Source organism: Astyanax mexicanus, chromosome 25 (genome assembly GCF_023375975.1).
Source record: "Astyanax mexicanus isolate ESR-SI-001 chromosome 25, AstMex3_surface, whole genome shotgun sequence".
Taxonomy (NCBI): domain Eukaryota; kingdom Metazoa; phylum Chordata; class Actinopteri; order Characiformes; family Acestrorhamphidae; genus Astyanax; species Astyanax mexicanus.
In genome coordinates, this window is record NC_064432.1 from 23,335,698 (window position 1) to 23,591,794 (window position 256,097).

Here is a 256,097-nt window from a genome sequence, read left to right on the forward strand (position 1 = left end):
CATGTGCAGCACCAAAGCAGTGTGAGAAGGAGAAAGATATTAGGAGAATTTAACAGAGCTTGTTGGTGAGTTTATTCAGTATATAGTTTCTGGTTTGTACAAGATCGCCCTTTCTCAGTAACAGCCCTGGCTGCAGCTCAACCCTTCTTGTTTATAGGGGCCAAAATATTTTTTTTATGTTATACTTTATACTGTATGCTTTATTTTTCATGATAAACTTTTGGCTAATGTGTGAACAAGTTAAAACGTGTACATATATTTACATATATATTTCAACTTATGGCTGTTTTTTGTGTTTTATCTTAAACTTAAGCAAGTCCAGTAAGAAGTTTACTGCACTCGTCATTATATAAAGCATAACAGTGATGAAAATAAAACATCTGTATCCTTAACATGAATTAAATTGAATGGATACCCTAGTCTAGGTAAAGATATCTAAATCACGCCCATAGAGCTCATTTATAGGTCCAGTAAACATATAGACAAACCAATCAGGATGTACATTTTGCAGACAGAGCTCACTAATAGCTCTAAGCACAAGAAGGGACCAATCAGGATGCTCTCTGTGTCAATAGCCCTGTCTCTGACCTAAAATTTGTATGTACTTATTAAGTTTTATGACTTTCTAGCAACACTCTACATCTTCATACTTTTGTTTAGAGCACTTTCACTGAAGACTTTACAAAAGGAAGTGGTGAGAACCCCAGAGAAAGGTGTGAAAAATTCAGAGAAGGTGTGAAACGAAGCAGACACACAACATTTACAATTTTATGAATGAGGTTTAAGACCTCATTCATTAAATTCAGCATTATCCTGCTGAAAAATGCCAGTTCAAAAGCCCTACCTTTAGAAACAACACATGTGGCTGCAGGATGTTCTGCACATATCGCTAAGCTATGGATGTCTAAGGGTGACTGCCTGTTATATGCCCTGTCTCCTCAGATCATCACACAAGCAACGGATGCAAGCAACTAGGAAAAAATGAGTTTGAATGTATTGTAGAGGCATGTCCAGCAGTCTCTCACCAAGAGGTTCTCTACCCCACACTGAAGATTTTTTTTTATGCGTTCTTAGACCCAGTATCTAATCAGACTACAGCTGAAATCATTAACATATCTGCCTGAGATGTAACTGCATGCTAAATTTGACTATAATCTGATGTATATACAAACAAACTAAGCTTCAGTAATTAATTAAAACATGACTCTTCCTCATTTAGACTCTCAGTGCAGAATCAAGATTCAGATCAGGTCTTATTATATCTTCAGAGCAGCTTGAAGCACAGCCGGTGGGTCTCTTAATCTGGGTCACAGTATCGATCTGTACAGTGGTTTACTTTCATCTGTAGAAGAACATTTTCAGCTGTGGTTTATGAGCTGCATCTTCTCATGTGAGCTAAATGAGTACACTTCACTGAAGAACCTCACTGAGCAATTATACTCCTTTCCTCATCATACTTTCTGATACTTTTATATATAGGATATATATACAGATTTAATAAGTTGTATCAGTTTTTCAGTTATGTCATATTCAGCATTATTATTTGTGCCAGTCATGTTGAGTTTGTACTAAAGACAAAAGTGAATGAACAGAAAAAGTACTTATCTATGTTGAATAATAACAGTTCAGTAAAAAGTTGTAAAACAAGCCAATTTCTAAACCCCAAAACTGTGATCTAACAGTCCTGACTCATTCTTTTTTGCCTCATTTTACTGCCAAAAGCCTTTTGCTTCTTTGGGAAGAGGCAGGAATGATTACAGTGTTGCAGACAAATAACAACTTTAAATACACAGTAAAATATAAAATATTATAAGTATTACATTATGTTTTTTTGTGATTAACAGCACTGGAATTAAACAACAATCACTGGACAAACACATTTTTCCATTTAGCTGATCCCAGTTTCTCAGTCCTTCCTGTGCCCTCCTGCAGCTTTGTTTTCTGTTATCATCATTTAGCAAACGGTTTTAACAGTTTATTGTAATATAAACAATGGCTTATCTGTCTGCAGATCTGATGAACTGATAAACTACCTATTTTCTAACAGAGAGCGGTTAAATGATAAAAGACCTCTGGCCTAGGAACTCTTCCTGTTTTCACTTTTATTCTGCCTGAACAACTTTCTCATACACTGAAATCAAATATAAAATTTTAATGACAACATTTAATCACTGTTTTTTAGCTGATTAAGCATAAAGTCTTAACACATTTCTGAGCAACTAAATATTTTCAAAGCATCCAAGGGCGCTTTACACTTTACACATGTTCTGAACAACCACACAACCAAGAGTGATGAAGGGCTATTCAACAAAGATTTTAGCATGTTTTACTAGACCCAAAGTCAATTTTATACCAGAGTTCTCCTTTAAATAAAATGAATCATGCTACTCCATCCAGATAGGGATTTGAACCCAAAACCCCAGAGCTCAGATGCAAATGTGTCGGCCACTAAGCCACCATGCCTCCACATTTAAATGTGATGCATGTAATGATTAAATTACTCAGTTTCTTGGTTTATCTTGAGCTTTTGTTTTACACCACTGATTTATACAACTAAATGTTCCCAAACCAGAAGAAATAAACACAGCACAGCAGGAAAGATACACAGCAAGCAGTAAGTCATTAACGATCCCTGCTGATGTTCACTGTGAGCAGGAACAGAATGTGACGATGGTGTAATTGGATAAGATGTGGAGATGCAGATTTCTGCTCGACTGCATCCAATTTCACACCAAGTGTGTGTACACGGTGCATTGTTCCATGACGTTTATTGTTACACAAGAGGATGATGGGAACTGTAGTGCAGAGATCTGCGAAATAGGCCAATATTAATAAAATACAAAAAATAAAAAATAAATAAAAACTATTTTCACGGGTCAGGCTGGATTTTGGAGCAGGCTAGATTGTGGCCCTCTGGCCTTGTGTTTGACACATGAGGCATAATACTTTCAGTGTAAAATCAGTTTTACATGAAAGAGTTAACCTAACCTTACCTCTTCAGGTTCGCATGCCAATCTATACTGAGAAACTGCATGATGGAGAAAACACTGACCAGCAGTGCCTGAGAGCACACTATGGTTAAGCTATGCAGAAGCTTGTGGTCAGCGTTTGCTTCCATCCAACCGTAGCTAGACGAGAACCACCAGCCGACTGAAACTGTGTTAAATGCCACACTCAGTGTTTCCAGAGCAACCTGAACTCTAACACATTCACAATGCTCATGTTTAACTCAGTATGTCAGGTTGTTTATTCAGTCTCGAGCTCATCCACTGTGAGATTAATATTTGTGATTTAATTGGAAAATAATATTTTTTTTACCATTCTGCTTTAATGTTTGCTATTTAATTTTTAAAGTATGTATTAATAGTGAGTCAATATTCAGCAGCCAATAAGGCAAATAGTTTATTTTAGCTTTAGAGAAATGGCAACTTTAAAAATACTAACATCGCCAAAAGTCTCTTCACTGTTATTTTTAATTATACCCCATTTTCTCAGAACTTGGAGGACACCTTGTACCCTCCCTGTTTTAACTTTCAGACACTTCTCCTTCTTTCTGACATGAGAAGCTGTTGGCAAACCAGAGCCTGAGAAGTATTGTGGGTGGAGCTATTGAGTTCACAAAGAGAGAGCCATGCTGCATCCCCCTCATGCTTAAAGCGGTTGTAGTTGTTTAAAGAGACATGCCACATTTTTTCTTTTTTATCTGGTATGACATGTAAAGTAATGTACTGTCACTGTTGTACCACCTGGGAATGCAAACAGGTAAGATAAGTGCACATTTTCATTTTTACACAGTGGAGGAATTGGCAAGTTGGGGAACATAAGTAATCTTATAGTCTTTAAAGGTAAGTCTATTCACTCAGCTGCCACCTGCAACCAGGTGTTCGGCACCTCATTAGTAACTTTTCGGCCAAAACACACCAATTCATCAACTAACAGATGACCAACATCCCAGTAGGAGTAATAAGAGGAGAGAGTGTCATTTTCACAGCAAGAGAGATAATGGTCAAATTGTGCTCGCTCTGACTCTGGCTGCTGACAGCGAGCAGCATGACCCAGGATTGAAATCACCAAATCCTTAAATTCATGGATAATAGTGACAGCTCCTTGGTCTGCTGGATCACTCCTTTGTTCGATTTTGCGTAACTTATTATCCACCAAAAAAAGAGGTTCTGAAACCCGAAACGCCATGAAATGTGTGCATTTCTGATTGTTCAGGAGTGTGGATTAATGGCGACACCAATTCTGTGACGCGTCTTCAGTTCCACTTAAATCTTGAATCAAACCACTTGAAAAACACGAGTTCTATTGGTGAGTAAAGTGCTATCACTTGTCTTTACTGTTATTTTAAAAATAGAGAAAATAGTATAAAATCACAAATGAATACTGAGGAAACTGAAAACAAACTGAATGTAGGGAATTTTCTTTAGCTAATCAGGAGTTTGGTTATTGCAGGAAGTGGATCAAGATAAGAATATCCAAGACAGATTTGCTCTGTGGGGAAAATGAAGCCATGAATGTCTCACAAACAACCCATACAGTACTGCAAAACAACAGAGGCCTTTATTTAGACTGTCTGACTCAGTCTCCCAGTATGAGTCTGTGGTCATTAGATGAGATCTGGATGCCAGATGTGTTAAAACTGCTCTGAAATGAGGAATAGAGATTAAAGACCCTCTGAAGATTTTATCGGAACTTCAGTCCACATAGAGGAAAAGTTCCTTACCTATATAGATAATAATAAATGTGTATATATATATGATATAAAGTAGACATACAGTAGAAGGGTGGAGATATTCCAAAAGACATGGGACGCCTACATTTCAAAACAAAAGACCATAATATCTGATACTTAAACTATCTTGGTATCCTCGTTGTCGATGCCTCTTTAAATGTTCTGACAATCTGTAAATGCCTTACCACAGGTTTTAAACACTGTGTTCACTCACTGTTCACTCTATTACACACCCCTACCTATAGCCATGGATTTACAGTCAGAATCAGAAGCTCTGAATCTGTTGCTGCACAGTTGGTCAGTGTTGGTCATCCTTTAGTCCTTCATCAGTGTTAACAGGACGCTGGTTGAAGGCTATTCTCAGTCCTCCTTGTGTTTAAAAACTCCAGCAGCACTGCTGCATCTGACACAATTGTACCAGCACAACACACACTAACAGCCCGTACACCACCACCATGCCAGTGCAATCACTGCATATAATGCACCACCCAAGTAGCAGCTGCTCGAAGAGCATTAAAAGGAGGATAATATATGCATAGAAAGAAATACAGAATCCAGCAATTATAGAATTATAGAGTGCTTCTATACGGTCAGTGGAGCACATTATAATGTTACTATATGCTTGATCAGTGTGTTTATGTCCAAACACAAAACAAAATGGTATTTCAGACAAAGTTTATATATATATATATATATATATATATGAGAGAGAGAGAGAGAGAGACAGATTTCTTTTTCTTTTTTTCTTCCCTCTTTGGTCTCCTTTTGGTTTATTACCAGTTACTCATCATATGACTGTGACCACGGCTCATGTGGTGGGAGCAGATGTTCAGTTTTTTTTTTTTTTTCCCATGAAAGACTGAGTGTGAATCTTAAACACAAAGAAACTTATTTAAACTATTTATTTATTTCAATATTAACAGATGTTAAACAAAGTCAACGCTTTCATAAAAAAAAAACATATGTTACAGACTGGGTGTGGCTTATTGTATAGTTTTGGGGGGGAGGGGGTGTCATATATTCTCTGTTTGTATAAAAGCTTCCAACAGCTGCCAAATCATCGAAACAGAGAAGTTAGGTAGAGGAAACAAGATAAAGGACTAGGTAATAAATAGGTTAATGTGGTTGGATGATTCATTTGGGTTTTGCCGGTGAGATAAACAATGCCTGACCTGGAAATAAAACAAAGAACAGCAGATAAACAGGTTAAAAAAGAGAATTCAATGCTACATTTACAATCTACAGTTGTACAGAGAATATTTCATATTTCAATAGTTATTGATGATTTTAAGGAATCATTTTGATGAATATTTTTTGTATTTTTCCAGCTGGCTCACCTGTTTACTTCATATAACACTGTTCAGTCCTCTCTGCCTACCCTGCGGAAAAACAACAGATGCTGAATAAGTGATAATTGATGCAGGAACAAACACAATGCTTGTTTTTCCATAATGTTTCTCAGATCAGCAGCTCTGTTAGTTCACTGCTGTATTTGATATATGCTATATTATGATTGATTGATGATGGTAAATGGAGGAAGGGTGCATTAAAGCCCCCACAGATAAAAAACAGCAGAACAAAAATAAAAACTTAAATATCTTATAAAGTTAGATATTGTAAATGGTTTTGTTCAGTAGCAGTGTGTCTCTAGATACATGACAGCCCTATCATGAGAAATTGTTATTTGCATTTTATTTTCATACATTTAAATTGTGGCTAACTGCAAATTTTTCTGATCATCCAGAAGCACTTTATGTTTTCAGGCTCTCCTCGGGAATAACTCGTCTGGTATTTAGTCCTGAACCCTGGTCCTGACTGCAGGACGATACAGGACTGCAGGACAGAACCGGTTGATATAGATGGTGTTTAAGTTTAGTGGTGAACTCTAGTCAGTTCAGCAGAAGCCAGTAGCCCTCTTTCACACACTAAACGGAAGTGGTGGTGGGTTTCAGTTGAACAGGTGGTCTCAGTGCTGTCAGACCCACAACTTTTACTGACTTCAATAAAAGTTATTTAGGGTACACTTAGATTCATTGTCTTTCCTATTGATGCCTTGTGAATCATTTTTGAGTAGATTTGGCCACATGTTTAGGGTCATTGTCTTGCTGAAAAACCCAGTGAAGACCCGTCTTCAGCTTTCAGGCAGAGGCCACCAGATTCTGATTCAAAATGTCCTGATATTTCAGGAGGTTGATGCACATCTGCCTTACTTGAATGGTGTTTTCTCTCCCATGTTGTCTTTCCCATGTTTACGGACATCTAAGAGAAATAGGCCTCTGTGTAACACCATATTTATACCCCAGGGAAACAGGAAGTGATGAATTACTTAAGGCTACTTGATACTTTGTTCATAAACTACAGTAGAAATAACATAAATGGTTCAAATACATTTATTTCCAAGGATTTTTTTCTTCATTCACCTGAGTTGAAGGTTGCTTTTTTTTTTACATTGCCATATGCTTCAATGTAAGTCATTAACATTATTGTGCTTTTGTTATTTCATTATATAAATCAAAACTGTCAAAATAATTTAATTTAAAAAAATCCAGATTCTTACTTTAATGAATGCGAGTTTAAAACATTGTTTTTGATTGGTTATAGATAACTGTCAGTCATTGTTGACGGACTTGTATTCATCTGTTGATTGGCTCTGTGTCTGCAGGGGGAGGGGCTACAAATTGAGAGAGAGAGAGAGAGAGCTAGAGAGAGAGAGAGAGAGACACGTGGCTGCTTTTTGTTGGAATATTCCATGTAAACACGTTATATATTAATGATTTTAACGTCAGCAGCATTAGATTTCGACCAGAGATCTGCTCTACTGATCTAACAGCCTAACAGTCAGCGAGATACCAGGTGAAACCGTCCTCAGATCTTATCTGGAAATGTAGTACTTGAAAAAGTCAGGAAAAAGGGAGAAAAAAACAAGAAAAAAGACTGAGGTGTCTCAACTCCCAAAACTCCCGGTTAATACACAGGATGCAGCTCTAGAGCACGTGCACATTAAATCATACTGGTCTATAGTCTAGTGTTTGAGTCATTTAGTTACTTTAAGTCATGTAATATCTGAAATGTAACATACAGTTGCTACTCTGAAGCATTTTTCTTAATAGTTGTTTCTTTTAATTAAAAAAAAGTTTTTTCGTGTTAACCCCTAAGTTAAAGTTTAGTTCCCTTATTCATAAATAAGTGACGCCCCGAAATTCAGTACATGTAAAGAATGCGCATGCCCAGTCTTGTCCAGCCCAGAGCGAGAGAATAATCTGTAATTTTATCCTCAGTGTGAAGCTGAGAGGACTCACTGCAGTGTTCAGACTGTTGATACATAGATTACTGTTAAAAATGGCACATTAAGATGTTCATATTCAGGATTACTGGAGCTGTTTTCAGCCTGATTCACTGTAAGTCTGCTTTTCCTGGAATTATGATAATGATCACACACGCGTTCAGTCCGAATTCTGACTGAATTTAATGTAAATATCGTGTGTTAATGTGTGTTTACCTACAGTAGAGAAGGACTGTAGGGTTTTAATGATGTTTTCTTATTGTGAAGAAGCACTGAATCTTTCTACTGAAGGTTTTTTGGGGTAGTTTTTAAACATTTAAGAGCATTAAACTGAGTTTAGTGGGTTCTAGAACATAATAAAGGAGCTAATGGAAGAACAGCAGGATCAGTAAATGAGTGTTATTAGAATTTGTATAGTAGTTTCAGGATCTGAGACAGAAGCTGGATCTCACCTTTAAGCAGGTTTTCTGGATTTAGTTTTGAACAGGGGCTTCAGAGAGGGATTTACACAACCTGCAACAGATAATAGCATACACTGCATTAATTTATACAATTTAATTCAATTAATATCTAACATAAAATAACATAATATCACTTACACTGTTTCAGGTGTGCTGTTCACAGCTGGAGAAGAGGTGGTTAAACTGCAGGAGCTGGAGGGAAACACTGTAACCCTCCATACTGGATTAACTGGAGTTCAGAGTGATGCTCAGATACTGTGGTTCTATAGATCTGAGAAATCAGAAATAAAGATAGTGAACAGTCTGTTCTTTAAAGGAGAAATTCATACAGAATATAACAGGACCAGATTCAGAGACAGACTGCAGCTGATCAGAAGCAGTGGATCTTTAACCATCAGAAACATCAGCAGAGAAGATTCTGGAGTTTATACATTAAAAATCATTACTGGAACAAAATCAGACTGGAGATTCAGTGTTAAAGTTTATGTTGAGTAAATCTAGTTTTCTTTTATAGATTCTACAGATTGAGGAGGAACATAAATATTCTGAATTGGTTTCAGACTCTAGACCAACAGAATTTATTGGTGGTTGCTCTGGTGTTCCAGATGCTTGCAATGGAGTTGCTTGGTAGTTGCCTGTTGGTCTCCTATGGGGTTGCTGTGGTATTTTAAGTGGTTTATTAGGTGTTCAGTGTGGTTGGGTGGGTGCTACCTAGTGTATTTGTATTAATAATTGTTGCATGACAGCAAAGCACAATATTTATTATAAAAAGGTAAGTGATCAAACATTACTTTTTAATGTTTTTTTTTAAGTTGTGCAGTTTTAGACCTGCACTGATCTGATATGGGCAGTAATGTTTTTTATTATTATAATTATTATTAAAACAAATAGATGGCCTGTGTTAAGACAGAATGTATACATACTGTTTTTATACATTTCTTAACCAAACATCTTGCACACCAACAACAGCTTTACTATAAGCTCCTCAGAGACAGACATGAGTCAGCAGTGTGTAATGAAATAGAGACTTCATATGTGTTGTTTATAAACCAAAGAATTTATCAGACAAGTTAAAACCTGTCTGAACTGAATAATCAGCAGCTGCAGTGTAAGAACTTTTCACACTACCAGTATTCGAGGGACGCTGTTTATGGTTTAAAGTATTTTGGTGTATTGATGCTACACTGGGTAATGCTTGTAATGCAGCTCTAAATATATTCACATTTGTTTTTTCTACATTACGAATTTCATTCACACAGCTCCAGTCCCAAAGCCAGTCATAAGAACTCGAGCTGAAAGACGTTCAGCTCTTCCCAGAGGCTCATGTTCTCCTGTGTGTTCTGTGGAGAACGGGGAGGATGTGAGTTTATCCTGGTATGAAGATAAAGAGAGAATCTCCAGTATCAGTAGAGCAGATTCCAGTGATTCCAGTCTTCATCTTCTTCTGAATAGAACCTTCCCAACAAACTACACTTACACCTGTGTATCTGATAATCCCATCAGTAATCAGTCCACCCAACTAAACATCGCAGAACTCTGTCCTTTTAAAGAAGGTAGGTAATTATAATAATCATTGCTTTTTGATTTATTATTCACTCTGTTGATACTGATGTTGATGCACTGCTGTTTATATTAGTCTTAGTAATTTAACTTCAGTATTTCCTACTTTGCTGCAGCATAGATGTTTACGGTGGTGTTTTTGTTTATGTTCTTATTATTAAGATAAATGTCCAGATGGTTGTGTGAGGATACCGACTGCTGCTCTGATCTCTGTTGGGCTTTTGGGAGCTGCTCTAATATTAATATCATTCATATGGTTTTGGAAAAGGAGCAAAAAGCAACCAGGCAAGAAATACATCTGTTTATGCAGCATCTATTGCACTTCATTATTTTGTCTTACAGATATTTGAACTACACACACATTATACAATTCACTGTTCTGTCTGTAGTTTCAGAAGAAGAAGTGAATTATTCTGAACTGAACACTGGACCACGGAAACCAGAACAAACATCAGAAAATTCAAAAGAGGTAATTCTATAAACACATTTATATTAAACTGCTAATCCCTGATTGAACTCTATTACTTTGAAAAGTCATTGTGAATAAACACGGTACTTAAAATACTGGATTGGCTTTAAGTTTTAGACACATAATTGTGTGTATTCTCTAGTTACCAGTATGATGCACTGGGGATTTCCTGAATACCAGTTCTGCTGGTCCTTCATTCTTACTAGTGACTAAATAAAGAGATTTAAGGATTTAGCACAAACAGTTCTGTTGTGAAGTCTATTCTGTGTACAAGTGTGGGGGAGGGTAGCCTTTTTAAATACAAACAGGAATTTAGTTTAAGCGAATCAAACGATCTCAAAGGCGTGACGATGCAGGTCAGAGCGTTAAACTAGTCTCACTGGTTTAACGGATTTGTTGAGACACGTGAGAAACTTCAATAACGATGTATTTTCTCATCACATCTGCTCTCCTACACGGCATAATCTCTTATATTCTTATGTGGTCATTGTGTTATTTCTAAAGAATGCCTGTGCTTCTGTGTTTAATGACCTGATTTATCATGATTAGGATGAAGGTCAATAGTGCCAGCTGTAAGTATGAAGATGATTTAACACTGATGACTCAGATTAGTGACCCTTTGGGCTTTTTAGGGACTTTTTTCCCAAATACAGCCACTCAAAAGCAACTTGATTCCAGAGTCGTTACAGGACCTTTTTTCTGTGCCAGATTACTCATACACATATTGAATTCCCTTTTGGAGCTAATATTAATGTTCTGAACTGACTCTTGGCATCACATTAACGCCTCAAGGCTTAAAATAAAACTGAAAGGACTGTGTGAATTAAGCGTGCTCTCCTGCAGACCTTGAATTTAACTGTAGTCTGATGCTGTGTTTTACAGGTAAACAGTACCAGAGTTCAAGACCAGGATTCATCAGTGGTGTACTCAGATATCATGATATAAGTCAGCATTTATTATATTTTTTTATGATTATTTATTTTCAGAAATGTATTTTTAGCTGCCTTTTTGTCAAGCGAACTGCAACATACAACAAGCTATTTTATTATTTTTTACTTTTACTATAAACAGTGTTTCAGTGCTCTGATTATTAACGTTATTACAGTTCAGTAAGATTTATTTTAAATAGATTTTACTCTGTTGAGCTCCTGCCTGAACTTGACCGAGCATTTTAATTAGTGTTATTATTCAACACCATGAACTCCAGATGGATTTAATATCCACTCCTGGTGTTACTATAGAGTCCAGTCAGCTTAACAATTAATTCAAATATTAATACAATTTTTACAACAATAATTGTTGTAACATGAAGAACCATAAAATAACCAGTTTTGGTTCCATAAGGGACCCTGATTGTAATATAGATGTCTGAAAGTGATACGAAGGTTCTCTAAAGTTCACATTCACACCTCTTTATTACAGTCAGGGTTCTTTAAGGAACCAGAACTGGTATTTTCATGGTTTCACTTAAAGATTAATCTGTACCATAATTGTTTTAAATGTACTAAACTCATGGAACAAGTCTAGTTTTGAAATGCCCTAAAACATCCCTAGATATGTAAACCTCTTAGAGGATTTTGTAATTTCTTGGTTATTTAATAAATGTGACCGTCCTACCTTTACCTTACTTGTTCAGTCTCAAATTTCTGTTCAGAGTATTTAGTGCTCTGTGCTTTGTTAGTGAAGGTCAACAAGGTCAAAGCTATTTCTGATTGGTGCTCTTTATTACTGTAAAAATAGTTTAGTGTAAAAAACATGTTATTCTAGGATTAGAAACGCTCTTTTAAAACTGTTTATTATTATGGGCGTTGCCTGCTTATAGTAAATGCATTTCTTCAACAACAGCGCCCCCTGGTGTTAAATTAGGCATGATAAAATTACATAACTTTTTTTAGTAGACAGCATTAGTAATAAGACCAGTAGTAGATCAGTTCAGTTTTTCAGTAAACATGCATTTATATATTTGTAAAAAAAAAATAGACTAGAAAAATAAAGTAGAAGGTCACCATTTAATGTTCCCCTAATTGTAACATCACAACTGATAAAAAAAACACCATAAACATGTATATAGTCTGTATATGCTGACTTCTAAAAAAGTTGACAGTTTAACATGTTTTAGATTATCAAACAGATTTTAAAGTAACAGATAAGAAAACAAAGACATTGATTATCTATCAGTCTGGAAGTCATTGCAGAGTCATTATAGTCTATATACAAGTCAAATATATATATATATATATGAGAGAGAGAGAGAGAGAGAGAGAGAGAGAGAGAGAGAGAGAGAGAGAGAGAGAGAGAGAGAAATTACTTTGGAATGACTTCCAGACTGATAGATAATCAATGTCTTTGTTTTCTCAAACTTTTTTCATTTGATAAATAAAATTAGCTTTTAAAAAGTGCTTTTTTCTGATAATCAGAAAAATATAATGATAAAAAAGGCAAAATCTAAAAACTCCTTTTGGAAATACTTTTTTTGTATATTTTTGCTGTAAATGCTGACTTTTATGTTCTTTGTTGTTTGTGATAATGTGGAATTTATTGCAATTGAAATAAAAAATATTCTTAATTATCTCCCTTTTTATCTTACTGTCAAATAAATAGACATGAAAACAGTTTAATACATTAATATTTAGATAAATAAACAGATACCTTTTTGGTAAACTCATGGGGAAACATATGCCACTGTGCATTAGTCTTAAAAACAGCCAGCCATCTAAAATACCCATACTCTGAGTCTCTGAGTCACTAAAATAGGTCTAAATTAGCTACAGGTAACATAGTCTTTTTTTCCTGTTTTATTTTCCAACCTGATCTCTAGAAATGTTAAATAATATCTGATCAACAATTTCATCATTATCATATTATCATTTATCCTTGTTCCAGCATCCAAACACTGCAAACACACAAAATAACTAACTAAAATCTGATAATAATAATAATAATAATAATAATAATAATAATAATAATAAATAATTAGGTGCTCATTTTTTAAAATAGAGAAAATGGCTTTACCTGCTGAACTTCCTGGAACTCCACTCCGCTCCGCAACACGAGCACCTCTCACAACTCCACCACCTTATCTGACCTCCATCATACAGAGCCCATCAGAAAACATCCATCATACAGAGTCTATAGTAATTGTTTTAAAGAAATAAATGAATTGTTTGCATTTCCAACAATAGCTATTCATTATTGTGAATAGTGAACTCAGGTCAGTAGTGGAGCTCTGCTCTCCAGCCAGCGTCGCTCTGTCTGTCTCGAAACTGCGGAAGCAGCTTCCGAAAAGCTACGCAGTCTCGTCTCCTCCTCCTCCTCCTTCATGACGTAGAATAACTCGTCCCATTCTCCGTATAATAAAGCGATGTCCTGTACTGTTCTCCAATCAGCAGATTCAGAACAAAACCTCTGATTTAAACTGATTTCAGATACTCTAAACACAGTTTGATACAGTGATTATAAATCAAAACCATATAATTCTGTAGAAATACTGATATTAGAGACATTAAAAATCTGTATTCAGTTCATAAAATGTGAAAATTGAACTGAAAATTTGCCCTACCACCCTTTAAAGAGCTCCAAAAATCTCCAATAAAAGATCCACACCAGTCACCAGTCCCTTCCAATGATGTCCAGGCTATTTTTTGATAAATTAGGTGTAAGTCTTTAGTATTGCGAAACCTGCAGACTTTTCAAACGAGTGAAATACTCTGCTACACTCACTGCTGAACTACCACTGGATGAAGAAGTTAATGGCTCCGATTCAGAGTTATCTGAACCTGCAGTCTTCTTTAAAAAAAAACGTTCCATGCGAGCTTGAGCGCTTCACACTACTCTCGCAGTGCATCGCGTGGGGGAAAAACTTTACAGTGTGTCCCAATTTAGGGGCCGCATCCTTCGGAGGCTGTATTCGAAGACAGATTGCGTCACAGCTGCGCAGTAATACACCGCCTATCTCTGTGGGTCGCATCCTCCAGAGTATGCTGCCTGTGAATTGGGACACACACCGACACGCGCTGACTCTGGAAAGGAAATATGCACGTGATGCGCAATATTTTGACGGCACCCCCGATGAAGCCAGACAGCACCCCAGGGTGCCGCGGCACCCTGGTTGAGAAACACTGGTCTAGACCAGGGAACGTATATTTGCAGACTGGGGTCCGGGTCCGGACCCAGACGTTGTCCAATACGGACCCATACCGGACCCAACTACTGAGAAGCACCGGAACTGTTCTTGTCTTTACGGTATACGCGCAGTGAACTTCCAATCACGTGTGGTGTAAAATCTTTAAATGCGCTCCTCTGCCAATTAAATTTGTGGCAGACCGCTGCCCTGGCTAGTGGATTGGGACGCGGCCGCAAAAAAAAACGCTTTAATAAAGAGATAGGGCGCCGAGAACTGGCGAAACTGGCGAAACGCCGAGCGCGAGAGAGAGAGACAGGGGAGAAAGCGAGACGCGTGTGATTGGGGAAGAGCGGAGGGGGAATGGGTAAGGGAGCGGTGTGTGTGTGTGTGTGTGGAGGAGATGAGGTGGAGAGAGAGAGAGAGTAACGCACAGTGACTTAAATAAGTAACTTTAATTTGATTACTGGATTGGAAATAGTAACGCGTTAGATTACTCGTTACTGAAAAAAAGGGTCAGATTAGAGTAACGCGTTACTAAGTAACGCGTTACTGACATCACTGATGGTGACAGAGAGTAACATTGTGAGTGAAATTTAAATATACAAATAAAAATGTACTTCCTTTACTCTCACACTCAACATAGTGATAGATAAATGATTAAGCTCATAAATTACACTGACCTGAAATAACCTTCTCAGTTAGAACTGAAATAGAGAGTGTTTTCAATAATCAGTAGTAAATAATTTGTAGTTTAACATTGAATATTAGTCTCTATATGTCCATACACCTCTATTAAATCCCACTCCATCACTGTAAATGTGAGGAATGAGCAATGATTTATTACTAAAGTATAAAATATAAAATTCAGCTTCACCTACGACTCTGCTGAGTTTCTCCATCAGTCCCATCAGAAGAAAGAAGCTTCAATCTCACAAGCTTTAGTTTTGCAAGTTAAATGATGTTTCCTCTGTTGTTTTAGTTTTGTTTTTTTTCTGGAATGGTAGTAAATGGAATTAAAAGCATTTCAGGGAGCTGCCTACCAAGACCTGTTTCACTGTTTTAACTCTGAGTATTTACGTACAGTACACCGGACAAACCTGAACTTCAACATGTACAAACAATGCTGAAAATATTCCACCTATGTTTGCATTAGAAACTCAAACACAGGATAGTAATCATCATACCTTAAAGTTGACCTTCAGAAGGTCCTCCTAGTTTCTACTCCCTCTGTCCATTAGATCATTACATCAGCTCCACTGAGAATACAGGACACTTTGTAGTTCTATAATTACAGACTGTAGTTCTGTATCTGTTTCTATGTATATTCTGTTATACTGTGTATAAATGTGCACAAAATAACTTTAAAATACCTTTTATTAGTAAGCATAATATCTTGTACATTGACCTAATTGCAAAAGTGAGATATGTAAAAAAAATGGAAATGACTTAAAACAAGAAAAAAAAGCATTTGTTACCTGTCCACATGTTCCAGATGTTTCAGATGGAGTAATGTGTAACGGGAACAGGGCTGAGTGAAAACCAGGGACACAACTAAAATGTGTATATTTACCTAAATATTATGTATTTATTATGAACAAAATATATATGTTTTTAAAGCATAGTAGGGATTTATAGTCACACAATAATCCAAAAAAGTACATCTCTGAAGGATGTTTATAATTATATTATTGTGTGAGCTGTGAGTTTCGTCTTGGTACAGAGCAGTGGTTCTCAAGCCTCGTCCTGCCCTGCACATTTTACTGTTTACTCTGCTTCTAATAAAACACTTATGATGCACTCAATATTTATGTCCCAAAATCTAAGCTGCAGCTGTCTTGTTTGCAACATTATAGAAGTTGCTAATGCGTTGATATGGTATAGCTGTTGGTTGCCAGATGTCGCCAAGGTGGTAACTAAGATATTTCTATGTGGTTGCTAATGTGTTGTTAGTATATAGCTCTTGGTCTCTGATATGTTGCTATGGTATCCCTAGTCATTGCTTTGGTGTTGCAATGCACAGCCATCATAAATAAATAAACATCTGCTGAAAAAGAATGAATTTGTCTTGATCTGACGACGATGATCGGGTTAAATCATTTTGAGAAAAGCATCAATCTCAAATCCAACATGGCGCTACACCTGGCATGTAGTTGTATTAAAAAGTAGCAACAGGTGGCGCCATTGCCATTTGTTTCTATTTCTGCAGAGACATGTGTTGTGAGGAGGCTGTAATGGTAGAGGGCGCTCTTACTGGTATAAACTCTGATCTGATCACAGGAAGGAGTCAGGTTTCTGTGGTCTCATTTGTATCTACAGGGCATCAGTGTGTTCACCACAGTGTTGGTTTGCATGTTAAAACATGTTCTTTAGAAGACTGTCTGGCAGGGCAAGGCTCTTTATATGGTGTTTTGTAGAGCAGTTACCCAATAGTCAAAAAGTCTGCTGTAAATGTTAACTGCTTGACTAGATACACATGATACACATGGTGATATAATACACACAGCATGACCTGAGGATATAGATATTAATATCTGTGTTTCATAACAAGCCTTTGTTGATTAACCCATTACAGCAACAGAACATGTGAGGAGAGGTTTTTTTTTGTTGTTGAAAAGCTATAGATGCTCAGGGCTTTTAGAAACTTAGTGAACCCTTACAGTGTATTGTTACACTATATTGTTAACAGTATTTGTTGGCCTGCATTATGTTTGGAGCTAATCTAAAGCTACATGTTGGAGCTGTGTACAGTTGGTTCCTCAGCATCCATTGACCCCGCTCTGTTATTTTACACAGAGCACAGAGTCTCAGTCGTCCACTGTGTTATAATGTCACTGAGGAAATCCTATCACAGCACCACGCTGGACTTCACTGAGCTCCTGAGAGCGAGCCATACTTTTTCTAATGTTTATAGAAGCAGTCTGCATGACTAGGTGCTTGATTTTATACACATGTGGCCATGGAAGTGATTGGAATTATATTTATATATAATTAGTTGCGTCCAAACGTCAAATGTCTGTTGCATTTCTCAGCTGTAAACGAAGCATCACTAACTTTAGAACAGCCTTTTATAATGTAGAGGCCAGAGGTTCATATTGCTGGATCTTTTTCTCTGTATGAGATAAACAGCTGTTAACAGTAGAGAGATGAGAGTTTTCACACTTGTCCTTTCATCTTTCTCTCTTCATGTGTTCATCTGTTGAGTCTCTTCTCTGTTCCAAAAAAAAATACATATTGTAATTTCTGATCTGAAAGGAAGAAAATAACCCCTGACTTCCTTGTTCTGTGTTTTTGTTTCCCCGTTGGTGAAGTTTTCTTTTTTTGGAAAGTTACTGTGCTTTTTCTCTGGTTTTCCGGGTCACTTTGGGGAAGCCAGCTTTCTGCTGCCCTCCTTTGTTCTTTTCCCGCCTTAGTGGGTTTCCTGCCAGATGGTGGTTTTGTTTGTCCACCCATGTTCAGGAACTACCTCTTTTAGGCCTGTCTCTTCCACAACATGGCTGAGCTGCTCCTCTCTCCCAGAACGTTTTCATTGGCTAAAACACAAACTACCCCTCTTTCTTATTGGCTACACCAAGCTTTAAATTCTGGTTTCTGGTTTGTTGTTTTCCCGGAAAGGGATCTTCCTCTACAAACCAGGAACATGTGCAGCACCAAAGCAGTGTGAGAAGGAGAAAGATATTAGGAGAATTTAACAGAGCTTGTTGGTGAGTTTATTCAGTATATAGTTTCTGGTTTGTACAAGATCGCCCTTTCTCAGTAACAGCCCTGGCTGCAGCTCAACCCTTCTTGTTTATAGGGGCCAAAATATATTTTTTTTATGTTATACTTTATACTGTATGCTTTATTTTTCATGATAAACTTTTGGCTAATGTGTGAACAAGTTAATACATGTACATATATTTATATATATATTTCAACTTATGGCTGGTTTTTGTGTTTTATCTTAAACTTAAGCAAGTCCAGTAAGAAGTTTACTGCACTCGTCATTATATAAAGCATAACAGTGATGAAAATAAAACATCTGTATCCTTAACATGAATTAAATTGAATGGATACCCTAGTCTAGGTAAAGATATCTAAATCATGCCCATAGAGCTCATTTATAGGTCCAGTAAACATATAGTCAGACCAATCAGGATGTACATTTTGCAGACAGAGCTCACTAATAGCTCTAAGCACAAGAAGGGACCAATCAGGATGCTCTCTGTGTCAATAGCCCTGTCTCTGACCTAAAATTTGTATGTACTTATTAAGTTTTATGACTTTCTAGCAACACTCTACATCTTCATACTTTTGTTTAGAGCACTTTCACTGAAGACTTTACAAAAGGAAGTGGTGAGAACCCCAGAGAAAGGTGTGAAAAATTCAGAGAAGGTGTGAAACGAAGCAGACACACAACATTTACAATTTTATGAATGAGGTTTAAGACCTCATTCATAAAATTCAGCATTATCCTGCTGAAAAATGCCAGTTCAAAAGCCCTACCTTTAGAAACAACACATGTGGCTGCAGGATGTTCTGCACATATCGCTAAGCTATGGATGTCTAAGGGTGACTGCCTGTTATATGCCCTGTCTCCTCAGATCATCACACAAGCAACGGATGCAAGCAACTAGGAAAAAATGAGTTTGAATGTATTGTAGAGGCATGTCCAGCAGTCTCTCACCAAGAGGTTCTCTACCCCACACTGAAGATTTTTTTATGCGTTGTTAGACCCAGTATCTAATCAGACTACACCTGAAATCATTAACATATCTGCCTGAGCTGTAACTGCATGCTAAATTTGACTATAATCTGATGTATATACAAACAAACTAAGCTTCAGTAATTAATTAAAACATTCCACATTTAGACCCTCAGTGCAGAATCAAGATTCAGATCAGATCTTATTATATCTTCAGAGCAGCTTGAAGCACAGCCGGTGGGTCTCTTAATCTGGGTCACAGTATCGATCTGTACAGTGGTTTACTTTCATCTGTAGAAGAACATTTTCAGCTGTGGTTTATGAGCTGCATCTTCTCATGTGAGCTAAATGAGTACACTTCACTGAAGAACCTCACTGAGCAATTATACTCCTTTCCTCATCATACTTTCTGATACTTTTATATATAGGATATATATACAGATTTAATAAGTTGTATCAGTTTTTCAGTTATGTCATATTCAGCATTATTATTTGTGCCAGTCATGTTGAGTTTGTACTAAAGACAAAAGTGAATGAACAGAAACAGTACTTATCTATGTTGAATAATAACAGTTCAGTAAAAAGTTGTAAAACAAGCCAATTTCTAAACCCCAAAACTGTGATCTAACAGTCCTGACTCATTCTTTTTTGCCTCATTTTACTGCCAAAAGCCTTTTGCTACTTTGGGAAGAGGCAGGAATGATTACAGTATTGCAGACAAATAACAACTTCAAATACACAGTAAAATATAAAATATTAGAAGTATTACATTATGTTTTTTTTGTTATTAACAGCACTGGAATTAAACAACAATCACTGGACAAACACATTTTTCCATTTAGCTGATCCCAGTTTCTCAGTCCTTCCTGTGCCCTCCTGCAGCTTTGTTTTCTGTTATCATCATTTAGCAAACGGTTTTAACAGTTTATTGCAATATAAACAATGGCTTATCTGTCTGCAGATCTGATGAACTGATAAACTACCTATTTCTATAGAAGATAATATTTCATGAACTAACAGAGAGTGGTTAAATGATAAAAGACCTCTGGCCTAGGAACTCTTCCTGTTTTCACTTTTATTCTGCCTGAACAACTTTCTCATACACTGAAATCAAATATTAAGTTTTAATTACAACATTTAATCACTGTTTTTTAGCTGATTAAGCATAAAGTCTTAACACATTTCTGAGCAACTAAATATTTTCAAAGCATCCAAGGGCGCTTTACACTTTACACATGTTCTAAACAACCACACAACCAAGAGTGATGAAGGGCTATTCAACAAAGATTTTAGCATGTTTTACTAGACCCAAAGTCAATTTTATACCAGAGTTCTCCTTTAAATAAAATGAATCATGCTACTCCATCCAGATAGGGATTTGAACCCAAAACCCCAGAGCTGAGATGCAAATGTGTCGGCCACTAAGCCACCATGCCTCCACATTTAAATGTGATGCATGTAATGATTAAATTACTCAGTTTCTTGGTTTATCTTGAGCTTTTGTTTTACACCACTAACTTATACAACTAAATGTTCACAAACCAGAAGAAATAAACACAGCACAGCAGGAAAGATACACAGCAAGCAGTAAGTCATTAACGATCCCTGCTGATGTTCACTGTGAGCAGGAACAGAATGTGACGATGGTGTAATTGGATAAGATGTGGAGAGGCAGATTTCTGCTCGACTGCAGCCAATTTCACACCAAGTGTGTGTACACGGTGCATTGTTCCATGACGTTTATTGTTACACAAGAGGATGATGGGAACTGTAGTGCAGAGATCTGCGAAATAGGCCAATATTAATAAAATACAAAAAATAAAAAATAAATCAAAACTATTTTCACGGGTCAGGCTGGATTTTGGAGCAGGCTAGATTGTGGCCCTCTGGCCTTGTGTTTGACACATGAGGCATAATACTTTCAGTGTAAAAACAGCTTTAAATGAAAGAGTTAACCTAACCTAACCTCTTCAGGTTCGCATGCCAATCTATACTGAGAAACTGCATGATGGAGAAAACACTGACCAGCAGTGCCTGAGAGCACACTATGGTTAAGCTATGCAGAAGCTTGTGGTCAGCGTTTGCTTCCATCCAACCGTAGCTAGACGAGAACCACCAGCCGACTGAAACTGTGTTAAATGCCACACTCAGTGTTTCCAGAGCAACCTGAACTCTAACACATTCACAATGCTCATGTTTAACAGATTTGCTCTGTGGGGGAAATGAAGCCATGAATGTCTCTCAAACAACCCATACAGTACTGCAAAACAACAGAGTCCTTTATTTAGACTGTCTGACTCAGTCTCTCAGTATGAGTCTGTGGTCACTAGATGAGATCGGGATGCCAGATGTGTTAAAACTGCTCTGAAATGAGGAATAGAGATTAAAGACCCTCTGAAGATTTTATTGGAACTTCAGTCCACATAGAGGAAAAGTTCCTTACCTATATAGATAATAATAAATGTGTATATATCTGATATAAAGTAGACATACAGTAGAAGGGTGGGGATATTCCAAAAGACATGGGACGCCTACATTTCAAAACAAAAGACCATAATATCTGATACTTAAACTATCTTGGTATCCTCGTTGTCGATGCCTCTTTAAATGTTCTGACAATCTGTAAATGCCTTACCACAGGTTTTAAACACTGTGTTCACTCACTGTTTATTCTATTACACACCCCTACCTATAGCCATGGATTTACAGTCAGAATCAGAAGCTCTGAATCTGTTGCTGCACAGTTGGTCAGTGTTGGTCATCCTTTAGTCCTTCATCAGTGTTAACAGGACGCTGGTTGAAGGCTATTCTCAGTCCTCCTTGTGTTTAAAAACTCCAGCAGCACTGCTGCATCTGACACAATTGTACCAGCACAACACACACTAACAGCCCGTACACCACCACCATGCCAGTGCAATCACTGCATATAATGCACCACCCAAGTAGCAGCTGCTCGAAGAGCATTAAAAGGAGGATAATATATGCATAGAAAGAAATACAGAATCCAGCAATTATAGAATTATAGAGTGCTTCTATACGGTCAGTGGAGCACATTATAATGTTACTATATGCTTGATCAGTGTGTTTATGTCCAAACACAAAACAAAATGGTATTTCAGACAAAGTTTATATATATATATATATATATATATATATATATATATATATATATATATATATATATATATATATATATATGAGAGAGAGACAGATTTCTTTTTCTTTTTTTCTTCCCTCTTTGGTCTCCTTTTGGTTTATTACCAGTTACTCATCATATGACTGTGACCACGGCTCATGTGGTGGGAGCAGATGTTCAGTTTTTTTTTTTTTCCCATGAAAGACTGAGTGTGAATCTTAAACACAAAGAAACTTATTTAAACTATTTATTTATTTCAATATTAACAGATGTTAAACAAAGTCAACGCTTTCATAAAAAAAAAACATATGTTACAGACTGGGTGTGGCTTATTGTATAGTTTTGGGGGGGAGGGGGTGTCATATATTCTCTGTTTGTATAAAAGCTTCCAACAGCTGGCAAATCATCGAAACAGAGAAGTTAGGTACAGGAAACAAGATAAAGGACTAGGTAATAAATAGGTTAATGTGGTTGGATGATTCATTTGGGTTTTGCCGGTGAGATAAACAATGCCTGACCTGGAAATAAAACAAAGAACAGCAGATAAACAGGTTAAAAAAGAGAATTCAATGCTACATTTACAATCTACAGTTGTACAGAGAATATTTAATATTTCAATAGTTATTGATGATTTTAAGGAATCATTTTGATGAATATTTTTTGTATTTTTCCAGCTGGCTCACCTGTTTACTTCATATAACACTGTTCAGTCCACTCTGCCTACCCTGCGGAAAAACAACAGATGCTGAATAAGTGATAATTGATGCAGGAACAAACACAATGCTTGTTTTTCCATAATGTTTCTCAGATCAGCAGCTCTGTTAGATCACTGCTGTATTTGATATATGCTATATTATGATTGATTGATTATGGTAAATGGAGGATGGATGCATTAAAGCCCCCACAGATAAAAAACAGCAGAACAAAAATAAAAACTTAAATATCTTATAAAGTTAGATATTGTAAATGGTTTTGTTCAGTAGCAGTGTGTCTCTAGATACATGACAGCCCTATCATGAGAAATTGCTATTTGCATTTTATTTTCATACATTTAAATTGTGGCTAACTGCAAATTATTCTGATCATCCAGAAGCACTTTATGTTTTCAGGCTCTCGTCTGGAATAACTCGTCTGGTATTTAGTCCTGAACCCTGATCCTGACTGCAGGACGATACAGGACTGCAGGACAGAACCGGTTGATATAGATGGTGTTTAAGTTTAGTGGTGAACTCTAGTCAGTTCAGCAGAAGCCAGTAGCCCTCTTTCACACACTAAACGGAAGTGGTGGTGGGTTTCAGTTTAACAGGTGGTCTCAGTGCTCTCAGACCCACAACTTTTACTGACTTCAATAAAAGTTATTTAGGGTACACTTAGATTCATTGTCTTTCCTATTGATGCCTTGTGAATCATTTTTGAGTAGATTTGGCCACATGTTTAGGGTCATTGTCTTGCTGAAAAACCCAGTGAAGACCCGTCTTCAGCTTTCAGGCAGAGGCCACCAGATTCTGATTCAAAATGTCCTGATATTTCAGGAGGTTGACGCACATCTGCCTTACTTGAATGGTGTTTTCTCTCCCATGTTGTCTTTCTCATGTTTACGGACATCTAAGAGAAATAGGCCGCTGTGTAACACCATATTTATACCCCAGGGAAACAGGAAGTGATGAATTACTTAAGGCTACTTGATACTTTGTTCATAAACTACAGTAGAAATAACATAAATGGTTCAAATACATTTATTTCATTTCTTCATTCACCTGAGTTGAAGGTTGCTTTTTTTTTACATTGCCATATGCTTCAATGTAAGTCATTAACATTATTGTGCTTTTGTTATTTCATTATATAAATCAAAACTGTCAAAATAATTTAATTTAAAAAAATCCAGATTCTTACTTTAATGAATGCGAGTTTAAAACATTGTTTTTGATTGGTTATAGATAACTGTCAGTCATTGTTGACGGACTTGTATTCATCTGTTGATTGGCTCTGTGTCTGCAGGGGGAGGAGCTACAAATTGAGAGAGAGAGAGAGAGAGAGAGAGAGACACGTGGCTGCTTTATGTTGGAATATTCCATGTAAACACGTTATATATTAATGATTTTAACGTCAGCAGCATTAGATTTCGACCAGAGATCTGCTCTACTGATCTAACAGCCTAACAGTCAGCGAGATAGCAGGTGAAATCGTCCTCAGATCTTATCTGGAAATGTAGTACTTGAAAAAGTCAGGAAAAATGGAGAAAAAAACAAGAAAAAAGACTGAGGTGTCTCAACTCCCAAAACTCCCGGTTAATACACAGGATGCAGCTCTAGAGCACGTGCACATTAAATCATACTGGTCTATAGTCTAGTGTTTGAGTCATTTAGTTACTTTAAGTCATGTAATATCTGAAATGTAACATACAGTTGCTACTCTGAAGCATTTTTCTTAATAGTTGTTTCTTTTAATTAAAAAAATGTAGATTTTTTTTCGTGTTAACCCCTAAGTTAAAGTTTAGTTCCCTTATTCATAAACATCTAGTGACGCCCCGGAGTTTAGTATGTGTAAAGAATGCGCATGCCCAGTCTTGTCCAGCCCAGAGCGAGAGAATAATCTGTAATTTTATCCTCAGTGTGAAGCTGAGAGGACTGACTGCAGTGTTCAGACTGTTGATACATAGATTACTGTTAAAAATGGCACATTAAGATGTTCATATTCAGGATTACTGGAGCTGTTTTCAGCCTGATTCACTGTAAGTCTGCTTTTCCTGGAATTATGATAATGATCACACAGCGCGTTCAGTCCAAATTCTGACTGAATTTAATGTAAATATCGTCACGGTGTGTGTTAATGTGTGTTTACTTACAGTAGAGAAGGACTGTAGGGTTTTAATGATGTTTTCTTATTGTGAAGAAGCACTGAATCTTTCTACTGAAGGTTTTTTGGATAATATCTAAACATTTAAGAGCATTAAACTGAGTTTAGTGGGTTCTAGAACATAATAAAGGAGCTAATGGAAGAACAGCAGGATCAGTAAATGAGTGTTATTAGAATTTGTATAGTAGTTTCAGGATCTGAGACAGAAGCTGGATCTCACCTTTTAGCAGGTTTTCTGGATTTAGTTTTGAACAGAAGGTCCAGAGAGGGATTTACACAACCTGCAACAGATCATAACATACACTGCATTAATTTATACAATTTAATTCAATTAATATCTAACATAAAATAATATAATATCACTTACACTGTTTCAGGTGTGCTGTTCACAGCTGGAGAAGAGGTGGTTAAACTGCAGGAGCTGGAGGGAAACACTGTAACCCTCCATACTGGATTAACTGGAGTTCAGAGTGAAGCTCAGATACTGTGGTTCTATAGATCTGAGAAATCAGATATAAGGATAGTGAACAGTCTGATCATTAGAGGAGAGGATATTACAGATTATTATACAGACAGATTCAGAGACAGACTGCAGCTGATCAGAAGCAGTGGATCTTTAACCATCAGAAACATCAGCAGAGAAGATTCTGGAGTTTATAAATTACAGATCATTACTGGACCCTCAGTCTCAGTCTGGAGATTCAGTGTTAAAGTTTATGGTGAGTACATCTAGTTTTCTTTTATATATTTTACAGATTAAATTGGTTTCAGACTCTAGACCAACAGAATTTATTGGTGGTTGCTCTGGTTCAAGAAGGGTTGCTAAGGGGTTGCTTGGTGGTTGCCTGTTGCCTCCTATGGGGTTGCCATAGTATTTTAATTGGTTTATTAGGTGTTCAGTGTGGTTGGGTGGGTGCTACCTAGTGTATTTTTATTAATAATTGTTGCACAACAGCAAAGCACAATATTGATTATGATAAAGTAAGTGATCGGACATTCGTTTTTAATGTTTATTTTAAAGTTGTGCAGTTTTAGACCTGCACTGATCTGATATGGGCAGTAATGTTTTTTTATTATAATTATTATAACAACAAATAGATGGCCTGTCTAAAGTCAGAATGTATACATACTGTTTTTATACAATTCTTAAATAAACATCTTGCTCAGCAACAACAGCTTCACTATAAGCTCCTCAGAGACAGACACGAGTCAGCAGTGTGTAATGAAATAGAGACTTCATACATGTTGTTTATAAACCAAAGAATTTATCAGACAAGTTAAAACCTGTCTGAACTGAATAATCAGCAGCTGCAGTGTAAGAACTTTTCACACTACCAGTATTCGAGGGACGCTGTTTATGGTTTAAAGTATTTTGGTGTATTGATGCTACATTGGGTAATGCTTGTAATTCAGCTCTAAATATATTCACATTTGTTTTTTCTACATTACGAATTTCAATCACACAGCTCCAGCCCCAAAGCCGGTCATAAGAACTCGAGCTGAAAGCCGTTCAGCTCTTCCCAGAGGCTCATGTTCTCCTGTGTGTTTTGTGGAGAACGGGGAGGATGTGAGTTTATCCTGGTATGAAGATAAAGAGAGAATCTCCAGTATCAGTAGAGCAGATTCCAGTGATTCCAGTCTTCATCTTCTTCTGAACAGAACCTTCCCAACAAACTACACTTACACCTGTGTATCTGATAATCCCCTCAGTAATCAGTCCACCCAACTAAACATCGCAGAACTCTGTCCTTTTAAAGAAGGTAGGTAATTATAATAATCATTGCTTTTTGATTTATTATTCACTCTGGTGATACTGATGTTGATGCACTGCTGTTTATATTAGTCTTAGTAATTTAACTTCAGTATTTCCTACTTTGCTGCAGCATAGATGTTTACAGGTGGTGTTTTTGTTTATGTTCTTATTATTAAGATAAATGTCCAGATGGTTGTGTGAGGATACCGACTGCTGCTCTGATCTCTGTTGGGCTTTTGGGAGCTGCTCTAATATTAATATCATTCATATGGTTTTGGAAAAGGAGCAAAAAGCAACCAGGCAAGAAATACATCTGTTTATGCAGCATCTATTGCACTTCATTATTTTGTCTTACAGATATTTGAACTACACACACATTATACAATTCACTGTTCTGTCTGTAGTTTCAGAAGAAGAAGTGAATTATTCTGAACTGAACACTGGACCACGGAAACCAGAACAAACATCAGAAAATTCAAAAGAGGTAATTCTATAAACACATTTATATTAAACTACTAATCCCTGATTGAACTCTATCACTTTGAAAAGTCATTGTGAATAAACACGGTACTTAAAATACTGGACTGGCTTTAAGTTTTAGACACATAATTGAGTGTATTCTCTAGTTTCCAGTACAAAACACTGGGGATTTCCTGAATACCAGTTCTGCTGGTCCTTCATTCTTACTAGTGACTAAATAAAGGGATTTAATGATGTAGCACAAACAGTTCTGTAGTGAAGTCTACTCTGTGTACAAGTGTGGGGGAGGGTAATCTTTTTAAATACAAACAGGAATTTAGTTTAAGCGAATCAAACCATCTCAAAGGTGTGATGATGCAGGTCTGAGCGTTAAACTAGTCTCACTGGTTTAACGAATTTGTTGAGACACGTGAGAAACTTCAATAACGATGTATTTTCTCATCACATCTGCTCTTCTACACGGCATAATCTCTTATATTCTTATGAGGTCATTGTGTTATTTCTAAAGAATGCCTCTGCTTCTGTGTTTAATGACCTGATTTATCATGATTAGGATGAAGGTCAATAGTGCCCGCTGTAAGTATGAAGATGATTTAACACTGATGACTCAGATTAGTGACCCTGGGCTTTTTAGGGACTTTTAGGCAGCTTTTTACAGCCACTCAAAGGCAGCTTGATTCCAGAGTCGTTACAGGACCTTTTTTCTGTGCCAGATTACACATAAACATATTGAATTCCCTTTTGGATCTATTATTAATGTTCTGAACTGACTCTACGGATCACATTAACGCCTCAAGGCTCAAAATAAAACTGGAAGGACTGTGTGAATTAAGCGTGCTCTCCTGTAGACCTTGAGTTTAACTGTAGTCTGATGCTGTGTTTTACAGGTAAACGGTACCAGAGTTCAAGACCAGGATTCATCAGTGGTGTACTCAGATATCATGATATAAGTCTGCATTTATCCTTTTTTTATGATTATTTATTTTCAGAAATGTATTTTTAGCTGCCTTTTTGTCATACAACAAGCTATTTTTATTATTTTATTATTTTACTATAAACAGTGTTTCAGTGCTCTGATTATTATCATTATAACAGTTCAGTAGGATGTATTTTAAATAGATTTTACTCTGTTGAGCTTCTGCCTGAACTTGACCGAGCATTTTAATTAGTGTTATTATTCAACACCATGAACTCCAGATGGATTTAATATCCACTCCTGGTGTTACTATAGAATCCAGTCAGCTTAACAATTATTTATATATTAATTCAATTTTTACAACAATAATTGTTGTTACATGAAGAACCATAAAAGAACCAGTTTTGGTTCCATAAGGGACCCTGATTGTAATATAGATGTCTGAAAGTGATACGAAGGTTCTCTAAAGTTTGATCACATTCACACCTCTTTATTACAGTCAGGGTTCTTTAAGGAACCAGAACTGGTATTTTTATGGTATCACTTAAAGATTAATCTGTACCATAATAGTTTTAAATGTACTAAACTCATGGAACAAGTCTAGTTTTAAAATGCCCTAAAACATCCCTAGATATGTAAACCTCTTAGAGGATTGTGTAATTTCTTGGTTATTTAATAAATGTGACCGTCCTACCTTTACTTACACATCCTACCTTTTCTGGGTCAAGTATTGAGGGAGGTGTCAGGTGAGGTAATGCCTAAAAAAAACAATAACAAACATCAACATAATGATGTGATTATTATGAGGGGATGGCATCACTTGTTTGTCTAGAGAAGGAATGACTATGTCTAAAGCTTTGAGTAGGATTGTAAATGTTAGAACCTTATCGTGTTGTCACACACCAGTGTCAGACATCAGAAACCCTTCATTATTCATGTAAGAGAAACTAGAGCTTTAGAGAACCACCAACACACAAGCTTGTTCAGTCTCAAATTTCTGTTCAGAGTATTTAGTGCTCTGTGCTTTGTTAGTGAAGGTCAACAAGGACAAAGCTATTTCTGATTGGTGCTCTTTATTACTGTAAAATAGTTCAGTGTAAAAACATGTTATTCTAGGATTAGAAAAGCTGTTTTAAAACTGTTTATTATTATGGGCGTTGCCTGCTTATAGTAAATGCATTTCTTCAACAACAGCGCCCCCTGGTGTTAAATTAGGCATGATAAAATTACTTAACTTTTTTTAGTAGACAGCATTAGTAATAAGACCAGTAGTAGATCAGTTCAGTTTTTCAGTAAACATGCATTTATATATTTGTAAAAAAAAAAATAGACTAGAAAAATAAAGTAGAAGGTCACCATTTAATATTCCCCTAATTGTAACATCACAACTGATAAAAAAACACCATAAACATGTATATAGTCTGTATATGCTGACTTCTAAAAAAGTTGACCGTTTAACATGTTTTAGATTATCAAACAGATTTTAAAGTAACAGATAAGAAAACAAAGACATTGATTATCTATCAGTCTGGAAGTCATTGCATAGTCATTATAGTCTATATACAAGTCAAATATATATATATATATATATATATATATATATATATATATAGAGAGAGAGAGACAGAGAGAGAGAGAGAGAGAGAGAGAGAGAGAGAGAGACAGAGAGACAGAGAGAGAGAGAGAGAGAAATTACTTTGGAATGACTTCCAGACTGATAGATAATCAATGTCTTTGTTTTCTCAAACTTTTTTCATTTGATAAATAAAATTAGCTTTTAAAAAGTGTTTTTTTCTGATAATCAGAAAAATATAATGATAAAAAAGGCAAAATCTAAAAATTCCTTTTGGAAATACTTTTTTTGTATATTTTTGCTGTAAATGCTGACTTTTATGTTCTTTGTTGTTTGTGATAATGTGGAATTTATTGCAATTGAAATAAAAAATATTCTTAATTATCTCCCTTTTTATCTTACTGTCAAATAAATAGACATGAAAACAGTTTAATACATTAATATTTAGATAAATAAACAGATACCTTTTTGGTAAACTCATGGGGGAAACATATGCCACTGTGCATTAGTCTTAAAAACAGCCAGCCATCTAAAATACCCATACTCTGAGTCTCTGAGTCACTAAAACAGGTCTAAATTAGCTACAGGTAACATAGTCTTTTTTTCCTGTTTTATTTTCCAACCTGATCTCTAGAAATGTAAAATAATATCTGATCAACAATTTTATCATTATCATATTATCATTTATCCTTGTTCCAGCATCCAAACACTGTAAACACACAAAATAACTAACTAAAATCTGATAATAATAATAATAATAATAATAATAATAATAATAATAATAATACCCAGTCTCTTTAAATAATTAGGTGCTCATTTTTTTAAATAGAGAAAATGGCTTTACCTGCTGAACTTCCTGGAACTCCACTCCGCTCCGCAACACGGCCACCTCTCACAACTCCACCACCTTATCTGACCTCCATCATACAGAGTCCATCAGAAAACATCCATCATACAGAGTCTATAGTAATTGTTTTAAAGAAATAAATGAATTGTTTGCATTTCCAACAATAGCTATTCATTATTGTGAATAGTGAACTCAGGTCAGTAGTGGAGCTCTGCTCTCCAGCCAGCGTCGCTCTGTCTGTCTCGAAACTGCGGAAGCAGCTTCCGAAAAGCTACGCAGTCTCGTCTCCTCCTCCTCCTTCATGACGTAGAATAACTCGTCCCATTCTCCGTATAATAAAGCGATGTCCTGTACTGTTCTCCAATCAGCAGATTCAGAACAAAACCTCTGACTTAAACTGATCTCAAATACTCTAAACACAGTTTGATACAGTGATTATAAATCAAAACCATATAATTCTGTAGAAATACTGATATTAGAGACATTAAGAATCTGTATTCAGTTCATAAATGTGAAAATTGAACAGAAAATTTGCCCTACCACCCTTTAAAGAGCTCCAAAAATCTCCAATAAAAGATCCACACCAGTCACCAGTCCCTTCCAATGATGTCCAGGCTGTTTTTTTTGATAAATTAATGAAGTGAAGACATTTAAAAAAAAAAAAAAAGTAACTTTGAGCTCAAATCAATACGTTCTTATCTCAGCAGTACATTCTCTTCATAATGGCCACAGTAATCTCAACATACAGCTTTTGTTTCCTCCTCCATGGTGACAGAGAGTAACATTGTGAGTGAAATTTAAATATACAAATAAAAATGTATTTCCTTTACTCTCACACTCAACATAGTGATATATGAATGATTAAGCTCATAATTCACACTGACCTGAAATAACCTTCTCAGTTAGAACTGAAATAGAGCGTTTTTCCAATAATCAGTAGTAAATATTCTGTAATTTCACATTGAATATTAGTCTCTATATGTCCATACACCTCTATTAAATCCCACTCCATCACTGTAAATGTGAGGAATGAGCAATGATTTATTACTAAAGTATAAAATATAAAATTCAGCTTCACCTACGACTCTGCTGAGTTTCTCCATCAGTCCCATCAGAAGAAAGAAGCTTCAATCTCACAAGCTTTAGTTTTGCAAGTTAAATGATGTTTCCTCTGTTGTTTTAGTTTTGTTTTTTTTCTGGAATGGTAGTAAATGGAATTAAAAGCATTTCAGGGAGCTGCCTACCAAGACCTGTTTCACTGTTTTAACTCTGAGTATTTACGTACAATACACCAAACAAACCTGAACTTCAACATGTACAAACAATGCTGAAAATATTCCACCTATGTTTGCATTAGAAACTCAAACACAGGATAGTAATCATCATACCTTAAAGTTGACCTTCAGAAGGTCCTCCTAGTTTCTACTCCCTCTGTCCATTAGATCATTACATCAGCTCCACTGAGAATACAGGACACTTTGTAGTTCTACAATTACAGACTGTAGTTCCATATTTGTTTCTCTTTGTTTCACATTATTAGCCTTCTTTCACCTTGATCTTCAGTGATCAGGACCCCACAGGATAGAAAACCACAGATAGAGCAGATTTATATATTATATCTGAAAGTACAAAAAGTACAATTCTGTTGGCAGTCCTTTACTAAAGAGACTAGCCAAACTGTGTGAAAGATACATAGTTGAAAAGTGGCAAAAGTGGCATCTAAAGTGGCAAAAAAGAGTAAAAGTCCCTAATTGGCTGGCTTGGAGCCTCTATAATTGAAAAGGCACTGCTAAAGTGGCAAAAAACCCATCCCATATTAGCTACATATGGGGACCTTAAAATTGAAAAGCATTGTTCACAGCACAGCACTGAACATCTGGATCCAGATGCTGATGAATCATGAGCTGTGTTTCTTGCAATGTAAACCCACATTGTTTATATAAAGGTCCAAACTACAGTCCTTTGAATTATTTATGATTATAATTAGTGCTCAGACAAGATTATATTAGGAGAGTACACATAAATTGTTATTTAAGAACCTAAAATCTCTGTTTAATATGTCAGATTTTCTAGATCTTTTTATATCATTTTTTTTTTATATCATTTCATGTTTTTAATGGTCTGGTAACGTCACAAATTGCTTTTACCCTTTCCATAATGTTAGAATTCGTCTAGGCAGGAAGGCAATGTGAAAAACCATTATAATGTCACACATTTTCAAAATGTTCCTGTAAAAAAAAAATCTGTATCATTACAGGCAAATTGTCCTGGAACTGGTTAAAATCAACAGCCTTTCATATGATCGTAAGTCTTGAGACTTGGCTCTAGCAAATACTGACATGAACAATGTTAACAACCAATAGGAGAGCTACAGAAGCCACAAGGCGAGAATATTTTACGTGACTGTTACAAACGATATAAAAAAAAGAACACATTTTGCAGTAAATATGCCTTATATAGTCCTTACTTTAATATTTACTGTATTTTAAACACAGGTAGCCCTTTAAAATCATCATATTTGAGTTATTTAAGTTGTTTTATTTTTGTGCAATGTTTAAGTGTTTAAACGTAGTAGTGGCCTGCTGGGCATTTAATCTAGATCGCAGAGTGTTTAAACACAACCATATTTATTGCAAAAAAGGGCACAAGGTCATTTCCTCATGTGAAGGCCAGTCAATGGTGTCCTTCTTTGCCACTCTAGAGGACACTTAAATCCACCAAACTTCAGAAATCCAAAGCCAGTAATTTAGATCTCTTTCCGGGAAACCAAAACAATGGTTACTTCATCCACGATCAGCTTATCTTTCATTATCAACTATTTCAAGCATGTTGCAACCTGCATTCCATTCTTTTGTTTTAGTGTGTGAACCACAGCTGTCTCTAGAGATTATAAATCTTATTCTATTACAAATATTATTTTTTTAATAACTAAAATATAACTAAAATAACTTAATGTAATTGTCTACTAGCAGCAAGTTTGTATTAGGTACAGATTCTAAATGAACTACTATCATACACTATCCAACAGATCAGGGAAGAACACAAGCAATGGTACTCGCAGTAACAGCTCATAAATAAACTACTCAATATACTCAATAATGGGTGACTGAATTTTAGGACAAGCTGAGATTGAACAGCAAAAAAAACAATTTCTTTATTTAATGTTTAATCATTTAAAATGTTTTTAATTTCACAGAAATATGTTTTAACAAATCCAAGTCCACTGCAATAAGGTCAAGTACTGTTCGACCCTGCTGCTATTTTTTCCTGACTTTTTCCTGTAAACTCAGAAACTCTTCATATTTATACATAGAAATAATAATAATCCATTCATTTGTAAGGTTGTTTCTTGAACACAAAATACTACATTAACCAGCCAAAGTGCTGCTTAACAACAAAGTACCACAGAAAATTAGAATTTTATAGATCAATTGGGAAGCATGAAGCTCTGTAAAATGTCCTGGTGGACACTGCACTAACTTTAGACTAGATATAACACAGTGGACCAACACCAGCAGATGTTGAGACATGTCTCTCCAAACCATCACTGATTGGTGGAAACTTCACACTAGACCTCGAGCAGTTTGGACTGTGTGTCTCTCCACTCTTCCTCCAGACTCTGCTCCCTTGATTTTCAAATGAAGTGTAAACTTTACTGATGATCAGTGATGGTTTGGAGAGACATGTCATCTGCTGGTGTTGATCCACTGTTTTATTATCAAGTGCAAATCATGCTTCCCTCTGCTGATGGGCTTTATGGAGATGCAGATTTCATTTTCCAGCAGGACATGGCACCTTCCTAAACTGCCAAAAGTCTTATATACAACTGGTCTTATATAATAATGAAACCCTGACTTTTGATAAGATTTAAGCCATAATCATCAAAAGATGATCATCATTTAAAAGAAATAAATGCTTCAAATAGATCATTATGTGTGTAATACATCTATATAATACCTTTTATGATATAGCAGGAGGGTGCTGCCGTGCTCAGATCTCCCTCTGACTGCTAAGGAAAAAAGAGGGGGAGAGTCGAATGAGACTTGAGCGTAATGTAGTGGACTTTGTTTTTTAAAAAGGCTTGAAACTAAAGTATTTCACACACATATTTGTGTGAAAATAAATACCTTTAAAATAAATAAAAAATAAATAGATAAATATTTTTTTTCTGCTTTTAAATGTCAAAAATGAGCTTCTACTGCTATTACTATTGCGTGTATCCTTGTCTGATCTATTTATAAATCTGTAGTGACAGCCTTGGTTTATACGCTGGAATGAAAGAAACAAACACACCTAGAAGAATCACATCTCTGCAATTGCAGGGTTAATCTCACTTTCACTTTACTAAAAATGAAACCAGTGGCCTCTGCAGCAGGGCAGGACAAGACAATGAGTCATTGGAGGAACAATAGTTACCTGTGTCATTCAAAAGATATAAAAACCTCATTCAGATCACTGTCAGATGGAATGGTGACTCTCGTCTAACAGGTGAGTAAATTTCCTTTCAGTAAAGTCTCTTTATCGGTCACTAATTTTTTTCAGTGATCAATTCTAATGGATCTGGCATCTTTTTTTCCACACAGATAAATACCTTTTATTGCAGTTCATCTTCAGTGACGTTCTGATAAGCCTGGACTCCATCAAACTTCAAGGTAATCTATTTTACTTTATTTTACTGTATTTTATACTACAAACACAAACATGCAGAGTTTAACAGTATATCTAAATCAGGGATGGGCAACTTCCATGATGGAGAGGGCCACATTTTTTTCAGCATGACCATTGGAGGGCCACATGACCACGCACTTCAAATAATTGAATATGAAAAACGCTACAAATGATTTTCAATAAGAACAAATTTTATATGAATTTATATCTGTATGTTTACAGCACCAACATTTATCAACAACTATTTTCTGCATATTAATGCATTTTAATACGGCAAAAGACAAACCGTTTGCTTAAAAAAAGTGCAAAAAGGAAGTCCTTCATATCAAAGAACAAAAAGTTTGCTTAAAAAACTGATTGCAAATACAGTAGTTCCTCTGTGTAAAATAAGTTCATTATAACACGTCCTTCATAAGCAACAAGGACAAAACATTTGCTTATAAAAGTGCAAAAGGCATTTGAACTCATTTATAACAAAGAACAAAAAAGATTTAAAAACTGATTGCAAATAGCTCATTCAATAATAGCAGAAAACTAGACCACAGAGGCCCAACATTTATTGAAGCTAATGAGAGAGCTGTGGTTTGGCCTGCTGGCTCACAATGGACTGGATGTCAATGTCAATTTTCGTGTTTTTTTGGCAGTTTTTTGACCCTCTAGCGGTCAAAAGTAGAATTACGTTTTTTTTGTTTTTTGTTTTTTTTTATTATGAAATTATGAAATGATTCGCCAGTTGCCCATCCCTGCTTTGACACATTCACTAATAAAGCCCATACTTTGTGTCAGGAACAGATAAAAAAAAAAAAAAAAAAAAAAAGGGACTCCTGTCTGGCAGGATTAAGGAGAATTATAGGTAAAGGAGAATTACAGGTAAGTGCTTTGCCTTGTGTTGAGATTCTGTGATTTAATTGTGCTTTGATATTCTTAGTAACAGTTGCTAAGCTACGATCAGACAATTGTCAGCAGGTTTTAACAAAAGGAGGGGGTGAGGTCAGAAACGGTGTGCCCTCTAGCGGTCAAAAGTAGAACTACGTTGTTTTTTTTTTTGTTTTTTTTTTAATTATGAAATTATGAAATTATTTTTGATCTATTCGCGGGCCGAACTGAGTGATGACGAGGGCCGTGTGCGGCCCCCGGGCCGCCAGTTGCCCATCCCTGACCTAAATGGACTCTAAATATATTTAGCATCTCTTACTAACCATTTTTTCATAGATCTCATTGATTTAATGTTACATTACATTTATTTAGTTATTAATTATTTTGAAAGTTTACACATGTCAAGATGTCAGATTCGTAAGTTTTATTTGGTATATATTTTGTGTGATTTATTTCATGCAACTAAAGGACTGTATACAAAATGTGCAATTATTCTAAATCAGTAATACCCAAAACTGCAACAGAATAAAATACCTTTAATATCTTCATTATTATTATTTTTTTATCTCTTGTGTTAATTATATACATACTTTGTTGAATTGGGATTACTACTAATTGTTTTAACAGATTTAACTCAATCTTAGCTGGATAATCTAACTGACAATATGTGGTAGAGATAGTTTCACTGAGTTATTTTGGGAAATGTTGGTGTTTTATTAGACTAAATAAAGAAAATAAAGTGGCATGAAAATGTTTGGGAACCCCTGATTTTTTTTTATTTTCCTTTATAAATCAATCATTGGTTGTTCGGTTCAGCAATTTCAGTTAAATATATCGTAAAGCAGATAATATTTTTTTTGTTCAAGGTTTTTTATTGTATTTTTATATTGCATCAGAAAAGAAAATACATCATATACCCCATCCCCCAACCCTCACAATACCAGACATAATATACATTACATACATTATTATGTTACATTTACAAGCCAGACATGCTTATAAAAATACACATACATACATAAGTATATATTCATATACTGTATAGATACCTACAAATATACACATACATACATAAGCATATGAGTAAATTCAGTTAAGTTATAATACTTATACAAATAAATTATAGGATTATTAATAAGAACATAAATTATAGAAGGTCGTAGATTAAATTACAATAGAAAATATTAAATTGACACAGTGTCAGCTTCCAAATCCTCAACAAAGGAAAAAGTTTGCCAAAGAGTAAAAAACTTTGTATTGCAAAATATATTTTAGAAGTGAAATGAAGTTTATAGAACAGAAAGTTCACAGAAAGTGTGCAATAATTCTTTAAACTAAAATTAGGCAGGTGCATAAATTAATATATTACTATAATAATAATATTACTTAATATCAATATTAAGTAGATCCTTTTTTGCAGAAATAACAGCCTCTAAATGCTTCCTATAGCTTCCAATGAGAGTCTGCCTTGATTGAACTGGAGGAGATGTTTTGTAAAGAAAAATGGTCCAAAATACCTTCAGTCAGGTTTGATGGTTTCTGAGCATAAACAGTCCGCTTTAGATCACACCACAGATTTTCAATAACATTCAGGTCTGGGGACTGAGTTGACTATAACTGTTCTCACCATCCTTCACCTCTGCTTAGGTTTTTCTTGTTCTCACAGTGTTCTATGTTCCTCACAGAGGAAACTGACAGCTGCAATCTTTGTTTTCAGATCATTTGAGTGTTTTGTTTTGAAGCTTCCATGTTGCCCTTTATCAGAGAAGATCAACACCTACTTTATTAAATATTTAACTGAAATTGCTGATATGAGCAACCAATGATTTATAATAGAAAATCATGAAACATTATCAGGGGTGCCCAAATTTTTTTATACCAATGTACATGATAATACACACGTTTAAAACCTCAAAAGCAAAGTTTAAAGAACTAAGCCTGAATTTCAGACTCTTCACTGCTTTACAGTAGGGCTCCTTTTAATAATTCAATCAACATGCACTTACTACATTCAGCTCTTTCAACACTTTATTTAATTATTAGATTTTCATGACTATAACTATACACTCATAGCTATATTAAAGACATAGGATAAGGAACAAGCAATATGTCAGTCGCTCATCACACCGTCTCTGACCTCACCCCCTCCTTTTGTTAAAACCTGCTGACAATTGTCTGATCGTAGCTTAGCAACTGTTACTAAGAATATCAAAGCACAATTAAATCACAGAATCTCAACACAAGGCAAAGCACTTACCTGTAAATCTCCTTTACCTGTAATTCTCCTTAATCCTGCCAGACAGGAGTCCCTTTTTTTTTTTTTATCTGTTACTGACACAAAGTATGGGCTTTATTAGTGAATGTGTCAAAGCAATGGCTTAATTATATGAGAATTTGAGTATGTATTACTAAATAATGCTTTCATTAATATTTTATTCAGCTAGTAACAAACATGTTATCCCAACTTCCCCCTCCAAAATTTTATTTTCAAAACATTTATTCACAAATTCTGTTGTAATAATGTAATTTATTTGCTGTTTCTCTGACCTTTTTTGAAACATGCATTGATTGTTAAATGGTTAGGATATTTTGCCTTTATTAATTAAACATTTTGAGTAAATAAAAATATAAAGTAGGGAAGTGATGGACCCTGTCTTTACCTATCATTAAGAAATTTCTAACTGTTTGCCAGCAAGGACGGTGCTGCTCCTCAGTTAAGGTCAAGTTCAAATACAGTCCTTCCCATGTCTTTTGGTTGACCCTCTTGGTTCCCAATTGTGTCTGATAGTGATCACTGTGATCATAGTTTTTTTGTTGCATTTAAATTGCTTCGAATTAGTGAAAATTAGTATATAATAGTTTAGTTTTAAGTGGGCCATTGACTGAAGTTAAGTTCTTTTAAAAAAGCAATGTTAAGGATGTTGAAATGCTAAAATGTGTTAACAATTTCAATAATATAATCGTTCTTAATTTTTTTTATCATTAAAGGAACTTCCCAATTCACCCCAGACACCATGGAAGTTTACACTGTTCCTTCCAAACAAGGAACTCCAATACCATTACAGACCTCCATCAGAGACGGTCTGTCAATGCTTGAGGTTGTATGGGCTAATAAGTTTGAGGATGAAAGCATCAGTCAGGAAACTGCCATTGAGAAGGAAGCAGAGTTTTACAAAGGTGCTCCACCTCAGTGGCTGAACTTCTACTGGGCTGAACGAGAGAAAACCCCCTTTGTCAAGCGGGACATGTATGAAAGGATACGAAAAGAGATAAATGAAAACAAACGCACAAGCTGGAGCATAGCTAGTGTTAACTTACTCCATCAGCCAGGAAGCGGAGGGTCCACCCTGGCCATGCAGATACTATGGGACCTGAGGAAAGGGCTCAGGTGCGCTAGGGTAACACATTCTGCAACTGACTCGAAGGCTGTTGCACAGCAAGTGGTGCAGTTATTTAATGCAGGTGGTCCACAGAACCAAAACACTGTCCTTCTTCTTCTGGACAACAGTCATGATTCAGTGTCTGAAAAGAACCTTAAAGACAGTCTCATTAAGGAGCTGAAAGCAAGTTGCATCACCCCCGACGTTCCTGTGGCCATCATTTTAAACTGTGTCCGCCAGCTGAAGGTAACAAAGATCAGAGTTCTGGAAACAAGTCTTTCAAAAAGGGAGGAAGAAGCATTCAAAGAAAAGCACAATGAAATCGTTCAGAGACACGGAGACAGACGCACTCGATTTCATGCCCTTAACATCATGTCAAGTAATTACAGTACATCGTACGTTACAGAGGCTTGTGAAATTCTCCAAACAATTAAGAAGAACAAGAGGCCCCGCAAAGAACAGCTCTTGGCATTTTTGGCACTGGTTAATGCATATGCTCCTGGCTCCTACATCGCCCATGATCTCTGCTGCCAGTTTTTTGACAATGAAAGCAATGATCTTGACGAGTTTTCTTTAGAGAAACAAATGCAACCCTTCACAGACATTTTGGTCATATTCTCTACTCAGGAAGGAGAGAACAGGAGCGAGGACAAACATGTACGAATGGCACACCCCATGATTGCGGGCGAATGTCTAGAACTGCTGACTTCAGCTGGCGTTACCCGCAGTGACACCACATTGAAGCTCCTGACAGACCTTTGCAGAGACCCAATGCCAATGTATCTGGTGAAAATAATTAAAAGAATGCTGACAAAGCGAGAAACAATAGAGGTCAAGGACAATTCTGAGAGACAGGAATATGAAGAGTCTGAAGGACAAGACAAGGACAAGTCTGAAAAGAAGGCAAAGTTTTCCAGACTGATTGAAGATATAAAAGAGAAAGAAAGAGAAGTAATGTGTGTTTCAGTGTTGAAAAAGGCCTCCAGGAAATTCGATCGGGATCCATTTCTTCCTCAAGCTCTGGCCCGTTTCTACTACATTGAGATGACAGATTATGAAAAAGCTGAGGAGTGGGCTACAATTGCGATTAAGAGGGATGAAGATAACTCATACATTAGAGACACACTTGGACAAGTGCATAAAAACCACCTTAAAAAGTGTGTTCAGGAAAAAACATGCACGCATACAACAATCCTGCAAATTGGAAATCATGCAATTAAGGCTTTTAAAGAAGAGGCAAAAGCCGCCATAAAAGAGCAGGCACCAGAGATGAAAGAGGATGGTGTGACTAATGTATCTGCCCTTTTCAACAGCAGCGGCTATTTTAGCTACATGCAGGTTGCAACCACCATTTTTAACTATATTGAAAATCATGACAGGACATTGTCCAAGGTTCTTACGAAAGAAATATCCCCTCCCATTTCCTTCAACTCTTGTGAGACTTTCCTTACCGACCTCAGAGATGAAGTTGAGCAGAAGTTTGAGTTTTTTGAAACGTATCTCACTTATTCAAAGCCAAGCATCGACAAAGATGAACCAGGATACTTCCGGCCCGATGTTGAGGAGTGTTACAGCAAGTACGTGACACAAGAGCATGGGCAGGAAAACACAGAGCTACAGGCGCTCAAAGAACAAAAGGTTAGCACGTTCGCTGGACTGCTGCATGCTCTCAACAGACCTTCCAATGAATCTGACCTGGAGTGGGCTACCAGAGTTTTGAAGAGTTCAAGTGATGATGATTCTGTCCTGAAGTACGTCCTTGCAAACATCCTTTTAGCGCAAAGGAACAGCTCTTCTAAGGAGCTCAAGCCACTGGAAAAACTCCAGTCCCTTCTAAAGGAACAATGGAGCAAAGAAAAATACAACAGAAGCCCAGAGTTCTACCTCTTGGTACTGTTGCTGTTTTGGCCGAATGGGGAGCAAGTCGAGGACGACTCCCCAGACATAGCAGAATGTATTGAATTTATGCATCAATCATTCGGGAGGACATACCAAAGTTTCTTTCGCTCTCGCTACCTTGTGCCTCTGTTTTTCCTAAAAGCAGGAGAGGGGCTACAGAAGGTTCTCCACACATCACAATTGGATAAATCCTTGCTTAATCAAATTAACAAACGAGGCGACAGTGCCAACATCTCAAATCTTCTCCGTGTGCAAGGAGAGGTGCAGCATTTTCAGGTGTTTGCTGTGGAAGGATCCCGCAAGATCAAGGTTTCTCCTCAAAATCCAGCCAGTGTCTGTCGTGAAGGACAGATCTCTTTCTACCTTGGCTTTAATATCAGAGGACCTGTGGCTTACAATATCAGATATCTCTAGTAGGTATAAGGAGGGATTGTTGTCTGCTAGGGGGAACACAATGAATGAAAAAAACATTTATACATTTATATAGACACCCAAGAACACTTCACATTCTACACAGTCCTTTTATGCTCAGTGAGAAGCAGTAGATCGTTATGCATAGACCAGAAATGGCCATCCACCTGGAGGACTGCATCAGGCACAAAGCATTGACCTGGGACAGAGTGCCAGAGTGTACAGACTTGTACACACACACACACACACACACAGTACATACACCAGGGCAATTTTGATTCACCAGTCTAATGGAACCAGTTTATCCAAATAATCTAGACGTTTATGGAGTGAAGGAGGAAACTGGACCCAGAGGAAACTCTACGCAAACACTGGGAGCCAACATGCTAAACCCCAAACCACTCTGGACTGGAATCCCCAGATGTAACCTCGCTACAGACCACAACAAGTCCCAAACAGTACTTCAACCCTTGATGTTCTTCTCAGCAGCTCCAAGTTTCAAGACAACAAGAGATTGTGTTTAAAACAATGTAGCTAAAGCTTCAATATACAGATAAGTTTCCTTTCGTTTTAGATATTTTTTTGTTATAAATAATTATATGTATTATTTACTCTGTGTACAACTGCTATACTGAAATACTGTTTATCCCATAATCTCAACATCTGCTGCGTTTTGGGGTTTTTGAGGGGAACCTCAAGATCCTGATCAGGATTAGAACCAACAACCTCCTGATCTTGAAGGCATGGCATTTACCTACCCCAGTTATTTTACCCTCTTCATCAGGTTTAACTCTCCAGCCGTTGCCCAACATTCATCACAACTGAGATCTTGATTAGGGATTGAACCTATTTCTTTCTCTGTATATCGCTGTATATCCAAATATGTTTTAGATATTATCTTCCTGTCAATGTAAATCTGATACTTTTTCTATACATCGTATCAGAATATAATGATGAATACATGAATAAATCCTGGAATCACTGATCTCTGAAGGGCTTTGCTTTTATTCACATTCATCTGTAGAGACCAGCCAGTAAAACATGGAGAACACGGTATAAAACAGTATAAAACAGTGTAAAAGGTTGCTGTAATACTCAGTTTGGCCACAAGAGCACAAAACTTCCAAGGACCCATGGAACCACCATTAACTCAAACACTCGCACCTAAAGTGCACAAAACTTTAGGTAAATGGTGGTCCCATGGGGCCTTGGAAGTTTTGCGTTCTTGTGGCCAAACTGAGTATTACAGCAAATCTGTCCACAGGAGGGCATCACTATTATTACACTTTAAACAGAGCTGCTGTAATACTCAGTTTATCCACAGGAGGGCATCACTATTTCTGTTTAAAGTGCAAGTAATAGTGATGCCCTCCTGTGGATAAACTGAATATTACAGCAGCTCTGTTTAAAGTGTAATAAAGTGTTTAATGTGCTGTAATGTGGATTATACTGTATTATAAAGTATGACTGAAAGAGAATGTTGTGGGTAAATCTCTCAGAGTAACTACAGCTATGCTACAATGCTGCTAGCTTGGCAATCTAGATTAGCAACTTTTTTTAGAACGTATATTTCCCCCAACAGAAATGGGTAACATAACAAATTGGTGAGGCTTTTTTTCTAGAAATTATATTCCTTACTATAAATTAATTTACTCAGATTTTACAAATACATTCAAAGAACAAAACATGAATTGTATCTTTGACTCAAATAAAGATATATTTTCTGGAAAGAAAAAAATCCAATAAAGTATAATTAAAATAAAATCCACCAGGCAAGTTGCTATAGTGTTTGTCCAATCATGTCCTCTCAAATGGGACAGGCTCCGCCCTATGATTACTGTGCACATGCTACCATCAGTGTGAGTCTTACTGCTGGAGTATAAAAGGCAGAGAATCGGTGGCCTTGTATGCATTTGGGTCGCCGTTTGGGAGAACCCAAATGTAGCCATTGCTCTCACGCTGCACCAAGCTCTTGAGTTTGGGGGTCAGTATGTGGGAGTAATGGTGGTGGTCCTTCTTGGGGATCTGGATGATCGTCGATTCATCCAGGTTCACTGGGAAGAATCATCTAGAAAGCTTTTCTGCTCATGTACAAAGAAAAGGAACTGTTAAAATGTATCGCTGAAAAAATAATGTCTTGCATATATTTATTGTACCTTTCTTAAACCTTTCTAAGAGGATTAGAATTTTACACACCTGGATCGACTTGGTGATTCCCTTATCAATGAACCTCTAGCTCCCCAGACTCCTGTCTGGGACAGTTGGAGGTCCATCAAGGGCCACTATCAGCCTTACAAACTGACCCCAACATGCACTATGTTGGGTCAGCCTGTGACCAGGCTAAATTTGGGCTCTTCCATTTGGAGAGCCCAAATTTATAAAGGGCTGCAGCTTCATTGGCTCTTATGTTCAGCACCGAGCTTCACACTGATGGTAACCTCTCCAAAGTGGTCACAGAGGCGGAGTCTGAAATATCAGAGACAATATGATTGGACAAACACTTTAGAAATTAGCATAGTGGATCAAGCAAACATAAACATATATTACTGAATTATTTAACAATTATACATTCAGCTTTATACAGAAAGAAAAACTTTGAATTTTTTAGATGTAATTTTCAGAGACTCTGGAATGGAGAGTTCTGAATTCTACTTACGTGCTTTTCTCTTTACTCCTCCAATCTCAAGTCTTAAGTACAACACTGTGTTAAACAGACCGGCACTCCAGAACTGATCTTCACACTGATGGTAGCTCCTCCCACTTGAAGTTAAAAGAGATTAAACTCACACCAACAAGTAACCTTTCAATCACTTCATTTTACTGATTTCTGTTTTTGTTTAAAGAAAAATGAAGCCTAAAACTAAACGACATCAACTCCATAAAAAAGACGTCTCTCTGAGCTTTTAGATGGTTTTAACTCTATCCTTCACATCTATGGTACTAACTGCTCACTCCAAGCTCTGCCCACAAACAGGTACCTAAAGAAAGAGTGTACATACAGCTCTTTTACACTTTATTTCAGACTACTTATATCTGATTAGCTAATTGCTTAGTGAATATGTAAATGAGAGAAATGTGGGCATGTCAGATAAAGTAGTTGAGTGAATAGTTTCAGGTTTGATGCTGGACCTCCTGCTCTCCCTCTTGTTTCCTCCACATGAGTATCAGCCAGCTAGCAATGCTAAAAGATCTGAAACTGGAAATCACTCATCTTAGTCTAGCGTTTAGACAGTCTAAATAAAACTGATCACTGCACTACTGCTCACTACTGATGTGATTAAGGAGGCTTTCTGAAGGTTTGAAACACTCTGGTGAAAAGGTCTTATGTTTTCACAGTGTTGGGTTTGGGGGTTGTGGGTTTGCCTTCCAAAAATATAGGGGGTAGGTAAATTTACTATGATAAATTGCTCTCTAGGTGTGAGAGTGTGAGTTAATGGTTTTAAGTGGTGCCCAGCCCAGCAGAAACCAGTAGCCAGTGGAGCTCAGTATGGTGACATGGGCCTGTTTTTGTTGGTTGAAGACCAGCTGAAGTGATTTTATAACACAGACCACAAGACCTGTTAGTAAGACATTCAACTAGTAGAGGTGTGAGATGAGCACTACTCGTACCAGGAGTTTGGTGGCCTGTTGTGTTAAAAATGGTCAAATGTTTTGAATGTTATACAGCGCAAAGCCACATGGTGTGTAAAGGACAGTTGCTCATCATCCATAGCACCCAGGTTCCTAGCAACACTGGTCAGGGAGAGCGAGAGCGAGAGAGAGAGAGTCAATGGTTATGGTGTTATAAGTTGTGTTGGATAGATGGTTTTGCTGTTATAACCAGAAGTTCAGTTTTGCAAAGGTTTAAAGCTTGGTGTCATCAGCAAAGCAATGGTAGGAAAAGCCATGTAAGAGGTGGTTTATATGGAAAAGAGAAGGGATCCCAGTGGATGACCAATGGGCTGGAACAAATGTTCAAGACATGACACCTTGAACGAGCACCCCTTGAGTTATGATTTGAACTATGACAGCGCATTGGCTGAGATACTCATGTTTGAGAGTATTGATGGGAGGAAGTCATGGTTGACTGTGTTGATAATACCGTAAATGTGAAGAATAGCGCTAAAACCATCCAAAGTCTCGTGGGACAATCTGTACGTATCTTTTACAAGCAGCTCATTTTTGTTAGTGACTGAAACAACTTAAATGAAGAAAAACTATAAAATGACTTTTTGAAAGGTTAGTTATCCTTATAATGGCTCAAACCTTCCTGACCAATCAGGAGACATTGCCATCTGTGTGTAAATCATTGTTTGAGTGTGGACCGATTGGAAGCTGGGGTAGGTGGTGACTTTCTACAGAGACTGAAACACTTTATACCAGCAAAGTTTTATTATGCCATAATGTTAATCTGTCTGTAGATGATTTGTGTTTAGTGAACAGCTTACAATTTCCTAAAAGTAGTTTAACATTTTTGAAGGTATTGATAAGTAACTAAAAAAACATAAAAATCCACCAGGAAAATTCTTATAGTGTTTGTCCAATCATGTCCTCTCAATTGGGACAGGCTCCGCCCCACGATTACTGTGCAGATGCTACCATCAGTGTGAGTCTTACTGTTGGAGTATAAAAGGCAGAGAATCTGTGCTATTGCATGCAATTGGGTCTCTCTTTGGGGGAACTCTACCATACCCATTGCTCTCACACTGCCCCAGCTTCTTGGAAGTTGGGGGGAGTGGTATGGGTGAGTAGTGATGGTGGTCCAACTGGGGGCTTCTGGATGGTGAGAGATCCATGCAGGTGCATCAGAAGGACAACCTGGAATGGGTTTCCAGTAATCTAGAAAGAAGATGTGAAAGAGAAGAAGGTGTATGGACATGAAAAAAACAAGTCTTATCATATTAGTCTTTTAAGAGCTCATTGTATAAAGTGCATTTTCTGAATCAAAATCCTTTCTAAGAGGTTTGGAATTGTAGAAGGCTGTATTGACTTCGTGATTTTCTCATCAATGAACCTCCAACTCCCATGACTCCCATCTGGGACATTTGGAGGACCATCAAGGGCCACAATCAGCCTTACACACTGACCCCAACAGCATGCGATCAGACTAAATTTGGGCTCTTCCATTTGGAGAGCCCAAATTTATAAAGGGCTGCAGCTTCATTGGCTCTTATGTTCAGCACCGAGCTTCACACTGATGGTAACCTCTCCAAAGTGGTCACAGAGGCGGAGTCTGAAACAGCAGAGACAATATGATTGGACAAACACTTTAGAAATTAGCATAGTGGATCAAGCAAACATAAACATATATTACTTAATTATTTAACAATTATACATTCAGCTTTACACAGAAAGAGAAGTTTAAAATTTTTAAGATGTAATTTTCAGAGACTCTGGAATGGAGAGCGCTGAATTCTACTTACGTGCTTTTCTCTTTACTCCTCCAATCTCAAGTCTTAAGTACAACACTGTGTTAAACAGACCGGCACTCCAGAACTGATCTTCACACTGATGGTAGCTCCTCCCACTTGATCATGAAGTTAAAAGAGATTAAACTCACACCAACAAGTAACCTTTCAATCACTTCATTTTACTGATTTCTGTCTTTGTAAGAAACAGTTTTTGTTTAAAGAAAAATGAAGCCTAAAACTAAACGACATCAACTCCATAAAAAAGACGTCTCTCTGAGCTTTTAGATGGTTTTAACTCTAGCCTTCACTAGAGGCTTTTAGGGGTTTTGGGGTTTTTGAGGGGAACCTCAAGATCCTGATCAGGATTAGAACCAACAACCTCCTGATCTTGAAGGCATGGCATTTACCTACCCCAGTTATTTTACTGCCTTCATCAGGTTTACCTCTCCAGCCGTTGCCCAACATTCATCACAACTGAGATCTTTATCAGGGATTGAACCAATTTCTTTCTCTTAGAAAAATCGCTGTATATCCAGATATGTTTTAGATATTATCTTCCTGTCAATGTAAATCTGACACTTTTTCTATACATCGTATCAGAATATAATGATGAATACATGAATAAATCCTGGAATCACTGATCTCTGAAGGGCTTTGCTTTTATTCACATTCATCTGTAGAAACCAGCCAGTAAAACATGGAGAACACGGTATAAAACAGTATAAAAGGTTGCTGTAATACTCAGTTTGGCCACAAGAGCACAACACTTCCAAGGACCCATGGAACCACCATTAACTCAAACACTCGCACCTAAAGTGCACAAAACTATAGGTAAATGGTTTTTATAGGGGTCCCATGGGGCCTTGGAAGTTTTGCGTTCTTGTGGCCAAACTGAGTATCACAGCAAATCTGTCCACAGGAGGGCATCACTATTATTACACTTTAAACAGAGCTGCTGTAATACTCAGTTTATCCACAGGAGGGCATCACTATTATTTGCACTTTAAACAGAAATAGTGATGCCCTCCTGTGGATAAACTGAGTATTACAGCAGCTCTGTTTAAAGTGTAATAATAGTGATGCCCTCCTGTGGATAAACTCAGTATTACAGCAGCTCTGTTTTGAGTATTAGCATGATATTAGAGCTGTAGATCCAGGCTATGTGCTGTAATGTGGATTATACTGTATTATAAAGTATGACTGAAAGATAATATTGTGGGTAAATATCTCAGAGTAACTACAGCTATGCTACAATGCTGCTATCTTGGCAATCTAGATTAGCAACTTTAGAAAATTTCTAACTGGCATTTTTAGATTCTATCCAGTTTGATTATCCAGCCATCAATGCTAAAATCTGAAAATTGTGAAGTTAAACTGACATGTGACTGTTTTGAGGACCACAGTTGATCAGCCGTTGAAGAAGAAAAGTCATTTCATTAATGAAGATCATGATGAACATAGAATGGATATAGCAGTCCACACAGACTGTTCAGTGTGTAACCAAAAGATAAAGTCTATCCATATACATTTTCTTCTGCTTCTGTCCTCTGGGATGAGTTGAGTGTGCAGTGGAGAACAGAGCTGCTGCAATGCTGAGTCTGACCACCGGGGGCAGCAGCTCTATTTACCCCCTAAACAGAATACAGAAACAGGAAGTCAAGTGGGAGCAGGAAGTGGTGCGAGGGCAGGTAAGGTGGTACCTGTTGGGGGTAAATGGTGGTGTTTTTGTTTGTAAACAGTTTGTATTTATGATTTAGAATCAGATTAGAGAAAATTTGTACAGCGCTAGATTAACTCTTACTGTTGGGGCTCTGATTAAAGCGGGTGCTGGTTTTTGTGATCTGTTGCTGATCAGATTTATCAGTCTGATCAATACTCTGATAGTGGATTGATTGAAGGCTTTTTGGAGAATATTATGTTCTGTATTATTACTCTGTAAATTACTAATGAATTATTAAATGCTGCTGTTTGTTCAGGGTCTGGAAGGAAAATGTTTACTATATTGTTTACCACAACTGCTTTGATCAGTGTTACCATTTACCAGTGTTTAATTCCCCCTGTTAGCCTTGTCCCAGGTTAGCATGTTAGCATTGTTGTGTATTAGCATTATCTCAAGTTAGCCCTGTTAGCATTGACCCAAGTTAGCATTGTAGGCATTGTTTAAAGTTAACATTCTTAGTATTATCCCAGGATAACACTGATAGCAGTACTATTTGGGAATTGCAAATGAAATTTCTCTGTTGGAACTTGAACATTTTGACATCTGTGTTCAAATGGAACGCAGCATAGTGTTTACCTTCTCAACATTTACAGTTTTTTACCATTTCTTTAATCAGTTTCTTTAATCTGCACATCATCTAGTCACTTGTGCACATCACTGTAGCCATTTCCCATTTATTTTATACAACCAGCTAATTATTTTATACAGCTGTCTGCTGTTTCTCAAATGATCAATTGCTTCTGTCATGCAGATCACACAATATTATACTTTACTCTGCTGAACTGAGCTGCACACCAGAACAGCCAGCCATTAGTTCACTGCTTAAGTCCTTTCATTCAAATGATTTAAACTAGTTTTCAGAGTCTGTAATGCAGATTTTATACATTTCTATTAGACTTTTTCTGCTACACATCTCCTGAATTGATGATTAATTAATCATGACTTTCCTAATGATGGGAAGTTTGTGATCATGTGATCCAGATGAAATAAAGACAGCGTGTTGTCAATCATACACTGGAAGAGGCTGGTCAAAGGGATCAGCTGATTGTTAAAATGTTTCATAGAGAGAACAGGTGTGTAGAGGCATCTGATGTGTATGCATAAAATAATAATACATGTAATTCATAAAAGTCATGTTTTATATTCTGGAGTTTAACATAATGAAACTGGATTGAAGCAAATATACCACAAAGTACTGACAGTTTTTTCTGTCTGTTAATAAATTACTGTACAAACAGTAAAATCATGAAGGTGAATTCTGTCTAATTGTTTTTTGCTTTCAAGCTCTCATAAAAAGTAATGTGTAATTATGTACTACTGAAACTGATTTATGATTCACAGGAAAAAGTGCAGCATTTTTAAATCATTTTTAAGCTTAAGAAATTGAGAAAATCCTCACAGAGTAAACTGATACAGGACAACATGACTAATTGTTTTACTGTCTTGTTCATAATCAATGACATAAGAATCCGTCGTTCTGATGACTCTGAACAGTTGATTAACATAAATAAGCACCTTTTGGGCATAAACAAATAATTTTGAGTGAGGTATGAGCATTAGCTGCTCATCCATTATGTGGTGCTGTTTGCACAAATTGTATTGAGAAATGTTCACACTGTAGTGCAGCTATCAGTCTGATTTAATAAATGCATAAACATGACTGAGATAATCTGTAATATAATAAACATTTATATAATATAAAAAAATATATTTTTAGCAAGTATATTTCCCCCAACAAAAATGGGTAACATAACAAATTGGTGAGAAAATAGGCTTTTTCTAGAAATGATATTCCCTACTATAAATTAATTTACTCAGATTTCATAAACAATTTCAAATAACAAAACGTGAATTGTGTCTTTGACTTAAATAAAGATATATTTTCTTAAGAAAAGAAAAATAGGCAAGTTGCTATAGTGTTTGTCCAATCATGTCCTCTCAAGTGGGACACGCCCCGCCCCATGATTACTGTGCACATGCTACCATCAGTGTGAGTCTTAGTGCTGGAGTATAAAAGGCAGAGAATCGGTGGTTTTGTATGCATTTGGGTCTCCCTTTGGGAGAACCCAAATGTACCCATTGCTCTCACGCGGCACCAAGCTTTTGAGTTTGGGGGTCAGTATGTGGGAGTAATGGTGGTGGTCCTTCTTGGGGATCTGGATGATAGGGGATTCATCCAGATTCACTGGGAAGAATTATCTAGGAGGCTTTTCCACACATGTACAAAGAAAAGAATTTATTTAAAATGTATAAGAGAAAAAAAACACCGTGATAATTGCATATTGTCCTTTTTGTACTATTGTACTTTTTCTAAACCTTTCTAAGAGGTTTAGAATGTTACATGCCTGGATCAACTTGGTGAGTCCCTCCTCAATGAACCTCCAGCTCCCCAGATTCTCGTCTGGGACAGTAGGAGGTCCATCAAGGGCCACCATCAGCCTCACAAACTGAACCCAACACGCACAATGCAGAGTCAGCTTGTCTCCAAGCTAAATTTGGGCTCTTCCATTTGGAGAGCCCAAATTTATTAAGGGCTGCAGCTTCATTGGCTCTTATGTTCAGCACCGAGCTTCACACTGATGGTAACCTCTGCAAAGTGGTCACAGAGGCGGAGTCTGAAATTGCAGAGACAATATGATTGGACAAACACTACAGAAATTAGCATAGTGGACTAAACGTACATAAACATCTATCACTGAATCATTTAACAAACATACATTCAGCTTTATAAGAAGAGAAACATTTAAACATTTTAAGATCCAATTTTCAGAGACTTTGGAATGGAGAGTTCTGAATTCTACTTACGTGCTTTTCTCTTTACTCCTCCAATCTTAAGTCTTAAGTACAACACTGTGTTAAACAGACCGGCACTCCAGAACTGATCTTCACACTGATGGTAGCTCCTCCCACTTCATCATGAAGTTAAAAGAGATTAAACTCACACCAACAAGTAACCTTTCAATCACTTCATTTTACTGATTTATGTTTTTTAAGAAACAGTTTTTGTTTAAAGAAAAATGCAGCCTAAAACTAAACGACATCAACTCCATAAAAAAGAAGTCTCTCTGAGCTTTTAGATGGTTTTAACTCTAGCCTTCACATCTATGGTACTAACTGCTCACTCCAAGCTCTGCCCACAAACAGGTACCTAAAGAAAGACTGTACATACAGCTCTTTTACACTTTATTTCACACTACCTATATCTGATTAGCTAATTGCTTGATGAATATGTAAATGAGAGGAATGTGGCCGTGTCTAGCGTTTAGACAGTCTAAATAAAACTGATCACTGCACTACTGCTCACTACTGATGTGATTGAGGAGGCTTTCTGAAGGTTTGAAACATTCTGGTGAAAAAGTATTGTGTTTTGACAGTGTTGGGTTTGGGGGTTGTGGGTTTGCCTTCCAAAAATATAGGGGGTAGGTGAATTTACTGTGATAAGTTGCTCTCTAGGTGTGAGAGTGTGAGTTAATGATTTTAAGTGGTGCCCAGCCCAGCAGAAACCAGTAGCCAGTGGAGCTCATTGAGCAGTATGGTGACATGGGCCTGTTTTGGTTGGTTGAAGACCAGCTGAAGTGATTTTATAACAGACCACAAGACCTGTTAGTAAGACATTCAACTAGTAGAAGTGTGAGATGAGCACTACTTGTACCAGGAGTTTGGTGCCCTGTTGTGTAAGAAATGGTCAAATGTTTTGTATTTTATACAGCGCAAAGCCACATGGTGTGTAAAGGACAGTTGCTCATCATCCATAGCACCCAGGTTCCTAGCAACAATGGTCAGGGAGAGTGAGAGCGAGAGAGAGAGAGTCGATGGTAATGGTGTTATAAGTTGTGTTGGATAGATGGTTTTGCTGTTATAACCAGAAGTTCAGTTTTGCAAAGGTTTAAAGCTTGGTGTCATCAGCAAAGCAATGGTAGGAAAAGCCATGTAAGAGGTGGTTTATATGGAAAAGAGAAGGGATCCCAGTGGATGACCAATAGGCTGAGGACAACTGTTCTAGACATGACACCTTGAACGAGCACCCCTTGAGGTATGATTTGAACTATGACAGCGCATTGTCTGAGATACTCATGTTTGAGAGTATTGATGGGAGGAAGTCATGGTTGACTGTGTTGATAATACTGTAAATGTGAAGTACAGTGCTAAAACCATCCAAAGTCTCGTGGGACAATCTGTACGTATCTTTTACAAGCAGCTCATTTTTGTTAGTGACTGAAACCTCCTAAATGAAGAAACACTTTAAAATGACTTTTTGAAAGGTTAGTTTTCCTTATAATGGCTCAAACCTTCCTGACCAATCAGGAGACATTGCCATCTGTGTGTAAATCATTGTTTGAGTGTGGACCGATTGGAAGCTGGGGTAGGTGGTGACTTTCTACAGAGACTGAAACACTTTATACCAGCAAAGTTTTATTATGCCATACTGTTAATCTGTCTGTAGATGATTTGTGTTTAGTGAACAGCTTACAATTTCCTAAAAGTAGTTTAACATATTTGAAGGTATTGATAAGTAACTAAAAAAACATAAAAATCCACCAGGAAAATTCTTATAGTGTTTGTCCAATCATGTCCTCTCAATTGGGACAGGCTCCGCCCCACGATTACTGTGCAGATGCTACCATCAGTGTGAGTCTTACTGCTGGAGTATAAAAGGCAGAGAATTGATGCATTTGCATGCAATTGGGTCTCTCTTTGGGAAAACTCAATTGTACCCATTGCTCTCACACTTCCCCAGCTTCTTGGAAGTTGTGGGGAATCGTTTGAGTGAGTAGTGATGGCGGTCCAACTGGGGTTTCTGGATGGTGAGAGACCCATGCAGGTGCATCAGAAGGACCATCTTGAATGGGTTTCCAGTAATCTAGAAAGAAAATGTGAACATGGAAAAAACAAGTCTTATCTTATTCTTTCAAGATTTCATTTTTAAGAGCATATTCTGAATCAAAATTCTTTCTAAGAGGTTTGGAATTGTAGAAGGCTGTATTAACTTGGTGACTTCCTCATCAATGAACCTCCAGCTCACATGAGGGACATTTGGAGGTCCCTCAAGGGCCACCATCAGCCTTACACACTGACCCCAACATGCACTATGTCGGGTCTGCTTGTGACCAGGCTAAATTTGGGCACTTCCATTTGGAAAGCCCACATTTATTTAGGGCTGCAGCTTCATTGGCTCTTATGTTCAGCACCGAGCTTCACACTGATGGTAACCTCTCCAAAGTGGTCACAGAGGCGGAGTCTGAAATAGCAGAGACAATATGATTGGACAAACACTTTAGAAATTAGCATAGTGGATCAAGCAAACATAAACATATATTACTTAATTATTTAACAATTATACATTCAGCTTTATACAGAAAGAAAAGTTTAAGATTTTTAAGATGTAATTTTCAGAGACTCTGGAATAGAGAGTTCTGAATTCTACTTACGTGCTTTTCTCTTTACTCCTCCAATCTCAAATCTTAAGTACAATTCTGTGTTAAACAGACCGGCACTCCAGAACTGATCTTCACACTGATGGTAGCTCCTCCCACTTGATCATGAAGTTAAAAGAGATTAAACTCACACCAACAAGTAACCTTTCAATCACTTCATTTTACTGATTTCTGTTTTTTTAAGAAAATGAAGCCTAAAACTAAACGACATCAACTCCATAAAAAAGACGTCTCTCTGAGCTTTTAGATGGTTTTAACTCTATTCTTCACATCTATGGTACTAACTGCTCACTCCAAGCTCTGCCCACAAACATGTACCTAAAGAAAGAGTGTACATACAGCTCTTTTACACTTTATTTCACACTACCGATATCTGATTAGCTAATTGCTTAGTGAATATGTAAATGAGAGAAATGTGGGCGTGTCAGATAAAGAAATTGAGTTAATAGTACAGTTTCAGGTTTGATGCTGGACCTACTGCTCTCCCTCTGTTTCCTCCACATGAGTATCAGCCAGCTAGCAATGCTAAAAGATCTGAAACTGGAAATCACTCATCTTAGTCTAGCGTTTAGACAGTCTAAATAAAACTGATCACTGCACTACTGCTCACTACTGATGTGATTAAGTAGGCTTTCTGAAAGTCTCAAGCAAATTGCCCTATATATTCCAAATATATTCCAAAATTATTTTGAAAAAGAATCTTCCATCTGTACAATACAGTTTTGGAGGTACAGTATTTTTGTGTGACAGTCTCTATAAAATGATTTTATTCTAAAGGTGGGAAGGTACATCAGAAGATCGGTAGAAATCCTGAAATCTTTGATCTCTGAAGGGCTTTGCTTTTATTTCAATTCTTAAAGCAGTATAAAAGGTTGCTGTAGTACTCAGTTTGGCCACAAGTGCACAACACTTCCAAAGCCCCATGGGACCACCATTAAGTCAAACACTCACACCTCCAAGTCCCCATTGAATCACCATCAATTCCATGGGGCCTTTGGAATTGTGTGCTCTTGTGGCCAAACTGAGTTTTACAACAACTCTGTTTAAAGTGTAAAAAATAGTAATGCCCTCCTGTGGATAAAATCAGTATTACAGCAGCTCTGTTTTGAGTATTAGCATGATATTAGAGATGTTAAACCTTCACAGAAGGTTCAACATCCATCATTATCAGATCAGACAGGCGGGCAGTCAGTAACTCGTAGTAAAACAGAGAGCTGGATTTAGTTTAGACTGGATTTATGGAGAACAGAAAATATTAAATATTATTAAAGTGTGATTATCTATATAATGACTCCAGCAGTATAAATAAATAAAACAGCTTAACTGAATATAGCCAGACTGCAGTAACTAACAGTGCAGGCTGTGATGTTAGCTTAGCTCGCTAGCTCGCAACAAAGCCTCATAGCCAGGCTTGAAGCAAACGTTCTGCTTTTGCTTTACTATGTGAAAAGTGAACGGTCTCTGGATACAACAGACTTCAAACAGGAACAGGTGATCTGAGAGATAATAGAGATTTACATGGGTTGTCCTACTGAAGAGGCTGCTGATGAGTTACCAGAAATGTAAAGACTACTGAATAAATGAACCCAGACTGAGCAGAAACCGCAAAAAAGACTAGCTGAGATTCTTGTAGCTTTCCATTAGGTTTACAGACTGCAAGCATGATTTTTTTGTACAGCAGTGTGAATTTTGTTGTAGCATGTTCGGGTGTCCTATAGCTTAAAAATGCCAGAACTTAGATATGTATGATTATATTCTAGTTACTAGTAGTATCTAGATTAATAGTATTGTTTATAATGCTGGTGTTTATATTGGGTTTGAAAGCGTTAGCGAAATGTTAAATAATTATGATACCTTGTTAATAAGTGTGGATTAGAATTGATTGACCCTGATCATGCCCTAGATTTCTCAGTCATAGCAGAGTAGGTGGAGTCAGTTATTGAGTTGCAGGTGGAGCTTCAGGTGTGTGGAGGGGAAATAGTCCACCATTGTGAAGAAAACTAGCGTGTTTATGTATAACGGAGAATAACGAGGGTCTGGGTATGAGTTTGGATTGCATTATTCCACACGGAATACCAAACTGACCCCTTGCTTAGTCTCCGGACCAAGTGTAGCCTGCCAAAAAAATAAAGGCAAAGCCACACCACAGGGAACCCCCCCCGAGAGGGTGCTGACCTTTTGCACGTGGTTTGTGCTATGCAGGTAGACCTACACTGGTCCCCCCGACTAGTCCCTGTTTGAGTGCTCTGTTCCATGCCGGCCCCTGGGATGGAGTGCTCTCTGAGAGACACGGCCTCGGCACGGCCTAGAGAACAAGGCGTTCTCTGAGGGCTTTGTCCTTAACTCTGCCTTAGGGTGTGGGCACTTTCTGGTTTGACCCAGAACATAAGAAAGTTTATATAAGAACTTAATAACTCTAAACTTCAATTTAATTTTAACTATATTTTTTTTTGCACAACTTTCTTCAGTACTTATACGGAAGCGATAGGATTCTACTCCGTGGCAGATTCAAAACTTATATAATAAGTTATTTCGTCAATTCACCACGATGGATAATGCTATTGATATCGAGTGTCTTTTATAGCCTCCGTGGCTTCGGCAGCGTCTGATTGGTCGACAGGTTCAATTGATATGCAGATGAGCGAGCAAAAAATTAGTTTTACGAATTTCGACATAGACCTCCATTTTAACGAAATCGCCCTCTCAATACAAAGGAATAGTCTCTCGCCCTCTCTCTCTCGGTTTTATATAGGAGGGGGCGGAGTCTAACCGAAATTCAGGAGCTCCCCATAGAAAATGAATTGGAGAGGATTCTGAGTGAAAGACTCAAAAACCGCCACTTCGGCCGACCGGCCGCCGACTCGGCTGAGGAAACCAACAAGCAGAAAGTGCAACAACTTACACACAGAATGTAAAGATCGAGAGATCGAGACAGTTTTTAAAAACTTTTTTCTTTACTTTGTTACTTTTAGGCCACACTTTAAAAGCAAAGTTTCAGAAAGTGCATAAGCATGATGTTCCACATGATTAGATCTTGAACTGCTCCACCAGGTCCATCAGATCTTCTGAAAGTTGTTAAACACTTGAAGAAACTTTTAACAATAAAATAAAGTAAAGATACGCAGTAACTTTAAGAACAAGTCACATTGTTTAATTTTCTCTTAATTTGACATAAAGGTTCTTTACCAGAGTAAAAAGTTCTTCACACCCACATCCCAATTTAAAATAAAACTGAAAGTGGTTCTTCTTTGGCGTCGCTCAGAAAACCTTTTGTAGCACCTTCGTTTTTGAGAACGCTGGCGTTTCAGGACCTTAAAAAGTGTGAAAGATAAAAAAATAGATATTAGACTCTGAATACATCACAGCCCAAACAAAACTCTAATAGAAGATTAATATTGTTGCAAGAGTTTCAGTGTACTGTGAAATATCTAAGAGTCGTTACAACCAGAATTTGCAGCGAGGTCTGTGTGTTTGTTACACTGTATAAATTAAGTCAAAAACTGACAGAGATTCTTGAGTATAAAACTCAGAATCTATGATACATAAACTTTACAGCTTACTAAAAAACTAGATAACTAGATAGTACAAGTAATTAGTAATCAGAGTGATCGGCTGAATCCTATTTCATAATTGATAATAATGCTAAATCAAAAGAAATAATAAACTATGGAGCAAGGCCAGCAAAACTGCAATTGACTTTTCATGCAATTTCACCTTCACAGAAATTTACAGTGCAGGAATAAAATTATGTAAATTTTGCATTATTTGAGTTACAGCACTCCCTTTTTGATGTTCCAATAAAATAAAAAAAATCACAATACATTACCCATGATAATGATGATATAACAAGTATTACAGAGTTACAGTATCATGATATCACTAGAAAATGATTTTATACTTCACGTCATCTTTTACTGTAGAGGATAAAATACCAATAAATCCATAATTTACTTATTTAGGAGAGTCAATTTCACAGAATTTAACAACCAATATTCTTCACCACAAGTTCACCCTATTCATTTGATTATAGCTCCACCATGTGGAGTAATGAAGCAATAACTTCAGATCAGATCAGGGGGAGAGTCTTAGGGAGTTTACAGCTCCTATAATTTAATAAAAATATTCATACTTGATGTCACGTGTCAAAGCGATATAATTTAACTGAAATGATGGGTTGAGTCAGTATATTGATATCACAATAAATCACAAGTCAGCATGTTAAGACTTTGTTAAGGGTATTTTAGCTTATAGAATTTGTCTTGGTTTGGTCTCTTTTTAAACAGGAATATAATAATTAAAATAATTAAAATAAGTACCTGACTTCACTGCTCTTCTCTTTGTCTGGAATTGCTCTGTTGGCATCTTGTGTCTTCGGAGTCTCATGTTTTTGTCGACAGAAATCCTGCAGAAACACAGCAGTGGACGCTTCCTGAAGAGCACTAGTGGAGGGGTGCAACAAACATTACTGAAAAGTTTCAGGGAAATCTTCACCACCAAAAACGTTTCATATAAAACTAGAAACATGCATTTATCCAAAGGAAACAGGTGTCCAGGTAAAGCAGTTCTCTCAGGTTGATATGGTGCTGCTAGGTGATTGCCAACTGATGCTATGGTGCTGATATGATGCTAAGGTTTTAAGGTGGTTGCTATGGTGTTGCAAGGTGGTTTCTTTGGTGTTACTTTGAGCTTTCTAAGGTGTTGGATGTCCGGTCAAAAAGCTATATACAAGTCTGGATAGAAAATTACTTTGATAAAATTCATCTATACTGTCAATAATAATAACAATAAAAATGTGTGGATGCGCCCAAACATTTGACTAATCTGTAAAATAAAAAGTCAAACAAAAAGATATAACTTAACCCTTTCTGCAGCATTGTTTACTTACCTTTTCACATTTTTTGTCTGAATTATCATTCATTTAAAGTCGGCGTAAGTGGGATTGATCTGATTACCAGGCAGATTAAAATGCTTGTAAAAGAGTTGCTGAAATATCAGATTTTCTGCAGTGATCAGATTCACTATGTGCATTTAAACTCAGTCAAAAAACAGCTTTGAAGATAATGAATTGCTCACAACTTTATTATTATTTTTTCTGCAAGTAAACAATACAGAGTATTTAATATTCTTGAAGTAAACAAAATTATTATATATAAAAAAAGATCCAGTGTAAATATTTAACATTCACCCCCACCCTGAGACAATAACCAGTCTGGACACTTTAATATGTCTGGATGCACCAAAATTAGCCGCTGTTTATGTCCAGAAAGGTGCCCACAATCCTGTGCATGTACAGATAATAGAACAGTTACATTCATAGCTTTGGTAAGAAACAGAGCCATTCCTCAGCAGAACTGTTAACAAGGAATGAGCTTTTGAACATCTGCATACTTAAGTTATGTTCAGACTTCAAGTAAATCTGATTATTTCTCAAATTAGATCTGTTAAGATGACTGTCTTAACTGTTATACAAAAAGGGGTTTGACTGGACATCACAAATATATCTGCATTGGTTGCTGTTGTATCTGCATGGGTTGCTGTGGTCTCTGCGTGGGTTGCTGTGGTCTCTGCGTGGGTTGCTGTGGTCTCTGCGTGGGTTGCTGTGGTATCTGTGTGGGTTGCTGTGGTATCTGTGTGGGTTGCTGTGGTCTCTGCGTGGGTTGCTGTGGTATCTGCATGGGTTGCTGTGGTATCTGTATGGGTTGCTGTTTTTTCTGCGTGGGTTGCTGTTTTTTCTGCGTGGGTTGCTGCGTTATCTGTGTGGGTTGCTGTGGTATGTGTACAGGTATATGCGTTAACTGCATGGGTAGCTGTGGTATCTGTGTGTGCGTGTGTGTTTGTTTGTTAGATAAGTGATCCAGACTCAGAAGCATCTCTTTAAATCTGATTCATTTTTTGAAAAATGCAATTACAAATTGTGTTACTAAATTGCAAAAATCACATTTTAGGTGATTTCTGGTTGTCCAGACTATGAAATTTGGATTAAGGCTTGCAGTCTGAACACAGCCTTAAAGACATACACAAAGACATTGTATCTTCAAAAAGGCAACTTTCAAGAAAAATGAAAAAAAAAATAAAAAGGTCTCATCATTCAATAGAAACATTCAGAAAAAAAATCACAAATTTTAAATTTAGTTACAATATAAAGAACAACTGCCAGATTTCACTTTATGTGGAGAAAAAAATGGCAATATTTTTTTTTTGTTACACCATAAATATTATATAATACCTTTAGCCCACACACAATATACTTTTTTTATTTACACTCACATTAACATGCAACTCTTATAGGAGAACTCTGATGTGAAATGGACGTGGGGTTTAGTGAAACATGATGAGTAAGAACTTTTGTTGAACAGCCTCCATCACTGTTTCCCAAATACAGACCTTTAGCCGATTCTCTCAACAGGCTCACAGTGCTAGAGGCACAGCGCTGCTCATGCAAAGAAATCACTATTTTTACTAAACTCAAATTTGCCTGGTTTTAAATGTCAGGGTTCTCAGAATTCTACCAATAAAGTGTGGAAATACTTTGAGTTTGTTATTGGTGTAAAAACAGCCATTTCTTTGCATAAGCAACGCTACGCCCCGATCACCAGCACTGTAAGCCTGTTGAGAGCATTGGCTAAAAGCGCTGTATTTGAGAATGTTAAGGGTGAATAGAGGTGGGCTATTAGACAACAGTTCGTACTCATGATCATGTTTCACTACAACAAAGTCCACTTCACACCGGAGTTCTCCTTTACAGAGCAACACTGACCACAGCAGATTCAAGCTCTTCAGGAGAACACAGCAGCTTCCCTATTGGCCAGACTGGGAAGTCCATGCCTAGTCCACGATCCTCAGTCGTGACTCAGTTGTATGTTTAACTATTACCAAGAATTTTGATAAACAATCACGATAATAATAAAAAAACTACTATTACTACTACTAATAATAATATAGTTAATATTGCGCTGAAGCAGAGAAGTGCAGAAAAGTGCTTACAAGTGCAGTGCAGGCTTAGCGATGACAGGTTATGCAGCTTCCTCCTCTTCCTCATCCTCCTCCTCGGGCGTGTAATCTTCATCCGTGGACTCGCTGTTGTCCTGCTCTTCCTCCTCTTCGCTTCTCATCTCCTCCTCATCCTCCCCATCTTCCTCATCTTCCTCACTGCCTTCATCCTCAGTTTCTTCTGTCTCCTCTTCATCCTCCACTCCCTCATCTCCCTCGTTACCGGCACCTGTGGAAGAGATCAGGACACGCAGTGTTAATGATGAGAAACACCAGTCTCATAGATCACAGCCAAATTAACCTACAGTTAGAGGAGAAATCAGTCTAACTAAAATGGGCACAGTAAGTTTACATTTACAAATGCTCTGTAAAGCACAAAATGTCAGAAATCACAGAAAAAATATATGATGTATTGCCTTGAAATGAGAAATTTCACTTGCTTTACGTAAGTAAGTTGCAGTGTTGGTGGAAAGGGAGGTAACCACAAAGTACAGCACAATAAAAATATTTTTAAAAAAAAATCTCAAACACACACTCTACAAATCAGATCTACAAACTCACACAGCGCGTCGATGAGCGAGATGATCTGTTGCCGTATGTCGGTAACAAACTCCTCCATTTTGTCTTCCATACTCGAGCCCAGAGTGTCCATATCCATCGGTGCACTGTGCGGCAAACACAGGGGCTTTTTCAGAAGCCTGTGGAACCTGAGGAACATCCATAAAGACTCAATAAATCATACAGAACCCCCCATCATACAGATCCCCCAATCACACAGAGCCCCCAATCACACGGAGACACCAATCACACAGAGACACCAATCACACAGAGACACCAATCACACAGAGCTACCACCTTATCTTAACACTTTTATATGTGAATAAATGAGTAATGGCTCTTACCTTTTGGCACTTACATTATACTCCTGTAAAAAGAGAAGACTTTAGATCAGTGAACAGAAGAAATGTAGAATAATTTTTACAAACATGAGGTAACCGCATGGCCTCCATCCACATGGCTGGGCACGTGCTTGTAAACGTGGGCACGTGTGCACAGTTTTGCAGCGCAGTTATTTCCAGTAACAGCTGAATTCACGCTTTTAATTCTAGAAAAATGCTTTTAAAAAGCCATTTAAATGCCCGATTAAAGGGCCGATTACTGTTGTTTTGCTATTTTCCTCGGATTTTGAGAGCTTGGCGCTGACTCAGCTCTTGATTGGTCTGGACGCGAGACAGTGTGAGGGTGGGGGCAGGGCTGGTGAATTCATGAGCCCTGCATTGTTTAATATCGTGATATATGTCATATCGTGTGGCCCTACTGTACATCAACAAGTACAGTTACATTACAGATAAGAAAAAATATATCTGGCTGAATAAAACAACCGAATTGAACAGGCACTCTTTTTCTCGAATGCTTTGGTTGGACGATGTAATCAGCTGACCTTAATAAACTGGAAAGGGTCGTGCTCTCGGAGCAGCTGCTCGATGCCTGCGTGGACGTCTCCCAGCCGGCTGCGGTCCTCAGTGATCCGGGTCAGGTTCTGCTCGATGCTGAAGTTGTGCTCGGCCTCGTGGTCGCGGACGCTCTGGCACATCGATGTGAGGAAAGCTTCAAGGCGAGTCCTCAGAGTCTCTCTGAGAGCGGTCACCCGCTGCTCAGATTCATCCAAAAAGCTCTAAAAGCAGAAAAGATGAGGAGAAACACAATCAGCATGAGACAAAACACACACGAGTGAGTGTCCATGACTAACAGATCCAGTTATAAGATCTAAAATACACACTAAATCAGTATCTAAATCAGTATCTAAATTGCTTATGAAGTGTTCTCTCAAGTAGTTTGGGAACACTCACACCGGTGAAAGTTGTGAGGTGTTATCTTGTGAATGAGCCTGATTAAACATTGGCTAGTTTGCGTACAGCAAGACCACATCAATTTATGGGAGTCAGACTGAGGTCTGATGTCAGTTGGTGTAGATGGATGGTACGTTCCATTTCTGAAGTTATATTGAGTTTGTTTAACATTCCTTAATCCACAGTGTCACGTGTGTACCTGGAATACATCATAGAAGGCTAATGTGGAAATGATGGTGACTGGGAATATATGGAATTCAAACTACAAAATAATGTGTGTGTGTGTACCCTGTTTTGGCGTTGCACTTCATCCTGGTCCTGCATGTTTCTCTCGACTCGTTGGATCTTCCTGTCTGCTTTCTGGAGCTTCTTCTCCAGAGAATCCTGCAGAGAAGCACCCCACTTAAAACCCACTTTAAACATAGCACAAAAAGTACGAGAATTTGTTTTTTGGTAGATTATTTCTTTGTTGTAAAACTATTGCTTGTAATGTCAGTAAGTCAAACGAGTCAATTGCAACGGAATAGGCTGTTTGGGATTGGCAGAGAGGATTTAGCCATCCACATTCTCATCCCTGCTGCTCAGCTCACAAACGCATGTTTCTTACAACTGTGGATCCATTTAAAAGAGAAAAAAATACCAAATCTACCAAACACAAATTTTTGTTTGGTAGATTTGGTATTTTTTTCTCTTTTAAATGGATCCACAGTTGTAAGAAACATGCGTTTGTGAGCTGAACACCTGATCCTCCTGCTGTACTGTCCTATTCTACAGCTTATAGATGATTACATATCACTGATACCAAAATACAGAAATCAATCGTATGTAATGGAGAATTGTTTGCATAGAAGCTTTAAACAAGAAAAACGCCATAACTCGCCTATTGTCCCACATTTTTCTGCCACTATTCTCTTCTGCTCTTACAATAGATCCACCCGCGAGCAAAAGCCCAAACACAGCCCTGCTGTTCCCCTGTATTCCAGAGCTCTTCAGTCCACATGACTGTGAAGGAAGAGTTCATTTTGCTGTTTTGTATTGTGTAGCTAAAACTATACTATTCTAGGGTTTTAGTCACCTGATTGTTTTGTTGTGCCCAGCACATTTGGGACTGGTTTTACCACTGTGTGTTAATGTCAATTAGCCATCTTACTAGAAACGAAAAGCACTGGAACCTCAACAAAGTCAATGAAACCTGTGATCATATACTGTATACATTATTGAGTGCTTTAGATCTTTAATGATAATTCTGACTAATCAAAAAGCATCAGATTTACACAGCATTAACCAAATCATAGCCAGATTAGGTTAGTTTAGCTTAGCCTAGCCAGGGTGTTGTGTCGAGTTTAACGTAGAAATATGTGGTGATTAGCAGGGATTAGTTTTACATGGGGAGGTACGGGTAAAATAATTATTACCAAAGTTTCTTAGTAATTTCAGTTCTGTTCGAATGAATCATGACAGATGTTTTTTACTATATTATTATTTTTTTTTTACTTAATAATTGCTAGAAGCAGGTTATATGATGTCTTTAAATTCTTTTGCCAGTAGTTACAGGATGCTGTTGGCTGAAATGCGTAAATCGAGTAGCTACTCCCATCTCAGTCATTTATACTCCGGTGAGAATTAATCAAAACTATTTTGTCCTGTGGAAAAAATACATTATTCCACCTCCTGAGGTAAAACTAACCCCATCTGAACAGTGCTTTAGTGTGCATTTGTGAATGATACAGCCTACCCTCATGTCCCTCATGGCATTCTTTAATGTTTTGATGGAATGTCCGCTGTGGCCTCCCTCGATGGTGCAGGCATTGCAAAGAAAGGATCCCTCATCCAGGCAGTAGTACCGGAACATCTCATCGTGCTCCACACACTTCCTCTTCTTCATGTCATGAAGTGGCTCCACCAGGGGGTGCTCCCGGAAGGCAGGGAGCTCCAGGTGGGGTTGCAGGTGCTCGGGACACATAGACACCTCGCACTTCAGGCACGTCTTGACCGCTGTACTGCCTTTGCTTGTGTTAGCAGCCTCTGGGGGGCAGTAATCGCAGCGCACCCCCTCTGCCCTGTGGGTGGGGCTTTGCCTCCTACAGTCGGGACGCTGTTCGGCACGGTTGCGTTTCCGTAAGCTATCTGCTATATTGGCGAGCTTGAAGTTCTTCTGCCACGGTACCGAGCACCGGTGGCTCTGCCGGCACTCGGGACAGCGCAGGCGTCCTCGCTCAGAGCGGCTCTTCAGCCTCCGCAGGCACGGCAGGCAGAAGTTGTGTCCGCAGGGAAGGAGCCGGGGGTCGCGGTAAAGGTCCAGGCACACCGGACATGTCAGCTCCTCCTCCAACACGCTGGTGTCCTCCACAGCTGTCGCCATGATACGAGGGTGGCAGTGAGGAATGGCAGGTTTCAAAGGCGAGTGGTTCAAAGCACAAGTTTCCTCTTAGACTCTGTAATTAGAAGAAGAGAGATCAGATTAAATCAGATCAGATTAGAAAAGATTAGATTAGATCTCTTAAATACACACAAAAAAGATTCAGTCAGAACCACAACTTTCTTCTCTGAAGGCCAATTTTTACTTGTGTTGAGTCAATGCATTGTCTACGGCTTGGCCTGTGCGTTTATACTTCTGCTTTTTACATTACATTTAATTACATTTGTAACGTGCAGTAGTGCAATAGTGTAACGTGCAGTTACACTAAGGTATACTAAGGTATAGGGTTATTACTGCAGCAGGTCTGAATCCACGCTTCGATGTTCGTACAGCTGTTTGCTCTGGTAAAGACTATTGCTCAGTCAAAAAATACTTTTTGTCACTTTTCTGATATTATGTGAACCAGACAGTTTTTTCTTAATACTGAAACAAAATGTCATGATGAGCAGACTAATAAAAATGTGTCCATCCCAAAATGACTTGGTATAAAATCTTTATACATTGCCTTCCATTCCTACTGTAAATTTAACTATATTATATATTTTACCATTGGTTTACATGGATTCTACTCTCTCTTATAATAAATGAGACATTATTCTGTAAAACCTCCCTTTACAGATATCTATATTTACTTTATTACTAGTAAAAATAGAAATAGAACTCCAGATATTTACACTGTAATTCTCACTAATATAACTATATTCACACTGTATTTCTGACTAGCCCATGTCCACATGCGTAAATCAATTCTGAACAGTACTAATACTTAATTTAATTTTGGCTAGTTGTAATGTGCATTTAGGGTATGTGCTGCATCAGATCTCTATAATATCATTTTTAGGGCTCTCAATCAACCAGTCACCAGGCTCTGTGTATTAAAAAGAAATTAGAATAAAAAAAATAAATAAAAAGAATTACAGCAGGACTTCAGGGCCACAACTGGGAGAAATATTAATGTGACTGAAGAATTTAAATGTCAAAGTTTTTAGATTATTAGGATCTTTTAACGTGTTAACATTGACAGCACTAATAAATATTATTGCTAATACTATATTATTTATTTCTAAAATTAGCACCTTTAATAGTCAAAATAATAAGGGACATATCTATTACTACTTCTTTTACTAGTAAAAAGTCTAATTACAGATATCTGTAATGATCTAAATGTTTTACTGGTTAGAAGCAAAGTAAATTATCTGTAATTGTAGTTTCTGTTTGTAATTAAGTAATTACAGTTTTTTATAATACTTTTTAACTGGAGTTTTTACTAGAAACAACGCAGCTCATTCATGTTATTTTCTTATTGTGGACAGATGACTGTAGTAATGTAAGGCTAAAATCCTGATGTAACGTACATAACAACAATTTCATAACTTATATTTTAAGATTTTGTTCTATAAATCAGGTCGAAACTACTTATATGGAACGTACAAAATTAATTTAAGCATTCCAATTGTTGAAATGTTTGGAACAGAGCTGTGGAAGCTAAAATACACTTTTTTAAAGGCACCAGTTTAGTTTTATCTCCAGCACTAACCTTAAAGAACTCCTACACTCTTTAAGATTTAATGAACACACATTCACACACTGTTCTGTAGAGATGCTCTTTAGTGTGTGTCACTGTAGGAAGTTAATGAGTTAAAGGAGCTTTTAGAAACATGACATTTCTCTATTATCAATTATTTATTTTAAGTTGGTGGTGACATATGACTATTTACAATTACATTCAAAATATATAGCTAATATTTTCTTACTGCTCAATACTGCTTTACAGATAACATTAACAAAACGAAAGTGAGAGGGAGAGTCAGGTGACCACACTTCCTCTGTTGTAATAAACAGAAAGGCCCTGAACAAACAACTATGAACAGCAGAAAGGCCATGACACTACTAGACTACACACACACACACAATGATTTTCTTATTTATTCACCTGATTAGCCAAGCCAGTATAATATAAGATAATTCTAGTGTGTACTGAATAAATCCTGTTTAAAACCCCTCATTAGCAGCATTTATGCTGATTCATGCTAATATCATGCACATTAAATTAGATTAAAAAAAGCTCATTTTTAACTCAAATCAGGACCTGGGAATCAGTGCATTCCTGTTTACATTAATTATAATCTTATGTTTTTTTTAATATTTGTACAAAAAAAAATGATTTTGCTTATCAATTAGTGGTGTCAATCGATTAAAAGATTTAATCAGATTAGTCACAAAAGAATTTGGTGATTCATTACGATTAATCCCAGCCTTTCTCATTTTTAAGACTCATTCTAGTAAAGTACGCTTTTAGTAATGGATATTTAAATTAAAATAAATAATCAATGTTAGACTGATGAAATTAACTTAAATCCAGAATGGTGCTGCCAATCATTTAATTTATTGTAATTAAATAACTTTCTTATGATTAAATTACATGTGTTAAGGGAGGAAATAAACGCTGGTGTAGCTCCATATTCCACATTTAACTTGGAAAGGAAATGCACCAGCAGCCTTGTGAGTTTGTGTATGATGTGTTTATGTCCCTACATACTGCTAAAAAAAAACGCAAATATGTCACCAGGCTCTGAGTGAAAGAGAATGTGAATTAATGAATTACGGGAGAAGGTTGCAGCTAAACTTTGATGTGATTAATCTAAAAAAAAAAAACATCAATATTAATTTCCAGATGAATCGCACTCATGTAAATACACTGATATTGACACCACTATGTATATATACACAGGTTGGGTAACATTACTATTACTATTATTAATACTATTAATAATTAATACTATTTACTATTTTACACTTTATTTACAGTAAAGTTATTGTAAAGAGCCTGTCCTGGTCAGCAGCATGTTTGGTTTAGTGTTGACAGGGTTAACACTACTGAGAAATCCTACAAATTAACAACTCACTCATATAATTAAACAGGAAATAAAGTGACACACTGATATTATTCACTCCTCATTAACTAATAAGCAACACAAGCCGGTTAAACACCAAAAACTGTCCAAAACACCCACTAATTAAAGAGTTAAAGCCCGCAGTTGGTTAATGAGTTAGTTAGGGTAGTTAACAGCAGTAAGGTACAGGTGATCAGTTAATAACAGCGCTGCTCTCAGGCTGCTGGTTAATCTCTAGCTTTACTGTTTCTCTGAACATGAACGGGTCTAATCCTCTGTTTAATCCTCTCTCAGGCGGCCGCTCTCACCTCAGGGCCGGTCTGAAGCTCCTCTCAGGTGGGCTGCTGTTCCTCCAGCTCCGTCGCAGTTTCTCTCCTGAACAGAAATAAATCATTATTTATATTATTTATACTGCTGGAGCTCGAGGCGAGGGCTGCGTGGTTACGTAGCGCCAGTGACGCAGCCGTAACGCGTTTAGCTCCACCCGTATTCAGACCGACACCACGCCCTTCTGCGCGCTGATTGGCTGGAGTCTGTCCCCTACCCTCACTATGATTGGTGGATTCTTTTAGAGTGCACTGTAGTACCCAATCCTAGAGCGAGGGAGCGGGGTTTATCGGAAAACGGGCGGGAAATTATTATTATTATTATTATTATTATTATTTAAAAAATAGGATTATCAGAATATTAGGTAATAACTTTTTATTTTGATAGCAAATATTTAGATGTGTTTTTTTGTGAGTATATATATACATATACTGTTGTATGTAGATTATAGAATAAAACAGCAATGTTCATTTTACTCAAACATATTCCCATATTTAGCAAAATCAGAGAAACTTATTAAGAACCTGAAGAAGAAAAAAAAGAAAATAAAAATGTACACTGTTCTCATTTCCCATTATATATCTACTATAGACAGATTATATTTGTCCAGTATTATTTATTTTACTTTAATCCTGGATATATGGAGATATTTGGAGTGCATTATTAGTATCAAGACATACAGGATTAATGACTTCTGCAACAAATTTGATAAAATTCTTTTATTTTTTAATATGTCAGTATTGTTATTCACTCAACTAACAACAAATTGTGTAATTTAAGTAAATAAAATAAATATATTTTATATTCATCTCAATGTACAATTTTGTCAATGCAAACAGTTCTAATAAAAACCATGTGACCCGCATTAGTGATGTCACTTCCTCTGGCGGAAAAAACGTGAGATGTCAAACTTCTAATCTCATTAATATGTATAACATGTTGCAGTATATTAATTCTAAGTTTGAGGTTTGAACCTGAGACCTTTTGTCCTTTTACATAATTATAGACTCATATCACATTTTGTTTGTGAAAATTTGTTTGTTACTGATGTACAACAATGTATATTTTTACTTATGTATATTATACATTTATTAACAAGTGAAAGAGTGTCTCAAAATTCATTATATATTTAAAATTATATTAAATATTTTAAACAACACATACATATGGCTATCCTAGGATATCCTGCTTCACCATCAGCAGCCGGAGTCTGAGAGAACACAGTTGTCAGTTGGCGAGCTGGGGATCTGGCACTTTCCTCTGAGCACACTGTTGACTGCCTAGTAATGCTGCATTGGTAGCAGTTAAAAAGGAGGTGGAGATCTGACTTCACATGTATTGGAGGAGGCATGGACTTGTCCTCGTCCTCCTAGTGTCTGGAGTATGCAAGTGGGTTAACTAATTCAGCTAAATTGGGGAGAACATTGGGTAGTAAAAATATAAATAAAAAGTAGGTTATCCATATTGCAGTATATATATATATATATTTATAATATATATTAAGTAGACCCACCACCAGAAATTGTGTATAGAGACATTTGCATTAAAACAAGCCATTAGCCAAACAATGAATAGATATATATTGTAATTTAAAGTAAATAATAGTGCTGCCCTCCTGTGGATAAACTCAGTATTACAGCATTTCTTATTTATATAGTAAATAACAGTGCTGCCCTCCTGTGGATAAACTCAGTATTACAGCATCTCTGATTTATATAGTAAATAACAGTGCTGCCCTCCTGTGGATAAACTCAGTATTACAGCATCTCTGATTTATATAGTAAATATTAGTGCTGCCCTCCTGTGGATAAACTCAGTATTACAGCATCTCTGATTTATATAGTAAATAACAGTGCTGCCCTCCTGTGGATAAACTCAGTATTACAGCATTTCTTATTTATGTAGTAAATAACAGTGCTGCCCTCCTGTGGATAAACTCAGTATTACAGCATCTCTGATTTATATAGTAAATAACAGTGCTGCCCTCCTGTGGATAAACTCAGTATTACAGCATCTCTGATTTATATAGTAAATAACAGTGCTGCCCTCCTGTGGATAAACTCAGTATTACAGCATTTCTTATTTATGTAGTAAATAACAATGCTGCCCTCCTGTGGATAAACTCAGTATTACAGCATCTCTGATTTATATAGTAAATAACAGTGCTGCCCTCCTGTGGATAAACTCAGTATTACAGTGTTTCTTATTTATATAGTAAATATTAGTGCTGCCCTCCTGTGGATAAACTCAGTATTACAGCATCTCTGATTTATATAGTAAATAACAGTGCTGCCCTCCTGTGGATAAACTCAGTATTACAGTGTTTCTTATTTATATAGTAAATAATAGTGCTGCCCTCCTGTGGGTAAACTCAGTATTACAGCATTTCTTATTTATATAGTAAATAATAGTGCTGCCCTCCTGTGGATAAACTCAGTATTACAGCATCTCTGATTTATATAGTAAATAACAGTGCTGCCCTCCTGTGGATAAACTCAGTATTACAGCATTTCTTATTTATATAGTAAATATTAGTGCTGCCCTCCTGTGGATAAACTCAGTATTACAGCATCTCTGATTTATATAGTAAATAACAGTGCTGCCCTCCTGTGGATAAACTCAGTATTACAGCATTTCTTATTTATATAGTAAATATTAGTGCTGCCCTCCTGTGGATAAACTCAGTATTACAGCAGTTCTGATTTATATAGTAAATATTAGTGCTGCCCTCCTGTGGATAAACTCAGTATTACAGCATTTCTTATTTATATAGTAAATAACAGTGCTGCCCTCCTGTGGATAAACTCAGTATTACAGCATTTCTTATTTATATAGTAAATAACAGTGCTGCCCTCCTGTGGATAAACTCAGTATTACAGCATCTCTGATTTATATAGTAAATAACAGTGCTGCCCTCCTGTGGATAAACTCAGTATTACAGCATCTCTGATTTATATAGTAAATAACAGTGCTGCCCTCCTGTGGACAATCTCAGTATTACAGCATTTTGTATTTGTATATTAAATAACAGTGCTGCCCTCCTGTGGATAAACTCAGTATTACAGCAGCTCTGATTTACACAGAAAAATAACAGTCTGATTTATATAGTAGATAACAGTGCTGCCCTCCTGTGGACACACTCAGTAGTTACAGCAGTTATTTAGAGGGTAATTTATAAATATTCCATCATCAACTAAAAATTCTGAATGTATATATAATAAATGACCCCTTTATTCTCCAGACAATGTACATTAAATTTAAAACAAAATGAACATAAACAACAAAAATGTCTAGAAGTTTAAAAATGCAAAACTATACAAATAAACAAAAAACAATTATTGGTTAAAATAAACTTTTATTCCTGATATCTGAAGGAATCATACATCACATACAGATGGTGGATAAATGTGAAAATGGAAGCTTGTACAAATAGTGTACATATACTGTAATGGAAAAATAATTTATCATAATTTCTGCTTTAAAGTAACCACATAATAATACTGTAATGCATACACAAATGTTAAATGTCTATTTATTGCTGATTAGGAGGAAATATGTGCTGCAACATATGTGTACTATTATACCACAGTTAGTTATGATGGCACATTGTTGAGCTTCATGTAAAAGTTCTTAACAGCTTTGTCAGTTATGAGATTAATAGCGCATATAACATTACCTAATGTTTTGGCCATTGTTCTTAACAGTGATGATTGGGAAATGATGAACTGTTTCTCAATTATTTTGACTGATGGGTGGGATCTTCTGGTGCTGTTTTGGGAATTGTCTGACTGCAAAGCTGCAGAGCCACAGTTTCACTCAAGGCCTTTCAGACACAGGTTTAGGTCGGCAGTTTCAATCCAGCAGCTTCAGGGCAGCAGTTGTGTGCGATTAAAAGTATTTTGTACATGTACATTTAAAATGCCCCCAGTTTAGCTGAGCCAATTGTCCACCCACTCACTAGTAACATATCATTTAAAAGGGCAAGCTCATGTCTTCTATGATACATATAAATCAGACCCTGCCTCTTTTTCAAACTGCTGCCAAAACAACATCACTAAGCAGCAGTAGTGATGAACGCTGAAGCTACATGAAGTTTGGAGGTGTGTAGTGATGATGAACTCTGGATTATATTTATATATTTTAACTTGTTTTATTTGTTTAAATTGTTTATTACCCCCCTCACTGTAAAACAGATCAGGTCTGAAAGGGTTAAACCTGATGAGTTTGGCCAGATCTTTTTTAAGTGTGCCGAAGTTACAGATCATAATCAGACCAGGAATCACATTATAGTGTGTAAACAGGAGTGAAGTGCTTTACTTTGGTTTTGCTTTGCTTTTCAGGCATTAACTCTTTCACAATATAAGGCTCATGACTTTGCAGACTCTCAAAGAACTTCCTCTTTATCTCCCGCCCCCCAGACAGGAAGTCATACAGCGCCCTCATCTGCTCCTGTGGGGTTTTACATGCTGTGATGATGGAGTACTTCTCCTCTCCTATGAAGGGCTTCAGGTCATCTGCTATAGGGGTCACTAACCAGACCCTCTGGATGAGTTTAGCCCTGTGTTCGTCCACAAACTGAACAGCTGAGAGAGATCACAACAGTGGAGATAAATAAAGGTATAATATACATAATATAACTTATATTTTTTTAAGATACAACATCTAGATAAGCTTACCACAATCTTTGGATGTATGTTTTTCTCTTTCTGCAGTAAAATCTAATAAACACAAACACATTCAGCAAGTTATGTTAATATTGTACGGGTCTCACCCATCATGCTTAAGTGGTTTAAAAAAAGGGGTTTTCTACAATAAAAGAGTCTGAGGAAATTTAAGCATTTCAACATTTATGCATTTTCCATTATTACTCGAATTGCTTTTGGTACACATTAATGACACTATCTTACACCATGTGCTCATTGCTATCTTAAATCCTGCCAACAGTCTTTTTTTACGTCTTCTGCCTGCATTGTTTAAATAGGAACAGTGCTTACGAATATAGCTACATAGATGGGTGTGGTGATCTCGAAATGAGGTGTGTTCAGATATCCTATATTTCTGGAGTATTGCTATCTTGGCAGTGGAAAACATGTGTGCACCACTGTTTCAAGTTGCACAGTGGACAGCTCGCCTACAGATTGCTAAAATAGGGCCTTTGTACTCTTTGTTGTTATTACATAATATATAATCATAACAGCATGACTTTTTACAAATACACAATTTACAGAACACATTAACAGAATTATTTTTATTTAATGATAATTTAGCTTCACGTTACTGAGGAGAGTTTTAATGTTAGTATTTTTTATTCGTGTAATCAGGTTATGCCTATGTTGTAACTTGCTAGCTTAATGGCCTTGGCCTTGTTTTTTAGTACTAGAGCTAGATTACATCCTAAGCTGCTGTCATTAGGGGTGTCACTATGTCAGCTTATCACAAGGAAACCTAATATCATAAACTAGACACATTTAAGAGTGTTGGTGATACTTACCAAAAGAATTGGACTTCTTTCTATATTCCTCTATAACAAAAGGAAATAGCAAAATTAAAGACAATAACAAACATACTGCAGAGCTTCATACAATACCAGTAAACGTTTAGAACACACCCCTTCTTATTCAATGTTTTTTTCGTTTATTGAGTAAAAGTTAAGGATAAATTTATTTTCAGACATGCCTCTATTAACCTGTTCATGCAGCTTGCTATCAGCTGCCGGAGCCCAGAGAGAGCACAGGTGGGTACAGTAGATGGCGTTTACCACCAATTGCCAGATTTACCACCAATCAAGCATTCATGACACCAGCATGGATGCATGAATGCCTACATTAGAAAGTTTTAACTGGACAAAAACACAGAACCTGTTTTGAGTTGAATTTACCTGTCCGGATTTCTACATCCCAGACGGATTCCTCTTTCTCATTAACCAAATGCAGTCCAAAGTCATCCTCTGCGTTTCTGACGTACACCTCACAGTACTTAATGGGGGAATACCTCAGCTTCAACCTCTGAAGAAAAGAAACAAATGTTTAATTTAAGTTAGTATAACGTTTTAAAGGCTTTAGAAGATAACATGAGCCATTTAAAAAAAAAACATAAAAAAATCCCCCAGTTTAGCAGAGCCAATTAACCCACCCATTCTTGACATTGGAATCCATCAGCAAGCAGGGGAGCACCAGACCCCTAGCTCTGATACACCAGCTAACAGACACCTGTGCTGACCAGCAACACAATAGGAGTGATGAGGAGAGAGAGAAGCACCTCCCCTCCCAGAGAAAGCAATGCCGATTGTGCTCTCTCAGACTCCGGCTGCTGATGCCTTTAGGGTATGACCACCTTAGGCCATGTTTCCAGCATCTTGGTCTGTTGAGCCACTTTAAGCTCACATTAGCCATTTTAACATTATTTTAGACTTACCTCAGGTTTAATTGGGGAAGACATTAACTGATTTTTCCTTCTGGTTTCAATTTTGTACCGAGTCTTCATGAGCAGTGATCGTTCTGGACACGGTTTATCAATTTTTATAGCATCTTTCTCCTTTTTCTCCACTTTCTGCAAAATAGCAAAACAAATTGATGAAGGATCAATCAAAACACAAACTATAGATGTTTTCAGATCTTAAGCAGACAGTAAATAAATAAATAAGTAATCTGCAACTGTTCTTAAGAAATCTATTTTGGCTAATTCTTACTTTAACTCTATTATATTTCATTACCTGAACTCATTACAAGTAATGAAATAACACAGAATCTAAAAAAGTAAAAGTTGTTCCTTTGGTTTTAAGTGTACATAATAATGTGCTGTTAACACTAATGCGTTAATTAAGCCTGGTGACATATTATATGATTTTGTCCAATTTTAAAAAATCATAACTGCCCCACAAAATCAGAATCAGAAATTAATTTATATCCATCTAAATCAATTTTAAATTTTAGCAACAAAAACCTGATGGTATAATCCAGCCTACTTTTGTCACAAAAAGCAAAAATGCAAAAGAAAAAAACCCTGAAATTCTTTTTAAACACATTTATTTCCTGGAATTTAGAATTATATGTTTAGAAAATTCACTGACCTACAATGTAAATATTTCTGTGACCACCCTTACTAATAAATTGACCTATTGCTAAAAGCAATGTGCAAATGCACACACACAGCTTGCCTAGCCCCTGTAGAAGCCAATAGTATAGGACTTTCTGGAACTATGCCTAATACCAGGTGTGAGCTAGTTAAAGGGGTACAAAGCCTTTCGGACGGGATGAGTTGGGAATCCATCATTACCTGGATTATATTCGGGTCAGAGGTCACCAGGTACACATGAAGGGTCAGGTGAGCCGTCAAGGTTTGGTAGATCAGAACCTCACAGTGAACTTTCACAGGGAATCCACTTCTGATCAGTAAGCCTTTAGGTGAGAAGGTGGGGTGGAGGAGTTTAGCATGGAAGCGGGTCAGCTCACACTTCTCTAAGAACATTCCCCCGTCCTGCACGTCTAGAACTCGAACCTCGTCTTTCAGGGAGTCAGAACTCGATCCTGTGAACGTAAAGAGTTTTAGTACAGATCAACCAGCAGAGAATTAGAGAAGATGATCCTCCATATCTACGACCCTCACCTAAACAGGCCACATGTGGTAGATGAACTTCAGTAAGAACACCAGAGATGACGGTGATGTCCATTAAAGGCCCACAAGGTTCAAACTGCATCCTTCTGAGATCTTCTCTATACAGCTCCCAGTCAGAGAAATGATACTTCAGACTAACGTCACCGTCACAGACCCAGCGGAGACCAGATGCTGAACACTCGTATCTCCCAGCAGCTGAGCTGACCCTGGACATCAAGAAGACAGTACAAATATAATGTTTACAGAAAGTGTAAAATCAGTCAGAAAACTTTTAGGATTTAACATTGCCTAATGTACTGAGCAGGGTTCTTTCACGATTTTAAAAGTCAAATTTAATGCTTTTTAAGATATTTTTTAGACCACAATAAATATAATTTAAGACCCAAAAAATTGAGTCATATTTTCTTTGGTAGAAAATAAATTGTTGTATTGGAAATCAAAACTTTACTATGCTGAGACCACAGTAGGTAAGCTGACACTCAATGACACCTAGGAGACTGTTATACTGAAAGATAACCATAAAACAATATAATAATATAATGTAAGTACCTGTAGATTGGATTTTCATTTACTAGGGTAAATTCAGGTCCAGTGATCTTCCATCCTGTTGAGACCTTAAAGCAGATCATTCAGTAATCCAACCCATACGTCAACCAATCAACCAACGAACAAATCAATAAACAAATCAATTAATCAATTAGCTATCCAAAATTTCCATTAACAATCAAACAATAATCCAACAATTAAATAAATCAATACATTAGACAAACAATTAACCAACCAATGATCCAACCAAGCAACAAATAAAAACAAATCAACTGACAATCAAACAGTGAACTAACAAACCTGTTTAAATAATCAATCAATCAGCAAAACAACTCACCAATCAATCGACCAACCAAATCAAAGCTCAAGCAATTATTCCATCAGTTAACCAATTAAACCAATTATTTACCAATCAATTAATACATGAATTGATGATATATAACAACCAATCAACTAACTAATTAATCATCTATCAATCACCAAATCAATACATAAATCAATCGATCAATGCATTTTCAGTATTTAGAAGTGTCTCAGTCAATATCTGAGTATCACTCCAGTAGGCCTGTCACAATAACTATTTTTTGGCCAATATATTGTTTTAAAAAATAATTGCGATATACAACAATATTTTGTGACATTAAGAGACAGTCTGTATGTTTTGGGGAATTAGAGAGCCATCTGGTGAGAATGTGTCATTTGCAAAGAGCATGTGAAAGAGTACTTTTAAAACATGCAATTGTGGTGTGGTCCTTTCCAGATTGGATGAATCTGGTGATTTGAGTGAGATTTTAGTGTCTGTTTTTAGAATGAATGCATATTCTCTGCCACACTCACAAAAACTACTGTTTTAAATTAGGGACTGTTGCTTTAAGAATATTTAGACACTGGTATCAGAACTCGACTCTTCATGCTAAAAAAAAAAACAAGGGGCATTGTTGAGGTCAGCAAAAATGATCAAGGTTTGAATAAGTCAACAATGTAATTATCGTGACAGGCCTACTCGTTTAATATTTCCTTCCAACACATTTGCGGTAAATCATCATGTTATAATTAGAGCTGATTGAATAATTTGTAAAATATACAGATTGTGTTTTAGAGCTTACCTTTACATCCGAGCAGAATTTACACAGACTTCTTGACCCTAAATATTTCAGTTTCATTAATAAACGAGTCTGAACAGAAATTAATGAAGGTACTGTTCCAGAATATCTCACCAGAGTCTGCAGGCCTCTCCTGAAGTCGTGCTCTGGATATCTGGCTGGATGTTTTTGGTTTTACTGAAACACAAAACAGAAATACAAAGAAATACAACAGTGTTAGATCAGCGTCATACGAGGAACCAACGTTTGATACAGTTCACATGCTGGTAAGTAACACAGAACAGTGGTTCTCAGCCTAATACTGGATGCCTGATTCCCACTGTACTGAACTACTGTATTTAATCTATTAAAGCAACAGCAGCAATGTGGAACATAGACTATATGGACAGGAGTATTGGGACACCTCTCAGCGTTATATAATATAATTATTATTATTATTATTATTATTATTATTATTATTTTTTTTTTTTTTAAATCATTGGTATTAAAAAGGATTTATCCTGCTTTTGTAGAATTAACTGTCTCTACTGTCCAGAGAAGTCTTTCTCCTAGGTTTTGGTAATACGCATTGCTGTCAAGATTTGATTGCATTCACTGACAAGAGCAGGTCAGGAAGTTGGATCCTCAACATCAACTCTTCTGCTCCAGAGAGCCCTTTTCTTTTGGCAGTAAGTGCATTCATTGAAAGGGGTGTCCACAAACATTTGGACACAAATACAGTTAAAAACAAAAAGTTAAAAAGATTTACTTACTTTTCTGTAAACTTTGAACAGGCAATGCCATTGATCTCACTGCAAGAGAAAAATTAACAATATAAGGAGGTAGGAGTTAGAGGTGCTTATAGTCAGCGCTGAAAGTAAAATAAAATAAAATAAAAAGCCTCTTACTTTAGAAGAAAACACTGGTAACTTGATAAAATATACCTCAATATCTATCTTGTATTTGTAGATATCTTAAATGATCATTCGAAATAATCAACAAACAAATAATCAATAAACATGTACGTAGAACAAACCAAATTCTAGCCAGTTTAGCTTAGTTTAGTTCAGCTTACCTTAGCCAGGGTGTTCTATCGAGTTCTACTTATCAATATGTACTTTTTAGAGTTCAGTGGAGGCAAAGCTGGAATTTGCTAGGTTGTGTTGGTGCTAAATAGCTAGCTAGCCAGTCCCTGATTTGGTCCTCAAAATTACTGTGGCTCTACATAAGGGTGTCATGTGAAACCCTAGAATATGTAGTCATTCATTTAGCATGTACCAAGCAAAATTACATAAATCACATTATTTATTATACTAAATTCACAGTCACACGATATAAGACATAAGATCACCTATTGGCCGAGCAGAGTCCACTTCTGATTCTTGAAGGAACATGTTCTTGAAGGAACTGACCAAGGACAAACCAACGTCCATTCCTTGCTGCAGTCCCCAGAGAGCCTTCTCTTCTTTACTGTCTTTACTGGAAGGGATATACCAACATGAGTACTGCACTTTACTTTCAAAAAATATATTAAACTAAATCAGTCACTAATTCTAGTTACAGGAGATCAAACTCAGTTTACCCAGTCTGATCCTCGAGATCTTCGTTTTCAGTCAAAAGACCTTCTGGAAGCTCTGCTCCATGTTCATCTTTATCAAGAATTAAATAAATTTGAGCATCCACATATCCTCTACAGTCTTAAACAACGATACACATACATACATGAATAAATACATGCCTATATATCCTTACTTATGGGCAAAAGTATTGAGACATCTTTCGGCATTCATTTTTAATATTATTTAGGAGCATCAGATCAGCATTAGTGAGGTTGGGTCAGAAAGTTGAATGTTCCCAAATAATTGCATCCAAAAGTATTGGACAGATCACCATTCACCACTATTCTATTCTATTCTATTCTATTCTATTCTATTCTATTCGTGTATGTAAACATTTCTGTCAGGAACGGGTGCAACTTAGCTAAAATAGCTAAATTCATATATCAGGGTTCATACACTTTTTAACCAATAAATTTCCATGACTTTTTCACGACTTTTCCATGCCTTCAAGGCGAATTTTCATGACCATACAAATTTTAAAACATCAGTGCAGACATAAACAATAAAACCAAAAATCAACCAAAACTTTGATTGATATAAGTAACGCCAGGTAAAGTACAACATTCACGGCTCGAAACACACAAAGGCATGTACTAATACCCATAATTGATCATGGGTGTGTTTTAGGTGTAACGTGAAATAAATCAATCGCATGTTTCTTGGCATTCTCTTTAAGAGCCAGTGTTTTTAACAGCGCAGTGTTTCTGCACTTCTCAGAAAAGGAAAATGAACTGCTTGTTCATGCTGTGAAGGTACGCAAGCAGGTCCTTTACGGAAACAGATATATTATTTATTTTATATACTCTGTTTATTGCCGATGTAAAAGTTGGGTTTGCAATGCTGAGCATCCTTGTATGTGTAAATAGCGGGGGTGTACATGCGATGAGTGCACGGTGCACCTGCGATGCCAAGATAGGAATGAACTTCTGATGGTTGACTGTTGTCAGGGTTTAAATCAGTCAGTGGTGCATCTGTGTTTTCCGATGGTAAGATAGCAATACGCCAGAAATTTACCTGAACACACCTCATTTCCAGACTAGAATTCCCATCAGTGTAAATATATTTGTAAGCTTCATCGCTTTTAAGACACAGAAAATGAAAATGGAAAATAGATTGTTGTCTGGGTGTAAGATAGCAATGAGCATCTGCCTATAGTGGCATTTTCCCACATAGGGATTAAGCCTAGTCTTAGACTAGACTACATCTTCATTCAAAATGCTGTGAAGTCCAAGGCTCGGCTTGAACACAGTCTGAGAAACAACCCCACAGTGTATGACCGACTGAGATTGTTTACTCTGCAGTTTTATCACATGATTAGTGGTTGCTGATTTAGAGAAGGAACAAACATCTTCTGCAGAGTTCATAAGAGTATCATATGTTTACACTCACCGCTTTCAATACACTTCGCCATTTCTCTCTCTCAGTCTCTCTCACGTGTCCAGAATTCAGTGTATTTAGAAGTGATTCAATCTGAGAAAGGAAAAGAAAGAAGATTCGATACAATACTGATGTACTGCAGACGTCCCACTTCTCCAGCGACCTCTGTGATTTTCACAACAGCTCCCGCAAATCACTTACAATTACTTAGAAAGCATTCAAACTATTTTTGGGATCAATCTGGCAACCTGATTGGTCTTGTGGTAGTGAAGAGTGATGGGTAGTGAAAACCTGGATTCTCTACAAGAAGAAGAGCCCAATTACCTCTAGGTCAGTTCCAATAACAAAGTGTTTTTATTCATTTATTGAAATTTCCAAAAATAGAAAAAGAAAAGAAAAGAATATCTGACCATAAACTAACTAAATATCTGACCATAGCAAATACTTGCCCTTTTAACCATCAGTCCCTAACACAAAATTAACCCTGTCTCAAATCAGAACAGGAAATCCCCAGCACCACAGATGACTCTCCCTTTTATACCTGTAGCCCTGCTCCCTTTTCTAATTGGGCCAAACCATTACTACAAGTAGGGGTACCTTAAAGTAATACACACACATATACATTAGTTCTAACTCTCTTCTTTCCCACAGGTGTTCCAGTAATGAGTATAAGCACAGGAGTTAACATGGCCACCATTCTCCCAGGACCTCCCCCCCCCCCCCATATAAGTACATTTAGTATATTTATAGAGACGTCACTAGGTGGTAAGTATTAATACATATTTGTTCTTGCTCTTATTCCCCCCAACGACAACAACTAGGTATGTACATTTAGTATTTTTTATACACTACAATGCAGTACTGGTGACATAGTGGGCCTCTGCTATCATTACAATATTTTACTTTTTGGTCACCGCCAAAAATGGCCCAGCAGTACCAGTACTGCTATTAATGTTGAAAAAAATGGAAACATATAAAGTAAATGATAAGTCATTAGCACTACCTTTCACCATCACGTTTGAGCCTCCTCACCTGGGTACAGTCTGAACAATTCCTTCTATTCTATTGGTTCCTTTTTCTGGTCAGGTGGGACAGATTCACAGTTCCAACCGAATAAGTCTGGACAGCGTCCCTGACGTGGATGAAAGACTTTAACCCATTGAAGCTGCTGATGTTTCCTCTGTAGTTTCTGGGTTCCACTTTCTGTTCTGTCTGGGCTATCAGTGTGTCTAAACACTTAAACTCATGAACTTTTGAGATAACCACAAGGAGTTTCCAGTCAGAATCTGCTGCTGACGAGGTTAAAACAGCTAAACTCGTGTTCCAGGTTCTTTCAACCACAAACACAGAATATCTTTTCAGTATCTTATCAAATTAATAAAGAAATTGAAATGCAATTGACTAAAAAAATTGACAAAATAAACTCAATTAACACCACATCAGTATAAAGACAAGTAACTATTTATAACACTATAAAATTACTATGAATTATTATGAAAAAAACATTATGAATACCATGATGTACCGTAGGGGGCGCTGCACTGTGTGTTGTGACATGTTTTTCCTGTGACCACAGCTACTAACCCTATATTAATCACTTCGAACATCTGGTTACTCTTAACACCTTAGTAAACAGTTCTGACTCCATTTACATTTTCATTTCATTATTCAGAAATGCCTTTAAAAAGAAAGCAGTAAATAAAAAAGAACCAGCGTTGAGATCTGTGACAAAGAAATAATATATTTAATTTCTTGTACTTGTGTACATACAAAATTAAAGTTTGTAAAAAAATAAATAGTAAAAAAAATCTTTGGGTAACAGTAACTTAAAACATGAATGAAACAAAGGAAGGAAAAATAATATTCATATTTTGTATCAGTTGAAACCTCAAAAACAGTTCAAACATCTCCATTTCATTTTTTACAGGTTAAAAAGACAGAGTACCTAAATTGTGTACATAAAATACTGGCAGAATGCATTCTATTACCACCTGAAAATAGCAAAACCGTACAGTGAGTATTAGAACACAAACCGGATACCCCTCTCAAGAGTCCATAACTCAGCCCAGTACAGTGAGTATCAGAATACTAACCAGATACCCCTCCCAAGAGTTTACATTCTACAGTTCTGCACGGGAATTCTCAGACTCTCTTAGCTGGTGTTTGGGTTTCTACAGGGCTTCAAGTGAATTTGATTCAATAAAATGAACAATTTATCTTAATAGTGAATGCAGACTAAGAGCTGCACAATGATGTACTTTCAAGTTTACCATAAAAGGTTAATGTGCCATCCAGTCCCACCTGTGAACGTTATCAACATTCGAACAGATCATACTGAACCACAATCGCCAACAGCACTGGCCGCCAAACCTCTGGTTCATGATCAGGTCATCTCTGTCAAACACTGCTGTAATACTGAGTATCAATGAATCACGTAATACACAATAAATATATCACAAACACAGAACAAACAACAGTAACTAAATCAAATCTATTTGTATAGTGCATTTCAACAGATGTTGCTCTTGCATTCTCTCCGCATTTGCCATAATTATGTGTGTTTTATGCAAAATATCAAAAATACAAACTGATATTCTACAGCACATTTCAGTCGATACCGAAGTTAAATCAGCTGTGATGAGGTAAATCAAGCTCTAACCTTCTCCAGTTAGATCTGCAACTAGGTGAGGCTCATTCTTTAGCAGACTCTGGTAAAATATCTTCTCCAAACTCCCAACATCAGACAGGAAACGGTAGAGCTTCCTCATCTGCTCCTGTGGGGTTTTACATGCTGTGATGATGGAGTACTTCTCATCTCCTATGTAGGCCTTCAGGTCATCTGCTATAGGGGTCACTAATGAGACCCTCTGGATGAGTTCAGCCCTGTGTTCGTCCACAAACCAAACAGCTGGAAATAAAAGAGAGGAGTTAGGATTTATATGAATTAAATGTGTTTGGGAACCAATTTCTATCTTTCTTTCTGTCATTTGTACTACAACAATTTTTTTTACAAATCTGCGTGTATTTAGGATGAGCTTACCATAATCCATGGATGGAGCTTTTTGTTTGTCTGTGAAAATAAACACAAACACACACCAGTCTATACACTGTGCAGCATGTTCTTTTTTATACAACCCTAAAAATATACATGGAATTTCTACTTTATGTTAACAAGCTTGTCGGTGTGTCTTTGCTTTTGTAATAATGAAAAAAATACACCTTGTGCGGCTCGTAAAATAAATCAATCAGCGTGTAACTTGCTGTTCTCTTTAAGAACCAGGTGAGTTCTGACTTTGGTGGATTGCTATTTTATCAGCGCAGCAATTCTGAGCTTCTCAGCAGAGGAAACTGACCTGCTTGTTATGCTGTAAAGCAACAGGTAATTTATGGGAACAGTAATGGAAAAAGACAATGAATATAATGAATATAAACTTAATTCAGTTTTTTATCACTTACCACTGGAAGAATACCTGTCAGGCGTCCTGTATTCCTCTAAAATACAAAAAAACAGACAATAATTTACATTTACAGGTCATATCTGACTCTCTTATTCAGAGCTCCTTCAGAATTCAGAAGTGAAAGGAAGCCTGCATCCAAACAGGCACTTAAATCTAGTCTTAACTAAGGGTCTTGATCTCGTTACATTATATACATTTGATTAGTTTGGTTACTTTTGGTTTAATATTGCAGTTTAGAAACTAAACACACTAAAAAATGTCCTTTCATCATCACCATTTGTGGAGTTTCCCTATATCTGAAACTGCTTGGTTTATATTTATACATTAAGATTGATCTACATTTACAGTAGATACACACCAGAACACCAAAAAGAGTTAGAGTAAAGCACAACACAGCTTCCTTTTTAGGTCTGACAATCCAATCAATCACCTAAAACAGGCATTAATTAACCAAATAATAAAAATAAATTTGCATTCGGACTGGATGGCTCTCTCTCTCACACACCAAAAACCCCCATATAAACCCCCCAAAAAACTCAGAGCCTGTCTGTTGTTAAATTTACCCGCTCTGATTTCTGCAGCCCATACTTCCTCCTTCTTATTATTCATCAAGTGAAGCTCAAAGTCATCTTCTGCTTTCTTTACATATATCTCACAGTACTTAATAGGAGAATGCCTCAGCTTCAAACTCTAAAGAAAAAAAATCACAAGTACAATGAAAATTTATTTTATTGGGCAAAAATGTAGCTGTTTTGGAGAATAATGAAAAATTACCTCAGGATTGATCTTGGAATAAAAATCTTCGTTTCCCTTCTTTGTCTGAAGTGTGTACCAACTCCATGCTTGCAGGGATTTTCTTGGCGCTGGTTTTGAGATTTTTACAGCATCTTTCTCCTGCCTGTCCACTTCCTGCAGTGAGAACAACAACAAAGGACATTAACAGAATTCAATTAACTGGATTTTATTGGTTTAATATTCAAAATATATGTATATATATTTGAAAGGACATGGATGTGGCCAAGACCTAAAACCCAAAGAGTTTTAGGTTAGAAAAGTCTACATTAAATATTAATACATTGAATACTAGTGGACGTTTGCTTTAATATATAGCCATTAGTCCAAGTAAGTCCAAGTCAAGTCTTACGTCAACATAACACACAAATATAAAACACACAATGTTTATGTTTTGTAAGCCATCAGACTGGATTTGAAATGAAACAAATGAGATGGAATTGAAGTGTAACTTTTTAGGTTTAAGTCAAAGGGCATAACAAAAATAAGCAAAGAAACTTTTAGGAATTGCAACCATTTTCCTACAAAGCCTCCTCATTTCAGGGGCTCAAAAGTAATTGGATGAATTAACTTTACCATAAATAGAAATTTACTTTTTTATCCTTTGCAGGCAATGACTGTTTGAAGTCTGGAATTCATGAACATCTCCAAACACTGAGTTTCAATGTTTCCATTCAATGCTGTCCAGCTTTTGTTCAGTAGTTATTGTGAAAAAACACAGTATTAAATGATAAATACAGTCAAGATATAGATTAAATGGTCTTGACAAGCACATCCAAAAATGCTTAGTCAGCAGCTAAAAGACGTGCAATTTCAGTTTTTTTATCTTTTAAGGTTATTACTTATAAATGTAAATGGACTTTACCTGAAGTGTTTTGGGATCACAGGTAACCAGATACACATGAAGGGTCAGGTGAGCCGTCAAGGTTTGGTAGATCAGAACCTCACAGTGAACTTTCACAGGGAATCCACTTCTGATCAGTAAGCCTTTAGGTGAGAAGGTGGGGTGGAGGAGTTTAGCATGGAAGCGGGTCAGCTCACACTTCTCTAAGAACATTCCCCCGTCCTGCACGTCTAGAACTCGAACCTCGTCTTTCAGGGAGTCAGAACTCGATCCTGTGAACGTAAAGAGTTTTAGTACAGATCAACCAGCAGAGAATTAGAGAAGATGATCCTCCATATCTACGACCCTCACCTAAACAGGCCACATGTGGTAGATGAACTTCAGTAAGAACACCAGAGATGACGGTGATGTCCATTAAAGGCCCACAAGGTTCAAACTGCATCCTTCTGAGATCTTCTCTATACAGCTCCCAGTCAGAGAAATGATACTTCAGACTAACGTCACCGTCACAGACCCAGCGGAGACCAGATGCTGAACACTCGTATCTCCCAGCAGCTGAGCTGACCCTGAGAGACCAGGAAATACAATATTATATTTACAGAAATTAAGCAATTAAGCATTAATCAAGCACTATTTTATATATTATAAATAAACCCAACCTTCTACAACTAGCAGATCCAGATTTAGCAATGTGGTGTCCTTAGGCTGTGAATATCTTACTGACATCAAATTGACACTAAATATTACATATTACAATGCTTATCTTAATGTACATTATTTTATTAAAAAAGCAAAACAGATCAGGAGGTCTACCTGTACTGCAGATTTTCCCCAACTTCAGGATCAACGATGTTCCAGTCTGTTGTGTCCTGGTTAATTAACAGTTACATAATAAATAAAAAGTCAGTCTCTGTTAATAACTGACAGATTCTCATGTGCTTAAGGATTATATTCTGTAGTAACTCATAATGTGATCAGAATGTGTGAGCAGATACATTACAGAAACTTGCTAGTGCACACCACCATTACCCCAGTCCCATTTCCACACGCCAGTTTGCCAGATATAGAACAAAATAGCACACAAACAGGGTGCTGCAGCCATGGAAACAAGCAAACTTGCTATTTTTTGCCTTAAAGTAGGGTATTAAGGTTCGCTAACCATATAGTAATAGGAAAGCCATTCATTTAGGTAATTTCAACATTTAAGTGCAGCACTGGTCCGTGTGCAACTGGGTTATCAAGGCAGCAAGTATTTAGAAAAGGTAGCTAGCTAGCTGAAGGAACCTGGACTATGCTAGTTAATCTTGTCATGCTAAAATGCTAAAGAGCAAACTGGCCTCAGCTGTTTTCTACCTCAGCAGAAACAGAGGGGACAGTATCAGAAAGTTTCAATCTATACCGTGTAGTAACTCCAACTCCAGAATGTGTATTTTCAGAGCAGTTTTTTATTTTTTGGGATAATGGGCTTTGGATAATGATACAATAAATATACTCCAAATATTGCTTGCCACTGTGTCCTCATATCTAAAGGGAGACTGTGATGATGAGATAAGACATTTCTTCTACTATTTTCTTTGAATTGTAAGCATGTTAAAAATTCTACATAATCTAGACAATATTACATTTTGCAATAGGTACCAAATACAGATTGTGATTTAGAGCTTACCTGCAAAGTGGAGCAGAGCTCACAAAAGCTTCCTGACGCTAAAATGCAGAAATGACATTATTAAAAGGTTGAATATTTCCTGTACAGACTTATTATACTCTTGCACAGAATAAAGCCTAATAAGTATTGAATAAATAGTTTACAATTGTCTAATTAAGGCTTTATTAAGCAAATAATAAGACATGAATAAGCGCCTAATTTGTGTTCCTTAAAGTAAAGTGTTACCACTCATAGTTTGTGCTTTAATATAAGATTCTGTGATCACAGCCGAGTTCCTAAGACCAGAACAGTAAGAGACAATATCTCGCATTGTATGTATTATTGGAATTATACCACAGTTTTGTTTTGTTTTGCTTAGACTTCAGGATAAAGAAGAAAAAAATATTAATTGACCATTTATATATCATAATATGTGCAATACTGACATTCCTAGAAGGTCACTACCTGTATCATATTTAATGGATAATTTATTCTCAGCTAAACCTCAGAAAAAGAAAACACAGTTTTAAATAGTGTAATAATCAGAATTTATTAACCCAAAAGAGCCCATAGTGACGGGTGTGTCACACCCCCTTTAAAAGCTGTATAAAATTCCCTACAGAACTCTGACCTTCATTTTAACTCATAAAGCCCCTAAGTAACACATAATCTGCTGAACATCCTGAGAGCATCACTACAGGACAGTGTGTGAATGTGTCTTCATTTCTTGGCTCTACAGCCAAGAAAGCCCAGCAGCGTCTCTACTTCCTCCGGAAGCTGAGAAAGGCCCGTCTCCCTCCACCCATCCTCACACTCTTCTATAGAGGGACCATTGAGAGCATCCTGAGCAGCTGCATCACTGCCTGGTTTGGGACCTGCACCGTCTCTGACCGCAAGACCCTCCAGCGTATTGTGAGGACAGCTGAGAGGATCATCGGCGTCTCTCTCCCCTCCATCACGGACATTTACACCACCCGCAGCATCCGCAAAGCAACCAGCATTGTGAATGACCCCACCCATCCCTCACACAAACTGTTCTCCCTCCTGCCTTCAGGAAGAAGGTACCGCAGCATCCGGTCCAGCACGACCAGACTCTGCAACAGCTTCTACCCCCAAGCCATCAGACTCCTCAACTGCAGAGACTGAACTGATGGTTTTCTGTACATGCACACACACTCTTACCCCACTTACCCCAGAAAATGGAAAGCACTAAAAACCCTACTACCTCACTGGACTCTATTGCACACTGTGTAATAGAGGTAATTACTACCTCACTGGTCTTTTTTGCACACTTTTTGCACACTGCATAATTTGCACACTGTCTTGTTATTTATTATTCTTTGTCTGTATTGTGTTGTATTGTCTGTCTGCACTTTTGTACTGCTGCACTATTGTTCTGTCTACACTGTGTTTATGTGCACCATGGTCCCTGGAGGAACGTTGTTTCGTTTCACTGTGTACTCTGTATATAGCTGAAATGACAATAAAAACCACTTTGACTTTGACTTGACTTTGACTCATTAGTCTGACTTTATTTACAGACTGTAAGAGTGCTTAAGGGTAAGTGCTGGAAATAAAACTTTACCAACTCTTAAATTTTAAAAGTGTATTTTAGCTTCTACAGCTCTGTTCCAACCATTCAACCAATCAAAAACTTAAAGTACTCATTCTGACACCAATTTAGAAACAAGATTTACAGGTTACAAATTGTTGTAATTTGTGTTACATCAGAATTTTAACCTTTATATATTTACAGTCATGTTCCCACAATAAGAAAAATACAAATTAGCTGCTTAGAGAATTTATCAGATGTAATTTTTAATTTGGGTTGCAATATTCAGAGGTGCTTTGGGCTCTTATGGGTTAATCCCTGTGGGTTTGGGTTTTACCGTACGCAGAATTAAAATGGATTTGATTAGAAATGATAATTAAATGTGTTAATTCATTTTTCATTAGTTGCTGAAAACACTATTTAGACACTATCAAGACTTTGCTTTATAACTTCAGAGATTTATAGCTCGACTCATTAAGCATAAACTTCAATACTCAGCAGAAAAGCTGAGGTTTAACATATTTCACTTCTTACGTACTTCTCTGAGAACTGTGAACAGCCGGAGCTTCTGTACTCGCCGACACTGAAAACCGACAGAAAAAGAGTAAAAATAAATGTGAGTATTTTAGATCTACTGCCAGTTTTCTACTTTCTACCACCTTAAACTAGAAAATACACACTGTTAATATGCCATTTACTGTACGTACGTGACATTCCTCCCAGTGCAAAATTCAGCAGCGTCCCTGCAACTTCACAGGAGAAGAAAAAAATATTACTTTTCTGTGGAAGTTAATGTAAAAACCTTTTATTGCAATTCATTTTGGGCAGTTTCTATTGGTCCATTTAGTGGAGGCATTGGTAAATCAGTGTTTAGAACAAAGGGCTGTGGATTGGCAAAATACAATATCATACGTATTATGTTACAGGGGATATCACTATCATATTTATTAAATATAAAAATCTGGGGTACGTTTCCTAAAAGCGTAGTTGCTAAGTATGTTAGCAATATACAGAGTCTGAACGATGCGGTTGGAACCATCATTAAAACCATCATTAAGCAACTCAGGTGTTACATTTTTTTAAATGTAAACAATATATAACAGGAATATATGCAGAATGCAGGTATCAGCTATATACATTTTCAAAGTCATTATTTTATTTTAGTAATGGATATATTTCATAAAATATAATGTAAATGCAAATGATGCATTTTCAAATATATTTGATATATATCATATAATCAATTATTCATCCCTAAAAGCTTGTGTTGCCCTCATTAAAAAAGAGCATAATTTTAACAATTTTAACCACCATGCGACCCTAGTCACCCGTATCAGGACTGATACTGATTATAGTCTTTACTTTTACATTTTTTTTATGTCATAAATTTGACATTTTATAATGTTTCGTAGATAGCGCCCTAAATGCTTCGGAATTGCTTATAATATTTTGTTTAATAGAAGCAATGCCGAATGTTATAATTATTTCATTAATTAATATATATGTTATATAATAATAGTTCTAATTCTGCTTAGATTACTGTGGCTGCTGGTCTTGATGATAATACAAACAGCCTATTTAATGTGTGTAATGAAATGCTGTTGTATTGATGATTAATAATGTTAAAATGTTTGCAATTGTGTAAGTAGTAATATCTGGTTTTGTACAAATACTAAGGTCTGTTAGTGAGGAAGGATTGATACAGCAGGGATCCAGAGTTTTGGTCACGTACACCACGTATGACACACATCACGCATCGGAGCCTAGGGGGTGGGGGTGTATAAAATGCATGAGGGGGGTAGCTAAGGTAAGCCAGATTCTCTGTGTGACTACACTCTAAACTTCGTTACTCACTTCGATCCTGACTCAGCATTCAGCACAATTCTTCCACTCCAAACTACCATTTTTTCCACAACATGTGTTAATACCATAATTTTGGTCAAAACCTGTATATATTTTGGTATAATATTGTAAAATATGTTGGTTTTTGCACATTTTCTACTGGAAAACTCTGACTGAACGTGCCTGAAAACCCCCGAATTCAGACTAATGTGGTACCAACGAAGTACGGCGGTTTTGGGAAACAGACGTACTTCAGATGTTAGTCAGTTTAACAATGTATTGTACCATGTTAGTTCAAAGCAAGGCTTCAACATTTTATGGGAAACGCACCCCTGAACTACTATCTAGTGGTTTAAACACAACACTACATAAATAACTGTCTGCTGCCAAGCTGTACATGTGTTTCTGAAAATCAGTACAGTACTGCAACACTAAATATCATGAAGCGATATGATAGCAAACATTGCTTACACCCCTGCTAGAGTTATTGATGACAGGGTTGTGGATTGAATATTAAGACTCTGATAAGCTGCCGCTGTTGGGAAACTTGACCAAAACCCCCAAACCTCACTGTGTCACTGTGTGTGTTTCCTAATATCTTCTATTTATCATAAAATTCGAACTGAAAAACTACAAAAATGCCCCCCAAAAAAACAACTTACATTTAGCAAACTGTTTCTGAGCGGTTTGTATCTCGTCATCCATTATATTTATTTCCTCCTCATGAACATCAGTAAACTCGGTAAGTGCCTGGAGTATGGAGTCTGAAGCTGAGGACTCAGGATGTATTGGGACTAGTGCTGTCAAGAGAAATAAAAAAAATGGTTCTAATTAAATACAGTTCAAAAAGAGGAGCAGAAAGTGATAAACGTAAAAAAAAATAATAATAACACGTTATTTCTTGTGTGGTTGATTAACAGGGTTAATACACATTTTAACCAATATGTTTCCATGATTTTTTTCATGACTTTTCCATGCCTTCTAAATAATTTTGTTAATTGTCCATCTTTTTTTAAATATATATATATATATATATATATATATATATATATATATATATATATATATATATATATATTTTTTTATTATTATTATGTTTAAATCATGTTTTATTCAGGCTTTATTCTTACTTTATTTTTACTTCCAAATCATTGTTGTTCTTTCACATGTTTTTATTTTATTTGACTGATTAATCAAAATTAACACGTCAATTTACATGCCAGCCCTAGCTGGGGCTGAAATGAAAAAAATAGAGGCCAAACGTAGTTTGTTTAAAAATTAAAGATCAGAATTCAGACTTATTCAGAGTTAAAAACCATAAAACTATTGAGAACTGGAATTTAATTACCCTCAACATTGAGATTCCTACTGATTTCACCTAAAGACCACTTAAGGACAGCCCAATCATTAATAATCTTACATGATTATATTTTTAATTACATAAGTTGGGTTATTTACCTGATTGTATCTTGGTGTCCCACACTGATATCCCCGCTTCAGTAAATAAAAACAGCCTAAAATCTTCTTTTGCATCCTTAACAAACACCTTGAAACCGTTTTGGGTCTTGTTGGCGTATGTCAGTTTCAGCTTCTGCAGAGAAAGAGGGAATGATAAGCATTGAAAACAAAATATATAATATAATACAATAATAAAATACAAATTTTCTTTAGTGTTGAAGTTAAAGGTAGTCTGACTAACAGTGAGGCTGTAACAGTGTAGTTCCTAACTTGGTCTTTTCCCTTCCCTCTTCAAAACTACAGTTTCCAGAATGCATCTTACAATATCAAGTGTTTGGACTGAAACGTTCGGCCAATCGCATCTCTCTCTCGTGCTCATCATCCCCGGAATATTTAAATGATTAAATCTGTCATTTTGATTCTAAAAATAATAATAATGATACTAATTTACTTTTACAAATTTATAATGTTCTCAACTGTGAGAATAAATACATAAAAAAATATTGTGGGGCTTGGTGAGGTCACTTGCTAAAATACATTTTATTCACTTATAGCTCAATAATTAAAATAGATTTTTTGACAGAGAATACAGCTCAGTGTTACAGAACAGGTAAAAAAATATATAGTGTTTAATTTTTCAATGATTTGGTGCATTAACACATTAATATATATGTATATTCAGATTTTTGTGGTTGATAGGAAGTAATCGATAAATGGTCAGAGTGAAATGCATATTGTTGCCACGTTCCCAAGCAAGACACGGCACTAATTTATAGCATTAAAGACAAAAATGCTAAGCTGGCAATAAAGCTAAAGCTGCAACTTTAAATCATTTAAAGAACAAAACATCTGGTTTTATAGAAGAAATTATACTGATTTTTTTTTATCAACAAATCTAAATTTAACAATGACTTTAGTAAAATGGTCAAGGTCAAGGATGTCGGTGACTGAATGGGTCGTAGAATGAAGGTGAGTATCTACATCTTAAAAGTTGTTCTTAGTGAAATGTTACATTACCTGAGGTGTGATGTGGGAGGGGCAGGATGTCCTGAGTGTGTAGTGACTCCCCATCTGCAGAGGGAATCCTGGTCCTTTCCACAAGATCTTTACACTGTCCTTCTCTCTTTTCTCTACAGACTTCAGAGAAAACATATCTCATTAATACAGAAAAAGCTGAACATCACTCATTTTTGCTGATCTATAGGTGAGCAATAAATTGCACACCGTGCATTTTTATCAGTTTGTCACTTGCCATGGTGCAGCGCTTCTTTTATTTTGTATTTTGCTTATTGTTGATATGAAAGTTAGGTTTGTGCACTGCTGCACGTGCATGTGTGTGTAATAAGTAGGGGTGTAAACACAGTGAGCTTATGGTGGGTCTGTGTAGCCAAGATTGCAATGAACTTCTGTCTGTTGTCAGGGTTCAAATCAGTCAGTGGAGCACCTGTGTTTTCCTTTAGTAAAATAGCAATACACCAAACATTTACCTAAACAACCTATTTCCAGATTACAGATATATTCCCAAGCACAGTTGCTTTTTAATACATCTTACACCCTGCCAAATAGAAAGTTGGCAGGGTGTAAGATAACAATGAGCTTCACATCGCACCTTTCGCAGGATGTAAGAGAGAGCACATATTGTAGCACAGAGCACTGGCAGAACGATCCTCACCTCTTTTATACTCCAATCCCAGGGAACCAGGTAGACATGAAGAGTCAGGTGAGCAGCAGAAGTGCGGTAGATCACCACGTCACAGTGAACATTCACAGGATATTTACTACTGACCACAACACCTTGGGGTATGAAGTTGTTGTGGGGCAGAACTGCATGGAAGGTTGACAACTGACATTTCTCTAAAGAGAGTCCAAGATCTTCCAAATGAAGAAGTTTAACCTCATTCTGGATATACCTATCTGTAGAGAGAATTTCAGATATAAGAGAACTTTTTTACGTCTTGTCTGGAATTTCCCTTCTCAAAACTAAAAGAAAAGTTGGGACAGTATAGGGAGAAAACAAATGAATGCTTCTTACATTTCCTTTGACTTTTATTTAGTATCGTCAGTGATAATCTGAAGAGTTTAACGCATTATTTTCTTGTTTCATTGTGTCAAATTTGCTCAATTTTTTAATTAATATACATACATGCCTTCCTGCAATTCTGAAAAATTAAGACAGGGCTCCTGCATCTGTGTCTACCAGCAATCTCCCATCTCTGGACTCCAATACCCAGAATGCCCCACACACTGACATCCATCATCTACTTCGTTACATGACTTCACATGACACCTCCCAGACCACAATCACCGGAATAATGACTTTACCTGTTACACTCACTATATATACCCCTTTACCACACCACATACGTCTTGCTGAGTATATTTGATCTGGTTTCGTCCGTCGCCTACAAAGTGTCTCTCTTGCCCGTGCTTCTGTGTATTCTGTCTATGTCCCTTTTTGCCTTGCCCTCTTATACTGCATTACCCTGCATTACCCATTGACCCTCCCTGATGTTAACCATGTTTTTGGATCGTCCCTTTTAGTGGTAAAGATGGGCAGATGATTTTCAATGATCAACAACAAGCTCTAGAATACTATACTATTCCTATATTCACTAATACTAATACCACTTACAACTGTACTGTACATAACACAAGCCTTATTTTCCTAAATTTCCTTCGGGATAAATAAAGTATCTATCTATCCATCTATCTATCTGTTCACCATGTCCAGAAGCTCCGCCCACTTCTCTTCAATACAGAGTTACTAAATTCACTAATACCACTTACAACTTTACTACTGTACACAACATTGACTTCTCTGGACTCTGAAGCCGCTCATTTGATTTATCGGTACTGTCCCAACCTTTTTTTTATTTCTAACAGGGGTTTTTAACGAAAAATTAAATGTTGAATGTATTTTAAATACATTTAAATTATATTTAACTGGTAGGCTTTACCTAAACAGATAAAATGTGGTAGGTGGACAGAAGGGAGTTCTGCTGAGATGATTTTGATGTCCATTAATGAACCACAAGGAGTAAAATGCTCCTTTTCCAGAAATTCACTAAACTGATCCCAGTCTTTTAAGCAGTATTCCAATTCAGCATCACAGGTGTTCTCCCAGCGAAGACCAGTAAATCCACACTGATAACTCCCTGGTGTAGTCTTGATCCTGAAAAAATATTTACAAATTAAATAGTAGAATTCTTTAAACAACAGAATTACACATAAACAAAATATAATATAAAATATGTCCATATTTATTTCCTTGATTTTCTTCATGGTTTCACAGTTGGAACAAATACATTTTTAGCCTTTACTAAATGAAAATGTTGTGTATTCTATTGATTTTCGACTGATTTTTGACTGACTCTATACCAGTTTGTTATTTTTTCTCTAACAGCAGCACAGCAGTAAAACAGAGAATCAGGGGTAACATACAGTGGTAATAACTGTGACTGTTTAATAAATGTGTTTGTTGAATTATTAATTCTCAATTATTTGAAAAAGATACAGACAAACAAACAAATTGTAAGTACCTGTACTTGACTGTTCCATCTATTAGAGTAGCTCTAGTTGGTTCAATGGGCTTCCAGTAATCCCAGTTCTGAAGAGCCTAACAAATCAGAATAAAAAAACAAACAAACATCTGGATCATTTAAAAATCAGGACAAATAAAATAACACAATATTATTAATTCTATTCTCTGTAATTATTAAAAGATCAATACAATTATAAGTAATTATAGTTATTTTACATACAACATCATCCAAAACACTGGGTTTAATGTTTTCTAAAAATGAAACAACAATTATTTATGTTAATAAATGTTTATTTACAGCGGTGCTTAAAAGTTTGTGAACCCTATTTTCTACATTTCTTCATAAAATGACCTAAAAGCTTACTTAAAAACAGATAAAGAGAACCCAGTTAAACAAATGAGACAAATATATTTTACTTTGTCATGCTTCAATGTCATGCTATACTTTGAAATGCTTCAATATGACATATTTGTGAGTAAAAAGTATGTGAACAGGAATCTATTAAAGTCTGCTCTTCACACCACATGTTTGTGGAAGTGTATTACGACACGAACAAAGGAGATTTCTGAAGACCCCAGAAAAAGAGTTGTTGATGCTCATAAGGCTTGTAAATTTTACAAAAAAAAACCCATCTCTAAACAGTTTGGATTCTACCAATTGTTCCCCTTTCCCAGGATTGGTCAACCAACAAAGATCACTCCAAGAATAAGGCTTGTAATAGGCGGAGAGGTCACAAAGGACCCCAGGGTAACTTCTAAGCAACTGAAGGCCTCTCGCACATTGGCTAATGTTAATGTACACAAGTCCACCATCAGGAGAACACTGAGTAAAAACAGTGTGGTTGCATGGTTACAAAGGGAAAAGATACTTCTTTCCAAAAAGAATATTGCTGCATGTCCGCAGTTTGCTAAAGATAATGTGAACAAGCCAGAGGGCTATTGGAAGAATTTTTTAAAGCACGGATGAGACCAAAATAAAACTTTTGCTTTAAATTAAAGTGTTAGGTTTGGAGAAAGGAAAACATTCTATTACAGCATGAGAGTCTTATCCCATCTGTAAAACATGGTGGTGGAAGTATCATGGTTTGGGCCATTGATGGAACAATTAATTCTAAATTATTTCAAAGCATTCTGTCAGAAAATCTGTCTGTGAACTGAATCTCAAGAAAAGGTGGGTCATGCAGCAAGACAATGACCCTAAGCACACAGGTCATTCTACCAGGTCCTGACTTTAATCCAATTGAAATGTTGTGGACGGACCTGAAGTGAAAAATTAAAGTGAGGAAACCCACTAAAATACCAGAGTTGAAGCTGTTCTGTATGAATGAATGAAATTCCTAAAATTCCTGCGAACAGTTAGTTGCAGTTTTAGGTGGTTGAAAGGTTAAACCAGGTCTTAGAAGTAAAGGTTCACATACTTTTGCCACTCGCAAATATGTAATATTGGATCATTTTCCTTAATACATCTGATATATTTGTCTTATTTGTTTAGCTGATTTTTTTCTTTACTTCCTTTTAGGATGTGATATGATGAAAAACTGATGATGATTTAGGTCATATTTATGCAGAAATATAGAAAATAGAAAAAGGGTTCACAAACTTTCCAGCACAACTCTATATTATGTATTATTTAATAACGTTTAACACTTTGGTACCACTTTTGCACCAAATAATATTTTTTCATATAGCAAATGTGTGTACTCAGCATAACTGGTACTTTAAATCTGTAACACTAATTGCAGATTTGTATATCATTTATTTGATACAATTATAAAAGTTTTCCACTGACAAAAAAACTGTACTGACAATATTTACATACTTCAAATGTATAAATAATTCCATTTTACATACAATTTGATTAAAATTGGCTGGTTTAAAAGTTTCAAAATCTTGGTAAATATTAACAATGTTCTGCAATTAGTGGCCAGCTTTTTTTTTGCATTAAACACAACCAGTACAAATATGCAGGGTGGATTTGAGGTAAACGATGCAGGACTTACCTTAGAATGTAAGCAATTTAAACAAAAATCCCCTGGTGGATATAAAGAAAGGAATTGATTAAAAGCTAAATACAGATTTAGCTCTGAATTATGAAATATTATTTTCCACTTTAACTCACACCAGTTCTTAGGTTCCAAAAGAGGTCTTGAGGGGGAGAACAGACCAGAAGCTGCTGAACCTGCAATAAACACAAATCACCGCACTGAACAGTAACACAGTACCATCATTTACACAACTTTATACTAAAACTATTTAGATTCAGATTCAGATTCAGTTCATCAGCACACATTCAGACTACAGAAATGAAAGAGACTGGAATAATCAGGTTTATAGTTAGAAGAGTTCTGCTCCAATGTTCTATTCTACAAACTGAAACACAATACAATAAAATAACAATTTACTGTACATATACACTATATTGATAAAAGTATCTGCTGGCCTGCTCAACCATAGACATCATATACATAGACGCTGCAAAGCCTGCCTCCAGGCGTCAGCGTGGCCGCCATATTGGCGAAGGCAACCCTGCGCACGCAGTGCATTAATTTACACTGAGTGATTTATACACTTATAATACACAACTCTATAAACTGTAAATCACAACTCTACCAATTTATACTCGATTTACACACGGTTTAGTTTGTTATAAACAGCAGAGATGTAGTAATGATTCAGGACGCTGTCCCACATTACAAAAACGTGCTTTTGTGCTGAAATACTTTATATTATGTTCTTTAACAAAGACAGACATAAGTGTATAAATTAATGAATTTTATATTTATGTAGACATACACAAATATACTTAAATACACACATATATAACATAAACCTACTTAGTGCATTTATTTGCAGAAAACGAGAAATGGCTAAAATAACAAAAAAGATGCAGAGCTTTCAGACCTCAAATAATGCAAATGATTATAGATTACATTCAAGAGAAAGAAACTCGTCTTTCTCTCTCTCTCTTTCTCTGTATAAAAATAAATTATTAGAGATGTGATTATTATTGGTGTATTTTACACCTTCCTCAGTGTAAATTAATGCACTGGGGGAGCAGGGCTGCCTCCTCCAATATGGCTGCCACGCTAACACGCCAGCGCCAATAGACGGCATCAGTCGATGCGGCGTCTATGTATATTGTATTGTTTTGTATTGTATTATATGCGTTTTGTGATGTGAGGCTTGGATGGAGAAATCCTCTCTCTACACCCACCAGGGGTGGGCAATCAATTTTCCCAAGGGGCCACATGAGAAACGGTTTTAAAGGGGCCAGACTAATATACTTAGCTCAGTTCTGCCCAATACATATATACTGAAGGCCTATTATAAATGCATAAGCATTTTTATATTAAAAACAGTATATGAAACATTACAATAATACAGTAAAACGTGGTGGATTATATAATCAGAATTAAACATGTGATGGTTCAGTTTAGAAAACTGTAAACATTTTGCAATGTTTTGACTATAGCACCACAACCTGACATAAAATAGCACGTTTTTTAAAGACCAGCATCACTTTAACTAAATAAAGAACAGTAAATTAAACATTACAGCGATGCAATGAAAATGTTGAGCACATAATTATATAAATACTTAATGAACATTTATATATATATTTTAAAATGTGCAGCATTTACAAGGTTAAAAACTAGCAGCACTATCAGCTACACAACTTTACACAAAAAAAATCAAGATTTTCAAAAGACCAGAATCACTAACTTTGTACAAAAAATGCTTTTGTATGTTTGATCTACCTCTTGGAGAAGTGCATTAATGTCAAGTTGAATATCTGATGTGGAAATGCGGAGGACAGCACACAACTGAACATAGATTTTTCCTACTTTTGGTATTCCATTACTCCAAAATGATACATCATTAGTATTTTATCACAAAAATGTGTTTGTGAAAGTCTTATATTGTAAGTTACTTGCCTGCACTTCTTAAAGAATAATAAGGGCTTTCTAAATATATTATTGAAAACAACATACTAAGGTTTATGATTAAGGTATATTTTAGATTAACTGCCCTCTGAAAATAACTCCACAACCAGCTATTAATGTCTAAATAACTGACAATACAAGTGTTTACACTTTACAGTGAACACGTCCTTTTTACAGGAAATGAACGAAAACACTGCATTTGTTTGCATTTTCCATACTTTCTCATTTATCTGACTTAGGGTTGAAACACATGGCATTATTTTCATTTGTAAACTTCTGTCTAGTGGGAAAAGACCAGTATCTCTAATTTACAGTATATGTAATACAGATACATTAATGTAATACACTGCATTATTTTCATTGGTAAACTCATACAGTTGTAAAATGTTTACATGCTCACCTGTTTTAGACGCCATTCTCTCCATCTCACATCCACAGTTCCACAGAGTTGAGGCAGGTAAGTAATATTAAACACACGTTAAGTATCCTTACATCTCATAAAGCTTTTTATCAGATGATACTGGAAATTAAATGATACATTCCTTTCTCCTATTTCCTAAAAAACACCATCCGACACTGTCTTCATGTTCTAAATGAGGGTAAAAAGCAGAAGATTACAGTTTAGAGAAGTTCTTCTACTCTGTGTTGAAACTTCCTGTGTGTCCCACCCCTCTGCCTGCTCAACGTGCAGACTCCCAAAGAGTGTAAGGGACCGTCTATAAAGTGCACATTATGTTTAAAAGTGTTAAATAATCTCAGTGATAAGGGGCCTGCTGGTGTTAGTTGTAGTGTTGTAATCTACTGAAAAACTGAGATACTGACTGTGTCTGGAACTGAAAATATACAAACATCCAATTACATGTTTTCCCACCATAACTCTTCTACATTAAAGAAATACAGTTAGTAAAAGGTGTTAAAAATATATGTTTTTATTAAAAATAATGCTTGATGTGATCACAGAGTTTAAAACACTTGTAATGAAACAAAGCAAATACAAATAACAGGATACATGACGAATATCAATCAGTTGAAACCACTGAGCATTCTGTCCTGAGTTAAATGAGGTAAATATTTAGATAAACATTTAGCTCTAATCTGCTGCAGTCAGATCTTCAACTAGGTGAGGTTCATGCCTCAGCAGACTCTTGTAAAATCTCTTCTCTAATCTCTCCACTCCAGACAGAACTCATCTGCTCCTGTGGGGTTTTACATGCTGTGATGATGGAGTACTTCTCCTCTCCTATGAAGGGCTTCAGGTCATCTGCTATAGGGGTCACTAACCGGACCCTCTGGATGAGTTCAGTCCTGTGTTCATCCACAAACTGAACAGCTGGAAATAAAAGAAACGAATTAAGACGTATATGTATCAAAATGCATATTACACAAATTTTCCAGGACATCAGGTACATAATCCACTTGTTAGAGGAAATGAGAACATCCAAAAAACTCTAATAACGGTGCAAGACCTGGTGGACCATCAAGTGACAACTCAACGTAACACTGTGGGATCTAATCGAGAAGCTCTGACTGAGAAAAGCAAACAAATCAAACTGCTGAAACTGCTGCAGTTCTCAGAACAGACTGACCACCCCAGAGTCCAGATCTCAACATCACTGAATATTTAAAAAAACACTGAAAGTGAGTCTCCTGAAAAGATTGGAAGCTGTATTCTCTGTCATCATCTGTTGTTTATCAGGTTTCCATAAACAATTTTCCTGAAGATACAAAATAATAATTTTTGGACTTTGGAACTGGAAATTAAGTCTGTTTAGGATGAGCTTACCGTAATCTATGAATGGAGCTTTTTTTCTGTCTGTAAAAAGAAAAACACACGGACCAGACTGTACACTGTGCAGCATGTATGTTCTTTCTTATATATACATACAATTCCTACCCAACAGAGCTGCACAGTGAGGCCCTTCTTAAGGGGTGACAATAGGTGCATGTAAATCATTACATAATATTTATTCTGGAAATATATTTTATTGTCATTGTAAACTATAAGCATATATTTTATAAATTAACTAAAATGAAAAAAAAAGCAACTAATTTAAATCATTTGTCTGCGTTTTTCAGTTGCTACAGGATGCAGATCTGGGGCCACCTGGTGAGTTTGGGCTGTTTTGGCTGCTCTGGCGTACTGTAGACATACAAATGAGTGATCTAGGTTGAACAGCTGAAAATAAAGAATTGATTGTTGTGGTCTGTTGTACAGTAAATGATCTCGCTTGCAAGAACTGCGACCTGCTTTCCGACCTTTAGTTCTAACAGTTTTACAAGGACTACTGGTTCATTCTTTACAAACTAACATACAGACATAACATAACATACTCTGAAGCTGGAAAGAGACCGAATATGTCTGTGAAAGCGGAAAGAGGAAAGAGAAACTAAGCCGCCTGAAACATTTATTACACTCTGCAACTGTAGGGGGAGCCCACGAGCACAAAATCTTAACCCTACCTAGTGGAGCTTTTTATGAAATTTATGAAAATTTACAGTTTAGGACAAAACTCAGAATATATGCCATGTTTTTCCTGATTTAAGGAACATGATTTTGAGGGCACTAAACTCCCACTATGCATCATAATTTATACAACACAATTGCATCATTAGTCTCTATACTAAGAAACTGACAGCAGAATGATGTCGGCAAAAACAACCAAAACATATTTCAAATCCGACAAAATGCAAAGCAAACAAAAACAAAAGAGCCATAAAGAAAGAGAGAAAAAAAGAGAGAGAGATACTGTGAAATCAACATAGTTTCTGAAGGCAGTTTATTAACACTTACCACTGGAAGTTAAACTTGAAGAAATCCTGTATTCCTCTGAATGACAAAAAACAGACAATAATTTACATCTGACGAGCACATGCTGAGATAAACTGGGGTTTTACAGCAAAAACACACTAAAGCAAGCAGGTCAGGATTAAAAACCACTGGTGTAGAGAGCTGTTTACCCACCTCACCATTCCAACAATAATAAACTGAATCTGTTTATTGTAAACTGGATTGATTTACCTGCTCGAATTCCCACATCCCATACAGATTCCTCTCTCTCACTAATCAAATGCAGATCAAAGTCATCCTCTGCATTTCTGATGTACACCTCACAGTACTTAATGGGGGAATATCTCAGCTTCAACCCCTGAAGACAAGAAACAAATGTACATTTAATTTAATGAATAAAACACATAAGAAGTAATTCTGTTAATCTGAAACTCACCTTAGGTTTAATAATGGAAGAAAAGTGTTTTTCTTCCTTTCTGGTTTTAATTTTGTATCGACTCTTCATGGGCAGCGACCTCTCTGGACCTGGTTTTGGTATTTTTACTGCATCTTTCTCATTATTTTCCACTTTCTGCAGTGAGATATGTGAAAACAGATCTGTTTGATTAAATATTATAAATATTTATGATGTGTAAAGTGTTTTGTGAATATGGATTTTACCTGGATTATGTTCTGATCACTGGTAATCAGATACACATGAAGGGTCAGGTGAGCCGTCAAGGTTTGGTAGATCAGAACCTCACAGTGAACTTTCACAGGGAATCCACTTCTGATCAGTAAGCCTTTAGGTGAGAAGGTGGGGTGGAGGAGTTTAGCATGGAAGCGGGTCAGCTCACACTTCTCTAAGAACATTCCCCCGTCCTGCACGTCTAGAACTCGAACCTCGTCTTTCAGGGAGTCAGAACTCGATCCTGTGAACGTAAAGAGTTTTAGTACAGATCAACCAGCAGAGAATTAGAGAAGATGATCCTCCATATCTACGACCCTCACCTAAACAGGCCACATGTGGTAGATGAACTTCAGTAAGAACACCAGAGATGACGGTGATGTTCATTAAAGGCCCACAAGGTTCAAACTGCATCCTTCTGAGATCTTTTCTATACAGCTCCCAGTCAGAGAAATGATACTTCAGACTAACGTCACCGTCACAGACCCAGCGGAGACCAGATGCTGAACACTCGTATCTCCCAGCAGCTGAGCTGACCCTGAGAGACCAGGAAATACAATATTATATTTACTGAAATTAAGCAATTATTAATAATAATTTATTAATAATCATTTATGAATAATTAATAATGAATCCACTACTGAAAATGGAGCAGGGCTTAGAAACCAGTCGGAAGCGAGCGAGCTCATAGCTGTACTTTAAACCAAAAAAAATGTATTACGTGACAGGATATAAGAGGAAATAAACACTAACTTTATGAATTAAAGCTGGCCGAGTTAAGAGATGAGCTCAGTTATCATGCTTGGGTGCATTTTCATACTGGCCTTTTTTAGGACCGGGTGTGCTTTCCCCAGGGTTTCGATACGTTTGGTAGAGCGTAAACGTTAATTTTAAGCCCAGGAATGATCAGTCCAGAGTACCGATCTCCAGTCGGTTGTCTGGTGTTTGCAGGTGTGAACTGTATGGGGTGTAGAAGCTATCTGATTTTGGGTCCGTGTGGGGCGTTGTGGGTGTGTTTAGGTAAATTTGTAACCTGATTCTTCCCCTTATTGAGTTTTACTCTGACTGGTTTCTAAGCCCCGCCCCAATTTCAGCAGTGTGTTCTGATGTAACAGTGAATACATTTCATTTTGGCACAAATTCAGCGTTTGGTTTTAAAAATGTAAATTTTTGTGTAATGTTTTTGTATAATGAATTGAAATGCAGTGAAATGTAATGCAGTAGTGGTTTAGCATTTTATTTTAGCACTTATTCTGCATGTTACTGAGGAAAAGCAATGCATTTTGTGGATCACATTTACCTTTTCCAATGGTAGTGTTTACTTTTCAATTTGGCACTAATTTGTCTCAATAAATGATCAGGGTACAAACAAATAAACCCAATGTGCTGCAACTAGCAGATCCAGATTATGGAAAATTGTGGCTTTACGCTATGAATATTATGAGATTTCTCTTATTTAAAGACAGTATATATATATTTTTATACATTGATTATTGTCATTGACAATTGAGATTTTCATTTTAATTTTTTTAATAAAAATATAAATTCTAAATATCACAATGCTTCTCTATTTTGTACAGTGCTTCACTAATTTAATAAAAATACCAAAACAGGAGCAAAAGGTCTACCTGTAGTGCAGATTCTCATCATCTTCAGGATCAATCATCTTCCATTCTGTTGTGTCCTGGATCATTTACAGTTAGATAATAAATAAAAAGGAGCTGCCAAGATGCATGTTTTGAGTAAATAAATAAAATGAGATTTTCAGAGTTTAACAATTACTAATGTAATCAAATGAAATAAAACTCAATCATTTTCATCCTTACATATATTATGTTTAAGGGTAGAGTAAAATTAATCACTGCATTTCTAATGGCAGACTGTGTTGATGAGGTTAGAGCTTACCTGCAAACTGGAGCAGATCTCACAAAAGCTTCCTGACCCTAAAATTCAGAAATTACATTATTAAAGAGTTAAATATTTCCTGTACAGACTTAATTTACTCATAGTTTGCAATAATACATTCATAGTTTGTGCTTTAATATGAGATACTGGCACTGCAGTTCTGTGATCACTGTGATCATCCTAAGAACAGAACACCAGTGACAATATCTCACAAGTCCTTTAGGATTTAGAAACTTCTATACTCTGAAGCTGAAGTTTAACCCATTTCAGTTTTCACGCACTTCTCTGTGAACTGTAAACAGACGGAGCTCCTGAACTCGCAGTCACTGAAAACAGAAAAAGAGTAAAAACTGTGATTTGATAACCAAGTCTAACTAAAAAACTAAAAAACAACTTTAAAAATGTAAACTTACATTTGGCAAACTGTTTTTGAGCAGTTTGTAACTCATCGTCCATTATCATATTTATTTCATCCACAGGAGCTTTAAGAGAATCGGTAATTGCCAAGCCTCTAGGTGGGACTATTGTTGTCAAACAATAAAAAATCAACTGTGAAAAGGTACGTTACCCTAAAGTTACCCTAACCTACAGCAAGAAAAAGTATGTGAACCCTTTGGGATTACTTGGATTTCTGCATATATTGATATTTATCTAAGTCACAACAATAGACAAACAGTCTGCTTAAACCATAGACTGTATATAGCTGGACAGAGCATCGTCTCTTAAAAGTGAAGCCACCACAGGTCGGGCGCCCCCTGCTGTTCGGCTGCAGAAAGCTGTGTAACTCCACCCATTCCCATAGGTTTCAATGGCAAAACAGACAACATTCAATCACGTTTTTTTCTAATATACTGTAATTCTACCTCCATTATTTAAATGCAGCAGCTAGTGTAACCTCTGCTTATATTGTCAAATTTTTATATCCCCACAGAATTCGGTTTTTAAAACGTTATTCAGCTCAATTCAAAAAAGGTGTGGTTATGGTAAAAGGGCTGGTTATGGGCGGGACCAATAACAGACCGTCAGCTCCGCTCCGCCCCGCTCTGCAGTCTGTGACCGCGAGGCAGCCCTCAGGGGCGGGGTTATTTAAATGAGTAGGCTGCTCTCCACAGTCTTTCTCCCTCCTCTGGTCTCTACTGCGCAGAATCAGGTGGCAGGATCGCCAACATGGCGGAAGATTTTGGCTTCATTTTCATTGAACGAATGGGAACGGAGACACGGCGTCCATCTTTTTTACAGTCTCTGGCTTAAACTAATACCACACAAAAAACATTATGGTTTAAACAGACTGTTTGTCTATTGTTGTGACTTAGATGAAGATCAGAACACATTTAATGACCAATTGATGCAGAAATCCAAGAAATCTCATAGAGTTCACATACTTTTTCTTGCAACTGTATCACCAGCCTTCTAAAGACACTTACCCAAAGGCTGCCTAGGAACTGTAAAAAGAGGAAATATTGTTATTGCATTTTACTGTCATTCAATGTTTCAAGTACCTGTAACAGGGAAAGAAAGCATGCTTTGAAATAAACAGTTTGTAAATAGGTAGAAAAGAGTAGAAAACTCAAGAAGTATTTTATTGGCCAAAATAGCATGTAGCACTCGCAATAGAAAACCCAAACCTGAGCACACTGATACTCTTCTTCTTCTCCTTTTGAATGGCGGTTGACAATGGCTTTGTTGTATTGCCACCACCGCTGGACTGGAGTGTGGAACAGTAGCTGCCTCTTCTAAGAAATTAAACGCATCTAATTGGATCCGTCTCTTTCAGAAAAGTAAACCAAAAATATTAAATCTTTCTATTACTTCTTTGTAAAAAAAAATTTAGACTAAATGCTGTGTCATTGGCCTCTACTTGTTCAATCAGAGTCTGTCTCTCCTCCTGGAATTTCCTACAGTGAATCAGGACATGCTCTACAGTTTCTGGGCTTTCCATACAGTATTCACAGGTACCATCAGCATGCCTGTTCATTCTAACGAGGGTGCTGTTCAGCCTACTGTGCCGCATCCTCAGCCTGGCCAATACCACTTCCTCTCGTCTTGCACCCCCAGCTGAGCACAGTGGTGAGAGTTGGCCTCCTTTAAATTAGAGAAGATCACTCCTAATTATGCTGTGGTGTCTCTATTTCTCCCTCTGGTGGCCTGGAGTTGCCTAGCAGGTTGTCCGGCCACAGCCTGGATCACCTACCAATCAGCAATAATTACTTACAGACCTGTTAGTTTTCTAGTCCTTTTCTGCATCAATTACCTGTATTAATTGCACCTGTCCAAACAAACTCCAAACCCTTCAACATGGTCAAGACCAAAGAGCTATTGAAGGACACCAAAGACCTGCACAAAGCTGGGATGGGCTACATGACAATAAGCAAGCAGTTTGGTGAGAAACTGTTGTTGCAATTATTAGTAAATAGAAAAAACACAAGAAGACGAGTCAATCTTCCTCTTTCTGCAGTTCCACACAAAATCTCGCCTTGTGGGGTAAGAATGATTTTGAGAAAGGTCAGGAATCAACCTAGAAATACACAGGAGGACATGATCAATGACCTGAAGAGAACTGGGACACAGTCTCAAAGATTACCGTCAGTAATACCCCACGCCATCATGGATTAAAATTCGGCAGTACAAAAGACCCCCCTGCTCAGGCCAGCACACGTCTAAGGCCCATCAGAAGTTCACTAATGACCATCTAGATGACTCATGTATTTTAGACATGTTTGAAGGAAGAAAAAGAAAGAGTAGAACCCTAAAAACACGTTCCCAAAAGTGAAGGAAGGGGTGGACACATCAGACTGTGGGGGTGCTTTTCTGAAAAGGGAACAGCAACACTCGTAACACTGGAACAAGCTCGAAAAAAAAATACCAAAAGAGCACAAGAGAACATATGAGAAAGGCATAGACTGGGAAGAATGATTTACAGGTGGATTATTTACCTGGTCGTATGATTGTGCCCCACTCTGATATGTGTACCTTATTCAATAAATCCAAAAAAAAGTCTTCCTTTGCATCCTCAATGAACACCTCAAAACAGTTCAGGGTTTTGTTGATGTACGTGAATTTTAGCTTCTGCAGAGAAAGAGGAAATGATAAGCATTGAAAACATAATATAATACGATAAAACATCAATAATATGGAGACAAAACAGAATTTTACTTCGGTTATAGATAGCCTGACTAATAGTGAGGCTAAGGTAAATAAAAGTGCTTTATTATTTAAAGCAGATTAACAATTTACAGTTAAGGTAGTCAGGCAAAATTTGTAGTTATACACGGTTAAAACTATGCAAAACCCATATACATCATTACATAAATAATATATACAGTACTGTGCAAAAGTTTTAGGCACCTAAGCAAATTACACTAATATATTAATCTCAGCAATATGAGTGGTTTCACCTGAAAGAGCATACAATAATATACAATAAACATAAATACAGTAAAACTTAACAAGAATTTCTAATTTTTAGATAAGTATGTTATATCCTGTGAGCCAAACTGAAGAACAAAGTGTAGTTCCAGATTTCTCCTGGATGCTCCTCAGCCAGCATGTGTACGGTATATTATGTTCAGTTCCGTCAGCAGCTCACCTGATTTACCACATTTACCAAAATTTACCAAACCAGGTGTTGATTAATATGATGAGAACTAGAAATAACTCTTTTAAACTCAGATGAGGAGAGATTAGGAGATTCTACATTTGTGTTGAAGACATCATAAGGATGAAGAAATACATGGAATTATGCATTAGATAAAAATGTGTTTGTGCTCCATAATCACTCATTCTAAACCCAGCTGAATTGGCTTGTGATGAGTTTGGGATGAGTTACAGGAACAGAAAAGGAAACATTATGCGTAAGAAATGGACTCCTAAAGAACAATGTTCTCATAAAGTGTATTGTTGCTTATGTACAAAAGTGAATCGCATGGTGAGTTCAGCAGTGGTCCAGGCCAAAACAACAAACATAAACCCTCACTGACTGATTTTAAGAAACTGAAACAACAAAACACAAAACAAAGACACAAACTAAATGACAGTCAGTCCCTACAATTATATACAATATATATACACAGCAATCTAACACAGAGGGGACAGGCAAAATCAAAAGTCAGAGAGAATGTTGGATGTCAGTAAGACTGAACGTGTGTATCTGCATCTTACAAAGTGTTCTTATTGAAATGTTACATGTACCTCAGGTATGATGTGGGAGGGGCAGGACGTCCTGAGTGTGTAGCGATCCCCCAGGTGCAGAGGGTAGCACGCCTTGAGCCTCAAGATCTCTACACTGTCCTTCTCTCTTTTCTCTACAGACTTCAGAGAAAACACATCTGATTAATACAGATACAGCTAAACATCACTCATATTGTAGCACTATAGTGTAGCACTGATGGAACCATCCTCACCTCTTTCATATATGGATGACAGGGAACCAGGTAGACATGAAGGGTCAGGTGAGCAGCAGAAGTGCAGTAGATCACCACGTCACAGTGGGCTTTCACATTAAATCTGCTACTGACCACAACACCTTGGGCTGGGAACGTTTTGCAGATTGGAATTACATGGAAGGATAATAACAAACATTCCTCTAAAGAGACGCCAGATTCTTCTGAATGAAGAAGTTTGACATCTTTCCGGTAATTCCAAACTGTAGAGAGAATTTCAGATATAAGAAAACCTCTTAACATGGTATTTCTATCCTCACATAACCAAAAGTTGAGACAGTATGGAGAAAGGAACAATACAGTGTTCTTTACATTTGACTTAGTTCTGCCTACGTTAACACGCTGACATGTTATTTTATTCACAAATAAATCACTGTACCACATTTGGCAACTTTATTTATTTATAACATTTATTAATGTAAACATGAATTTAGGGTGTAAAAAGAATTGATTTATGTTAAAATATGAATAAAATCTGTACAACTAACTTTCACTACTCCTCTACACTACAGTTACTATATTCACTAATACCACTTACAAATTTACTACTGTACACAACACAAGCCTTATGTTCACCATGACCAGAAGCTCCGCCCAATTTTTTTCCACAACTGGACTCGGTGGAATCTCATTCGCTTTATCCAAACTGCCCCAACATTTTTGATATCTCACTGGGGTTTTAATAATTGATTAATTCAATGCAATAAATATGCGTATTTTATATGAATGTGCATTATTTAACTATTTAACTAGTAGACTTTACCTGAACAGAGGACATGTGGTAGATGGACAGAAGTGAGGTCTCCCGAGATGACTCTGATTTTTATTAATGGACCACAAGGAGTAAAATGCTTCTTTTCCAGAAATTGACTAAACTGATCCCAGTCTTCTAAACAGTATTCCAATTCAGCTCCACAGCAGCTCTCCCATCGAAGACCAGTAACTCCACACTGGTACCACCCTTGTGTAGTCCTGACCCTGAAAAATCATTTACAAATAGAACAGATAAGAAAAATCATTAAAAAAAATTGCTTTATATTAGCTGGGAATATTTATTTGTTAGTTTGACATTGTTGACAGATACATACTTAGCCTTTTTTAAATATTTTTTTGTGCAATTTGCTGTAATGAGATTTTTAGTTATTAATGATTTGCTTAGTAAAATTCTGGTAAAGTTCCTACCTGTTGCAGATTATTAATTATATTAATTTATGGCGTCTCTAAGGCTAGAGATATACTTGCTGTTGTCTTGCCTTGCGCTCGCGTAGATTACCGGTCTGTGTTGTGAACGCAACTGTTCACATACATGTCTATATTCTACATGTGTTACTGGAGGCTTCCAGTGAGGGTGGCAGATTAATTATGCCGCTCCTGTTCATTTTCCCTCACTTTTTTCTCTCATTTTCAGCACTTATGTTTACTGTTTATTAGTTATTAGAGCTGTGAATTTTGCTCTTGCCCATGTTTTACTTTTTTGATGTTTTTTGTTGAGCCGTGTATGAGCTTTAGACCTTTTTTATCTCTCAGTAGACCACATACCTAAATATATACATATATACACAGATATAGATAGATAGATAGATAGATAGATAGATAGATAGATAGATAGATAGACAGATAGATAGTAAGACAGTACCTGTACTTTTCTCTTCCATCTGCCAGAGTCAAATCTGGTTCAATGCGCTTCCAGTAATTACAGTCCTACAGAGCATAATGATTAATAACAAATCAGAATAAACACGGTTTTTAATAATATTAAAAGATTTTGACGGCATTTAAATATATAAAATGATTTCTGCATCTTAAAAAAAAAACTATTATATAAACAGATATTTATTGTTTATTAGTTATAATTTATTAAAGTTTAGAGAGAGTTTTAAGTTTGGTGAATAGCTTAAAATATTTAAATCCACACTGCATGTAATACTTAAATATACAGCAAATGCGTGTACTGTGCAAGAAGATGAATACGAGACAAAAGATCCACATTTCAGATTTTATTCCAGGTATTTATATCTGGATCTGATACACAGTTCAGAAGATAGCACCTTCTGAACCCACCTTTATTTTTAGTAAGCAAAAATATATTATAGTGAAAAAGATCTAATATTTAGAATTTAATCCATGTTCTGCAATAACTGTATCAATACGGTGAATCAATACCCATTGACATCACTAAACTTTTGCATTCTGAGTTTACATTGCATCAATGAAGATTTATGAGCCCATCCCAGAAGAAGCCATGCATGCTCAAACCATGACACTCCCTACACCGTGTTTAACAGGTGAGCTGGTACCATCACATTGGTAAAGGTTAATCATTGTCTTATCAGTCCATAGGCTTGTACATCTTGGCAAATCCTAGACTGGCCTTATACATCTTGATAATTAGTGGTTTTCATCTTCTGTTGAAGCCTCTAAATTATTGTGATACCTTCACTCCTGGAGGTTGTTGCTGATGTCTCTAAAAGTTGTTTTAGGGTCTTTTTTTTACAGCACTCACAATGTTTCTGTCATCAACTGCTCTTGTGTTGCTTGGTCTTTCTGTTCGACATCTGTTACTTAGTACACCAGTGACGACTTTCTTCTTAAGGACATTCCAAACGGTTGTACTGGCTATGGCCAATATTTTCCATCTTCTCTGTTTCACAGCTGCTTTTTTTCACCCATAGACAGCTCTCTGGTTTTCAGTCTGGTTACTCCTCTAACTATAAATGCACAGTTTGCACAGGCAACAGACAAATCTAAAACTGAACGAGACATTCAGTGCTATATATTGTTTAAATAATCAATTTAAAACAAATCTTATAGTCACATGTTCCAATTCTTTTGCTCACAAGAAAAATGGGTGGGTTCAGACAAAAGGTGATGAAGCCAGAATGCTACTAGCCCTGTATATATACCTAAATTACATATATACTGTACTTCATATATAGTATATAAAATATACTTTAGAATTGTATAAATAATGTATTTGTTAATACAGAACATTAGAATAGAGTTGGCTAGTTCAATGTTTCATGACCTTAAATATTAATATTAATGTTCTGAAATGAGTGTCCAGCATTTTTGCTTCAAACACAACCATAAAGCATCATGCAGGCTGGATTTGAGGTAAACAAAAATGCAGAACTTACCTTAGAATCTAACAAATTCCTACATAATGAACCTGTTGGATACAAAGGAACTGATTAAAAGCTAAATACAGGTCCAGCTCTGAAATATGAAATATTATTTTCCACTTTAACTCACACCAGTTCACAGGTTCCAAAAGAGATTTTGAGGAGGGGTAAAGATCAGAAGTTGCTGAACCTGCAATACATCTACAAATCACTGCACTGAACAGTAAGGCAAGGGAAGGCCGGACGTCTCTAGTTTTAAGTGTTGCTATTATGTTCTATTCTACATTTTGGGTGAAAGGAATATTCCATGACATAAATAAGAAGATACTGTACCTGTTTTTTTCTTTTTTTTTCTTGGAATAGGCCAGATCTGACCTCTGCTTCCACTGGAATAGACAAACACAAGGGTTAAAACGCCTTAAGACTTCTAAAGATCTTTATTCATAGCTGAATCATAATCTTTCTGGTAATACAGGACAGAACCCCAATAACCATTTTATTACCCAAATTCATCTCCTATTTGGACTCCTTGTATGTTCCGAACTATAAAAAAGAAAAAAATCAGTATCCTCTATTTATTTCCACGTAATAAACAGATACAGGTGCAGTATGTCTACACACTCTTCTCTTTAAAGAGATCTTAACATCTTATTTCATCAAAACTGCAAACCGAAAAGAGCTATTTATTGTACAACATTTGCCAGTTCACAAAAAGAACCAATAAATGATACCAACAAATTAAGTATATTAACAAAAAAAATACTCTTTAGTCCCTCGAACATTTCCACATCAGACCGGACCCATCTAAAATGGACAAGAAAAAAGCACAATTAAAGTCCTTGAAGACTCTTTTAGAATACACTGGATTATAATCTGCCTAATTAAACAGAGCAGAAATTTAAAGGCATTTATAAACAGTTATTGGAGTTTTATTACCTCTTATCAGCACAATGAGAGGGAGTTCCTGCTGTTTTCTCCACATTTACCCACAGGCCTTTGTCCTCAATATCCATCTTTTCTTCTCAGGTTGTGAAGAAAGAAAGAAAGAAAGAAAGAAAGAAAGAAAGATCACAGTCGTCCATGTGACCCAAGTACAATATGTGTAATACGGATATTTTATAAGCCGTAAATCAGTAAAAGTTGGCTCAATATAAAATGAAAACAATGAATGCAAGATATGTCATGTTTTATCTGCTCAATGTTTTCATATATTATTGTACATTAATTCTTTCAGCCCAGTTAAACACTGTAAAAAGGTTGGGAGAGTAAAGTAGTACTTTAGTAGTACAGTAAAGTGTTTCTCCCTGTTCTTAGAATGGTTAACTCATACACACACTTTAGAAATGAAGCGTGAATATAACTTAGATAGTAGTCAGTGTACAGCCTGTTTAACAGTACAGATTTACTGTCCTCTGAAAATAACTTAACACATAGTCATTACTGTCTAAATAACTGGCAACACAAGTGATTACACCTCACAGTGAACACATCCTTTTTTACAGGAAATGGATGAACCACTGCATTTGTTTGCATTTTCCATACTGTTTTTTGACCTAGGGTTGAAACACGCGGCATTATTTTCATTGGTAAACTTCTGTCAGGAGAAAAATAATCAGTATCCTTAATTTACAGTGCATGTAATACAGACACAATAATTTAGTACACTGCTTTATTTTCATTGGTAAACTTCTGTCTACAGGAAAATGGTCAGTATCCATAATTTATAGTATATATAATACATATATATATATATACATGATTTTAATATAATTAGACATCTCTCTCTCTCATCCACAGTTCAGAGTTGAGGCAGGTAAAGTCACATTGAACAGATGTTACTATCTGAACATCTCATAAAAAGCTACTTATCAGGATGACAGGATACACTGTTATACTAATATTTTATTTTTAATAATAAAAGAGCCCTGCTGAAGAAATTTAGGCTGATACTGGAGATTAATTTATACATACCTTTCTCTTATTTCCTAAAAAACACCATCCAACACTGTCGTCATGTTCTAAATGAGGGTAAAAACAGAAGAATTAAGTTTTAAAAAGTTTCAGCTCTGTGTTGAAACTTCCTGAACTCTGTAAAGTGTCCCACCCCTCTGCCTGCTCAACTCTCCACTCTAGACAGGAAGCTACAGAACTTCCTCATCTGCTCCTGTGGGTTTTTACATACTGTAATGATGGAGTACTTCTCCTCTCCTATAGAAATTACATGCTGTAATAAAATACAATCCTTAAATGTTGTCTATAAAGTGCAGATTCTGTTTAAAAGTGTAAAACATTCTCAGTGAAAAGGGGCCTGCTGGTGTTAGTTGTAGTGTTGTAATCTACTGAAGAACTGAGATACTGACTGTGTCTGAAACTGAAAGTATTTTATAGAAACATCCAATTACATTTTCTCCAGCATAACTCTTCTACATTAAAGAAATACAATTCATAAAAAGTGTTAAAAATATATGTTTTTATTAAAAATAATGCTTGATGTGGTCACAGAGTTTAAAACACTTGTAATGAAACAAAGCAAATAAAAATAACAGGATACATGACCAATATCAATATCAGTTGAAACCACTGGGCATTCTGTCCTGAGTTAAATGAGGTAAATATTTAGATAAACATTTAGCTCTAATCTGCTGCAGTCAGATCTTCAACTAGGTGAGGTTCATGCCTCAGCAGACTCTTGTAAAATCTCTTCTCTAATCTCTCCACTCCAGACAGGAAGTCATACAGCGCCCTCATCTGCTCCTGTGGGGTTTTACATGCTGTGATGATGGAGTACTTCTCCTCTCCTATGAAGGGCTTCAGGTCATCTGCTATAGGGGTCACTAACCGGACCCTCTGGATGAGTTCAGTCCTGTGTTCATCCACAAACTGAACAGCTGGAAATAAAAGAGAGGAGTTAAAATGTATATGAACAAATTTCCCAAGACATCAGATACATAATCCACTTGTTAGAGGAGAAAGACAAGTGAAAAACGGCGTAACACTGTGGGATCTAATTGAGAAGCTCTGACTGAGAAAAGCAAACAATCAAACTGCTGAAGCTGCTGCAGTTCTCAGAACAGACTGACCACCCCAGAGTCCAGATCCCAACATCATTGTGATATTTAAAAAAACACTGAAAGTGAGTCTAATGAAACGAATGATATCTCTGTCATTTTCTAGCATGCTGTTTATCACGTTTATACTTTTCCTGAAGATACAAAAAAATAATTTCTAGACTTTGGAACTGGAAATTAAGACTGATTATTAATTATTGATGCATGTTTTACATATCTATGTACATTTAGGATAAGCTTACCATAATCCCTAGATGGAGCTTTTTTTCTGTCTGTAAAAATAAAAACACACAGACCAGTCTGTACACTGTGCAGCATGTATGTTCTTTCTTATATATAAATTAAATTACTATACAATGATTTTCACTGCGATGTTGTGATCATTGTGTGAACATTGTGAATGTACTGTATGTATGTATCCAAAATGTCCCATATTTATCTTTTACTGCACTACACAATAGGTTAAGGAATTCGAACATAATTTTCATGGCACGTAACTCCCACAATGCTCCATAACGTACAGTAAACATCCCCCTATGCAATCAGAAATGTAAGCTGCAACACTGCAAGCTGCTGGAAGCTGTGAGTTTTACATATTCCCCCCTAGGGTTTATTAATGTGAGGCTTATGCTTCAAACAACTGGATTACTGCATGAACAGCAGCTTAATTCAGAACTCAGTTTGTGTGTACAGCTTTAAGCACGGCTCAGCCACTCAAATGTGTGTGAATACGACCAGTGCTGATGCAGGTTAATGATGAACCGTCCAAATTCACTTGAGTTTTCATTGATATTTAGTACACTTTGGTATAGTCCATTGTCTTCCCCTTTATAGCACAATAATACTAATGACTGTAAAATCAACATACTTTGAGAAGGCGGTTAATTAACACTTACCACTAGAGGTGAAGCTGGAAGATCTCATGTATTCCTCTAAAATACAAAAACAGACAATAATGTACCTGATTCAATTAATGAATTAACTGATGAGCCCATGATGAGACAAACTAGGGACCCTTTTTTAGTGATTTATAGGCCAAACAGAGACATCAACTGCACACCAAGCAGCTTGATTAAGTGTGTGTCAGTGTATTGTTGATATCGTCATTGATAACATCGGAAAAAACACAAAAAAGGCATGTACTAATTCTCTTAAAGTGTAAAGTGAAATAAATCAATCAGCATGTCACTTGTTATTCCTTTATAAGCCAGGTGCACTCTGTCCGACTGACTGGCGGATTTATATTTTAATGGCGCAGCATTTCTGTGTTTCTCAGCAGAGGAAACCGACCTGCTCGTTCACACTGTGAAGGTATACGAGCAGGTTATTTACGGGAACAGCAATGTTATTTTATACTGTGTTCTGTTTATTGTTGATGTAAAAGTTAGGTTGTGTGTAACAAGCGGGAGTCTATGTGCACTAATTGTGTGTGGCACGCCTTCATTGCCAGATAGCAATGAACATCTGATGGCTGACAGAAATGTACCTGAACACATTTCACTTTTAGACCACCATGCCCATCAGTGTACATATATTCACAAGCACCATTGCTATTTAAATGAGGCAGGAGGAAGGTGTAAATATAGACTGTTAACAGGGTGCAGCTTGCTTGTTTTACAGCAAAAACACACTAAAGCAAGCAGGTCAGGGTTGAGAACCACTGGTGTAGAGAGCTGTTTACCCTCCTCACCATTCCAACAATAATAAACTGAACCTGTTTATTGTAAACTGGATTGATTTACCTGCTCGAATTCCCACATCCCATACAGATTCCTCTCCACATGGCATACCTGGGTAGCTGAGATAGGAATGGACTCATTACAGTCAGTGGAGCACCTGTGTTTTCTGCTGCCAAAATAGTAACACATCAGAAATTTACCTGAATACACCTAATTTCCAGACCACCATGCGGCGTAGATATATTCCTAAACTCTGATGCTATTTTTTAAAATAGATGGCTGGCTGGGTGCAGGGTGTACAATAGGGCCCTCTGTGTTTCAAAGTGCCCAAATTCAACAAATGATTAATCACGAAATGTTTAGGTCTTACCGTGTTCTGTTTTTGGTTTGTCTGCTTGGATATGTAAAGGGTTCAGTGATCAATAAATATCTTCAATTCTTCAAAAAGCAGACAAACTTCATTCCAACTAATCTTCTTTAATATATTTACATTCTACTAATTTTTTTTTTATGGATATATATGCAGCTGAAACAGGGAACAGCCTAGTGCATCCCAAATGTATCAACATTAACATTTTAAGAGAACATTGTAGCCATTATGGCTTTTAGGGGGGTAGTGCACAGTTTTTGTGCTTAATTAATTATTTTTCCCCTTAAATTACTTTTAATTTCATACTTTAAGTTTTGAAACCAGAACTTTTACCTAAACAGTTAAAAGCTTGAGTTGATACTTCAACTTCTACAGAAGCATTTTAAACTAGTGGTGTTCACGTTAAAGCGTTAACGCACGCTGTTAATTTGGAATCAGTAACATATTACTATTTTTTTAAAGCAAGTTAATTAAGGCACCAAATTTGAATCCTACTTCCGCTGTAATCTGCCCCGCCCCCGCCACTGCCCCCCACCCAACGCACTGATCTATTTTCTGGCTGAACGACTAAATGTAGTTCGGGCGGGAATGCAGTAATAGATGTATATCAATAAATAAACCGTCGATCAAACAAAAAAAAAATAAATCAAATAAACGTTAAAGTAAATGTAAGAAAATGTGTTTTTAAATTAGCATTTCCATTCTGCCCAACATTTTCTGATTTTGGGTTGTACTACAGAAAATTACTCTCATTAACTCTGATTTACTTAGTAGTATACTCTTAATTATTAATGGGTGTGAAATAATCAAATCAGAGTGTCTCTGTACATTTCTTTTAAAGGCCAGATGCATACTGACTTTGGCGGATTGCTATTTTAATGGTACAGCTACCTGGATGTGTCCAACGCTTCTCTGCAGAGAAAATTGACCTGCTCATTCGGGTTGTGAAAGTGCACGAGCGGTTAATTTACATAATATAACAAGGACCTATATTTTGGCTTAATATAGAAAAATGTAATTTTATTTTATTCTGTATTTTGGAAAATAACTTTTAAATGTTTTCACCAGTGACATCAGTGAACAGGCAGAGGTTGAAATGTGTCTGAGGTTGCGTGAATACTGTAGACGTATTAAAAGTGGGTACTGCTTTACCGAATAAACAGGCCAGACTGATTCCAAATCACTACGTACGCAAGATGGCAGCTTCCATTTCGGCTATATTTTTGGCATCAAAATGGGGTGAATGGGGACGTCCTGTCCTTATATACAGTCTATGGTCTGTAGTAGTACACACACTGGACTGATATATGTTGTTTGTTTTGGATTTTGTGAGTGAATGTGCTATGATCACAAAGGAATAAATCAAATATATTGGAAAATTACACAATAATTTAAGAATCTCTTCCAAAGTCCGTCTAAAATGGACAAACAAACACAAACATTAAAGTTCTTGTTAACTCTTTATAAAATAATAAATTATAATTTATCTGTTTAAATAGGCTAGAAATGTAATGGCATTTATAAACAGTAATTGGAGATTCATCACCTTGAGTCGGCACCTTCAGAGTGAGTTCCTGTTGCATTCTCCGTATCTAACAGATTTTCATCCTTACTCTTCTCTTCCTTTTTTACTTCTCGGGTTGTTAAGAAAGAAAGAACCATTAATATGGACAATTTAACCCAAATACAGCATGTGTAATACAGATTTTTTTTTATTGCAAATCTGAAGTTAAGACAGAATGCAAAAAGAATGACAGTGTTTGGTGCAGGATGTACGTGCAAATACGCTAACCTTACTCAATATGTAATATCTTGGGTTTATTCTGTCTGTGATTAAGTAAACATCTAAAGAAAATGAAAGAACACCGTACTTTTTTAAAACACTGTCTGAAACTTTTCTGATTTGGTGTGGTAATAAGAAGCATCATTGCATTGATAAACATCTTAATTGTCAAGAGTAAACTGGTCAATATACTCTATTAACATTTCTGTATGTATTAAAGTATGTGTACAGAACATGACTTTGGTTAACTCATAGTTAGTGGAGTAAATCACATAGTTATACTTGTCAAATGATGACTAAATATGTGTGAGCCTACCTTTTTCAAATGACATCTTCTCTCTGACCCCATCCACAGTTCAGAGTTGAGGATACCGGGTGAGGACTCAACTGTAAGACAGGTAAAGTAACGTTAAACGGCACTGGTGGTTCACACAGATGCTGGGATATTATATTTAAAACTTCAGTCCAGCCTTGCCCAGCTGTGGCTCCACCCTGGTGAAGAATGTTAGGTGGATACTGAAATTAAATCATACTGACCTTTCTCACATTTCCCAAAAACAACCATCCCATATTATGTACAACATACTCAAAAACGAATTAGTATAAATAATAATTATGCATTTGGGACGCAGCCTTAGAATGTAGCCTTTGTTGCTTTCTCTTTCTTGCTTTCTCTCAAATTTTCCCTTCCAGTACAAGGCGTACACACGCTAGACTAGGCACGTCTGTACACGATCAGTAACTGTTGTACTGTTAGACACATTATAAAAATATGTCCTGGAAAATTACAGTAACTAACTGCAAGATTCGCCAACATTTTACTGTTACTTTACAGTGCATCTACAGTACGTTTTTTTTTTATTTTTTTTTTTTTACAGTATTTTATTGCATATTGAATTCCAGGATATTCCTGTTTTTTCCCAGTGCCTGTACTGTATGAAATCCTGCAATTAACTAGATTTGAGAATGGCCGGAAAATCGGTGTGCTAAAATGCTAGCTGTAACAAATAACATACAGAAACCTACTCAATAAAGAAAAAAAATGAACTTAGTTTACCTGTGTAGAGTTAATATCATGTTGCCGAATATATATATTCAATGAAATTGAACAGCTGGACCACACTAAAAGAAATAAGGTAAGATCTACACATTTTAGTACATCACACAAAAGGACATATTTCCTATTAGCTGCTGGCCTCATTTACATTCATTACAGTCACCCCACCCCTAACTCGCCATCAGTGTGTATTCTTGCAGACCACTTCTACCTTCCCTTAAAACAACCTCTTTATGAGCTAGTGATACAGTGCTGCATGAGCTGTAAAAGATAAGACTGTTTGTTTTTTTTTCATTAGCAGTATGGTAAAGCTGGATATAAGCATGTTTTGAGGAGTTCTGCTTTTTTACACAGAGAGACAGTTTGGTAATGCAGCAAAATAACTTGAAGCTGCTGACATTCTCCAGGCACCAGTTTTTGTCGTAGTGGGGGAACAGACCCACAATCCTTTGTGTCTTCAGCAAATTTGATGATGACATTGGAGCTGTGTCTGGCTGTGCAGTCGTGGGTGTACAGGGTGTGCGTTCCAGTGTTGAGGGTCAGTGAGGAGCATGTAATGCTGCCCATCCTTACCACCTGCCATCGGCCCGTCAGGAAGTTCAGGATCTAGCTGCACAGTGTGCTGTTCAGAACGAGATCCCGGAGCTGGACGTTGAGCTTTGAAGGAATGATGGTCACATATGTGTCCTTCTTGTCCAGGTAGGAAAGGGCAGTGTGCAGCGTCTGGGATTTGGCCTCATCAGTGGATCTGTTCTGTCAGTATGCCGAATGTAGTGGGTCCAGGGTGGCAGGCAGTGAGGAACAGATGATATCTTTAAACAGCCTCTCAAAGCACTTGTCATTTAGACAGGTAGTGCTGGCTGTCATTGGAACTGACACAATGGTGGTCAGTTTAAAGTTTGCTGGTGGTGTTATAAATGTCTGCATAAACTCCTGCTAATTGTAAGTACTCTACCAGGACCAGCTGACTTGGGTTTACCCGCTGGAAGGCTCTGTGCACATCAGCTTTGAAGACAGAGGGTGAGTTGGCATCAGCGGTGGGTGGGGCACTCTCTAGGGGCGCAGCGTAATTTGAACTGTGTAGAAGCAGGTTTAGCCTGTCTTATAGCACAGCACTGGTGGATAGAGGACAATGTGGTGCTAATGGAGAAAGCCCATAAAGGAAATAATTGAGGTTGGTGGATTGCAATGTCAGGCAACTGTGAAGCTTCAAAAGTGGCAATAGTATGCAAAGAAACTGTGCTACTCTCTGAGGCAGGGCGGAACTGTCATTTTTAAAACCGACACTGCAAAACGAGGCCTCGATGCTGACACACACACACTCCAGCAATGAGAAAGATGGACCCTAATCTTCAACCTTCTATAACACAAACTGGATCTGCTTACTTTTAATACAATTTATTTAAATAGAGAAACTACAGAAGTACACAGTGTCCTATGGCTGTAATGATATCTTGTTGCTCATGCCCAGACTACAAATCAGAAGTTTAATCTTTTTATCTTTAATCTTCAACTGGGAAATTTTGGAAACTTACTGAAGCAACAGATCACTGAGAAGATAACATAAACCACACTGAGCACAAACCACCAAACGAATGCACGACATTAACCTCTCCAGAGACCAATTTCAGTTTATTACATATTAAAGCATGCGAAAAAGATCAAAACACAGCATATAAAACAGTCCAGAACTCTCAGACTGCGTCTAAATCAATTTCTATTTATATACACATTAATATAAATAGTAATTAGGTGATCAGCACCAATAAGGTGCCTGCAACACCCTGCAACTTTGCAAATTCTCCCACTTAGTAATTTATTTGTGTTACTGCTAAAAAATAAGTATTTGAACACCTGACAATCAGCAAAATCCTGGCACTCAAAGACCAGTTAGTCTGCCTCTAAAAAGTGCACCTCCACTCCACTTATTATCCTAAATTAGAAGCACCTGTTTGAGGTCGTTAGCTGCATAAAGACACCTGTCCTCCCCACACAATCAGTAAGACTCCAACTACTAACATTGCTAAGACCAAAGAGCTGTCCAAAGACACCAGAGACAAAATTGTAGACTTCCACAAGGATGGAAAAAAGGGCTACGGGGCAACTGCCAAGCAGCTTGGTAAAAATATCAACTGTTGGAACAATTGTTAGAAATGGAAGAAGATTAACATGACTGTCAATCTCCCTCAGACTGGAGCTCTACTGGCACATTAATGATCTTAAGAAAGGAATCAGCCCAGAACTACACGGGAGGAGCTGGTCAATGACCTGAAGAGAGTTGGCACCACTGTTTTCAAGCTTATTGTGGGTAAAATACACTAAAACTTCATAGTTTAAAGTCATGCATGGCACGGAAAGTTTCTCTGTTTAAATCAGCACACATCCAGCCCATCTTAAATTTGCCCATGACCATTTGGATGATCCAGAGGAATCATGGGAGAAGTTCTGTTGTCAGATGAGACAAAATAGAACTTTTTGGTCTAATTTCACTCCCCGTGTTTGGAGGACAAAGAATAATGATCCCCAGCGACAGCAGTGTATAAAGGAGAGGATGACCGGGGCCATGTATTGCAAGATTTTGGGGGAACAACTTCCTTCCCTCAGTTAGAGCACTGAAGATGGGTCATGGCTAGGTCTACAAACATGAGAATGACCCAAAGAACACAGCCAGGATAACCAAGGAGTGGCTCTGTAAGAAGCATATCAAGGTTCTGGAGTGGCCTAGCCAGTCTCCACACCTAACCCCTATAGAAAATACTAAATCCTATTAAAAAATCATTGTGATTTTCGAATTTTGTGGGAAAGTCATGCAAATCTTGCAAAGGGATCATTTTAAAATCATTTACTGACAGACTGCAAGAAACCACTGAGAGAAAAACAGCTACCAAACACTGATAAGAGCAAACCACACTCAGACACAACACACACACACATCTTGGTCTACACTTTACAGCATGTAAACAAAGTTACAGCCTTCTTGTTTTATAAAACCCACATCATTTAACCAACAGACCCTAGAGGCAATATAACAATATTGTATTGTAATGGACTAAATTTTCGTTTTATATTTTTTGGCATATATATTTTCTAGTGACGTATTAGAGGTATTTATTTAGCAAAGTATCAAAGTATACATGGCAGGTAAAAAACTGTCTCACCCCTGCTTCTACCACCGCTGCCATGTGCTTGTTTTCTTTGTCATTCCTTGTGGAAAGTTTCTAAATTTAGCTTATTGTTTCACACATTAAATCCTACGTCTAAGTTGAGGTACCTTATACATATATTATGAGGTACCTGAGTTCCACAGGTAAGGCTGAGGTACCTTATACATTTTCATCACATAGCTGTCTGTGTGTATAGATACACTAGGTTAGCAGGCAGGTGCCCCATTTGTACTGTATGTTTTTTAGTTTAAGTATTTTTTAAGTAGGTTTTGCTTTCTTTGTTCTTTTGTTTAGATTAAATATAGTTTAGATTAAGGTTTTGTTTATTTCTTTTCTTTGGCACAGTCACAGTTGGCTCCTTTTATACCTCAAAACATCTATGCAATATGTGTTTGGTTTGAATGTTCATTTTAAAAAACAAACAAAAAAAATATAATGTTTAAAAATACATTTTATTAAAATCATTAAATTCACAAAAATTATGCTTTTATCACAGCTTCATATTCTATAGTACACATTATTGGGTTTTCACAAAAACAAGAGAAAAACAATGCGATATACATGCAACTGAAATGTACAAACACTTATTAACAGAGTGAGTCTCAATTTTTGTTTATAAATTTTTAACAAAAAATACAAATATTTTTATTTCCCTTTGGGTATAAATATTAATCCAACTGTAACCATAAAAGGAACACTAATGGTGAATATCTGAGCTGTTAAAAGCAAAAAGTTTTATTTTTAATGTAAGAAATACAGAATTTCAGTTTACCACATTTACTGTTTTCCTTTGATTAAAAAATACGTATTTAAATTAATCAAAATTCTTGCAAATTCTAAACATGTCATTTTCCATCAAAAAACAAGAAGTATTTAGGAAATGGCAAAGAATAATTCAATATTTTTATAAGCCTTAGCAAACAGAACTGTCTTGAGTTTTTTTTAGCAGTTTCTAGAAGCATACTAAATAAAGATGGCACACCAAATTTTCATTATTAACAACATAATTGTTTTTTGCTGCATTTTACCAAACACCACTTCTGTTTTCCTATTAATTGTAGCTCTAATTCTGAGATTTGTTCGACCAAAGAACCACTGAGATCAATATTGTTAATTATTGTTAATGACTCACATTAACTGGTAATTTATAGTTGGGCCTTAAATACCACGACTCATGTTTTGATTTATGAATCCGGATGAATGTGTCTTTAATGAAAGACAAGACTGTAGTACTGTGTAATTGAGTATCTACATATTCAGCATGCAGATTACACTGTCTGTTCAGTCTGAGCAGCTGCTGGGTCACTACTGGGGTCTGTGTGAGTCTGGGAGTGTTTCTCTCTGCAGATCAGAACACACAGCGGGGCGTCTGTGATCACTCTCAAACTCAACAGACACAAATTCATTCTCCACAAACTCAGAATGTCATTAATGTACAGAACAATACTAATCGCATACAGAGCCACTGTGAGCGTGGCAAAAGCCAACACTGTGTAATCCTGATTCTCGGTTTTGTTGGAGCTGTGGTGTTTAATGGGGGGCTTCCTGCAGGTGATTATCCAAGAGGTGATCGTCACAGATAACACTAGTACCAGTGACATCAGACTAAAATATGAATGTGATAGTAGTGTAAATATTTCACACAGAAAAAACACAAATAACACAATGAGATAAACTATGATGGAGCAGTGAGGAAAGAAAACATGAGCAGAGCAGGACGGATGTTTTAGATCAAGAATTCTCTCCAACACGACCATCTGCTGGAGGAGAACACCACACATTCTTGATTCCCACCATAAATATGTCATTATGTGGCACATTACCCCAATTTGATTACAAATGTTGTTCTGAAGTAGCGCAGGTATGATGAACAGATTCAGCAGAAGCTCCAGTATGTCGTTGTAGAGGAGAGGAGAGACAAAGACTGAAATTCTGCCCTCGTTTTTTTGATGGCGGTGTAGAGTACGAAAAGCCCAAACCAGAGCTGGCAGTCCCACACACTCACTATAAACAAGGAAGATGAACTGTCTGACCTTGTATGACCACACAGGGGCACTGTAATCAAAACTGCGTATATCATTCAACAGGGTATGTGTCATGGTGAGATCTCTCGGCTGTGCTTCGTTTGAGACGTCCTAGGGAGGAAATAATGAATGAGGTTCTGTTTCTGTTGTAGGAATAACTGTTTCAGTATGAAAAGAGAGGATTATCTACTTACTGAAGATAAACAAAACCTGTAGAGATGTGAACTGTAACCCACACCAGCAGCCGAATACACTATAAAAAAAAAACAATAATAAAATATAATAGCCTAAACATAGTCCAACATTACAGCACAAAATTACATATTATATTATTATTATTATTATTATTATTATACATTATAAAATATTATACATCATATAATAAATATAATAAATTGCAACTTAATAAAGTATTTCATTATTATCTTGTTAATCTAAATTTGATTTGATTATTCTAGTAATAATAAACATTTGTCACAGTCTCTTACCTTTATGATCTAAACTATCTCTCCACTGATTTGCAGCAGTTTATCATTAAGCACTGATCATTTTATATTAAATAAATGAGCGATTAATCACTGTGCAGTGTTCACTCAGCTGAAGACTGTGGGAGAAAATGTACCTTTCTATCTGATTGTTTTTATTTCTACAGAACACAGTATGCCGTTGTACAAGTATAGGACCAATAAGAAGCATTCAACCAATCTATATGTAGCTAAGCTCCACCCCCATACCCCATTCAGTTAACGTTAAAAGATGATTTGATGTCATGGAAAAGTGGACACCGCCCAACACTGCATTAGGCTTTATAATCTACTCACTTTGCCTTTTACATACATACTAAACACAGAGATATATATATATATATAGAGAGAGAGAGATACAGATATACAGAGAGAGAGAGAGAGAGAGAGGGAGAGAGAGAGGGAGAGTGAAACACAGCTAGAGAGAGGGCGGTTCTTATATTCGTCACTCTGCAGACAGGTTTAAGGTAAGAGTAGAATATCTAAACTTTACACTGCTCAGTGTATTAGACTTTGTTTCAAGATAAACGGGTTTCAGAAAGATTTGTAAATGTTCTGCAGATATTACAGAATTTCTGTTACTTACTAATGGAGTTCACTAATTAAGAGAGAGACCTGTGTAGAAAAAGGGTCAAGCACATTCTTCTATATTTTAATTAAACTGCAGGGTGAAATATGTAAATAAATAAATTACTGCATTAATTAATTGCATCGATTAATTGAAAAATAGATCACCAGGATCGACCATGATTTTTGACACAGTAAAACCTACTTATGCCAACTTATTAATGCACCATATTCAGTTTTTAACATCAAACCCAGATAAAAAAACTTGCTATACGTTGTTCTCTAGGTGGTGTTCCTTCAGTGCTGCAGCACTTTCTACACCTGGTTTTGGTAAGCACTTTGTATAGTTTTTCTATCTATCTATCTATCTATCTATCTATCTATCTATCTATCTATCTATCTATCTATCTATCTATCTATCTATCTAGAAACAAAACTCTCACACAGTTCTCAATCTATTTTATGTTTTAGGGATAGAGGTGTTTTACACTGATTCAAACCTTGGGAGAACATGATTACCGGGCCTTCTGCATTTGATTATTATGATAGTTGAAGCCAGGCTCTGCAGTGCTGATTGTAGCTATTCTTACACACTCTTTGCCTTCACTGTACAAGCAGTAGCTGTGTTCATCATTTTACTTCCAATATACCCATTTTTACACAGATATATGGAGATATATCTATTCTCTGCTTTTCTGGTGAGTCTGAGAGTGATCTTGGACCCTCTGCTGTGTGTGCTTGTCTGTAAAGAGAAGCTCAGAACTCAAACTGAGCAAACTCACTCAGAGCTCAACACTGAGCATCAGTCAGTCTGAGCTGAGCAGCTAGTGTTATTAGAATGGCAGTAAAAGAGATGTGTGGTATCTACCCAGCGCACAACGTTATCTTAACGTTTTCTCAGCTTATGCTCTGGGTCGAGTCGTTAGTGAAATATCTATAATGCTGTTTAAAGATATATATTTGATCAGTTTTATGTACACGTATGAACTGTTTCCTACTAATATTTCTAGAATGTTTAGACAACACCAGACAAGATGAGACAAGATCATTATGCCTTAAACAAAGTTTAAACTGAGATTATGTGAATAAATCTGTTTATCTGCTTTATTTAATCAGTTAGTGAAGTTAGTGGGAAAGTGTGAAAGTGAGCTGCATGAATCTGTTTATCTGTTTTACTGAATGCAGCAGTGTAGCTCTCATCCACAGTACTGAGATAAGATCTGTACCTGCAGTGAGCTGAAATCTCACAGTAAATCCTGCTCTCTGTGCAGAGTGTAGCTCTGATTAATACACTCTAAACTTTACAGCACTGAGTTCAGTACAACACAGCACTATTCATTAAAGAACATCTACACAAACATCATTTCACAAAGCAGATAAAAATTATTACACACACTGTTTATTACTTTGATTTTAAATATTTTTATTTCTATTATCACATTTATTATTATATTATTACATGTATTATTACCTTTATAGTTATTATTATAAAATGCATTAATTATTTATATATTTTTAATTTAATTTAATTTAAATTGTTTCTCACTATACTTTGGTTACACTTTTACACAAATTTCTGAAAATAAAGATAAGTATGTAATTAATTAAATACATTAATAATGCTTGACTTAATTATAAGAGTCATGGCACATTTTTTGTTAATGAGGCAAAAATGTCCTAACTGAGCAAACAGGTTTCATATAAATAGATCTCTTATGGAAACAGATTCAATCCAAAATGTATTTTCAGAGACCATTTCACATACTGAATAAAAAAAACACTTTAACAATAAAAAAATAAATTAAAAATAAAAAGAAGTTTAAAATGTTATGTTATATTCTGTTGTAAAGTTATGATGTTATATATTATTATTTATGATACACGTGTTTATGCTGTTAATCATGTTATGGTGTGTACTATATGTTAATATGTTATATATTATGTATCACGTTATCATGTTATACATTATTATTTATGATATGAATTATATGCTGTTAAATATGTAATTGTATGTACTGTTGTAAATTTATCACAATGTATATTACATATTATAGATCATATTATATTAGTATGCTCCATATTTAGTTTTGCTGTTATATGTTAAGATGTTACAAGTTTTATGGTTACGTAATAACTTTGGATTATTTGTCATATGTTTTTTTTATATGATATATATTTTATGTTTGCACATAAATGGTTGTACTTCATGTTATTTAATGTTATGTGTTGTTATTTGTTGGTATAACAGGTAATATATCTGATGGGTAATAATATATGTCATGTTGTTATAAAGTTTGTTTTACATTCCAATAATTCCGATGTTGGTCGTTATGCTATGTTATATTGTTGTTTTGTAAAATCTGCAGATTGAAAAAATAAAAAATAAAATACAAATATAAAATATAAATAAACATGAATATAAAGTATTTTGGGCACATATTTTATATTCTGAATGGTTAAATTCTCCTGATACATGTAGCCATTTCAACAGTTTTAAAAATTGTCTTCAGTAGATTCTGTTTTCCATGTTTTTTATATTAAATTACAATAATGAGTTAGTAATGGTGTCCATCTCTAAGCATGTTTACATATGATACTGATGGTTCATGATGTGAATGAGTTTCAGGTACTTACAGAAACTTAAAGGACTGTGGCTGCAAACACACACCTGGAACACCTGAAAAGAATAAAAGCAGTTTTAGAAGAACACACATATATACATGCAATAATTAGCAGAGTGCATACATTACATAACACATATCCTCTCTAAATAAGCTAATAAACCCTTAATAAATCAGTAAAGGAAATCCAACAAACACTCTGCTGACTGGTGACAGTAACTAGCAGGATTATATTATTATTATTATTATTATTATTATTATTATGTCATGGCTGGACAGGGCTGGGACATGAGCAGATACACAAATGAGGCTTTAATTAAAAAGGCAATGCAAAATACCACAGTGAGATAAGAGGTCCAGTTAGCATGATGTCCAAGTTAGCAATTTCAGTGCATTTATAGTCGCCATGATTAATTTGAAGGATATTATTAAAGAAATAAATCTAAACATATAACATAATATATACACATTATACAGGTTACCTCGCACTGATTTAGATAAACAGCTAAAAAGTGTGTTAAACTCAGTCCAAGTATTGGTTTAACTTAGCTTTGTTTCTTAAAATATATATATTTTTTTACCTCAGACGACTGTACTCTCACTTCTGAAGCTGAGCCCTGTTCACTTTTATCAACTTTAATTCGGTTTAAAATCACAAATATGTTCAACCTCTCAGTGACGAGAAAAACCTGAATATGAGGCTGAAATTGTAGTAAATTATTAATAATAATGAATATAAAAGAGGAGAAGCTAATGCTAACGCTGAGGAAAATCACCGACTTAATTTAAATACTCCAACGGTCGAGTTCAGTTTAAAATAAAAGTAAAGCGCAGTGGGCGGAGTCACAAGGATACAGACCCGCCCCTGCCGTGTTGTGATTGGTCAGAGGGTGTGTCAGTCCAGAGCCGTTTAGAAAGAGAGAGAGTCTCTCCTTTTTTTATACACAAATTTTCAATCAATCAGGCTTTTTTTTGACACACAAAATAATTGAATTCCTATTAAATAATGTCATAATTATTACAAAATACTATACATTAATGTCAGTTTACCAAATCCTTCCCAGAACTTGAAATGGATATTATTTCTATGAAGAAATGTATGTAGAATGTAAATAATGCCCGAGGCAAAAAAATATATATATATATATATCACATTTATGTGATTCATCACAATGAGGACAATGAACCTTAAACTTAACTCTTCCCTAAAACAAACTGGATCAGCTTACTTTTAATATAATTAATTTAAATAGAGAAACTACAGAAGTACATAGTGTACTGTGGCTGTAATGATATCATCTCTGTGCTCATGCTCAGATTACTAATCAGATTATTAATATTCTTATCTTTAATCTTCAAATGTTATATTTTGGAAACTTTCTGAAGCAACAGATCACTGAGAGGATAACATTAACCACACTGAGCACAAACCACCAAACGAATGCACTACATTAACCTCTCCAGAGACAGCTCTAGTTTCAGTTTATTACATATTAAATCATGCAGATAAACACTATCAAAACACAGCATTAAAACCTTACCAATCTTATTTTCTATTTGTATACACACGCACACATACACACACACACACACACATAGGAACATTAGTGTCAACAACATCTCTTGTTTTTGATGTTATTACTGTGTTGATCACTTTTTAATTACTGATGAATATATATTTTGAACTGTGATCAGCACCAAAAAGGTACATTGTTAATAATGTGCTAAAATGCATTTGTCTGTTGTCACTGCCTGCTGAGACATATAATTTGCAATGTGTTTATTTTTTTAATAATCAGTATTTTAGTAATCTAAATAAATCAATATTTCACAGAAAGACAGCGTGGGAAAGTCGAGCAAATCTTGCAAAGGGATCATTTTAAACATTTACTGACAGACTGTAAGAAACTGCTGAGAGAAAAACAGCTACCAAACACTGATAAGAGCAAACCACATCAGACACAACACACACACACACACACACACACACACACATACCTCGGCCTACACTTCACGGCATTTAAGAGAGAGAAATACACATGTAAAAAAAGTTACAAATAGAAAAAGCTACTTGTTTTATAAAATACAATTACAAACAGACAACAGATCCTAAAGGCAGGAAATATAACATTTTTGTTGAATTTTAATACACTTTCTTATTGTCTCAACAATATTCTTTTTAAGCACATCAATAACATCATACGTGTTTAAAGAACATATTTCATTACAAAGAGTGTAATTAGTCCTGTTTAACTGGAGGACAGAACAGTCCATGAAAACCATTGTACTCAGTATGGTAGAGTGCAGTTTACCACATTAATAAACTACAGCTTCACCTACTTTACCTTTATTAAAAATCAATTATTTATTCAAAGTTCATTAAAAGCGCATCAAAATTCCCGCCGCTAAACATTTTATTTACCATCACAAAACAAGAAATATTAAGAAATATTAATGAAATAACAAATGCTTTAGCAAATAGACATGTCTTGAGCTTTTTTAAGCAGTTTAAAGAAGAGGACTAAATAAAGATGGCACACACATGTGCGTTTATGGATCTGTCTGAATGTGACTTTAAAGAATTTATTGAATGATCTATTAAAAAACAAGACAGTAATACTGTGTAATTGAGTATCTGCATATTCAGCATGCAGATTACACTGTCTGTTCAGTCTGAGCAGCTGCTGGGTCACTACTGGGGTCTGTGTGAGTCTGGGAGTGTTTCTCTCTGCAGATCAGAACACACAGCGGGGCGTCTGTGATCACTCTCAAACTCAACAGACACAAATTCATCCTCCACAAACTCCAAATACGCTTAACGTACAGAACAACACTAATCGTACACAGAGCCACTGTGAGCGTGGCAAAAGCCAACACTGTGTAATCCTGATTCTCGGTTCTGTTGGAGCTGTGGTGTTTAATGGGGGTCTTTCTGCAGGTGATTATCCAAGAGGTGATCGCAAAGGCTAACACTGGTAGCAGTGACATCAGAAAGAAAAGTGTACGTGGTACAAAAAATTCACACAGGAAAAAAACAATGAACACAATGAGATAAACTATGATGGAGCAGTGAGGAAAGAAAACATGAGCAGAGCAGGACGGATGTCTTAGATCAAGAATTCTCTCCAACACGACCATCTGCTGGAGGAGAACACCACACATTCTTGATGCCCACCATAAACATGTCAATATGTCGCACATTACCCAACTTTTATCACAAATGTTGTTCTGAAGTATCACAGGTATGATGAACAGATTCAGCAGAAGCTCCAGTATGTCGTTGTAGAGGAGAAGAGAGACAAAGACTGAAATTCTGCCCTCGTTTTTTTGATGATGATGTAGAGTACGAAAAGCCCAAACCAGAGCTGGCAGTCCCCCACACTCACTATAAACAAGGAAGATGGACAGTCTGACCGTGCCTGACCAATCAACACGTCTATGTGGCCCATAGTAATGGAATACATCAAAAAGGAAAGGAGGCATGGTGAGATCTCTCTGCTGTGCTTCGTTTAAGACGTTCTAGAGAGGAAGTGATAAGTTAGGTTCTATTTCTGTTGTAGGAATAACTGTTTCAGTATGAAAAGAGAGAATTATCTACTTACTGAAGATAAACCAAACCTGTAGAAATGTGAACTGTAACCCACACCAGCAGCCGAATACACTATAAAAAAATAAAAGGATAATAAAATATTATAGCCTAAACATAGTCCAATTTTACAGCGTACATTAAATATTACATTACTCTTATTATAAATAAGAAAATGAAAGAAAAACAAATAGTGTGCTAACAGAAAGTATTTTGATAATTATCTTATTACTCTAAATGTGTCAGTCTCTTACCTTTATGGTCTAAACTCTTTCTCCATTGATTTGCAGCACTGATTTGTGCAAGAAAACTGAATGTCCTCTCTGATCATAACACAGGACACAAACATAAAACGAATAAGAAGCATACAACCAATCCACAAGTGTCTAAGCCCCGCCCCCCGTAACGCCACAAACTCCTAACATTTAGAGATGATTTGATGGTATGGAAAAAGTAGATACCGCCCAACACTGCATTAGTCTTTATAATAACTACTTACTCTGCCTTTCACATACTAAACAGAGAGAGAGAGAGAGAGAGAGAGAGTCCTACTCGTCACTCTGCAGGCGCATTTAAGGTAAGAGTATAAAATAACTTTACAGTATATAATATAACTTCACAGTGCTCAGTGTATTAGATTTTAAAGTTAAACAGGTTTCAGAAAGTTCTGTGAATGTTTTGCAGATATTTTAGGAATTCTGATAACTGGAGTTCACTAACTAAGAGAGACCTGTGTAAAAAAAAAAAAGTTTAAGCACATTCTTCTACATTTTCATAAAATTGCAAGGGAAGATCAGCAAATAGAGACAGAATTACCTTATAAATTAAATAACTGCTGATGAAATATTTGTGTTAAAGAACGACCCTGTTCTTGGATCGAATCAGATTTAATTCAGTGAAATATATATTAATTTATGTTCGGTCATTTCACATAATCAGCCAGATAAAAACAGCACCAAGTATGCCAAGTACATACATCTTAAATTTTAATATTTTTTTACTGACCCATTAAAAACCTACTTATGCCAACATCAATTTTTTAACATCAAATCCATATAAAAAATATACTCGTAATTCTCCCTATGCAGGTATCCTTGTTCTCCAGGTGGTGTTCCTTCAGTGCTGCAGCAGTTTAAGTCTACACCTGGGTTTGGTAAGGACTCATATTTTACTTCACTTCCTTTAATTGAATTGAACTTAACTGAATTTAATAACTAAGAGAAGGTGAAGCAGAATCAAATCAAAATCAAATCAAATTTATTTGTATAGCGCTTTTTACAACTGGTGTTGGCACAAAGCAGCTTTACAGAAATAAGCAGAACACAATGAACTGTTAAAATGAATTACTTACTCAACGCAGAACTCGAACACAAACAAAACTCTCACACACTTCTCTCTGTATTTTATGTTTTAGGCATACACGTGTTTCACACGGATTCAGACCTTTGAAGATTATGTTTAATGCTCATCCACCCCTTTATGACCGTTATGAAAACCGTATTTATTTTAATACAGACTACGTCATAACAGTCGCCTTCCTCATCGCTGGCCTGTGTGTCGGCCTGCCAGCTCTGGTCTGGGCTCTCTGGGTAATATATAAACACCACAAGAACAGAGGCTACATTTCAGTCTTCATCATCCTCCTCCTCATCAATGACCTGTTAGAGCTGCTCCTGACTGCGATAGATGTGTTAGGGTTCTTAAATTATATGCATATTAATTATTATTTTTGCTTGCTTTTGGTTACATTTAGAATTAATGGTGTGTATTTGCACCAGCTGGTGGCACTAGAGAGCATTCTCTCTTATAAACACAAAAAGCTCTCAGATTTATTTTTCTCTGCACCACGCTCCATCATCCTGTGCTTCATTCTGTTTCTGATTATTGTTACATGTCAGCTCATGTACGAATGGTTTTTAAATCTAGTCCTGTGTATTTTGCCGCTCTGTATTTTAGCAGTCACATGCACGCTGACCTGTAAAGCCACTCCTCCTAACCGTGACCCTGCTCCTCCCACCGGGCTGAAGCCAGGCTCTGCAGTGCTGATTGTAGCTACTCTTACACTCTTTGCCTTCACTGTACAAGCAGTAGCTGTGTTCATCATTTTACAACAAATAGACACATATTTTCACAGCTATATGGAGATATATCTATTCTCTGCTTTTCTGGTGAGTCTGAGAGTGATCTCGGACCCTCTCCTGTTTGTGCTTGTGTGTAAAGAGAAGCTCAGAGCTCAAACTCACCAAACTCAGAGCTCAGAGCTCAACACTGAGCATCAGTCAGTCTGAGCTGAGCAGCTAGTGTTATTAGAATGGCAGTAAAAGAGATGTGTGGTATCTACCCAGCGCACAACGTTATCTTAACGTTTTCTCAGCTTATCCTCTGGGTCGAGTCGTTAGTGAAATATCTATAATGCTGTTTAAAGAAATATATTTGATCAGTTTTATGTACACGTATGAACTGTTTCCTACTAATATTTCTAGAATGTTTAGACAACAATAGACAAGATGAGACAAGATCATTATGCCTTAAACAAAGTTTAAACTGAGATTATGTGAATAAATCTGTTTATCTGCTTTATTTAAAGAATAAATCTGTTTATCTGCTTTATTTAATCAGTTAGTGAAGTTAGTGGGAATGTGTGAAAGTGAGCTGCATGAATCTGTTTATCTGTTTTACTGAATGCAGCAGTGTAGCTCTCATCCACAGTACTGAGATAAGATCTGTACCTGCAGTGAGCTGAAATCTCACAGTAAATCCTGCTCTCTGTGCAGAGTGTAGCTCTGAGTTCAGTACAATACAGCACTATTCATTAAAGAACATCTACACAAACATCATGTCACATAAATAAGATACCATAAATTATTGTTTATCACTCTTTCACTGTTTTATTACTGCCTTACTGATTTTGTATTATAATTATATTATGATGTGTTTTTACTTTTATAATTATTATAAAATGCAGTATTTTTTTCTATATTCAATTTAATTTGTTTCTCACTATACTTGATTACACTTTATAGATTTCCAGTGTTTGAATTAATCATAAAGAGTTGTGGCACATTTTATGTTAATGAGGCAAAACTGTCAAAACTCATTTAAATACAAACTGTTCTTTTATGGAAACATATTTGGTCAAAAAATTATTTTCAGAGACTATTTCACATACTGAATACAAAAAACACTTTAACAATATAAAATAAAGAAAAAAATCAACCACTTCAAAAGATCCTGTTGTGAGAACCTACATTGGAAGGAAGTTTAAAATAAAAAGTAACTTGAAATTAAAAATGCTGTTGTATTGTCTTATGAAGAAACGTTACGGTGGTATACTTTGTAATGTATGATAACTTGTATGTACTGTTATAAATTATGTGATAAGGTATATAATAGATATCATTTTATGATGTTATACATTATTATTTATGATATACATTATATCATGTCAAATATGTATTTGTATGTACTGTTATAAATTGTTAGACATGGTGTATTATATATTATGTATCATGTTATAATGTTATGCTCCGTATATAGTTTTGTTGTTATATGTTAAGATGTTAAGTTGTAATATGTTTGGATTATTTGTTATATGCTATAAGTTTTGTGTTTGTTTATATTTTGTACAATTATGCTTTATGTTCTACTTTATGTTGTTACATCTTACAGCATTATGTATTGTTATATGTAGGTGTAACAGGTAATATATCTGTTGGGTAATGATGTATGTTATGTTGTTATAAAGCACAAATTGTCTTTAGTAGATTCTATTTTAAATAGTATTTATATTACATTTCAATAATGAGTCAGTAATGTGTCCATATCTTAGCATGATTACATATGATTCATGGTGTGAGTGAGTTTCAGGTACTTACAGAAACTTCATGTAAAATCTCTGAGTAAAGGACTGTGGCTCCAAACACACACCTGGAACACCTGAAAAGAATAAAAGCAATTTTATAAGAACACACATATATCTGCTTGTCAAGGTGTGCATGTAAGACAAAAATTAGCAAAGTGCATACATCACATAAAAAATATACAATAATATAAAAATATAAAATATAAAGATTATTATTATTATTATTTTTATTTTGTAAATTGTATATACACAAATGAATGAACTGAGAGTTTTTATGATTTTTAATTAGCTTCATATACAACTAAACAATGAAGCTAGACACACATCTCTTCTTTTGAAAGATATTATTAAAAAATGCAAGTTAAATTATTATTATTACATTAATATATTCCAGCTATGTGTATGAATGCATTCACACATACACACACACATATACATATACAGGCCACTTAAAAATGATGAGTTTCTTTGATTTTACCTCATTGAAAACCTCTGGAACTGTGATTAAAAACCAGGGTTATTCCAACAAATATTGATTTCTGAACTTTAAAATGTAAAACTATGGATATTAACTTTGTTTTTGCATTATCTGAGATCTGAAAGCTCTGCATCTTTTTTGTTTTTTCACCCGTTTCTCGTTTTCTTCAAATTAATGCTAAAAATGGCGACATATTTATTCGGAATTTGGGAAAATCAGAACAATCGAAGCATCAGAAATCTTACACTGACTCAAATAAACAGCTAAAAAGTGTGTTGAACTTTAGTCCAAGTATTGGTTAAGCTTTGTTTCTGAAAATATCTCGTTTTTTTTACCTCAGAACATGGTAACGTTCACCGCTGAAGCTGTGCCCATTTCACTTTTTTCAACTTTAATTCGGTTTAAAGTCTTCAAATGTGGAGATGAAATCGTTTATAATAGTCACACATATATGTTCGACCTCTCAGTGACGAGAATAAACTGAATATGTGGCTGAAATTGTAGTAAATAATTAATATTAATTAATATAAAGAAGCTGAGAAAAATCACGTCTTAATTTAAATACTCTAACCGTCGAGTTCAGTTTAAAATGAAAGGAACGCGCAGTGGGTGGATACAGACCCGCCCGTTCCGTGTTGTGATTGGTCGGAGGGTCTGTCAGTCCAAAGCCCCAGGCTCCGTACTTCCTCATTAGTGTTGCACTACATAGGGACACACTATTTAGTGCACTAAGTAGCGGTGAAACAGGAGTGAATTCGGACACGCCCTAATCATTAACATGCGCCGCTCTCATCACTTTAAACACGAACACCTGAATAACTAAACTGTGTTTAAAACACCCTGAACTGAGCTCTGAAATATTTTAAATATGTCTACAGTAAAATTATAACACATTTAATGAGTATTACAACTATATCACTATTATACACCAGGTATATTAGAAATTTACTTAATATTAGAAATTTGTTAATATGATATTAATTTGAATAAGCAGTGTTTGTGTTAGTTATTATGTAACTCTTAGAGTATTTACTTCTTTCATTGATTGCAAGTTTATTTTTATGTACTGTAATTGTAGTTTTGCAATACACATATAATACACAAAAGCAAGGCATTTTACTTAAGATCATGGAATAAACCCTGTAATATTGTATATTTTTAAAATGAAAAATAAATTTTGACAAAAAATATAACTTGTTGCCAGTTGAAACATAATCACCCATGCAGTAATTATCCAATGGGAGGCTCTTACCTATTTGCTTAACTAAATCCAGGTGATGACCTTTGTTGGTGCTGTCCATTGTTCTTCTACAGGTTTGATTAGGTGTCCGGGTAAATACCTGCTCCTCTATTATATAGAAATATGCATTCCCTTTTCTTAAATTGCACCAATTCTATTTAATGTTTAACCACACCCCCTCTAGGATGTACACTGCCACTGATTCCACATAAACATGTGATCTGTTTTATCATATATGTAAAGTATAGAGAGTAAAAACATGGGGATTCAAAGCAGATAAATTTAAAAAAAAATGTATGTATATGTAATGGTTGATTTTGGTTATATAACTTGCTAGTGGCTCAACATCATGGCTTGAAGTTTTATCGGAAGGCCTATATAAATGCTGGTAATTAAAGAGCCACTAAATCCTAAACCTTATATATATTTTTTACTTAATAGAAAACATTTCAACTACTAATGAAAAAAAAAAAGAACTTGAAAAGTTCCACCAGTGTTACCAGTTTTCAGACACTTAAAGATGAGAAACTTAACAATAAAGATGATTCAAAATGTTCATTTTAAGTCATCAAACAGAAAAACCACTTTTGGATCCATAAGGAATCACACATTAGCCCTGTAAAAATGAAGAATAAAATCCCAGAACCTGACTGTGATTCCGAACATTTACCAGACACTTCTATACTTTTAAAAATATATAATATTTTTCTCTTGCATTTGTTACAAACTGGAGATCTTCTGCCCATCTTTATTTCATTAAAGTCACAGCCTTTCCAGGATGCTACTAATTAGGATACCATATCATAATTGCAGTCAACCTGTGAGAAATCACATTAAACTGGCAAAACATCACATGATCTTTACCTGCAGCACGAGCGAGATGACCTTCCACACCTGTTGTGTTGAGAAAAGAGTAAGACTAGCACGTCTGTAGGTTAGCAAATATATTTTAATATATAATATAATCATATTTATACTCATTTCAGCACAATGACATAATGGCATCATTTCAGTTTAAGTCTAATTTGCTCCATCAGAAATTGAATTTACACATTTCCATTCTTTAAATGTTGTCACTGCAATAATGCTGTCATTGCAAAAATCCAATTTTCCCATGAAAAATAAAAGAATTAAACCAAAAAAATAAAAGAAATGTAACAGCCTACAGCCCACGGACAGTTAAGGGGTGGTTGGTCGATGGGGGGAAAGAGGAGGAGACTGAAGGAGAGCAAGAGGGAGAAAGAAAGTTGTTCCTGTGTCTCAGTTTGTTTTACGTCAAAATGGTCATCATAAGCAGCGTTTCGAGACTTTACGAGTCTGACTTTCGGCCATTTTTCTGACTGCTGGCAGCTTCTGACACTCTAATGACTGTTCATAAGGCTACACAACACCTTTACACACCACCACTATGCCAATCTCTTCTTTATACTAATCTACAGATTGTAGTTTGTGGATTTTCCCACTGTGGATTTTAACACATCTACACTTGTTAAAATATGGCTTCATAAACGCTGACATAAGTTAATAGTAGTAAAATCAGTGGCTATAAAAGCCTTATGTAGCCTTGTTTAGCCTTACGACCACTGCCCTGACTATCCTGCACTGGCCTTCATTTAAAGGTTGAGTCACCTGCCTGCAGAAGATCATATTACGTGTTTTACATGAGCAACCATTAAATAAAATCTATTTCTTTACCGGAGACAAAACCACTCAACAAAACCCAATCTTTGACAGTACCACCCTTTGAAATAAAGGTGCTAAAAGGGATAATTTTGAAGCGATGCCACATTACACAGAAACCAGCAGGTCATCAAATCTGGGTCTTTATTCCAGAATCTGGAAGGGAATAGATGTACTACTACTGTTTGGCCATGCCTACTAGAACCCAGGTCTTCAAATCATTGGCATGAACAGCCAATGACATAAAGTCCTAAAATTAAAAAATGAATTTAAGGTCCGAGTATGAAGAGATCTACTGTAGAAGGACCCAAAAGAATGGTTCAGAATGGAAACTCTTTCAAAATACTTGGTTAAAACTTTCCTTGGGTTCTCAAAGTGTGGTTACTGGGCTCCCAAAAGATCTAGAGGTCAATATATAAACTTTGCCAAGAATAAAGAGAATCCCTATATCCCTATAATGGCGAGTACATGAGCGAGTTTAATTTTAAGAAGTAGGCTTTTGGTAATCATTGCTCTGCTTAGTTCCCAACAAACATCTTCTCTAGAAAAGATCTTGAGCTCCCATCAAATCTATCATTGTACAAACTAGCTCAATGTGTTAATCGTTGGGGTTTGAGAACTTTTAAGGGTTGAGAAGCCATATTCTATAGTTTTCTAGATCAAGACTTCGGCCTTTAGTTCTAAGTCTGTGGAACTTGGGTTACTTCATTACTGGATTCATGGAGAACCAGTTTTCCCAACAAAAACAATGATCTGATGTATACTAAATGGACGAAAGCATTGGAACACCTGCTCAGTCTTTGTTTTGACTGAATCTAGATTGTGAAGCATTGCTGTGAGCCTTTGATTGATTACATTTATTGAGCACATCACATCCAAATGGATTGGATGGAGCACCATCATTCTAATACCTTGGCCCAAAATCAACTAATTCAAAATGCAAAAATGATTAACCTGCAGGACTACAATTGGTTGCTCGATGGTATTGTGCCCAATAGCAACTAAGCCTTTGAAGCACCTTTATTTGATGGAGTGTACGCCAACGTCCTTCAACCAGTTCATGCCCATCGCACACCTATCTATTCTAGCCTACACCTGCATATGAGGGAATATCTAGACTGTAGCAAAGTCACCCTCTGTACAAAACTATAGAAAACTTCTACACTTCTAGCTTCTTCAAGCCCAAACTGACACACACACACACCCTTCTTCGCCTTGTTTTAATACATACTCTACTGTATTCTGAGCACAACGGGTTGTAAATAGCTCTAATATCTTATATCTTATAATATACTAATATTATTTCAAGTCTTTCTGCCAAGCCTCAAAACAGATGAATCAGGTTGGCACTAGGTCAAGGCATGAGAGTATAGTTTAGTGCTTAATGTAAACTTCATATGTCTGAAAATATGTAATAATTCACATTTCTAGAACAGTTGCAGTTAAAGAGCCTTTATATAACAATAAATACATATAACAGTAAGGTATATACAGTAGCTGCTTCCAAAGCCTAGGCTGCAGTCGAGGGTGCTTATGCTCTGTAAAGACTTTGCCTGTCCAGCTCGAACACATCAGTCAACAGCACTAGGTGAGCATGACCAATTGTGCTCTCTCTGACTCTGGATGCTGATGGCGCTAGTAGTGTAACCTCACATTCAAACTTGCCATACTTCAACTGTGTCAGTCTCCTGGCCTACTGAGCCTCTGTGTCTGCAGAGGACTGTTGGTAACCCAGCATAAGGAAGGATACATCAGTTGCGTCCTCGAAATCTAATTTACACAATGGCGCTATACAAAGTGTTATTCACTTTGCGGGAGCCTTCTATGGCATAGCGTCTAAAAAAATGCAGTCTAGGCTTCTTTTCTTCCGCTATTAAAGGAAATAATTTGCACCCATCCAATGTACTCCCATCCAATGCTATGCTATGCTGTCTAGAACGCCTAATTTATCAACACGTTTGCCACTGAATCGTTTGACTATCAAAAAAAAACTCCTACGTAAACCTTTCCAAACGTCAACACTCACACATTCAAAACCACATAAACAGAATTTCCATAACCAACCAAAGCACAACCTCGTGTACATTCAACCTAATTCTTTACCTACTTCTCATTTTTGAGATTACAAACTATTTCTCACAAACTCGCTTTTCTGCTCATCTACGTCATAATTAAAAAAAAAAAAGGGTTAGATAAGACAATAAGTGTCCTTTTAAATAGTGGATTCTGTATGATATTGATTGCCAGTTTTGCCATCTCTAACCGCAGGTATAAACTCAGACTGGTTCTCAATCTTCATCTAACCCAAGGCCTCATTTGAATGTTTACCCTGTTAGCAATGGCACTGCCCACCTAAGCAAAATACGCCATGAACGTACGCAAAGTTTCATTAAGCAAACTCAGCCTGTACTGAAAAGAATAATAAAAAAAAAAAAGAAAAAATTGAAAATGTTAAAGGTTTTCTCGCCGTGGCCAAATGTCTCACTACACAATAATATTAATAATAAGAAGAGGAACAATAATAACGGCATGTCAAGCAAAAACACGTTCAGATGCAAGGTACTACTGTGCAACACTAACGAGCATCGTTAGAAAGAGAACGACCAACTACAAATGATTTACATCAATTCAGAACAAAAGCCAGCTTCATACAGGCTTAACAGAATAATCAGAATGATAAAAATGTATTAAAAAAAAAACAGATTAATCAAAATCTATTTTAATGCTGCGTTCCATTTCCATCGGAAGTCGAATGTTAATGGCAATCATCAGAATATTTGACATCTGGTTTACAATCATTTACCAGTGTTTTATTGTGAGTCTAAGCAAAATATGTCTCATATTCTAAATTATATTCTAGATTAGCATTGTCCCAAATTAGCACTGTTAGCGATACCAGTTCAGAACATGTGCACAGAAGTAGAAGTTGGACAGTACTGTGTGTAGCACCGATTTAATGAAACACTAGTAGATAGAAGTGCTAATTAACTATAATTAATGTTAATGTGCAAGGCGGCCATATTGGATTCTAAACTCTGGGTTGGTGAGGCTCCCCCAAAAAAATCCAATTCGTGTTCCAGTTGAAATTTCCTTCATTAAACTTAAAAGCAAAAGGAAAAACTTGAAAGAGTTCAAATGGAATGCAGCATTAGCTTTTGATTCATTTGAGTTGGAGAAATTGTCATTTGAGCCTTTTGAAAAGGGAGGGAGGAGTGAAAGAAAGGACGCATTAAGAAAGAAAGGACACAACAAATACAGAAACACACACAACTTCATTTTAGTAGGCATAGGCCGTGTCCTGGTGTGGTGGCTCTGGTAGAAAAAAAACTTCTAAAACAAAAAACATTGAAAAATTGAAATAAGAAAAATCACAAATAGCAAAACAGCAGTGAAAGAATGACCATGACAGTTAGAATTAGATAAAGAGGAGTTTTTAAAATACAAAATATTATTGACAGCTAGCAAAAGGGTCCTGAGCCCAGACCCCGAACTCCCCAAAGAATTCCACTTTTTTAATCTGCTGAAATAATACCAAAATAATACCAAAATCAGGCTCAACACGTGTTTTGTTTTTTTACAGTCGTTAATAGTCACATTTTTTTCCCCCAATATTTTTCTTTTTCCAGTTAGTAAATATATTTCATTACACAAAAACAAAAAAAAATACATTTGCATTAAATAAATAAATCAATAATAAAACACACTGCTATAAATTCACAATATATATTTACAACTTACGTATAGGAGAAAATATCAGTCAGAATCAGGAAACAAAAAAAATAATAAAAAGAAGAAAACTACTACTGAGAAAGTGTTGTTTAAAAGTTTGAACGTGGTTAGTTTGTTGCATTTTAAGACCTTCTTTAGACCTTCTTTGTTGCATTTTAAGACTATCTTTAGTAGTAAAGCTAAGCTAAAGCTAAAATCAACCGTTAAGTTATGGCCAATAACGACGGACTCGTCTTTAGTGCTATAGCGGTAGCGTTTTTGCAGCATTGTTAAAGTTGATATGTTCTTAATACAGTATTATGACATCCAATTTGACAAAATGTGACGTTTTAATGTGTGCACGGTTTTGCACAATATTTAAGACAGTGGTTTGTTACCGTATCATCGTACACTGTAAATGTCAAAGTCTCACGTTGTTTTTTTTATTATTTTTATTATTATAGGTCAGTTATTTGGCTAAACATGTATGTATTTCTAATGGTTACAGTGTTGACTTACAATGACTGAGAGCGATGCTGAGAACGCACAGTGCTGTTGCTGGATAATTTCTGCATAGGGGAATTTATAAATATATATAAACACGTGCCCATAGACCAGGAAGTGGACAGTTACGCTTTAATGTAGACAGAGCACAGCGAGCACAGAATGGGAAATTTTAGTTCTGGGTCTAATCTCTCTGGGTTTGGACTCATGTGAATCTCTCATCTCACGTCCATCAGACCAACAGTGCCATTACCGGTGGTTACTGGTACTCAAGAGTTGAGCTTCAACCAATCAAATTCCACAGACAAGAGTGCCTGAAAAAACACTGCTCCATAGGATTTTCCTCGTCCACACAGAGCCGGAAATGCCTGCTTGAGCATGCTAACCCTGTATGTCTTTTAAAATTATTTGCATACATGTGGGCGTGGCCTAAGAACCACCTAAAGAACCTTTCAGTGGTTGGTTGTTCAGCTCTTTAGACTCTTGTATGTAAGCCTACACCTCAATAAGAATCTAGTTTTTAGCTCGTAACTACTTTGAACATTTATCAATTTTATAAGCCTTAAAATAGAGCCCTTTAGGATCCCATATAATATAATGCTAAACTTTTGATGAAGCAGACGTCTTCAAATCTTGACCTTCAGTCCAATTTCTGGTGAAGGATTTTGTCCTCAGTGGTTGTTCTGGCAATTATGGCCATTACCAACACTGAGAACAAAATCTGGGAATGGAAACTGGTATGTTGGATCGTTAAAGGCATGGAAGCAGATGGCAAATCCGTTAACCAGTGCCATAACTACCAGAGAGTAGAAAATCAAGGACTGGAGGGTGAATCCAAGACCAGAATTTGAAAGTATTTATCCAAAACAAGTGTTGAATGTTGGAGCTGGCCAATGGAAGCAGTGGGAGAAGCTGTTTTTGAGAACCGCCCGCAGACTGAATGACTGACAAGATCACAGATGAGGCGGCGGGGACATGTCAAGCCCTTTTCGGTCGGTCTGGGGTCAGCTTTTATGAAGACTGCGTTTAGCATGCGCCATTGCGAGCAGGTTTTACATCACGGCAACATCACAGATTTCCAACAATTCAACAATTCAGAACAACGGCTGCTTTTACCAGATGAGTGCAGGACGCCAATGAAACCTTAACATCAGTGCACAATCCAACAATCTGAAGGGAAATAAAAAAAACTATTTTAAATGTGCTTTGTTTGCAGAGATGCAGTCTTCTCAAACTAACTCAACACGCAGTTCGTCAACAAGCGGAGATTAAACTGGGAAAACTACCAAAGTCACATGATCACGAACATCGAAATTCACAAGTCGATACTCTTGCACAGCGGAAAACAGCAATAAAGCAACACAAACAAACAACCTCCATTTCCTTCCTCAGCCTAAAGGAACTGGCTGATTTACTGAAGTTCTGCCCCAATGTATGCATACGATTCTCTAAGAATATTTAGCATCATGGTAAAAGTTTACAACATCTGAGGAGAACCAGGATGAGGTCCAATCCATGTCCAGCCCTGTAGTTCATAACGGCGTCTTTGTACCTGCATACTGTACTACCCACTTTCATATCTATGAAACAAGATTTTGATTAAAAAGGTTTAAAGCTGATGTCAGTAAGTTTTGAGATTTGGGGGATTTAGGTCCCTCTCTGGTGAGAATGGGTAACTGCACCGAGCATGCGGAAGAATCATTTTAAACTGGGCGGGTGTGATGCGGTCTTGTTTCAGAGCGGATGAATCTGAGAGAGAGAGAGAGAGAGAGAGAGAGAGAGCTCAGTCAGAATCTTCAATCCTTCGTTTTTTTTGTTCTGAGCTATGAGTTTCCTCTTCTGAAGTCTCCATTGCTCCACCAGCCGCTCGCATTCAGTAAAACTGAGCCGGATCCTCTTTTAGAGGCTGTACATGTGACATAAGTATGTAAAGACGCGTGACGTAGCCATAAGAACTCCTGCGACAAGCGACTCGACACCCCAGTTTTTAAAATGAATATATTAGACTTAGCAGGGATGGTTGTTTCAGCGCACTGGTACCATTAAACACAGTATTTTATCCCTTTTCCACTCAGAAATGCTTCTGCTTTCAGTTTAGAAACTAAATAATACGGACTGCCTCTTTAATTGAAAATAAAAACAAACAATAAAGTTAAATCTAAATCCGAAATCCAAACTATATGGAGAAAAGTATTGTTAGACCTGCTAATTTATTGTTGCATCTAAAATTAAGGATAATCAAACGAGTTTATCTTGCCTTGTCTTGCTTTTTTTGAACTGTCCTGACTGTCCAGGGAAGAAGGTCTTTTACTAGATTGTGGAGAACTGGAGCCTCAATCTTTCCCAAATCCTCAAGTTAAACCACCCAAAACTATTGGATGGATGTTCTTATTCCAGAGCTCACAGTTCCACTGCTTTAGTACTTTAGTACTCTCATAATATATTAGGCTAATCTGTTTAATCTGGAAACCATATTTGAAGAAAACAGATAAAAAGTTATTAATGGAAATGTCTGCACCGCTTCACTATCACCAGGGCTGGACACAAAGTGGCCTCCGCCATCACTCAAAGCTTCTGAAGTTGTTTCAGATTGAGATATCTCACCACAAGTTCACTAAATCATCCATTTGTCCCAATACTAACAAAGGCCTGGAGGAGTCTGGAGGCTGAACAAATGATCTGCATAGGATACCACACCAACTCCCCGCCCAACAACACCATGTTAGTCCACATTAACACAGCTAACAAATGCAAAACAATACAAAACAAACAAACAATCAAAAAAGATCACAAGAAAGAGATCGCAATCCCTCCAATGTTCTGACTGTTGGCAAGAGGAAAAGTGGCAAAAGAGAGGGAAAAAAAGGACAGAATAGGTTGTTTTTTTATTTTATTTTTTAGTGATCCTCATTAGCCGACGCTGTACGTTAGAACCGTAGTAAATAACACTGTATATAAGAGTGGACTGTATGTCGCCATTTACTTTTAAAACAATGTTTTAAGCCAAAAAATATATAAATGTAACTAAATGAAGAAAAATAAGCTGCCATGTTTATTTGGCCATAGTTCTAAGTGGCAAGCCCCTCCCCTGTCTCTATAAAGGGAGTGAGCCTAGCAACTGAACAAGACTGTCATCAGAAACGATAAGTAAGACAACTTTATCAACTCAATGCACGTCCAACTCAATGCATGTAGAGATGGGACTGATCCAATATATCTATATTTGTTCTTGGTCCAATATTGAACTTGATTATTTTAAAATCCACAAACTTTAAAAACATTTCTGATAAAATAATCACTTAATTGTTTTGTAATCTGGATTTTTTTTTACAGTGAAGTTGTGTATCGTAATTGAATTGGAACTGAGAAAAAAAAACAGTTTATATTAGTTCATACACTAATGCTGACCAGCACCACATTGTTTAATTATTACACACCCCTTAAACTATCCTATTGGAATGGGCTAAGATGGTCAGAGCTTGCAGAATTGCTTGCAGGATGTGTTATTTTAACATAAATTCCCTTTCTGCTCCATTCACTTATATGGGATTGGAAGCGTTAAGCACCAAGTTAAAAGCTGTACTGTATGCAGCCTCTCGTCACACAGTCCACTCTTATATACAGAGTCGTAAGGTTAGCACAGGTTTTAGATCAGCACTTTGGACAGCTCCTGCTTAGAACTTTCTAGAACAAGAAGGTCGTTAGGTGGTTGCTCGGGTTTGAGAAATCACAGTTTATGCAAACGACAGTGTGAAGAACCACAGGTACCCTGCAAAGTGCTGAAACTGAGAGAAGATAAATAAAAATCACAATAAATGGGACGTCACAGACAGATCACGTTTCCACGTCTTAGAAGACGCCTATCCTATTGTACCCACACGACAGTGAAACACGTAAAATAAAAAGAAACAAAAGCTCAGCATCACACGAATGCATACTGCTATTTAGCTTAGCAAAAGCAACAGTCTGTCGAGGCTGGGGGAGGGGGCACAGTGATCTAGCAAATATTAATATTAATCAACAGTCTTTCTGCAGTTGGGCGATGATGTATAATGGCTTGGAGGATGTGGACGCACTGAATGGGAATGATTCGTAAAGTAGTTAAAATATAGAGTTTTCCATACTTTTCCAATCCTGTTTTCTTTAATGTTAATATTTTATACCATATACCGTATCATTTGTGTGCATCTTTCTTACCTCATATTTATATAATTCATTCATTTATATAAATATAAATAACGTGTAGAGCGCTTTCCTACAATTACACTACTGTTCTAACTGTAGCACCACCTTCACTACACTTGGTCACGTTTATTGGGTTATTTGTAGCATTTTTATAATATTCATAAGTATTCAACTCTATTCATTGTAATAAAACAATCAGCTTTAAGCTTTACTGTGACATCAGACTAAATACAATCCCCTTTATTTTCATAATCAAGCCAATAAATAAGTCGAGCTCTTTTCACACTGAACACAGTATGCACTGCAGTGTGCTAATGTCTGCTTATGCAATAGTTCACACCTCTTTCAGAACCAGCGGCGCTTGCCAATTGGCCGCAAAAGTGGGTGGGCGGAGTCCTGGGTAGCAGCTTGTCAACAAATGCATGTGTACAGCTGTCCATGAGGGGGGGTGCGTTTAAAGTGTGATTTGTATGAACTGCAGTGGAGTGAAAGTGAATTACAGTTTTTAAACTGTAGGGGGAGCCCAGATGCAAAATCCCAAACACATATTATAGTTATAGTGTTGTGGTCCGGAATCGTAGTTGTTTTAAGCTAGCTTTTTAACTAGCTTAGCTTGTTCATAGCTAGTTAATTACAGACCCAGAAGGCCAACTTAGCATGCTTTCATACTAAACTTTACTTGTTGAGTCAAAATCGTTTTTTTTTTAGATTGGTATTGGACAGCTTGTGTTTAGAAACTGTCCAATAAAGGCCATACCCACCAATGAACTGCTCATCTATTGGAGCAAAAATAAAAAAAAACATATTTAATAAAACTGCAGTACATTTTTCTCCGTTCGGTGTGAAAACAGAAAACAGCCTCACATGGAATGATATCTACCTTTTTGGTCGCTATTCTAGAGAACGTTTTCTCTACTTTTTTTCACGTTTCCTTTAGAGGTATTAAAAGTATTAAAATCTAACACCCCCCATGTTGCTAGCATCAATACGAATAAATGTAAATACAATTTCTGATAATCTTTTGTCAGATCAAACACTGTGATCAGTATCAGTATCAGTATAATACAACTTCAAACACTATTCTATATGGCCCCGTTTGACATGTAATATATATATATGAGATAATCAAGATCAAGATCTTCATCATTATAATCTATATAGTATACTTCATTACAATGCTTAGGATATTTCTGTTTTAGCCACACAAAAAGCATAAAAATAATTTAAAATGTGTTTTCCTTTCATATATATAATTCATGTACACAAATAATGTAGCTCTATGGAAGGCAAATATTGGCGTATTAATCTATGATCTATTAAACGAGTCTAAACAGATTGATTGGACATTGATTTTTGTGAGTTTTAAAGGGAATGTACAGCCATGTCAGTTCAACTACTACATAGATCAGGTTTATCGCCCTTTCAGACGTCTCCATTACACAGGCTGCTCGAAATAAAAACTTTCTCTCTCTCTCACACACACTTCTAAACCAGCAAAGCTCACATACTCACAAACATGTGCACTCGCAACCCACTGTAGGAGACACAACCTCAGCAGTGACCCACAAAGCGTACAATAATAACAACAACCGGTTCACTGGTCTGGTCCTTTCCATCGTTCTGTCCAGCACTGTCCCTCCCGTTCTCCTCAATCTTCTTCCTGATTCTTCAGATCTTCCTAAACTTCTTCCTCGAGTCTCCGGGGGGTGAAGCGTTGGCGACGGCCGTTAGTGGTGGCTAGTGGTGAGTGGACACAGGGCGATGTGGGGTGTGGTGGTGAAGGAGGAGAGGTGGGGCGGTGTTTGGTGGGGCTGAAGATGATTTGACGAGGTGGAGCGCCAGGACGAAGAGTAAAGGTCACAAACCACGACCCTCAGGCCTTCTTAGGGGGAGGAGCCAGCTTGATGATCTCATCTTCCGACGGCTGGCGAATGATGTCTGGAAAGGAGGAGAAAGTGAGTAAGTTAGTTAGTAAGTAAGTTAATAACAGGCTTGGCACCAGACAATTGGGGGTCTGAAGCACAAACACAATAATGCAGTGTTTTTCCTAAGTTTGACGTCCAATTACTTTAAAATGCTACAGTAATATCACTTCATACTTATATCATTAATAGTATAGAAAGGCTTCTTCAAGGACTGCATGGAGCAATTTGATAACAGATTGATTTTCTGCTTTTATTTAACTCCAAAATCAGTTTTTTTGCAAAACCAAACAGACATATTTACTAGGTTTGACTTCCCATTTCTACAAATTTCTATAGTAAAATCACTTAATACATGATAATGAAATAGTTATGAATTTATTCGTGTGATGTCAACTGTTTGATTTTTATGTTTTATAGAACTTCAAACTAAGGCTGCACAATATTGGAAAATTCACCAGCCTCGCCCCCACCTGTGCGCTATCTCGCGTCCGGACCAATCAAGAGCTGAGTCCAAACCATGCATTTAAAAAAAAGGGAAAACAGCAAAACAACAGTAATCGGCCCTTTAATCAGACATTTAAATAGCTTTTTAAAAGGTAATTAAAAGTAAATTAAAAGCGTGAATTCAGCTGAAACTGGAAATATCTGCGCTGCAAAACTGTGCTGGACTGAGGTGCACAGGTTTCCACACGTGCCCAACCATGTGTGTGAAGGCCATTCGGTTATCTTGTGTTTACTCCTGCCCCCCCCCTTTTGTATACTTTATATATATTAACATGCTTTGCCTATTTTTATTTTAAATATGTCATTATTATGATTACTATAAATATAAAACATTTAAGAGCCTGATTTTTTTGTCATATTAGTATAAAATCCTGCACATATACTACCTCAGTCCACATGCTTCTTTCACTTTAGATGCTGATTCTGTAAATATCTTAGCTTGTCCAGAAATGCATGTGTACATCTCTCCATGTGTTTACTGCAGTTGTGTAAAAGTGAACTACTCTCCCAAAATGTAGCAAAATGAGCAAAAAATACCAACATCAAGAACACACAAACATTTCACAAATGTTTCGCTGCTTTAATTAACTTCTAAGTAACTTCCTTAGCTGGTGTTATGAATTCACCATCCAAGTTTAATTAATCACATTCACTGATGTTGAGGTCTGGAAACTGGGGGTGTTCAAAGTGTTGAAGTGGCTTTCATTTATAATATATTATAATGTATTATAATATTAGTGTCAATTCTGACTGATTAGTTTAAGTCACATAAAGTGAACAATGAAGTTTCTACATTTTTTAACTTATTGAAAAATACATGGACATGCCATGCCAAAAGTCACGGGCTAAGAACTTTTATGCATAAACTGACAGTTTAGGCAAGGAGAGCACTAATAAAGAGGAATATATTTTAAATGTCAAATACACTATTTATTTCCCCCTCTGCTGGTTAAACGCTGAATTACAATTGGACAACATGTCCCCAGACGTCTGCAGAGACCTCTTGTTTAATTTTTTACTACTATATAATATTTGCACTGCCATCCTCTCTGAATAATTGCACCAGCAGTTCACACAATTATTCAGCCCTGGTGTTTGTTTATGTTATGCTTGACCTTTTCTCACCCAATCAGAATGCAGGACACGGAGAGCTGTGACACGTATAAGTGGACAGATAGAATATGAACTTTAAAGCCCCACTCCTGAAATGTCAGACGTCAAAACAGAACAGCGATAGAAGAAAACATCCATATTGGACGTTTAGCTGTGGCAGTTTTGGAGCGTCTGGATCATTTGTTATGTTTGGAAAGTGCAGAGTTTTAATAAGAAAACAGAAGGGCACCCTTGTATTTCTTGGCAGAGGGAATGCGCGTGAGTTTGGTGTCGATCTCGTCGTCTTCTGAGATCTTCAGCACTGTTGTGCGATACTCGATGACCCGGGTCAAAAGGTCGGGTCGTCGCGAGATCTCGAAGATGTGCTCAATGTAGGAGAGATTATCTGCAAATATAAAACATTAAAAAACATAATGAATAAAGTAGTTTCTTTGATTTTACCAAATTAAAAACCTCTTAAATATAATCAAGAGGAAGATAGATGACCACAAGCCATCAAACCAAACTGAACTGCATACATTTTTGCACCAGGAGTTAAGCAGCATAAAGTTATCCAAAAGCAGTGTGTAAGACTGGTGGAGGAGAACATGCCAAGGCATTTAAAACACAACTGTGATTAAAAAACACGGTAAAACCTTAGTCTTTTGGTTGTTTCTAAATGAATATGAACTTGTTTTCTTAGCATCTTTTTTCCCTTATTTTGAGCATTTCTTATTTTCTGCTAATAAACGCTCTTAAAGACAATATTTCAATTTGTAATTTGGGAGAAATTCCGTCAGTTGTTCACAGAATAAAACAATAGTAAAATCAGAGAAACTGATCTTTTTTTTATTTTACAAACACTTAATATACAATACAAAATACATGTACAGGGATATTTATAAAGAATTCCATTGTTATATATACTAATATATATATCAAATTAAATTTGATGTATACATATGTATTTACATTTGTGTAGTATGCATATTTTTAATGAATTACATAGTATACAATACAATGTTAATTCTGAACTATATTTAATTTGGTTTAATTTTATGAAAATGCATACTATGTCTTATTCTATTGAAGACTAAAGATAATATTTTTAAATAGATTTTAGATAATATAAGAGAGGCGTTATATAGGGCGGTTCTCTCTCGTGGGGATAATTCACTCACCCTGGGCTAGTTTGTCGTTCTTTTCCAGGTAATTGAACCACTCTTTGGAGGAGGTGATGGAATTGCTCTGGTCTTCTGGGATGTCCTCCTTGCAGGCCGACTTCAGCTGCTCCAGATCCTCATTAGTGATGTTCTCGGACAGGTCACTCAGCAGAGAGCTGTACTCCGACATGATCTGAGAGAAAGGGGATGAATGAGAATATTAATATTCATGAGCCTGATCCTCAAATGCGTGAGTCCTGAAGACCTATTACTGTCATTAAGGATCATTAGAGTTAATTAAGTACATTAGGCTTCGTTTTAATTCATATCTCAAACTGCTCAGGAGGGATTGGAGCACAGTGTCGCCTCCTGCTGGAGCTCAGAGTAGACACAGTTTTAAATAAATCGTAGAAAATGTGGGTGAGATGCTGCAGATATTGTGATTATCTGTGATAATCTGAATTACTGTAAAACAGATTAGACCGTGCACATAATGGTTTATTCCAGTGTTCTTTAAGATGCGATTAGATGAGATGTGATTAACAAAAGTAAAGCACACATAATATACATCACAAAAAACAGCGTTTTTCTGTGTTTCAAGTGTAATAAAATTAGTTTTGGTTTCACACTGTGGTTCCTGAGCTTTGTAGAATGTCAGTTCTACTAATATTCTTTCTTAGACTTAGACAACCTTTATTGTCCTTTATAATAAACAAGTGAAAGCAGAACGAAGTTTTGTTGCATTTTGGCTCGCCCGAAAAAAAAAAGAAAATTATTGATATATAGTATCACAGAAATAGATTTAAAATTATATCAAAATTTAAATTTTACAGAATATGATAGGTGGCATTGTAGGATTTAAACAAGTAAAATAAAAAAAAGTATCTAAATATTTAAAAATGTAGAAATGTAGCAGCATAAATATTAAATATGGATATATGACATAGATACATAAATGCACTGTACATCTGCATAAATACATACATATCTCTAAGGTAGCAGCATAAATACATATAAATGAAGTGACTTGTAGTGTTAGAAATTGTTCCATGTACATACTGTAAGGGTAGGTAACTAGTGAACAGATGACACATGTCCAAAGTATTAGGAGTTCAACAGTCTAATGGCTTGGGGAAAAAATCTCTTACAGAACCTGGTGGTTTCTTTTACCAGAAGCCAGCAGGGAAAACAGAGACAGTAGACAATACGTGTTGATTAGTACTAGACCTGTATAAATACGGCATGTGCAAAAAGAAAAGTGAATAATTTGCTACATAAAGTGTGTGATTGAATTAAACAGTATATATTACTGTATACAGTGCGACGTACAGTGAAAAATGGAAAGAATATGATTTAAAATATGGAAAATATATTATAAATGTTCATTATGTAATGTAACATTACATATTATCATAACCTCAATCATTGGTTTCCCAACTCTACTTATTTAAGATAAGTTTTCCATATTTGGAGTTGAATTAAGTTGAATTGGAGTTGAATTTTCATATTTGGAGTTGAATTAACATTTGGAGTTGAATTAACATTTGGAGTTGAATTAAAACACATATTTGTTTTTCATATGTGGAGTTGAATTAACACTGAATTACATTTCTATTATCTAAATATTTGTAAGAATTTAAAGTGCATGATTCTTTAAAAGAAAAAAATGTATAAATGCATTACTATGCAATTATTATGCAATATTTTAATTATTGTATCAGTGGCATATACTGGTCTTAATATGTAAGTAATATTGTTTATTGCAATTATTTGAGAACAAGACTAGTTAATTATAGTGCAGAATTCTATGGGTGTATGCATGTGTGCTGGTGGGGTGCATTCACCCTCAACCACAAGAGAGAGACACACACACACACACACACACACACACACACACACACACACACACTAAAAAGAGTCTTTTATCAGTGCGGATGATCTGAGCGGGCGTCTGCTGGTCACAGGGCAGATATAAACCAGTGGAACAGGACTGAGCCCAGACTGACCTAAATACCCGCACTGCAGTTACACACTGCCGACAGCAGAGGACCAGGCTGGAGTTCACTCGGCTTAGTGTGGAGAAATGAGGCGGCGTAGATTCAGAGATAGAGCAGCACACTGAGGAACCTGGACTAGAGCAGCATACATCCCTAACAACACCATCTTCTTCACACACTCATATTGACATGGTTTTATTATCAAGTCTAAAGTCATTGCAGTTTTGTTTTCCCACAAAATTCTACAGCACTTCATGCTTCCCTCTGCTACAGACAACTTTTATTAATAGATGCGGATTTTATTTTCCAGCAGGATTTGGCACACTGCCCACACTGCCAAAAGTACCAATTGGTCTTATATAATATTCAATTTTCTAAGATACTGATTTTTGGGTCTTCATTAGCAGTAAGCCATAATCATTAACAAGAAAAGAAATAAACACTTAAAATAGATCACTCTGTGTGTAACTTTTCAGTGATATTCAATTTTCTTTGGATGGATTTACTCTTGTCTATATACTCCACTGTTATGTGGTGATGCTACATGCTGACAGCACTGATGGCTAGAATGAACAGCTTTTATTAAATGCAATAAGATGAACTCGAACGGAGCTGCCAAGATGATTCAACGTGTTTACTGCAATGGGAACAAATTACGGCCTGTTTTTCACCAAACCAACACAGGGAAGAATGGTGCACAGTGGAGGAACCATCTCGCAAGTACATCTGCTATTACTGGCTTCTTAATAAGTCATGACATAATACAAATAATAAAAGAGATCAACTTGTACTAAGTACACTTTTGTCTAAAAACAATCATATCACATGTAATGAATATTTGAGTGGTCTATGATCTTCTTTAATAAACATCTGATATGTGTGACTGTCTCCTATAAATTCTTTCAAATTTGTAGGTGAATAAAGCTACACTAAACTTTAATAAACTGGTGTAGTGTTGTAAGGGATAAACAGTATTTACAGCATCTGTTACTGACTGATGTTCATTACAGGGAGCTGCTATATATATATATATATATATATATATATATATATATATATATATATATATATATATACACAAGTTCACTGCATTCAAGCTGAGCACAAAGAGCAGAACACTATGGACTACTGTAGCCTGACAAGGGTGGCTTTTATACTCTTTATATCGACTGAAATTAAGAAATTCGTATTATAATACAAGTTTTTCCCCATACTGTCTATATGCCCTATGGCCACTGCGTTCTTTTAAAGATCGAAGTGGCTCAGACTATTTTTACAGCTTCAACACGTCAACACTAACAGCAAAAACTGATTGTTCACTTGCTGTCTAATATACAGCTCTGAAAAAAACTAAAGAGACCACTTCAGTTTCTGAAACAGTTTCTCTGATTTTCATATTTATAGGTATATGTTTTATGTTTGAGTAAAACAAACATTGTTGTTTTATTCTATAAACTACGCACAGCATTTGTTGGCATTATGTTTTCCTCCACCAGTCTTACACACTGCTTTTGGATAACTTTATGCTGCTTTACTCCTGGTGCAAAAATTCACGCCTTTCAGTTTGGTTTGATGGCTTGTGATCATCCATCTTCCTCTTGATTATATTCCAGAGGTTTTCAATTTGGTAAAATCAAGTAAAAACATAATTGTGGTCTATTTTTTTTCCCCAGAGATTTGGGCTCTATACAGGATGTGGAGTTAAGGGTACAAAAGTAAACACATGGTAAATATCTGGCCCATTGCTGAGCTCTGTGTGAAGAGAAAATGCGCTTCAATCAGATCAATTCAGTTTATTACACAGCCCTCGCTGCTCTCTGGCTGACCTCTACTCGCTTCTGTTCATCTGGTCGGTCTTCAATTAACGGCTGAAAAGCAGGGCACATTTCCGGGCTGTGGTAAAACGATGCTCTCTGATGGGTCAAGCTTGAGTGCTACGCTAAATAAAAGGTGTTCGCCGGCCCCCGAACGGCAGAGTGCTCCTGTAATTGGGGGTCCGTGCTCTCCAGGTACTGCCACCTCAGATTATAAAGCCTCCCACTCGCTTCCATAAATGTCACAGTTAATCTTTTCAATCGTGCCGAGGCAGACTCCACTGAGCGTGCTGAGAGAGCGGCGTTACACACCGGTGGAAACGAGGGTGAGTGCGTTTGTGTTTAGAGAGCGTTTAGACAGACAGAACAAGCAAATGAGGGTAAAACAAAGTCAGCCATGAGCAAGATTGCCAATTATGTTGTTGTGAATGGAGCGTTTTGTGTCCTCCTTCCCTCGTTTCCCATTGAAATCACACGTCAGAAGCTCCAGGTGCTCCTGATGAAAGGCTGGGATAATGACAGACAGATTTTAAAGCCCACCTACTTCAGCACAGCTACTCCCTGCCACCCTCCCCACGTGCGCTTCCAATTTAAGTTATTGTTCTGACTCTGAAAAGTGACCTTCAGGTCTATGAAAGATGCTATAAATAAACCCTGATTTTTTTTTACCATGTACTATTTATATACAGCTCTGAAAAAAACTGAACTGCCATCAATCCAAACTGAACTGCTTGAATTTTTGTGGCATAAAGTTATCCAAAAGCAGTGTGTAAGACTGGTAAAGGAGAACATGCCAAGAAAGCGAATGAAAACTGTGATTAAAATCCACCAAATATTGATTTTTGAACTCCTAAAACTTCTCTGCATCTTTTTTGTTATTTCAGACTTTTTTTATTTTCTGCAAATAAATGCTCTAAATGAAAATTTTTCTATTTGGAATTTGGGAAAAATGTTGTCAGTAGTTTGTAGAGTAAAACAACAATGTTAATTTTACTCAAACATAAATCTATAAATAGCAAAATCAGAGAAACTGATTCAGAAACTCTCAATCAGAAGTGGTCTCATATTTTTTTCTGTATGAGAGCTGTATGTATAACAATCAAACATAACATTATGATGTTGCTTCTACACCCATACACAATTTAGTAGTTGTATAATTAATTACAGACTGTAGTTCTGTATCTGTTTCTCTGTATAGTTTATTATTATCCTCCTTTCACCCTGTTCTTCAGTACTCAGGCCCTTACATGACCTGTGTGGATCTAATACAGCAGTAATGATGGAGTTTTTAAACACCTCAGTGTCACTACTGGCTGGGCTGAGAATAAATAGCATGGTTCAGCTCTATGAAAATTGATTAGAAGTTGTTAACTCTGGAGATGGCCTGTGAAGGCTCACACCTGCATACAGTATGTTGTGAGGTGCTATCTTGTGAGCATGCTCATGGCAAGGCAATGTAAAAATTGGCAAAATAACCATAAGTTGCAGACCTAGTTGACCAATCCTTATATCTGTTTGTTGGTCTAACTCCCTAATCTCTGTTTGGTTTCTGGTTTTCTCTCTCAGCTTTGTTTCTCGATGACAGTCTGTGAGAGTTTGATTGGTTCATCCAGGGTTAGAGAATGTTGTAATTATTATTTTTATTATTATTATTATTATTATTATTGCACACATTCCTATCTATATGGGAAGTGTCTGACATTGCCATCCACTGTCGTCCCCCAACTGCCACACACACACACACACACACACACACACACAGTTAGAGAAAAGGCCTGTCCTTCACATTCTCACGCACAAGCCTGCTTTTGTCTTCCTGCTCCGTCTCCCGCTCTCCCCCTTGTGTGTGTGTTTGTGTGTGTATTCATATGTGTGTGTGTGTTTGTAAAGGGTGTCAGAGCTGTACTGAGTTCTAGCATACCATTTTGTGTCTTTTGTGCATTTGTGTGTGTGTGTAAGTCTGTGTGTGTGTGTGTGTGTGTGTGTGTAAAGTGGAGAATTGGGGCCTGTTCCTCTTTCCCGTGACTAAACTCTTAACTCCCCCATTCTGCAGGGTCTGGCGGGGAGCCCCTCACTCCACAGAATGTTCTTTTAGTACAGTGACCCCCTTCTCTGTCTCACACACACACACATACACACTGCTCTTTTAGTGAGTGCAGATTCGTTGAGCTATTCTTTGGACACTCTCCAACATCTGCTTGCTAGACACACACACACACACAGACACACAGTATGTTTTAGACAGAACCTGCTGTATGATAAGAACAGGCTAGACTGAAGAAAAGCTCAGATTCAATCAAATCTCAAGCTTATACAACAATCTTTAAGATCTTGTTATAAACCCAGAAACCCCTTTCTCCCTAATAAGCTGTGTTTATTAATTAGGACAAGCAAGTGGAGAAAATCTCATACAAATGTTGAGTTAGCACATTAGCATGAATGCAAATACTAACTAAACTGCAGCTTTAGCACAGCAGCTACAACTGCAGCCTTAGCACAGCAGCTACAACTGCAGCCTTAGCACAGCAGCTACAACTGCAGCTTTAGCACACCAGCTACAACTGCAGCTTTAGCACACCAGCTACAACTGCAGCTTTAGCACAGCAGCTACAACTGCAGCTTTAGCACAACCTGCTACAACTGCAGCCTTAGCACAGCAGCTACAACTGCAGCTTTAGCACAGCAGCTACAACTGCATCCTTAGCACAGAAGCTACAACTGAAGCTTTAGCACAGCAGCTACAACTGCAGCTTTAGCACACCAGCTACAACTGCAGCTTTAGCACAGCAGCTACAAGCCTTGTCCAATATTGCTACAGAAGTGTTAGCATACCAGCCAAAGGCCACATCCCACAATGCTTCCGGCCTTGACCAATATTGCTACTGCAAAGTTAGCATAGCAGTTACAAGCCTAGTCATCACCGACATCACTGCCAGCTACAGAAATGTTAGCATGCCAGTTACAAGCCTCGTCCAACATCTCTATCGGCCTTAACCAATACTTATTCAAAACAGATGGTGGAATATCTGAGAGGGAAGAAATTTCACCAGCTAACTTTGTTGCAGTGGTACCATGCTAAAATTCAGTGAGCTTTTTAGTCTATAAAAAAGCAGATTGCACTGCTATTATCATAATTTCATACATCTGTGGCAATGGGACTAATCAAACATGTTAATACAATGAATAAGACGTGTCTGCAATGACATCTATGAACCTCTATGAAATGAAAGAGTGATAAATTATGATGTACAGAACAGGCCTGCCTCTACAGAAGCTCATATGAAATAACCACTCTGACTGTCAGTAATGAAATACCGCACTAGCTGAGCATGTTCAGGTAGCCTGGAACACAATAGCCTTGATTTGTAGGTAAATATATGGTGCAGATATGGCAACACTGCGATGGAATTTGTTGAAACGCTTGATTGCACTAGTAAATCAAAGTGCCAGCTGGATGTGAAAAGGCAGAAATTACTGCCTTCTTTCTTCTTGTGCGGCGCCCACGATCGATTAGACGGAGCCCACTCCAGCCTGTAGTAAAGCTGTACTTGTTGCAGATTGTGCTGCAGAATTCAGGCACACAGTTCAGTATTAAAAGAGTACCAGAGAACCAGTCTGCAGCCTATTTATTTAATGTATCCAATACATTTTGGTACAAAGTGAGTTAACAGTTGGATCAGGGTTCTTGCTCAGTTTTAGAAGTCAAATTTAATGCTTTTTAAGAGCTTTTTAAAACATAAATGAATATAAATTAAGAATATAAACTGAGATCATTTATTTGATTTGAAATCAAAACTTTACCTTTTCCATTTGTTACCATTTTTTTTTCAATTTTGTTCCATTGTGATGCAGAACAAGTTAGCATGTTAGCTAGCACGCCACTAACCTTAGTTCTCTCCTCAGTAAAGTTAGCTAGCTTGCCAGTAATGTTAGCTAGCTATACGCTAATCTTAGTTCTCTCCCCAGTAACGTTAGCTAGCTCGTGGCTAATGTAAGCTAGCTCAATTCTAACCTTAGTGCTCTCCTCAGTAACGTTAGCTAGCTCGTGGCTAATGTAAGCTAGCTCAATTCTAACCTTAGTCCTCTCCTCAGTAATGTTAGCTAGTTCGTCGCTAATGTTAGATAGCTCTACGCTAATCTTAGTTCTCTCCCCAGTAAAGTTAGCTAGCTTGCGGCTAATGTTAGTATGTGATTTCCCTCTAGCATTAAACACACCATCTAAAAATGTATTACCTACAGCAAATTTAAGACAATTTAAGACCTTAATTATCCAGATTTTAATTTCAAGACATTTTAGGGCTTTTAAAGGACCCATAAGAACTCAGTTAGATGCAATGAAATCCTCACAGCAACGCTGCTTAATCCAATATCTAGTAGAAAGTTTTTGTCTTGGACAATAGAGGCATTTATTCCAAGAAAAGCAGGATAAAGTTATTTTTAAAACGCTTGATTTTAGAAGAAACACAGAAACAGTGATGGTTCTGCAGGTGTCTGAATATTTCTGTCCATACAATGGGATATACTGTACATATAAGACTGCGGAGTATTTATTTAATATGTCATAATTTATAATAAACCAGGGTGGGGAGGTTGATGCACGCATGTATATATATATATATGCATATTAATAGCATTAAACTCAGACAACAATTTCTTTGATGATGATCTTGTGTTAGGGTATGTGTGTGTATATATATATATATGTGTGTGTGTGTGTGTGTGTGTGTGTGTAGCCCAACCCTGCCACTACCACCCAAAATCCATTCACCCTTCACATGGCTAAGATCACCATGACAACCAGCCCCAGCTTGTTCCAGCCTGGAAACGGTAGCCTAGCAACAGGGCAAGAGTGTAACCCCCAACGAAGTTCCCACCTCACCCCACGTGATGACCCACGGTGAGAGAGAGAGAGAGAGAGAGAGAGAGAGAGAGAGAGAGAGAGCGCAGAGAGGCTGACATCATTAGGCAAAAATAAATATGCGGTAACGTACACAAATATGCACACACGTTTCACACACACACACACACACACACACACACACACACACACACACACTTAATATTGCCAATGAATCACAGCATCGTTTTTCTGATCAGAGAAGAATCTGAGAATTGTAGCGCACTGCCAAAAACAACAGACAGACAGATAGATCGATAGACAGACAGCTAAATCTATAGACAGACAGATAGCTCAACAGATAGACAAAGCAATATGCAAACAGATAGATAGATCAATAGACAGATCAATGGATGGATAGATCAATAGACTGACATAGATTGAAAGATAAATCGATCAACAGACTGACAGCTTAACTGACAGACAGATAGATTGACAGACAGACTGACAGAGAGACAGATCAACCCACATATAGACAAATAAATCGATAGAGAGCTAGATAGATCGATAGACAGATCAATACAGATAGATAGCTTGATCAATAGATAAACAGATCGATAGAAAGACAGATCAATAGGCAGATATATAAATAAATAGATCAATTGATCAATCAACAGACAGACAAATAGATCAATATCAAGACAGATTGATGCTTATATTTTGTTGGAGTAACTGCCTCTACTGCCCAGATAAGACTTTCTACTAGATTTTTCTGTGAAATGCAGTAATAATTTTTAATATTTAAAAGAAATCAGTAAATAAATAAATAAATCTTTTACTTCCTTTTTTCACACAGAAGCAGCCACCAGGGCCTGATTTTAGATTTCTGAGGGCAGCACGGGAACCAAAACTCGGAAATGAGCATTCTCTGTTTTGGTAACCATGTGGGAGTGTTTGAGTAATTATGATAACCCACTTTTAGCCCATTTCTGGAGGCATCCAAATAAAACCAGCCTGCTTCATTCTGAGAAATAAAGACAGGCAGGAAATAAAGTACGGTATTTTTAAATGCAAACTCATAAGGGATTGCACTTCTTAAGTGTTTCCCTGTATGAGTAACAGTATTTTTTTTTTACGGAAAGAACAATGAATGTTTACTCTAAAGAGACCCCAGCAATACTCATAGAGCTGCTGAGGAACAAATAAAGCAATTCAACATCACTTATTACTACCCTTTCAAACAAGGGTATGACAAGACACGAGACGAATATGAGACTAGATTTAACAATATATAACAATATATAACAATAACAATACAATAGCAGTTCTGAAATACATTTATGACTGGAACTGCTCAAGTAAATTAATGATTAGAATAGCACTGCTGAGGTAAATATAGTGCGCTTTCTTGGTTTATCGGCTAAGATATTAAAAGTTTCAGTTTTTGATAAATATTCTCGCAGCAAAGTCAATGAAAACCTGAACTGTTTGGCTACAAGTTTTTAATGCTTTTATCTATTCACTCCAGCCCTGGTGTTTTTATAGATCCTCTCGAACGTAAACTCTCCTTACCTCCTGTTTATCTCTCAAAGTCTGATTCGAAGTTCGCTGTTGCTGGGTTGAAGAAGCTGAATGGTAGTCAAAGGAAGTAACCATGGCAACGCTGTGACTAATGAGGATTTTATGAGCATGTGAGTTTTCATTGGCATGAACATACACTCACACACACAGCTTGACTCATTCCACCAGTTATTACGATGATTACTAATTCTACGCTCTTAAGTTTAAGGGTCCTAAACACTTCAAGAGTTGGACGTACGGTTAATCGGTGGAGAACCATTATGTGGAGGTCTTTCTGAACCTCAGTAATGTCTGAGGTGAATACCATAGATTCTCAACTAAAGATGATCAACTTGATCAAGATGATCTTTAAAACTTCAGGTATACAGTGGACAGTACCTACCCTTAGTAAAACAAGACAAATCAGGACCTAAAAGATCTGCTGCTGATGTCTGAAGGGGACCAGATACCATAGGACATCTTTAGAGGTCTTGCCTTGAAGACACAGTTACTAAAGCTATAAACAACCACATCACCAGACCTGTCCCTGATTGAAAATGTGTGGGATGCTTTTGGACGCTCTGCCGACACTCCTACACCTCCACCTCAAAATCTGCAGGAACTTGTGGAAATTTTGGAGCTGCATAGGCTGGATTATCAAAGGACTCCATTAGGAACCTCTACATCTTCATGCTGAGACATCTGGTAGAGACTGACTGCGTAGGGCGATATGGCCAAAACAATATATTTGTTTAATTTTAATAGAAAAATGTAAAAATATAAAAATCACAATATTTACATACACTACAGTTGTGGGCGAACATAGTTTAGGGAGACATGTCATCTGCTGGTGTTGATTCATTGTGTTTTATTATCAAGTCTAAAGTCAGTGCAGTTTTGTTTTCCCAGAAAATCTTACAGCACTTCATGCTTCCCTCTGCTACTGACAACTTTTATGGAGATGCAGATTTCATTTTCCAGCAGGACTTATCACACTGACAAAAGTATGGTCTTATATAATATTCTAATTTTCTGAGATTCTGATTTTTTGGTTTTCATTGGCTGTAAGCCATAATCATCAATGATAAAAGAAAGAAACACTTAAAACAGACCACTCTGTGTTTAATACATCTATATAATATATAAGTTTCACATTTTCAAATCAAGTGGACTGTCTACACACAAATACTGAAAGCAATCTTAATTTAAACAAAAGTGGTTCTTGTACAGCATCAAACCAAAGAATCCTTGCTAATCAGACATTAGGACATTTCCTCTCTCTTTCTCTCAGAGTACAACCGATTACACTAGTGATTCACTGAAATCATGACGCCATCCAACACACCCTTTACAAACCAATCAGTGTTTAGTATATGGAGACTCCACCCACATAGGTGATGACGGCAGTAAATATTAAAGTCATCTTCACTCTCAGGCACTCACTCTTGCTAACCTTTACAAAACTGAAGACGAACATGTGATCAACATCCCAAATGAAACAGGAGGCTGCAATCTAATCCTTGTATTAAGAAAACAGGCCCATGCTCTACAAAGACTCCAAACAAGAATCACAGAAATCCAGAGAGAAGCTCTATTGTCTTCAGTGCTGTGATTCATGCAGTAACAGTCTGTTCTAAAGCTCATACCTGCAGTGTTGTGTACTTGCAGTGCACGCTCTGTTCTGTCCCATTTATCACACCTGCGAAAACTAGACACGCAAGACGCAAAACTGTTTCACATGTCATTCACTTAAAAATAATGAGTTTCTTTAATTTTACCAAACTAAAAAAAACTCTGGAATATAATCAAGAGAAAGACGGATGATCACAAGCCATCAAAGCTGAACTGCTTGAATTTTTGCACCAGGAGTAAAGCAGCATAAAGTTATCCAAAAGCAGTGTGTAAGACTGGTGGAGGAGAACATGATGCCAAGATGCATGAAAACTGGGATTATAAACCAGAGTTATTCCACCAAATGTCGATTTCAGGACTTTTAAAACTTTATAATTCTATAGATACCAATATGTTCTATATATGCTTAAATCTTCTATAAATACCTATATGTCATTTAGATACTAATCTGTAATTCATATGGATCCATATTTATCCTAAATATCTAAATATATCGCTCTATGTTTCTCTCTCTCTCTTTCATTCTCTCTCTCTCTCTCTCACACTAAAAGGTCAATCGGTCATTTCCTGCCAGCACCATGCTGAAAGCTCCATTAGCCGATGACTGACCAAAATATGTTTCTACACATGCCTCACCATGTGCACACACACCCGTGCACAGACCAAAATTCGGAAGGGCTCCAGAGTTTTACCTTTCTAAAAGAAGGTGAGGGGGATGTGGGCACAGCACGCTGTGTCAGAGCGCATTATCGTAACCGGCTAACGAGGAGCTAGCACGCCTCTGTGTGTGTTTTGGCCGTTAGCGGCAGCGCTACGCTAGCGCGTGGCTGAGGGAATGTAGGCCACGCTGCTATTTTTTCCCCATTTTTCTAAATTCAGACGGAGAGAAATCCTCTGAGCTTAATGAACACAGTCACGATACATCAGCTCACACCAGCGCATCACACACACACACACACACACACACACACACACACACACACACAGTTCAGCACCAACACAAACAAAAGCACACTCAGGGAAACTTAACAAAAAAAAAGGGCTTTTCATAAAAATGCTTTTTTTTTTTTTAGGATTAGACATGGAATACATATAAAATATATAAGCACCATCCGATTACATACATGGCACTAATTTTTATGATTATCATTATTATATATTGTAACATCTATCAGTATTTGGACACAATTGTTGTTTCTTCCAATAGTTCATTCTACTGTACAGAGAAGGCTTTAAGATTTTATAGCAGCACTGCTGTGAAGATCTGATTGCATTTAGACACGAGAGGTGTGTTAGTGAACTCAGGCTGTTGGGTCCCAATCACCACCCCACTGCTGTGTGCACATTAGCATTAGCAATAGTTCGTAAGTAGCTGAATGCATTCATTAGGAGCAGTGTCCAAAATGTTAGGTCATATAGTCAAGGTTTAGAAATCATAATATTGTTACTAGCAGATCACACACTGGCTACAGGCCACTTTCAACATATGCTACTAGAGATAGCAGCCTAGTGGCATCACACATTATTACTGAAGCATAAGTATGCTGGCTACCGACCTTGTCCTACATCGCTACTGCAGCATTAGCACACTGGTTACCTGCTTTATCCCTAAAATCACAACTTGCAGCATTGTCACACTGGCTACTGACCACTTCACTACTGCTAATATTGCTAATGCTGTGTTAGCCTGCCAGCGACAGACCCTCATCCGACATCCCAACCGTAATGTATGTTAGCACAACAGCTACTGGCCTCGTCCCACAGCGCTAAAGCTTTCAGGGATTAAAACAAAGATTATGACTAAGTTATACACAGCCACAGCCAGACAGCTCTCTTTATTTCAGTAGCAGCTCAAATTCCTTCAGTGTGACCAAGAATTTGTGTGTGTGTGTGTCTTTAAGAGTCTCATTTCCACAGTGTTGTGGAGTTACTCAGCACACATCTGGTTTACTGCACACATTCCTCAGATCTGTGGGACCAGAAGCCACTCATAATAGCACACACACACACACACACACACACACACACACAGAAATCTATTCAGTTGTGAATACACTCCGGGTCACAGTTCGTTGTGAATATGGAGAGTTTTGCCAGATATCGCTGCAGAGCCGAGAGGCCGGGCCGTCCATCGCTCCGCCAGAGCAAAGCACTCTGGGTGCTGTGTGGGAGTGTCTCCCACACTCTCCCAATCCGGCAGTGTAAGCAGAGGAGGCGTTATGTAGTAGAGGTCAAAGGTCAAACTGCAGAGGGAACGGTTTGATGCAGCACTTCCACACAGAAGAAGAGAGAGAAAGATTGAGAGGCAATGTGTTACTGTATCTGCAGATAAATGAGGGTATTAGAGGAGATCAAAGTGATGATATTAGTATGATTAGTATATATATATATATATATATATTTATATATACGGGGTCAGGAGTCACACAAAGGAAAAGCGAGGACATTAAGGAAATCCTACGTCCACTTCTTTACTGCATCCACCTTTTCTTTCCCAGTTTAATCTCCGGTTCTGGAGTCCGGCCCACTCGCCATGGAGACCCAGCTGTGAGTGTCTGGCCGGCCTCACTTCCTGCCATTGCCATGGCAACACTTCCTGGCCGGACTCGGAGAGAAGAGGGAAAAACAGCAGCTGGAGCGTCCATCACAGTTACAGTAAGACAGCAGCTAATCCTCCCAACACACACACACACACACACACACACTTCCTCTCAGATTACAATGTTTTCCTCTGATGAAGGCTTTTACAGTATGCCAGTCAGTGTGCGTGTTATTCCGATTTTATCTCTGGAATTGCCATTTTGTATATTTAAATGCACAAAACAGCATAAAAAATCCCTAATTACACACGTTAAACAGGTGCAATTGTACAAACAATAATTTTAAATCGTTAGCCCTAACCTAATGCACTACCCATAATTTACAACATTACCCTCGAGCTAATAGACTTACCATGAATTATAACGCTAGTTATATAAGGATAGCCCCAGGTTAACCTCAACCTAATACAGTAACCAGAAAGCAGAGACCTTATTAATAAATCCATAAGCCAATCAGATCGCTGCTTGTACAGAAAGCAGAGGAGAGTCAGTGCGCTGGCGGGGAAGCCCCACGATGTAGAGATCTGCGCAGGCGCAGTAGCCAGCACAAGCATTACTGAGCCAAACGATACAAAGGGTTGATGAGTTTTTAATCAGATTGTATTACTGATATAAAATATGTTGTTCAAATGACAATTAGACATTCAGCTTTGAGCATTTTGGTCTCTCCTTATTTAAACAGATAGGAGTCTGGGTCTCGCATGAGGGGGATATAAGCGTGTGTACTGATTTCCCTATAAAGACTTTGCCAAAAGTTGATATTTTAGCTAGTATGAGCTAATATTTTAGCCCCAAGTCAAAAAGGCCATTCACAAAATACAACATGCTGACATTCAGTACAAAACATTCTGATTTGTCCTTACTAGTCCATTCATAATGAAACGGGGGTAAACTAAAAACAATGCAAAGCTCGGGGAAAAAAAATTAAAGATCAATCAAAAATGAGGAGTATCTTTGATTTGTACCAAATTGAAAACCTCTGGGATATAATCAAGATGACGATGGATGATCACAAGCCATCAAACCAAACTGAACTGCTTGAATTTTTGCACCAGGAGTGATTAGCATAAAGTTATCCAAAAGCAGTGTGTGTGACTGGTGGAGGAGAACATGATGCGAAGATGCATGAAAACTGTGATTAAAAACCAGGGTTATCCCACCGTTTATTAATTATTTCTGAACTCTTAAAACTTTATGAATATGAACTCGTTTGCTTTGCATTATTTGAGGTCTGGAAGCTCTGCATCTTTTTTTGTTATTTCAGTCATTTCTCATTTTCTGCAAATAAATGCTCTAAATGTGACCAATATTCTATTTGGAATTTGGGAGAAATTTAGTTTATGGAATAAAACAACAAATGTTCATTTTACTCAAACATAAACCTATAAATAGCAAAATCAGAGAAACTGATTCAGAAACTGATGTGGTCTAATTATTAGTATTATTTATTTTTACTACTATTAACTGTGTGTGTAGATATTACTATGACTGCAGTTTCATCTAACTGGCACATGCTTCAGCACGGCCTTTAGACCACAGCAGATGGTCAATGTAAAAAAAAGAAAGAAAAAAAAAAGAGAGAGATAGATTGTCACTAAAGACAGACTCTCTCTCTATCACACATTTTTACTATTAGAAACAAAAACAATACTAAAAAAAAAACAACACACTAGTTGCAAGGTAATATGCTAATTATGACAGAGTGACACAAATAGCTTGGTTTTCGATTGGACGGAACAGGATACAGGCCTAAAACAGTAAGATACATCGTTTTCCTAATGATTTTGTACCAAACACAACTATAACTGCTGTAAGACCAACATAATCCACATGATAACCATAGCCATAATTATTTTAAAATATATATTAATGTATTTTTAAAACTTCGCCATGGAAACTAGATTCAATATGTTTATGTACATACTAAAGCATTCATTATACATATTACCTTTACAGATAAATACAATATTTGCAGTAGAAAAAAAATGCGAACATACCAGCTTCAGTTTTTCACCATAAACACATCGTAAGAGCTTAAACTACATTAAAGATACTCTTCTCGCTGTAGACTGTTCTCATGTGATTAACATAGACTGGAGGCAGAGTGAGGCAGAGTAGGGTCGAATAAGATAGAGTGAGGTAGAGGTCCACATTGAACAAACACACCAGACTACTTTCTATTCTCAAAGAAATGAGTGCAGCCAAACCAAGTGCGAAAAATTAATTAAAATAAATTGTACATCACATTTTTGGCCATATTGCACACCCCTATATATCTCACACAGTCACACATCTAATCATTCAGAAATCATTAAAAAAAAATACCAGCAACACAACATGTAATCATCTCCCGTATCTTCTCCATGTGTCCTGCATTTCCACACACCTGACTGATCTGAGAGATAAATCACAGCGTTCACCGCCTCCCTCGTACAGAGCTGCTCCTGAATCACACCTGCATAACGCTATAATGCCACAGATACTGAAGGCCATTCTGCTACTGTGCCATTACAGCTAATGTGGGTCTATGAGACACCGCGAGCGACGGAGAACCGCTCATTAAGCCCCTACTCAGCTCTGATTGGTGTCACTGGCTGGGCGTTTTTATCTTCCGCTAACGCTAATCTGTAGGTACACTATAAGGATAAACGTACTGGATGAAGCTCCATCAAGACAAAAAAAAAAAAAAAACACAGTTCTTCCACAGCTCTAAGCTGGGGGCTTTATATTCCTCTAGTTCATACCTGCCATTAGTCATGGTGCCAAAAGGTTCATGTTCATTATCTGCTGCAAAGAGTCCTATTTTTAAAGCTCCAACATAGAAATACACTTTCATAAATTCAGATTCATAAAATGCAGACGATTTGGCTGTAGTACGCAGTAGACATTTGTTGTTGGATCAATACACTAATTGAGAAAAAAAAGCAAATATATATATATTTATATATTTATATTTATATATATATATATATATATATATATATATATATATATATATATATATAAATGGTTCAATAGAATAAGTAACACCTTTTTCATTAGATTGACTCATTGAAAAAAAATCGACTAACACAATGATCAATAAATTGGTCATTAGATTAATGGCTTAAGGTTAGATTAAATTAGATTAAACAGGTGAAACAAACTAGTTAAATACATTTATTAAAAGAAGAAATTACCATAGACTATCAACATATTTAATTATTGCAATATTGTATTTTTAAATACTTTAATGCATTTTAATTAATAGTTTAGATGTAGGCCTGTCGTGATTAGGGCTGCCACAAACGATTATTTTAATAGTCGACATAATTGTGACTAGTCGACTAATCGTGGCAGCCCTAGTCGTGATAATTACATTATTAACTTATCGTACAAAATGTGGCCACAACCGCCATAATTTGACTTACAGTGAAGGACCCATTAATGTCAACGAGCCAGTAACTCAACTTTATTTGAAAACAGGTTTATTTTAATTGATTAATTTATTTATGAATAAAAAATACTATACAGGCCTGTCATGATAATTATTTTATTGACTTATTCTAGACTTGTACAGTTTAATTTTATTTATTTAATTTTTTTTCAGGATATAAAAAATTTTATTCATTTCACATGTTTAAGCATTAAAAGTTAATTACTCCTGTGTTCTTATGCTAGTAACTTATTAGTACTAAGTTTTGTGTAAGACAGTGGGTCAGGGTGCCATTATGATGCAATAGTGATGATGCACTCCTAGAATGTCTCTCAGCCATATTGCAGGGTCCGAATATACTGTGATATAATACAGAGTGTACTGTTTTGCAATACTGTAGATCCCTAAAAATAGGGTGTCAGAAGTGGTTCATTTAATGTTCTTAAAAATTCCACACAACAGATAGCAGTGTTTTGCTGTTTAATTCTACTGCGATTCCACTGTTTTGATTGTATAAAATACATTTTTCTTTTACAATAGCTAAATCATCTTGTTTACAGTATTGCAATGCCTGGTGATATATTGAATTGTGACCTCTGTACTATGATATGTATTGTATAGCCAAGTTCTCGCTATTATACAGCTCTGACCCAATCATTTACTGTGTTGGTTCCCTAGACAGGGATTAAGCCTTCTCATTGGCTGATATATAGTTCAGGACTATATTTATATTTTAATCCCACAAGCTATAGTGTTGGTCTCGCTGCACGCTGCACACTGGAGCTTTCTACACCTAACCGTAAACCAATATGCTAAACACCCTCCATTCAAAAGTGGGCTGAAATTATCCACGTTTTGGTGAATGAAGTCCTGCGGTGGGTAACATTTCACAGCTCACACTCACTTCCAGTTCATTCACACAGACTGTTTGATGATTCATCCACTCAGGTCCACCCCTCCACCACCACCACCATCCTCCCTCCCTCCCTCCTTCCTCACCACCATCCTCCCTCCCTCCCTCCCTCCCTCCTTCCTCACCACCATCCTCCCTCCCTCCCTCCTTCACCACAGGATCTTATTTTTCTCAACACAGGAAATTTTACAGAGAAGAGAAACTGCAGCTCCTCTGAAGCTCAATCTGCTCTATTAGACACTAATTGGAGATGAGTTTAACATGGAACGAGAAACATTGTATAAAATGAACGTTAATAAAGCATCACAATGCTATTTTTATTAACATACTCTTCTCACTAAGGGCAGAATTGGTCTGCAGATTTCAGCCGAGCTTCAAACGAAGCGAGATTTCATATTTAAGGAGAACTCTTTCAGTTCATTAGCATTCAGGAAGTGTGCTAGATAAAAATATCACAGAGCCTCGGGGAGAGGGAGAGAGAGAGAGAGAGAGAGAGAGAGCGCGAGAGCAAGAGAAAGGGAAAGAGAGAAGGAGAGACAGAGGAACTGTGATTACAAAGCTCATACAAAGCATTACATTCACATGCCATATGCCCCATTGCTTACATAACACCCATTCTCATGTTTTATCCACTAGGGGTGTAAGAAAATATCGATACTCTTAAATCTCACAATATTACCTTTCAACATACCGTATCGATTTTTAAAAACTAAATATCGATCTCTAATTAATAAATTGTTTTTTTTGTGCTAAATGGCAGTATTCTATTCTGGCATCAATAATAGGTGAAACAATATAGCTAAATGCATTTTAAAACACAGTATTGGTTAGGGCTGCCACTAATGACTATTTTGGTAGTCGACAAATCTGGTGTCTTGATTAGTCGATTAGTGAGCGATTATTTCTGCCATGTCCTCCATGTCTTAAAACGATAGAAACAGCGGAAAATGAGATTAAAAATGCATTTAAATGTATGGATGTTATTTAAACATGGAAATCTAGTTATTAAATATTTAATCTTGGGCACTTTTGGAGACCAACAAACTAAGTTGAGTGTAAACTGTGTGAGTGAGCCATTTACCCATCTTGCATTGCACTTCTGTCCCCAGCTCTTGGTGTAATGCGCTACTGTTACAAATTAACGATTAGTCAGCAATGAAATCTGTAATCGACAAATTTAAATGATCGACATTGTCAATTATATCGACTAATCGTTGCAGCACTAGTATAGATTTAAAGAACTAGTTTAGATGTAAAGATCGGTGTCAGACCGTGGTTTAGAGTGCCATTACCGTGCAATATTGGCACTCCTAGAATGTCTCTCAGGCATATTGCAGGATTGAAGCTAACCTTGATATAGCACAAGAAAATATTGATATTTTATATTGATAAATATTGATATAAGATATAAGGTGTGATATAATGTAGGCTTTTACAGGGTCTATGGGAAATGCAAATGCTTTTTATACTGAGACAGCTTTCCTAAAACTGGAACACATTACCGATAAATATTTGTCAAGCAACCTCGGTTTCTATGTTTAAGAAAAAGCTAAAAACATATTTGTTTACACCAACTTTAAATTAGACGTTATTCTTATTTTTCTAGCTTTTAATTTGATTTTCTAGATTTTAATACTTTTTATTTATTTATTAAATCATGTATTATACCAGTTTTTATAGTTTGGTTCTGATTTTATTACCTTACTATTATCTTATTTTAATTCTTCTAGCTTTTAATTAGATCTTACCTTTATATGTCTGGTTTTGATTGTATATTTATACCATCATACTTTTCATTCATTAGTTTTTTTGTCTTGCTTGCTTGTTGTGCTAGATTTTTTACTCTCTTTCTCCCTATGTGAAGCACTTTGAGCTGCATTTATGAATGAAAGGTGTTATACAAATGTAGTTTATTATTATTATTATTACAGTATTGCAATATATTGTTATATGCTGTATCGTGATGCGTATTGTATCGCCAGGGTCTTGCCAATACACAGCCCTAGGCTGTTAAAAATCGCCAGAAGTATAGAACTCTCTGGAGCAGATAAACATAATCCTACCTATTCACACCATGCCCAAAGCCAGGGGGGGGTTAGAGGGGTATAACGCCCCCCTCCAGCGGTGAGGTGTGGAGAGGTGGAAAGGGAGCGAGTCGGGAAATTGGGTATGAATTATGTGAGGTGGTGATATCTATATCCAACATCCTGACCTCATAAAGATGATGCTCTATTAGACAATCTAGAAAAAGGTATTTTCTGGAAAGTAGATGCTCTCCTTTTAAAACCCCTGATTTCAGGTGTCCCAGTACTTTAGTCCATACAGCGTCTCTAAATGAGTAGAGGAAGCTGCAGTGTGTATGTACTGAATCTAGCGCAGTTAACTGGATGAAGTGGAGTGAATAAAGGGCGGGACAGTGTTGGCAAATAATCAGTGAGGCAGTAATCAGGCATAGCACAGTGTGGTGGCACCGCTAATTGCAGGTGCTAATAAGATCTAGCGCTGTAGAACCGAGGGAGCATGAGGAAAAGCAAGAAGCAAAGAGAGAAAGAGAGTGTAAGAGTTAGAGAGAGAGAGAGAGAGAGAGAGAGAGAGAGAGAGAGAGAGAGCACTCTGTGTCTGTGCTTTTTCACTTTTTCCCTGTATTGCAAAACTGGCAGTTGTTTTTTATATTGTATTTCATGATAAGTAGACCAATAGAAATGCTTCAGAAAGATTTTCTACATGAATAAAGATTAATAAAATATTTTTACACTGACTTATATAGCAAGTTAAGTTACCATTCTATCAATATTAAAGCTATTATGTACTGAGATACATAGAAAAGAAAATATTTGAACTATTCCAAACCAAAATGATGAAAAAGAAACCCTCTGGACAATATCAGTGTAAAGGGAAGTAGTGTAAGGACAGAACAGTGTTCCGGTATTAAACTTTTATGATAACCCCCAACAACCAAAGCAAAGATGCTAAAGTTGATTCTGTTAGACTGCAGTGTTAATTAAGTTAAATTAGTTGTTTTTTTTTACTCTTCTGAAAAAGACGGTGGTTGGCTTCACATGTTCACTAGTCTTCGAGTGTTAGGGCACTACTAGCAATTTGAGTGGGGGGTGGGGGTCCTATAAGGGAGCAGACCTTCTAAATAAGGAAAGAAAATGAGCTAAAATGTAAATTAAATTATATAAAAATAGAAAAAAATATAACTAAAAATGCTAAATAAATATTGCACTTATGAGTCTAAGTCCAATTTCACCACATTAGTTTGTCTCAGTAGCTAGCTAGCTAACTTTTACCATTCCACCTTAAATGATGCAACAGACTTAAGCACTTAAAAAAAAACTGACCCCTTTCTAAAGACATACATAAAGCCCTAACGTTAACTAGATAAGCAGCAGCTTGTATTTTACAATGACTAATTTAACTTCAGTCAAATTACAGAAACTACATTTACCCAAATAGAGATGGAATGCATCACGCAAGGGTAAAGTAATTTATTAAAGGGTAAAGTATTCTCACATTTCTCTTCTTCCTCTTTATCCTTCACTTCCTGTTCTCTCATTCCTCACCTCCTCCTCTTCCTCCAACCTGTTTCTACCTCCTCTTCAGATCTCTCGTTTCTTCCTCTTCTCTCCCTCGCTTTCCGCTTCGCTCCGTCTTTCACTTCAGGGCAGGAGCGTCTGCTTTCAGTGTCTAACTGCACTGTAGAACTGCACTAAACCACCCTGATCACACACACACACACACACACACACACACACACACACACACACACACACAGAGAACAGTGGTCTAGTGTAGTGGTGGTGCATTATTAGTTCAGCACAGATAAAGAAAATGTGTGTGTGTGTGTGTGTAAAGGAGGAGTAGGAACAGGATGATTTAACCTCAGTGTTTAACCAGAGCCACAGCTGCAGTCTGGATGAACACACACACACACACACAAAAACTGTTTCCTCATTCCGCTCTCTGTCCAGGTAAATTACATGACCTACAAAGTACCCACACAGGATTAGTCACACTGTATTTCAAAATATTACATATTATTAATACAAATAATAATAATAATATGAATCTGTTGTTATTAATAACACCCTGCTAATCACACATACACACACAGCTTATCTAGCTTATCAACTTCAATTCAACTTAAATTTTTTCATCACATCCCTCCACTGAAGTGTAGACAGTGTGATCCAGCAGGTCTACTGGAACCCACATTAAGCAGCTCTCTTTATCTCTACCTCATGTTTTATCATCTCATGTCTCTGAAGTCGCCCCCATCTCCACAATTCCGGCACTTTCAGATAAAAGCAGAACAGAGGAGGAGTGACGATGTCGTTCTGAGTTGATGTGGTAGACCTACACCTTCCCTTTGATGGTGGTTAAAGAACTACAACGGTTATAAACCACCAGCAGCACAGCTCTGCAGCTCACCCACAAACCCACAGACCCATTCATAAGAAAGGGTAAAGAAATGGTACGACCCACATCATAAAGGAACCCAGCAGAGCTGAGGGGTCTGATCAGGACATACGGTCCACGAGTCACCGTAACATTACATCATGCAGGAGCTTTGTGAAGACCCGTTGTCATGGAAACCACGAGCCGTCGCACAAAGGCTCATAATAATAGCTGAGGTGAGGAACGTGCCGTTTCGGCTCATGTGGGAGTTTGACTCACCAAGCCCTGCCATGCCAAATAACTCACTGTGTGTTATGTAGATACATGTTTATTAGGGGTATACACAATATATCATGACTATAAAATCCAGGTTTAAAGTATTTTGTATTGAAAGCAGTTTAATTTGGTTATTTATTTGATTTCTGCTGAAACTCATCAAATATTTTTCAGTGTTTTTTCAAATCGTGATATTATTTTAGGGCCATATTGCCCACCTCTAATGTGTCGTGTATACATTTGGGTATATATATGGGCTCTCAGATTTCTTAAATAAAGTACTATGCAGAGATTTAAGGCTCCAATCCTATTATTTTAGAGCACTTAGCCGATGATGGGCTTACAATTCGAGCGATAGGGGCATAAAGTTAGCCATGTAAAGGAATCACTATTTTTTTTAAGTACACAGTTATTTTATTAAACACTGTTTATTAGGGGTGTGCCATATTGTATCATACGTATTGTATTGTGAACGATATTATACCTGAAATATGGTGCCATATCACCCACCCCTAATTATCACATCAGGGTACTACTATTTTACTGTTTTTAGTAAAAGTAAAATTCACACTGTTCTCATTTCCTATTATATATCTACTAGAGACAGATTATATCATTCAGTATAATTTATTTTACTTTAATCCTGGATATATGAAGATATTTGGAATAGTGCATTATTATTAGTATCATGACATTCTGGATCATTGACTTCTGTTACAAATCTGATAAAATTCTTGTATTTTTTTTTTTATATCTCAGTTAGAGGTGTGCCAGATCATATCGTATGCAACAATACAATTTCATTTTCTTGGCGTTTTTTCAGAAATATTTTTTTTTATTCAGTGTTTTGTCATATCACCAAGAATATCGATATCAATATTGTTAAAATACTGTGAAATATTGTGATATTATTTTAAGGCCATATTTCCCAACCCTTCTGTTAATAGACCTCTAGGTAGTTTTCCAGGAGCCAACATCTTGAAGTCATAACTAACAAGCATGAGCGAAAAGGTAGGATAGAGGAACAAACCGACAAATTTATTTAGTGGAAATTCATGAATATTATAAAGATACTTTCAGCAACAGCTGGAATTTATTCAGTTTCCACTTTGAGCTTGTTGAAGTGTGAAAATGGTGATTTCTTTGCTTGGGTGTATTATATGCTTATCACTAGCATTGTTTGTTATCATGTTTCACTACACCTCAAGCACATTTCACACCGGATTTCTCATTTAATTAAGAACAGTCTATAAGAATCGTTTTTTTGGCAATTTGTACTTAATATTAACAGTCTTATGCAACTCATCTTCACCAGTCCTGGTTAGCCAAGCATATATCAGCTATATATAAAGGATCCTTCCCTTTGGAACAGCCTTCAATACCTCTGTAGCCTAGGAATGCTGTCCACCTTGGCTGCAGCCTAGGCTTTAGGACACATCTACTGACTCTACTGGCTCTATAGGACTAAAACTTCCTGTAATATTTCCATATCATTTAGTCTGTCAGCTAATTAGCAAGCTCTTAAGTTATGCTCAGTCAGATGCATCAGATCAGAGTAAGCAAAGATGACAAGATAAGCCAAAGCAAAGCACACACAAGGCTGAGTGCAGACCTCCAGATCTCCAGATACAGAGAGGAACAACAAGGCAGGAGAAAGGTCAGGATGTAAGAGCGGAGACTCACTGCTGGGTTTCCGCTCCACTGAGCTGAAAGGATGGGTTCAGCGATCTAAACTGTGTTTACCTTCATCATCATCTCTACAGAAGCGAAGGAGATCTGTCCAGCAAAGCTTGAAGCTTGATTTATAAAAATAGCTTTTCTCACTTTATTTTTTTACACCAACTAAAATTCAACTAAATGCCACATCCTGTCAGTTAACACAGCCATTCTTTCTCCTACCATGCTTCAAAATAAACGCAGCTCGAGTCGAAATGATTTTTCAAAGCTTTTGATATCTGAATCAATCTGCTTTGATGCTGGACTGGGTGGAAAGTCAGCGCCGGTCCCGGTTAGAACGCTCCTTAAATAGAGGGGTGATCAATCAGTGCTGCTCAGAGACGTCAAGAGAAGTGAACAGCTTTGCCAAGAATGAAGCCCAGAATTAAGCTTTAGGGACAAATGCCTGGTAAAAAAAATGAAGAATCATATATATACACCTTCATTTTTTACACTGAGATATTTATTTTGATAGGGTTAAAGATTAAAGCATGTTTATTCATTAATAAACATTTACGCACCTTCAGTTTTAACACTGAGCTATTTATTTTAATAGGGTTAAAGATTAAAGCATGTTTATTTATTAATAAACATTTAAACACCTTCAGTTTTAAAGCTGTGGTGCATCAGGGCTGACAGGGTGAAGAGGTTCACAGTTGGTCTGTATTATATACCAGCCTCATTCCTGTTTAGATGAATCATAATCACAAACATCTACGGAACCATCTGGACAACCTGAGATGAGTCAGGATGTTCAAGATGTTCCGATCAGAGGGAACAGACTCGGGCTGGGCTGGTTTGAGCACCTTCTGCTGCATCAGAACTGAAGAAAATTAATGATATAAAAAGGTGGAAAAGTTCAGCGTGGTCCTGTATTCTTCCGGAGGACGAGTCCAGCTGGAAGCAGGCCGGAACTCTCAGCTCCCGGAGAGACAGAGCGAGCGAGAGGACAGTGGGATGTGTGACCTTGTGGTGGCGGTGGAGACTGATCCGGATTTTCCCACTGACAGTTCTTACAGAGCCTACAAACTGCCACCAAGATTTCAGTAGAGGGAGTGTGGAGAGAAGCTACAGAGTGCAGACACACACACACACACACTTACACACACACTCACAAAGCTAAATCCAGGACAAAACTGCAGCCCCGAAAGGACTCTTACATAACAGCTCTAAAGTAAGGCCTGTTATGGTTTTATACCTCTGCAGAATTGAGCGCTTTACTCCGGCATGGCTCGTCCAAAATACTGCACACAAAAAACATCTGCTGTGTTTCCACTGAGGCCTGGACCAGCTTGCTTTTCTTTATTTTCATGACTGTTTACATTGTAGATTCTCACTGAAGCATCAAAACTATGAATGAACATGTGGAGTTTTATGTACTTAACAAAAAATGAGCTGAACCTCCACAGTCACCGGACCTGAACCCAATCCAGATGAGGTTTGGGTTTGGGGTGAGCTGGAGCACAGAGTGAAGAAGGCAAAGGACCCAACAAGTGCTAATAAACACCTCTGGGAACTCCTTCCTTCAAGACTATTGGAAAACTTTTCCTTTCAGGTGGCCACCTCTTGAAGCTCATTGAGAGAATGATGACAAGAGTGTGCAAAGCAGTAATCAGAGCAAAGGGTGGCTATTTTTTTCACCTTTTTTTAAGTACATAAAACTCCACGTGTTCATTTATAGTTTTGATGCCTTCAGTGAGAATCTACAATGTAAATAATCATGAAAAAAAGGAAACGCATTGAAAACGAGAAGGTGTGTCCAAACTTTTGGCCTGTACTTTAGTTAAAAGTACTTTTTCTGTATGAAACTTCTTCTGCTTGCCTTAATAAGTTGAGGTGTGCCAGGATACTGGGAATTTTGGTATCTTTTTTACTGTTTTTAGCAAAAGAAAAAAAAAAATCACACTGTTCTCATTTCCTATAAAATTTATACTAGAGACAGAATATATTTGTCTAGTATCATTTATTTTATTTTAATCATCCTGGATATATGAATATAGTATTAGTATGGAGTGCATTATTATTAGTATCATGACATTCTGAATTATTGATTTCTGTTACAAATCTGATAAAATTATTGCATGTTTTAATATCTTATGGGTGTGCACTATCATCATATATTTGTATGCAATAATAAAATGTAATTTACATTTTGTTGCAATGTTGTTTTCTTGAAATATTTTGTTTTTTAATTAAGGTTTTTCATATTGCCAAGAGTATCCATGAAAATATTATGAAATATTGTGATATAATTATGTGATGCCAACCCATATTGTAGTTTTTTTTTTTAATTATGCTGATTACAGTTGTTGGGGCAGTCATGATAAAGCTGTGGTGGTTCAAATGAAAGCTGATTTTTAAAATAAAAAAATTAAAAAAATCTCTCAAATAGTCAATAATGTATTAATGTTTTTTTTCTCCCCAAAAATATAATTCATGCCATACAGGGTTAACTGTAACATTCAGAAAATGATCTCAGCATGAGAAACATAGAGTTAATGTGCAGATGAGGGGAATTTGCAGCCTGCACTGCAAACAAAAGGAGAAAAAAGTAGAGGAGGAGAGCAGATAAAAGCATCCATCAAAGAAGCAGCGATGAGAAAGAACAGCGGCGAAAACAAAGGAGCCCTGAGTCTGAGAGAAAGTAGCTGTCTTTCTGTGCTCCTGACGAATCATTTGCTGAGTCAGTGTGGGAAAAGAGAGAGAGAGAGGCTGAAAGCACTCTGTGGAGCAAACTAAAGAAAGAAAGAGAGAGAGAGAAAGAGGAGGAAAGAGAGAGAGAGGGTGGGAAAGACTTACTGGTTTAAGTTTTCAGCAGAACAGGGTTTCCAACAAACTGCTTGACTCTCTGCCTCCAAACACTCCTAGCCACAGAAACACTCCCCAAACACACACAAACACATGCTGAGCCAGGAAGTGGACGGAAGGGAAGCGGTTTCTGCTGTGCTTCCCATTTTCCTCAGCACAACACAATCAATAGAGTATCAGACCGAAGCGCAGAGAACTGCTCAGGTCACGGAAACACACCCCAGCGCCCCAAACGCTGTTCCAGAGAGACGAGAAAAAAAACAAAACACCCACCTCTCCTCCTGTTAACACCATCAGAACGTCTCAGCTGCTTCTATTAGAGCTGTCCGTCTATTAGCCAGAGCTTGGCGATACGATACTCATCAATCATGATAAGGGGTTTACGATTGTGATATACTGTGATACTTTAAACAAGACAACAATATAAAGCAATTAAAAAAAATTAAATCTTAGGAAAACTCACAGTATGAATACAAGCCATTATATGGATAACATAAAAATATACTTTTTACTTTTGTAAATAAAAATATACTTTTATACTTTTTGTATGCATGTTGTATCCAAGAATATAATTATCGCAAAAATACCATGAAATATTGTGATACTATTTTATGGCCATATCGCCCACACCTAACTGCAAAAAATTATATCACGATACTTCAGTGTTTTTACTACTAGCTTTTATGGCGTTAAAAAACATATTTACTTACTCACGTTATTGGGCTTTTTCTACCAAGTGAAAATAATATTCAATATCAAAGCCAGCCAAAGCATGTTGAGCTAATATTGATTTAATATACAGACTGAAAGACAAATACTAAGGATAAGCAGGCAAACGGTTTTCTAGAAAAACAGAATAAAATAAAGAGTTCAGAACATGGACGTGACGAACCGCAAACATCAGCCAACGTTGTCTTTTCATTAAAATGCAAATCCGGTAAACAAGCCAATTCCAAAATCCGCAACAGTCTTGACTGGCTAATATTTACATATTTACCCCCAAAATCTGCATACACCCCGCCCACGCTCAAGCCCCAGTCCAGGACAGCAGCCAATTCTCGAGAATACAGATCTTTTCTTACATGTAATCTTCTGTATTTTTCTGACACAGAAATCCAACAGATGCTTACCGAATGAAAAAAACGCAACCTCAAACTGCTACAGTACCCAAGTCTTATAAATTGATGCAAAAACTGCAAGCCTGTGCTAGGCTTAAAGCTTCCCATAGCCAACAGCACTAAACCACACAAACCTGCACATCCTGTTAACAAAAAAAAAAATATTAACGCAAAAATCTGATTTTAGCCACCTTAGCCTGGTAATGTGAACGATACAGCAGTACGAACCAAGAACAGTTTCTAATTCCAGGCCATCAGGGCTCTGTACACCTTGCACCAACCAGCATTACATGTTGCACAACACATCACTGATTGACATCAATCACCTGTACACAGACCATTCAGACTGAGGTTCAGGTTCACTGCTGTTAATCACTGTACTGTGCATGAAATCATTTAAATAGCAGAATCTGCCTCTTCTGATGAATTCTGTCTTTATATTTTGTAAAATATGATTACAAGCATGAAAACAATATATATATATATATATATATATATATATATATATATATATATATATATATATATATATATATATATTTGAACTTCTCACAAAGGACTTAGTATTTGTGCTGTAACTGTGCTAATATTTGTAGTCCATGGGAAAAAGTTGCAACTACTTGTTTTTTTGTGGATATGACTATATGAATAGAATTCTAATCAGTGTCTTCCTAAAAGGAAACAGAAGGTAATGCAGGAGGAATAAGGAATATAGTGAGTCACGAAGCTTTAGATACAGGCTGTATGAAATCTGACAACCCAGTTAATCCAAACAATCCCTTCAGATTGAGGTTATGCCTTTTCTGATGCATTTTGTCTTTAAATATTTTGATATAATATTTGTAATAGTTTCTAACTAGCCTAAGTAGTGCGTTATTATTTACAGGTTGTGTTGCACTGACCGAAATTAAAAAATATATTATGGTATAGTTTTTTTTTTTACCATGTTGTCCAGCCCTACAATAACGTATCATAAACTTCTTACATAGTACTTAGTATTTACGCTGTTACCATGTTAGAAACTGTACTGTGCAGATACTTGCGGATTTAGTTTCCCACAGAAAATGCCAATAAACTCTTGAATCTTATTTGATTTCCAACCAGTGTCTCTTTTGAAAAGGAAACAGAAGGTATGTGGAATTCAGAGTCATAAGGCTTTAGAAACTCTGGTGTTTAGGTACTCTGGTGTTAGTTCTGATGTAACTCCATCTGTAAAGCTCTTCTGATACTGACAAAATAATACTGACAAAAAATGAATAACACTGAGTAAATACTGAATAGTACTGAAAAAATACTGAATAATACAGAATAACAGTGAATAACACTGAGTAAATATGAATAAAACTGAATAGTACTTAATCACACTGAGTAAATGTGAATAATACTGAGGAGTAATTACTGAATACTACTGAATCATACTGAGTAAATCTGAATAATACTGAGTAGATACTAAATAACACTGAATAAACACTGTATAAATACTGAATAAACATTGTATAAATACTAAATAATATTGTATAAACGCCGGATAAAGAGCTGTAATGTAGAGAAGTCCCCGGGTTCAGCTGTGGGAGCGGCTGTGTCGGTATTTTTCGGAGCTCCTCCCGGTTGTTCCGGTGGGAGATTAGCTACAGCGGCTCGCGCTGCGGGTCTCTGCGGGGCTCCGGCGGCTGTTAGCCGGGTTAGCATGCTGAGGGAGACAGCGGCGGGAGAACCGCGGGGGTACCGCGGGGATACTCACTCTGCAGGCGGGAGCGGGAGCTGCAGGAGGCGTGGAGAGGAGCGGAGATGTTCGGTAGATGTTAGGCTGGTGAATCCGGGCTCCGGGAGAAGATCCGGCTCGCCTAACTCCTTCCTTCAGTCACCGACCGACCGGCCGAAGATCCCAGCGTCCAGAAGCGGCGCGAGAGCGGAGGATCTGCGCGCGGAGTAACCGGTCAAAACTAGAGACGAGCCCGCGCGCTGCCGTCCGTCCGCCACACTACTGATACAGATACTGACCGCGCTCGCGCCCCCGTCTCACCGGCTCCCTCCAGCAGTGGAAACGCCTCTCTCTCTCTCTCTCTCTCTCTCTCTCTTTATATCTCTCTGTCACAAAATCTCTCTATCTCTCATTCTCTCACACTATCTCTCCCTCTCTCTCTTTATTATATCAAAATTTGTAGAAAGTTTTCATTTCAGTAAGTTTTGTATTTGCAACACTGTAAATAGGATTTTTTTTATTTCAGTAAATTTTATCGTTGCAACACTGACAATATTAATTTCATAATTTGAGTATGATTTGTTTTCGAATGTTTGCATGCTTTTTTATTACAGAAAGATTTGTTTTCACAATAGTGAAATATTCATTTGGGAAAGTTGTTTTTATGTTCTGAAAACATTAATTTGAGAATGTTTCTTTTTGTGAAAATATTAAGTAAGTTTTTGTTTTAATAGGATTTGATGTTGCATTTAAAATTTTAATAAGCTTGCATTTTGCATGAAGATGAGAAAAGAGAAAGGCCTTGTACTCAAACTTTATACAATACATTATATTTCTCAAAATGCATGTTTGTCTTATTAGAGATTTGATCTGTGAACAGTTCTGTTGGTGAATAAGGCTTAATAGGCTAATTTATCAGTATATTTGTGTGGTCCAGCACTGCCATGTGTAATTGTGCATTACTGTACAATCTATCAAATCCCTACGCCCTCAGGTCCACTCTAATGCACCAATACATGTGCACACACACACACTCACACGGTCACACACATTTTTCGGGCCTGATGTCACTGAGCTATCCGGTCTGCTAATCCCTCCTCCTTTCTTCTATATCCTCCCTCCATCTACAGCCCTCCCTCCCTCCCTCCCATCCCCCCTTCCCCTCGCTGTCACATCCGCTGTTCATTCACAGAAGAGAGCATGTGAGGATCCAGCACCGGGCTCCTGTGCTTTCTGAGAGCTGGTGAACACCCATTCCATCAGAGTCATAGGCCCCAGAGGAGCCGAGCGTCCTGCTGCTGCTGGGAGAACAGTGGAATGATCCCAGTTAGGGATGAATAGGGGTGCAGAACCAGAAGACTGTAGATAAGGGTTTTCAACCATCAGCAGTGACACTGAGGTGTTTAAGAACTCCAGCAGCACTGCTGTATCTAAACCACTCCTACCAGCACAACACACACAAACACCTCATATACCACCACCATGCTAATCAGTGGTAATCACTGCAGTAGGCATCTATCCTGTAGGTTCATACGCATTGAAGATGATAATAGAGTGAAAAGAGGATATTAAAGAATATCCTATTTTTAATCCTAATTTAAAAAAAGAAATACTAATTTTAAATCAACATATATATGAATAAAATATATATATATAATAGAAAATTCTAAAATAGCATGAAAAAACAAATTGACACATAAAAAGTAAAGAATTTATAAAATATAAAATAAAGAAAAAGATAATAGTGAAAGTAAATAATAAAATGAATAAAAATGAACTAAGAACATAAGAATAAAAAAATCAGAAAAAGATTATCAGCAATAAAGGAAATAAAAGAAATAAAATCTTAGATCACTCTGTGTGTAATACATCTATATAATATATGAGTTTCACATTTTCAACTGAATCACTGAAATAAATTACATTTTCAATGATATTCTAATTTTTTGGGATGCACTAGTACGTGGTCATAATGTTATTCTTAATCGGTGGCGTATTATAATTGCAAAAAACAATCAGTGTATTGAAAAAAGAGAGATTCTGTTCCTGTTTTTCTTGTAATATTCAGGACAGTGTATTTGAATATATCTTATCACCACAACGGCTACATGCAAATCCTGCAGAATCTGCTTCAAGATGGAAATACTGGCCTTGTTTTTCTTTCATGCTGAGAGAGAGAGAGAGAGAGAGAGAGAGAGAGAGAGAGCTGGGCTAATGAAGCGCAGGCTACTTTTATCATTGTTTTTATTGCAGTGAGAGAAGGTGAAGGGATCTGAGAGATGATACTCAGATTAATTGAAGCTCTTGAGGCACTCAGCAAATGAGAGCAGCTCCTGCCGCTGTTCCTCTGTCTACAATAAACATGGTGGGTTTCGGGCTGTGGGTCTAAACAAGTGTGCGGAGCCCTGTTTACACTGCAGTACTCAAGTGTTTATTGTAATTTCTGTGTTATAGTAAGAGAAAACACAGCCTGAAAAGACTGAAACACTGCATATAAACCAAAACGGAGAGAACATAATATATGAAATTTAAATAAATCCATTTTTTAAATAATTTTATTTCAAATTTTTATCCCATTTTCTCTTATCCAATGTACAGGGCCAATTACCCAACCCACTCAACAGTTTTCCCCAATAAACTTCCTTTATAAAATTAGTTTCTCAGGTGACATCTGTGAAAAATATTTCAGACTTCTACTTAGTGATAAAACTCCTGCATCCGAACAGCAATTGAAATAACAGGAGAACCAGTGTGTTTTTAGGCTTTTTCAGTCACATGACATTGTGGTCAGTAGCTCCTCCATTTCCACTCACTGTTGTGTTTACATGGATCTCTGTGAAAACGTGCGCCCAAAGTGTAACTACAGTGTGTGGCAGTGGACAAATAGCTATTTTATTAAACCAGAGGTGATGAAACTCGGACATATGGATCCGGACGGGACCAGGGCCGCTGCTAAGGTTTTGGAGGCCCTAAGCATAACTGGTCAGGGAGGCCCCCTATTTGTTTATTTTATTTTAAGTTTTTAACTTACACAAATATTGCACTGGACAAGTTTTTGTATAGAATGGCCACATACACTTTAAAAATGGTTAAACATGCGCAAGATTTAGCGCCTCCATGCATTTTTTGATTATTTATTTGACTGGAAAATGTCACATCTGGCAACAACCAACAGAGCAAACCGAGCCGTGCCATTTCAGGCAATAGGGGTGGGGGCATTATATTATGCACAAAAATAATAACGTGCCGCTTTTAAGTAGTGGAGTAGGTGCCCCATGCAATGTTTAAAGACAAAAAAGATGAGCGTATCATAAATAATTCACATTGGGTTTTAAATTTAATAATGTCATAATTTCAACACATTTCATTCTCAGTCAATTTGGCTCCCTGCAACTGCAAAATGGTTGAGGCCTAACGCTGGCTGCGTTGTCTGCGTATGCAGAGCGGCGGCCCTGGACGGGACTAAAATGTAATTTAAGAAAAACACATACATGGTTGTTCTGGACGAGAACAAAATCAAAGAGGAAAATTACCCCAGAACCTATTGAGAAACTAATCCCATGCTGATATGGCTTTACTCAACTAGATTACTAGATCACCTTGGTTATTAAAACCTCATCATGCCATTATTTTCCTACTTTACACAGTAACTTTACCAGCACTTCCACACTTCCAATGTGTGTGTGTTAAGCCTTGGGACAGATGATAATGAGGAAATTCACCATAAACATCACAAGATCGTCCTATTAAAGGAAAGGAGAAGAAAGACGCTATTTACAGAGAGAAAGAGAGAGATGGTAAATAGTGAAAAACAGACAGGCCACATGTTTCTGTGTCATCTGAGGTTCTAGAACGCTCCTTCCCCCTGCACTCAGTCTGTGATGTCTCTGAAAGGAACTGGTTGTGTGTGTGTGTGTGTGTGTGCAGTGAGTGAATGGGGTGAGTGAGTCAACAGTAAGAGAAACAAAGAAAATGCAGAGTCATTTTAAACCCCGTCTCTCTCTCTCCCTCTCTCTCTCTCTCTCTCTCTCTCTCTCTCACACACAGCTCTCACTTCCTGACACCAAGCAGAGCAGTGTTAACCCCACAGATCATCATACAGTCCGTCATATTCAGATCAGCTGATTGATTTCAGTCTACATAGGTCTGTCACGATAAGACATTTTTGTGTGTGCGATATATCGTCCCAGAAATTATTTTATAATTTTAAAGATAATAAAACTTTAATTAATCAAAATTTGGGACAAACAGCTCTAGAAAAAAATTATAGATCACTTCAGTTTCTGAATCAGTTTCTCTGATTTTGCTATTTATAGGTTTATGTTTGAGTGAAATGAACATTGTTGTTTTATTCTATAAACTACAGACAACATTTCTCCCAAATTCCAAATAAAAATATTGTAATTTAGAGCATTTATTCGCTTTAAGAGTTCAGAAATCAATATATGGTGGAATAACTCTGGTTTTTAATCAAAGTTTTCATGCATTTTCTTGGCATGTTCTCCTCCACCAGTCTTACACGCTGCTTTTGGATAACTTTATGCTGCTTTACTCCTGGTGCAAAAATTCAAGCAGTTCAGTTTGGTGGTTTGATGGCTTGTGATCATCCATCTTCCTCTTGATTATATTCCAGAGGTTTTACATTTGGTAAAATCAAAGAAACCTTTAATTTTTTAAGTGTATATACTTTTTTTCTTCACCTACTGCCGTTCACACTGTGTGTATGGAGTTACAGTTACTAAAGCAAGTTAGTCATTTAGTATGACTGGCTAAAATACTGTTCACTGTTATATATGTGAACAGACATACAAATAAAGACAAAAGACCATATCACTATTATCTAATATTATTGACGTCTTGACCATTTATTGTTATATATAAGTTGATAATGTAATTATCGTTCCAGGTCATGCTTCTAATAGAAAAATGACAAACAAATATTCAGTATCAGAACAAAAATACTTTTTATACATTTATGTTACAGTACAAGAAAAAAATAAGACAAAAACAGTCTGTTGCAGTGTAACTTAACACTAGTGGCTACCATTCGTGTATTCTTATAGAAATCAACTGGTCTCTAGTTGACTTTTCTGCAAACTTGGTGCATCTTTGTGAGCTTGGAAAATCATTTGCCTGTCCAATCAATTCAACCAATCACATTTGTTGTCATGCAGTGCCTTCATCTGCAGAGTTTTTTCCCAAGTTCCATGTGTGCAACATGCACAATGACAGCCAATCACACACAGCATACTCTCAACCGGAAATGACTGTCCACCTGGAAAACTGAGGCACTGAGGAACCCAACACAGAGTGCCAATCCATATCTGGCCATACAATCATACACACATACTTTTGCCTTTACAATGGAAGACAGATGATAAGAAATAAGATGCATATTTATGCCAATATGCAAGTACTCATTTGGTATACACACTCCAGGCACTAGTGTGCTGTGATTCACGCTGTGCTCGGTCCTGTTGTTGAAGTGGCTACTGCAAGCCTGCCAACCTACTACTACCACACACACACACACACACACACACACACACACACACTCGTCATCTCACCATGCTAATAAGCTAATCAGTGGCCTTTACCAACCTCCAGTTAATTATGGCTCCTCTGAAGTCGTGTCATACAATAATTACAGACCCAATTAGATCACAGAGCTCAGCTTCGGTTTCATTCTGATGCTCCGTGACTCACTTATCAGACTCTATAACACACTCACTGTATAAACAAAAGTATCGAGACAAACCTTAGTCTGTGTTCAGACCACAAAAAAATCTTATTAGTTTCTCAAATCAGATTTGTTGAGCTGACTGGCTGTACGAACTAATATCTGCAAGTGATCAGATCTGCCTATCCTGACAGCACAATCATATCTGCATGGGCTGCTGTGGTGTCTGCATGAGTTGCAGAGGTATCAGCATTAATTGCAGTGGTATCTGTATGAGTTGCTGTGGTATCTGAGTGGGTTGCTGTGGTATCTGCATGATTTGTGGTGGTATCTGCATGGGTTGCTGTGGTATCTGCATTAGTTGTGATGGTATCTGCATGAGGTGCTGTGGTATCTGCATGGGTAGCTGTGGTATCTGCATAAGTTGCAGTGGTATCTGTATGAGACACCTGCAGTTGCTGTGGTATCTGCATGGGTTGCAATGGTATCTACATGAGTTGCTGTGGGTTTTTAGTGTCCAGACTGATACACATCTGTACAAATCCAATTGTAATCTTATTTTTAAAAAATCCCCAACTATGTTTACAAACAGATTGTCAAAAGTTGGGCTGCCAGTCTGAACATTGCCACATGTATATAAAATCCAGCAGATAGCTGGCAATATATACAATAAAATATAGTTATACTGGACTAGACCCATCACTAACATGCTAACAAGGCTGTAGTATTGATGGTTGAAGCGGATAGCTATCAAGCTAATGCTGTGGTAGAGATGATGGACAGTACAGTACCAAAGGCCAAGTTGCACTAACTGGTGAACCAACATGGTATTGATGTTGGTCTTGAAGCCTAATTGACTGGTTGACTTTCTTGATAACATGGTCAGATTGGTCATTAATGTAAACAGGCTTGGGCCAGGTTGGTCAAGTTGGTCTAACTAAACATTTTTAACTTTAATAAGTGAGTCAGTTTCTTATCAAAGTGAGTCAGTAAGATTTAGACTGGTGGTAAGCACAGTGCTAATTATAGGGTATACGCATAAATTCTCTGACTCGTTAGCAACATTAGCATCTTAGCTCTATTTCAAAACTTTAGAAGTAAACTTCAGGTTGTTTACATGTAAACAGAGGATAAACTCTTACTGAGAGTTCCGTCAACACTGGAGAGACAAGACTTAACAAAATTCCTGGATAAACATGTAAACAGAAGCATGCAAACACAAAAACACCCAAGACGCCCAACACAGCATGTTCACCAGCGCTCCGAGCCCAAGGATGCTCTCACTGCTGCCCTCCGCCATCAGCCCGCTGGGTCTGTAGTTGCCCGGCAACAGGATTTCTCCTCAAACACTGCCTTTGAAAAGAGAACTGCGAACAGAACTGGAACCTGAATATGTCGCTACCCTCACACATCTGAGGAGCTTTAACCAGAAGAGTTTTTGAGACAAGAGGCTGTGGTGGATCAATCGTTAGAGTGCTGGGTTATAGGTCACAGGACTTTAAAGTTTGTGGGCTCGAAACATGAGTTTATTTAGGTGCCGGTGTTGTTGGGCTCTTAAGAAAGCAACTGTGCTAAATATATATTCACTAATCATCAAAAAAATTGTTGCAACCAAGAGGAAGTATCAATGACAGCCCATCGTTTCTTGAATCCCCACTCCAGTGCATGCTATTTCAACAAGGCAATGCTTGTCCACATACTGCTTGCATTTCAAGAACTTGTGTTGAAAAGCACTGTTACTAAACCACGGCAAGTCGAATTGCCAGAATTATCTCTGATTGAAAATGTATGGGATGCTATTGGACGCATTCCCAAAATTAACACTCCCAAAATCCCTACTGCAAAATCTGCAGGAAATGGGTGAGAACATGGAAGCTGCATGGGGTGAATTGTCACAAGACTCTTTTAGGGACCTCTATGACTACTTCAGTATGTGTAGCTCAATAAATTTTACCAAGAGTTGCATATCCATATCCTTCAAAACTTTACTTTATCAGGGCTCCGAGTGGTCCAGCGGGATGAAGCACTGCCACTAAGATTGTGAGGTCACTGGTTCGAATCCCGTTTATGCAGCTTGCCACGAGCTGTCGGAGGCCTGAGAGAGCAAAATAGGCCTTGTTTTCTTTGGGTGGTTAAAATGGCGTTCTCTCCTAGGGTGATGTCAATGAGCACAAAGTGCCTGTGAGCTGATGTAATGGAACCGAGTTGCAGCACTTTCCTCCGAGTGCGTGCTGTCGAAAAGAAGCAGTGACTGCTTCTGAATAGTATTGCATATTACAGTTCCACACTTCCTTCCGAGTGCAGCTATTCTCTAAACCAGGGTTGGGCAATTAGCATGAAACATCTAGGCCGTGAGGTAGTTTGAACTGTAATGAACAATAATGAAAAATAAATAAATAAAAAGCTTCTCTGTTGAGCTTTTGTTTACATTCTTCCCCTGTCTCTCTATCACGCTCAGCGTGACTTTAGTTTACTCCCGTTCTCGTTTTTCCAACATTCTCCTTATAAGGGCGTTTTTTCCTAGCCATGTCCCAATGCACTAGCCGGGGCAGCGGTAGTGTATTGGACCTCGACCAATACACTACCGCAATGTGTTTATTTATTTATTTTTTCCTTTCTTCTTGGGTTTACCTGCTTTGAATTCAACTGTTCTGAAATTGGGATCAACAACCCTCTGGGCTGGAGAGCTACTAGTCTGTAGCAGTCCATCCCATTACACTTCATTTTCAACCCCGCTCTAAATGTTAAATGTTTTATTTGCTTGGATAAAACTGCTAAGAAGCTTCTAAAATGATTCTAAACAGCACCAAAAACTCGAAGGCAGAACTTTTCTGCCAATACTGTACCCAGCATGTAGAAAGTTCTCAAAGTATGGTGGCAGCAGGTTTCTCCAGCTTGTTAGTGTCTCTCTGAGCAGCATGCAGAAGCACCCTCCTCCCTGCCATGTCCTGGCACAGCCGCCTGCCAACAGCTTGTCTGGGGCCGAGCAGCAAGCACTCTGAGCGTCTCTTAGAGCCCATTTGGCTCCCATACGGGCGGTGGGCGAGCGTGAGTACGTGTCTCCGCACCGATCCCGCCGAGCAGCCGAGTGTGAGCGGGGACCCGTGCCAGACACCGCGAGACATTTCAGACATCAACAAGGCCCTGAGTGTCCTGCTGCTCTTTGCACGTGGTCAAACGCCCCCCCGCGGCGCGACTCCGGCCAGCAGAGCACCAGACGGTGAGGTGCGTCGCTGCTTCGGTCCCGAGCAGAAGTGCAACACTTCAGGTTTTTTTGGGCGACCATCTGCTGACGGCAGAAAGCTGAAGAACTCTGAGTAGAGTCACGGTTACTTTCAGAGCTGGTGAAGGCTGGTACATGTTGGCAGGCTGGGCGAGTGGGTGCTGTTGTTCGCTATGTGTACTAATAGAGTGCGTGGAGATAGGGTGTGGTGGAGATGGCTGATAGTGATCTATTAGTGAGCAGGAGGAAAGACATGCTCTTGGCATGGATCGCCTGAGTGCTGTTTACTGTGCTGTACTCTGTGGCTGTAAGGATTTGGAGACACCAATGCAATCAGTGCTAGCTGGCCACCAACGTCAATAGATGTTAATTTCAGGCTGAATATTGGTCATGACATCAAATGACAAACATTTTACGTCAGGATAACGTCTAATATTGTTGCATGCCAGCAGGAGTGGCTGAAATGTTATTAGTGACGCCAGGATGTTTCCTCAAAAGTATTAGATGGAGCACCATCATTCCAGAGAACCAGAGGTGGCAAGCAATAAAGTGCAAACATGTTGTTACCTTACTTAAGCAGACATTTTGAATATCAATACTTTACTGGAAGAATTATTTCATTCCGGCATTTAGTGAATCTGATTGGGCTCGGATGATAAGTATAAAATAGATTTTTGTAAATTTTCTTCCTGATATTATACACCACATGTGTCAAACACAAGGCCCGCGGGCCAAATGTGGCCCGCCACGTCCTTTTATGTGGCCCGCGAGAGCTTGTAAGATCTTAGTGTCTATAATAAATGGATCAGAAGCGTGCTTTGACCAAAAACTACGTTTCCCACAATGCTTGTCGATTGTATTACCCGCGAAGTTACGGCTTACTGCCACTACACGGCAGTGTAGTCATTGATGTGGAAACCCTGCCGGAGGGAAGGCGTAACTTCGCGGGTGAAATGTTTATCCCATAATGTCCAGAAAAAGAGAAGCTGATTCAGACGGACGGCTGTGCTTCAAGGCGAAAGAATGGTATGCCTTTTGTGTTACGAAGAGTGTTACTGACCAAAATAAACGCTTTTTAGGAGAGATATAAGTTATGTGTAAATATTTATAAGACAATAGCTGACAAAATCTGTTTTAATGACGTTAATAAACATCACTGTGACAGCGCTATTCAGTTTCACCGCAGCGAAGGACGAAGACGTGAATCACTTATCTAACCAGCCTGTACTGATTTCTGCTCCAATAACCCTTTCAATAACCTCCAATAGCCTTTTATAGTCTTCAGTAGCCTTCAACAGTCTAACCCTGCAGCCGTGGTGTGTGCACTAAACTCCGTAGTTATAAACATTCTGAGGTTAGCAGCGCGCTAACTGACCTGTTTATAATGTAACGTTAATCCGAGCAGTGACTCCGTGACGCTGCTCTGAACTGCTGCTGTTAGCTGCTTGTGCTGAAAGATGAGCTGTAGAGAGCTGTATTATCCGGTTAGTGGGGTTAAAACCTTTATTTCCTACACAGAAGAACTTAAAATGTTTTAAAAACGCTCCAGACTGGCTGAGCTGAGCCTGTAGCCCGTGGCTGGGCTGTAGCTCTGACTCAGTAAAGACTGCGGGGGCTTGTGCTGCTGCTGCAGCTGCCACTAGTGGTTGGATGAGGAACTGCTAAATCTGAGGAACTGCTAAATCTATCACATATTCTTAACAGCTCACAATTTTTGATTTTATATTTATTAAGCCTTATTTCAGTATCAAACGTTTTGATCAAAGTTAATATAACTTGTATTTTATGTCATTTCTATTCACTTGAATAGTTTGGTTCTTGATTGATGGAGTTTTTGGATTTCATAACATGACAAATTAAAAGGATTTATGTTAATAGAGCAACAAGCAAACATTTTTTCCATTTAGAGTTATTTAACATTAAAGAGTAATTACATTCATTTTATATTACATTTGGTTACATTTTATTACATTTATAAGTTACATCTGGCCCTCAGAGGACAGCCAATATGCCAATGTGGCCCTCGGCCAAAATGAGTTTGACACCCCTGTTATACACCTAAATCTTGAAGGTTTCTATTCATTACATAAAAAGCTTTCATGTTTGATAAAAAAATGTCACTCATCATTAATATAAAAATGTAAGTAAATCTGCTATGTTAAAAATATAATGAATAACAATCATAAAATTGAATACAAAAAACAAACAGTTCATGTTCTCCAAACCTTTCGTTTTGCTACAGTTGTCTAGCTTCATGTCTAGTTTCAAACCTGCAGAATTTGGGGTGATTCCTATTACTGATCGGTTACTGTAATAGTATAAATATATAATATAATATATAATATAACATATAATAATAATATAATATTAAAGTTGACAGCCCTAACATAAACATATACTATTCCGACACCCTATTGGTTTACACTGTGATCCATCACATCACAAATGTCCCATGATATGATATATTGTGAGGTGTTATCTTGTGAGTGAGGTTGAACACTGGCCGTTGTTGGCAGTGGCCTCAGACCTGCTGCAAGGTCGGAGCGCGTGATTGGCCGGGATACTGCAGAGGGTCGGCCGGGTTTAGCTGAGCTTCGCATTCTCTCCTGAAAAATATGCAGCGTGAAGCTTCTCCCTGCTCCCAGGTGCAGAGCTGGCCTGACCACCACCGCCGAGAGGTCAGGCTACACTCCAAGCGTCTGACACTGATACCAACAGGATTATTCCTGTAGAATACATATAACAATCTATGCAATGTGCAGGAAAAGGGGATTTCTTCCTCAGGGCCCAAAACGTTTTTTTGCAGTTATATATCGCTGTCTCTTGTGTTAACACTGACAGGAGCTGTCGTACTGCAGCTTTTTTATATGATTCAAAGAGCCAATCAGAAATAAGCAATGAAATATCTTCATGTTGCACAGCAAAATGCATTTTCGTGATTGGTTCAAAGATTTTTTTTTTTTTTGAGATAATTTAAAAAATAGTCGTTGCTCGCATTGCGCTTAGATAGGCCCCCTCAGTCCCCCCTAGAACCGGCCCCGGACTACAGTCTGTAATTGTATAACTTAAAGGTGATCCTAATGTTATGTTTAATCTGTGTATATTTAATAAATGTGACTAAACATAAACAGATTGTTGATTAGATTTTTTTTTAACCATGATGCCACTTAACTGCAGAGCATCCCAGAGCCTCAGGAGTTCAGAAGCATCATCACGGCCTTGACTGCTGATAAAAGGCTTTCGTAATAGGAGTGCACTCTCTCTTTCTCTCTCTCTCTCTCTCTCTCTCTCTCTCTCTCTGTGTTATATAGTGTTATATCTCGTTAGCGCCTGCAGTCAGAGGTGTCACATTTTCACCAGGATGCTCTGATTAACTTGGATTTGCTCCCAAATGTACTATTCAGCTCCCTGGACGTATATAAACACCTTACTCTGATTCAAAGAGCCGTATAAACAGAAGATGAGCTCATAGTGAAGAGGAGAAATGCTGTGGAGAAGAAAACACACACCCACTCGCTCGCCCACTCACAACCACCCGGTCTGAACTCGGGCAGGAACCGTGTAAAATCACAGCAACAACAACAAGGAGAAGGGTCTGTCTGCAGAGCCGCAGATACACGGATTTAAACCAGCAGTTTCAGGCCAGTGGCATTCTGCGATATTGAAAAAAAATTACATGGCAAATGTTTTTTTTTCTGCAATATATATTGCTATATTAAACAATTCAGGGCCCATAACATCATCATGAGAGCATTTTTATGGGATTAAAAGCATTAATTTAGGTGTAACTGGAAATGTCTGTGCCACAAAAGCTTCCGACATGTGTGTTTACAAGCATGTGCCTCTTGTTTACTCCCCTTCGTGCTTCTCAGGCAGCAGCAGCCTGTCACTCACACAGACACAGAAACAGCGCTGTGTATCTTCTTCTTGTGTCCAGAATCAAAACATTGCAACATGACGTAGGAGGTATTTCAATCATTAAGGACATAAAAAAGAAATACTTTCATTTAAAAGCAGGGTAAATATTACACATATTAGGCTTACAGTATGTGTCTTGATAGACCGATGGTCTATGTAGACATAAATCTCTTAATTACCTTTGAATTTAACCTCAACATTGATAGTTGGCTTACGTGGGATTTACTTTTACACTTACTCATACATGTACATACCAGAACTAACTACTCACCTCAAAATATGCAATACGTATGATGCTTATCATATTATGACTCTTATATGGTATACTTATTATGGTTTCCATTCCATCTTCCCCTTTTTTAAACTGCTTGTCTATTTATTTTTCTCTTTATTGTAAATGTTATTTTGAGCTGTGATTTTAAATGTCCAGAATTTGTGATTAATAAAGGATTGATTTATTTTACTACATGTGCAGAAATATAAAACTGAATTACAAACACATATAGATGCAGAGCTTTTAGACCTCAAATAATGCAAAGAAAATAAGTTCATATTCATGAAGTTTTAAGAGTTCAGAAATCAATATTTGGTGGAATAACCCTGGTTTTTAATCACAGTTTTTTTCATGCATCTTGGCATCATGTTCTACTCCACCAGTCTTACACACTGCTTTATGCCACACCTGGTGCAAAGATTCAAGCAGTTCAGTTTGGTGGTTTGATGGCTTGTGATCATCCATCTTCCTCTTGATTATATTCTAGAGATTTTCAAATTGGTAAAAGAAAAAAAAATCATCATTTTTAAGTGCTCTCTTATTTATTTTTTCCAGAACTGAAACGTGCATTGCGTCAACGGAGTCGCGTTATCCTACTGCGCATGCGCTGCCATTGGCAGTGGCCTGAAACTACAAGGCCTGTTCCTCACTCTACCTCTATGAGGGCGCTGTCAGACAGAGGGACTGGCTCTTATAGACCCTTCTAATACATGCAGCCTTTAGTTAATAAGAATTAGACTTAGAATTAGAATTTTAAAGGGGCTAAAGTGGTATAATGCCCCGAGCACTGAGCTGTGGAGCAGTGGAAATGTGTTCTCTGCAATGATTCTTGCTGAATTCAATCAAATCACAGCAATGTGAGTCTAAAATCTAGTAGAAAGTCTTCCTTTTCTTCTTATCACACTTCCAGAACATTTTCTACAAGCAGCTAATGACCCTCAGCTGCAGCACATTAACTCATCAGCCTCCAGAGAACAGCTTCACTCCCGCCTGGACTGAACCCCAAACAGCACAGGTGAGCAGGGGAATATTGGAGGGGTCAGACCCCCCAATTAAGACTTTCACCCGCACTAAAGGGGTACAAACAATTGTTTGGGCGGGTCAAAACTTAATTAACTTAACTTTTAAATATACATTTTACATATAGTGTTAAATAATACAAAAACAATGCAATATCTGTGTCTGGAATAATATTGTGATACTATTTCAATAAAGTGGATCATACCACTTTACCTGCCTGCTGCCTCATTATTGGTCAGGTGTGTCTAAGTTAAGGTACGCGAGCTGTTTAAGCTACAGCATTACGTGTAAGTAATGATATCTACTTAGCTTTCTTAAAAAAGTGCACTTTAAACACACTTCCTTACATAAATAACATGAATTTGCTATTCCACCTTAAATGCTGCTAATTTATCATTCCGCCTTAAATGCTGCTGCGGCGACACACAGGCTTCAGGCTGTAGATACTATTTTGGCGTTTTTAAGGTGGTTCTATTTTATATGGACTGTATGTCTGTGTGATTTGTGCACACCCTAAACAGAAATGTGTAAAACTCTTAAAACTCTATCATCTACTACAGTTGAGGAAACTGTTTTAACAGGGAAACTGTAAAGGTGGAATGGAAATGTGTTTTAAGGTGGAAGGGAAGTATAAACAAGAAACTAAAACTTCGCTGCAGTAAGTAGACCTAGTGAGGAATTAGTTACTCAGATAAGTAGTTTTACAGTTAATTGGTCTATTACAAGTAAGACCTTTTTATTATTAAATTAACAATAGTCACACTTTTTGAAAGGCATTAGCCAAGCTATATAAATGCATTCCTACATTTCCCCTTAACATTTAATATTGGCAAACATCCCAGTGTCAAAATATGTGGATATTTGGATATATATATATATATATATATATATATATATATATATATATATATATATATATATATCCAAAATATATATATATATATATATATATATATATATATATATATATATATATATATATATATATATATATATATATATGTATGTGGATATATATATGTGGATATAAGACGGGACCAAAGCTGGGCCTTACCTACAGGGATTTTCCGTTACATTGTTATTTATGTCTCTGTGGGAGAGATCCTGTAGAATATAAATTAATATTTAATGGTGAAAAAGCTGATAAAAGATAGCAGCCAATAGCATTGTGTGAGTTTTTGCAGGATTAACTGTGGATTTTGCTGTATAATATATTATTTATGACTATAAAGATTATTGTGTGGTATATAACTGCTACACTAGCTGATATAATGGATTTATCTTTTAAGTGAGACACTGTAAGGATTTTAAGACTTCAGTTTAGTGAAGCAGCGCCTGCGCTCTACCATTCATTTGATATTATATGTAAATCTGACACTACTGGCATGTTTTAAATGCATTTTAGTATAAGTGTTGTACTGACTCATGTGTAAATTAAATTAATATCACTGAATGTGTGTCGTGCTGAAATGTGTGAATGGAAAAATCAGACTCTTTAGAGAAATGTATGTGGCTGCTTTAATGAGTAAAAGGGAGATTCTGTATTTTATTTTGTATTAAGTTAAACATGATGAAAGAATAATTTCTCACATTTTTATTGTATTATTTGTTATCACAGATACTCACCTGGACATCATTAAGATGTACTTATCAGAGGATGCAGTGGAAACCCTCTTGAGGAATAGGGTGACTGGACTGAAATACCTTCCCACAGGCCAGGCTCTCTCTTGACTAAGGTAAAATATATATTTTTTTTATTTAATCCATATTCATTGCTCGTTTTAAATACTGTAAAACTGTCAAATAGATTATATCGCTTCTTCTTTTTTATACTGTAGTCATTTTGGAGTACTAAACTATTAGATTACTGTAATTTTACATGTCATGACACTAAAGACTGTAACAGTACTAATAATGTTGATGTACACTACCGTTCAAAAGTTTGGGGTCACAATGAAACGTCCTTATTTTTGAAGGAAAAGCACTGTACTTTTCAATGAAGATAACTTTAAACTAGTCCTAACTTTAAACAAATACACTCTGTACATTGCTAATGTGGTAAATGACTATTCTAGCTGCAAATGTCTGGTTTTGGTGCAATATCTACATAGGTGTATAGAGGCCCATTTCCAGCAACTATCACTCCAGTGTTCTAATGGTACAATGTGTTTGCTCATTGGCTCAGAAGGCTAATTGATGATTAGAAAACCCTTGTGCAATCATGTTCACACACCTGAAAACAGTCTAGCTCATTACAGAAGCTACAAAACTGACCTTCCTTTGAGCAGATTGAGTTTCTGGAGCATCACATTTGTGGGGTCAATTAAACGCTCAAAATGGCCAGAAAAAGTCTATTCTTGTTCTTAGAAATGAAGGCTATTCCATGCGAGAAATTGCTAAGAAATTGAAGATTTCCTACAACGGTGTGTACTACTCCCTTCAGAGGACAGCACAAGCAGGCTCTAACCAGAGTAGAAAAAGAAGTGGGAGGCCGCGTTGCACAACTAAGCAAGAAGATAAGTACATTAGAGTCTCTAGTTTGAGAAACAGACGCCTGACAGGTCCCCAACTGGCATCTTCATTAAATAGTACCCGCAAAACACCAGTGTCAACATCTACAGTGAAGAGGCGGCTGCGGGATTTTGGGCTTCAGGGCAGAGTGGCAAAGAAAAAGCCATATCTGAGACTGGCTAATAAAAGAAAAAGATTAAGATGGGCAAAAGAACACAGACATTGGACAGAGGAAGACTGGAAAAAAGTGTTGTGGACGGATGAATCCAAGTTTGAGGTGTTTGGATTACAAAGAAGAACGTTTGTGAGACGCAGAACAAATGAAAAGATGCTGGAAGAATGCCTGACGCCGTCTGTTAAGCATGGTGGAGGTAATGTGATGGTCTGGGGTTGCTTTGGTGCTGGTAAGGTGGGAGATTTGTACAGGGTATAAGGGATTCTGAATAAGGAAGGCTATCACTCCATTTTGCAACGCCATGCCATACCCAGTGGACAGCGCCTGATCGGAGCCAATTTCGTCCTACAACAGGACAATGACCCTAAACACACCTCCAAATTGTGCAAGAACTATTTACAGCAGAAGCAGGCAGCTGGTATTCTATTGGTAATGGAGTGGCCAGCGCAGTCACCAGATCTGAACCCCATTGAGCTGTTGTGGGAGCAGCTTGACCGTATGGTACGCCAGAAGTGCCCATCCAACCAATCCAACTTGTGGGAGCTGCTTCTAGAAGCATGGGGTGCAATTTCTCCAGCTTACCTCAACAAATTAACAGCTAGAATGCCAAAGGTGTGCAATGCTGTAAATTGCTGCAAATGGAGGATTCTTTGATGAAAGCAAAGTTTGATGTAAAAACAATGTTATTTCAAATACAAATCATTATTTCTAACCTTGTCAATGTCTTGACTCTATTTTCTATTCATTTCACAACGTATGGTGGTGAATAAGTGTGACTTTTCATGGAAAACACAAAATTGTTTGAGTGACCCCAAACTTTTGAACTGTAGTGTACATTTAGCAATTACAATACAATACAATCTAGACAGACCCCAACAGTCAGACATCCACACCTAACTTTTACATTAATCAATCAATTGATTAATTAATCAACCTATATTTCCGCTCAGTAATACATTGAGGCTAACCCTCATTTTCAATGCAGCCGAGCATTTACAAAATTAAAGGGACTGAAAAATAAGTTTAAATTTATAAAAACAAGCAAACATTATAAGATATATAAGATAAATAATTAGAATAATAAAGTACAAATACAATTGAAGAAATGGTAAACGATGAAGCTAAAATAATGTTAAATAAGTGTAAAAACTAAAAGGACAAAATAAATGAAAAAAAAAAGTATGTATCATGATCGATCAACCAATAGGAAGACACATGACATTGCTTTACAGCCCCTTCATTATAATTTTAGCAGTTTTGGTCCGCCATAGGTACGTGCTCTTCTCCTCTGTAAATACTGTGCTCTGAATAAAGGAGTGAAGTTCAGGTGTCGCTGTATTAATAACTCCAGTATCCAGTTTCACTCTGTAACTCATACTGGACACTGCCTCACTGCCCCGCCCCCCTTACTGTCTCACTGTAGGTGAAAATACACTATATACTGTATAAATACACACACTGTCTTTCTCTCTCTCTCTCTCTCTCTCTCTCTCTCTCTCTCTCTCTCTGTGAAAGTAAAGATAAAGGTCAGCAGAAGCTCAGAAACCGGAACACAACATTCCCACTGCTGGAAAACCGACTGCTCCGCTTCACAACTTCTAGATCAGATTAAATTCCACAAAACTACCAACACCAGACTCAGACCCGCATAACAATAAAAACTCTACTCTTCTACACTAGTTACATATTTCTGCCAAAAATCAATATTTTCACTGGGCAAAACAATGAGGGAAACTTTCATTTTCAGTGCAGCCGAGCATTTACAACTTTAAAGGCACTCAATTATCATTTTTTAATTAAAATCAAGTATTAAGTCAGGTTAGGCTAAAATATGGAACTTCATAAACAAACCAGTAAAAATGTACAAATTATTAAGATTTAATTAAGAAGAATTGAAAGTAATGCAGACTAAAAAAATGAGTAGACAAGCTAAAATTTAAAGCAGTCAAATCAAGAGATAAATAAATAGAGATAAATCAAGATATTTATGAAAAGGATGAAATAAACAAAATAAATAAAATGTAGAAGACTCAAAGATGAAACGGAAAACCAAATACATTAAAGAAATAAAAAATAAAGAAATAAAAAAAGTAAAAGGCCAAAAGTTAAAATAAATAAGTAGTTTCAGGTTGTCTAAAGCTGGTTAGAAAGTGCAGTGTAAAGTGAATATGGCTGAAGAGTGAATTATAAATGAAAATTAAGCAGTGCATTTAAACACATTTTAAAATCGCTGAGACCAGTTGAGAACCAATGCTTTAGAGAACCCTACTCACTTTCTTATCCTGGGTAAAGGAACTAGAGCTTTACTGAAGGAACTTTACTGAAGCACAGTAAGCTTGTGAGTAGATGAGGAGGACGTTGAATGTTGAAGTTGTGGGTTGGACTGGAATGGCAAGAGCTGCTTGAGATTTCAAAGGTTGAGGCGGCCATCTTGGATTTTGCCTATGACTCTAACAGTGCTGGCTTCTACCAGTAGACTATCAGAGGCTCTGTGATGCCACTTTCTTGGCCTGGGCCAATAGAACCCGAGGCAAATGTGACACTCTACTGTAGCAGAGTCAGAGAGCGAGCGGCAGCGACCCGAGCTGCCCTGCTTTCTGCGTCCGGATGAGCCTTTATTTTTAGTGAGGGTCAAACCCCTCTCCAGAACTTAATATGGCAATGGAATCCCATCACCTCCCTCTCTCTCACACATCTCTCTCGCGCTGTCGCTCTCTCTTTCTGAGGGAGGGTATCCATATCCCTCTTACTACTTTTCCACCACTTCCAACAGGTGCTCTGACAAAGCCCGCCCCCTTTAAGACCTCAAGCTGTTCAACCACTGGTCGGTTCAATCGCTTTAGTCCAACAGGGTGGCATCCTAGAGGTTCCCACCCCTGCAAGCCCCAAGCAAGTGCTGGACCCTACATGCCCGTTTTAAAAGGAGGCGTGATCTGCTGGTCCTGCTCTTCTCTGGGGGGCAGGCGGACGGACTGGACCTTGTTCCTAACTGTTAACGTAACCCAACAGGCCGTTAGGAACAAAGTAAAAGCTGAAGAAATCCAAGAAACAACCCAAGAAAATAGGACATACTTTAGATCTTTCAACCAGCGGGGAAGATGAAGTGGGGCTGGGGGCTTGCAGGGCTTCTTCTGGCCTGTGGAATTTTATCCTGGGGGGATCGGGGCCTGGAGGTCCCAGAGTACGACGGCAAGGACCGGGTCCACGTGATGACCAACAAGAACTACAAGACCATCATGAAAAAGTATGACGTCATGGTGATCTACTTCCACAAGGCCGTCGGGCAGAACCTCATGGCCAGGCAGCAGTTTGAAGTGGAAGAGCTTGCCTTGGAGGTGTGTGTTCATTGATTTCATTGGCCAGACATGATGGCATTTAAAGGGTGGAGGGGTGGTATGATTATGATGAGGAGGATGATGATGATGATGATTGTGGTGGAGACGTATAGTGAATGCTTGTTGAAGTCATTATGAGTTGTGTAGAAGAAAGAACTGGTTGAGATTCCTGTTTGATTTGAATTTGAGGTGGCCATCTTGAATTTTTGTACATGGTCAATAGTGAAATGGTGAGAGCTCCGATAGTGCATACCACACATTCACTTTCACAAGAAGCTTGTCTTTGATGAGGTCTGCCAGGCAGAGTGCCAGTTGGGTCAAGGGTTACTAGTAATGGCGGTGATGCGTGAAGTTGATAAGTGAAGTGAAGTGCTCGTTTCAGTGGAGGAACATCAAGGAGGCAAAATATTATTTCACCAGTCACACCATATTCAAACACTAAAATGTAGTTTTAAAATCGTACGCAGTAAAATCTATGCAGTTTATTTTGTGCCAATTTTTTACACACAAAAAATAAAGTATGCAATAAAAATTGTGAGAATCAAAAAAGTGTATGTTGCAAATTCAAAAATATTGATTTTTCAATAACTTGGTTACTTTAAAATAACTGCAAAAGATTAATAAGGTTATTTGGGTTTGGATTTTGCCAGACTTTGCTTTAATTTTTGCGTTTTTTGTTGATTTCCTGTGGATTCACTGTTGAGGTCTTTTGCTTTTGGAATGTCTCATTTGCTTCTGCTTAATTTTTTAGCTATTTTAATTCTGATTGCAGTTTTTATATTTTTGTGTAAAATGTTTGGCACAAAATCAATTCCTTAACAATTTTATGCATTTTACTATACATATACAAAATCCAGCATTTTATTATCCATACATTTTTAAAGCTTTTTTACTTTTTTTACGCTCGATATTCCCATTTATCTCATTAGCACCACTAGTGTTTGGAATTGCATCCACCTGTACATTTTAAATTAGGATTTAGGTGGAGGATTTAGATATTACAATAAAAGCATGTGTTTAACTCAAATTTTATTGAGCATTTTACGTTTGTAACATGTAAAATGACATTCTGCTTAAATTGTTTGTCTTGTTTGGTCTTTTCAGACCAACATTTCCTTAATGAGTTGCTCTACCTTTTAAAGCACAAATACTTCATCTTACTTAGGCTGAAATGTTGGTTATCTATACTTTACACACAATTGTCTGAACTTTCTACTCCTTACATCTTAAAAACAGTCTCGTTACTCATTATTTCATTTTACTTCATTTTCATTCCGGCTTATAAATCTCCCCAGCAGATAAAGTGAATCTGATTGTGACTGGATGTAGAGAAGTATAAACATATACCATTCCGACTCCCTATTGGTTTATACTGTGATCCATCACACCTGCACACGTCCCGAGTTGATGCTTTAACTTCTACAGAAGTGTTTTAAATTCTAGAGTCTATACATCTACCTACAGAGTAATGAATGGAAATACTTTTCACATCTTTGCTTTAAAAACACATTTACTATGCAATCGGCATAGTGAAAATGTGTGGGATGCAATTGGATGTGCAATTAACACTTCAACTCCATGCAGAGACATCTTTAATGTTGCATAAGTGTAACACATCGATAACTACTGCATCTGTATGTGTAGCTTAAAAAATATGACCAATATTTGCCATATCAGTCTAGATTTGTAATAATTTATTGTTCCTGGTAACTGACATCAACAACATGTAGTGCTACTGAACAAGAGTTCAACAAGGGTGCGTTCATATTAGTATCTAGGTGTAGTTTTATGTGGACTTTTAGCAATCTCTGCACAACATAATCCGAAATATAAATAAGTATAAATCTCTCAAAGCGCCTCACATCTACTACAGGCTCAAAGAAACGTGCGCACTAGTTTAAGGTGGAATAGAAAATTAGCTTTAGTATTGCAGCCCATGGTATAATATGTTCAATGGATAACAATTAATTATAAGACTCTATTCATAATATAATTATTGATTCATAGTGGATTAATTGTCCAAATAATGATAATGTATGTTACATAAATAACAGTGCTTTGTAAATTATGTAAAGGGGTCCGTTGCTGCAGTATAGTAATGTAATTGAGCTGCAGTAATGACTTGTTAAAGGTTAGTAAGTGCATTAAGTAAATGTATTTATACTGTAGAGTAGAACTGCAGGGTGGAGGTTCTGAGACGTCATGTGGTTCAGACTCTACAGTAATGGATCTGTAGGGTGAGAGCAGGTGAGCGCTGATGGGCTCGCTGGTTGTTGATGTTTCCAGGTTGATGTCCACAGCAGAAGTGTCCTCTTACACACAGCGCCGAGCGGCCGCTATACCACCTCAGCACACAGACCTGAACTGCTGTACACAAACACACAGCCTGATTTAAACAAGCAAAGTGTTAAAACTGAGCTTTTTAAAAACTTTTTTAGGCTGTTTACATTGAAGAAGCATAGACCTGTTATTTTTAAGAGAAAATTGTTTAATAAGAACCGGTCTCCTCGTCTACTCTAATATAATTCTCAATGTTTAAGAATAGAAAACACTTTCTAAACAAACAATTATTTTTTATTTTAAACATATAGCCTTAGTGCAAAACACATTAAACAACAATATGACTACGCACTGCACAAAAATTGAACCGAAATGGACCAAGAACAATAACATAATTAACAATAAATTTCATCTACTCTAATATAATTAACAATGTTTAAGAATATAAAACAGTTTTTTATTATAAGAATATAGCCTCATTACAAAACACATAAAACAGCTATAAGGCTGTGCGTGGACAAGCTGAGGAGCTGGCGTGTGCACAGTGCTCACCGTGCAGTTCCAGAGCTGCATGATTTTAACATTATTTGTTAATTAATTTGTTTATAATATTAATAGATATATATTTATTTATTTATATAATTTTATTTTTTTTTCCCTCTTCTTCTTCTTCTTATTATTATTTATTTAGTATTTATTTAGTTCCATTATTTACTTTTTTATAATTGTGGTGATCATTTTAGTCCTTTATTTCTTTAACTGTGTTTATATTTTATTATTCTACGTATTTATCTCTTTGTTTTATTGCTCTACATTTTAGCCTGTTTGCATATAATTTCACTTTACTATTTTATAATAACTATTTTATTTTTTCTTAATTAAATCTTACATTTTTTGCTTGTTTTTATAATTTAAACTTTAATTTTTGTAAGTTTGGCAACATTGAAAATGAGGGTTACCCTCAATGTATTTACTGAGTGGGGTAAAAAAAAATTGCCCAAATTGGGTCTGAATCTGTGTTTTTGGTGGGTTCTGAGAGTGTTTTTATAAAGAGTCTGTTAATAGATTTTTCCAGTGATTGATGTTAATATTTTTTATTGTTTTCCATTTCATGAGGATGATTTAAAGTCAGTGCAATATTTTATGATTTGTTACTTTAATATATTGTGATTATCACGCCATAACTTTGTATAAAATAAAAATAGCAGTAAAAAATAGAGCCCGACCCCTTGTTTCCCAAACCTGGCCAGGGTTATAAAGTTATAAATCCTAATCTTGTGTGTTTTTAATAACGTATCGATTGGACTCTGAGTTAGGAGGGTGTTGCGTAGTGCTAATGCTAAGAGCACTCCTGTGCTCTTCACTCTTCAGGAAGCTTCAAATCTGATATTGACTTTACAGAGCCTGAAAGCAGCTTCAGAAACGCCTAATAGCTTTATAGCCTCGGACAGCTGTGCCAAAACTATTTAAGTGCTGTGAGATTTAGGATGGAATATTAAAGCGATTTCTATTCAGATTCTATTATTTATGAACACATTACATGGTCACAAGTATGCAGACATAAAAATATCGCATTTAGATGTCTATTTTCTGGTCTATTTTGATATACAAGGCATTTTATACACCTGATTATAAGACGCATGTTGAGAGACACTGTAATTCAGCAGCTAACTAAGTTAAGTAAAGCTAAGCTAAGTAAACAAAACTGTAATAAAAAATAGATATCAAACGTGCGCTAAATAATAATCTACGCAGAATTCTCTCCTGAAAACTGTTTATTTGGGTGAGTAAAGCGCTTGCTTATATTTGCAATATTAGCTAGCATTAGCGGCTAACCCAGATTAGTAACAGATGACAGCGAATGTAATTGAATCTCATAATCGGACTCTCGCGCTGTTCTGAAGAGAGATCAGATCTGGTACGGCTCTGGCAGGACTAAAATCTGTGAATGTACCGTACCGTACTATTCCCTGATCACCCTGCCGTGTTCCTGAACTGCTGTACAGTTGGAGCTGCCACTGTGTCACTGTAGTAGCTTTTTATTTTCCAATGCTGATATTAATACTGATATTTTATGTGTAGGTCTGTCAGGTTTTGCAGCAGTGGAGGCAGACGCAAATGCAAGTAATTTATTACAAAAGACAAAACCAATAACTAAACAGAAATAAAACGAGACAAACAAAACATAGAACCAATAAATACACAGAGACAAGGAACTAAGAAAACCATCAACGAAACAGATGTTAAGACGTAAAAGAACCGACAAAGGAAACAGGAAACGCAGGGCTATAAATAAACACACAAGGTGGGAAAGGAAACAGGGAACACCTAGGGAAAGGTAACAAGGAATTATATATTATTTATATACTGCACTGTATGTACGCTTTTGCAGAGTGTAGAACTGCTCAAATCTCCATTATTCTTCAGTTTTCATAAAAACAATGGACATTTTTCCCTCAGCATGTGCTGAAATAAAACCTTGAACCATTGTTTCACTCCCGTCGAGATAAAACCGCAGCCTGAGGAATGAAGTAGCAGCATTTGGAGATGAACCTCTGCGCTCCCTGATCTCTAAGCCTGTTCTCCAGCAGGGCTGAGAGTCTTTATTGTCTAAGTCCTCATCAGAGTGTCTGAAAGTACCTCTGAGCAAATCCCCTAAGCTATCTCAGTCTTGTCATGGTAACCGTAACGTCATTGTGAAGTCGTGCTGAAGCTCTAGTGCTAATGTCCTTCCTGTGAAACGGCTGTATTATTACCCCGCTCTCTGGCAGCTTCTTTATTAGCGGCTGTCGCACAGCAGAACCCATCACTCAGCAGAACCCATCACTCAGCAGAACCCATCATACAGCAGAACTTATCACACAGTAGAACCCATCACACAATAGAATCCATCATAAAGTAGAATCAGACAGCAGAACCCAGGTGACTGTTGTCTGGGTTCTAATTAGTCAGTGGAGCACCTGTGTTTTCCGTTGTCAAGATATCAGGTAAATTTCTGGCGTATTAATAACACCTTATTTTCAGACCACCAAGCTCATCAGTGTAGATCTATATTTACACTCTAAAAAACAGAGGTACGATATGAGTACTTTTTTGTACTCGAAGGTACATTCTTTATAATTGTACCCTCAAAGGTACAATATTGGTCTTTACAGGGTCAGATTTGTTCCCTCTGAAGTACAAAGTCATTTCTAACAGCAATAAGTACAGATTTGTACCATTTAACCTGCAGCCAAAAGGTACATTCAGTATTCTGCATCACTGTACTGATGAACAGTATATATTTAAATTGCACATTTTTTATTTGAAAGCCAGACAATTTTGTATCATCAAGTTTTTGAGCCATTTTTAGTTGATGACAATGTTTATAATCTTTATAATCTATACTGGCACAAAAACCATGGGTACAAAAAAGTACTTTCACTGAAAGGTACTTTTTTGAACCTTAATATAAGGTACAGCCCCAGCGACAAGCTTTATACTCTTTTAAGTACAAATCTGTACTTATATTTCTTAGAGTGTAGAAGGAGTGAAAATAGACTGTAGGTGGGGTGTAAGATAGCAGTGAGCATCGCAGTGACACGCTTTGCACAGGGCATATGATCAACAATCTCTCACCAGGAGGTGCACTACCCAAACGTAACTTCTGAAGGATGTTTTAACAGGGCTGCAATACTTGTGACGTGACCAGAGCAATGTTTAGACCCCCAAACCCGCAACTAGTCCCCCCTTTTACCCAACTCAGTCACGAAAACTAGTTCTGACAAATCTTTTAAAATGAATTCTGGCTATTCCGCCAGTCTGAAGGCGGTGAAGGCCATCGATTCTGTAATTCAGGGCTTTATTCTTCTGCTTCTGGGAGTCTGGTGTGAAGGACAGATTAATTTGATCAGAATGAAAGCTGTGGACCTTTAGAAAGAGAATGTCCTTTCCTGAGAATGTGTTTACTGCACTGAAACTCTCAGTGTTTGGCCTTCAGCTCTGTGGCCTTCAGTTTCCCAGCCTTCAATACGAGAATTCCCTTAAAAAAGGTTCTACAGCATGAATACAGGTTTCAGTATTGACGTACGGATGTTAAAGTATCTTTATAAATCTGTATAAAAATATTTTTACCCATATAGAGTGAAGAACAGCAGCTGTAACTGAAAGGAACAATATATGTTATTTATATGACATAAGTGGTGCCGCTTGTCTGTGAGACGGATCTGTAATACAACAACATATAAAAGTTGTTGTGAATGCGTATGTGGAAATAACACTATAATAAACTAAAAAATAATAAATATCAGTTCATAACCTTTTAGTGCGTTGTATGTTCTCCATTAGAGCTGCACAATATATCATTTCAAGAAAAAGTTACGCTATTTTTATTTTCTTTGACATTTCCACAAGAAACAGAATATATTTGCGTAATATCATTTAATCTGGATACACAGAGGTCTTAATTAATACCATGAAATGTTGGGGTCTTAGCTATAATCTATATTTATACTTATTTTATATAATCGATCTTAATCTATATTTGACACCATGTAACAATAATGTATCACAAAGAAAAGCGATACAATATATTGCAATAACAATATTTTGTCCCAACCCTATGTGAAATTAAAAATGACCTCCACCGGGTTTGAAAACTGTACTTTAGCCTGTTTTGGAGCACTGACAGATACCACTTGCAACGGAAAATAAACTAGTATTGTGTCCAACTACTTTTATTTTGAACTAACTCTCTCAATTAATCATTAGTATGTTTTTTTGGCACAAAGTGAAATAATCCAATCAATATTTGATTTTACTCCGATAAATCTAGCTGCCTTGCCATGAGCACCTTGGCCAGCACTCACAAGCACCTCACAACTTCAGAAAATCAGAAAATCAGAATTTGAGAAAATTAGATTATTATATAAAAAGATCAATTGGTACTTTTAGTATGCAGTATGGGCAGTGTGCCAAGTCCTGCTGGAAGATGAAATCCTCATCTCCATAAAAGTTGTCAGCAGCAGAGGGAAGCATGAAGTGCTGTACGATTTTGTGGGAAAACAAAACTGCACTGACTTTAGACTTGATAATAAAACACAGTGGATCAACACCAGCAGATGACATGTCTCTCCAAACCATCACTGATCATCAGTAAATTTTACATTTCATTTGTAAATCAAGGGAGCAGAGTCTGGAGGAAGAGTGGAGAAACACACAGTGCAAACTGCTCGAGGTCTAGTGTGAAGTTTCCACCAATCAGTGATGGTTTGGAGAGACATGTCATCTACTGACAACTTTTATGGAGATGCAGATTTTATTTTCCAGCAGGACTTGGCACACTGCCCACACTGCCAAAAGTACCAATTGATCTTATATAATATTCTATTTTTTTTGAGACACTGATTTTTGGGTTTTTTAATTGGTTCTAAGTCATAATCATCAACAATAAAAGAAATAAAAGCTTAAAATAACACACATACATCTATGTAATATGAGTTTCACATTTTAAACTGAATTACTGAAACAAAGTAGCTAGCTTTTCAATGATATTCAAATTTCCTGAGATGCACCAGTATAGTCCAATCTGTCCACTGCATGTAGAGTACAGACATGTCCTGTACTGTTCATATACTAATTTAATAATCCTGACCCAGTCTTGATCTCAGTTCCCATAAAAGAGGCCTGAAGCATTCAGGAGATATTAAGCCTCCCCGTATCTCTTAGCCGTATCATTCCTCAGGAGGACAGATCCTTGATAATAATAAATAATTCATAAGATCTCTAACGGGCAATTATGGAACTTCCCTGAGTAATACATCAGATAGATGTATAATAGATGTAGGCCTGAGCAATTTAATACATTACACCATTAAACTCTCCTGAACCTGATGATGTCATCTGCTGAAAGTCACCTGAGAACATGACCAGGCTGAAGATTTTTTTAAGAGACTGCTGGACAGAGCTCAGAACTGTGTTTATATAGAACATATATTTAGATCGGCTGCGTCCCAATCGTATACTACACACTAATACTACACAGTCTAGTCAGTCCAGACTACTATAACCACAACTTTTCCATATTTCTGCACCCATTTTATCATCCATTTACATACTGTATACTTATTATAGACTGTAGTTCTGTATCTGTTTCTCTGTATACTTTATAGTATATCATTGTCCTCCTTTCTTTAGAATTCAGAACTCCAGAATTTGATTTCTGATATAGATTAAAATGCAAAAATTGAACTAAATGAGGTTAAAAAGTGTACCCAGTGCCAGCACCTCGCCGACGTGGATCACGCACTGCCCGGGAAAATTCATCATAATAGTAATCATAATAATGACTATTTAAAAGAAAAAAAGGAAATTGTAAAGGATGTTAATGGGTATAAGCAACACCAAAATAACACATTTGCAGGAGAAAGTTTAAAGGATTCCACTTCTAAACCATGTATTACAAGCTGGGGGTGAAAGCTGTGCTCACTTTTTAAGTTTTACAGCTCAATAAACATAATTTACGTAAAGCTGCAGAGCTTTCAGACCTCAAATAATGCAAAGAAAACAAGTTCATATTCATTTATTCAAGTTTTCAATATCAATATTTGGTGGAAAAACTCTGGTTTTGATTAATTTTTTATGCATCTTGGCATGTTCTCTACCAGTCTTGCACACTGCTTTTGGATAACTTTATGCCTTTTCTTCTGGTGCAAAAATTTAAGCAGTTCAGTTTGGTGTTTTAAGTGATATAACTGTAGTGTTTTGAAATAATTGGAGGTCAAACTTAGGAAAAATGCCCATTTGGTTTTGTATGAAGCAGAATTTGACATACTGAGAAAGATCTACAGCCACCAGATACCCATGTGTCAACTCCTCAGTGTGATGAATGGAGCTCTTTCCCACAATTCCACAGCACTGCCTGAGGAGACAGGGCAGCCTGGCCTGCTGTACATGTCAGCAAATTTCAAGAGCTGCCAAAATACTCCCTCCTGCCAGAATAGCTCCCGCTGGCTATGGCCTGGTGGCTGCCTGTTAGCGGCTAATTTTAGCCTCCATTACCACCTTCTCTCCAGCCCCTGACATTCAGCCGCTGTGTCCGGCCTGGTCCTCAGAGAAGTCCTGCAGCTGTACTTCAGCAGGTCTGGAGCAGAAGAGCTGCTCACTGATCATCATCATCATGTTTACTGATCTTTTAGAAGCCCAGTGGTCTGTCTGGTTCTGCCACCTGCTGGGAATTGCTTATTATAGGAGTATAAATTATCTCTGTTCATTACTCTGTAGGTAGAAGTATAGATACTAGGGTTTAAAATACTTAAAGTTCTGTTAAAGTTGAAGTATCAACTTTTTTACTCTTTAAGTAACTCTTTAAGTGACTGACAGCTCTAGGCCTGTCACGCTAACAAAAATTTCAGGACGATATATTGCGATGTGGTTGGTCCTTCTTGGTGGTATGCTGACATTACCCTGGATACCGTGGCTCTTGATACATCACAAAGACTTGCTGTCTTGGTCACAGATGCTCCAGCAAGACATGCACCAACAATTTGTCCTCTTTTGAACTCTGGTATGTCTCCCATAATGTTGTGTGCATTGCAATATTTAGAGCAGAACTGTGCTCTTACCCTGCTAAATGAACCTTCACACTCTGCTCTTACTGGTGCAATGTGCAGTTAATGAAGATTGGTCACAAGGCTGCTCCAATTTAGCCATTAAACCTCCCACACTAAAATGACAGGTGTTTCAGTTTCGTTGTCCAACCCCTGTATATACAGTATATTAAATCGAAAAAACAGAGTTTTTTTGGATTTCTCTGTCACATGACATCACGTTCAGTAGCTCCTTCATTTCCACTCGCTGTTGTGTTTTTAACGTGGATCTCCGTGGAAACGTGCGCCCAAAGTGTAATTACGGTGTGTAGCAGTGGACAAATAGCAATTTTATTAAACGCGAGGAGACGAAACTCTGAGATTTGCATCCGGACGGGACTAAAATTACCGGAGCACCACAAAAAGAGTTCAGTGAAAAACAGTAGATAATTCAGCCAATATTTTTTTTATCTCAGATGTCCCCTGAGATAAAAAAAAATATTGGCTGAATTATCTACTGTTCAATAGCGTTTCTACGCTAATTGCTATTTGTTTAATTCGATTAAATCATTTTATTAGCGAATTTAACAGCTTTCTTTAGACTGATACGAGCAGTTTCTCCACTGTTCTGCTCTATAGGTAGAAAACCAACCCAGTCTGATGGGATTAAATGTGACTGTCACCTACATCTTCACTGATGCATCTTCACTGAGAGGCTTAACTGTGGGGTGTGTGTGTGTGTGTGTGTGTGTGTGTTACATAATCAAGGCCGTCCCTCAGTCTGTAATACGAGCAGGCCACTCAGTGAAGCTCTGCAGATTCAGGAGCTGAGTTTTATACGATACCAGGTTCTCTAGATCTTCACTGAGAAAGTATGATCGTAAAAACGCACAGATGTGTGTGTGTGTGTGTGTTTGTGTGTGTGTGTGTGTGTGTGTGTGTGTGTGTGATGATTAACACATGCTGTGTTGTAAGTGTCACAGATGGCTGTATTAATATCTCTTATTCATGTCTGAAAATGTCAGAGAAATGCAGGGGAGCAAAGTGTGGTATGAAATATTCAGAGAGGAGCGTTTAGGGTCATGACCTGCACCTTCTGAACACTTACGCTACACACTTTAAAGTTAGAGATATACTTGCTGATAATACGCGTTCGCGTACGCATCATGGCTGCTTATACACTGCTTATGCCAACATCTTATTGATGTTAAATAACACGAGGTAAGAAGCGTTGAGTTTAAAACCCAACATCTGCTTAACATCATAATGGCACATTAAGTCGTAATGTGATTGCATTTAAAATTGTAATGTTGTTAGACATAGATTTGCTGTTCCCTAATAGTTTTAAGTTGCAGAATATAACATCTTTCAAATTCATGCCCACATTTTGTTGTGGTTAAATAACACACAGGCATGAGGTCAAACCCAACATCTGCTAAACGTCAAAATGGTCATGTGCACCTAATGTGAAACATGGGTTTGCTGTTTCTTAATAGTTTTAAGTCGTAGTGTTTAGTAATCAGAGTATAACGTCTTTCAAACGTCTCATGCCAACATCTTGCACATGAGGTATGAGGTGTAGAGAGTTGATTTTATAATATGCCTGTACAGCGTTATTGAAATTGAGGTCAAAGCAATGTTCGTTTTTGTTTTGTCTATCTGACGTCAGACTGACGTTGTATTCCAGCTGGGTGTGAGCTGTAGTTGGATGCACTGAGTCTGCACCCCGTCACCCTCTGATCCTTTATCTTTTATGGGTTTTGTCTGTTGAGTTTCTCCCCAGGAGGAGCTCCTGTATTTATTTCTAGACAGACGTTAAATCTTTCATAGCGGCGCTGCAGTGTTACGTAATGCTGTTTGTGTGCGGCTGTGATGTCTGTTATTTATTTATAGCTGAGATGAATTGGGAAACGTTATAAGAAATACAGTAGTGGAGACGTACAGTAAGGTCTACAACTTTCAGGATGATGAAATAAAGGACTGTTAAATTTGCAGATCAAGAGACATTCTTACGATGATCTTTTATTAAAAGAATGTAACTTTACGTTTTTTTACGTAATTTTTGGCAGCAGTTAATATAAAAGTCTGTTAGTAGAACAAGACATTATCCTGAAGTTGTATTTTTATTGCAGTATATTGTTATTGTTGCAATTAACTGCTCTCATCACTCACCTTGCGTTTTCAAGAATTTCCTGCCGGGGATCAATAAAGTGTCCGTCCGTCCGTCCGTCCGTCCGTCCGTCCATCCATCCATCCATCCAAAGCCGCTGTTGTCCCGAATTCAGCACCCCCGCCAGGAAAAGCACCCTCTCGGGAGCGCACACCCTCATCTTCTTGGCTTTAACTTTATTTAGAAAATAGAAATACCCAAAATACTTTTCTAATCTAAGTTGACTTGTAAGAAATAAGGAAAACGGAACATGTCACCTGCAGCCACTCCCGAGAGGGGGTGCTTTTCCTGGCGGGGGTGCTGAATTTAGCACTGTAGTAGTGCCTAAATCTGCACCCCCGCCATGAAAAGCACCCCCTCTCAGGAGCATGTTTCTAATTAAAGTAAGCTGAAGCAATTATCCCCTCTTCTATCAGGAAGAGGGGGTGCTTTTCCTGGCGGGGGTGCTGAATTCAGCTCCATAGTAGTGCCTAAATCTGCACCCCCGCCATGAAAAGAACCCCCTCTTCCTGATAGAAGTGGGGATAATTGCTTCAGCTTACTTTAATTAGAAACGTGCTCCTGAGAGGGGGTGCTTTTCATGGCAGGGTTTCGCGCTTTTAAAAATAAAAGTTTCTGTTAAAACAATTTCTGCTTTTTCTGCTGTATTATTTTTTGGGGGGATACATTCACCCCATTGGTTTCTATGTTAATGGTTACACAGAGTAGAGCTGTATATTATCAGACATTTTAAATAAGAGAACACCCCAGAAGTCGGATTTCCTCCTAGAAAGTTGGGAAATCCTCACCAACCATTAGTTCAAAATCCAAGATGGCCGCTCTGCACATTAACAACAGTAAAAGCAATTATGTTATACAGGTTATCATTCTTTCTATCTGCTATTAGTGACTCATTAAATCAGTCATAGACGCAGTACTGTCCATCTATCTGTGGATATGCTAACTTGGGGGAAAATGCTAACAAAACTAACTACATTTACAGCATTTGTCCTCCTCCCTCTAGGTTTGGCATTATACAGAGAATATGGTAACTTGCTCTTAGAGCCTATAACACATAGAGACCAAGCAAAGACGATGCACGTTTGTAGTGAAGATGAATAGGAAGGTAGCACAGGGTAATGACGACACACTTATGGTGAGCTGTGTTTGGGAGAAAAGACGGGGCTAACAATTGAGTAGTGTGTCTGTTTGCCTTTATTTCTACAGAACAAAAGGAAATGGAACCATGGTGTCCATGCCATGTTCAGCCATTTTTCTACGTTGCATTTTAAGCATAACACAGTAAAGGAGCTTGTTTTCTAACAGTGTTGCTGCTACTGTTGAACAGATCTTTATATAACACATTTAATTGTTCCTGTTCCTGCTGGTGGCCAGATGTGCGAGCGAGCTGATTGGTCGTGCGAGACGGAGTCATATTTCCCAGTTGTGAGGAAATCGAGTTTGGCCGAGGTTCGATCAAGCCTTAATTAACTCATTAAATTATTTCCTCTCGACACTTTCCTGGAAGAGCTTGGATATTTGCAGAATTCATCAAACAGCCATTCTCACAACTCACAGCGAGAACACTGATCTCATATCAGCGCCACACAATAACCCGAGCTAAAGGAGAGCATCGGTACCAGCAGGGGATCGACCCAAAGCCATAACCCTAAACCTGCAGGAGAAGAACCAATAAAGCTCTGAATATCACACTTCTGCAGAATATTACACTAATAATTACCGTAGACTTTCCAAAAAGCAACAGTGCGCCTTATTTATGAATTCTATCAGTCAGGTATTAAGAAAGAAGTTAAGCCACTCTGCTGAAGTTATAGGGGTGAGTTTTCAGTGAAGTTTCTCCAGCACTAAGGCTGGGTGCAGCAGCACTAGCATTAGCCGCTAATCGCAGCACTAGCTCTTTCACCGTTCAGAGGTGAGTATATTGGACTGTATTCTGTGTTTGCCGTGTTAAAACAAGCTACGTCAATCAATCAATCCATCAACCTCTATTTACACTCAGGAAAATGTTGAGGGTGACCCTAATTTATAACGTTACCGAGCATTTACAGTATAAAAGGGATTGAAAATATTAAAAAGAAATGAGAAATAATAAAGAATAAAATAGTAGAAAATGATAAATAAAAGAAATACAAATTTTAAATCAACATTTAATATTTATGAATAAAATATATGTGAAATAGAAAATTCTAAAAGACCATAAAACAAATTGACACATAAAAGGTAAAGAATTTATAAAATGTAAAATAAATAAAAAGTTAACAAAAGTAAATTAAAATAATTAAAATGATAAGAAATGATCAAATGAGCTAAGAACAAAAACATTGCAATAAAAAAATTAGAAGAATTAATAATTAAATAAAATAATAAGAAAAAGATAAACTCATTTAAAAAAACAATTACAGGCTGTCTGAAGGTGGTTAGCTTTAGAGTTTCCTGTAGTGAATTCCAGCTTGTGCTGGAGAAACTTGAAACACTGAAAACTCACCCCTAGACAAAATACTGAAAATCTTAGCTTACTGTAAATAAACAGAAGCGCTTTACTCTCCCAAAAAACGTTTTTTTTTTTTTTAAGAATTACAGTTTGTTTATTTAGGTGCTTTTTCCAGCTTTCCCATTAGAAAGGAAACATGGTGACACCCTTGTTCAGTGAATTTATAATTAATAGATTTACCTGCCTCTACTGTCGAGCGAAGGCTAGATTTTTCTACATTTTGGTAGAAATCAAAGCTGTGAGAATTTGCTGCATTTGTCCTCGAGTCTTTTCATTTGAACAGCAGTGCTAACCTTAGAGCTGTAGTCTCTAATTTTTTTCGATGCTCCTAACAAGAATAGTAAAACCAGCATGTTTGTGTGTGTGTGTGTGTGTGTGTGTAAGTAAGTGACAGTAGGCTTTAGAACAAATTAATTGCAGTAGAGAAAATGTGAAAATCTGACTGATGCCAAATGAAACATAATTAAAGCAATCAGCATCAGTGTGACAAAGCCCTGCTTTATCAAATCTGGCAACCCAGAGTTCTGAGGAGCACAGAGCTGCAAAAAACACAATAGACCAAATGTTCCTTCAGCTTCAAACCATTCAGAGCAGCAGCAGACTGACCTCTCTGACACTGTCAGACATTTACAGTGACCCGCTGAGGTCACCCCCATTCACCACCATGTCCAAATTACCATCCAATCAGCTTACAGTTTATATAATGAGACTTTTTTGATGGGAAGATCAGAGAGGGGTCAGGAATGAATCATCTCCATTCACTAAACCATCAGCTAAGCGACAGTCAAATTAACACCCTACTCTTTAGCCTAAAGTTGCCTCTACCATTCGACACATATATATATATATATTCAACCATTTATCCAACTGTAAGATATAACATAGCAACACCTCAGCAACCACCATAACAACAAACTCCGAATAATTCGCCGAACACATAGCAACCACCTGGCAAAACCATATCAACTAACATGATGATCCTTATTGAGAAGGATTATCGTACAACTAATGTAGCACCTTAACAGTCCTTTAGCAATCACCCAGCAACACCTTAGCAACCATCTCTTATACCATAGCAGCATCTGTTTTAGTACCTTAGCAACTACCTTGCTACACTTTAGCAACCACCTAGCAACACTTTAGCAGCTTACAAAGAACACATTAGAGACCACCTAGGAATGCCTTAGTATCCACCTAGCCATACCATAGCATCCATCTAGCAATATATTAGAAACCACCTAGCAACACTTTAGCAATTCACTAAGAACACATTACTCTGTTTCCTGTGTAAATCTGCTCTGATGTGCTGAGATCTCTTTCAGAAACGTCTACTTTTATAGACGGACGAGTGTCTGAAACAGACGGTCTCTCTCTCTCTCTCTCTCTCTCTCTCTCTCTCTCTCTCCCTCCGTCCTGCTGAACGCATGCTGTTCACTAATACTCACGCCTGACTCATCTCATCTGTTTCATACAGAAAATAAACCATCCAATCAAACACAACAACTTCATAACATCTCCAAACTCTATGTTTAGTAACAAGTTCCAGCATGTTTTCAGAAATACTGTTCCAGAAATGCCTGACATAATAACAATTTGAACTATTATGTTGTTTCAAACATAATTTTTCCAACTAGATGAGCACTAACATTGTGGAGATGTTGAAAGAGGAAAACATAGACACAAGGGACGGAGCAGTGACAGTACCAGAACATTTTAAAAAACATTTATATGAACATCCAGAAAACTCCACAGATTGAAGAATATTCACTTTAACGTTCAGAAAATGTTAAACTGACCAAAAATAGTTGGAATTGTGTTCTCAAGAGTGATGAAGCTCTGTCCATTACTTTTGTATGGACCAAACCAAATCAAAAGAGTTGACCAGTATCACCAGTATCAGTCATCATAGCAACTGCCTAGGAACACCTAAGCATCCACCTGTATTATCTTAGCAACTGCCCAAGAAAACCCTGAACCAGTTGCCTTTGGTGAATAGCCACCTCCACTCTCCCACAGCTTTCTGAGATCCAATAATTTTGTGCTTTTTGCCCCTGCAGATAAATTGCTTTTTCCACTGTTATCCAGCTCAAAGTATCCAGACAGCTCTGACATTTAAATCAAGGCATTAAAAGTGCTCAAGAAGCTTATTAAAAGCACATCTCATAGTCCCATAAAGCTCTGGGCACCGCCATCAATGTACTGATAGCTTTAGTCATAGAAACATGCTAAATAATTGCTGCCAGCAGATTAATGTATGCTCTTATATTCTCAAAATATAACTATATCAAATGTTTTTGTACCGCAGACACATATTTTTTTTTCATTTTAAACTCCAGTTATAAGCCTTTTAAACATGCTGTACCTGTATCTCCAGGATTAGCTCGATCAGCTCACAGTAGCAGTAATGCTAGTGCTTTACAATGTAAAACCTTTCTGTTTTCTGTAAATAGACTAAAATGAACACACTTAGGCACTTTTTTTAGTAAAATACATTATTCTACTTTCTAAAATTACTCAGAACAAAGAAATACTCTGAACAAGTAGTTCATTATTATTTTTAATTTAAAGTTTTAGCTTTTTTTAACTCATGGGCTCCGTCTAGAGTTTAACATTAGTTTACTCATACAACAAGGGGGAGCAGAGTGGACAGTGTGTTTTGGACTCGTGGTTCTCTCTTTCTGTGATCCCATTGGCTGTAGGTAGCTGCTGCTTCTGACTCCTAGTCGCAGACTGAGTCGGGTTGTTATTTAATTCACTTCTATCTATGATTACTATGATCTTATTGATTTCCATAACTCAGAATCAACTCAAGTTCTAACTCAAGTGTACTCTAGTGCTTTTTTAATGGAGTTAAGTGGGTTAATGGAGTTTAATGGTTTATTGGAGTTAATGGAGTTTGCATGAGTGTGTTGATGTGTTGGTTGCCCCCCCTCTAAAGAGTCACCTGACTTCTCTCTGCAGTTGCTAACCAGTCCTGCCGCCCTGACCTACCAGGTACGTCCACAGGCCTTCGACCTGCTCCTCCTGCTCTTTTCTTTCTCCTTACTTCCTTCTTTCTGTTATTTCTTGGCCTCTCACTAAAGCCTTATGAAAAAAATCTGAATGGCATCCTTCCTTTCTCTCTGTCTAGGATTGGTTTGTTTGGACTTCTTTCACCTGTTGTTGAGGTATTTTTGTTTCCCCCCACACATTACTTACTCGCCCAATGAGGAAGGAAACAGAGAGCGATGCTATTGTAGATTTTTTGAATGTGGCTTGTGTATCTTCGGAGCGTTGGGGGGCTTATGGGGGCCTTTGGGAGCGCAACAAGCCAAACCCACTGCTGCCTTGGTGCCTTGGTCGTACGTCTGTCTGTCTACACAACACTACAGCTACTAATCCTCACATACATCCATCCAACCATCCATCCATCCATCCATCCATCCAAACATCTAACTGCTGAGACTGTCTTCATTGGGGATTTCAAATATGTAGCACTCCAATTAAAGATATTTTTTTTGATACAGAAACCAAGTCATTTTGTTTCATTTTAGTTCCCTAAAATGAAACAAAATGACTTGGTTTCTGTATCAAAAAAAAAATCTCTTTAATTGGAGTGCTACAAACTATGTCTAAACTATCAGCAAAACAGTATAATAATTAGCTAAATCCATAATGTCAAGCCACTCAAACATGCTTCCAAGCGAGCTACAGAGCTATACATCCAGTATAACCAAGCTGGACCATGCTCATTGGCCAAAATTACCAGAAAAGACCATCTAAGACAATCTATAAGTACAACCCCCAGCAAAAGCTGGTCCTATTTCTCTTTTGTAGCCTTCCCCTTGTTTTCAAGTGTAACCTTTCCACATGAGTTTTATAAGGGTAAGGGGTGAAATCCACCCTCTAAAGAATTGGAACAATCCTTTAAGAACCTGAGACAGATACAGATATAGCTATTTTATAGCAGTGGAGCTGTAAAGTTCAGCAACCTAGCTGCTGCTGCTAAACTTGTTAACTTTAGGGCGTATTTTATTGTATGTCTTCAGCAATTCATTATTACTGTTCATTGCTTAATTTCTCTGTGATGGGAATAAAATTTTATTAGCTTTTATTTTATTTTTCCATTCCACCTTAAATGCTGCAGCCTCTGCCCTTGGTTTCACAATTTAAAGGTCTCTTTCCAACGTTCATTCATTTTTAAATGTTTAGCTGTATATATAGAGTTTTATATCACAAAATCTGACATGAACAGTGCCCACTTTGACAAGTTGAGCTGCCTTGTCAAACCGTGCTTCCCTAGTGTTTACTTAAGGTCTCTGTAAAATGCAGAATCAACCGGAGATTTAAACCTATAGTTACTTGCACAAGATAGCTGACGCTAACTAGCTCTGTAAACAGAGCTGTAAACAGCTGTTAGCTCCACCTTAGCTATAGCTAAAGATTTGCTCTCAGGTCGACTTTTCTTTTACTAGCTACTGCAGACAATGGAGGTTGAGGGACAGTTTCATGTGCAGCATCCTATACAACTCAGAGAGACATATAGTTATTTACAAAAAAAGGATTTTAGTGGAATGAGACCTTCTAAGGTGGAATATTAAAAGTTATTTAGTTAGCTAGCTATGAAAATAAACTAATATTTTTTTTAGTGCTTGTTGTGAAGAACACGGCCATAAGACATTAAAAGTACATGATAAACGATGTAAAATAGGTAAAATAGTGAATATCATAATTTTAAACAAGGGTTTTGAGTGTACCTCTAAAAAAATCTCAGGGTCATGAAGCCCAAATATTTCCTTTAACCATCCAGACTAACAAAAATTGGGCAAAATAGAAAATAGGGCTGAGCGTAGAAATTGGATTGGGTTTAAATGACTTGGTTTACATCTTTGCAGTTGAGTTACGCCAATATCAATCAATCAACCTTTATTTTCACTCGGGGAAAAACATTGAGGTTGACCCTCATTTACAATGTGTTGCTGAGCATTTACAGCACTAAAGGGATTGAAAACATTTCATAATAAATTAGAGATAATAAGAAATAAAATAGTAAAAAATTAAACAAAAAATAAAAAGTACTAATTTTAGTGGTTGAGATCACAGCTGTGATTATTCCTGATGCCGCTTTATTGGCTGAGTGGTGAATGAAGAGCTTTGGGCCGATGCAAGCTGGGTTTTGAATGATCTCTCTTTATATGCCGCCGCTGGGCTTCAACAGGGTGGAGAAGATCTGTTTCATATGAGTTCACTTTTTTTTCTGTATAGTAGTAGACCTATTGTTTAATTGGACCAAAGTATAGTGTCCAACATGCAGGTAGTTGGCTTTATATACACAGATCAAGCATAACATTATGACCACCTCCTTGTTTAGTGCATGTTTTGCTGGAATCAGTGGATCAGATACTGCAGAAGTGCTGCTGGAGTTCTTAAACACCTTATTGTCACTGCTGGACTGAAAAGTCCACCAAGAGCATCTTATGAAGGACTAGAGCAGGGGTCGGCAATAACATCTGTGGCCCATGAGGTAGTTTGAACTATAATAAACTATGATGAAAAGAATAAATAAAATGCTTTAGTTTTCGCCCGTTCAATATATACGTTTTTCCCCGCCACGTCCTAATTCACTTCTTGGCTTTGCCTGCTTTGAGATCAACTGTTCTGCAATTGTGTTCAACAACCCTCTGGGCTGGAGAGCTACTAGTCTCTTTAAGAACTCCAGCAGCACTTCTACAGTATCTGATCAACTGAATCCACTCTGTGGTGGTCCAGTGGGTTCTAAGCATTAAAGACAGGACTATAGTCTGTATTTTATGCTTGATCTGTGTATATGCTTTTTACATGGGCTCTGATTTGGGCTCTGCCATTGGTTGAGGCACCTGTCCGTCATCAGCACTGGCAGCTTTGTTTCTTGGCTTTTATGGCTGAAGGCTGTTGATGTTGATGCACATCCATAGCATGTGAGGAATGAGTGGTGGTTCCTGAGAGAAGAGGGGTCCTGAGTATTATTATGGGCTGTACCATCTAGCGCCATGCTTTCTGCAGTGCAAAACCAGCTCTTCCACACACCCACACACTCACTCACACATGCACATGCACCCACTAAAGAAGCTGAGAAGCAACAGGAAGGCCTTGCTTGACTTTTTTTTGTTTTGTTTTTTGGTGGCTTTTGCGATCCGTGTCGTTTTTTAAATCTACAGCAGTGACTGCAGACCCTCTCTCTGTTCACGCAGCTCGCCGCCCAGGTGCTGGACGATCTGGACGATGAAGATATCGGGTTCGGTCTGGTGGACGAGAAGAGAGACGCTGCCGTTGCCAAGAAACTGGGTAACACTCCTCCTCGCATCTCCAAACCCCTGAACAATACTCTGTTCCGGAGCTCAGTCTCCGTCGCTCTCTCCTCTCCGGGTGATCATAAACACTAAAAACCAGATTAAAAGAATCACTCTTAGATCTTCCAGCGTTCCTCAGAACTGGAGCTCTGGTTTACAGCCCCCTGCAGTGCTGTAATATCTGCAGGAGCTGCTGTATCTGATCTACAGTACAGAAGATAGAAGTTCATCTAGAAACTCTAGAAACACTGCCATCTAGTGAATGAGCTAAAACATATATATATATATATATATATATATATATATATATATATATATATATATATATATATATGTGTGTATTTAATATGTGTATATGTATATATGTATGTTTTATATATATGTGGGTCAATGACGTGACGCCTAAATTTTGTGTCCAACTACATTTTTTTCAATTAAAAAAAGGTTTAAAAGCATAAAAAGTTTGAGCAGGTTCGAACCCCTGCTCATGCAGCTTTGCCATCAAGCTGCCGGCATTAGAGGGAGCAAAATTGGCCCTGCTCCCTCTGGGTGGGTAGATGGCGCTCTCTCTCCACACTCACTCACTCCTATGGTGATGTCTGCAGCACAGGGCGTCTGTGAGCTGATGTACCAGAGCCGAGTCGCTGCGCTTTCCTCCAAGTGCGCTGTGATGCTGCTCGGTAATGCTGCATCAGCAGCAGCTCGAAAAGAAGCAGTGGCTGACTTCACATGTATCAGAGGAAGCATGTGTTGTCTTCACCCTCCTGGTGTGTTGGGGCATCACTAGTGATAGGGGGAGTCCTCATGAGTGGGTTGGGTAATTGGCCGGGTAGATTGGGGAGAAATGGGAAAAATTTTAAATAAAATATTAAAAAAAAGCATAAAAAGTTGTTATAGATATGTAAGTAAAGTCAGTATAATTGTTTCTCTCTCCCATATTTGTACTTTAACGTCTAACAGCGAGGATCAAACTCGCGACTTCTGGTTCCGTAGACCTTAGCTATGGAGCCGTGCATGTTTACCTCGAGCTAGCTAACTTCGACTCCAGCGAGGATCGAACTCGCGACCTCTGGTTTAGGAGACCAGCGCTCTGTCCACTGAGCTATGGAGCCGTGCCCTAACCCGCCAGCTAACGCTATTTAAACTTTGTTGCCTCGTTTTGCTTTGTTTAAAACTCAGTCGGAAATGCCTTTATAACAAAGTTGTAGAAAAGAGCTGATCTCCCTTTCCTAAATATACATATTTATATATATGGCCCCTGCTCTCCTTCACTATCGCTCATTAGTATAGTCCTGATAGGTGTGGCCTAGGGAGCATGATTAGGTCCCACCGAGATTCGAACTCGGATCGCTGGACGCAGAGTCCAGAGTGATAACCATTACACCATGGGACTGTATAAAAAAGGGGGAAAAAGGGCCAACTTGAAGGTGGAAAGAAAAAAATGAAGAAAGGGGGAAAGAGGGAAGAAGATAAAAAAAACAAGGGAAAATTATTGACATTAGCATAAAATCTCAGCTTTTATTATTATTTTACTCTCCAGGAGCACATTCTGGAATTTTCCGTTCTCTGTTCCGTACACAGTCAGTGGCGTTGTGGTCTCACTCACAATGCTTTTTATTATTGCTCTCTGCCCTAATTATAATCATAATTAACCTATAGCCATGTGGATCTTCAATAGGAGGTATAGATTTAAACATTAGTTTACATCTGTTAGTTGATTTTCTTTACATTTAAGAAGAAAGGGCCACCTTGTAGAACAAGACCAGCGCTCTGTCCACTGAGCTATGGAGCCGTGCAGGTTTACCTCGAGCCAGCTAGCCGAGGCTCCAGCGAGAATCGAACTCGCGACCTCTGGTTTCGTAGACCAGCGCTCTGTCCACTGAGCTATGGAGCCTTGCGCTAACCCCGCCAGCTAACGCTATTTAAACTAAAGTTTTAAACAAAGCATTCGACGAGGGTGGAATTCAAACCCACGCATGCAGACCACAACAGGGTTATTCAATCTAATATTAAACACTTAAAAATCTAAAATTATGAATATGAACTTGTTTTCTTTGCATTATTTGAGGTCTGAAACCATTATTTTTATGTTTACATGTTATTCCAACATTGGAATTCTTTTTTTTTTATGTATTTTTTGGGGGGGGGGATTATTTTTGTGGGGAGTTTTTTTGTTCTTTTATTTTATGTTTTGAGGGAGTTTTTGTTGTGATTTAATTAAAAAAATTTATGTAAATTATTTAATGGCTAAGGCTTGCGGCGACGCAGTTTGCGAGCCACAATCCCCCACGCCCCCACTTCCTTTTTGCGGCGGAGGGCTGGGCGTTGGGCTATTGGTTTAGCCTTGGCCAGGGTTTTACGCCCGGCTATTGGTTTAGCCTTGGCCAGGGTTTTACGCCCGGCTATTGGTTTAGCCTTGGCCAGGGCTTTGCGCCCTGTGGATTTCCTTTTAATGTATTTGGCCATTTAGCTTTGTTTGCTGTAGGATAGATTGACCAACTGTTTCCGAGCACATCTATTTATAAACTCGGTCCGTGATGACGTCATCGCGCGCCGTGCAGGTCTCTCTCTTTGCCAGGGAGCGCGAGAGCGAGAATGATGACGTCATCGGCGCGGCTGCGCGCAGAGTGAGTGAGTGAGCGCGCGCGCTGTGTGTGAGAGAGAGAGAGAGAGAGAGAGATTAACAGATACAGGGAGCTGAGTATAGTTTTGAGGATTATTTACTTTTACTTTATCATTTTCTCTCTCTCGCACAGCGCGCGCTCACTCACTCTGCGCGCAGCCGCGACGATGACGTCATCATTCTCGCTCTCGCGCTCCCTGGCAAAGAGAGAGACCTGCACGGCGCGCGATGACGTCATCACGGACCGAGTTTATAAATAGATGTGCTCGGAAACAGTTGGTCAATCTATCCTACAGCAAACAAAGCTAAATGGCCAAATACATTAAAAGGAAATCCACAGGGCGCAAAGCCCTGGCCAAGGCTAAACCAATAGCCGGGCGTAAAACCCTGGCCAAGGCTAAACCAATAGCCGGGCGTAAAACCCTGGCCAAGGCTAAACCAATAGCCCAACGCCCAGCCCTCCGCCGCAAAAAGGAAGTGGGGGCGTGGGGGATTGTGGCTCGCAAACTGCGTCGCCGCAAGCCTTAGCCAATAAATAATTTACATACATTTTTTAATTAAATCACAACAAAAACTCCCTCAAAACATAAAATAAAAGAACAAAAAAACTCCCCACAAAAATAATCCCCACCCCCCCCACCCCCCCCAAAAAAAAAAATAAACCACCCCCTCCAAAAAATACATAAAAAAAAAAGAATTCCAATGTTGGAATAACATGTAAACATAAAAATAATGGTTTCAGACCTCAAATAATGCAAAGAAAACAAGTTCATATTCTTAATTTTAAGATTTTTAAGTGTTTAATATTAGATTGAATAACCCTGTTGTGGTCTGCATGCGTGGGTTTGAATTCCACCCTCGTCGAATGCTTTGTTTAAAACTTTAGTTTAAATAGCGTTAGCTGGCGGGGTTAGCGCACGGCTCCATAGCTCAGTGGACAGAGCGCTGGTCTTGTTCTACAAGGTGGCCCTTTCTTCTTAAATGTAAAGAAAATCAACTAACAGATGTAAACTAATGTTTAAATCTATACCTCCTATTGAAGATCCACATGGCTATAGGTTAATTATGATTATAATTAGGGCAGAGAGCAATAATAAAAAGCATTGTGAGTGAGACCACAACGCCACTGACTTCACTGACTGTGAAGAGAACGGAAAATTCCAGAATGTGCTCCTGGAGAGTAAAATAATAATAAAAGCTGAGATTTTATGCTAATGTCAATAATTTTCCCTTTTTTCTTTATCTTCTTCCCTCTTTCCCCCTTTCTTCATTTTTTCTTTCCACCTTCAAGTTGGCCCTTTTGCCCCTTTTTTATACAGTCCCATGGTGTAATGGTTATCACTCTGGACTCTGCATCCAGCGATCCGAGTTCGAATCTCGGTGGGACCTAATCATGCTCCCTAGGCCACACCTATCAGGACTATACTAATGAGCGATAGTGAAGGAGAGCAGGGACCAAGCTTAATTTATGTATATTTAGGAAAGGGAGATCAGCTCTATATATAATATATATATAGCCTAATTTATTAGTTGGTGAAAAAAGTAGCAAAATGAATAAAACCTGTGAGAGTCCATTTTTAGTATTTGTATTCAGCTTTCAGACAAATGTTTGTTTGGTTCTGGTTTCAGCTAAAAGAAAAGTTTAATTAGTGCATCATTAGTCAAAAAACAAAACTTTACCCAAATACGTTTTACAGTCTTTTTTGCTTGTGAAGTTTTTCGATGTAGTGTAATTATGTAGTAATCATATTAAAATGACTAAAATACACTGTTTATGAAAATCGTGAAAATTGAGAGAATGTATTTTTTTTGACAATATAAGCAGAGGTTACACTAGCTGCTGCATTTAAATAATGGAGGTAGAATTACAGTATATTGGAAAAAAAAACGTGATTGAGAGTTGTCTGTTTTGCCATTGAAACCTATGGGGATTTACACAGCTTTCTGCAGCCGAACAGCAGGGGGCGCCCGACCTGTGATGGCTTCACTTTTGAGAGACGATGCTCTGTCCAGCTATACACAGTCTATGGTTTCTCCACATTAAAATTAAAGAGCACATTTACTCCAAATATATGTTACTGTATTCTCATTATATTCAGACTTTTAACAAAAAAAGTATTATTTACTGTTTAAAAAGTTGCAACAGGCTCTGAGTGTTTCAGTGGAACAAGGGACTACAACTATAATCTGAGGATTCTCAGTTCGAATCCCACTCATGCAGCTTGCCATCAGCAGCCAAAGTCTGAGAGAGCACAATTGGCCATGCTAATGGGTAGATGGTGCTCTTTTCACAGGTGGTAGTGAGAGCTCTAGTGAGTGGGTTGGGTAATCGGTCTTCCAAACTGAGGAGAAAATGGAACAAAATTAGAAAAAATAACTAATTAACTAAAAATGTAGTAACATTACTACACACAGTACTGTGAATAATTAGTTGGCTATAAATATTATATTCAGTTTGATTAAAACTCTTTATTTTGGGACAGGGCTGGAGGAGGTGGACAGTATCTATATCTTTGCTGATGATGAGATCATCGAGTATGATGGACAGATGGCGGCAGATACGCTGGTGGAGTTCCTCTATGATGTGAGTATTTCCGCACTGGATCTCTGAGCTTCACGATTTGATACAGTGCCTTGCAAAAGTATTTGGGCCCCTTAAACTTTTCAACCTTTTGCCACATTTCAGGCTTCAAACATAAAGATATGAAATTGTAATTTTTTGTTAAGAATCGTCAGCAAGTGGGACACAATCGTGAAGTGGAACGAAATTTATTAATTGGATATTTTAAACCTTTTTTCTTTTTAGAAATAAAAAACTAAAAAAAGTGGGGCGTGAAATATTATTCGGCCCTCTTGCATTAATACTCTGTAGCGCCACCTTTTGTCTCTCAGTTTTGCACATCGAGAGACTGGAATTTTGCCCATTCTTCCTTGTAAAACAGATTGGATTCAGGTCTGGACTTTGACTTGGTCATTCAAACACCTGGATACGTTTATTTGTGAACCGTTCCACCGTAGATTTAGCTTTATGTTTTGGATCATTGTCTTGTTGGAAGATAAGTCTCTGTCCCAGTCTCAGGTCTTTTACAGACTCCAACAGGTTTTCTTCCAGAATGCTCCTGTATTTGGCTCCATCCATCTTGCCATCAATTTTAACCATATTCACAAATGCTGTCCCTGATGCTGCCACCACCATGTTTGACAGTGGGGATGGTGTGTTCAGGGTGATGAGCTGTGTTGCTTTTACGCCAAACATAACGTTTTACATTGTGGCCAAAAAGTTTGATTTTAGTTTCGTCTGATCAGAGCAACTTCTTCCACATGTTTGGTGTGTCTCCTAGGTGGCTTGTGGCAAATTTTAAACGAGACTTTTTATGGATATCTTTGAGAAATGGCTTTCTTCTTGCCACTCTTCCATAAAGGCCAGATTTGTGCAGCGTCACGACTGAGTGTCCCAACTTATTATCCTGCAGAGACTAATTTATAATAGTTCTTACGTAAATGTGATGTATATTATTAAATATATTTTTCAGGTAATTGAAGATCCAGTGGAGATCATTGATAACGAGCGCGAGCTGAAAGGCTTCTATAACCTCCACGAGGACACCAAGCTGGTGGGGTTCTTTAAGAGCGAGAAGTCCCGGCGTAAGTACTGACCCCTGATCAGATGTAATAAGAAACATATATACACTTTAATATTCAAGTGTTTATAGTGGGAGTTACGACTCTTTATGTTCTTTATGTTTCAGATTTTATTGAGTTTGATGACGCCGCTGAGGAGTTCCATCCCTTCGTCAAGTTCTTCGCCACCTTCGAGCCTAAAGTATGTAATAATCACTATTAAAGACAATTACACATGTGGACAGAATTGTTGGACTATTCTGTAATATACCTGCTGAGAGGTGCAGAAATCGTTTGATTGCAGTGATTGCAGTGCCTCAAAAGGTTGTGCCATAAAATATTAAGATAAGTGTACCATCATTTTTGTCCAGGTCTGTTTAATGAGTTTATTTTTTTTTTAATAATTCTGTTGAACCACGTTTCATAATCAGTGTCAGATTCCTATTTGTTCATTTTCATAGAAGAAATAGAATAAGTTATTATTACTTTTGTCAGATTCAAGTTATTTCTGTGACCATTGTGGGTTTTTTGTTTTCATTAACTGAAGGGGTACCAACAATTTTGAACATGTGTGTAAAGAAAATAATATTAGTAAGAGATTAAAAAATATGTAGATATGTAAAATATTGTTGATTAGTCTTAAGTAAAATAATATCTCATACAGATAAAGAGTTAGATAAACAAATGAGTAAAGCAAGTATAGAAGAGTAAGTCACTGTACACAGTACCAGTCAAAAGTTTGGACACACACCTTCTTATTTATGTTTTTTTTTTCCCTACATTATGAATAAACAGTGAAGTGATCCAGACTATGAAGGAACACATAGTGAATCATGTAGTAACTTAAAAGTGTTAAACAAACCAAAATAGTTGCTCTTATCTGGAGAGCTGTTAACTTGCAGTTTCTGAGGCTGGTTACCCCCTGCTGGGTGCTCCTGATGAGTGCCAGTTTCATCATTATTATATTTTGAATGGACTTGGTGGTGACTGCTCTTGAGGATACTTTCAAAGTTCTTGAAATGTTTTTTTAGTTGAGTATCTTTTAGCTTAATCTGGATTAGAACATTACTCAAATATTCACTATTCACTGTATACCTGTAACTCTACCTCTTCACTACTTTACTTTAACTGATGCTCTCAAACACATTAAGAGGTAATTAAGTCTTGACGAGTTCAGCACAGCTGTTAACTGAAAGCCTGAATTCCAGGTGACTGAGTTAGTATCGTTTGGGCTGGTCAGTGTGTTTTTATATGATGTATTTCAGTACTGCTGGTCTTTATCTGTGCAGATTGCCAGGAAGCTGAAGCTGAATCTGAACGAGGTGGATTTCTACGAGCCTTTTATGGAAGATCCCGTCACCATCCCGGGAATGCCGTATACCGAGGCCGAGATCGTCGAGTACATCGAGGAGCACGAGAGGTTCATCACGTCTCTGATTCTGGCTGGATTATATCAAACTGTATTTTAGAAATGCCTTTTCAACCCTTAGAACCCTATTGACACAAATTGCCTAAAAATCGTGCAATTACTCAGGGATGCATCAACACATCAACATGATTCATGTATTGTGACAAATGGGGAACCCTGTTGTTTTTAAAAAATAGCACTGTGCTTGAGAAATCTATTGTGAAATAAGCCTAAAGAATAGGCTTACCTTTATATTTCCATGCTTTATTCTATTTGGCACTATTTTTAATTTTTTTTTTTCCAAAATTTGATTAACATTTTAAGTTTGCATATTTGTATATAGTTTTTTATTTTGTGTGTATTATAATAAAACAGTATTTATCTTTTTTTTTTTTCATCATTTTGTTAATGAACTCTTTATTATAATATTTACTGTTATTATAAACAGCTAATAGTAAATATCCAGTGTACTAAATCACTTTCGTTAGATAGGAATATCGGCCATATTGGCCCAAATTATTCAAGAATATTAAGAAAAATAAATCCGCCTGGTGCTGCTCAAGTATTCGGTCACAGTAATAAGCCATGTAATAAATATACACTCTAATCTGACTATTAGATTGATTTGAGTCTGTACAATTTTGATCAAAACGGTATCAATTTCATTAAGATTTACACATTTTGGAAGCATTTACTTCTCAAATGACGATATTTATGAGCAGCTCAGAATCTTCTGGTATAAAGAAAAATAACAGCATGTGGCTGCTCTCATAAGATTTTTTAACAAGTGAATGGGAACTGACAAAAACAGAGGAAAAAAAAATGGATGGGTGGGTGGGTGGGTGGGTGGATGGATGGAAGGATGGATGGATGGAAGGATGGATGGATGGAAGGATGGATGGATGGGTAAATATTTCAAAATAAGTCAACATTTTGAAAGTCATTAGATTGACATGAGGCATCACTGTAAATATAAAGCTTCAGAAAATGTTAGAATTTCACTCAGTAGTACCCATAATGTAAAAGCTGTGTAAAGTTCCTTATTTACAGAATGTAGGAGTGCTTAAGGGTTTGTGCTGAAAATAAAACTAAACTAACTCCTTTTAAAAGTGTATTTTAGCTTCTACAACAGATTCTAATAATTTAACCGTTCAAATTCTTTAATTAAATGTTTTATGTTCCATATAACTAGTTCTCACCTAATTTCTATAACTAAATATTCAAATATAAGTTATGAAATTATTTTTTTCTCATTTGCAACATCATGATTTTAGCCCACAATAAGAAACAAACATGAATGAGCTGCTCACTAAATTATTAGATTTATGTTTTTTAATTGGTATCAATATTCAGAAATGGGTCTAATGGGCTCATATAAATTAATATTGTAATTAGTTATTTTGAAACAGATTTTTGAGAATGTTAGTAAATACTTTGAGGTACTGTGTCAGATGTTTAAGTAATTAATTAGTGATGCTTGTTGATACCCAGCCAATTACAATTATGTGACTATAGAAACAGAGGAGGAAGATATGAGGTCATCCTTCTGATTATTCTAACATGATTCACACTAATTAATGGGTATCTTTGAGTGACTGAACTGGATTCTGTGTCTCTTTCCTCTATTTAGACCAACTCTGAGAAAACTGGAACCTCACAGCATGTACGAAACCTGGGTACGCTCTCAATACATCAAACATATAAACATACAGTAATCAATATATCCTGATTAATCCCTTTAGTATAAAGATATAAGTTCATATTTAACTGTGATGAATAAAGATAAATGTTCTAATGTGTTTTTCCACTTTAGGAGGACGACATTAATGGTCAACACATTGTAGCTTTCGCTGAGGAGACTGACCCCGGTACTGCTGACCATCATCACACTCCCTACTTAACTCCTATAATCCTATACTGAAAACAGACCATAAACACTCTGCTCCATTTAACTCATTCATTCATTCATTCATTCATTTAAACAATCATTTATTCATCCATCCATGTATTCATACATTCATTCATTCAAATATTCATTCATTCAAATATTCATTCATTTATTCAAATATTTATTCATTAATTTATTCAAACATTTATTAATCTATCATCCATCCATTCATTCATTCATTTAAACAATCATTTATTCATCCATTCATGTATTCATACATTCATTAATTCAAAAATTCATTCATTTTTTCAATTATATAAATATTAATTAATTCATTTATCCATTCAGAATTTTTTCATCCATCCATTTATTGATTCATCCATTTATTCATTCATTAATTTATTCATTCACTCATCCTTCCACCCATTCATTCATTTAGTCATCCATTTATTTGTTTATTTATTCATCCTTCCATTCATTTATCCAACCATCTATTTATTAATGGATTTTTTTCTCCATACATCATTTTTACATTTATAATGCTTTAAGTAGTTTTGTATAATTTCTGTAAAATTGTTGTTCTTTTTTTAACTCTGCTGTGTCTCGTATTTAACGCTGTTTAGATGGTTTTGAGTTTCTGGAGATCCTGAAGGAGGTGGCTCGTGAGAACACTGAAAACCCAGACCTGAGCATCATCTGGATCGACCCGGACGACTTCCCTCTGGTGAGAAGATCCTCAAACTTATCTTTTCCATAAACTGATTGGCTAATATTTAGAAGTAAAGCCACTATAGTGGGTGATTTGATGAAAAGCATCAGACCTATGAAGCAGAGAATGCTGTTTATGTGCCAGCAGCACCTCCTTCTGGAGAAACATCATCCTGAAAAATACAGTACCAGACATGTTCAAATAGATATATTTTGGCACAGCTTCTGAACAGCTATTAAAAACATAATAACATAATAAAACAGAAGGTGTGAAAATCCTGATTTAGCTGTTGGGTTTTGTTTCTTTCAGCTGGTGCCGTACTGGGAGAAGACCTTCGGTATTGACCTGTCCTCTCCTCAGATCGGCGTGGTGGATGTGAAGGATGTAAGATGATATGATGTCTTTTAGCTCAGTTAAATTCCATCTGTCACTCATCATAACTCATGGAAATGTCTTTATCTATAACATGCATCATAATTTATTGAAGGAATGGGCTCACAATCACTTTTTTGAGGAGGTTGGGGGTGGGGGTGGGGGGTTCAGGAGGTCTGATTCGGTAAAATTTGGGTAAAATATGTGTTTTACAGGCTGACAGTGTTTGGATGGAAATGGACGATGAGGAGGACATGCCCACTGCTTATGAGCTGGACAGCTGGATCGAGGACGTCCTGGCGGGAAAAGTTGACCCAGATGAAGACGATAGTGATGATGATGATGAAGAAGAGGAGGAGGATGACGACGACGACGACGATGACGACGCTGACGATGATGATGATGACGACGATGATGATGACGACAACGATGATGGCGATGATGATGATGATGACAACGACGATGATGACGACGATGATGATGACGACGCTGACGATGATGATGATGACGATGACGACAACGATGATGATGACGATGATGATGAAGACGATGATGATGACGACGACGACGGTGATGACGACGACGACGGTGATGACGACAACGATGATGATGATGATGAAGACGATGATGATGACGACGGTGATGATGACGACGACGACGACGACGGTGATGACGACGACGACGGTGATGACGATGATGATGATGATGGCGATGACGACGATGATGATAATGACGACGATGATGATAATGACGATGATGACGACGAATAAACTCTTTAAAATCATTTCAGGGATCACTTTTGATTGGCCGGCACCGGCCCAAACTCATCAAACCCCTCAACATCATGCCAAGTTTAAACTTCATCCTCAGATCTGGTATCTAATCATCTCCAGTCATCACCTCCAGTCTGCAGAAGCTTTGTGCCGTTCTGTCAGCACCGCCAGCACCACCAGCACCACCACCACCCATCAGCACCACCAGCAGCACCACCCTGAAGCTTGAGGAGAACTTCAGGAGCAAAACTGACTGGTCTTTTTACAGAACCCTCAGAATCTGCAACAACCGCCATCAATCATCACCGTTCTATGGTCCAAGCTCTTACTCTGGAACATTCGCCTGCTGACGGCTCCGGGAGTCCAGGCTGGAGGGGGGCTGTGTTTAGCTGTGTTTAAGGGCTACGTGTTGATTTTCTGTATGTGTGTATGTATGTATGTATGTATGTGCGCGTGCGTGAGTTCTTGTGAGAGGAAAAGGGGTTTATATTTATTTGTCTTGTGAGTTCCTGTACTGTTCTTACTGTACTCATTCTACGTCTGATTCTCTACAGATAAATCTGTTCCTCTGGTCACGGTCACATTGTGTAAAGGAGGAATCTACATTAACTAGAATGTCTTAATTCAAAAATATTTGGGAAATCAGTGGACAAACAACATTAATTCAAAGGGAAAAGCAGATTTTAACTAATTTTGTTAACTGATGTTAACAGTCATAAAAAGAAAACAAACAAAACAATCAGTGGTCTGTCTTCATTTCAGTGTGTGAGACTTTTTATTAAGTAAAAATTCCAGTTCAAGACCAGTTTCTGCTGGTAATTGGTTTCAGCTGTTCCAAGCTGTATTTTTTTTTGATGGCCAATATGGCTGAAAACATAAGCATAAACGAACCAACCCAACCCAACCCAGTCCAGCCAATCCCAACCAACCAAACTCAGCCCAACAAAGCCCAGCCCAGCCCAACCAAACACAACCAACCCAGCTCAGCCAATCCCAACCAAACCCCCCAACCCAGCCCATTTTATGTTACATGTCCATTACAGACTCTACATTAATTAAATAGCATGGATTTGATGTCATGATTTAACATAGAAACTGCAGAAAGTGGTCTAAAACACTAATCCTGAAAACCCTACTTCCTTCAGACTTTCATTCTAACTCTTATCCACCCACCAGATTCTGAAGTTTAACCAGATTGGCTGACTGATGAGATCCTGAGATTACTTAGAAGCTACTTTATTTCATTATTAATTCAGTTGAAAATGTGAAACTCTATATTTTATAGATGTATTAAACACAGAGTGATCTATTTTAAGTGTTTATTTCTTTTATTGTTTGATTGATTATGGCTTACAGACAGTTAAAACCCGAAAATCAGTTTCTCCGAAAATTTTAATATTATATAAAAAGATCAATTGGTACTTTGGCAGTGTGGACAGTGTGCCAAGTCCTGCTGGAAAATAAAATCTGCATCTCAATAAAGGTCGTCAGCAGAGCACTGACTTTAGACTTGATAAAACACAGTGGATCAACACCAGCAGATGTTGAAACATGACTCTCCAAACCATCACTGATTGGTGGAAACTTCACACTAGACCTCAAGCAGTTTGGACTGTGTGTCTCTCCACTTTTCCTCCAGACTCTATTCCTTAATTTACAAATGAAATGTAAAATTTACTGATGATCAGCAGGGGCGTTGCCTGGCCTGGGCTTTCGGGGCATTAGCCCCGAATATTTTTCCAGTAGCCCCGAATCGTTTAGTTCATCTCAGCTGTATTATTAATGAGGAGAAAGGCCACTGGCCATGTGTGAATGGAAAATCTCTTAACGCCAATCACGGAGCGGGTTCAAGGATAAAGTTCTGCCTTTCAGGAGAAACAGCCAATCAGATCGCTGGTTTTGCGGGGTGGGCTAGTAGGGAAAGCCAGAATTTAGTACTATACTAAGTTTAAATGAGTTCCTTAACCCTGGTCTCTGCCCTAAATTGTATGTTTTCCACCAGATCCAACTGATCAGCATTATAAGTGTAAAACATTATATGTCAGGATACTTGTTGTAATATACACACATATATATATATATATATATATATATATATATATATATATATATATATATATATATATATATATATATATATATATATTACAATGAGTATCCGGATCTTTCCATACCCAGGCAACTCCCCTGATGATCACTGATGGTTTGGAGAGACAGGTCATCTAATCCTGAAGGAGCTTTAGCATTAGCTTTAGCATTAGCATGTGCCCTGGAAGATGCTGAAGTCTGAGCTGTACATGTCACTCAGGATGGATTCTAGCTGCTTCACGCTGACCTCCTGCACACGGCCGTTGTTGTCGGGGCCGATGTAGCCAGCAGATTGCGGCGCACTGCCTCCTCCGAAACAGCAGTAGGCGCTCCAGTAATACTGAGCCACCCTCACACCGTCCCCGATCTGCTGATTTCCAGGAACGACGCCGGTTACGATGTAGGATTCATCACACTGGTTCTGCAGCAGAGTCGCCACGTTGTTTTCGTAGCTTTTCCACTGGCCGCGGTTAAAGGAGGAGTCCTGGGGGGCGGCGTTGGTCAGGGTGGAGGTGGCCAGCATGGTGTTGACGGTGTGGGTGTGGTAGACGGGGAAGAGGTGGCCTTTGTCGTAGCCGGAACCTTCGTAGTCTTTGTTCAGAGCCTGACGCAGACCTCGGTTTGCGGTCGGGATCTTGTTTAGGCCGCCCATGCACTCCGATGTTCCACCGTCCAGCTGCAGAAACCAACCATAAATAAAAAAAAAATTACCCATAAAGTTCTCAAGGTTTTAGAACAACCATGTTTAAAATATAGTGGATTTAAAGGAGAACTGTGGTTAAAAATGGACTTTCGGTGTAGTAAAACATGATAAAAAGCGCTTACCTTCAATGAAAAGCTCACCTCTGTTCTCCCACAGCTTTCTGAAATCCGTAATTTTAACAGTTTGTCTAAACACCCTTCAGACTGCTTGACACATTGGTGATAAATCACTTTTTACACCGTTATCCAGCTCAAAGTATCTCCACACCTTCTTGCTAGAATCCAGCGAGCCCTGACATTTAAAACTAGGCATTACTAACTTAAAAAAAGTGCACAAGAAGCTCCGAGCACCGCCATTACTGTACTGATAATGACATAAACATGTATTTACATAGACTCTGCATGTGTATACACATGAGGCAGGCTATGCGGAGTCTATGTATATATATGTCGATGTTATTATCAGTACAGTGATGGCGGCTCTCAGAGCTGAAGCTAGCCTTATGGGATGTAAACAGTGGTTTTTAAAAAGCTTCTTCCGCACTTTTTAAGTCATTTATGCTTTGATTTAAATGTCAGCTCTCCAGATTCTAGCAAGGAGGTGTGGAGCTACTTTGAGCCTGAATAATGGTGGAAAAGGAGATTTATCACCCAGTCTGAAGGGTGTTTGGACGAGCTGTCAAAATTTCTGGATCTCTGAACACAACACAAAAGGCAGATTATACTGATATTGATCCTGCTGTTCAAGGTTGCATTCCAAAGGCGTCAAGAGCTGATTGGACGGCTGTGAAGGTTGATACCTGCTCTTACCTGTGGCTCCACATACCAGCGGTCGTCCCTCTCCACCTCCGCCCGGCGGAACTCGTAGGCCGAGTAGACGGGAATCTTGTTCCTGGTGTCGTACAGCGTAGCGTAGAAATATTCCGGCCTCTCGTTCTGATCCAGGAGACACTGGCAGATCTGCTCATAGCGATTACTGTCCCCGGGGTCCTTCAGGATCGTTGGAGGAGCTCCTCCAGCAAAGAACTGCGGACAATACCTGAAGGAGGAGACCTCAGCCAGCGAGACAGCCGGGAGCAGGAGGAGGACGAGGAGAACAGCAGGGTTATGAGACATTGTGCTGAAAAACCAAACTAAAGAGTACCAGGAACTTGCAATCCAAGCTTCTTAAATACTCCAGACACACACACACACACACACACAGGTGTGCATACACATGAGAACGGAAAGCTATTTTTATCAGTCACGTTATTTATTGACCACCACGGCAATGAGTCCGCAGGTCTGTATGAGAAAAAGTGCAGCTTGTTAATGGAGATACTGTATCTTTCATCCAGCTTCATCCAAATACAGCCAGTTTAATTCCATCTACTCTTTATGTATTATATAGTCTTTCATTTGAATGTAGATTCGGTTTAGCATGACCTACGGTGTCCCCCAGGGCTCAATTTTAGGGCATCTAAAAATGTACTGATCACTCACTTTTTAAGAAACACACGGGTGCATCTCAATTTGTTTAAAAATAGAATATCGTTAAAAAGTCAGCACCCCCTCTTATAAGCGCACACCCACGTCTTCTTGGCTTAAACTTTTTAGAAAATTAGAAATTGGAAATACCCAAGATGCTGTTCTAAGCTATGCTGACTTGTAAGAAATAAGAAACTAAGGAAAAAAACCTCACCTGGGACTGTTGCAGGACTGTTGTGCACCTATTGGCATCTATATAATAAATAAGTTTCACATTTTACACTGAATTACTGAAAATAAACTAACTTTTTAATGATATTCTAATTTTTTGCCCCCTTGTGTCTGCGTGGCCCTTCTACTGATTTTTGAAGGGTGTAGTAATGAGTCTATTAGCAAAGGCATAGGGGAGTGCTTGCAGAAGGGGAACCCACTGTATTAACTGCACGCCACTGCTTTTGAGTGCCCATCTATGTATGTTTACCCATCTCCTTCCCTTGCAATAGATACAGTAGATACAAGTACTGTATTTATCCCAAATTCCAAATAAAAATATTGTCATTTAGAGCATTTATTTGCAGAAAATGAAAGCTTTGAGACCTCAAATAATGCAAAGAAAACAAGTTCATATTCATAAAGTTTTAATAGTTCAGAAATAATCAATATTTGGTGGAATAATCCTGGTGGTTTTTAATCACAGTTTTCATTCATCTTGGCATCATATTCTCCTCCACCAGTCTTACACACTGCTTTTGGATAACTTTGTCTGCACTCCTGGTGCAAAAAATTCAAGCAGTTCAGCTTGATCTGATGGCTTGTGATCATCCAATGCCTATTGATTATATTCCAGAGGTTTTCAATTTCGTGAAATCAAAGAAAGTGCTCTCTTACTTTTTTTCCAGAGCTGTATATCTTACATTTCTATCTGCATTATTCTTGGAATTTTATAAAAATATTAAACTTATTTCTACCTTACTGAAAGTGGGTAGATATTTTATAACAAAAACTGAATGTAGTGCTGATCTATACTGAGTTTGGCCACAGGGGGGCAGCACTGTAATTGATCTGCTCTTTTAAACAGAGGTCACTGGAAGCACATGCAGCATCTCAGGTGGAGGTGAGTAGATTTAAAAGTCTGAAGAAAATAGATTCTCAGCTTTACTTAGGCAGGATTCTGATGCAGGATATCAGTCAGTTGTGTCTGAATTGGAGTTTAGTAATCTAGTCTTCTGTTTTACTGGGCTAAATGCTAATTGCTAACAACAACAACAAAGCTAAATACTGGTATCTAGCAGTGATCTGTCTATTCTAGGGGTTCAGTCATGTGATGTTTATGTTGTTTTTCCATTTTTGGGGTCTAATTTTTGGCTTTGCTGCTCTGTGTTGATTGTTATTGGTGAAAGATGGCTAAATTAGCTGTGTTGGCCTGTCCTGATAAGAGTTTTTTTTGCACAGTATATATAATTCCAGAAATAATTGCAGTAAATGATATTATCAAATCGATTGACCTTCCTGAAAATGTTTGAGACTCATAAAATAATTCAGGATCAATATATAATATCTATATAAATATCATGATTTTATTAATAATGCAGCAGCAGTATTTAAGAGGGAGTGTGTTTGCTAAAACCTTTCACATATTGCATTATATTTATTTTATATTCTATTTATTTCCTAATTGTTATAGTGTACAGTTGGAGCTCAGTCTCATAACTATACATTAAAAACTATATTAGATCAGCCTGAACTTTCCTGCCTGTATAATATAGCCTAATACACTGAATCCGCATATATTCTTTTGTATGTGTAGAAATAATAATAATAATTATTATTATTATAATTTTGTAATAGTAGGAGTAGTAGGAATGTCTGTGTGGGATTTCCTTAAACACAAGACTTGTAATGTAAATTAATTAATAACTGATAGGGTTTAGTTAACACACATACAGTCATGCTGCATCAGTAAAAGCTTTAATTTCTTTATTCATGACTGGATTAATTGATAATTTGGCCACAGTACAAGGGATGCGTTCTGTAGCAGGGTGCCGAATTTGACACAACAAGGTCTGTCACAATAATTACATTATCGACTTAAAGTACAAAAAATTTACATGACCTCAATCATTTTTGATAATCGTGACATTGTCTATTGTGTTCATTTGTATGTTTGTTCACATATATAACAGTGAACAGTATTTTGGCTACATGACCAATCAGTGATTCAATAACTTTAACTCCATATAAACAGTGTGGACTGTAGGTGAAGAAATAAATATGTATTTTCCAAAATATGATTATTTAAAATGTTGTATTAAAAAAAGAGTATAATTGCTTTGTTATGCTATACTATTATCATTTTGTAATTGGAATTTAAATTGTTTTAAAATGACAATAATATTGTTTATCGCAATAATTTCTGGGATAATATATCATCCATAACAAAATTATTGTGACCGGCCTAGACACAACAGCTGTTTTAAACTCAAAGTCAGTGACAAGAGCGAGAAATAGCAATAATGACAGTATGTTGCAATAAAAACAACTATAATATTAATATAATAATCTTCACAAAAATGCTCAGTCTCAGTCTTTAAATCCAGACTAAAACAGTTTAGTTTAGCTTTTGGTAATTAATGTTTTTCCCTGGTAATTAATGGACATAGGGAATTGGACATAGGGTCTTGTTATGTTAGCATCTAATCTAAAATTAATAAATATAATATAATATAATATAAAATTATTTTGGCTTTCTAACATAGACTATAGGTCTTGCCTAAAGCTCAGCTCCTCATCTGCTGGTGTTGATCCACTGTGTTTTTTTCTATCAAGTCTATCAAGTCAGTGCAGTTTTGTTTTTCCACAAAATCTTACAGCACTTCATGAAAGTTGTCAGCATGGAGAAGCATGGAGATGTGGATTTCATTTTCCAGTAGGACTTGGCACACTGCCAAAAGTACCAATTGGTCTTAGTTATAATATTCAAATTTTCTAAGAAACTGATACATGTTTAATAGATCACTCTGTGTGTAATAAATGTATATAAAATGTACTATCAGTTCATTCAGTAGTGAGAAATTGTATAAGATACATGTGAGCCTTGGTTCCTCCCAAGGTTTCTTCCTCCTCCAGGTGATTCTCTGATTTTCTGTCCTGCTAACACATTTCTGTAAAGCTGCTTTGCATCAACATCAGTTTTGATTTGTTTTAATAGATTAGCGGCATTGCTAACATATTAGCAACCAGTCCAGCGTTAGAGAAATTACACATGAAACTTTCAAATTGCATATCAGCTTTATATTAAAGCTACTTTAGGTCTGTTTATCTCCTTAGCTTAGCTAACAAGTTAGTGCCCATTCCATCAGTAGGGAACTCTACTTATCAAAAGGGCTAGACATCTTTTTATTTATTTGCTCATAGTTCAGCACTGGGGGCCTTTTTATTCAGATACAAAGGCCCTTATCAATATACCGCCATCTAATTGAGTCAATGGCTCCTATAGAAAATAGTGCAGAAACGCTTAGAATTAAAGTGTATTATATTAGCCTAAATTAAAAATAACATCTTTTTCCTCTGTAGACCTGAAGAGTCACATTTGGGAGACTCTCTGATCTTGTAGCTGATTTCAGTTTCTTCACTCTTTAAAGTGTTGACTGTGTGTTTGAACTGGATTTGAAGGAAAGCACTAGTGTTCTCGGTTGTGGTGAGGTCTGGAAAAAAGGCTGATTTTTAAGTTGTATCCACCATGAACCAGAAAACTAGAGTGGAAGAATAAGTATAAACACTGACGCTCTGGAAAACTTTTAACATTTTTGTAAAAGATTTTACCTCTAAAAAAAAAAAGTTTTTGTTTTGTCTCTTTCTTTGAGTGTAGCTTTGATCAGTTGGATTCCTGAGAGAAAAACCTTCTTGCGCAGGTACAATGTTCTCTCGTTCTTCACCAGCATCAGTCTGGGAAGCTTCCTGTTCATCCATACTGGATCATCACACACTTCCACAGTGCTGATGCTCCTCTGCTCACACAGACTGGAGACTGAGAGTCAGTGGGGTAAATCTGGGTAAAAGAGTGCTGAACTCCAGCTCTTTTATACTCCAGGACTGAGCTTCACACTGATGCTAACAGAGTCAGGTGATCATGAGGGCGGAGTCTAACCTACCATAGATGAGATGATTGGGTGATACTATAGATATACCCAGTATGAGACTTTGGAGCTCTCTTATAATTGATGTATCAGGTATGTGCTTTTAGCTGCAGCTAAAAGTCTGAGAGTTCAAGTTAAAATGTATGAATGGAGATAAACAGACTCCCAGTTAAGAACCTCATAAAGTGGAACTTAAATGTGGGTAGCCCAGTCTGTGTAGTTCCAAACTGTCAGCAAGTAGAAACTTTGGATCACTTTTTAGTTTATTGTCAAAGATCGAAAGAAGTGTGGAGGAAGATAAATCAAATTAATCCTAAAATTACTCTTAATCTAAAAAAAAATATTAAATACGGAATTTTTACAGAAAACCTCTCAGACTCGATGTGCTATCAGTATGGATAATTGTAATACTTCCAGTTCTAACTATCTGTGTATAAACAAGTTATAACTGAACAAAAAAAAAGAAGGACAAAAATTGAATTTTTTAACACTTTGGGGAAAAAAAGATAATTTCTTAAATTTTGTATTTTGTTATGGATAGATTTGCATAAGTGATTTATTGATGTGGTTTATTCATTATATTAATATAACTCATATAGAAATTCAGTAACATTTATTTAAACAAATGTAGATCAAAAACACTCTATTTTACACCATAAACCCACTAACTGAGTGGTACCTCTCAGATAATGTGCCCTTTATTCTCCAGCTGCAGTCTGGAAAATGTGGGTTTAAATATTCTCCACAGTTCTGATGCCCCCGGTAGATCAGCGTGGAGAACGTGGGCAGACAGGGACATTCAGGTTCTGAAAAAGATCAGCTCCCAAACTCATACAGGGCAAATCATCTCCTCACACTCTTAAACTCCAGCACTGATCTTCACACTGATGGTAAATGATGAGTCTGCTGCTTAAAAAAAGGGTGGAGTCTAATCTACTATAATTGAGTAGATAATGGTCAAAAACAGTAGCTATAACTGCAGAGATATGTTAGTTTTTAAGTTTTTAAACCATGAAAATACCTTATAAAACACTTTAAAACGAAATGCCCCTAATAGAATTGAGTAGTTCCATCACTTTTGTTTGGGTCTGAAGTCTATAGTCTACAAGTTTTTCACCCACCCATAAAAACAGTGAATGAAGAGACTATCACATTCTACATCAAATCCCAAAGCCTTTAACACACCTATTCAGCCTTACAGCATTAGTTTCTACATTGATGGCAACAACTGTATTTGTTCTCTGCAGGCTCCACCCCCAAACATGTTAAAGCTATTGAAGCTTCAATTGGTACTGAGGTCCAGCATAGAGGTGCATCTACCAGTGAGATCCATAATCTCAACATCTGCTGCGTTTGGGGTTTTTGAGGGGAACCTCAAGATCCGGATCAGGATTAGAACCAACAACCTCCTGATCTTGAAGGCATGGCATTTACCTACCCCAGTTATTTTACCCTCTTCATCAGGTTTAACTCTCCAGCCGTTGCCCAACATTCATCACAACTAAGATCTTGATTAGGGATTGAACCTATTTCTTTCTCTTAGAAAAATCGCTGTATATCCAGATATGTTTTAGATATTATCTTTTTGTCATAATGTAAATCTGACACTTGTTCTTTACATTTTATCATTGTATTATGACTAGATGAATAAATCCTGGAATAACTGATCTCTGAAGGGCTTTGCTTTTATTCACATTCATCTGTAGAAACCAGCCAGTAAAACATGGAGAACACAGTATAAACCAGTATAAAAGGTTGCTGTAATACTCAGTTTGGCCACAAGAGCACAAAACTTCCAAGGACCCATGGAACCACCATTCACTCAAACAGTCGCACCTAAAGTGCACAAATGGTGAATGGTGTTCCCTTGGGACTTGGAAGTTTTGCGCACTTGTGACCAAACTGAGTATTACAGCAAATCTGTCCACAGGAGGGCATTACTATTATTTACCACTTAAACAGAGCTGCTGTAATACTCAGTTTATCCACAGGAGGGCATCACTATTATTTGCACTTTAAACAGAAGTAGTGATTCCCTCCTGTGGATAAACTGAGTATTACAGCAGCTCTGTTTAAAGTGCAATAATAGTGATGCCCTCCTGTGGATAAACTCAGTATTACAGCATCTCTGTTTTGAGTATTAGCACGATATTAGAGCTGTAGATCCAGGCTATGTGCTGTAATGTGGATTATACTGTATTATAAAGTATGACTGAAAGAGAATATTGTGGGTAAATATCTCAGAGTAACTACAGCTATGCTACAATGCTGCTAGCTTGGCAATCTAGATTAGCAACTTTAGAAAATTTCTTAAACTAACTGGCATTTTTGTGGCATTTTTAGATTCTATCCAGTTTGATTATCCAGCCATCAATGCTAAAATCTGAAAATTGTGAAGTTAAACTGACATGTGACTGTTTTGAGGACCACAGTTGATCAGCCATTGAAGAAGAAAAGTCATTTCATTAATGAAGATCATGATGAACATAGAATGGATATAGCAGTCCACACAGACTGTTCAGTGTGTAACCAAAAGATAAAGTGTATCCATATACGTTTCAGGACCATATACATTTTCTTCTGCTTCTGTCCTCTGGGATGAGTTGAGTGTGCAGAGGGGAACAGAGCTGCTGCAATGCTGAGTCTGACCACCGGGGGCAGCAGCTCTATTTACCCCCTAAACAGAATACAGAAACAGGAAGTCAAGTGGGAGCAGGAAGTGGTGCGAGGGCAGGTAAGGTGGTACCTGTTGGGGGTAAATGGTGGTGTTTTTGTTTGTAAACAGTTTGTATTTATGATTTAATGTACTGTTACTGTTGGGGCTCTGATTAAAGCGGGTGCTGGAGTTTGTGATCTGTTGCTGATCAGATTTATCAGTCTGATCAATACTCTGATAGTGGATTGATTGAAGGCTTTTTGGAGAATATTATGTTCTGTATTATTACTCTGTAAATTACTAATGAATTATTAAATTCTGCTGATTGTTCAGGGTCTGCCAGGAAAATGTTTACTATATTGTTTACCACAACTGCTTTGACCAGTCTTACCATTTACCAGTGTTTAATTCCCCCTGTTAGCATGTTAGCATTATCTCAAGTTAGCACTGTTAGCATTGACCCAAGTTAGCATTGTAGGCATTGTTTAAAGTTAACATTCTTAGTATTATCCCAGGAGAACAATGATAGCAGTACTATTTGGGAATTGCAAATGAAATTTCTCTGTTGGAACTTGGAGATTTTGACATCTGTGTTCAAATGGAACGCAGCATAGTGTTTACCTTCTCAACATTTACAGATTTTTACCATTTCTTTAACAAATTTCTTTTATGTGCACATCATCTAGTCATGTGTGCACATCGCAGTAGCCATTTCCCATTTATTTTATACAAAACAGCTAATTATTTTATACAGCTGTCTGCTGTTTCTCAAATGTTCAATTGCTTTTGTCCTCTAGATCACAAAATAATATATGTTACTCTGCTGAACTGAGCTGCACACCAGAACAGCCAGCCATTAGTTCACTGCTTAAGTGCTTTCATTCAAATGATTTAAACTGGTTTTCAGAGTCTGTCATGCAGATTTTATACATTTCTATTAGACTTTTTCTTCTGAATTGACAATTAACTTCTCATGACTTTTCCTAAAGATAGAAAGTTTTTGATCATGTTGCAGATGAAATAAAGACCACATGTTATCAATCATACACTGGCAGAGGCTGGTCAAAGGTTACAGCTGATTGTTAAAATGTTTCATAGAGAGAACAGGTGTGTAGAAGCATCTGATGTGTATAACTGTATAACTGTATCTTGTCCAGAATAGTAATGCATGTAATTCATACAAGTCATGTTTTATATTCTGGACTTTAACAGAATGAAACTGGAATGGAGTAAAAAATATACCTGAATGAGTACAAAGTACTGACAGTCTCTTCTGTCTGTTCTATGGTACAACAACGTCGCCTGTAATGTGTAATTATGCACTACTGAAACTGATTTATGATTCACAGGAAAAAGTGCAGCATTTTTAAATCATTTTTATTCTTAAGAAATTGAGAAAATTCTCACAGAGTAAACTGATACAGGACAACATGACTAATCGTTTTACTGTCTTGTTCATAATCAATGACATAAGAATCCGTCGTTCTGATGACTCTGACCAGTTAATTGACTTGAATAAGCACATTTTGGGTATGAATAAATAATTTTGTGTGTTTTGAGTGAGGTACGAGCATTAGCTGCTCATCCATTATGTGGTGCTGTTTGCACAAACTGTATTGAGAAATGTTCACACTGTAGTTCAGCTATCAGTCTGATTTAATAAATGCATAAACGTGACTGAGATAATCTGTAATATAATAAACATGTATATAATATAAAAATATATATTTTTAGCAAGTATATTTCCCCCAACAAAAATGGGTAACATAACAAATTGGTGAGAAAAAAGGCTTTTTCTAGAAATGATATTCCCTACTATAAATTAATTTACTCAGATTTTATAAATAAATTCAAAGAACAAAACATGAATTGTATCTTTGACTCAAATAAAGATATATTTTCTGGAAAGAAAAAAATCCAATAAAGTAGAATTAAAATAAAATCCACCAGGCAAGTTGCTATAGTGTTTGTCCAATCATGTCCTCTCAAATGGGACAGGCTCCGCCCATGATTACTGTGCACATGCTACCATCAGTGTGAGTCTTACTGCTGGAGTATAAAAGGCAGAGAATCGGTGGGCTTGTATGCATTTGGGTCTCCCTTTGGGAGAACCCAAATGTACCCATTGCTCTCAAGCTGCACCAAGCTCTTGAGTTTGGGGGTTAGTATGTGGGAGTAACGGTGGTGGTCCTTCTTGGGGGATCTGGATGATCGGCGGTTCATCCAGGTTCACTGGGAAGAATCATCTAGAAGGCTATTCCGCTCATGTACAAAAAGAAAAAAGTGTTTACAAATGTATAAGAGAAAACACCCTAGTGATATCATGTCTTGCCTACATTCTTCTTTAACGTTCTACCTTTCTTGTAAACCTTTCGAAGAGGTTTAGAATTTTACACGCCTGGATTGGCTTGGAGATTACCTCATCAATGAACCTCTAGCTCCCCAGACTTCCGTCTGGGACAGTTGGAGGTCCACCAAGGGCCACCATCAGCCTTACAAACTGACTCCAACATGCACTATGTAGGATCGGCTTGCAACCAGGCTAAATTTGGGCTCTTCCATTTGGAGAGCCCAAATTTATTAAGGGCTGCAGCTTCATTGGCTCTTATATTCAGCACCGAGCTTCACACTGATGGTAACCTCTGCAAAGTGGTCACAGAGGCGGAGTCTGAAATAGCAGAGACATTATGATTGGACCAACACTACAGAAATTAGCATAGTGGATCAAGCAAACTTAAACATCTATAACTGAATCATTTAACAAATATACATTCAGCTTTATATAGAGAGAAAAACTTTACATGTTTAAGATCTGATTTTTAGAGACTCTGGAATGGAGAGTTCTGAATTCTACTTACGTGCTTTTCTCTTTACTCCTCCAATCTCAAGTCTCAAGTACAACTCTGTGTTAAACAGACCGGCACTCCAGAACTGATCTTCACACTGATGGTAGCTCCTCCCACTTGATCATGAAGTTAAAAGAGATTAAACTCACACCAACAAGTAACCTTTCAAACACTTCTTTTTTTTAAACAGTTTTTGTTTTAAGAAAAATGCAGCCTAAAACAAAACGACATCAACTCCATAAAAAAGACGTCTCTCTGAGCTTTTAGATGGTTTTAACTCTATTCTTCACATCTATGGTACTAACTGCTCACTCCAAGCTCTGCCCACAAACAGGTACCTAAAGAAAGAGTGTACATACAGCTCTTTTAGACTTTATTTCACACTACCTATATCTGATTAGCTAATTGCTTAGTGAATATGTAAATGAGAGGAATGTGGGCGTGTCAGATAAAGTAGTTGAGTGAATAGTACAGTTTCAGGTTTGATACTGGACCTCCTGCTCTCCCTCTTGTTTCCTCCACATGAGTATCGGCCAGCTAGCAATGCTAAAAGATCTGAAACTGGAAATCACTCATTTTAGTCTAGCGTTTAGACAGTCTAAATAAAACTGATCACTGCACTACTGCTCACTACTGGTGATTAAGGAGGCTTTCTGAAGGTTTGAAACACTCTGGTGAAAAGGTCTTGGGTTTTGACAGTGTTGGGTTTGGGGGTTGTGGGTTTGCCTTCCAAAAATATAGGGGGTAGGTGAATTTACTGTGATAAGTTGCTCTCTAGGTGTGAGAGTGTGAGTTAATGATTTTAAGTGGTGCCCAGCCCAGCAGAAACTAGTAGCCAGTGGAGCTCATTGAGCAGTATGGTGACATGGGCCTGTTTTGGTTGGTTGAAGACCAGCTGAAGTGATTTTATAACAGACCACAAGACCTGTTAGTAAGACATTCAACTAGTAGAAGTGTGAGATCCCCATGTTTGAGAGTATAGATGGGAGTGTGTGGATAATATCTTAAATGTGAAGAATAGCACTAAAACCATCCAAAGTCTCGTGGGACAACGAGTATGTATCTTTTACAAGCCGCTCATTTTTGTTAGTGACTGAAACCTCCTAAATGAAGAAAAACTTTAAAATGACTTAGTTATCCTTAAAAAGGTTAGTTATCCTTATAATGGATCAAACCTTCCTGACCAATCAGGAGACATTGCCATCTGTGTGTAAATCATTGTTTGAGTGTGGACCGATTGGAAGCTGGGGTAGGTGGTGATCTTCTACAGAGACTAAAACACTTATTACCAGCAAAACTTCTGTAGATGATTTGTATTTCCTGAACATCTTACAATTTCCTAAAAGTAGTTTAACATTTTTGAAGGTATTGATAAGTAACTAAAAAAACAAAAATCCACCAGGAAAATTCTTATAGTGTTTGTCCAATCATGTCCTCTCAATTGGGACAGGCTCCGCCCCACGATTACTGTGCAGATGCTACCATCAGTGTGAGTCTTACTGCTGGAGTATAAAAGGCAGAGAATCTGTGCTTTTGCATGCAATTGGGTCTCTCCTTGCGAGAACTCAATCGTACCCATTGCTCTCACACTGCCCCAGCTTCTTAGAAGTTGGGCTGAGTGGTATGAGTGATCAGTGATGGCGGTCCAACTGGGGACATCTGGATGGTGAGAGATCCATGCAGGTGCATCAGAAGGACCTCCTTGAATGGCTTTCCAGAAATGTAGAAAGATGTTATCAATTGAAAGAGCTGTGGGGGAAAAAAAACAAAAAAAACAAGTGTTATCATTTTATTTGTTCAAGATCTCCTCGTATAAATGGGTTTGCATAATCACAAGGTTTTGAAGTTTAGCCACCTGTATTAATTTTGTGATTCCCTCATCAATAAACCTCCAGCTCCCATGACTCTCATCTGGGACAGTTCGAGGTCCATCAAGGGCCACCATTAGCCTTACACACTGACCCCAACATGCACTATGTAGGAACAGTATGTGACCAGAATAAATTTGGGCTCTTCCATTTGGAGAGCCCAAATTTATAAAGGGCTGCAGCTTCATTGGCTCTTATGTTCAGCACCGAGCTTCACACTGATGGTAACCTCTCCAAAGTGGTCACAGAGGCGGAGTCTGAAACAGCAGAGACAATATGATTGGACAAACACTTTAAAAATTTGCATAGTGGATCAAGCATACATTAACATTTATTACTGAATCATTTAACAATTATACATTCAGCTTTATATGGAGTAAAAAGTTAAGATCTGATATTCAGAGACTCTGGAATGGAGAGTTCTGAATTCTACTTACGTGCTCTTCTCTTTACTCCTCCAATCTCAAGTCTTAAGTACAACTCTGTGTTAAACAGACCGGCACTCCAGAACTGATCTTCACACTGATGGTAGCTCCGCCCACTTGATCATGAAGATAAAAGAGATTAAACTCACACCAACTGTGGTAGTGTAAGTAACCGTTCAATCACTTCATTTTACTGATTTCTGTTTTTTTAAGAAACAGTTTTTGTTTAAAGAAAAATGAAGCCTAAAACTAAACGACATCAACTCCATAAAAAAGACGTCTCTCTGAGCTTTTAGATGGTTTTAACTCTATTCTTCACATCTATGGTACTAACTGCTCACTCCAAGCTCTGCCCACAAACAGGTACCTAAAGAAAGAGTGTACATACAGCTCTTTTACACTTTATTTCACACTACCTATATCTGATTAGCTAATTGCTTAATGAATATGTAAATGAGAGAAATGTGGGCGTGTCAGATAAAGTAGTTGAGTGAATAGTGCAGTTTCAGGTTTGATGCTGGACCTACTGCTCTCCCTCTGTTTCCTCCACATGAGTATCGGCCAGCTAGCAATGCTAAAAGATCTGAAACTGGAAATCACTCATTTTAGTCTAGCGTTTAGACAGTCTAAATAAAACTGATCGCTGCACTACTGCTCACTACTGATGTGATTAAGTAGGCTTTCTGAAAGTCTGAAGCAAATTGCCCTATATATTCCAAATATATTCCAAAATTTTTTTTTTTTTTAAATCTTCCTTCTGTACGTTACAGTTTTGGAGGTACAGTTTTTTGTGTGACTCTATAGAATTATTTTATTCTAAAGGCGGGAAGGTGCTTCAGAAGATGTGAATAAATCCTGGAATCACTGATCTCTGAAGAGCTTTGCTTTTATTCACATTCATCTGTAGAGACCAACCAGAAAAACATGGAGAACACAGTATAAACCAGTATAAAAGGTTGCTGTAGTACTCAGTTTGGCCACTGAGGCACACAACTTCCAAAGCCCCATGAGACCACCATTAACTCAAACACTCACACCTCCAAGTCCCCATTGAACCACCATCACTTTAGGTGAATGGTGCTTCCATGGTGCCTTTGGAATTTTGTGCTCTTGTGGCCAAACTGAGTATTACAGCAGCTCTGTTTAAGGGATACATAATAGTGATGCCCTCCTGTGGATAAACTTAGTATTACAGCAGCTCTCTTTTGAGTATTGGCAAGATATTAGAGATGTTGAACCTTCAATGGAGGTTCAACATCCATCATTATCAGATCAGACTCATCAGAGCAGTCAGTAACTCGTAGTAAAGCAGAGAGCTGGATTTAGTTTAGACTGGATTTATGGAGAACAGAAAATATTAAATATTATCAGAGTGTGATTATCTCTCTAATGACTCCACCTACTCTGCTATGACTGAGAAATCTAGGGCATGATCAGGGTCAACCAATTCTAATCCACACTTACTAACAAGGTATCATAATTATTTAACATTTCATACATTTCAAAATCCAATATAAACACCAGTGTTATAAACAGTACTATTAATGTAACAGAATATAATCAGACATATCTAAGTTTCAGCATATTAAAGCTCTATGACAGCTGAAGATGCTAAAACAAGATCCACACTGCTGAGAAAAAAACACACTTGCAGTCTGTAAACCTAATGGAAATCTACAAGAATCTCAGCTAGTCTTTTTTGCGGTTTCTGCTCAATCTGGGTTCATTTATTCAGTAGTCTTTACATTTCTGGTAACTCATCAGCAGCCTCTTCAGTAGGACTACCCATGTAAATCACTATTATCTCTCAGATCACCTGTTCCTGTTTGAAGTCTGTTGTATCCAGAGCTCATTCACTTTTCACATAGTAAAGCAAAAGCAGAACGTTTGCTTCAAGCCTGGCTATGAGGCTTTGTTGCTCGCTAGCGAGCTAAGCTAACATCACAGCCTGCACTGTTAGTTACTGCAGTCTGGCTATATTTAGTTAAGCTGTTCTATTTATTTATACTGCTGGAGTCATTATATAGATAATCACACTTTAATAATATTTCATATTTTCTGTTCTCCATAAAGCCAGTCTAAACTAAATCCAGCTCTCTGTTTTACTACGAGTTACTGACTGCCCACCTGTCTGATCTGATAATCTAATATCATGCTAATACTCAAAACAGATCTGCTGTAATACTGAGTTCATCCACAGGAGGGCAGCACTAATATTTACTATATAAATAAGAGCTGCTGTAATACTGAGTTCATCCACAGGAGGGCATCACTATTATTTGCACTTTAAACAGAAATAGTGCTGCCCTCCTGTGGATAAACTCAGTATTACAGCAGCTCTTATTTATATAGTAAATATTAGTGCTGCCCTCCTGTGGATAAACTCAGTATTACAGCAGCTCTTATTTATACAGTAAATAACAGTGATGCCCTCCTGTGGATAAACTCAGTATTACAGCAGCTCTGATTTATGTAGTAAATATTAGTGCTGCCCTCCTGTGGATAAACTCAGTATTACAGCAGCTCTTATTAATATAGTAATTAACAGTGCTGCCCTCCTGTGGATAAACTCAGTATTACAGCAGCTCTTATTTATGTAGTAAATAACAGTGCTGCCCTCCTGTG

At 37.2% G+C, this 256,097-nt stretch overlaps 8 protein-coding genes, 2 long non-coding RNA genes and 3 other non-coding genes across 26 annotated transcripts; 4 read left to right on the forward strand and 9 right to left on the reverse strand.

The window, feature by feature from the left end:
• Positions 1 to 5,623: 5,623 nt before the first annotated feature.
• On the reverse strand, positions 5,624 to 31,144 carry LOC111188921 (uncharacterized). Of its 4 annotated transcripts, XR_007429523.1 has the most exons (6): positions 30,871 to 31,144; positions 29,167 to 29,211; positions 25,672 to 25,804; positions 25,525 to 25,585; positions 23,132 to 23,173; positions 22,683 to 22,966 (listed from the first exon to the last, which is right to left on the reverse strand). It is a non-coding gene; the product is annotated as an uncharacterized LOC111188921 (long non-coding RNA). The 4 variants fall into 4 exon arrangements; XR_007429522.1 differs by lacking the exon at positions 29,167 to 29,211 and having other exon boundaries at positions 30,871 to 31,140; XR_007429524.1 differs by lacking the exon at positions 30,871 to 31,144 and having other exon boundaries at positions 29,167 to 29,686.
• On the reverse strand, positions 7,951 to 13,987 carry LOC125787753 (uncharacterized). The gene is made up of 4 exons (XR_007429525.1): positions 13,521 to 13,987; positions 10,655 to 10,710; positions 8,618 to 8,750; positions 7,951 to 8,531 (listed from the first exon to the last, which is right to left on the reverse strand). It is a non-coding gene; the product is annotated as an uncharacterized LOC125787753 (long non-coding RNA).
• Positions 24,529 to 27,351, forward strand: LOC111188919 (CD48 antigen-like). Its single transcript, XM_049472411.1, has 3 exons — positions 24,529 to 25,179; positions 25,682 to 26,023; positions 26,771 to 27,351. The coding sequence occupies exons 1-3, from the start codon at positions 25,134 to 25,136 to the stop codon at positions 27,070 to 27,072; spliced, it is 690 nt and encodes a 229-aa protein (XP_049328368.1). The 5' UTR covers positions 24,529 to 25,133; the 3' UTR covers positions 27,073 to 27,351.
• A 3,916-nt stretch (positions 31,145 to 35,060) lies between the features above and the next one.
• LOC111188923 (sterile alpha motif domain-containing protein 9-like) lies at positions 35,061 to 42,110 on the forward strand. Its single transcript, XM_022662817.2, has 2 exons — positions 35,061 to 35,525; positions 39,406 to 42,110. The coding sequence occupies exon 2, from the start codon at positions 39,432 to 39,434 to the stop codon at positions 42,108 to 42,110; it is 2,679 nt and encodes an 892-aa protein (XP_022518538.2). The 5' UTR covers positions 35,061 to 35,525; positions 39,406 to 39,431.
• A 15,492-nt stretch (positions 42,111 to 57,602) lies between these two features.
• On the reverse strand, positions 57,603 to 69,237 carry zgc:92594 (RING_Ubox and BBOX domain-containing protein). 3 transcript variants are annotated; one of them, XR_007429527.1, is made up of 9 exons: positions 69,114 to 69,237; positions 65,228 to 65,927; positions 63,781 to 63,876; positions 63,084 to 63,317; positions 62,545 to 62,567; positions 62,204 to 62,349; positions 61,637 to 61,871; positions 58,969 to 59,054; positions 57,603 to 57,963 (listed from the first exon to the last, which is right to left on the reverse strand). XR_007429527.1 is itself a non-coding variant. In XM_049472412.1 (7 exons), the coding sequence occupies exons 2-7, from the start codon at positions 65,852 to 65,854 to the stop codon at positions 61,666 to 61,668; spliced, it is 1,332 nt and encodes a 443-aa protein (XP_049328369.1). In that variant the 5' UTR covers positions 65,855 to 65,927; positions 69,114 to 69,237; the 3' UTR covers positions 59,711 to 61,665. The 3 variants fall into 3 exon arrangements, 1 of the variants encoding a protein (XP_049328369.1); XR_007429526.1 differs by having other exon boundaries at positions 58,969 to 59,091; XM_049472412.1 differs by lacking the exons at positions 57,603 to 57,963; positions 58,969 to 59,054 and having other exon boundaries at positions 59,711 to 61,871.
• A 4,138-nt stretch (positions 69,238 to 73,375) lies between these two features.
• Positions 73,376 to 138,720, reverse strand: LOC111196809 (nacht, lrr and pyd domains-containing protein 1b-like). Of its 8 annotated transcripts, none has more exons than XM_049472420.1 (27): positions 138,486 to 138,720; positions 137,686 to 137,746; positions 130,238 to 130,280; positions 115,339 to 115,385; positions 114,304 to 114,385; positions 114,131 to 114,171; positions 113,871 to 113,910; positions 113,701 to 113,753; positions 113,498 to 113,557; positions 113,383 to 113,414; positions 111,882 to 111,946; positions 111,009 to 111,223; positions 110,207 to 110,448; positions 93,979 to 94,098; positions 92,962 to 93,094; positions 92,166 to 92,303; positions 90,369 to 90,410; positions 90,200 to 90,244; positions 88,131 to 88,168; positions 87,278 to 87,333; positions 76,738 to 76,952; positions 76,408 to 76,658; positions 75,547 to 75,681; positions 75,011 to 75,137; positions 74,624 to 74,653; positions 73,809 to 73,850; positions 73,376 to 73,715 (listed from the first exon to the last, which is right to left on the reverse strand). In XM_049472420.1, the coding sequence occupies exons 5-27, from the start codon at positions 114,378 to 114,380 to the stop codon at positions 73,417 to 73,419; spliced, it is 2,496 nt and encodes an 831-aa protein (XP_049328377.1). In that variant the 5' UTR covers positions 114,381 to 114,385; positions 115,339 to 115,385; positions 130,238 to 130,280; positions 137,686 to 137,746; positions 138,486 to 138,720; the 3' UTR covers positions 73,376 to 73,416. The 8 variants fall into 8 exon arrangements, with proteins under 8 accessions (XP_049328377.1, XP_049328378.1, XP_049328382.1 ...); XM_049472421.1 differs by lacking the exon at positions 76,738 to 76,952 and adding an exon at positions 86,816 to 87,030; XM_049472425.1 differs by lacking the exons at positions 76,738 to 76,952; positions 87,278 to 87,333; positions 88,131 to 88,168; ... (3 more) ...; positions 92,962 to 93,094; positions 93,979 to 94,098 and adding exons at positions 86,816 to 87,030; positions 105,530 to 105,585; positions 105,807 to 105,844; ... (3 more) ...; positions 108,740 to 108,872; positions 109,995 to 110,114.
• LOC125787759 (NACHT, LRR and PYD domains-containing protein 1a allele 5-like) lies at positions 115,823 to 120,116 on the reverse strand. The gene is made up of 5 exons (XM_049472428.1): positions 120,031 to 120,116; positions 118,178 to 118,280; positions 117,332 to 117,367; positions 116,678 to 116,707; positions 115,823 to 116,255 (listed from the first exon to the last, which is right to left on the reverse strand). The coding sequence occupies exons 2-5, from the start codon at positions 118,221 to 118,223 to the stop codon at positions 116,002 to 116,004; spliced, it is 366 nt and encodes a 121-aa protein (XP_049328385.1). The 5' UTR covers positions 118,224 to 118,280; positions 120,031 to 120,116; the 3' UTR covers positions 115,823 to 116,001.
• Positions 138,721 to 140,321: 1,601 nt separating the features above from the next.
• LOC103026725 (proliferation and apoptosis adaptor protein 15) lies at positions 140,322 to 185,246 on the reverse strand. Its single transcript, XM_007231256.4, has 4 exons — positions 184,980 to 185,246; positions 154,170 to 154,344; positions 153,239 to 153,394; positions 140,322 to 151,405 (listed from the first exon to the last, which is right to left on the reverse strand). Exons 2-4 carry the CDS (start codon positions 154,339 to 154,341, stop codon positions 151,341 to 151,343), a joined length of 393 nt encoding a protein of 130 aa, XP_007231318.1. The 5' UTR covers positions 154,342 to 154,344; positions 184,980 to 185,246; the 3' UTR covers positions 140,322 to 151,340.
• Positions 185,247 to 204,630: 19,384 nt separating this feature from the next.
• On the forward strand, positions 204,631 to 237,988 carry casq1b (calsequestrin 1b). 2 transcript variants are annotated; one of them, XM_049472431.1, is made up of 12 exons: positions 204,631 to 205,076; positions 222,544 to 222,576; positions 225,792 to 225,885; positions 230,997 to 231,097; positions 232,047 to 232,158; positions 232,263 to 232,336; positions 233,424 to 233,554; positions 235,173 to 235,218; positions 235,356 to 235,410; positions 236,054 to 236,154; positions 236,449 to 236,523; positions 236,727 to 237,988. In XM_049472431.1, exons 1-12 carry the CDS (start codon positions 204,840 to 204,842, stop codon positions 237,279 to 237,281), a joined length of 1,614 nt encoding a protein of 537 aa, XP_049328388.1. In that variant the 5' UTR covers positions 204,631 to 204,839; the 3' UTR covers positions 237,282 to 237,988. The 2 variants fall into 2 exon arrangements, with proteins under 2 accessions (XP_049328388.1, XP_049328389.1); XM_049472432.1 differs by lacking the exon at positions 222,544 to 222,576 and having other exon boundaries at positions 204,632 to 205,076.
• On the reverse strand, positions 226,930 to 227,002 carry trnar-ccu (transfer RNA arginine (anticodon CCU)). Its single transcript has one exon. It is a non-coding gene; the product is annotated as a tRNA-Arg (tRNA).
• On the reverse strand, positions 227,712 to 227,784 carry trnar-acg (transfer RNA arginine (anticodon ACG)). Its single transcript has one exon. It is a non-coding gene; the product is annotated as a tRNA-Arg (tRNA).
• trnaq-cug (transfer RNA glutamine (anticodon CUG)) lies at positions 229,831 to 229,902 on the forward strand. Its single transcript has one exon. It is a non-coding gene; the product is annotated as a tRNA-Gln (tRNA).
• A 1,410-nt stretch (positions 237,989 to 239,398) lies between the features above and the next one.
• wu:fd46g04 (endonuclease domain-containing 1 protein) lies at positions 239,399 to 241,213 on the reverse strand. The gene is made up of 2 exons (XM_007231250.4): positions 240,885 to 241,213; positions 239,399 to 240,048 (listed from the first exon to the last, which is right to left on the reverse strand). The coding sequence occupies exons 1-2, from the start codon at positions 241,188 to 241,190 to the stop codon at positions 239,542 to 239,544; spliced, it is 813 nt and encodes a 270-aa protein (XP_007231312.2). The 5' UTR covers positions 241,191 to 241,213; the 3' UTR covers positions 239,399 to 239,541.
• Between the last annotated feature and the right edge of the window lie 14,884 nt (positions 241,214 to 256,097).

Coding starts and splice junctions, on each gene's coding strand:
- casq1b (XM_049472431.1), top strand. CDS start 204,840: ATGAAGTGGGGCTGGGGGCTTGCAGGGCTTCTTCTGGCCTGTGGAATT. Junction 205,077..222,543: donor TGGAAGAGCTTGCCTTGGAG/GTGTGTGTTCAT, acceptor TTCTCTCTGCAG/TTGCTAACCAGTCCTGCCGC. Junction 232,337..233,423: donor TCGCCACCTTCGAGCCTAAA/GTATGTAATAAT, acceptor TTATCTGTGCAG/ATTGCCAGGAAGCTGAAGCT.
- LOC111188923 (XM_022662817.2), top strand. CDS start 39,432: ATGGAAGTTTACACTGTTCCTTCCAAACAAGGAACTCCAATACCATTA.
- wu:fd46g04 (XM_007231250.4), bottom strand. CDS start 241,190: ATGTCTCATAACCCTGCTGTTCTCCTCGTCCTCCTCCTGCTCCCGGCT. Junction 240,049..240,884: donor GCTGGTATGTGGAGCCACAG/GTAAGAGCAGGT, acceptor TGGTTTCTGCAG/CTGGACGGTGGAACATCGGA.
- zgc:92594 (XM_049472412.1), bottom strand. CDS start 65,854: ATGGCGACAGCTGTGGAGGACACCAGCGTGTTGGAGGAGGAGCTGACA. Junction 62,568..63,083: donor ACCCTTTCCAGTTTATTAAG/GTCAGCTGATTA, acceptor CTCTTTTTACAG/GAGTATAATGTAAGTGCCAA. Junction 61,872..62,203: donor CTCGCTCATCGACGCGCTGT/GTGAGTTTGTAG, acceptor TCTCTTCCACAG/GTGCCGGTAACGAGGGAGAT.
- LOC111196809 (XM_049472420.1), bottom strand. CDS start 114,380: ATGGATATTGAGGACAAAGGCCTGTGGGTAAATGTGGAGAAAACAGCA. Junction 113,911..114,130: donor AATGTTCGAGGGACTAAAGA/GTATTTTTTTTG, acceptor TCTTTTTTATAG/TTCGGAACATACAAGGAGTC. Junction 93,095..93,978: donor CCTCCCACATCACACCTCAG/GTAATGTAACAT, acceptor CTTTCTCTGCAG/AAGCTGAAACTGACATACGC.
- LOC103026725 (XM_007231256.4), bottom strand. CDS start 154,341: ATGTCGGAGTACAGCTCTCTGCTGAGTGACCTGTCCGAGAACATCACT. Junction 153,395..154,169: donor GAACGACAAACTAGCCCAGG/GTGAGTGAATTA, acceptor TTATATTTGCAG/ATAATCTCTCCTACATTGAG. Junction 151,406..153,238: donor CTCTGCCAAGAAATACAAGG/GTGCCCTTCTGT, acceptor CCTCCTTTCCAG/ACATCATTCGCCAGCCGTCG.
- LOC125787759 (XM_049472428.1), bottom strand. CDS start 118,223: ATGCCATGTGGAGAGGAATCTGTATGGGATGTGGGAATTCGAGCAG. Junction 116,708..117,331: donor TTCCAGCTTCACCTCTAGTG/GTAAGTGTTAAT, acceptor TTATTTTTACAG/ACAGAAAAAAAGCTCCATCT. Junction 116,256..116,677: donor AGCTCCATCTAGGGATTATG/GTAAGCTTATCC, acceptor TTTTATTTCCAG/CTGTTCAGTTTGTGGATGAA.
- LOC111188919 (XM_049472411.1), top strand. CDS start 25,134: ATGTTCATATTCAGGATTACTGGAGCTGTTTTCAGCCTGATTCACT. Junction 25,180..25,681: donor TGTTTTCAGCCTGATTCACT/GTAAGTCTGCTT, acceptor ACACTGTTTCAG/GTGTGCTGTTCACAGCTGGA. Junction 26,024..26,770: donor ATTCAGTGTTAAAGTTTATG/GTGAGTACATCT, acceptor TCAATCACACAG/CTCCAGCCCCAAAGCCGGTC.